This window comes from Phoxinus phoxinus, assembly GCF_949152265.1.
Source record: "Phoxinus phoxinus genome assembly, chromosome: 10".
Classification (NCBI taxonomy): domain Eukaryota; kingdom Metazoa; phylum Chordata; class Actinopteri; order Cypriniformes; family Leuciscidae; genus Phoxinus; species Phoxinus phoxinus.
In genome coordinates this window covers 6,315,424-6,582,537 of record NC_136885.1, presented here as the reverse complement: position 1 = coordinate 6,582,537, position 267,114 = coordinate 6,315,424, and the positions used below count along the sequence as shown (strand labels likewise).

At 39.4% G+C, this 267,114-nt stretch overlaps 6 protein-coding genes across 9 annotated transcripts in view; 1 reads left to right on the top strand and 5 right to left on the bottom strand.

The window, feature by feature from the left end:
• Positions 1 to 21,359, top strand: part of LOC307005110 (neuronal pentraxin-2) — a 23,943-nt gene extending 2,584 nt beyond the window's left edge. The window contains exons 1-6 of one of the 2 annotated variants that reach the window (XM_079624926.1): positions 4,347 to 4,597; positions 10,426 to 11,395; positions 14,784 to 15,240; positions 16,723 to 16,973; positions 18,941 to 19,120; positions 20,273 to 21,359. In XM_079624926.1, coding sequence (XP_079481052.1) covers positions 10,703 to 11,395; positions 14,784 to 15,240; positions 16,723 to 16,973; positions 18,941 to 19,120; positions 20,273 to 20,482 — 1,791 coding nt within the window. In that variant the 5' untranslated portion in view covers positions 4,347 to 4,597; positions 10,426 to 10,702 and the 3' untranslated portion in view covers positions 20,483 to 21,359. Of the gene's footprint in view, positions 1 to 4,346; positions 4,598 to 10,425; positions 11,396 to 14,783; positions 15,241 to 16,722; positions 16,974 to 18,940; positions 19,121 to 20,272 lie in introns of those variants that run through there. The other variant, XM_079624927.1, reaches the window with a different exon arrangement.
• A 2,168-nt stretch (positions 21,360 to 23,527) lies between these two features.
• Positions 23,528 to 43,181, bottom strand: cyth2 (cytohesin 2). Of its 2 annotated transcripts, none has more exons than XM_079626155.1 (12): positions 42,992 to 43,181; positions 40,364 to 40,514; positions 39,818 to 39,884; positions 38,739 to 38,857; positions 38,184 to 38,264; positions 37,654 to 37,766; positions 37,124 to 37,272; positions 35,863 to 35,974; positions 30,256 to 30,332; positions 29,454 to 29,525; positions 29,145 to 29,299; positions 23,528 to 27,123 (listed from the first exon to the last, which is right to left on the bottom strand). In XM_079626155.1, the coding sequence occupies exons 1-12, from the start codon at positions 43,056 to 43,058 to the stop codon at positions 27,036 to 27,038; spliced, it is 1,251 nt and encodes a 416-aa protein (XP_079482281.1). In that variant the 5' UTR covers positions 43,059 to 43,181; the 3' UTR covers positions 23,528 to 27,035. The 2 variants fall into 2 exon arrangements, with proteins under 2 accessions (XP_079482281.1, XP_079482282.1); XM_079626156.1 differs by having other exon boundaries at positions 26,023 to 27,123; positions 30,256 to 30,334; positions 35,862 to 35,974; ... (1 more) ...; positions 37,724 to 37,766; positions 42,992 to 43,156.
• Positions 43,182 to 44,128: 947 nt separating this feature from the next.
• Positions 44,129 to 50,830, bottom strand: slc52a3-2b (solute carrier family 52 member 3-2b). 2 transcript variants are annotated; one of them, XM_079627049.1, is made up of 4 exons: positions 50,545 to 50,827; positions 47,803 to 48,879; positions 45,226 to 45,349; positions 44,129 to 44,933 (listed from the first exon to the last, which is right to left on the bottom strand). In XM_079627049.1, the coding sequence occupies exons 2-4, from the start codon at positions 48,831 to 48,833 to the stop codon at positions 44,721 to 44,723; spliced, it is 1,368 nt and encodes a 455-aa protein (XP_079483175.1). In that variant the 5' UTR covers positions 48,834 to 48,879; positions 50,545 to 50,827; the 3' UTR covers positions 44,129 to 44,720. The 2 variants fall into 2 exon arrangements, with proteins under 2 accessions (XP_079483175.1, XP_079483176.1); XM_079627050.1 differs by having other exon boundaries at positions 44,258 to 44,933; positions 50,538 to 50,830.
• Positions 50,831 to 57,503: 6,673 nt separating this feature from the next.
• Positions 57,504 to 107,127, bottom strand: macf1b (microtubule actin crosslinking factor 1b). The gene is made up of 40 exons (XM_079624916.1): positions 107,048 to 107,127; positions 90,252 to 90,878; positions 90,020 to 90,076; positions 89,763 to 89,933; positions 88,679 to 88,845; positions 88,025 to 88,184; positions 87,849 to 87,933; positions 87,496 to 87,737; positions 87,100 to 87,219; positions 86,902 to 87,009; positions 86,572 to 86,790; positions 86,085 to 86,288; positions 85,560 to 85,791; positions 85,211 to 85,437; positions 84,829 to 84,951; positions 84,627 to 84,728; positions 84,074 to 84,175; positions 83,808 to 83,972; positions 83,580 to 83,735; positions 82,089 to 82,286; positions 81,707 to 81,835; positions 81,427 to 81,597; positions 79,400 to 79,555; positions 79,115 to 79,321; positions 78,713 to 78,832; positions 76,532 to 76,701; positions 76,296 to 76,455; positions 74,533 to 74,727; positions 73,283 to 73,408; positions 72,561 to 72,704; positions 71,841 to 72,029; positions 67,100 to 67,214; positions 66,845 to 67,011; positions 66,589 to 66,751; positions 66,338 to 66,492; positions 65,124 to 65,198; positions 63,988 to 64,105; positions 62,299 to 62,465; positions 62,066 to 62,177; positions 57,504 to 60,452 (listed from the first exon to the last, which is right to left on the bottom strand). Exons 2-40 carry the CDS (start codon positions 90,813 to 90,815, stop codon positions 60,427 to 60,429), a joined length of 6,267 nt encoding a protein of 2,088 aa, XP_079481042.1. The 5' UTR covers positions 90,816 to 90,878; positions 107,048 to 107,127; the 3' UTR covers positions 57,504 to 60,426.
• A 10,238-nt stretch (positions 107,128 to 117,365) lies between these two features.
• LOC307005103 (plectin-like) lies at positions 117,366 to 224,956 on the bottom strand. Its single transcript, XM_079624915.1, is given in 36 exon segments — positions 117,366 to 118,119; positions 118,278 to 118,379; positions 118,644 to 119,614; positions 119,616 to 125,726; positions 125,958 to 129,311; positions 131,376 to 131,474; positions 131,662 to 131,766; positions 132,656 to 132,739; positions 134,386 to 134,742; positions 136,190 to 136,328; positions 137,207 to 137,382; positions 137,663 to 137,820; positions 139,566 to 139,586; positions 139,713 to 139,896; positions 141,221 to 141,347; positions 142,619 to 142,773; positions 142,857 to 143,009; positions 161,341 to 161,466; positions 161,585 to 161,680; positions 163,403 to 163,507; positions 163,700 to 163,861; positions 163,947 to 164,024; positions 167,099 to 167,414; positions 168,423 to 168,577; positions 168,685 to 168,778; positions 170,369 to 170,496; positions 172,066 to 172,161; positions 173,660 to 173,779; positions 175,388 to 175,494; positions 177,116 to 177,231; positions 181,421 to 181,587; positions 184,277 to 184,369; positions 184,847 to 184,924; positions 187,535 to 187,624; positions 192,599 to 192,660; positions 220,621 to 224,956. Coding segments are annotated over 34 exon segments (17,478 nt in total). The 5' UTR covers positions 224,639 to 224,956; the 3' UTR covers positions 117,366 to 118,119; positions 118,278 to 118,379; positions 118,644 to 119,566.
• Positions 224,957 to 250,211: 25,255 nt separating this feature from the next.
• Positions 250,212 to 267,114, bottom strand: part of LOC307005117 (uncharacterized protein) — a 69,279-nt gene continuing 52,376 nt past the window's right edge. Inside the window, exon 3 of the mRNA XM_079624935.1 lies at positions 250,212 to 252,623. Within this exon, the coding sequence (XP_079481061.1) occupies positions 252,514 to 252,623 (110 nt within the window). The 3' untranslated portion in view covers positions 250,212 to 252,513. The remainder of the gene's footprint in view (positions 252,624 to 267,114) is intronic.

Here is a 267,114-nt window from a genome sequence, read left to right as displayed (position 1 = left end):
GTTGTTTGAGGGATCTGAACCATTATTTTTACAATTTTTATACAATTTATGAAGTAGAAATCCTATTCAGAAGTAGTGTTGGAAGTTTGGCAGATTTTTAAATGAATTCAACCTCTAAGAAACACAAAAAGAACACGTATGTGCATTATAGCTCGCTGCCACGAATGGTGAATCACAAATGGTAAATCTATAATTTTTTTATTTATATTTAAAACATTTTCAGACCTTTTTTTCTAAAACAATTGAATGGATGCTATCTTTTGAACTCTTGGCATGAAAACAAACTGAGGTTTCTACCATTCTTTCATGATTTTTCATGTTCATCACTATTTCAAAATAAAGGTCTGAACACGCCTTAGGAGTATGAAAATATTCTTGTTGCAAATTGATAAATTGCGGCTCCTCTGTAATGTATTTTAAAAATCAGTCACCACAAATGAAAACTAGAGATTTTAAGCTTTCAAATGATATATAGTTTGTCAAGATTGGTTTAGGTTTAGTATAGGATATTACTGTTTAAAATATATAATGGCCGCGGGCCCGCCGGCGGGCCGGCGCCAATAGTAACTTTGCAACTACACGTCAACTTATTCTACTAACTCTAACCCTAACACCTAACAGTCTACTGATACTCTAATGAGAGTTAGTTGACATGTAGTTGCAAAGTTACTTATAGTAAGTAGAGTGTCTAAAGTGGACCATCTAAATAAAGTGTTACCAAAGAAATGCATACAAGGTTGCATTAAAGTGATCCAAAGTGATAATAACGACTTTTACATTTTTACAAAAAAAAATATATATATTTCAAACTTTCTATTCATCAAAGAATCCTCAGAAAAAAGAATCACTTTCCACAAAAATATGAAGCAGCACAACTGTTTTCAACATTGATACTAATCAGAAATGTGCAAATCATCATATCAGAATGATTTCAGAAGGATCATGTGACTGAAGACTGGAGTAGCGATGCTGAAAATTCAGCTTTGAATCCAAGAAATAAATTAAAATTTTAAAATATGTATAACAGAAAACAGTTATTTTAATTGTAAAAATATTTCACTATTTTACTGTACTTTTTATGAAATAAAATGCAGACTTGGTGAGCATAAGAGACTTAAAAAAAAAGTCATATCGACTGCAAACTTCTGAACAGTTTTTACTATCATTTTATACAGGCTGCGCATTGTAGAGCAAACAGAGATATTTTATACACTGCGCAAATATTACACTTTTGGTAAAAAGCTGTGTTTGTTATCGTCAAAAGATCATTAAATGATTAAATTAAATGTTAACTTACCAAATTACTTGAACAACATAAATCCGTTTAGTACTTTCCTTCAATGTTTTATTTTTATATTTACTAAAAGAATAAGACAAATATACATTATACATCAAAGCATTTAAGAACCAAGAATATAACAGAATAACAGATAAGGACCCCCCCCCCCCCCCCAACCCCATGTAACAGTCAGACCAGTTAAATAATAATAATATAATAAAATAAAAACACAATAATAATATACAAACATGTACATTCAGAATAATTCTTTAGCAGAAGTGTTCTCCACAAAGGTCAGAAAAAATCTCTTATTTGACCCTTTTACACATCACATCTTTAATCCAATGTCCTGTTGGAGGCGAAGAGTCTTTCCGTTTGTACAAAATTAGCTTTCTGGCAAGAAGTGAACAGAAAGCAGAAACATCAGACCGGGATCTGCTCAGATTATAATCTTGACTAACAACTCCAAATATTGCTGTCGACGTGGCTGGAGCATTTACCCAACATTTTAGAAAAGGTCTCAAAAATTGAGCCCCAGTTTTCTAGCAATTTCGGACATGATCAAAACATATGATATAAAGTAGCAGGAGCTTGTTTACATCGGTCACATGTAGGGTCTGCACTTTTTAAACTTACTTAGCCAATCTGTGCTTAGACCAATGAAGACGATGAACAATTTTAAACTGAGCAATCGTGTCAAATCCGTTCAGTACCTTAAAATACAACGACAACCACCAGAATAATACAATTACTCAATTAAAATGTCACAATGTTCTGTCCCAAGAAAGTACTGGTTAATATAAGGTGTAGGTTTAGTTTTTTTTTACCCAGTTAATGCAATTACTAAGTACGTAGTATGTGGGGAACAGGACTGTAAAATAAAGTCCAGCCAAGTTGTTTTCTACAAGTAACTCTTGGACAGGCGAGCTGACCTTTGACCTCTGGCTGTGTGCCGAGCAGATTTCTTTATTCCTGGAAACTGTGGAGCTGACACACATACAGCAACAGACAAGTGAACTGACCTGAATGATCATGATACGTATCTTATGTCATTCGAATTTACCTTTTGTCTTCTCTGTTTCTGAGAGGTTTCAGTTGCTAATTTTAGGTTACACTTTATTGTGATAGACATTCTACTAACTATAAGTAACTTTTGCGTATAAGGTCGACATGAAACAGAAGTAGTGATAGTCTTTTCTTCCCTATTGTGCCGTATATATCCAAGTGAAACTGCTTCTCAAACAAGAACAAATGTAGGGCGGGACTTGATTTTTGTCCGCGGGGAAGTGATTGGATGGTTGTGGTTTGCTATTGGTCGATCTCATGTGAGTGACAGGTTGCCCCGCCCTCATCATCAGAGAAGAGACGTCACTGCAGAAGGGAGGGGAAGTTATTTTAATTAAAAATTACAAGGGCAGATGAATTAAAAAATATATATTATGTGCACATATAAATAATTTATAATAAATACTGCAATATTCCACTTAAAACTTCCATTTTGTTTTCATGGTGGCTTTATATAGTTGATAAAGCGATTCCCCGCATTGCTGTGCTAGTTTCATGTCTCTCATATCATCCTTTCTTCACATATAATTAGACAACACATTCTTTTCTTTCTTTCTTTTTTCTTTCTACCAAAGTCCGAGCCGATCACCCTTCCCTCAGTCGTTCTGCTTTGTGCATGGCCTATTCCCCCTGACCTCAATACGTGTCCATCTGTCTCTGTGGCTGCTGTGCTGGATCTCTGCTCAGACTTTAATCAGGCTGGTTATCTTGTTAAGACCTATGACAGCTTGTGGCTCAACATGGCCTTCTAATGTCACCGTCTGAGGAGTTTCCAGCACGTGCACATGCAAATGAACAAAGAGAACGACCAACACTTTGCACACAATCGACCACTACCTCCCCTCTGTCATCTGATTGATATTTATAGCCGACTTGTTTAGCAAGTTAAAAGCCTTTTAGTGTAAAAACGTCCTCCTTCAGCTCATGGTTCACGTGTCTATTTGCTGTGAAATCTGATTTTTATCTGTAAATGTAAGAATAACTCAAAGCAAAAACTTCAAAAGCAAAACTTACTGGACTGAATCAACTTTATTTGATTACAACATACAACATTTAAAAAAGAAAAGAAAATCATGTTAAAATGTGAGTGTCAAATATGATCCATCAGGAACGTTTATTTGTTCATCTCTCAATCATTGTATTGCATTTTATGTTTTATAACTACAGAGATTTGATCATAACACTATGCATTTAAATATCATCTTACTAAGACTTTGTGTGTGTACTGTGTATAATTATTTTGTATATACAAATACACACACGTTCATGTATATATTTATGAAAAATGTGTTATTTATATATAAAATATTTATAATTTAAATATAATATAAATTATATATAAATCTATATACAGTATATACATGCAAATATTTCTTAAATATATACAAGCATGTGTGTGTATTTAAATATATAAAATAATTATACACAGTACACACATTTATTATGTAAACATAAACTTTTATTTTGGATGCGATTAATTTAACAGCCCTAATTGGAAGATATAGTCACTGACAACTGATATTTATACGATTGTATGTAGGTAGTCTGCTATACTGCTCTAAAGATCTCAGTACATTACTTTCATTTTTCTTTTTGATCTGTCTCAAATTGCATATTTTTTTCTTTGAATAAAATAGTTTTTCCTCCTCGAGTATGTGCTCTATATTCTCACTATATCAAATGAGCCATATAAACCTGATGTATCAAATCAAGATGTTTTTTTTAACTCATGTCAATTTTGCAATTAAACTCTTCACTGAAATTGTCATGATAATAATGTAATTTGTTATGAAAAAAAAGAAAAAGATTTTCACTAGTGCTTTTCAATCCTGCTGTATATATATATATATCATGTAAAAAACTTCCAAGACAACAACACGTGTCAAATCTAAAGGTCTTGGTAGCACATCCCAAACACTTCTTCACTGAAACTGTCATGAATTGCTAACTGCAGGCCAGGGTCTTGAGGCCTTTAGGTTGTCCATGAGCACAGGACAAAACTGATTTGAATTGCTGTTGAGCAACAGGAGTGACAGAAGAAAGGAGACTGTTAAGTGGAGGTGGAAGTAAAGAGGAGGAGGAGGAGAGAAACGGAGGGGAGGCGGTGTTAAAGAGACTGGATTAAGTCCTGCTCAAGCTGTTTGGTGACTGAGTTTGACTAGTACAGGACATATAGTGACAGGACGGGCGGACAGAGACCTGCAGGAGTCCACGCATCCAGACAAATGAGCTGACAGCAACTGTACCGTTACTGTAAGTCTCCGTTACTAGATCGTTTCTGGATATCATAAATCTAGATAGCTCAGGTAATGAGGAGATTACCGAGTTTTACTGAGAGCTTAATGTGTGTTACTGGAGTGTGAGTGACATTGATGGACGTCCTCCAGTTCTCCGTGTGTCTGTTTATATTATACTTACATTTCATGAGCAGTGTCTGTAGGAGTGCTATACGGCTGCCATTATATATGGCATTATTTATCACATGCAGTTCTTTGAGAACTTTAATCTGCCTTTTTCTTCTTTGCAGATTTGATTGTTTAGCGGCTTATTTTCAGAGAGTTTATGATTCATTCATTTGATAAACTGATTTTTTGTTTGTGTTAAAACTCTTCAGCTGTTTTCTATATGAATTATGCTCTTGTGCAGCTGTTTAGTTGAGGTTATGATTGAGGAGTTAATGATTACAAACATTTGGGTTACTGACACATATGTACATTTTTGCCCATATAAGCATTTGCCAAGATAGTCATAACTGTATTCCTGGCTTTTGTTGGTAATGTTAATACGGGATCTCCTTCAAACAGCTTCCCGGATCTTTGTCTTTTTGTTAAGTTACCACACTCTAAAAAATGCTGGGTTGTTTTAACCCAATATTGGGTCAAATATGGACAAACCCAGCCATTGGGTAAAACATTTTTATTGCATTTTTGATCCAACGTTTGAGTTTTTGTCCATATTTGACCCAAAATTGGGTTAAAATAACCCAGCATTTTTTAGAGTGCACAGTTTTGTTGGTGGACATTGAGATGAACACTGTGTTTAAGGACTGGAATTAATGGAATAAGAAGTGCGCTTAATTTTACTGAATGTGCACTTGTAGTGTAGGCCTACTTTAAATCTTAAAAGTAGCCTATGTTTAAAAAAAAAAAAAAAAAAAAAAACTGCAGATAAAATAATATGAATGAAATAAAAGGCCACTTAAGTGCACCACTCCGTACTTAAAACTGTAACAAAGACACATTAAAATAAGGTGTATTTTCATCTTATTGTAATTAACATGTAATAAAGAGCAAACAATGTAATGTTTCCGGATTCTTAATATTGTTTTAAAGTATATTATTTCTGTAATAAGTGCTCTTTTTAAGACAGGGATGATTTTATTTGTGCTATAATAAATGTATCGTAGAATTGTATATGCTTTAAAATATCTGAGCAATACTTCAGTGATATTTGAATGAAAGATGACATATTTCACAGTAAATATGGCATTTTATAATGTTGGGTTACTAAATGACTAAACCGGCCACTGTTTTGCTCAGCCAGTTGTTCGGATGAAGATCCAGATGGTTCTTTACTAGACTAGAGGTTGTTTAATACTATTTCATGGATTCAGCAGACGGCGCATTACATTTGAATGGTGTCTCTCTGACTTAAAGTTCTGCCTTCATTCGAACCTGACAATCAGGCTAATCAAGTGGATTTAGACTGGAAGATAAACCGAGATGAAGTGAGGATTGGGAGAGACTGGGGGAAACGGCTTCACGCTGTTCTCAACTGCTGCCATCTGTCTTGCTTTCTAAGCTTATGACACGCATGATCTTATCGCACACAAACGTTCACGGCACGCAAGCACACGACCTGTGTGAGAGGGGTCTCAATCTCAATGTCATTTAATTAGTAAGATATCCTTGCTGTATATGAGTGGGGAAACTGTTATTATTGATATTGTTTAGTTTTGAGGCACAAAGGCACTTTGGTTTCTTTATGGTTTCATCAAGGTTGTGTTTCTGATAGCAGAATCCAACACAAACCCATAACATGAAGCAATACTGAGCCGACAGACTACACCCTCAGGAAAAACCACGGCTGCTCTAGTCAAACCACAGGCAAAATCCACAAAAGCTTTAAGCGAGTTGTCTGGTAACTGGAAAGATGTGCATCGGTTAGCAGGGAAAATGTTATGATGGTCTCTGCTGATTGGACAAAATGCCCTGTAGACAGTGGGATGGACAGTCCAGGATCAGTCAGTCCAGTACAGAATATATGTCATTCAGGGTTCAAAATTCAGAACCCTTTTAAATTTGGTTCCCTTTTAATTTTTTAAGAAGGAATTGATTTGATTTGAATTGCCCACACTCAACATGATGTTGAATTGGATTAGGAATTGCAATGACAGTAAGAGGAATTTACTTGAGTGCAATTCAAAGACTTTAAAAAGACTAATTATAATATAAATGAAATACAACCGTTTAAAACATTGATTATTAATAAAATGTAATGTTTCTAGAATTTCCCATATGTTTTGTTTACATATATTACTAACAGCTTGCTCTAGCGGAAAAACCCTCTTTTGGCGTTAAAAAAACTACTGTCAGGATTTACTAAAGACACGCTGTGTAAAATGAGCGCTGAAAAGGCTGGAAAGGGTTATGTTTATTGCTGAACTTATTGCACATACACTTGTAGGAGTTTCCATTTCAGACGCAAACTGAAACAGTTTGAAGGAGAGTATTTTTGAAACATGCAAGGTGATTTACTAAGGTTTGCGCCAGTCAATTTACTGGTATTTGCGACATTATTTACCACCCAAGAAAAGCATGTCTTAAACCAGATGCTAATTTGTGCTGCTCTTGGTAGATTCCGTTGGTCATTATGGAAATTATCCAGCTGGATAAAAAAAAAAAAAGGTTTGATTTTAAATTGCAAATTTTAAATTTCTCAGTTTGATTTTAAATTGCATATACTGTATGCACTGAACATTGCGATAAATTCATTAGTTAAGCTCAAGCTCCCTTCAAGCCGTGTTCTTCTTTAAGTTCTGGACACTATGATACTCAGTCCAGCCTCCTCCCTGCCAGCTATCAGCCCAAGCACTTAATTAATCCAATTAATGGTTCAGCAGAAGAGACAGTATACAGAGACTCTCTCAAACAGACACGATCACATGCTAATCCTCTGTAGACCCTTGATGACGACTCTTTTCTTGAGTTATCTTCATTAGGAGGGATTCTGACGTACACACATCCACTTGTGCGGGCGGAAATGTTTGTCCTGTATTAATTCCAAACAACTTAAACTGATCATCCCAAACGAAACGTTCTTCGGTGGTTATTTGCAGCACTCAAATAGAGCAACCTTGAAATCTTGTTTGGTGATTATAAAAGCTCTTGATTTTACATTACAGGTTCTTCTAATCAGTCTATACGTTTCTGGGGTTCTTTGAAGCTTCAGTATGGGGATTTTTAGAAGAACTAGAGAATAAAACGTTCTTTGAGGATCTTATAATGGATTTCTTGTGGCATCAGGCTGTCAAACCACATCAGTTATAGCTGTTGCCTTTATTTTTATGAAGAAAACAGTAGTCGGGCTGGACGGTATGATGCATATACTGAGCCATGGTAGAAAAATGTTGCTGTGGCATTTATAACGTTGATCCTTGTGGTTAACAAAACAGTAAATTGTGTAAATTTCAATTGCAGTTATGTCATAGGTCATAAGGGTCATAACCCTTAATTGTATTAAATTGTATTAAATGTGTTGACTAACATACTGTACTAAAGCGCATGTAAAGTACTGTAGTGTATTTGATAATGTACTAAATGCAGCTTAATCATTGCAAATCTGTAATTACAAATATATTTAAACACTTACAAGTGAAATACAAGACATACAAGTTTCAATAAAAATGACATTAAAGTGTTTTTTTAGTTTCCCATAAATTATTGTCAGTAGATTCGACAGAACACTTTAATGATGTGATAATACATTTTCATTGAATTGCAGTTAACATGAAATGAGTGTCCAAAAACACATTAAGTTTACACTTAACAGGGCTCCAAACAAAAAAATCAAGTAAGGAGCCATTGGCTCCTATAGGGGGAAAAAACAGGCGCCAAATAATTTTTTTAAGAGCCACATAATAATGCATTTACTTTTAGTCACCCTGTTGTGTGCATGTCTCTCCTCTTCTTACAGTTTCAGCATTTTCATCTTGTGAATGTTCTGGGAACTGAAGCTTATTTGGGAACTGAATGTCACTTCCGACTTATGAACTATATACAGTCCAAATTTTTTTTTTATATAATAAATAATAAATTCCCGCAGCTCGCATGCACGAGAAACTGCACGTGCTAACGGTGCAGTCTGTGGAGCATTCTTCGCGATTAGCCTATGTGATTGCGTGCATTTTTATGCTTGTTACTGTCCCTGTGTTTTCTCACAGTCTCTTTTTTGAAATGGTTAGTTCCTGTAATGAACTCCGTTTTCCCTGCTATTTCTTTGCCCGCTCTTGAACAAAAGTCACAAAAAAAATGTTGTGTCTCGTGATCATACCTCAGTAGGGCTGCACGATTTTGGCCAAAATTATTTGTTGATTTGTCACATAGGCTAATTATAACTGCTTTTTACATTCATATTGTGCTACATCTCCTGCTAATGTGTATCAAAATAAAATGGGTCCTCTTATTCACCAAAATTCAGTGCTTCTCCAGAATAAATAAAAATAAATAATTTATTAATATTTTAAATTGTATTTATATTTTATATACATTGTATTTATAATAATTATTAGGATAGACTAGAGATATTATCTTCTGTTATTATTATTATTACCTATTATTACATGGCTTGGTTAAATTCTAATGTAGAATGCAGTATGTTATTTCTTGATAAGACACAGTTGCCATGAAAAACAGAGCGTTGTCATGGACACGGAAGCAATACAATCGTTTTTAAATCAATATTTTGTGTCAAATTATTGATTTATTTGGAAGGTAGCCATGTAAGCGGGATCCCGATGTCAGTTAATAAAATTCTGTAGTTGTTATTTGAAAGGTCTCTTGTTATTTGAAGTCTCTCGCGCGCAGACACCCTTATCGGTCTCTCTCGCGCACTATTGCTCGCGCACAGCCACACTCTGTCTCATCTCGTCCAGTTCGCTTCGCTTTTGTCCAGTCCGGCAAAACATTTTAGTTTCTACATCTAGAAACTAAGCTGTGCGGTGCAGGGAACAACTCTGATTATTGGCTCGTCATGGAGTCAGCGCTAGATTGGCATTGCAAAAAAAAAAAAAAAAAACTTTCATATGGAGCGTTCTATGAACAGAATGACGCATTTAAAATATCGCATATTTTTTGTTAGCAGAGGTGTGTCATGCGTGCTGGTGATTGACAGAGATGAGGATTGCTTGAAGAAGTCCAATATTTTTCGCTTTGACATTTTTTTTTTCTGACGCGAAAGGTGACATTCGTTTTACCCGCTCATATTTTGGCGCTTTCACTCAGTTCACACAAAGCGTCTCATTTCATGACGTTAACAAAACAAATGAAGCGATAGGCTACTGGTTATAAAACATGCATGTATGATGCAGATTTTACAATCAAAGGGAGTAAATTTGTATTGTCGCCAATGGCGACCTTGGCAGAAATTTCACTCGCAAATAAATATATTTGGTCGCAAATGCGACCATTTTAGTCGCAGTTTGGAGCCCTGCTTAAGTATATACTTTTAAAGTATATTATTTCAGTAATAAGTAGCCCTTTTAATAGTATGCTAAAGTGTACTTCTTTTTCACAAAGGAATGGCTGTAAAATGTCCGGGACTATATATATATATACCACACTCCTTCATACTGTACAGAATGAATTACATCAACAGTTGAGAAATGGGTTATTCTTCAAGTACATACTATTAATGTATTGAACTGCAGACAAAGTCCTACATTTTTATTTTTTAAAGGATGGCTGATTAGTTCCGTTGAACTGAGAGAGTTTGGATTTCAAGGTTTAAAGACAAAAAATTAGTCTTCCAAAAACTTAGACTCATCAGGAATGACAAGAGTTTTCTTTATTTTCTTTTTCCAGGCTTTAGATGAGCTGCTCTGAAGAGCCAAGAGAAGGATCATCGGACGGATTACTGGTAAATTCACATGGTCTCTGAACGGCTGATGACCTTGGAGAGGAGGAGGAGGCTTGAAAAGACACAGTAAGCAGCAAGAGACAGTTTTACAGGATTTAGAAGACGAGGGTAGATACAAGTGGAATCCTGTTCAGGATAAAGACTTTATTTTCATTGTACTGCTGTGCAAAACAACAACATTGTGTTGCTATCCCACATTCTCAAACATTTCATTCAACAAATATGCATCCAACAAGCTCCACAGTAGGACTCAGGATGGGTGAACGTATTTCCCTGTTCTTCTTCTTCTATGCCATCTGTCTTTCCGTATGCGCTGGGACTGGAATGCCAGGTTCGGACTACAACCCTCATCCTCGTTTCATTTGTACCCCCATTTCCGCTGACGCCGATCCTGGGTGTTTCCCCACGACAGGCGGCCCAGGTGGCCCCAGTCCCGGACACCACAGCGGACCTAGCGGGACCAGCAACAGCTGGTGGGGAATGCCCGAGGAGGCAAAAGCGACAATCCTGCACCTGCGGGAGAGTTTGGTGCAGCAGAAAGAAACTATCCTGGACCAGAGGGAGACTATCCGAGAGCTCACCGCCAAACTGAACCTGTGTGAGGGCTTCAACCGCGGCAAGGGCAGCCATGACGACCACCCACACCACAAACCTACACACCTGGCTCACCACGCCCACCACGCCTACCCGACAGCACACGACACTGCACACCTTGGGTGGGCGCCGCCCGATGGTCACCACGGCAGTCATGGAATGGAGCTGGGTCACTATGGGGACGGGGTCGGGGGACATCATCCCGGGAAAGCCTCATTGAGCGAGAAGCATGTCACAGGGGAGATTCCTTCACCCTCGTCTACGCCGGAGCAGATGAGCAGGATGCTTCAGTCCCTAAAGGAGCGGCTAGAGAACCTGCAGGTAGAGTCAAGTCACATTTATTTATACAGCACTTTATCAATACAGATTGTTTCAAAGCAGCCTCAGTAATAAACAGCAAAATAGCTCAATTTGGTTTAATGTTTTATCTTAGTGTAGATGTTGGAAAGGGTATCAGTTATAAAACATTAAATTCAGCTATAAAGCAGCTCTACAGCTGACAATAATTCAGCTCAATTTAGCTTTTATCGTGTAAGAGCTGTCAAATTGATAATATTTTTATAATATATTTATACTGCAGTGCTGTTGAATGCTTGATTATGTTGGTTCATTTTGAGCAATGGAGCAACCTTGAAACCTTTGGAGATTATAAAAGCTATTGACGTTACATTACAGGTTCTTCAGATCAGTCTATGGGTTTCTTTGAAGCTTCAGTATGGTGATTTTTTTTAGAAGAACTAGAGAATAAAATTTGATGATCTTATAAATTGTTTTCTGAGGCATCAGGCAAAATTCATAATTTCGTTTGGAAAACTGATCCCCGACTGAGCCTGGTTTCTACCAAGGTTTTCTTCTCCATTTCTTATTTGATTCTTATTTGTACACAGTTATTGAATGGACCTGAACAAACACTGAACTGATCTCAGCTGAACCATGACACTATGTTCTTTTTAGAGAAAATACTGTCATTACTCATCTGCTTGGGCGTGGGGTTTTCCCACGATGATTTCCTCAGATGATGTCCTAAACTTATGTCTAAATAAGTATCCAAATGTATAACTTTTAAACATAAAATCAATAATTTTTACACTTCAGACTATTAGGTTTATGTTTGCATTTTCTGGTTTTCTTTGTTCTCTATGTTCCCGCATTCCACTTGTTGTCATGGTTACTCATTAGTTGATTGATTAGTCCCCACCTGTTTCTTGTTTTCCACCTCAGTTACCCTCTGTATTTATAGCACTCAGTTTTAGTTGTTCTTTGTCCATTCTCGTTGGTAATATTGTTTGCTTCATCCCCTGCGTTTTCCTGTATTTCCTGCGCGTTTTGATTTTTGATTTATTGTTATTAAAATATACTGCTGTACCTAACGTCTGCGTCAACTTATCCTTGCTGCAACCCTTGCTGACAGAAGAACGGACCAAAAATATGGATCTAGCAGTAGTCCCTTCCCCCATTATCCCCGAAGACCTCCTCTCCCTTGCTCAAGATGGCCATCCCCTAGAAGACTACGTGGAGGAGTTCAGCTCAGCCACCTGGTGGTGGCAAGACAAGTTTCTGGAGTGGGCTAGATGACCATCTTTTTAAACTGTTGCCAGCGGGAGATACCAGCTTAGCTACAGCCTACTCAGCCCACTTCCATCATCCTGTTACCACCTATCCTTGTTCCAGTGAGCCCACCTGTCTCGGAATTCCTCCCTAGTCCTTCCCCACTCCTCCACACACCTGACACAAATCCAGAGCAACTGCCAATGCTTGCCAAGGACCTAAAGCCTGAGCCTACCACAGACCTAGAGAGCAAGCCAAGTCTGGCCAGGTGTGTGAGCCGGCCCCAATGTTCACCCAGGAGCCTTAGTTTCTCTCCCGGAGCCCGAACCTGCACTCTCGACCTTCAGGGACAGCAAACTAGAGCCCAGTGCAGACCTAGAGCCTGAGCCTGGAACCATCTGACCAGGTTGTGTGAGCTAGTATCCATGGTCATCTCTGGTTGAGATGGTTTTCGTGGAGAGTTCCATTAGTCATCCTCCCAGCCCTAAAGTCTGCCCCTTCTCATGTGAAGTCCTGGATTCCCAGCCTACTTTCAAGCCCAGTCTCTGCTGCTGGTCCCATCCAGCTCCAAATCTCCTTCGTCAACCAGCATCAAGTTTCCTTTGTCGCCGCTGGTCCCTCCCAATCTCAAGTCTCCTTTGTTGCCACTGGTCCTGCCCAACCTCAAGTTTTCCTTGTCGCTGCTGGTCCCTCCCAGCCTCAAGTCTCCTTCGTCGCAGCTGGTCCCTCCCAGCCTCAAGTCTCCTTCGTCGCAGCTGGTCCCTCCCAGCCTCAAGTCTCCTTCGTCGCAGCTGGTCCCTCCCAGCCTCAAGTCTCTTTTGTCGCCACTGGTTCCCCCCAGCCTCTCCCTCTCCCTCTTCCTCTGACAACTCCATCCAGTTCCTGCCCCACCTCCACTGGCTCCCTTCAGCCCCTTTGCTGCTCCTTCGGTGGAACCACCCAGCTACTTGGATTTGCTTTTGGCTCCTTGGCCTTCAGCTTTGCCTCAGTGTAAAAATCCCCTAGCTAGAATACCCCCGAGCCCTGGACTCCATCTTGGCTCCATGCTGCCTTGGCTCCACCTTGGCTTCACGCTCCCTCAGCTCCACCGTGGTTCAGCATCTCCAAGGCTCTGCCGGGCTTCCCAGCCCCTCCAGCTCTGCCTTGGTCAGTCATCACCCTGGTTGTGCCACAGACTTCCAGGCCTCTGGCTACACCTCCTTCCTGATGTCCCCCTTCAGCTCCACTGGGCTCTTTTCCTTCCCTCCGGCTCCACTGTTGTCCTCACTCCAATTGAGTCTGCCCCGGTCTGCCGAGCCCCTGTCTCCACCATGGTTCTGCAAGCCTGTGTTCTGCCTAGTCCATCGGTGACACCCTGGGTCTTCCCTCCCGGCTCCACCTCAGTTGGCCAAGCTCTTGGCTCCTCTCTCCATCGTTTCGGCCATGGGCCTTTGTCTTGGCACTGCTCTTGGTCACTCCCTGGCTCCTCCCTCTTTTCCTCCCTGGCTCTACTAATCCTTGCTTTAACCCTTGTTGACACAGACATCTACTGGCCATTATTATCATTACACGATTTTGATCTAAATAGGATCCAAATAACCTACATCTTAAAAGAAGTTTATAACTTTATTGTTACTACTTTATATTAGTGTATTGCTACAGAAAATGCAACACCTTCAATAGTCTCGCGTTGCCCAAACTTCAGACTGACGGCAGAAGGTCTGAACTCAATCGCAGCCTTCATTGGCCAAGGACCGCCCAAGAGGATGTTTGACTGACATGTAACGCAACCAATCACAGTTCGTTTTGTTCCTTGTCATGTTTACGGGCGTGAAAATGTAATAAATTATTCATTCAAGAACGTTGTGCAAGTTGCACTCTTAAATTAAACAGCAAAACACTCTTACTGTTACACTCTTACACTCCAGTCAAAAATGACAGAAAACAACCAATGTGTGACCATTTTTGACCTGCCTGTCAAAGTGAAATGAAACTGATGGGACACTGTTTGTCTCGCTTTTAAACATTGCTGTGGGAGCGTGTTTCATTAGGGTAATGAAAGTCATCCTGTTAATTAAAATATTATATTTGGTGAGGTGTTTTGAGCAGTTACCAACATCAGAAGCATATAGTACAGCAACTGTGCAGACCTTTGCTTAGACTGCTGTGATTGTGTTTACAGACAAGAAACACTTCCACCAGCTACGCGAGTTCACTGAAAGATCTCCTGCAGAGGAAGATCAACGCTCTAGAACAACAGATGCATCACCATTCTTCATCACTAATCGGTGCCAGTCACAGTGACCACGAGGGTGATGATGATGACGGTCACCATGTCGACGATCACGACCACAGCCATCATGAGGACAGCCATGACGACAGAGACCATGACAGCCACGACGATCACGATGATCCTCACGATGAGAGCCACCACAGTGATCACCATGATGATGATCATCATGACACCGATCACCATAATGACAACAGCCATGACAACGGTCACCATGACAATGAGGTTTCTGAACATGGCTTCGAGAGGCCGTCTTATAACCTGCAAGGTCACAGAGAAGCACAGGTTGGAGTGCACAGCAAACTCGACACAGTTCTGAGTCAACTGCAGCACAGGCTTACTGACACTGGTAAGAGCGCGGTAAAAGAACGCTAGTTGCTTCTGTCTTTGAGCATTTAGATGACCCTGCTGGAGAATACAGCTAAATACAACTTAAGCTTGGCCAGTTTTGGTCCTTAGCTGTTCTAGATTGTTCATCAGCTGGATGATGGAGCTGTAAAAACACCTTGATCAAGATGATTAGGATTGGTAGACCACCGCTAATCAGGGTGCGAAAAAAATCAGAGGGGGAATATTTGAATGTCATTATTGAAATTTTTATGTCGATATTTAGACAATGTAGAAGTAGTGTAATTCATTTAAAATGAACGTTACAAATACCAAAAAATATTTGCTCAAAATTAACTGAATTGCATTTTTTACAATTCAATTATTGACTATAAATGTATTATACAGTTTACAGGCCCCGAGGTAATAAGATAAAATGTCAAACATTTTGAACACATTTAAATATTTAAATATATCAGAAATTTGTTTCATTTTCATTCCATCTTAATCCATTGGCCGTCTGCATAAACTAGTTAGACGAGCCTTAAAAGTTGTCACCTAATTTTTTCTTCAAGACTGGTTGTAACTTTTTAAAACGAGCTTCATAAAAATTATCTTAAGATAATTTGAATCTGAAAAGTAAGACTTGACTAACTACTACTTTTTCAAACCGATGATACAAATGGGATTACAAGAGAATCCTCTAAGATTAGATCCTACTGGATAAATTGAATTTCCTAATTTTTAAGTTGTAGTGTCGCGCATTTTTTACTAGGCTGCTTGCAACGTTGAAAATAAAAGCTGTAAAACAAGATTGGCGACTGCATTGCACTGACTATGGCTGAGTCCGAAAGCTTAGGCGAATGAAGGTATCTCACGAAACTGATTTTGGATAGACTCAGGCAGCATAACTGTTTAATGATCCAAAATCTGTTTAAAAACTGTTTAATCCAAAATAGAGAAAGCTTTGGTGATAACTAAGTGAATATTGAATTACTACAACAGTAGTTTCTCACTAGAAATTACATCAAAAGTGCAAAAACACACATTTACACACTAACTGACCACCAACCGCAACTTTCCAACACCTTCTTTATTTATTAGCACATCTGTCACAGAATGAAAAGCACAGGATTGTGGGATATTAAATGGCAGTGAAGGATACATCTATGCTGCATTAAAAAATCGATCAGATGAAAGTATCTCAGGAGATAGCAAGTGAAGCTAACATTGGATTCGGACGTGTCTTGATGCCTTGGATACAGGCCGCATTTTTCAGTTTTCGGTTGCAGCCAATGTCGAGGACAACAATAGCTAGTAAAACTGTTGACCTGCAATGTATAAACATTAGACTTAAAATTATAACAGTATCAATTCAATTACAAGCAGTTTTAGCAGTTTAGCATCTACTGTCGGGAATTGAAAATGCATCCCGTCTGACCAGAAGAAAAATCAAATCAATCACACTCAATGCAAAACTTGACACTGATTATCAATTCCACAGGTTCTAGAAAGAACAGCAAATCCACTGAAGCTTTCCAGGTGGGCTTCCCCATGCGGACCAACTACATGTACGGTCGTGTGAAGCGCACTCTGCTGCACGAGATCTTCTCCTTCACGCTGTGTTTGTGGATGAAGGCTGGAATCGGGCCTGGACTCGGAACGCCCTTCTCCTACTCTGTTCCCGGCCAGGCCAACGAGCTGGTGCTCATCGAGTGGGGCAACAACCCGATGGAGCTGCTCGTCGATGACAAAGTGAGTGAAAGAGAGCGAGACAAGAATGAGATGAAGGAGATCTGAAGGAATGTGCACATAACTCGGTCAGTCCCTTATGCTCACCAATGCTGCATTTATTTGATCAGAAATACAGTAAAAACAGTAATATTGTGAAATATTACTATGAAAAAAGCTGTTTTCTATTTGAATATATTGTAAAATGTAATTTATTTATCTGATCAAAGCTGAGTTTTCAGCATCATTACTCCAGTCTTCAGTGTCACATGATCCTTCAGAAATCATTCTAATATGATGATTTGCTGCTAAAGAAACATTTCTGATTATTATCAATGTTGAAAAGTTTTTTTTTGTTTTTTGTGTGGAAACGGTGACATTTGTTTTTCATGAAAAGAAATTTCAAAAGAACAGCATTTCCCAGACAGCAACATTGTCGGCCAGATCCGGGCCACATCTGGTACATGTGGATTCAACGCGAATCAGATATGGGCCGGATCTGGGCTGATACTATGTTGCTGACTGGGTTTTTAGAAATAGAAATCTTTTGTAACATTATAAATATCACCTTTGATCAATTTAATGCATCATTGCTAAATGTCTTTCAAGAAAAACTCGTACTCATCCCAAACTTCTGGACAAAGTATAACATTAATTTTATTTTATAGAATCCACAGGCCACAATCATAATTTTTGAGAATGACAACCACATAAATATTGTAAGCAAAATAGGAGTCACTTCTGACATAATAACCATAGAAACTATCTGATCATAGCAATCTCCCTGCTTTAAACAAGAAACATGCATACTGAGAGTTCAATATGTTTGTTGAAGCTGTTTATTTCAAATGAAGTATTTGTGACCAAAAAAAGTATCATTATCTGGCAACACTTTGTTCACCCAAAAATTTAAATTCTGTCATCATTTTCTCACCCTCAGGTTTTTCCAAACCTGTATGAATTTCTTTGTTCTGCTGAAAAGAAGATATATTGAAGAATATGGGTATCCAAACAGTAGATGGACACCACTGACTTACATAGTATTTTTTGTAATCCAAACTATGGAAGTCAATGGGGTCCATCAACTGTTTGGTTACCCATATTCTTCAGTATATCTTCTTTTGTGTTCAGCAGAAGAAATAAACTCATACAGGTTTGGAACAACTTGAGGGCGAGTAAATGATTTTCCTTTTTGGGTGAACTATGGATTTAACAACTAGTTTTGTCAGTACTGGAGTTAATTGAGTTGTCAAATGTGGTTGTAACTCTGTGTAGGAGTGACAGCCGTGTTGAATATGACTAGTGTGATGACCAAACAAATTGAAAGAAAATATTTTGGGGTTTTAAAATTCCTGTGATTTCCATTAACTGTCCAGTTAGACGGCTCAGTTAAATATTATTCTATAATATCTAGGTATTAAATAAGAATCAGAAAATCCTGTAGGAATTTCAGTTTATCCAGTAGGATCTTATTTGAATCTTAGAGGATATTCTTGTAATCCCATTTTTATCATTGGGGTTAATTATGAAATAAATTCCAAAAGGGAGGGACCCCATTTCACATTTCTTAAGGATTTTTAAAATAGACAAATGAAGGACATATGGTGAAATCAGTAGTGGCCTTTGCTATGTTTCACTCGCAACAGAAGGGGCCTCGGCTTGCCCCGCCATCATGGAGATTAACGGGGGGGCTAGGGGCAAAAAGGCCACCTACATGAAATAAAATGACCCCAATATTCAAGATATGAGGAAAAAATATACTTGTTTTTAATATTTATGACAGGATATAGAGTGCTGGTTTCCCGATTTCAAACAACTGTTCAATAAACAAGAAGTTAATGTTAGGTTATTTTCATTTTAGACTTAACATTGTCTTTGAAACGGGCTCTTGAGTTGCAAAGGGTGAAATAGAGGAACACAACTGAAAATAAAGTGTTTATCGAGAGAATTGTGTGTTTAATAGAGGACATTATCTTGCCTCGGGTTCACAGGCTGTTGCTTTACCCCTCTCGCTGAGTGATGGTAAATGGCACCATGTGTGTGTGACGTGGTCAACACGAGACGGCCTGTGGGAAGCCTATCAGGATGGAGTGAAGAGGGGGTCAGGAGAAAACCTCTCCCCCTGGCATCCCATCAAACCTGGCGGGGTCTTCATACTGGGGCAGGAACAGGTAACGCGATACAAGCACAACATACAATCAGCTAAACTCATATTTCTTCTTTGACTTGAGCCATTAGACAAACACCAAGAACACATTAGCAACTGCATAGCAACACCCTGGCAACCAGCCACCACACTATAGCATTGTGGCAAAATAATTGATACTTAATTAAACTCCTGTGAGAAAAAAAGTGCACTTGTATTGAAAGAGCACTTGAAGTGTGCTTAAAATCTTAGTATATGTTTACAAACTTGATCTTGCAGATAATATAATATGAATTAAATAAAAGTGCACTTAAAGAGAGTACACTTTTAGGACTATGCTTCTTGGCACACTAAAAAGTGCACGTTGTAATAATGTCAAATGAATAGTTTGGTTACACTTAATTTTACAGTGTCGTTGTTACAGTGTAATTATTTAATAATTACCTACATTTACACTTTATTTTACAGTGTCTTTGTTACATATGTTACATGTACTTACCATAGTAATAACAGTAAAGTATGCATAATTACATGCAACTAACCCTAATCCTAAAGTAAGTACATGTCGTTAATTATTATTACTCAGTAATTAAATGTATAATTACTCCGTGACAATGACACCTTAAAATAAAGTGTATCCGTTGCTATAATGTATGCTTATTTTTCTGTTATTACTATAGTAAGTACATGTATTATAGTAAGTACATATATATACAGACAGTTTCATTAAAATATATTTTAGTTTACCGTAAATGCTTGTTGGTACATTCAGCAGTACAATTTAACCATATATTAGAAGTAATTATGAAATTACATATAAAGATGTCAAAAATGCACTCTAAAGTTAAGCTAATTGCATTTAATATAAATGTACATAGGCTAATACATTTTCTTTAAGTTGCTATTAAAATGCAGTTAAGTGTCCAAAAACATTACACTGAGTTCACACTTAAGTATATTCTGTAAAGTGTATTATTACTCATTTTAAAAGTATGCTAAAGTGAACTTTTAAACAATGAAAGTCATATATGAGACTTCATGCTAATGAATAAGCCAGTGAAGTTGTATTCATGAAGTTGACTTTACAAATAAAGAGCTAAGAAGTCGAAGTAAGATGAAGCATCAGTTTAGTGTTGATAATCTAACATCACCAAATCTCCCATCCGTGTTTTCCCAGGACACGCTGGGTGGTCGGTTTGATGCGACGCAGGCGTTTGTTGGAGAGATCTCGGACGTGCAGATGTGGTCTCATGTTCTCACGCCACATGACGTCTACAGCCTGGCGTCCTGTGGTGGTCACATGACCGGTGACATCATCGCCTGGTCAGAGTCAGTAGTGGAGCTGCATGGTGGGGTCACCAAATACCCCTTTGACCCCTGTCATTAAAGAGTATCACCGGGCAAAAGGACAATCCATTTACAAATGTTTTAAAATACGCTTGTTTTGAAGCATTCTGGTGATTTGTCAAATTCATCCATTACCACTTCAAAAACATTGCCTTCTGTTTACATAAGAAAGTTGCATGATCCCATGACCTCCAGGAGTTTTTGTATTTATAATGTTTTCTTACTGAACTTTTTCCATTTGTATTCTATAAATGGCACTTCCGTGTCATTCAATGTTTGATGCAAGTATATGACATATTGTCATAGCTTGGATAGAAATCCATAGAGGACACTAAAAATGTAGATGTTTGTGCAAAAAATAGAAAACGCGGCTCAACCTGAGCAGTGAGTTGAAGTTGAAAGATTTGTTTTCTTGTAAGAAGAATCTAAAGATACAGCGATACCAAAGAGGAGAGTTACACAGCGCTGCAGAGACAGCATTTGATCAGGCCTCGTGCACTGTTGTTGTGTTTGTAAATGTTGTTCTGGTTTTACTGTACTTGTCCAGATGTTACTGTACTTTACCGTACTGTACTTGTCCAGATGTTACTGTACTTTACCGTACTGTACTTGTCCAGACGTTTGGTGTTTTGAGCTTCACATTAAGTGTTGTAGTTTGTTTTAGTTTATTTATTAATCTACTGTAAATGTGTTATTGATTCAAAATAATATAATTTTCCACTGTAATGTTTGTGCATCTGAATTTATTATGCATTTACTGTTTGTTTAGGCCTTACTTGTTTTCATTTGTTTAGAGATTTGGAAGCTGAAATGCAATAAAAGGGACTGATTTTTGGGGGATTTTTCTTTAATAGCAAATCCATGGCTTCTAAATTTTGCATAATATTTTAAATGAAGTTGATTTTCATTGCATTTCCAAACTGAATTCTTTAGGCTATTCCTCAGTCCTGCAGTATCGATCAGCACAAGCCTCTCAGTGACATAGCAGCCCTGTCTTTTGTTGGTCTTCATTGCTATTATTAGAAACTAAGCTAATTAAGCACATTAAGTGTCCGATAAGGCAATAGAATATAGATTCACAACCATCTACCATCACTTACAGCATCTATACCAAAAATTGAGGACCAGATTGGACCCATAGAACTGCCTTAATTCTTAATGGCACAGATTCAACAATGTGCTGGAATCATTCCTCAGAGACTTTGGTCCATATTTTCATGATATCTTCACACACTTGCTGCAGATTTGTCGGCTGCTCATCCATGATGTGACTCTCCAGTTCCAGCACATCCTAAATCTGCTATACTGGATTGAGATCTGGAGACTGGAGGCCGTTTGAGTTTAGTGAACTCATCGTCATGTTCAAGAAACCAGTTTGAGATGATTTGAGCTTTGTGACCTGCATTATCCTGCTGGAAGAAGCCATCAGAAGATGGTTCACTGTGGTCATAAAGGGATGGACATAGTCAGAAACAATACTCAGGTGTGCTGTGGCATTTAAACGATGCTTAATTGGTAGTAAATTAGTACTAAGGGCCAAAAGTGTGCCAAGAAAATATCCTCTACCATTTACACCACCAGCAGCCTGAACCGTTGATACAAGACAGGATAGCCTTGCAGGCCTAGCAACCACCCAGAATACCCTAGCAACCACCCAGAACACCTTAGCAACCCACTAGAAACACCCTAGCAACCATGGTGAATTTTGCCACTGCAAGCACCACTCACATTTTCTTCAACTTTTGTTCCTGCTCTGACAGCCGTAAGACCAGCCGAACGCTGCGAGTGTGTGTTAGAAATCAGGAATGGTGAGAGAATATTATGCTTGGCCCCTTTTTTCCTCTCAAATCAAACTTGGGTCTTCAGTCGACTGTTTAAATCCCTTCTGGCTCGAGCTCTTCCCATAATGTTCACTCATCAGGTCAGTAGACGGAGAGCTGTGGCTGTTTGAACACATTCGCCCACATGAGCGTTTACACTACCAAAGCAATCCGGTCAAATGAGTTTTCGACTGCCTCTGTGAGTGGTCAAAAGTAGACAAGCTCAAAGCGTTTTACACCAGTATTTAGCGTCGTCCACTTGTGTGATCCGATAGACCAAACGCATCTTAATACCAGGTGTAAACAGGGCCTGTGTGGAGTCATCTTTAACTATATAAAGATTACTGTAGCCTATCATATTTGATACAATCATTTTTAAGGGCTCTAAAATGATCTAATGATCAACATGACAAATAGTAAAAAACTAAAAAAAACAATCTACTACATGCCTTCTGTCGTCTGATGATTTATAGTTTAGACTTCAATATTTAGTATAATTGTAAAACGTCCGCCGTCAGGTCGTGGTTCATCATGTGTCTTTTTTCCTGTGAAATCTTTACTGTTTTTTATAAAGTAAATGGAAGAATAACTTAATGCAACTTAGGTTTACTCGATTATCCATTCATATTTTTAGTAATATCATATAAAATGTGAGTATCAAATATGATCCATCAGGCTTTATTCGTTCGTCTCTCAATCATCATTGGATTGCATTGCATAATATGTTTGAAACTAGAGCCTTGATCATAAAATTAAGCATTTAAACATCATCTTACTAAGACATTATTGGCAGATATGACATGCATATGCATTTTACACAATTAGTCTGCTATAAAGACTTCAAAGCTAACAAAATTTCATCTTACTTTCTGGCCATATCAATATTTTTCTGACTATTATTTAAAATGTCAGGGTTATAAACTGACAACTTAAACAGTTTTACTTTAAAAGGTACTTAATGCTTTTGTCTGTAAATAACATGTTCATGGAAATACTTGTTGACAGCCCTAATATCGCAACAGCCTCATGACAATTCATAATCATTTTGGCAAATTTATATAAATTTGTTCTTGCCTACTTTTTTTTTTTTACATTTATTTTGTCTATGAATCACACTGTATGAATTTGCACAAAAGATGTGAGACGTTGAACATTAATCTCTTTTGCAGGTTTAACGAGACAAATATTTCCAAGTACACCTTGTTGGGAACAATAGGATTCACCAGCTTATTAATAAACACACACACAATGTGAACGTCTTTTTTAAATCGTTTTGTTTATTAGAGTTGATTGGCACCAGTGTACCATAACTGAGTTTTCATTTTGCTACATGAATTTCTCAACAATCTGTACCATTCTGTGGCCAATCAGAAACAGGGAGGAGGGGGGGGGGGGGGGGGGGGACAAAGAAGAGGAGGAAACGCTTTTGGCACCTTCGCACTTCTCATCAAGAATGCCCAGATTTAGAGTCTCCAAAACGTATTCAAGTCATCAGAGTCGTTCTACAGTCTTCATCAGACCACGTCATGCCCAAACTATTCGTTTAAACACATAGCTTATATATCAAGGAATGTACTGTTGCAGTCAGCAGTTTAATGCCATTTAACACTTGGAGTCTCTCGCAGTCATATACGTACGGGCTGTGGGTTAACATACAATACAATGTGAAGCGGGTTCACCTCAAATGATGAGATGCTGTATACTGGCATCCTTTACGTGTGCAGAACTGCAGTATGCTTACATACTCATAGAGGGCACTAGAGAGCAAATCAGGCGTTAGTCGTTTAGTCGAAACTGTGCTGAACTCTATTAAAGTGCCATAAACATGGATTCTAACTCCAAACTATTAAATATGTCTTTAAAGTCAAAGACATCGATTACTATTAGCCAAGCTTTATATTAATCGGGAAAAATCACAAAAGTCAAGCAAAATGCACTGCTAAACAATTCTCAGTTCATAATTAGTATATTTAAATAGCGTGGTTATTATTATTTTAGACTCCAGACGCTATTAGTGTTCCGTATAATCGGCTTTAAAAATATTCATGGTACGTTCCGTATCGCTTTGTTTTGATCAAGTACACGTTTCAATAGTTACTACTAGACGCTTTTTGAACTGCAATGCCCAATTTGCAGACTTGCACGCTTTCACGCGAGGTTTAGAAATACAGAACGCTAATAGTCGCCTTAGACGTGCCCCAAAAACACAGGCATCGGATTCACCCTTTACAAAAGATGCTTCAATTCAGTACAACATGCAACCCCCGATCCTTGTTTCTCAAAAAAAAAAAAGAATTGGAAAAATAATAAATAAAAATGCTAGCAATGTGTGTAGTAAACAAAGATAACAACATGTATTTACAAACAGAAAAAGGCAAAATATAAATGTACATTGGAAAAAGCTGCCATGGACTCCTTCAAACTGACCAGCGCTGAGTAAGAGGGAGTAACTAGTGTTTCACACAAATAACAATACAAGTACATCTGGCACATAGTTTAGGATCAGGAATTATAGTAAACCATCTTTCCCATGTCTTGTTTGTGGGGGATTAAGCAGCAGACACAGCAGTCTTTCTCTGCTTTGGCAAACACACATTCTGAAAGGCCAATCGAGACGGTTTGCTTGTAATGGCACAGAGCGAATCTCACCAAACCTGTCAAGATCGTGTCAAATTTCATCCCAAATTCAAAAGAAATTGGGGTAACACTTTACAATAAGGTCTCATTTGTTATTAGTGAACATGAACTAACAATGAACAATAACTCTACCGCGTTTATTCATCTTAGTTCGTGTTTATTGACATTGTTTAATGCTCTGTGAAACAACACAAACTACTGTATTTATATTTACTAATGTTAACAAAGAGAAATAAATGCTGTAAAAATACATTGTTAGTTCATATTAATGCACTAATGCTAATGTTCACCCAAAAATGTAAAAATACATTTTTAATTACTCACCCTCATGTCATTCCAAACCCGTAAATCTTCACAAATGAAGATATTTTGATGAAATCTGAGAGATTTCTGTCCCTCCAATGACAGCTACGCAACTGGAACTTTGACGCTTCAAAAAGTTCATAAAGAGATCGTAAAACGAATCCATATGATTTGAGCGGTTTAGTCCAAATCTTCTGAAGTGACTCGATCGCTTTATATGATGAACAGATTTAAGGCTTTTATTCACATATAAACATTGATCAGCGAACATAAACAAGCTAAACCGTACATGATTGGCGCACGAGAATGAACCTCATTGGTTCTTGCACGTCAAGCGAACATACTTGAGTTGTGAGATGATCAATGTTTATATGTGAATAAAAGCCTAAATTAAATCCGTTCATCATATAAAGCGATCGAGTCTCTTCAGAATATTTTGACTAGTTTTACAATCTCCTGATGAATTTTTTGAAGCGTCAAAGTGGTAGTTGCGTATCTCTCAATGGAGGGACAGAAATCTCTCAGATTTCATCAAAAAGATCTTCATTTGTGTTCTGAAGATGAGCGAAAGTCTTACGGGTTTGGGACGATGTGAGGGCGAGTAACTAATGACAGAATCTTCATTTTTGGGCGAACTAACCCTTAACAATATAACCCTTTAACAAATGTGACCCACTTGTAAAATGTTACCAAAATTTGATTTAATTCCGCCAAACATCTGGACGCATTCGGAGGGAAATGTGCTTAGTTAAGGGCAAATAATAAATTAAATTAAAAAACAAATTAATTTATTTTTGTAAAATACATTTTTCTTCTTAGTGTACAATAGAATCTGGACATATTTTCATGAGATTCCCCCGAGAACAGTTTTGCAGCACCAGTGGTCGAGTTATCAGTGTAAACCCGGGTGGTTTCGTTGAAACACTAGTAAGAACATTCAGAAACGGGGCTGTGGGGACTTAAGGCTCTTTCTCAAAGGTGGAGGAGATTATTTAAGGACTCGCATACAATGAGATGTGTTTCTACAGATGCTTTGATGGAAGTTCAATATAGTTGACAGGAAATGACATCACCGCCAGGTTTATCACGTGACCTATACCATTATTATTATATATACCAATATTAGTTTTAAAAATAACCGATTGGATATGCTTAACTCAGTCTTGATATGTAGTGTGAACAGCAAATGACCTTCATTTATAACGTGTAAATAAACTCAAATGAGTAAGAGATAAATAGTGTCAGTTTAGATCAGATAACTAGGACGGGTAGCAGATAGACCCAGTGAATCACGAACAAAAGCCTTCAGTGTGAACGAAACTTCCTGCTCGTTTCTGCTAAAGGCTCGGTTGAATCGGTCCCTGATGATGGTGGTGATGAAGAATACATCAGGCTGGTTGGTTGGTCATCTACCCTGTATGTGTACGAACTTCACAGTAAAATGCTGGAAATAGCAGGAACGGTGGTCAGAAGCCACCGAATGTGAGAGCGCAGGAAGAAAATGAGGATGGAGAATGTTATGTTTGTCGGTGATGGGATGTCAGCGTAATATAGTGTGGTTCTACAAACTAGAGTGATAGTGAATAACACTGTGTAGTGTACAAGTGTAGTGGACGTTATAACATAAGAGATGGGTAAATTGTGCAGTCCAGACCACCTAAATCCAAACCAAAGAGGATGACGTTCAGGTTTACCCGACGACATCCATCGCTCCATAAAACCAGCATTATGGATTGTTCTGATGAGAGGACAAGAGCTACCTTAATGAAGTATCATTGGTTTCTCGGAGAATGGATGGAGTGTTTGGAAGGATGGAGGAGAAATGGAGGATTTCTAGGGTTGCTCCTCCTTCTTCTTTAGGGAAATGCGTTTCTTCCTGGCTGCAAGCATCTCGTAGAAGGGGTCGACGCTCACAGCAGATCTGCACCAAAAACAGAAGATCGGGTCATGGTCCATTTCTTATTATCTCCTATTTAACCCTATAATGCCTACTGTCTTAGGGCTTTGACTTGCCCAAAAATCATATTCAAAGTTCGTTTGTTTATTAATATTTGAATATTTATTAATAATATTTTGACCATTAAATGCCTTCAGTAAGACCTATATTGGTATCAAACTTAAGTTGTATATGTTCTGTCCACCAGAGGGCAGTGTATCAGTCAAAATGACAATAGGCAGGCAATGTTTTTATTTATTTATTAAAAATCAGACCCTGGATTAAACACAAACAGTATGCTTTCCACAGGTTTTATCCACTGTTCTTATCAAAAATAAATAAAAATAAGCCAGTCAGGAGTGTAGATTTCGAACTCCTCATGGATGTTGTAGCCGTCGGCGCGGCCATTGTTTTGGTATACAAAATAGGTGCTAACCAGGATGCTAACGTCACCTACAGGAGCCCAGATGACCAATAATAGCCTTGCTAATGAGCTCGTGATTCACAATTTCACCAGGCGTTAAAAAGCCCTGGAATCTGAATTGAAAACAACGTTTACAAGCAAACACATTTACAAAAAAATAATGCCCATAACAGGTTCGAATATTAAAGGCTGCCTAATATTCGTTCAAATATATATATATATATATTTTTAAGCTTTTTTCAAAGTCAAAGCCCTATACTATATATATATATATATATATATATATATATATATATATATATATATATATATATATATATATATATATATATATATATATTTATATTTGAATAACGAAGTTCGGAGTCAAGGTATAATTTTATACACATTTCAAATGCCTCTAAATTATATATATATATAAAAAAAATAAAAAAACTGTCACACATTCTACTGCATGTCTCCTGTCGTCTGATTGATAGTTTATACTTTATAAAAATCAGTAAAGATTTCACAGTAAAAAATAAATGTAAGAATAGCTTTTATATTGTTAGTAATATTTCAAGTAAAATTTTGAACACTTAGTGAAACAACTTAGGTTTACTGGATTATTCATACATCATTTTTTAAAAATCATTTAAATTGTGAGTATCAAATATGATCCATCAGGATTTTGAGGAACGTTTATTTGTTAATCTCTTAATCATTGTACTGCATTGCATTATGTTTTAACATTATATTTATCATAAAACTAAGTATTTAAAAACCATCTTACCACCAATACATTATTGATTTTATGCAAGTATCTCCTATACTGTCATAAAGATCTCATTGATTTACAGTACAAGCTATCAGAATTTCATCTTACCAATACTATTTGATAATATTATTGATCTGCCTTACAAACTTGAAACAAACTTGTTGTCTTATTTTCATGTTTTTACTGTGAAGCTGCTTGTATACAATCTGTATTGTAAAAAGCGCTATATAAATAAAGGTGACTTGACTTACCATATAAATATTTGCATCTGCAACAAATGTCACATTTTTGGGACTCTGAATAAAACTGAGCTGTTTGTCCTCCTCTAGTATGAGCTCCATATTCTCACTAAATCATACTATATGAGCCATAAAAGCCTGACGCATTATGATCCACAGCAAACACATGCAATTTTTTTTTAATCTTGTCTAAAAGGTTCAATAAATTGTTCCATTTAAAACAAATATATATATATATATTTTTCTGACTATTGTTTCATGTAAGAACTAAACATGTTGGGGAGGGACATATTGGAAGGCTTCGGAGCGCAGAATTTACATTTCAAATATTTGTATCTGTTATTTTTGTGCCCTGAGGAGTATACTAACATATACACCGCTATTCCCATCAGGAAATGCAAATATACTTCAGATAAGTACTCAAATATTTGTCAGAGGCTGATAAAAACTTGCCCTGCCATCAGTGTGAATATTTTTACGGCATTAGAGCCGCTCTTGATGTAAATAGTTCTTTGCTCTTTCGCATGCCTCGTCCTCTGAGATCTTCAGAAACCCCTCGAGCATCTTCATTCAGAGCTTTACTCACTTGATGCTGTGTATCCATTCGTCCTTCTCCTCCGGGGTGGGAGCTGAGATCCGGTACACCATGTGGTTTCCCTCCACCACGCGTCCATCAGCCTCGGTCTTACACGCTTTAATCAGCTGCCCGCGGTTATTAGGGATGTACAGCTCAAAACAGTTCTGCACACAAAAACCCACGAACACCATGAACAAACAGCACACAGCCCCGTTCTGATATACTGCCCCGCCCTAATGGTAAATCAAATAATCTGTAAGTTGATATATGAAAATGATCATGGAAATTGTTCTATTTGATTAGGTGCATTTGGCTTACTGGCTTTCTGGGATCTTCGACCTCTCGAATGCTCAGGTTCTCCAATGGTATGATGCCTCTGGGCTCCTTGTCCTAAACACACACAAACACTCTGTTCAAAAGTGTCTCATGCTCACCAAGGCTGCATTTATTTGATCGAAATACAGTAAAAACACTGAACTACTAACTACTATTAAAATAACTGTTTTCTTAGTGAATATATTTTAAAATGTAATTTATTCCTGTGATCAAAGCTGAATTTTCAGCATCATTACTCCAGTCTTCAGTGTCACATGATCCTTCAGAAATCATTATAATATGAATTGCTGCTCAAGAAACATTTATTATTATCATCAATGTTGGAACAGTTGTGCTGCTTCATATTTTTGTGGAAAATGTGATACATTTTTCAAGATTCTTTGATAAATAGAAAGTTCAAAATGTTATTTATTTGAAATATAAATCTTTTCTTAAAAGATTTTGATACATTTTTTATAAATGTAATGCTAATAATATGCAGTACAAACAATTATTACATGGCTCTCAAGAAAATTTGATTCTGATTGGTCAACTGCAGCATTCTCTGGTCAAATTATTTTGTCCAATGAACTAAAAATTGACTGTTGTCCAATTCATTACCTGCTTAATAAATGGCTATCAGTCTGATTACCAAATCATTTTGTATAATGGCTGTACATATAAGATAGTATCAGATGTATACATTTACTTGTTATATACAGACATTATACACAATTATTTTATACAAAAGTATTACAAAGAGCTGTGTAATAAGATGAAATATTGCTTATTTTGATTGGCTTACTGTTGTGTACTCAAAGTAATAGAGGCAGTTATCCGTCAGAATGAACCACCGTCTCTTCCATGTTTTCACACGACCTCCTGAGAGTGATAATTACACTGGATTAGAGATGTAAGACAGGCTTTTTAAACATCATATTTCCTCCGTGTCAGCCTGCAAATGAAACCGCACAGAAGCAGCAAGAAATCTCTACACACATTATATTATTCGTAGGGTAAAAACCTTGAAAAACCCAAATTCCTACTAAACTAACTTGACAAGATTTTTTACATTTTCTGCAGATTGGTCATGATGTTTGCTAGTGCAAAAATCTTTAAAGGATTAGTTCACTTTGGAAAAAAACTTTTGTGCTTATAAAACTTAAACTTTTTTATTTATTTTTTAAATGACCGAACGTTTCGCTAGATAAGACCCTTATTCATCGTCTGGTATTGTTTAAAGCCCTTTGAAGCGGCGCTGACACTGTCATTTGGACCTTGAACCGTTTGGGGCCCATTGAAGTCCATTATATGGAGAAATGTTTTCATCAAAAACCTTAATTTCTTTTCGACTGAAGAAAGAAAGACATGGACATCTTGGATGACATGGGGGTGAGTAAATTATCAGCAAAAGTTTTTTTTAAAGTGAACTAATCCTTTAACAAGATGCCAGTGTATTGGGAGAGGTTGCCTAAGTACAATGACACTTCTTTTGTGTTTTGGTTGGTTAGGTGGTTGTGTAGAGGTAAAAGTCAAAAGAGCTCACAGCCTCAAACCTCTATGAGAATATACACTATATTCTATATGGAGTTTTGGGACACCTGGCCATTACACCAACAGGGATATAATGACACTGCATTCTAAATTCTAAAAGGAGTTGGTCCTCCCTTTGCAGTTAAAACAGTTTCCACTCCTCTGGGAAGGCTTTTCAAAAGATTTTTGAGTGTTTCTGTGGGATTTTTTTTTTGGCCATTCATCCAGTAGAGCATGTGTGAGGTCAGGCACTGGTGTTGGACGAGAAAGGCCTGGCTTACAATCTCCGTTCCAGTTCATCCCAAAGGTGTTCGATTGTGTTGAGGTCAAGGCTCTTTGCGGGTCAGTCAAGTTCCTCCATACCAAACTCATCTAACCATGTCTTTATGAACCTTGCTTTGTGCACTGGGGCACAGTCATGCTGGAATAGAAAAGGGCCTTCCCTGAACTCTTCCCACAAAGTTGGAAGGATAGCATTGTCTTAAATGCCTTGGTAAGCTGAAGCATTATGTTTTCCCTTCACTGGAAGTAAGTTGTGTAGCCCAACCACCGAAAAACAGCCTCATACCATCATCCCTCCTCCACCAAACATTACAGTTGACACATTGCATCCGCCAAACCCAGACTCGCCCATCATACTTCCAAACAGAGAAGTGTGATTCGTCACTCCAGAGAATATGTTTCCACTGCGCCAGAGTCTAGATGTGGTGTGCTTTACACCACTGCACCCGACGCTTGGCATTGTACTTGATAATGTGAGGCTTGCATGCAGATGCTCGGCCATGGAAACTCATTCCATGATGCTCCCGCCGCACAGTTTTTGTGCTGGTATTAATGGATGTTTGGAACTCTTCAGCTATGGAATCAGGAGAGCGTTGATGAATTGTACACACACTCTGTGACATTACATGGTCTTCCACTTCGTGGCTGTTGTTCCTAAACACTTCCACTTTCCAAAAATACTACTTACAGTTGACCGTAGTAATGTGTCGTTTGCGAACGAGCCGGCTGATTCTTTCTAGCGAACAAGAAGAGCCGACTCCTGTTCGGGGAGAGCCAAATCTTTAGCTGCGGCCAATCACATGGGCGGACAGACTAGGATAATACCATTATGTGAAAGGAGGAAGGGGGACACACGCTCAGAAGATAGCGAGTGTAGTGGTCCAGGCCAGGTACATAGAGCGACAGAGAGAGGCGGGGGAACCGGATATAAATGCATGTGCGTTGGGAGAAAGTTAAGAAATGAGCGAAAAAACGAAAAAGCAGCAGCATCTGGCTGCATTTCAATGATATTGGAGACTTCTCAAAAACAGGACAAATAAATCACAGAGAGGAGAAACCGCATCAGCCCATCCAAGCTGAGGCATCTGATAGTGAAGTTTTATTGAAATGTTAAATTCAATGGTTTTGTAACGAAAAAAAATGCATAAAAATAAGGCTTTTATGAAAACACGGAATAAAAAATTGCTTACCAACACAAATCAGTGACCATTGCTTAATTAGGCTAAAATAGAGTGATACTAAATGAATAGGCATTTGGGAGCCGTAAGAGCCGGACTTCCCATCACTAGTTGGCCGTGGAATATCTAGCAGGGATGACATTTCATGAACTGACTAATTGCAAAGGTGGCATCCTATCACAGTACCACGCTTGAACTCACTGAGCTCTTTAGAACGACATTTTTCCACAAATGATTGTAAATGCAGACGGTGTGGCTGGGTGCTTAATTTTATACACCTGTGGCAACGGGTCTGATTGAAGCACCTCAATTCAATAATTAAGAAGTGTGTCCCAATACTTGTCCATATGGTGTATGTGAGAGGTAGGTCACTTTTCAGGTCTATGAGGGTTTTTGCCCCTTATTTTAAGGTCTGGTCATTAGTGATGGTACAAGCTACGCTTTTCGAAACTTTGAATCAGCCAAACCAATTGCTTTGCAAAATAATTCAGTTTTGAATCGCCCACATGCCGATGACTCCTGCTGGTCAGAATTGTGTAAATGCAAGGTTAACACAACCCAAACATGCATGCACTTTTTACAAACCAACTGCAAATGATCTATTGAAAGTTATCCATTAAATGCAATTAACAATTCATCTAATACCAAGAAAAATATAATATGTTATTTTATGAATTTGTAAGGCTTGTTTTATGGAGAGCTTGGTTAATCAATAAGAAACTACAACTCGTCCTTTTTTTTTTTTTTATAAACTATACCATTGAAAATTTCTACAAAATTATAACACTGACTGATCAGAGATGAGGTAAAAACTATATAGACACTGGTTCATGGTTCTCAGAGATCGACCCTAGTGGCGAACCATTGGAATTTCGTACAATTCCTTGTTTACTGAAATCACGTCACTTTGCCAGTTTGATACATGCTCCGAATCACTGGTTTGAAACAAATGATTCGCAGTGTTGCGAAGCTTCATGAAGCAGTGCTTCGAAAGTACCCATCACTACTGGCGCCATTGCATAAACTTAGCCACTATGTTAAGACTTGAGAACTAGAAATTAGTCAAGAGGAAATCAGTCTTACTTTTCTGATTCAAACTAGACCAATCTACCCTTTTATGTAACTGACTTTAAAAAGTTAGCACCAGTCTTGAAGAAAATAATTAGATGACTAACTTTTTAAAGACTAGTCTAAGCAGTTTATGCAACCGGCCCCTGATCACGTAGTAAAGTAACAGCACCCCTCTCTGCAACAACACACATGATTTGAGGAATCAGTCATGTCTGAAGCACAATCACTACAATAATAATAATGCTTAGCAAACATCACTAATAAGTAAAGATGCACCGATTACAATTTTCTAGGCCGATTTCTGATTTTTCATTGAGTTTGACCTGCCGATACTGATTTAAGCCGATTTAATTTTTTCTAACCATTTTACAGCACACACAAATATTTATTTAAATTTTTTTCTTTAACCCCTTTTCACACATAAGTGTAAAATATTCAAACAGACCCCAAGTGAGTTTTTTCAAGGCGACGGTTATTTTAGAACGTTCCCTTTAATGTTTCCATGGCGACGCGTCACGCGATACACCGCAGCAGCCACAATAACACTGTATGACAGATGTGTCGCTTTTATTTCCTTTTTCATTCAAAATATTCACAAACTTGCTTGCCATGTCATCAACTATCTGATATTACGATTCTCAAATACTTGTGAGTGTGTTTGGTCGTTTAAAAACCTTTATAAATGATCTTGATCTATAACGTGAGATGGGCGCCGCCATGTTGTCCTGTCAGTCGGATTTACAGCACGTGAATTCATCAGTTTCTCCCGAAATACATGCAAGAAAGTGTCCGGTGAACTGTGAGAAGAATAGAGTAAACTTTATAGTTACTTCCACCATGTTTGTCTGATATGAATAACACACGTCGGCAAATAATATTTGAATAGATCGTTATTGCTGCCTCCACAGACATCAGTGTGTATTTTACAAACTTCAAATATATTGTTTTACTCGTGCTTGTGTGTAATTAAATGTCTGAAACCTAAAATAAACATTATGCGGTTGAAAACACTGCATAGTTGTGATGTATGATAGCGCTGAGCGCGTCCGACTCTGGCTCAGCGCCAGCCAACGCGCGAAAGCACAGTTTGAATCTGGCAGTTATGCGACGTCACTGAACATGAAATCCTATATGTGGCATAGAGACATTAAAATGCCTAAAAGCTGCTGTGTGACAAGGTGTACAGCAAACAAGCTAAGAAACCCAGAAATAAGTATTTATAAAAACGAGCGTTTAAGGACTTAAAAGTGGATCAGGCTGGAACGAATGGGTAAATTGTGGGATCCTGACACTCACTAAAAACACAGTTGCGTGTGCAGTAAGTTCAACATTTGGTCACTGGTGAGTCAAATATCCAAATGTCAGTTTTATATACTATATTTCTGTAAGATAAGCGATCCTGTGTTGCCGATTACGTTCTCCTCCAGCGGGCGTACGTTAGTTCTCAGAGTAATGAGACACGTTACGCTCTGTCTCAACTGCCTGATCCACTTTTAAGCCCTTAAACACTCGTTTTTTGGGGTCGACAGCTAATAAAAACTTATTTCTGTTTTTTTTTAGCTTGTTTGCTGTACCCCTCGTCACACAGCAGCTTTTAGGCATTTTTTTGTCTTTAGTTAGAAGCAAGAAATGACAAGGAGGCAGCCTCTCGCAATGCAAAGTCAATGGAGACGGTTGGACGGGTGTGGGCGTGGCCTAAATACGCTCTCTCTCTATGGCGCCGTACTCTCAGGGGCACAGACATAAAAATCCCATATATGGGACCGTAGTCACCGTACCGCTCAAAATGTTAATCATGCGGCGCCCGAGTGCATTTGATCGGCATAAAATCGGCATATGTCAGACTGACCGACCGATCACCGGTCATGGCCGATCACGTGAAAATCGGCCAATTCCGGTCACCAGCCGATCAATCGGTGCATCTCTACTAATAAGATCATTGTGTCCTAATCTAAGTCTGGTAAGGCTGTACGTACCTCCTGAAGGGTGAACAGCCCCAGCAGCGGCAGCAGAGAAATCACAGGTCAAGCAGAGCAGGAGCCAGAAGAGATCGGAAAAAGGGAACGGGGGGACGGATCACAGGAAACAGAAAGACAGAGGAGAGGGAGACACAGGGACAGGGAGAAAGATTCAAAAGCTTTTAGTGCTTGAAAGATCACAGAGCTCGCCATGCAGAAAGAAAGTAAATCTTCGAAATTAGAAGTGATGTTTCGCTTGGGTTTCTTTCTTTTTGTTTTAAGGAGAAAAAAGTGCAAAGCGCTGCAATGAAACAGAATATCATGCAATGGCAATGATAGAGACCCTTCCAACGACTTTGGTTAAACAGAAACCCTCCTGGAGGGACTCACCCAGCTTGAGGAGCCAGCCTTCTCTGTCAGGGTTGAAGAAAGTGTGCGTCAGGTCATTCCCATCATCCTCGGGGATCTTAAAAGGCTCGTTCTTAATGCTGTCATACAGATTCTGAAGAGAACACTCACGTTGTTTATAAAAGCATTCAATGCGTATCGTTAATATTAAAAAAGCCTTGAAACACTCAGGGGTCGTTCACACTGACAGCAATTTGGAGCACCATAGAGACAGGAAGTAGAGCCCTACAAAATGTAGTAATTTTTCATAATAAAAAAGCAGGTCTAATTTATTGAGCTCGTGAAACCTACATAATTTAACAATTTATTACAAGATTAAAAAACAAAACATTCTTAGGGCCCTATGAAATCCATTTTATTTCCACCCCAAATTCTGTTTTATTATTTCCAAATTCTGTTTTCCGTTTTAACTTTTTATTGATTACATTTTAATAAATCAAAAAGCATGTCTAAACAATTTAATAAATACAACTTTAACATTTAATTACATTTTTACAATAATGAGCCCCATTTTTCAGAAAAATTAAACACTTCTTTTGTTCTGTGTTGCCTATATAAATGTAGCTGGATTTATGAAAAATTTATCAAAAACAGTGGTAATCAAATGAAAGCATAAAACATTAATGAATCTTTTAAAAAGTAATCAATAGAAAGTAATCAACTATTTTATTTTTTGACAAATAAAATGCTGCACAAAAGAGGCTTACTGTTAAAATTGTGTGATATTCCATACAATATTTTTTTATTTATTAATTTTAATAATACTATTATTATTACTTTGAGAAGTACATTCACACAGTGTCACACAGAGACCCATAGAACATGCAGACTTCAATAGCGGTCTTCTTGCAGTTTAATATTCACACACTGGTCCATATCAAGATTTGAATAACTGTACTGCCTTACTTATGCAATTGGTCAAAAAGCCAACAATATTTGTAATATAAAATGTAGGCTCATTTGACAACTACATTAGAAAGCAAGCCAGAGAAGAGAAATGCAAAGAAGACTTTTGATTTATTAATCTAATTTGTCAAATTCCGTGACATTTCTGTTACTTGTATTAAATAATATTTTTATGACTGGATTCCACAGGGCCCTGCTGAAGATTGATTTTATAGCAAAAAAAACAAAACAAAAACAGTTCGCCTTTTAAAATCAATAATGTTACATCAATGATGTATTTATGTAACAGAATTTACATTACAATATACTAATCAGCCAATGGCATGTTCACACTCACTCTGAGCAGATCCTCTGGTAAATCTCCCCCGTCATTGATGCCTCTGTTCATGCTGATGAATCGCTCCACCGTGGGCTTGTCCCGCACGTTGGGGTTGTGCAGACTAGTGTTCAACATGATGATGGAGAACGAGAGCACGTAACAGGTGTCTGCGGGGACAAGTCAGACTTTAAGCACTGAGAGACGGAGTGGTGTTCTTCATGTGGATGTTTTCACTGCAGGACGAAGAAGTTTGTTTGTTCGGGTTCGGTGTCTCGTGTCGCAAATACAATGACACTGGTAGTGATAATTCACTCTGACCAATCAGTGTTTACACGTCACATGTCAGTATCGGTTCGGCTCGCTTGGAACCTCAACAGAGGTGGTACTATTTAAGTGAGCCGTACCATGCAGCGGAAAAGCGCCATAACCAGACACACTTACTCAGTTATGACTATTCTGAGAATCTTAGAATTAAAATTATGAAATTACATGTTGATGAAAGCCTCAGGAGTTGTGTGTGTGTGTGTGCATGTGTGTGTGAGAGAGACCTGTGCTCTGGAAGACTCCAGGATTGCAGTGACAGTATCTCTGTGCAAAGGCCTCCATCATCCTGTCGATTTTCTGAGCCTCGCCTGGCAAGCGGAAACTCCACAGAAACTGCCTGCATGGAGCAGATATAGACATGAAAACAAGCACATGAATACTTGAAACTGTTCTGCATACAAAAAAACCCCAATACAAAATGAACTTTATTTTTGTTAACTAAAAATATGTTCATCGAAATAAAATAAAATGTAAATATTAGTTAAATTATTATTAGAAATGTTGTCTTGGCAATAAGCTAAAATAAGTTTAAGTGTAGTTAAGTACTAAAATTATTAACTGGAAATAAAAATAAATAAAACAAACTGAAATGAGAATAAATTAAACCTAAAAAGCTAAAACAAATGAAAAAAATGATAAAAGCACATAATAAAACTACTGAAAAAAAATAAAAAGCTAATTCAAAATATTAATAAAACAAACAAAACTAAAATAACACTGAGGAAAGTCACAAAGTTTAAAGTCGCTGATTTACCGAAGTGCTTGTACCAAGTTCAGATCTGTGAACTCGTGGAGATCAACAAAAGCCTGCAATACTTTAATATTGAAGTCATCTCTGAAAGAGAGAGAGAGAGAGAGAGAGAGAGAGAGAAAAATGTACACACAACATTAACAAAATCTCTGTTTAAATCACTGATCCATTATATATTATTACAAATCTATCATAATAATATTATTGTTATATTATCTATTATAATGATATTATAAATCAGTAGTTTAAATATGCTTGTTGCTTTAGCTGCGTTTGCCAAGTTAAACGGTTAGTTCACCCAAAAATGAAAATTAGCCCATGATTTACTCACCCTCAAGGTGTGTATGACTCCATGAGGAAATCATGGGCTAATTTTCATTTTTGGGTGAACTATCCCTTTAAACCCTCTCAGAAAAGTTTCTAAATACTGTTTTGAAATTGATTTGAAACAACAATTTAATTTTGCACATGCTTAGCTTATATGTTATTGTACTTCATATTCTTAGTCACAAATAAGTAAATTAATCACTGATATAATGCAGTTGAAGTGCAAAGTACCTTTCACCCAAATAGTCTCCTATTGCGGTTTTATTGAGTCCTTCTCCTTTGTACAGAAACTGAGAAATGTCCTCTGAAGTGTGTCTGAGAAGCTCATTCTCCACTAGGAACACAATGCCCTGTGAAAGAGCAAAATATGGAGAAAAATTAAGAAAAGATTCAAATGTAACAAAATGTTAAACATTTCCCAAATTGTGCAGCAACGTAATGTCCTTAAAATAATTATGTATCAGAAAAACCTATGCAGTATGTGTTTTCACAAAACTTTAAGTCTTCTTTTAAATATATATTTAAACAAAATTAATACATTTATATAGCAAGGATGTACAGGTGAAACTTAAAAAAATGTAATATCATGCAAAAGTTTTTTCAGTAATTCAACTTAAAAGGTGAAACTAATATATTATATAGACTCACTACATGCAAAGTGAGATATTTCAAGCCTTTATTTGTTGTAATTTTAATGATTATGGCTTACAGCTTATGAAAACTTCAAATTCAAAATAAGAATATTGTGAAAAGGTTTTCATAAACTGTAAGCCATAATCATTAAAATTACAACAAATAAAGGCTTGAAATATCTCACTTTGCATGTAATGAGTCTATATAATATATTAGTTTCAGCTTTTAGGTTGAATTACTGAAATAAATGAACTTTTGCACGATATTCTAATTTATATAAATAATATATATATATATATATATATAATTAATAATAATCATAAATGTTTCTTGAGCAGCAAATCAGCATATTAAAATGATTATGGATCATGTGATGCTGAGTAATGATGCTTTGAAATCACAAGAAAAAATTGCATTTTAAAATACATTTCAATGAAAAACAGTTCTTATAAATTGTAATAATATTTCATGATAACACTGTACCACTGATCAGATAATGAATGCAGTCTTTTGTAAGCATAAGAGACTCCTTTCAAAGAATTTTGATAACCATAAATGTGACAGATAATAATGCTGGAAAACAGTGGCAACATGAAACACGGTGCATTCCTTTCCTTTTCTCTTTCTGTTATCTTGAACTGTATTACTTTTTCAACTTCACTTTTAGGATGGCTTACCTTTTTCGGGTCCATGTTGAATTTTTTCCTGCCCATGGCCACATGTCGACTCTTCTGTAATGTTTTACTATAAAACAAAAGACAGGAGATCAATATTGTTTTCAAATGTAAAATACAACACCTCACTTCATAGTGTTAATGAACCTACTGAACACACAGCATGAAGAGAGTTCAAGTTCGTGTCAATGACTGCACAGTTCACACAGAGATAGCGTATATATGTGTGTGTCTGTGTGTGTGTGTGTGTGTGTGTATTTATTAAGTGTTATCTATCAGAGAAGGCAAATTGGAAAAAAACAAATAGGCCTATATACCAACCATTTTTGCATGAAATCCCAACAACATAGCAGCAGGTATAAACCTTGATCCATTAATACTAACACTTCTATTATTTATATATGTATTTATGTACTGCGTTATATTAAACTGGGAAGGGTCACAGCACTTGCATATTGATGTCCTATTGTTAGTTTAACAGCTTCTATTGTTCTCATTTGTAAGTTGCTTTGGATGAAATGAATGAATAAATGTAAATGTCAGACTAACCTGCCCTCTGTGCTGGTCTCCAGCCCCTCCACCTCGATAATGGCTTCTCTCAGCTCCTCTTTCAGTCTCTGGATCTCCAGAATCAGCGCTCCTTTCCTGCGCCGGATCTCCTCCAGCTCGGAGCGCTCCTCTGGGCTCAGGTCCGCTGGGACTGTGAGGAGAAAGAGAGAAATGAGGTCACAGGGACTTGGAAAGGAAAGGCCTCTTTAACGCGAACCCCCCGTTTCTCTCATCGTCCCGCCGACTGGCCTGTGTCTTATATCACTCGCTTTACGATGCGAGATGGAAACGGGATCGGGATTCGGGACACTGGTGGAGAGAAGTTCACGTTCAGATTCTCTGTGGACTAACAAACGACTCTTGCGACACCGGCGGGTGTTTGGAAACTTTACAGAGCGCAAGCCAGGACAAAACTGAGCCAAACCCGCAGAAGCTCAGAAAGCAACACCTGCAGGCAGAGACACACACACACACACACACACACACGCTGGTGTTCTTCTGAGGAACACACTCTCACAATCTTCAGCTCCAAGCACTCACTTCAAAAACACCTTCAGCTTCTGCTTCACAATAGGCTCTAAACTAGGGCTGTAAACGATTAATCGAATCCAAAATAAAAGTTTGTGTTTACATAATATATGTGTGTGTATTGTGTATAATTATTTTGTATATATAAATACACACACATGCATGTATATATTTAAGAAAATGTGTTATTTATATATAAAATAGTTATATTTATATATAATATAAATCATATAAAAATATATATGCAGTATATAAATGCAAATATTTCTCAAATACATGCATGTGTGTGTATTTATATATATATATATATATATACTGTACAAAATAATTATACACAATACACACACATATAATGTAAACACAAACTTTTATTTTGGATTCGATTAATCGCGATTTATCGTTTACAGCCCTACTCTAAAAGCGAATAGCCTACATATTTCCATTACAAAATGACTTTATCAGCCTGACAATTTGATGTCAGAACATGAATTTATTTTGTAAATCCAAAAATATCAACCTCATGAAACCTTTCACCCAACTCAACCCCATTTCCAAGTATTATTTTTTTACAAAATGGCTTTTTTTTCTAAAACAGCGTTGAGGAAAATTCTAAAAGGCTTACGATTAAAAAGCAACCTGCCAATTCAATATCAGTTTTTCATCTGCTATTTATAACTATATATTTTTTTTCATTAGCAAATCCTAAATTTGTACACAGATACATACAAAAAAAATCATTAAAAAAAGTTGATTAAATAATATAAATCCATCTCAATATTTGGGGTGTGTCTCCTTGAACTAAAGCTGATACTCATGATCTGAAGAGCATCAACAGAAGAGCATCTGACTGTCTGCAAAGAGTCACATGACCGTGACCGTCTCCATAGCGGCGTGATGACTCCGATCTTCAACTGGAAGGAACTGGATTAAATATTTTGCATGTTCAGATTTCAATCTGACCTGTAACGCTGCCTGAATCATAATCATACACTGTTCGTTCATAAGCCAGAGCCAGAGGAGAACTGGCCCTCCGACTGAGCCTGGTTTCTCCCAAGGTTTTTTCTTCTTCTCCATTCTGTCACTGTGGGTTTGGGTTCCTGCCACTGTTGCCTATGGCTTGTTTAGTTGGGGACATTTAATATTCAACAATATTATTGATCTGCCTGCACTGACACCATTATATGAGAACTGAACTCAGCTGGACAATGACATCACTGTTTTATGTCCAGAGCGGCTATAGATAAATGAACTAAATTAAGAATGATTTCTACAATGGAAATTAATCAACACTGAACTTAAACTGGATAATGACTTTCTTCTAAAGATGCTGTACAGCCAAAACAAGCTGCTTTGAAACAATCTGTATTGTAAAAAGCTCTATATAAATTTAGATGACTTGTCTTGACATCCATTTACTAACAAATATCCTCTCTCCGGACATCACTTTTGGCCACTACTGTACAACTGGTTAGCTACAAAGAATTGATGGCTTTATCATAGCGTTTCTTTGTTGTTTAAATCCTAGATTTTCAATGTGGTCTCAGACTTTTATGTGTAACTCTACATAGGCCTGCAACCCATCTTCCAGTGAAGAATTCAATGATGATGACAGATGACAAGCATTTCACTCTGTGTGCCCATATTAAGTTTATAATTGACTAAAAATTAAGTTATGACAAATCTGTTTGTGCTTAAGAATGACTCCTTAAAACCAACAGACAGAAACTGTTAAAAATCCAATAACGCCACCCAAACGATGAATGATGATGGACAGCTGATGATCTATGACATCATGTCTGTACGACACTTATGAAAATTGACATGAATTTATTCAGCCTCTGATAAAAGCAAAGAGACACGATACAGATGTAAACAACTGAAGGAGGCCGAACATGAATGAATCCAGAACAATGACTGGAGATGGACAGATTAATGATGTACTAAAGCTGCAGAGATGCTAGATGTGACAACAGAATAATGACATTTGGTTTAAACCCTTTAAAATAGCAAAACCATCATTCTACGTGAAGCATTTCCCAAGCTCATATAAAACAGTACGTGATGCGGCACTAAACACAACGCTAAAACAGCTTTACTTACTGTAGTCCAGGTCATCCATTTTGGGGGCTTTGCTTTTAGGCATATATGTGTCGGAATCGAATGTCATTCAATAACCGAGAGATAAGGATATATAAAAATATACCCCACAAACGAAAATGAAATAAATAAATAACTAGGCGGAGGACCGATCGGGCTCAGACAAAGGAGGAGTTGAGAGCGGAAGTTGCGCTAGTGTCAGCCAGTGAAATTCACGACCCGGACATGCGGCCATCTTGGTAGGGGCAGGATCTGTTTGGTTCGTGAACAAAAAATGTATTTAAAGTATATATTTATTATTAGATACTAGTAGTCAAGTACGTATAATAGTAGGCGATAACTTTTAGTTTCAAGACGTGATGTTACAACCAACCGAGGTAAAAGTGAGTAGGCTCGTTGTAATATGACAATCGATTTAAACACAAATTTATTTTACAAATCAATAACCACCATCAGCTCTTCTTCCACTCCACCCCATTTCAAGTATTTTAATTCAAAGAGGTAGCTACAAAATTGAAAACACCTCCGCGAAATAGGATAGCCTAATTATTAATTTACGTCTAGCCCTACTTATTTCATACAATAAGGCAAAAACTATGTTCTCTTGTAACAACTAATGTGTGCTAATAGTAGTTCGAAAGAAGAAAACATGTAGGCCCTATTAACTCAATAACAGGTTTTCTATTACAAGCGTGAGACGTTTTGCATCAGTAGTTCAGAAAATAGGATCAAGTGGCTTTATTTTCTTTTTCTTACAAATTATCATACAATAATAAATTATAATAACATAACATATATGAATAATAAAATAACACATACAGCCACCTGTTTTTTGTTTGTGAGTGTCTTTGTCCAAAATTTAACTAATGCATGTTGTCAGAAAAGGAGGGCTAAGATATAATAAACGTTCTTGTTCTTTATAACTTTGGGAGTGTTTATGGGCCATTATCACTATTTAAGTTCATTTGGGTTTTCTAGTCTATATAAAGCTTCTTTTGGAGAAAATATAATATAAGAGCTATATCCAGAGATGATTTATGGAAATGGAAATCCATGTCACATTTGTTGATGGTACATGTATTTAGGCTCACTTTTCCTTGATAATAATAAATATTTTCATACATGCCCATCAAAATTTCACATACTCTGAGGTTTACGTTTGAGAACCTCTGTACTAAAATATACCAGATAAATTGATTATATGATGGGTTTCATGATTTAAGTTTTAATAATGTGACAGACTTAACAGAAATAACCACAACACAATTTACAGAATTCTTAGAGATCAAATATTTATTTTTTTCCTAAACTAAAGTCTTGTTAAAAAAAAAAAAAAAGATTGTCAAGGCCTTATTTTAGCACCATGTCTTAAAATAATAAATATTCTCAAATTATTAAAAACTTCAATGAGATATAAAAAAAATACTACATATCAAGTATAATATTTACATATAACAAAAATGCAGTAATTGAACAGTTACACTGTAACTAAGGGAGTGCCAGATATTACAGCAGATTATAAAGCTTGTTTTGTCATGATGTAACAGTACTATGAACTAAATGACAACTAAAAGGAAAGATAGTTGTTGGAACAATACAGTAACTGGTATTTGTAAATGTAAAAAGAAAAGAAAAAATAGCCTAATGGAAAAATGTGTGTGGACAAACATTTGTGTATTATTCAGCCTTGTGTGGCATTGATTCACTTTACTCTGAATCCATCTTTCAGCTTTTATTGAGGACACTTGGTATTACAGGGATCTCCCGACTGGAAAAGTCCATAAACACTAACCAAAGGGAACATTGACAGGGCACCTAACATAGAGCCCAGCTGGACCACAGCTCCACACCACACGAGGGCGCTGTGGCCTTCATCTCGCAGGATCACTCCAATAATCACCTTCACATAGGACAGAGTGAGGACAAATATGACCCAGGTTATGACCTAAACATCAATGGAGAAAGAGAAAACAGCGATTATGTGATGCTGTTGCCCTCACATTACATTTGTGCTGAAATATGTATGTAGTACTGTGCACTGTAGTGTAGATGATGAATTTCTAACACATGTTGTAAGAGTTCTAACATACAATTAGATGCCCTTTTGAACTCCTTTAAACAAGGTGAATGCCAGTGCCAGTAAATTTACTTTACAGTCACAGTTACAGGTCTAAATGAATGCTTGCAAAACATGGAACAACTACCACCAATGGAAAGCATGTGTGTGAGAACCTTACAATGAGCGCTGCTCCGAGGTCATGATCGATCAGCAGAGGGCAAGGGCTTAATGCTGCCATGGCCATTATATACGCTCCAAATCCTGTGCCCGTCACGGTCAGAACCGCCATCAGCACCAGAGACCTTGGACATAGTTACGTAGTTGGATGAATTTGTATAACAAAAGCATGTCAGCCAGTCAAACATTTCTGGGAAATAGAATAGTTGAATTTTAGAGGGAGGGATGTGAAGCCCGAGGGAGGGGATCTAGCAGATCAATCACAGCGCTTGCGGTCCGCGTAGAATTGGCGCGTTGTTACATTTTTGGAGAAGTGCACGTCAGGGTACACTGTAGGCTACGCGTGCTACACACAGGCCCTGTCCCAAATGTCACCCTAAGCACTCGCGGTCTTCCTCTGAGTCCGCACTTTCGTGACGTAACGCCGCTTTGACTGTCGGGAAGAAGTCTGCTGCAGGCCCGGCAAAAGTGCGCATCGAGGGCGCTCGCGAGTGGGACACCCTACGGTCTCCCGGACTTAACGGACACGCGTACGCGGCAGCCATTGCAAGTCCACAAGACTGAAAGTGCATATGAAGTGTGCCATTTGGGACAGGGCCACAGCCTATGACGTAGCTACGCCGGGAGTCCAACGCAAAAGTATAAATTGGGCTTTAGCGAGTGAAGGGCATACAAATTTGGAGTGGAACGCAGACTTAAGCCCCGTTCACACCGCCAGCGACACGCAGCGAAAAGATCCCATTAATTTCAATGGAGCGCTGGCGACTTCCAGCGACAAGAGCGACAGAATGTGGGCGTCAAGCGACGCGAGACACGCGACAAATGTTCAGAAATTTCAACTTTATGCAAATGAGAAGCGATTTTCGCGAGCGACAACCAATAGGAAAGAAGACTTTCAGTGAAGCTCACGTCACCGTCTCGAGTGCAGGCAAGACAGAAGAGTTTGAGGGCGATTTCACGGTTTTATATGTCAAATTTTATTCAGCCAAATTTTATTTATTATTATTTGTCAAATTCGTATGACGTTTTAGTAATTTCTGACAGTATAAGTGAGCTTAATGTGTTAGTAGTAAATGAACTAGTAAATTATTTAATCCACTAAACACTGCTGTGGTAATATAAAAACACTCTCCCAACAGCATACGGTTTCTTTTAAGCCAAATTCTTTGTCAAATTAAAATGATATAGTTGTATATATCATGTGTGATGGTATTTTGTATAGATATGGGCAGACGTTCAGTATACTAATAACATTAGAGCAACAAAACTAGGAACACCCACAAGCAACTTCACAGTATAGAGACTAGCGACATACAGCGACACCAGTCACTGGCGGTGTGAACGAGGCTTCAAGAGTGTCTGTGCGAGAGCGGCCTTTTTGAAAGTTTTGAAAATGATCGTTTTTGCAAAAAATATACCCTTTTGGAAAGTATATATATATATACCCTACAAAAACGCACATTTGTGAAAACGGTGACGTCATGCGGATGCACATTACTTGTTCAATCCATAGGCAAATAGTTTTTTCTTTACAAAGTGACATCGCCAACTACTGGCCTGGCAGCATAACAGCATTTTTTGTTGTTTTTGCGGACCTGTGTGTTTTTCCATATTTAGTACATCATTGTTGTGTAAACATAGCCTACCCCGAGTGCTTTACCGTAGAGCAATGTTTAGGGCTGGGCAAAATAACGATATATAACAATGATGCAAGTGATCCTCCAGACATTAGATCTATACTGTGTTTATAATGTTGTCTAGCATCAGTGACTCCTCAGCGTTCAAAGGCAAGTAATAGATTTAAATACTGCTTGGTATTATGTTAAGAGATTTAAATATTGGTCGGTTTCATTCAAAGTAAGAATACATACAAGTGTGATTCTCAAAGTATTAATGAAAATAAGATGTCGCAGGTGAAAAGTTTGATGCTCAGGCACATGCCGGGAAGAATAATATAAGATTTTAGAATTTTTAGTAAGCATGAGTCAACAATTCTCAGCATCAGTGAAGATTCAATCAGTTGTCTTAAAGGGATAGTTCACTTTAAAATTAAAATTCTGTCATCATGTACTCCCCTCAAGTTGTTTCAAACCTGTATTAATTTATTTCTTCGGCTGAACACAAAGGAAGATATTTTGAAGGATTTCAGTAACCAAACAGTTAACTGGACACATTGACTTCCATAGTATTTTTTTTCCTACTATGGATGACAGAATTTTAATTTTAAAGTGAACTATCCCTTGAAGTGATAACTTGCCAGTTATCAAAGAGACTGATGTGAGTTTAACATTTTCCAAATTGAATTTAAGTCATTTAAGTGACGATGTTGTGAAACATAGGGTATGGCTTCAATTTTAATTAGTAGCATCTCTAATTTCAGACAGATTTACTATCGTGATGGTTTTTCTTACTGTGATAAATAATTATATTATGGTAAAGATCAGGCTACACTGCATTATTGCGTGTATCCCCTAGGAGTCAAACTCATGATCTTGGTGTTGCTCGCACCACGCTCTACTGTTTGAGCTCCAGGAAGAGTATATTGACTTTGTAATCAAAGTTAAGTATTTTTCCTCACCTGATTGGCACAAACATGGCAATGAAGCATGCCACTGGATTCGCAACTGAGGACAAAGTGGCTGCAAGATGATAGGCTTGATTTCCATACGGCAAACATGAGTATGACTGGACTGAGGGCAGGACTGCATTGGTCAACGCATTGACCCAGGCCAGAACTACAAAAATGAATACCAGCTCTGTTCTGCTGTAGGTCCCTTTCCCAAACGAGCGGTGTCGCTTTATCACTGGGCCTTCCGGTAAATCCAGCATGGGTGTCTGTTCTGGAGTTTCACTGTTCGGGGATTGACTTATATCAATCTTCTCCACCCGCTGAGAATCATCAACATAACCTTTGCTCTTGTGTTCCCGTTCCACAGCCGGGTGGAGATTGAGTAACAGGAAAGCGCCCAGGCACACCATCATCATCGCACTGAGGAAAAGGAAGAAAACCTGAGCGGAGAAGTTGGCCGGCTGGTACTGTGCCTGTAGTTCTCCATCGAAGCCCCAGGATGAGTTCTCCATGCTAAAATTTGCATTAGCACTTGCATTTTTACAGTGGACTACCCCTACACCTTGGATAAGAGCCACCAGCGCTGGGACCAGACCACTTAGACCTTCTCCAATGAAGTAGGTGGTGAGGTACTGAGGCTGTAGACGCATCATGAAGGGTAAAAAGGTGACGGATGAGGTGCAGTCCACAACAGACAGTAGGAAGCTAAGGGACAGTAAGGCAGCACTATGTTCGCCATCTCCAAAAGTAAGTGTGCGTTTCCAGAGGAAAGCCAGGAGTAAAGTGGCCACCACACCGACCGTCACAATCGTGTAGATAACGGGCCGCTCGTCCAGCACGCCCGGTCTGAAGCGGTGCATGAGCGTGATGAAGAGAGGGCCGATGTTGGCCATCTGGATAATTATTGTGAGATAGGAGGGCAGGTACCAACCCTCAGGAATGGCAGGGACAATCAGAGGTAGCTCCACCCACATCCCGTTAATGGCCACCCATGATCCAATGCCAAAAAGGCACGCCAAAATATGTGTGAACAGTGACATGATGAAGGCACTGATGTCCGAAAGGCAACTGGTTATTAAAGGTTATCTGAAAGATAGGAGTACAGGTAAAGTTATTAGTTTTACAATAGCCCCGCCTGTCACTTTAAGACGCATGCTTTTTCTTTCTCAACTGGTAACGTTAAGATATAACCAACTGTGTTTATGAGGATGCTCACCAAGACGAGCATTTTGACATTATTGTGTGTGTGTGTATTTGTCCGTTCAAGTGCAAGAAGATGCGAAAGAGTAGTCATTCATCAGCAATCCTTATTGTCGAGCCCTGCATAGACGTAAAGGGATAGTTGACCCTAAAATTAAAACTTAAGTCATAATTTACTCACCCTGGTGTTGTTTTAATAGCGTACCGCATTTCATATATTCCAAGTGCCCAGGGGATATAAGATAGGGTTTGGTGAAAAACAAATAGAAATGTAATATTGTTACTTTAATGTATTATCTAACACTTTTTTGACCTTGGCTGTTGGGCTTCTCTGTACGACGTGCACTCTTATTTTAGGGTGAACTATCCCTTTAGGTTTAACAAAAAAATGCAATATTTAGTTAAATGTAACCAGATTTAGATATGAAGCTAAACTAATTTTCCTTCCCACATTGTAAGAAGACATACAAAAATCTAATGTACATGTATACATATGAGAAGTAATTTGGATGGCTTTTAAAGGCTAAGTATGTTTAACATACATTTTTATAATATGCAACATTCGGGGTCCCTTCACAGTCTCTTAATTTTTACTAAAAGGTCTTGGGCTGAAAAACAATTGATGATCTCTCTGGTATAGATGGGGGGGGGGGGGGGGGGGATTCTACTACTTGTGTAGGTCAAAAGTACCAGCACTTAGCCAATACTAAAAACAAAACAAACTCTTTCTACAGTAAAGTTCAAAGTACTGATATTTGAACTGCTGTCTGACAGAGGTGACTGCATTGCAACAATCAGCATGCGGTCTATGGAGTGTGTGTGTGTGTGTGTGTGTGTGCGTGCGTGTGTGTGTGTGTGTGTGTGTGGCATATGGTATGCGGCTGTGCGTGTGAACGGTCTTATGCAAATTCTCCTCTTGGTGGGATATTAATTATGGCTGGATCTAAACTGCTGAAAAGTGAGCAAGATTAGACATCCCTGTTGTCATTGTGATGTTTTCCTTAGCATGCACCACTAATTACACTGAAAATATAACATTTAGGCTATTAAAAATGTATGTACTTTGTTTTGTTATTGTTTGAAATCACGTTAACAGTGCATTCATTCATTTAAACAAGATTTTAATAAAGTATTAGTAAATGTTGAAATTAATATTAAACAAAACTAAGATTAATGCTGTATGCAGTTCATTGTTAGTGAACCTTAGGTAAAGGGTTAACGAAATCACAGTTAGCATCAGAGATGTCACATGACCTTTCCCATTCAAACTCCGAACAGCAACACAGATTACTTATAAACTCACTCACTACAGATAATACTACACCAACAGTTCCTGTAATCACTTCTGTATATTCACTGTGAACACCTTTCTTGTTTTATCACAGAACCAGTTCCTTCTACCTGATTGTATAATCAATTAAGTTACCGCATTCACACAATAACCAGTTTGTGTTCATACCAGTGGCTATGAACTCTACAATGCCCTTGAATCTTTTTCTGGTTCATTGGTTTACTTATGTTTAAACACAAATATACACACATACATCCCACCTGATTCTCCTGAGGTCTCAGAACATTCTGACAGCAGTTTGAACAGCCTTCAGCGTGAGTTTGAGTTTTCCTCGCTCCTGCTCCTTGGCTCTCTCTTACTCTGATATTATTCACCTGATGTGGATAAGACCGCGCATGCGCGAGCTGTGTGAACCAGGGGTCCTTTATCCCAGTGGGCAAACATTCAAGACCATGTGCTCAACTGACCGACGGAGAGAACAGGGAATGTATGTAAGCATGATGCAACTGACTCCTCCCCTCTCTCTCTCATAACAACCTTGACGTTGATCGGAAACAGGAAGTGTATCTTATTACACGACAGACGGGCTGAACTCATCTATGGCTGAACTGACATTAAACTAACCCTTGCTGTAAACTCACTCTAGCAACAATTAAAAGTATTTGTATTTACAAGAGCAGCTCACAATCTTTTATTATAAAAAATATTATAGCAACAGTTTTGGAAGGAACACATAATACATATAAATATATATAATTTGAGTCCCTCCTTAAAAAGCCACACAACCCTTGAGAAAAAGAAGTGCACTTCATTGCATTTGTAATGTAAATTGAATTGCAATGTGCACTTGTAGTGTAGGCTACTTCAAATTTGAAAACACTTTCATTGCTGATTCTTAAAACACTGACAAAAACAAAAGAAGTGTAATTTTACACATTTTAAAATCAAAATTCCAACTTCATCATTACAAATGTGTAATTACAAATGTAATTGCATTATATAAAGGCTTATTACATTAAAGTATATTTTAGTTGACCATAAATGCTTGTCAGTAGGCTACATTTAAACCATATTTCAAAGACAACATAATTATGAAATTACATATAAAGCAAAAACGCACTTTTAAGTTCAGCTTATTGCATTTAATAAAAATGTAAACAATACATGTTTATTTAAATTGCAATTTCCCTAATAAATACACTTTTCAAAAGTATGCTGAAGTGTAATTCTTTCTCAAGGGAACACGGTCACTGCATTACTAACTCGTTTTTTATTTGACATTTATTTTTTTCTTAGTTCTCAGTGAAAAACAAATGGCAACTTCTCAAAATTGTTATAAATGTGTGTAAATATGTGATAATTTTTCTCATTCTTGTTGAAATGCAGCTGCATTAAAATAAGATGTTTATGTCATCTGTACAACAAAAGCCATTCCATTAAATGCTGGTGTTTTTTTTCCAGATTTATCATTATGTTGTAAGATTACAGATCTAAATATGTATGGTCAGATACTTTACAGGATATATCACAGGATCATAAAACTTAAAAAAATGTCAGAATACTGATTTGAATACTGACACACATTTGGGAAAAAATCAATGTAGTTTTGCAAAATGATTGCAAAAAAATAAATATTATGCTTTAAAAAATTGATGTATAAAATAAAGAAATAAATAACACATCTCTGGTGGCTAAATTAATTAAATGCATAAAAATTTAATTTCACAGTATCAATTTCAAAATCTTGTCACTTAATCTGACAACTTCTAATCTAAAATCGTCTGTTCATTTCATTACAATAATAAGCACAATAACTGTACACATAAGCGCTCTTTGTATGTCTTAAAACAATATATTTCATTATTTATTATAGTTGATTTCTGTGGGTTGCTTGCGGTTTAAACTGGCTCTTGTCATCCTGTTACTCAAGTCAAGTGCCAAGTGAGGCTTTAAATACAGTTCACTTATTGTATGAAGCTTAATGAGATCCTGAGAGCCTTTATTGTCACACAGTGGGAACCGCTACACACACGGGAACACAATATTATTTAGAAGCTCTGAGAAACTCCTGGCATTTGGAAACGAAAATACCAAAGGGAAAAGAAAAGGCTTGGCTGTCATACTAAAGTTTATGAAACAATAATGTTACAGTTACTGCACTGATCACTGACTGGTGCTCTGTTACTCTTGAGGAGGATAACTCATAAATTATATTATTCATTTGGAGGACAGCGTTTTATGAATTAAGTGCATACATTGCAAAAATGACTGAAAAGAAAACTCATCTCTTTCTATAGATTTCCTTTTGCACATTGCACTAGTCTGATATGGTAGCACTACTTTTAATATAATTTCCTCGCTTTGCTTCTGCCTTATTTTCATATTTGTAACTTTATTCTTGTATTACTATCATTTGTTGGATAAAAGTGATACAGGTAAATAAAGATCACAGCTGTAAAAAGTACAATAGTGGCTAAAAGTGATGTCTGGAGGGACATTTGTTTTTAATGGCCCTACAAGTTCAATTTAACCATTAAAATATGAGGGAAATATTTAATATTTTTCAATATTTTAAATATGAGGGAGGAAAAAAACACTAAACTTGGTTAAGGTATTGATTTGACAACATTATTTGGCAAAAAGGGCAAACTATAGCTACAGGTTTTATTTTACTATGTAAAAATGTTTTATAGAAAAACAAAAATCTCACCGGAAAAAGCATACATTGACTATCAGTTATTAATATTTTGTTGGTTCTCTCTTGTTTTGCATGTTCATAATTTCTTCGTATAACAACCAAGACAAAAATTATGCCGCACAATTCGGCATGCTTCATTGCGTTATCACAAATAAAACAATCGACTCCAAACACAACTATATGCTTACAAAATCTTTAACACATTTTTAACAATATTTAAAGAGAGCATGATGCCAATTTTCCTAGACCGGACATCACTTTTGGCCACTACTGTACATTTCAAGAAATAAATAATACTTGATTTTTCTCAATACTTGAGAAAATGTTCTCTTAAATTATATGTATGTTGAAGACTGCAGTGAACCTGAACATTTAAGTTAACAATTATGCAGATTTGTCTGAATGATTTCCAAGTAACTGAATAAAAAAATGACATAACTTGACATTGTTTCTCTACAAAGCATCTGGTAGTGAATAAGCCACAGAAATCTGCAAAGAGCTTTTCTTCAACAGAAAATAACTAATGCAAACTGTGTCACATCAATGCACACTATGGTGGATGAAATCATTCCTGACATCGTACACTCACCTGCTATTTTAAATGCTGTATTCTTCAATCTATAAGACGTGAGAGTCAACGCTCGGATGAAGGGAAGAGCTGAACTGCTGCTATCAGACAGACGAGAGTAAGACGAGAGTAAAGCAGGAGGAGGGAGTGTGTCAGACGCTTCAATTCAAGAGGCTGAGCGCTTTGTGTTCCCAATGACAAAAGGAAAGTTTGCTTGAAGAAATAGTTAATTCAATATGAAAATCCTGTCATTTACTCTTCATACCTTCATGTCGTTCCAAAACCCATATGACTTTCTTTCAACCCTTCATGCAAACTTGTGCAAGGCTTGTGTGCTCTACTGTATATCATATCACCTGAAGGCATCTACTGTAGCTCTATAATGTCAAACCCATATGATGTTAATCGGCCATTTTTAAATCTGAACACCATCACATTCACAAATGAGATCTGAGAACTTTGGCAGAGGAAAAGGTTTTCAGTGAGCAAACGTTCAGTCTGTTCATTGTATGACATATGAAGACTTGGATCTATAAGTCATATATGATATTTTAATGGTGTATTTTGAGCTTGATGGAAGTGGTCATTGTTTATGAAAGGCTGTTAGATTGAAAGTTATTGAATAACTTTTTTCATCATTTCAAATTTACCATGAAATCAAAATTGACCCCTTTTTATTGAATATTGCAGTATTTATTGTAAGTGATTTTTCCGTGCACATCTTTATTTTTTTCAATCCATAATCTTCATAATCCATAATCAAAATAACTTCCCCTTCCCTCTTGCAGTGACGTCTCTTCTCTTCTCTGATGATGAGGGCGGGGCAACCTGTCACTCACATGAGATCCACCAATAGCAATCCACAACCATCCAATCATTTCCCCAATGGACAAAATCAAGCGTGCCCTACATGTGTTCTTGTTTGAGAAGCCAAGAAAATGTCTCAAAAGGAAAGAAAATACTATCACAACTTCTGTTTAAATCCCAAAATTGTATGCACTATGTTAATTTCTTTGAATTATTCCGTTGAAACATGGAAAGTTCCTTTACACTGATGTGTCATGTGAACTTTATTTCTATATCTTCACCTCTGCCAAGAGTCCAGCTCCATGGTCACTTGCTCAGATTGGCTTCCCCAAGGTCTCACAGCGAGAGTTGTCAGCATTTCTAATACCCTTGAATGGTATCAAGTAGAAATCAATATCCCGCAGTGTTTAGATGATGTTAGCACACAGGGAATGTTGAGGCTAGAGAAGATTAGTTCAGAAGAAACAATTCCCAAAAACCTAAAACAGCCCAGTGTAAGACACAGCAGAATCAGTGCATAACTTTGGTGCGTAAATATTACAATGTCAATAAATGCATTAAAATGGTTCACTTTAAATAATGTGATGATACAAATCTGTCAATCAGACAGCAGCTCTTAATGCATTCAGTAAAGATAAAGGAAACTTGCAACCTTGTCTACCAGCTAACAAAACCATGTCCTGTTTTGCTAATGTTCTCGATATATGTTTTTTTCTGAATGTTCTCAGAATTTTTTTTTAATGTTTTGAAAACATTCTATTTTATCATTTTGCAAACATTATGGGAACGTTGTAGCCTGGGAAAACCCAGACCACTTCCGGCAAATTTATATTTGCTCTGCAAGTGGGTCTGGCAAAGAGCCCATTAAAACCCATTTCCAATCCGTCGAAATCGCGGCACCAATCAGAAACGTTGGGGCGGGCTTTACACGATGACGACAGAGCAGCGACGGTGACGCAGATTTTGTACATTACAAAGATGGATGCCGCCGTGGAACATCACTCGTTCGAATCAGCTATCGCGTCTGTTTCAAGCGATTTAAAATGGTCATTTTCGTTAAAACCCGAGCAAAAAACAGCACTCGAAGCCTTCATATCTAAAAAAAGATGTGTTTGCTGTCTTACCAACTGGATTCGGAAAAAGTCTGATATACCAGCTTGCCCCGTTGGTGGCTAAACGAATGGGCTCTGCATACGTCATGTCCTTCATCGCTCTGATTGGTTAGATCTATCCAATTGCGCCCAGAGCCATTTGAGCGACGTCCGTTGATGACGCCCCTGTGGAAATGAATTGTCTATGGAGCTTTGCCAGACCCTAACTCAGTTACAACTGAGAGTGGTCTGGGTTTTCCCAGGCTAGGAACGTTGAGGAATGTTCAGAGAACATACAAAAGTAATGTAAAAGTGGAAAGTAAACATTTTAAAAGCATTAGATGAACATCCAACTAAGACATTTCAAGAAAAAGAAAAAACTTTCAATGAATAACATTAAATAATGTTTTTGTTCGAACATTTTGAGAACACTATTAAATGCTAGATAACTAAAAAAAAAAAAGCTCTGTTAATGTTACTGGAAGAATGTTTTTTCATAACTTTGAGAGAACCTTGAGAGAACGTTCCCTGTGAGGTGGATAAACATCTGAATAAGTGTATCTTCAAAGTCATTTCTTAATTTCACTTAAAGGATAATTCCGGTATTTAACACCTTGAGTCTATATTGTAGTTTGTTTTGGATGAACAAGAGTGGCGGACAACATTTTTTTGACAATGGTTCCTCTCTCGAGTTTTTGACTATAATAGAATTGGCCATGGACCCATTTAACATTGGAGTCAATGGTCATGTCCGAAAATGTCATTAAAACAGCCAATAATGTTCGTTTACAAAACTGTTAAACTCACCGAGTGGTTAGTGGTGTTCGTTGATGATTATAAACAATATATCGTCGCAATATATGATTCCAATCCGTTTATTTTGCTATAGTGGAACTATTTTTTCAGACACTTCACAACCGTGTAACTTCCGCTCAATATTTGAATCTGAAGCGTTAGCACACTCCCGACCACTTGATGGCGATAACCGATGTTTATGTCTCGCGGGACACTCACGGTCACAGTCGAGTTCAACTTCATATTACACTGGTCAGTGGTCACGTCTTTCAATATTTTCAAGGTTTTGTTTGTTTATTTCGCTTACTCTCCCGGAGCACAGTTGCTCTGCTCGCTAGCCTTATGAGAAACGGAAGCGAGCAAAAAGATTACATCGACCAAATGTAAACAGCCCCCTTTCCGTTTCCGGTAGCGCATTTATATTAACGAGCACTCAGTCCTTCAACAGAATTCAATGGGATTTTACAAAATGACGAATAAAACACGACAGAAACTGTATTTCGCAACACTTTTTGTTTCTGGAACATCAACTAACATCACTAATCACTCGGTGAGTTGCACAGTTTTGAAAACTAATGTTGAAGGTTGTTTTAATTACATTTTCGGACATGACCATTGACTCCAATGTTAAATGGGTCCATGGCCAATTCTTTTATAGTCAAAAACTCGAGAGAGAGGAACCATTGTTAAAAAAATGTTGTCCACCACTCTTGTTCATCCAAAACAAACTACAATATAGACTCAAGGTGTTAAATACAGGAATTATCCTTTAATTTTCTTTCTTTCTTTTTGTATTTAGAGAGATAAATGTATCAATAACCTTCCTTAAAGGGATAATTAACCACAAAATGAAAATTCGGTCATCATGTACTCGCCCTCAAGTTGATCCAAACCTGTATGAGTTTCTTTCTTCTGCTGAACACAAAAGAAGATATTTTGAAGAATGTCGGTAACCAGAGTTAATGGGGAAAAAAATACTATGGAAGTCAATGGGGTCCAACTGTTTGGTTACCGATAATTATTCAAAATATCTTCCTTTGTGTTCAGCAGAAGAAAGAAATTCATACAGGTTTGAAACAACTTGAGGGCGAGTAAATGATGACAGAATATTATTTTTTTAGTGAACTATCCCTTTAAATGTATAATAACACTGTTACAAGGACATGTTAAAATAAAGTGTAACACACTTTTCTTCGAGTGCTGCATTTAGCAAAAATGTACAAAGCAGTTTATAGACATTTTATACACAACATTCTATAAAACATTTTATTTGAACAGATTTGTAATCACAAGAAATGTAGTTATTAGTGTCACTCCACAACTAGGCCCTAAAAGTTATGCAGTGCTGAACACAAATTCTACAGCGTGTAACCCTTATTTTACAAGATCCGAAACGTACAGAAAATAAGCAATAATGCTACCAATATTTACAGGCTCAGAGATTTACAGTACAATAATAGCAGGTGCATAGCAGAAGAGGATCTCTTTCCAGTGTTCAAATAATGGATATTATAAACCAGCATTTATAAGCTGAACATGAATAATCAAGGAAATGAAATGGATTTTGAGTGTCAAATGGATTTTTGCATAGATAATAATCAATCACTGACAGGTTAGACATGGCAATAAAACACTATCGTTTCGCCTGCCAATGCCAAGAAATAACTCAAATGCTGTCGTCCTGAACACTCAAAACCCATTTTAACTCTCAGAAATTAAGAGAACCGAACTGCATATGCACAAAATTAAAAGACACACATATTTGATATGTAATTTGAATCAAATGCTACATCCATAACACTTGGTACAATGGTATAAGAATTCAACCCATGACATTTTACAAATAGGTTTAAGGCAAATAATGAATACAGCAGACTTTGCCCTGAGCAGGACACAATAGAAAAGCAGGTGGTTATAGTTTGGCTCAAATAAAAGTCAAAAATAAGCCGGCACTGATAAAGGAGCATTTGCGGTAGGGTTTTATGTCATGTAATCTCATTGAGACCTACACTTTCATATCCTCAAAGGAAGTTATTACAACATGGTGGCATGATAGTTCAAAATTAAAAAAAGACATTTTTAGGGGAGAACAAAACAAATACTCTATACTGGAAATATACTAATATACATTTTACAGACACTGGGACGTGAAATATGCGGTAAACACAATCAAATGCTTTCCTAAATGCCTAAACAGACTCAAAGCTCACAATAGAAACAGTCAAGTATTTAAAGACCTCATGAAATGACTCGACGAGTGCCGTTTTCTTTCATGTGTTGCATTCAAGTCATGTTGGAAGGATTGTATTTACACCACCAAGTCATAATTATCAGTAAACTCTGGATTTTCTTAATAGTTGATGATGTGTTAAGGCTTGAATACATACCTTACTTTTGAAATCTGAGCAGATTTCAAAACACTAGACATCATATATGTGCCGACTTTGTAAATGGTTACAAATGAAACTAGGGCCGGTTTACACCTGGTATTCATATGCGTTTTGGTCGATCGGATCATAAGTGGACGCCGCTAAATACCGGAGTAAACGGGGTCTAAAACGCTTTGAGCTTGTCCACTTTCGACCACTTCCACTGGTAGACGAAAACGCATTCAACCGGATTGCTTTCGTAGTGTATGCGCTGTTCGAATAACCACAAAAAAGATGCCTATTCTCCGCTTACTGACCTAACGCGTAACCATTATGGGAAGTACGCTAGCCAGACAGGATTTAAACTGTAAGCTGAAGACCAAAGTTTGGTTTGAAGACGAAAAACATACCAAGCACAATAATGCTTCTCCAACGAAAGCGTTTTTTCCGTCGTCTCCGGACACGTTCATATGTAAATTGCATAAGCTTATTTTGTCCATTTGATCAAAAGATCTGAAAAAAACATGTTTACCCATCCATAGACCTTCCCCTGAAGAAATCAGGACAGAAGTGTTTGAAAGTGGACAAAAGAGACAGATTAAATCACCAGGTGTAAACGGGTGTGTGTCTCCCTCGTCTACTTCTGATCCGATCGACCGAAACACATCTTAATACCAGGAGTAAACTGGGTATCACTGAGGATCACTACCAGACTTTTACGCAGAAACGTTCATGCGTTTCATTGCAAGGAGACTCGTGACAAATGAAAACAATGTGTTCAAAACATGTTTGATATGCTCCGAATGTACGAAATCAAAGACTGACGCTAAGAGTAAAATCTGAGTCTGTGCCCATCATACACAACGCGATTTTCAAAAATCTGGATAAGTTACAGCCTTTAATTAAAGAATCAAGGCAGTTTTTTTTCTTTCAAATATAATACGAATATTGACTGTATACAAATTTAGTTTAAACACATTTTGAGTAGCAATTTATGAAGACTGTCCCAGGAGGACTTGCAGCATTTCTATTAAAACATGAGCTTCAGGTGTTGATGGGCTCATCGCTTTTTAAAAATAAAAAAATCCAATAGCCTCATTCACCACCATGAACTATTACTTGCTGTTGCTTATGGTTTCAGGTGATATTAGAGTAAATTTCATGTGGTCTTTAAATTCATGCTCTAGACCCTTAAGTATTCTAGCACTTGAAACCTGAGGATATAATAGCCACAGTTACACAGAACAACAACATCGACCCCCAAAGCAGTGCTTATCATAAAGCCGAAGCCATAAGACAACAGACATCTGTTTGTTTTTGGTTTGTATTTTGCATCACTAACTGTGGTTTTATGTGAAACTAATAAAAAGGCAGTGGTTTTACTCTTGAGGAGGCAGGGTAAGATTAAGCATTTGCCCCGACAGCAAGCAACTACAGAAAATGAAGACCTCAGCGCATGTATGTTGTGTAAAGCACTACATAAGCTATTGCTCTCAGAGACTATGGACATCGTGCTGTTCAAAACCCATGCAAAACATTCTAGCGGTCTCTCATTACACTCAAAGCAGGGAGTCCATTTTGTAAAAACAAAGTCTGTGAAGGTAACAAATCAAGGCATGTTATGATAGGAAACTGGTGGTGTTACACACCTCTGAGCACTAGTGCAGAGGAGCTCATGTGAGGAGCAAACTGTCCTAATGTGTGCACTGATCTGAGGCCTGCTGGGGGGGATCTGTCCATCATGGGGTTCAGGACAGTAAGGAACGCCTGTCTGTCTGTCTGTGGTTGATCTCATGGTACGGGACAAGATGTGGTCATGTTGGCGGTCTTTCTGCCTCTTCTACAGAAAACAAATCACAAAATTATTCATAATGTACTAACAAAAGGAGCAAAATAAATAGGCAGGTCACAGAAGTTTACAAGGTGAAAATAACATTTAGACACTGAAAAGAAATCCAATGGACCCTTTTCACAGACTGTCAACATCGCAAATAATAACGTTTTACATATGTCCATTTTTTTATTTGTAACGCTACACTTTTGTGTTATATTTCCTTGGCAGTAAATACCAAAAACGAATTAACACTGATGTGTGAGTGTTTCTAATATAATAGCTGAGGGAGTGACAGCAAATTTCACATCTTCTGACTGCTGTTATCTATCTCTATAATTTCTTCCCTTTTTTGGATAGTTGTGGAAACACTATCAGGTTTATTTTTCTTTTTGCTTCCACTTCCACTCCTGAGAACCTCGGAAATGTGAAAAGGGTCCATTCTTAATGAGCATTGACTTGTTTTCCACATTAGACTGATTTCTGAAGGATCATGTGACACTGAAGACCGGAGTAATGACGCTGAAAATTCAGCTTTGATCGCAGGAATAAATTTCATTTTAGAATATATTCACAGAAAACTCTTTTAAATTGTAATAATATTTCACAATATTACTGTTTTTACTAAATGATTGAACAAATAAATGCAGCCAGAAGATAATTCTTTCAAAAACATTTAAAAATCTTACTGACCACCAGTGTTGGGTGTAATTAATTACGCAAGTAATCTGATTACTTTTCCCTTGACGAAGTAAAGTAAGGGATTACTCTTAAATTTTCTGTTATTTAATTACAGTTCTGATGTAATTTCATTAAATACTATGTAGAATAAAGACCTATTATATATAAAAAATAGTGGATTTAACATCAAAATGTAATGTTAAAATGTATGTTTTTAATGCAACCTTCTCCATTTACACACTTTAGTGAATTCAAAAATAATTTATGCAACTGCACTGTAAAAAATGTTGGTTTAACTTAAAAAAGCAAGTTACCTTGTTGCCTTAAAATTTTGAGTTTGTTGTAATTGAAATTTTTTGTTAATACAATGAAGAAGAATGGTTTAATAAACAGAAACTCAAAATAGTATGTTATCTTCACACATTAGTTATCGAAGTTGATTTGACAAAAGATAAAAAGTTGTGATAACAAATCATGAAAATATTTTTTTACAGTGTGTATATTATTTATTTGAAAGAATTAAAAGTGCAGTTTCATGTCTGTCATTGTATTGTTCAACTGGTCGAGGTTTATATGGGGATTATAAAGTAATTACTAATTAATAAGTAATCCAATACATTTTAGAGAGAGTAATTAGTACAGTAATCTAATTAAACCGTTGAAGATATTAACTTTTTTAAGAGTAACTTACCAAACACTATTGAATGGTAGTGTATTTTTTCAACTCTTTTGAACTGTATTATGAACTGTATTTTGAACTATTATGAATAACTCGTGTGTGGTGGTTGATATGGGTTCTGTAGAACTGCCAGATTTCTTAAATCTTAGATTATTTCATAATCCAAAACAAGCCTTAATATTTAGCATTTTACTGGAAAATAAATGCATACTGTATGGCAAATACACACTGCGACAGAGCTGAGTTTAAACCCGACTTTAACCTGAATGTGAAGGCGAGTCAATGTCGGCACAGAAATGGTCGCTCCCCAGTGCAGCGATTGAGCTCCTGGGTCGAATACACCTCTCACCAGAGAAACTTCTGCGTAGCAATGCCTGTGTCAGGACAAAAACAGAGTGACTTCAGAAAAATAAATCCTATCAATGACATTGGGAGCTCTACAATGTTTTAGCATTGTTGCCAGGAACGCAGTGAGTTAGCGGGTGTGCGGTGCACCTTGCGTGTCAGTGGGCTGCTGGGAGCTGAAGCGCTGCTGTACAAACTCAGGCTGGAGTTAGATCTGCTGACAGTCAGGCCTTTAGCACTCCCTCTGCGACCCGATGCCTCGAACGCGTCGGGAGAGAGATACTTCTCCTTGATCTTCAGGTTTGTACGTCCCTTCACTGTGTGAGAAGAGCGTGTCAGTGTTTCTTTCAGAAGCTGAGGGTGATGCTGATTTATTTCAGATGATTTATTTTTATTATTATGTGTTTATGAGTTACTCATTTGTGGTGGTTGATATGGGTTCTTCAATGGGCAGTGCCAAGGGCTTTAACTTTAAAATATATAATAAATCCACTACCATTCAAAAGTTTGGTGTCAATAGGATTTAGTTTTTTGAAAGAAATCAATACTTCTGTAGCGAGATGCATTCTGTTTATCAGTAGTGTCAGTAAAGACTTTTACATAATACAAAAATCAAATAAAATTCTTTCTATTCATTAAAGAATCATGAAAATGTGTCGTGGTTTCAATGTTTTCAACATTCATAATAATCAGAAATGTTTCTTGAGCAGCAAATCATCATATTAGAATGATTTCTGAAGGATCATGTGACACTGAAGACTAAAAATTGTGCTTTGATCAAAGTAATAAATTACATTTTAAAATATTCAACTAGAAAACAGTTAAAATAGTAATAATATTTCACAATATTACTGTACTTTTGATCAAATGCAGCCTCGGTGAGCAGAAGAGACTTCTTTTACCAACCCCAAACGTTTGAATGGTACTTTAGTTTGTTTTATAGTAGCAACTTTTCCTTGTTTTTCTTCACTAATATTATTTTAAAAAGTAAACACTGTGAAGAAAGTAGTGACGGAAAAGTCTGTGCCCCTACGAAAGCATGGGAAAAAGTAATTATACAGTACACAATGAATATGATATTAATAGTGAACAATTACTTATTACATCATTTGAAATCTAAGAAAATAGCAACACTTTCCAGGATGCTTGGCTCTCATTGGCTGATCATCACACAACATTCATGAGTTAGAGGTGCACAGGTTTGTAGTTAGCCAAAGCAACCAAACGGGAGATGATATCAGCCAATGCTGTTAAGAACATCGTCTTGGCCATATATTGGTTGTTGTGGAATTACACATTTAAGAATCTGCTAAGGATTTTACATCCTTACGTAACATCACATGAAAAACTAAGGGGAAGTACATTGTATTGGTGAAAAGATGATGACATCAGATGAATGGTTCGGTTAAGCAAGAGGTTCCTGCCAATCCTGTTCTCTTTATTGTACGTCATATGAGTCAGATTTCTGAAACTCTCACCCTTTGTCTTTAATGGCTCTTTAAAGAGCCACTGTCCCATTCTTTGAATAGTTATGCTGATTGGATTAGGAGTGGCAACACTCGAGAGTCTGGGGTGGGTTCCTGATACTTCATTTGCATGCTTTGTTTAAGTTCGTCACCCAGATGCTTTGTCTAAACACTGCCTCCTAAAATATTTCTGAAACTATATGTACACTGGCTTAGTTAGACTTGATGACTGCAGCTGTACCAACAGCTCGTTCTCAATAAAGAATCCTGCTGAAGATATAACCGAATCTCCTGGTCTTCACTTCTGAGTTTCCTACATTGTCCTCTGCTTGATCTATGATATGCAGATTTTGAATTAATGCAAGTTTTTCACCTCTACAGGGGTCATTCTTCACCAGAAACTCATCTAATGCCGTCCATCCACCACCAACTCGAACCATCAGACTGCTTCGGAGAATACGAACCATCCGCAGCTGCTGAGAGTCTCCAAACTAGTGAAAATCACAGATTTGAATTAAAATCACATGTCAAGCATGTAGCTGTGAATATGTAGTTGTGCTGCCCCATTTACACCTGGTATCTGTTTTTGGCACTAAATACAGAGTAAACAGTGACCATAAAACCTGATGTAGTCAGTGATGTATGTAGTCATGAAATCAGAGATCCGTCCCTCAAGTGGCCACAGAAGACACTTTTGAGACACGTTACACCATCAGGTGTAATTGGCGATCTGTGTCACCTGATTACTTGTGGCCAGATCATCCAACACTATGGGCCCTATTTTCGATCTAAGTGCATGGTCTAAAGCACACGATGCAAGTGCACTGAGGGTGTGTCCGAATACACTTTTGCTAGTTTAACGACAAGAAAAATGTTTGATGCGCCCGGCGAATGGTCTAAAAGGGTTGTCCCTATTCTCTTAATGAGTAATGGGTGTGTTTTGGGCGTAACGTGCAATAAACCAATCAGAGTCTCATCTCCCATTCCCTTTAAAAGCCAATTGCGCTCACGCCATGGCGGATTCGCTATTTACATGGTGGAATTTGCAAGTGGAAAACTTTAACACTTCTCTAGCGAGGAAACTGATCAGCTCGTGCACGAGGCTAAAGTGCAAGCAGACCATCTACGGGACAAAGTGTACGCGCGTTGTGGACCCGCCTATAGGAGCATATTACTAATGCGCTCTTTAAATAACAAAACAAATATTGCGCCATTGACTTTAGAGTCTATTTAAGTTGCCTCAATAGCAAACACGCAAACAATGTGCCTGAACATACCTTGTTTTCAGACCAGCAGCCTATGGGCGAACAGATGGGTGCCAATGCTTTTGCTATTTAAACAACTTGACGCTGGGCATGAAAATGATAACTGCATCGGGCTGAAACCAGCAAACAACACTTGTGTCGCGCCTGGCGCTGCATTGTGCCTAGTGTATGGTAGAGCCCTAGGTGTTTTTATTGCCAGTTATAACCAGCCATATTTGTACCTATAGAATAGATTTCCACTCACCCTATAGCGGTTTGCGCTAATTTGCTCGACTTGAAATCTCTTTGGACAGTTGCATTGAGAGACCTGACGACTCACCTGCAAAATTGTGTTTTTGTTAGTCATAATACAGAAAAACTCAATGTAGATGATAAGAATGCACTGGGAAAAACAATATTTTCATACATTAAATCAAGATACATTTACTTGAGATAGTCTTGTTTGATAATTAAAATGTAAACTGAGTTTACGCTTAAAACAAGAAAAAATCATTTTTCACATGTCTGTCTGTCACATAAGAAAAATAAACTTAAAGGGATAGTTCACCCAAAATTTACCCTCATGTCGTTCCAAACCTATAAGACTTTTGTTCATATTCGAAACACCTCCATAGTCAGTCAAAGCAACTACCACTGTGACACTTCATAAAGTTCATTAATAGATTGTAAAACTAATCCATATGAATCGAGCGGTTTAGTCCAATTCTTATGAAAAGACTCGATCGCTTTATCTGATGAACAGACTGAATTTTTTTCCACATATAAACATTCATCAATACACACATCAGATCTGGTAAATGGAAGCTCGAGCATGTTCGCTTGACGTGCGAGAACCAATGAGGTTCATCCTTATTTGTTACGCAGCATCAGGTCCATTCTCGTGTGTTACACAGCACGCTTGAGCTTCCGCTAAAGGTTTGTTCTTGCGCGTCAAGCAGCATCGGTTGAGCTTCTGTTTATGTTCTCTGATCAATCGATTAGTTTTACGATGTCTTTATAAACTTTTTGAAGCGCCAAAGTGGTAGTTGTGTAGATGTCAATGGAGGGACAGAAATCTCTCAGATTTAATTTAAAAGATCTTAATTTGTGTTTCGAAGATGAACGAAAGTCTTATTGGGTTGGAATGAAATAAAGGTGAGTGATATTTTTTTTTACCTTTTTGGGTGAATTAAACCTTTAATTCAATTGGGAAAAAACGAACCCCACAGACAGATATTTTTTTATTTTTTTAAGCATAAACTTAATTTTGACATTTTGTTTTTTAGAAAACAAGACTTATATCTTAAGTAATTTTCCTTCTCAGGTAAATGTATCTTGATTTAAGAAATTTTAGATATCAAAAACAAAAATTCTAAGTATAAGCTAAGCTAAGTTTAATAACTAAGTATACTAAGCTACAAATAAGTATAATAACATTTTGCAGTGTGTATATGAAAGATGAAACAGAACTTCACATACCTCCTCATTGATCTGGTCTACATCTATTGCTTTTCTGTAAGGGTCTCGGCTTGGGTGGAGGGCACTCACAAATTCATAGTAGTCAATGAATCCATCACCATTTACATCAAATATGTTAGCAACAGCCGTCATTTCCAGGGAGTTGGTGGGAAATTCTGTCCATATGCAAAGGCAAATATTGTGAAGTTACATGCATATCAAACACCTCGATGCAAAAAATTAGCAACCAAGAGTGTTAAAACTGCGCTTACTAGAGGCCAGAACATTGTCGATTAACTCCTTGTGAGTAATTCGGCCATCCTGATCTCGATCAATGCTTCGAAAAACATCCAAAATCCGGGATTTGAGGTGACTTATCCACTGCATGTATTTTTTCCGCCAGATGTTGAAGTCAAAGTTAGCAAACTCCTCCAACTGCATGTGCCAAAGAGAAGGTTCTTAGACCAACCGTATAGATTCAAACACAAACATATACTTTTATCAAAGTTACAGCACAGTCATGGTCACCTCTTTTAGCCGCTGTAGATGTTCCTCTAGTCGGCTCTGCCTGCCGTGTGCCAGGAGCCAGAGCTTCTGCCAGTGACTCACCAGCTGACACATCACGGGGGTTTGAGGGTCCAGTTTATCCAGCGGTAGAGGCACCGATAGCGGAGGCTTTGCCATGCCTCTTCTCTCTATTCATGCAATGCAATCCACAGAGATTACAGTTGAGTGCATACACACAATAATCACAGTAATGAATCGCACTGATTCTCTACTCACTTGTTGGTGGCTTTCGACTGGGGGAAACCTGCTGCTTGGGAACCAGCTTGTGTTTACAGGATTTCGTGGCATTTTCAACTTCTGGTACCCTCCCTTTCATCTCATCCATAAAATCCTGCAAAAGCATAATTTTCTGAATTTAAACCTTATTTAAATGATGATTAAATGCTGTGATGTCATCATGGTCTTGTTTTGATTTGAACTTTTTAGATTTTTAGAACTTTTTAAATTGTTGCTCTATGTACGTCAGTTTAATTTTTATATCATTTATATACTATTGTAGTTTTTATTATATTATTATTATGGTTTGAATTCGTTTTTATTTTTCCCCCTTTTATTAAAAATGTTCCTTAAATTTTTAGTATTCTTGTTGTGAGTTTTTTTTTGTCATTTTTATTATTATTATTTTTTAAATGTCTATATAGTTTTTATTAAGTTTTATTTCTGTTTTAGTTATCTTAGTACATCAAGTTAGTATAATAAACAAAATTATTTTTATTATTTTATTATATTATTTTAATTCAGGTAACAACAAATGTGTTTTTTATTGTTTTAGTTTTATTTAACTTTAACACATTTTTAAGACTAAAAGCAAGTAATTGTTTTTGATTTTTCTAAGACAAGACAAAACAGGAATGAGGATTAAAAAAAATAAAAGCTTAGATCAAAAGTTAACATCATATAATACCGGTAATACATAATTCATTGATTTTTTACTATAAAATTGGTAGTCACACCGCATGGATTTGTTTGTGTTTTCCCGCTCCTTGTCAGTTGGCATGGTTATTAATTTGATTTCATCATTATGTTCAGGCGTGTGTCTCGTTATCCCGTTCAGTTTGTGAGTGTTTGTCTGGTCTTATCTATGTGTACATTGTGTTAAGTTGGTTGTTCTGTTCCCGATCTTGTTCTGTGAAGATTGGAGTTTATTTCTAAATAAAGACTGCTGCACTTAGATCCTGTTTGATCTCTTCTGCAACCAATGTTGACTAAACATGGAACTAAACATGGATCTAGCAGCAGTGAAGATTCTCCTCTCCCAGGGGGATCTGTCCCTGGAGGTCCACACACAGAAGTATTTGGATCTGGTTCCTTTCGTCCATTATGATGAGTTTTGTATCTATGTGTTTTTCCGGGCAGAAGACGGGCCTCGCGGGAGCTTCCAGGACTATGTGGAGTTGGTGCTTGTCCACAATGAATCCCCGATTACCATCGTGGAGAGTGAAGAGAAAACCAGCATGCCAGCCACAGCCACCTTTTCAGTGAGGAAAATTCCCAAGTCTATTCCAGTGAGAGCAATTCCTGAGTCTGTTCCGGTGAGAGCAATTCCTGAGTCTGTTCCGGTGAGAGAAATTCCTGAGTCTGTTCTGGTGAGAGCAATTCCTGAGTCTGTTCTGGTGAGAGCAATTCCTGAGTCTGTTCTGGTGAGAGCAATTCCTGAGTCTGTTCTGGTGAGAGAAATTCCTGAGTCTGTTCTGGTGAGAGCAATTCCTGAGTCTGTTCTGGTGAGAGCAATTCCTGAGTCTGTTCTGGTGAGAGCAATTCCTGAGCAATTCCTGAGTCTGTTCTGGTGAGAGCAATTCCAGAGTCTGTTCTGGTGAGAGAAATTCCTGAGTCTGTTCTGGTGAGAGCAATTCCTGAGTCTGTTCCGGTGAGAGCAATTCCAGAGTCTGTTCTGGTGAGAGCAATTCCAGAGTCTGTTCTGGTGAGAGAAATTCCTGAGTCTGTTCCGGTGAGAGCAATTCCTGAGTCTGTTCTGGTGAGAGCAATTCCAGAGTCTGTTCTGGTGAGAGAAATTCCTGAGTCTGTTCTGGTGAGAGCAATTCCTGAGTCTGTTCTGGTGAGAGCAATTCCAGAGTCTGTTCTGGTGAGAGAAATTCCTGAGCAATTCCTGTGTCTGTTCTGGTGAGAGCAATTCCTGAGTCTGTTCTGGTGAGAGCAATTCCTGAGCAATTCCTGAGTCTGTTCTGGTGAGAGAAATTCCTGAGTCTGTTCCGGTGAGAGAAATTCCTGAGTCTGTTCCTGTGAGAGAAATTCCAGAGTCTGTTCCGGTGAGAGCAATTCCAGAGTCTGTTCCGATGAGAGAAATTCCTGAGTCTGTTCCTGTGAGAGAAATTCCAGAGTCTGTTCCGGTGAGAGCAATTCCAGAGTCTGTTCCGGTGAGAGAAATTCCAGAGTCTGTTCCAGTGAGAGAAATTCCAGAGTCTGTTCCAGTGAGAGAAATTCCAGAGTCTGTTCCAGTGAGAGAAATTCCAGAGTCTGTTCCAGTGAGAGAAATTCCAGAGTCTGTTCCGGTGAGAGAAATTCCTGAGTCTGTTCCTGTGAGAGAAATTCCAGAGTCTGTTCCAGCGAGAGAAATTCCAGAGTCTGTTCTGGTGAGAGAAATTCCTGAGTCTGTTCCGGTGAGAGAAATTCCTGAGTCTGTTCCTGTGAGAGAAATTCCAGAGTCTGTTCCTGTGAGAGCAATTCCTGAGTCTGTTCTGGTGAGAGCAATTCCTGAGTCTGTTCCTGTGAGAGCAATTCCAGAGTCTGTTCCTGTGAGAGAAATTCCAGAGTCTGTTCCTGTGAGAGCAATTCCTGAGTCTGTTCCGGTGAGAGAAATTCCTGAGTCTGTTCTGGTGAGAGCAATTCCAGAGTCTGTTCTGGTGAGAGAAATTCCAGAGTCTGTTCCGGTGAGAGCAATTCCAGAGTCTGTTCCGATGAGAGAAATTCCTGAGTCTGTTCCTGTGAGAGAAATTCCAGAGTCTGTTCCGGTGAGAGCAATTCCAGAGTCTGTTCCGGTGAGAGAAATTCCAGAGTCTGTTCCGGTGAGAGAAATTCCAGAGTCTGTTCCAGTGAGAGCAATTCCTGAGTCTGTTCCGGTGAGAGCAATTCCTGAGTCTGTTCCGGTGAGAGCAATTCCTGAGTCTGTTCCTGTGAGAGAAATTCCTGAGCAATTCCTGAGTCTGTTCCGGTGAGAGCAATTCCAGAGTCTGTTCCAGTGAGAGGAATTCCAGAGTCTGTTCCAGTGAGAGAAATTCCAGAGTCTGTTCCAGTGAGAGAAATTCCAGAGTCTGTTCCAGTGAGAGAAATTCCTGAGTCTGTTCCTGTGAGAGAAATTCCAGAGTCTGTTCCAGCGAGAGAAATTCCAGAGTCTGTTCTGGTGAGAGAAATTCCTGAGTCTGTTCCGGTGAGAGAAATTCCTGAGTCTGTTCCGGTGAGAGCAATTCCAGAGTCTGTTCCTGTGAGAGAAATTCCAGAGTCTGTTCCAGCGAGAGAAATTCCAGAGTCTGTTCTGGTGAGAGAAATTCCTGAGTCTGTTCCAGTGAGAGAAATTCCTGAGTCTGTTCCTGTGAGAGAAATTCCAGAGTCTGTTCCAGCGAGAGAAATTCCAGAGTCTGTTCCGGTGAGAGAAATTCCTGAGTCTGTTCCGGTGAGAGAAATTCCTGAGTCTGTTCCTGTGAGAGAAATTCCAGAGTCTGTTCCTGTGAGAGCAATTCCTGAGTCTGTTCTGGTGAGAGCAATTCCTGAGTCTGTTCCTGTGAGAGCAATTCCAGAGTCTGTTCCTGTGAGAGAAATTCCAGAGTCTGTTCCTGTGAGAGCAATTCCTGAGTCTGTTCCGGTGAGAGAAATTCCTGAGTCTGTTCTGGTGAGAGCAATTCCTGAGTCTGTTCCTGTGAGAGAAATTCCAGAGTCTGTTCCGGTGAGAGCAATTCCAGAGTCTGTTCCGATGAGAGAAATTCCAGAGTCTGTTCCGGTGAGAGAAATTCCAGAGTCTGTTCCGGTGAGAGAAATTCCAGAGTCTGTTCCAGTGAGAGAAATTCCAGAGTCTGTTCCGGTGAGAGAAATTCCAGAGTCTGTTCCGGTGGGAGAAATTCCAGAGTCTGTTCCAGTGAGAGAAATTCCAGAGTCTGTTCCAGTGAGAGAAATTCATCAGTCCAGACTCCAGAGCCCGTTCCAGCCCCAGAGTCTGCTCCTGAGAATACAGCGCCATTTTTGTGTGTGTGGGCTGCACACACGTGGGCTCCAGCCCCTGACCGTAGTCCAGTAACATCATCAGCCCCACTCCAAACCCAGTGCCCAGCCAGAACACATCAGTCGAAAGAAAGCAGTTTAAGCCCACCACAGACGCTTGGCGAGCTCAACATCGCTGCGGAGCCTGATATGATGAGTCGGACCTGTTTTCATTCATCCCTTCAAGTGGAGTAATGTAGAGAATAGTGAGAGTATAGGGGGTGATTTTGAAAACAGCCCTCGAGTTTTGTCAATTCATGGTTTGGTGTCGGATTTGGATTACATGGAGTCTTTATTAAAGTCTGTTTGTTTTGCTATTTTGTCTTCAGGTGCTTTAATACTGCCACCAACTTTTACATTTGTAGTCAATGTATGCTTTTTTGTGAGCTTTTTGTTCCTCCATGCAGTTTTTTTGCCAAATAAATTTTTTTTTAAATTAAACCAAGTTCAGTGTTTTGTGCTTCCCTCATATTTAAATTTTTTAAAATTACATTTTTTTTAAACATATTTTTCACACATTTTGATGGTTCCGTCAGACTTGTAGTAACATAATACGGTAATAAAAATATAAATAAAAATTCCCTCTGAGCATCACTTTTGGCCACTACTGCAATCAATAAAAGAAAGTTATTTCTCAACAGAAGAAAGACATCATACATGTTTTTACTGACTTGAGGGTGAGTTAATCTGGACAGCATTGTCATTTTTGGGTGTTTAATCTGAATAATTTATTATTGGGTATTAGTACCGCATGCTGAGTGATGAGCTCTACGGTGATCTCTAAGTCTTCAGGCAATGGCTCCTGTTCCTTTAGACTGAGAGACTCTTCAGTGGAAGAGATCCAGTCCAGTAGCCGCTGTACCTCCTCTCTCTCTGCCTCTAGAGCAGACAGTGTGGTCTGGATCCTCTCGGCCTGCTGCTTCGCCCACATCTGGACCTGATGCATGAAATCACACATGTACATATAACACACTTACACTTCTACACCGAGAACAGTCAAAAATAAACAACACAACAGTGACCGCCAGAAGTTCTTCATGCACATTAAAAATTCTAAGCCTGCACTCTCAGAAAAGTTCACTATATTTCTTATAATCTCGCTGTCTATAGTTTTATAGTAGTACCAACAGTAAGTAGGAAACTGACGTGATTATATAATTTACAACAACATATCATACTCCACTTACAGGGTGACAAAGACTCTGATTGGTGGAGTTCGCTTCAGGGTTATGATGAGTGTAATTCTTTAGCAGGAGTTCAGCAATTATGTGATTTTTCAAAACCTAATTTGAATCACTTTTACAGAACCATATTTCATCACTTAGCAGCAACCTCAGAGATCATGGTAGGTCTGCCTTGAAAGTTTACACTGTGTGTATGTTATTGGTAAAATAATTAGATTTTCTGTGGCACTCTAATTGCAACTGTTAATATCTAGTAGGCCTGCTCATCCTCTAACTTGACTCACCTCCTCATAGCGAGTCTTTGTGATACTGATCCATGACTTGATGGTGATGACAGAGTCAGGGTGACAGGAGGACAGAATCTCTTCACCCAGTTTGTGAATGTTCTCTAGCTCCATCTGCTGATCGTTCAAGGAACTCATTGACTCCTGCAGATCACACACACACATGCAACTCATATGATAACATTGGCAGCAGCTATTGCACTAAGCGTAAATAGTTGTTAGATGCTATTTATACTTAGTGCAAAGAGTGGCAGATACTATTTGCACCTTTGTGTATTGTAGTATATAATAAAAAAAAGTATGCAATAATAAAAACGTATTCAGTGTATATGGTTATATTTATTAAAAACATAAATGGATGCGCTGCCTTGTTAGGTCATCCTTACCAAATAAACACTTTATTCCCACTATTAAATACCTGTTAGGCACTTTAATCCCCTTTTCAAATATTTTCTTAATTTTTATTGAAAATAAACGCCTGTCTAAGCTGATGTGAAATGGAAAGGGTGAAGAATGAGTTGGTCGCATCAAAAGCCAACACCACTCTCCATGCCACTGCTCCTGTTATCAGCGGGATTTCTTTTGTTTCTTGTAATTTTTTGTAATTTCGTCTGGCTTAACCAGACAATGGTGTATGGAGTTAGTTTGAAGAGCCATCAAGGCAGGCTTTAGACACTCTGTATACATTTCTGGAGTAATAAGTGGGTCCATGTGCACCATACCTGATGACATGTACGAAACGCCAGAAGAGCGTCCTCTTCCTCAGGAATCACTCCGTACTTCAGAACCCTCTCCACATCTGAAAGATGATCCAGGAACGAATGAACCATCACATCAAACTCTTCCGCCTGAGAACGACACAGGTACAAAGTGGGCAAAATGTTGAGATTATCAATATGCCTGATTGTACACTACTGTTCAAAAGTGTAAAGAAATCGCTTTTTTCAGCAAGGATGCATTAAACTGATCAAAAGTGACAGAAGAAAATTACAGCCTAATGTTACAAAAGATTTTTATTTCAAATAAATGCTGTTCTTTTGAACTTTCCAGTCATCAAAGAATCCTGAAAAATAAAATGTCACAGTTTCCACAAAAATCTGAAGCAGCACAACGTCTTTCAACATTGATAATAATAATAAATGTTTCTTGAGCAGCAAATCATCATATTAGAATGATTTCTGAAGGATCATGTGACACCGAAGACTGGAGTAATGATGCTGAAAATTCAGCTTTGATCACAGGAATAAATTACATTTTAAAATATATTCACATAGAAAACAGTTATTTTAAATTGTAATAATATTTCACAATATTACAGTTTGTACTGTATTTTTGATCAAATAAATCTTGGTGAGAATAAGAGACATTAAAGACATTAAGAGCTATAAAAAACATACAGACATTTACTGTAAATGATAATGTACCTAACAAATAACAACAGTTTGGAAACATTCATCACATTGAAGGGAAAAAAGACTATACTTTTTTATTAATATTATAAAGTTTTAGTAATTTTTTGCCAATTTATATTTGTTTATTTCGATGGTCCACTTTAGACATTATAATTATAAGTTACTTTGAAACTCCATGTCAACTAACTCTCATTAGAGTATTAGTAGACTGTCTGTTTAATATCTGCTAACACTTTATTTTGATGCTTCCCAACAGACATTCAACTGACTATAAGTAACTTTGTAAAAACGTCAAGTTATACTACTAACCCGAACCCAATTAGTAACAGTCTACTAATGAGAGTTAGTTGACATAGTTAAAACGTTTCTTATTGTTAGTAGAATGTCTAAAGTGGACCATTGAAGTAAAGTGTAACCATTTTTATATTATTTTTAGAAATTCAACTTAACTTATTTTGTTTCAGTTAAAAGACTAAATCAGCCAAATACACATGCAGTAACTATAACTTCTGTGATGGAAGGTTCCACGATTATCATTAACACAGTGGAGTGTGCGGTACCTGCTGAAGGGCCGCCTCTAGTCGAGCCTGTCTGGACACCGAGAGTTGGCACACGGCCTCCCAGCGGCCCTCCAGCTCCTCCATCTGCTCCTGCAGCCAGTGGGCATCAGCCATGCTGCTCCGTGTCAGATCCCGGACCGACCGCTTCAGTGTCCGGATACAGCTGGCACGCTTCCCGAGCTCACGCTGGAACACCTACAGGCACAGAGAAGGTGTAGGGGTCACCTAGCAAGTCTACACTCTTAGAAGCAAAGGTTCTATGGGGTTCTATGTAGAATCACAGGGTTCTTGACTCAATTTGAAAGAATAATTTATGTCAAAAAGCTTCTATATAAAGACAAATGTCTTAAATGATTGCATGACACTTTAAATTATTTAGATTTTTTTTCTAGTGATGAAGTACGAGCTGTTTAATTCATAACATTTATGAATTTAAATAAAATGAATGAACTAAATCCATAAATTATTCCATGATGGGAACCCCTAAAATGTTCTATATGAAGTGCCTCACAGAACCCTTGAAGGTTCTATACAGAAACTTGAGTGTATGCGATTTAAACCCTAACCCTCAAAATAATGAACTGGTTTGAGTAAGGTAAACTTAAATTAACAAATTACTTCAATCAAATTAAGACATTAATAAGCATTTTATAAATACAGCTACAAATGATTTAATCTTGATTTATAAGCATATGTGTTTAATATTTATATATTTTCATACTTTATTATTGATGAATTTATCATTTCTAAATGAAGTACTGCATTATTTACAAACCAGTTATTTAAAAGTTGTCAGTGGTTCATAAGATAATTAAATGATTAATAAACATTCATACATCTTAAATATTTCTATGTTCTGTATCACTGTGTTGTGTTAAATACAAGTGGGAAGCTCTGGGTTTTCTTTAGGCCCCGATCTATAGGAGTTGGGGTGTCAGTGAGAAACATGGCACCAGAATAGCAGGGATATTGTCAGGCTTTTCTATTTACAGGGAAGTAAGCTAATTGCCTGAACAGAATATGATGGCATTATAATATAACAATGTAATATGTAACGCTAAAGTTTGCAGTGGCTTCATAAATTAATTAAAAACATAAAAAAGCAAAGCACACCTGATGCACATTTCGTTTTTAATTTTCTAGAACTAAAGTTGCTGTATTTTTGTGGAATTAATTAAGAGAAAGTATACCTCCATCTTACTGGAGATGTAACTTCGATTACTTTAAAGTGACTTGAACGCACCGGCCGTCGTAAACACGACTTCCCACCTCGTAAATACGAACTTCCCAGGAGGACTTGAACGCACCATGTGTCTTGTTAGTTCCCTTGCCATGACAATTTACCACGCACCCTTGTTCCCTTGTTAGCCTGTGTATAAATTGCCCTTGTGTTTCTGTTGTGGTTTGTCAGTCATTGTTTGCTGTAACATGCTCCTGTCCTTGCATGTGGATTCTCTCTGCTTCGTCCCTGCCTCAGTGTTACACTAATGCTATCAAAGCATTGTTACCAATTAGCAAGTTAGCATTTACTGAATTAGCTAGTTAAAGCTAGCCAAGTTTCCACTACTAAAAATATTTAAGTTGAGATTACATGATAATTTTTATTAAAATGAATGAATTAGCATACCTACTCAAATATTTAAGAGTAATTAAAATGTATAAGTACAAAATAAAAATCAGCCAGTTCTGCTCACTTAAACTTGGAATTTCTTTTGCAAATGTTGATGTAAATGTTTTACAGTGTAATATACGCAGAGATGTACCTTGTGCTTGTCAATCAGATTGTTGACCAGGTCTTTTTCTCCACAGACAGGCACATCTTCAGCCAGCTGTGGCTCTGCCATGTACAGCCAGTCACTAAGAGCCTGGAGAGCGTCAGTGAATCTCCCGGAAAACAGCAGAGCCTCCTCCAGCTTGTGTTGCCTTGGGGGAAAAAGCTAAATTTAGAGAATATCCTCAAATCACCACAGATCAGATGTACAGCTCACATCAGACTCACCTCTCACTGGATTTCCCACTGATGGTGTCCCATGAATCTCTGAGCTCGGACACCATGTTCTCCAGGTGCTGAGTGTCCTCTGGGCCCTGCGCTTTCTCCTGGAGTGAGCGGCCACTCTTCAGACAAGCCTCATACATGGGCCGCTTCAAGCGGAGAAGTTTCTGGAACTCCTGAAGATATACAAATGCACTTCATAAATTACCCATGAAATATGAAATGAAGGGTGAAATATTGTACATATTATACTATGGATTATTTTCTTTCACTGTCCACTGTTCAGGATTTGCTAGAAATATTCATATTTTTAATTAAATGTTAAGATTTCCTTCCAATTTTTTTTGTTAATTAAATATTTATGTTTTATAATAAGAAGATTTGCTGGAAATTATACAAGCGGTGGCTGAAAGAGCTCATCGCGCTGCAACTGAAGAAAACACACGCAAATAGAAAAACACCCAAAAATTTAGAAAACATCTTCATCAGTTTCACAACACATGTGTGCTCCAAATATAGCCTAGAAATCTAGACGCACCCTAGCGGCAGCAAATTTTATTTTGCAGCCAGTGTCGTCTAGCAACTGTCCGTTGGCTTGCGAACTGGAAAAATCAAACTCTAACCAGGTCAATCACATCGTGTATAGAGTCGGTGGGCGGGCGGGCTTAACATAATGACGGCAGAGTTGCGACGGTCCCACGCTTGAATCGGCTTTGGTCGTGACTCTGGAAGACTTGGAGTCAAGCTTTTCTTTGAGAAAAGAACAAAGAACGGCACTGAAGTCATTCTTAAGAAAGGAAGATGTGTTCGGAGTTTTGCCAACCGGATCAGGCAAAAGTTGAATCTATCAACTAGCTCCGCTGGTGGGAAAACGCATGCATAGTGGCTCTGACTACGTCACCTTCTTCGTTGCTCTGGGGTGCGTTTCCCGAAAGCATCGCTAGCCAACTATGGTCGCAAGTTCCGTCGTTATCAGCACAGTTCAACGATTTGGTGTTTCCCGAAACATCGTTCCAACGAACGTTCGCAAACAGCATCGCAAACTTGTGTGGTTGGAACGACAGCTCTCGAGCTGTGGTTAGAAGCATAGTTTCTAGTTTACATGAGATGTAGACTGAATAAATCCTTATCTTTAGCAAAATAAGCAAGCTGACATTCAGTAAAACCCGTGTTATTTATTTAGAATACATACAAATGCAATTTACGTCTTTTAGTTTGTCAAGAGATTTAAAGCACCGTTTTTGAAGACTGCGCATGTGCGAACGTGCTCTACTATGTAAGAACGAGCCAAATATAGAGTCTGGTAATAAAGCAAAATAACTGAGAAAAATTAGAAATGGTCTTCAGATGCCATGTCTGTAACTTATATGACAAAATCTAGCGTTAATTCGATCTCAAACAGATTCATTAAAATAAGTTATTAGTCCACCACGTGCGAGACGTCATAAACCAACGTGGTTGAACGATACTTTGCGACATACGGTTTCGGGAAACAGTCGTGACTAGCTAGTTGATTTCTCCATCGATGCATCGTACTATGGTAGTTAAGCGGCGAGCTATATAGTTGTACGGGAAACGCACCCCTGGTTGGTTGTAGCGCTATCCTATTGCGTGCAGAGACAATCGTTTATCCCGCCCCTCGGATTGAGCCCTGCCAATGGTGTGTTCCCAGACCCAACATCATTTCCGTTGTGGTCTGTGCTATATGCAGTGTGTTTCTGTGTTTGGTTGTGTTGTGAGTATTTGGAGCACACATGTGTTATGAAACTGATGAAGATGTTTTTTTAATTTGCAGGTGTTTTTCAATTTGCATGTGTTTTCTTCAGTTGCAGCGCATTGAGCTCTCTCAGCCACCGTATATACAGTTATAATATAGATCTTTAAATTCATAAACTCTTTTGCAATTGCAATACACTGTAAAGTGTTTTCTTTTTGCACATTATATTTAGTTTCCAACACATTCTTACTGATGCCTCCAAGACTACCAAGACTGAATATTAAATAAAATGAAAGTAAACCAAACTTTGCATGGCAAAAGAAGAAGAAAAGAACAGAAATCAAGTCCAATGAATGTACATTTTTCTGTGGCAGTGCAGCACTGGCCCAAAAGGCCAAACTGTCAACTGACCCGAAACGCTCTGACATTGGCTTCAGACCCTCTTTGTTGAGACCTGAAATGTGAAGTACCTTTTGTTCAGTAAGCTGTTGTTTGATCTCTTCCTGTGACACAGCGATCTCTTTGTGTGTATCCAGTGTCTGTTCAACCTCCGCCATCCAGTCCACCAGTAAGTGCCATGATTCATTGAACTGTGGAAGTGGAAAGCACAAAAGTTTAGAAGTACTTGCCAAATGATTTCCTGGATACTTTGATCTAACTCTTTCTGTCTGTGTCGAAGTCCATATGAGAAGTGACAACCCGATCTCACAAACTCAATTCGTACGAATTTTACGAAGTGGCCAATTCGTACGAATTTATATGACTTCACTCGTGCGAATTCGTAACATTTTTTGTTGTATGAATTAGCAACCTTTTAATCACTCGTACGAATTAGTACAAATTGGTCGTGAGATAGCGTTGCAAGTGAATACCTGTTTAGCATGTCTTTTGACGTCCTCAAGCGTTTTTCCCCTCTCTGTAGTGTGTTGGAGGAGTTTCTTGAATCTGTCCTGAACGGTCATGATCAGGTTCTGCACAACATCACAGTCTTCCTTCCTGCTGAGCTCAGACAGACGTGCAGCAGCGTTCTCCACGCTTGTCTTCCTCTCTTCATAAGAGTGCACCTCACCTATCAGCATCTACACACAAGATGACAAAATCACACAAACACGTACACTACCACGGACATACACAAATCCATGTGCAGATGCACATACCCTGTGCTCCTGAAGCTGTGAGGAGATGGTGTCCAGGATGAAGCTGGGCACAGGAAGAGTGATTATGGTCTCTTCACACTTGGCCATTTTGGTCAGCAGGTCTTGGACATTACTGTTAAACTCCTTTGCAAGACCAAGTCCCTCTGTTAACTTTGCCTAAAAAAAGACATTTTTGTTTTTTAAAATTAAATATAAAAATACAGAATTAAAATGAATAAAAACTATTGACATATTTAATTTAAAAAACACATAAAAATGACATTAAGAGCCGGGTGTGAAAACTTTTAAACAGGATGAAGACGTTCAAATGTATTTTGTTTAAATATATATAAAAAACTTTTTTTAGTTCTGCCCTTCAGAAGTATACACAGAATATACTTACATGTTTCCTGGAAGACAAATTAAGTACAAAGTACTTAATGCATCGTGTTTCCTTCTGGAGCATCAGTGAATGTTTGAACCTTTTTTAATAGTTGTGTTTGTGTCCCTCATTTGTCCTCAGTGTGAAAAGATGGATCCCAAAATTATACAGTTACTGCTGGAAAGGGTTCAAATATGCAAAAGATGCTAGAAAATGTCTTGGTATCATATGTTTTCCTAAAGGAGGGAACGGAGACGTTATGTCAGAACTGAACTGACAAATTGGGATCTTGCCTGAGAGTCCAATCACATTTGAGTGTAAATTAAACGAGCCAATGCACATTGGTGTGCGAGATTTGTATCGTGCGCTCCGCCCCGCAGCGTGGGGATAAATACGGCCACTCAGCGTTGGTACAGCAATTAAGAAATGTAAAGCCTCCATTCCCTCCTTCAGGAAATGAGGGTTACATACGTAACCGAGACCTTCCCTTTCATTTAGTCACGTTCAACATTACGTCAGAACTGAACTGACGAATTGGGATCCCTACAAAAGCGACACTATTGCTGCCCCTTCCAGCGCTCTGTGTCCAGCCACCTGATCCCCCCTCACCTACTGGAGCGGCAGATGGGACAGGGCTTACGCAGAGATGGTCGATTACTGCTGTTCCACTTGACCCATACAGTAAGACTATTGGATAACACTGGGAAAACTTACCCTTTTTCCAAGCAGAAAGGGACGGCAAGGAGGCCACATCCTGCCCGTAGGGAGCTATCATGTGGAGATTACACATACGGATGTAGGGAGGTAGATAACCTAAGTCCTCCGCGTCCCGTTTAGAGACCAGAAGTGGGTGGGGATCCCAGAGGTCTGGACGCAGGTGCCATATGGTGCCTTGTCTCTGAGAAGGTCCTTCTTCAGAGGAATGTGCCAGGAAGGGGATGTTGCAAGGTGCATGATTTCTGGGAACCAGGTCCGGTTGGGCCAATAGGGCGCAACTAGCAAGACCTGCTCCTTGTCCTCCCTGACTTTGCACAGTGTCTGTGCAAGTAGGCGCACTGGGGGAAACGCATACATGCGTAGGCCCGGGGCCAGCTGTGTGCCAAAGCATCTGTGAGGGTCCCCTCGGTCAGGGAGTAAAATAACTGGTAGTGAGACTTGTCCAGAGCGGCAAACAGGTCTACCTGTGTGGTCACGAAACGCCTCCAGATCAGCTGGACCATCTGCGTATGGAGTCTCCACTCTCCAGGAAGCACAGGCTGTCGTGATCCCTCAGCGAGATCCCAATTTGTCAGTTCAGTTCTGATGTAACGTAATTATTTGGACCGGGAGGATTTCTCTGAAGAACATTTTGCAGTTTAACTGCTCAGGACAAGTGAGGGACTGGATTATCCAGGTAACGACACACAATATTAAGAATCAAGGGTATGTAAACTTTTGAATGGGTAATTTTTATAGATGCAGCTTTTTTTTTTGTCTGGTGGACTATATATAAACATCTTTTATGTAAAATATCTTATTTAAGGGCCGTACTAAATAAAAAAATAACATGCATTTTGTATGATCCCTCTCATTTTGTTAAAATATTTACCATTTTGCAGATTCTGCAAGATGTACATAAATTTTTAAGCACAACTGTATATAATTAGGCAGAGTATACTGTCATCACCTTTCTTTCTTGCATTTTAGCGTAGACAGTGCTCCATTTCTGCTCCAGTATGCATAAGCTATGCTCCGTGCTGGAGCCCCGGGCCACCTCACTGCCCTCCAGCATCCTGTGGATGGCGTTGCGAACGTTTGTGTAGGCGTGCATTTTAGAATCCATCTCATTACACGACTCCTGTAAAACAAGAAAGAAAGTCAGGCTTCATTGTAGAATCATGTTTTATAAACACAGTTTGCAGGGTTAAGACTGCAAATTCAGCAAGCAAAATTAAAGTCATTGTTACCAAATGAGTGTTTAGTCTCTCGCTGGCAGAGTCTGGCATACCCCACACTGTCTTACTGGACGACAGCCTCAGATCTGTGTGTTCCAGCCACTGCAGGAGATCTTGGATCTCCATGGTTACATCTTGAACCTGAAATCCAGTTATAATTGTTGAGTTCTGCATGAGCTTGAACTTATACATTGAGTGTACGTATGTATGTATGTATGTATGTATGTATAAATATATATGTGTGACCCATAACTGTATATAGAGTTAAGGGTTATGTATATTGAGAAAAGTAAAATGTAAACTTAAGATCACAATGGGACTGAGACTGATTACATTAAAGACATTGTTTTAAATAATTCTGTAATGAAGTTTATTTGCTGGTGTTTGTGGTCACCTGACTGAGGTTATTTTCCAGCTCTAGCTGTCTGCGCTCTGTCTCGCAGCGCACAAATTCCCAGCGTTCATTCAGCTGTTCCAGACGAGTCTGCAGGACATGTGAACTGTCTCCCGCCCCAGACTCCATCAGGTTTCTGCCGGCCTGGTTCAGAGAGTCTACCGTGCGCACATGGGACATCACATCATTCCGCAGAACCTAGATGCACACAACAACCATCACAGTGAGTCATTCAAAGATTGATACTATGAGTACGTTCAGAACTGCATATTACCTACAAAGAAAAAAGTATGCAGTATTTATATAAATATAAATAAATATATATATATAAATACTGCATACTTTTTTCTATTTTCTATATATACATATGAAGTATATCAGTATTTTTATTTTACTATAGTAGCCACTATAGTAATGACATATTACTGTGGACAATAATTAATATTTCTACTTTGTTACTGTACTTTTTTCCAGAATGAAACTATTTCAAGAAAGTATTTCTTATTAGAATTATTATCAAAACATTTATCAGATATTTTTTTTCCGGGAAACATTTAGTTCACTCCAAAGCATACTATTTTTTACTTAATAAAATGCAATGAAAAAAACAGACATTGTTTTTGTTATTTTAAACTGAAGAAATCAGGACCTGATCCCGGACGCAATATAGTTTTATTAGATAGATTCGTTAGATAGCTAGATTAATTAACAGATCACTCTATTGAGCCGTTGAATGCGATATTCCAATTTTGTGCATAAGTTATATTCACAACTTTCAATGGAAACATAGCTACTATCTGTATGTGGTGGGCCACTTTAGGCAAAATACTGCAAACCTAATGTATTTTCCCTGCTGCCTTGTACTAGAGATTTCAAATGATGGAAAACCACAATAATTGCATAGATAGAGTTCTTCTTAAAATACTATAAAACACATTTTTGTCCCATATTTGGTTAGTTTTTATTTTACTTTGTACATTTTATTTGTTGCACATTGTCACCACACATTTACGCAGGCTTTTTAAAAACACTTTATGGTATATTTTGTTGCTGTTTTCACTTGATTGCACACACACTTGAATTATCAGCAACTTGAGGTTGAATGTTTAATTATTTGATAGTGTACGGAAGTTTGTGTCAATAAAATTAAACTTTATTATTTCATTATTTAATGTGTGCTTCCACTGTTTTTATTGATGAGTGCTGACTAGTTGCCGATAATGATCAATAATGACTATACCTTATTCAAGCTCTGTGACTAAGTGAATACAAATACAATTTTCATTCTTCAATTTTTACTCTATGCTGTACGATATAGTGTTTCACACAGTATTTTTTTAAAGTAGTAGCCTAGCGGTAGATACTATGCAGCATACAGTAAGCAGTACATTCTTATTTCATTCTGAAATTAGCATAAATCCCTACAAAAGAGGGGGCTTAACATCTTCAACAATAAAACATGCCGCAGACACTTCAAGTTTGTGTTTGTACCTTGTGTTTGGCTAGCTCTATCTCACAGGTCTGCAGGTCAATGCTGATTGGCTGAGAGGCCTGCAGGAGGTCAGCCGTGTGGGAGAGCCAGAAGTGCAACTCATCAAGAGTGTTCTGGAACTGACCCAAGCCCAGCAGTGCACACTCCAACTGGTGCTGCTCAAAAACACATTGTTCCGTTGAAGCATCTTTATGATGAAACAATCATTTAATTCACTAAGATCTTACCTGTTTGCTAACAGTCACTGACTCCAGGTTGTCCCACCGCTGACGGAAGTCGCACAGTGGAGAGATGGACCCAGGCCTCTCAGTACCCGGGGAAAGACGACACACAAAGCGATGGTTTAGACTCTCTATCTCAATCTTCTTCTGATAGAGCTCCCGCTTAAATTCCTGACAAGAGAGGTGACGACATCATCACAAAAGCTCTAATGAAATTAATTTCATTCACACAATTTTCAGTTTGTGAAGGTAGGTTGTTTGTTTGGTCTCACCTTTAGGTCACATAGCTGCTCTTTAACTGATCCCAGGTCAGATCCCACTGAGAACTCCTCAGTGGATTTTAACTCCACGGACTTCAGCCACTCAAAGAGTCCCTTCAAAAGAAGCTCTTATTATTAAACCTGTTTTTAAAAACCCTTTGTAAAGTTTTCTTTACCCACCCTAAAATAGATGTGAATGTTTTTAAATGCACAATTTGTCAGGTTATTTTATTGTCAACAAGAAAATTCAAGAAAACCAACAAGACAATTTACTAAAATAAATAGACTTTAATCTAAATTCTCTATTGCTAGTCTCTCTCAGAAGGGCATCCAATTGGCAGGAAATTGGCCAGTCTGTCAGAGACTCATTACCATAACCACATGGAGGCATGAATACTGAAATACTACAACTGTAGACAGAGACCTACCACCAATGGAGGAGACAAGATAGAAATAGGGATGGACAGACAATCCTTTGATTGTTTACATGTTGTCAGCAGCAAGTACAGCATGCATTATGAATGTCTTGAAAATGATTTAGACTTGCTTCTTGTGGCTAACTCACCTGCATGCTGTCCTGATAATGGAGAGCCATTCGTAAACATTCTTCTAACTTACTGTTGCACCCTGTCCAAATCTTACTGAGATTGTTCCATGTGCCGTAAAGCTGCGGAGAAAGACTGCTGGGTAGTGAAATTTGAATAATTAACTGTATGATGTACAACAATTCCATAGGGTTTAGTATCATTTCAGTTTCAAATACAAACCTCATCCAAGCATTTGGTGACCTCTGGTTTGTCTGTGTCACCACAGGCTGACATCAGTTCCATTCCCAGGATTCCTAGTGTGTCCATGTCACCTTGTAGAGAATCAATGTCTTCCCTGAGAGTCTGAGAAGGCAGGATAAGAAAATATGGATGGTATGAGACAAAGAGTTTCTTCAAAACTCAGGAGACAATGAGGGAACATCCTTAAAGACCCTTTTGGAAGCTAGTCCCCAGCATATTATGTACTTGCTAGCAAGATTACACTGGTCAACCAGCTTTTTTTCAGCTTTTCTGCTTCACCAGCTGGACCAGCACCAAACCAGCAAAGTCCAAGCTTTTTAAGCAGGGAAACATTGACTACAGTGTCATTTTTGTACGCTACCTGCATGGTCTCCAGGCTCTGTCGGATGGTTTCTGAATCTGATCGACTGGAATTGAGGTCCAGAACAGCTTGTTGTGCATCGTTCAGTCCAACTGTCATGTCACTCACATCATTCCAGAACCTGACTGCCAGATCAAGGAGGTTGAGAAGCAACTTTTCTTTCTCTTGAGCTTGTCTTTGAGCCTCCTCCCAGTGGCTTGTAAGACTGCAAACCCGCTCTTGAATAGCTGGAATTGGAAGGAGATTTACCAAGATTATCATAGTAAGACCGTGCATTTGAATCAATATGCTTATGAGATGCTTTATAATGTGTATCATTTAATGCTGTATGTACAAGGAGATGAGGTACCTGCGCAAATGGAACTGTCCCGAACAGCCCCTGTGTTGGTCAGGAGCTCCTGAGCCTGTGTCCTCACACTGCTGAGGTCCAGATCCAATTTGGAGAGCTCAGACAGTGTGTGCTTGTTGTCCTGTAGCTGCTCATGAATTCGTGGGGTAAGGCCTTGAAGAGCAATTGAGGCCTGCAGATGACTACACAGACGCTCCAATCTCTCTCCAATCAGAGTCATCCTCTCATTCAGCTGACAAGGGCATACAGAGTGTATGGATAAAATGTGGCAATAATGTCTTTCTATACCTCTATAGCAACATGAAACATATGGCTTCTGGAAAACAGGTTATATTTGTTTAAGGTGGCGCTCCTGTAGCTCAAACAGTTGGGCACAGCTAGCAATGTCATGGGTTTGATTCTCAGGGTAAGCAAGCACTGATAAAATGTATACCTTGAATGCAATCCAAGTCACTCTGGATAAAAGTGTCTGCCAAAATGCATAAATGTAGCTAACATAAAAGTCTACATGTACAGGTATGTCACCTGTGTATAGCGGGGTAGAGACTCCTCCAGAACTCCAGCAGCTTCTCGAACCCTGTCTCTGATGGACAGATGCTGTTCTTCAGTGTCTCTGGCTTTCTGGCAGAACTCCTGTCCCTGAGCTGTATTCAGGTCTGATAGATGCTGGGCTAGCATGATCAGCCGTGCTATCAGCGGCTTATGCTCTGCTATGGACTCTCTGATGCCCTGTTTGGAAGTAATGGAGCACCATGACTAAATGTTGGTCTTTGTATTGCTTTATCTGAAACTACTTAATGAATGACTATTTATGAAGTCGAAATGACATTACAAAGTTAAATAATTGTCAAATGAACTGTGTGAATTATTAAATACAAATTAGCTATTAAAATCTTTTAATACTGCATACTGCACTGAAATAGTCCAATGTGTTGTATTTGCAGCACATGTGAGCTCAAACATGGGCATCTATTGTTAATGCCTTGCTTTGAAGATGCAGGTTGTTTAGTACCTGCAAGAGGTCCTGTTGTTCTCGGAAAGCCTCGTAGCTGATGGTGTTCAGGGTAAATTGGCCAATAAGGGCTTTGGTTTCTTGTAACCATGGTAACACCTCAGCATAGCCTTCTGAGAACTGACACAAGAGCGACTGAGCATGCTCCAGTTGAAGCACAACGTGGGAATTAGTGGCAGTGGTAACCTGACACTGCTCCTGTAAGGTGCCTAGGGATGACTTTGGAGACAAAAAAAGAGAAGATAGATGTTAACACAGAGTAGTATTATGTTGGTCCTTGAGTAGGTCCTTGTGTTGAAATATTTGAAAAGTGAATGGACAGTATCTTACCTGGAGTCTCGGTGTCTCCACGTCCTCTGTGTATGTCTGCAGGAGTTCCAAAATCTTCACCATTTTCTCAATGTTAAACTTATGCTGCAGAATCTCTACAGCAAGTATCTGCAGAACAACATACATTATTTATTTTGAAGAACTTTACAACATTTACAACAGTATATGTATAATCTTTGTAAATGTGCTAAAACTCACCTTCTGCTCATTGAGATGGGATGCAATGATGTCTGGGTCTAGATGAATGACTCTGAGCTCCTCCAGTGCCAGTGAGGTGTCTCGAAACCAACCCAACTCTTTCTCAACAGCCTGTTCCAACTAAGAAAAAAAGGTTCATTTAGCAGCTGCTCTTATCCAAAGTGACTTACAGTAAAGTTCAGCATCCTGAATTTAGATGCCTTGCTCAGGAAGCCACTTCCTAAAACACTACTTTAAACCACTACACACAATGCTGCACTGCACTGGCCACAGCGGTCCAGAACAATATATTGTGCATGTGATTAGATTTCGACATGGCCAAATAAAGGCAATTATCAATATGGCAATTACCAATATGGCAATTACCAATATGGCAATTATCCATATGCCTCTTACCTTCTGCCTCTCAGCAGAACACAAGACTGCGTCCCCAGTCTGACTCTGAGCAGCAGGAACCAGCAGCTCTCTCTCAATACGACCCAGCCACAGGTGGAGGTCTTCCTGACTGGAGGTACATCGACTGGACGCCTCTAGAGCCTGCTCCAGCCTCTGCAGGACATCAGCACTACCCAGACTCATCACTGAGTACCTGATACGCAGACTGTCTACCCGCTCCTGGACCAGCTGGGTTTCCTCCTCTTTAGAATAGCATGTGAAGGACCAACACGTGTTTAAAAAATGTTCTTGTGGGTATTGTACGAAGTTTAGTTTAATCAATTAAATAAAAGTAGAAATGGAGGAAACACCACCTGAAATCGTTTCCATGAGCTCATGAGCACATTGTTGAAGTTTACCCAGGTCGACACTCTTGGATTTGATTTCTTCCATGACTGACTAAATGGTGATAAAGAAATGTTATTTCTTTCCACATTGACATTGTGCAATACGAACATTTATAAATGAAAATTTGCAATGTTTTGCTAACCTTGGCCTGTCCTGTGGCTTCTTGCAGATGGAGCATACCTCTCTCGGCAGAGCGGAGCTCGGCTAAGTCCTGATCCACAGATATGAGCCATTGCTGAAGTCTGTCTGTCCTCTCCTGGAATAGCTGAGCCCTTGGCAGAATGACCTCCAGAATCCTGTGTCTGTCAAAAAACTTGTATTCCTTCACTGCTTTCTCTATGTCGCAGTATTATTTAATGAGTTCGAGAGGAGGGCTCCAAGTTCGTAATTTGACCCGAACCCAGAGTTCTCCCCCCATATCCCTGAATGGGATAGGAACAATCGAGAGTGAGGAGTAGGGGTGGTGGAGGGATGCTCGAAAACTGTCGCTGGACAGAGGTATCTGAACACGTTCTTCCAGAACTTTCTTAATAAAATATAGTTTTGTAAGTGTAAATTTGCATTGAGAATATATATAATGGTAAATCGCTGACTCTGATGTAATCCGAGTCTCAAGCAATATATGAGTATACGTGTGTATTATCTCTGCTGCCAGGGATGTTAAAAGTTTTAGTTTTACCCACACAAAGCATCATATTAAAGATGTTCTGGTTGGTTGTTTTACATGTCAATCAGGCAGACCCATCTAAGTGGGTAGTTCTGGACCAAAGTAAGCTGCAGTGTGGACCAGACTGACCTGCTGTTTGCGCCTTCAAGTAGAGCCTCCCACTTGAGTTTGAGCTGTGAGAGCTGCACTTTGGTCGTTTCACTGTCATTTCCCTGAAGCCCTTCTGCCAGGTGTGGACCCTCCTGCATCATGATCTCTATACTGGGTCTTCTGTCCTCTAGGAGGCGCTGTAAGAGCTGCAGAACAAGAAATGTTTTTGGACAAATTATATGTTTCCTTCAAAGACAAGGGCTTGCAAGCAAGTGGTTCTCAATCCTGGTCCCAGAGTACCTTAGCACTGGACATTGTACACACTTTGGCAAATTTTGACTTTTTAAGTGGCTTCAAAAGTAGTCGATCTCCGAATGCAACGTAATGAACTGACTCCATATGAGGAAATGTCATTTGTATGCCAATTTGTAATTTCAATGAAAAGCATGATAACTTAGACACTTAGAATTGATATGGAAACAAGCTTAAGGAGCTTTCCATCTTTACTCTCCTCATGTTACGTTGCATTCGGAGATCGACAACTTTTGACTGACAAAATTCCAGCTACCGGTAACACTAACTAACACTAAAAGAGCCCAGGTTCAATTTTGGCGACAGTTACCCTTTAATGTGTTGATCTATGTAGAAGGCCAACAGACTATTAAAGAAACTAGCAGAATTATCTCCTAACACAATGTTGTAGAACATTTCCGTCTCAAAATCTTTATTTTGTCTTTGAAGACACTTTGTATGAGGAAGCAAACATCCATTGTGTTTACAGAGGTATTGCTACTTCTGAAAATCTACAAGTTTTACAATGCACATTGTTCTCTCTTTGTGGCACTTAAGCCAAACACTTGTATCATGTATCAGAGGAGCATTGTGGACTTTCGGGAATGTTTGACCTCACTTACTAAGCTAACAAAGATGGCTATTTCAAATTACGAGGTGACTTGTTTTTCCCTCCCTTTCCTATAATATACACACAGTCAGTTAGAGGATGTGGAATTTCATGACAAGACTTTTAAAATAGGTACATTTATTTGTACTATTCATTTGTATATATATTTATGTATTTATTTGCTTGTTTGTTTATATAGCAGTAACTGATTTTTTAACATACCTTCTGTTCTTGCAGTTGGGCTTTCACTACCTTGAACTCTGAGGATGGTGGTTTTTGATTGGCTGTCAACTCCTCAATATCACAGACCCAGGTCATCAGTGTTTCCAGATTTTGCTGGAATGTCAACGGATCCCTGAACTCATCGTTCAGAGCCAAAGCACTTCTGCCATCCTTAACATAAGACCAAACAATATGCTAAAAATGTAACACAAATTCATAAAGAAAGTACAATTTAAGAAAAGATCATTGAACTGTACCTTCCATTGATTTACACTTGATTCCTGATCTGAGCTTGACTGACCATCACTCTGCAGCTGTGAATCACAACAATGTATTTGATTGGAAAATGAAAAACTGGTGAACAGAGTTGATGCATTGACTCCAAAATCAGTTAAATGAAAATGGTAAATGATGGTAAAAAAAGAAAAGAAAAACTTGATGAAGAACCTTAGTTTGATTTTTTTTAATCATTATTATAAATTGAATAACCTCTGCAAGTTCCTCAGCAGCTCCAGTAAGGACTCTAACAGTTCTGGTGACAATAGGGTCACCTCCTTTCCCCCCAGGAGGATACTCTGTCACCTCCACAATCTCTGTCACAATAGTCTCTGTCACCTCTGTGACTTCGGTAACCTCTCGAGTGTTCAAAGGCTTCCAGGACCAGGGACTTCCAGAATCCCTTCTCTGCAGGCTGGCTCTTCTGTCCATGGATCCATATTGACTAAGGGGGGATCTTCTGTACTCGGGAACGTTAGACCTTCTGGGCAAAGACCCATTTCGTGGTGTTTTAACTGGGGATGGGGTGCTTCTCCAAGCATTGTCCAGAGTGCTGGTAGTGGTGACAGTGGGGGCTGGGGAACTCCTCTGCTTGTCCGGTGTTGGAGTTTGTCGCAGAACATCTTCCACATCCTCTTTACTTTTCTCTTCTCTAGGAGGCTCTGGGAGTGGCCATTCTCTCCGTTGCTGGTAGCACTCTTTCAAGACGCTCTCATCTGACTTAACTTGTTTGGACTTTTGTCCCAAACAGCTAGGTCTGCTAATGAGGTTACCCATGATTCTTCAACCCAAAGGTTAATCGGGTCCCTTTGCCATACATACAGCCGTCGCCTAAACTACCTACAACACAAGGAAGGTCAAAGTGAGAAGATACTCTTCTTAAACAGTAAAAACACTTCTACCCCTTCAAGGAAATGATATTAGTTTCCAGTTTCCTACTGCAGGTTCATCCAGCTCTGACAAAGACCACTAAGTTTAAATCTCAATTAGATTCCTTGCCATCCTACAAAGGAGTCTTTTACCACTTTCACGCCAACAAACACCACCATTATTATTTATACGGCAGAAAGGGTAACACTTGACTGAGGCTCTGTCCTGACCAAGAGGGGCCAGATTACTGCTGGAGAACTACAACATGAACACAGAATTGCTAGTACTAGCCATACAAATGCAAGTGAGAAGCCTGTTTATGAGGGCAGTCTCCTCCAGGATACCCACGGTTCCTCCTGGCAGCCACAGCCACTGTCCTCTGCCAAGACTGTCCCCGGGATGGCCCTGGGAAACTATTTAGCTCCTGATCAAATATGACAGGCATGGAAATGCTGCTTCATTTCATTGCCACAAAAGAATGAACAGTGTTTTTTTAGTGCACGTGTTCATGGTTTACTGGGAGACACAGACCACATGCCTGAGTAGCAGGACAGGGATGAACACGTAGACACAACCAGTCTACTCTGCACAGATAATTTTGCAGAGACACTATTGACACTATTTGATTGAGTAGATATTGAAACTATAGGAGAGTATATGATTACTATGGTCTCTTTCTCAGGAAAAATGCGAGCAAACATTAAAACTAAATGATTCAAAACTTGTTCCATATTTTATACATAACAAATTCATACCTTTTTTAAGCTATACTATGTAACTTTTGGCCCTGTAACTACAAGTTACTTGTGGAGGAACAGTGTTTTGATCATTGCTTGAGTTGTGCTTTCGGCTCTGCTATTATGTGCAGATGAATCTAATGGCTTGAGGTGCACCACTGGTTACAAAAATGGCCTTGTCAGAATAAATGGCACTAATAACATCTAAACTCCCCCAATAATGAAAGAAGGATATGTGGAAAATATGTCTTATGAGCAGGTAAGTAACTTAAATGCCATTGTTGTTTTGATTTGTTGAAATCAATTGATTTAAAACGACGTTACAGTTTAGCATCACTGACATTAGACTTGAATGATTGCTATTAATATCAGGCAATGGTGGAAACTTTAACTTGACAAGGCTATTGGCAAATAGACCAAAGTAGATTGGAATTGTTACAAACATAAACATTGTTTTTTTAATCTAGTCAATGCACCACAAATGTGATGGTATGCAAACTGTGTTGATTCATGATTTAGTACGGCACTGTCGCTTTCTTTTTTGCTTATACAAATTCTTTTCAGTTTTAGGTTCAAATGTTGTGGCTTCAAGCTACTTGCACTGCATATAGTGGTAGTTTGAGCCTCTTTCCTTTATTTACGGATATGTTTTTTTTTGTGATGTACTTACTCATTTTTTAAATTTTGTTAATTTAAAACAAATATAGAATGCAATTGACATTTTACATTTGACAAATGACATTTTGACATTTTAGCTGGACATTCCAGGCACAATATGCCGGACAGTTTTGTTTGTGTAGGTAATACAGAGCTCTACTGAGTGCAGATAAGAGTGTATGTTAATTGGCACAGGTGATCTGGGTCAGTCCAGGTCATTGTGGTTCACTGCATGCTAATGACGGGTGCTGAGGGAACTGGCTCCAGACACCAGACAGACTCAGTGTTTCTAGATCACTGGAGCAGAAGACTTAGTATCAGCCCACATTCTAGCAGGGTGGATTAACTTGTATAATGTGTGAATTGACATTGCTAACACGTGACAGGAAATATGATGAGACTGATGATCTGGACATCGAATAAAAATTGATTGAGCTTTTATTTATACTTTACTTCTCCCCCTACCGTGAACGTAGGGTGTGAGTAACTGAGTTTATGTTAATTTGGATGGGGGGGGGGGGGGGGGGGATTCCATTTGAGACAATCTGTATTTTTTCGATTAAATGAATGTACAGTTAAGTTTTGTCTTGTTAAATACCAATACAAATATTGGCAGTAAAAATTGATTGAGTGAAACAATTATGATATTACTGTTAACTAACAAGAAACTCTGAATAATGAATTAGTAATTGATAGCGCTCAGTTGAATGCAGTAGTTCACTGTTAGCTAATCAGTAACCACTATTTTGTCATACCTCCAAGAGGACTACTAATGACAACTATATACAGGTTCATAATTAACACGAATAATGCTTAATGTATAATTAATTCAGTATCCCTTTAGTTTAGGGTCCAATTCTCACTATTAACTAGTTTTTTATTAGCATGCATATTACTATGATTTTGGCTGTTTATTAGTACTTATAAAGCACATACTAATGACTTATTCTGCATGCATGACCATATTCTACATCCCTTAATCCCACCCAATACCTAAATTTAACAACTACCTTATTAACTATTAATAAGCAGTAATTAGGAATTTATGGAGGCAAAAGTCATAGTTAATAGTTAGTTACTGTGAATTGGACCCTTATCTAAAGTGTGACCATTAATTATAATGTGAAGATCATAGTAACCCACTAGTAATGACTCAAGCGTTACATCCTTCTAAAGGAATTGCAAATTATTTGGAACAGTATTCTAAAGTGAGAGCATGATAACTACCAAATAATGACTAAAGTCATTGCAAGCATTAAATGTTTTTGAAAGGTTTTTGGTAGTAACACTTGAGTCATTACTATACTATCCAAAACCTTTTACAAAAACCTCAAAAGCTTGCAATGACTTCAGTCATTCCTAGAAAGTTATCATGTTTTTCACTTTAGAATACTGATCCAAATAATTAGTATTTCCTTCTGGAGGATTTGGTAATACTTGAGGCGTTACTAGTAGGTTATCAAGATCTTCACTTTAAAAAAATTATATGCCTTATTCACATTAATTATGAACCGGCAGTTTTTTGGGAGGTATAAAAAAATATTTACTGATTAGCTAATATTATACCTCATTCAACTGAGCATTATTACTTATTTGTAAATTAGAGTTTCCTATTAGTTAATAGTAGTTATGATAATGTTTATATTGCGTTACTCATTTGTTCCTAGTTATTATTGAATGACGGTATTCCAAAGTGTTACCCATTTTTCTTCATTCATGAGGACATAAAATCTATATGCAGTTGTAACAATATCACCATTGACAAATGCTCTTCTTCAAATGAACTTTAATTTAATTAACTCATTCCATCCATCTCATGCCTATAGCCTTGGTGGTTTACACAAGGAGGATGGGAGGGAAAGTAGAAATTGTCATTGATTTAAGAGCAGTGACACCACAGCCATTAGAATATAAAGATTTACAATTCTACACCTCAGCACTGAACATCTCAAAAGAGGTGATGCCATATTTCACATTTAATGAGTCAATTCCAATTGTTTGCTCAAAAGGCCAGCAAGGTTTTTGTAATGATGCTGTTTGACCATGGAAGTCTTGCTGGTTACACTTTGTTATAGCAGCACACTAACATCAAGTGAATGAAAGTCATTTTCTAAAGCTTGTGATAAATGATACCGATTGATTCTCCTTTGCATGTTTATCAAGGCTTATCTGAACCAACCTTCCACTTAACCTAACTCTGATGTAGTCTGATTTCAGACCACCCCGTGTAGCCTCTTGATATTGATTTATGAGGCCAGTCTGTGGCTGGCCTCCCAGTGCGCTAGATTAACCCCTGTGATGGACAGCTTTGTGTATCAACAATCCATGAAGCAAGATTAATTAAGTCTCAGCTCAAACTGAAAGATTCTTCTGTCATATTCTAACTAATGATATGCTACATAAATAAAGGGGGCAGAAATGCTCCACTTTACCTATTAAACCAGTGGGTGTGAGTGCTGTCAGAGAGCACCCAATACCCTTTCCTAATCTGACCTCAATATGGCAGACAGACGGTGTATACTGGTGTCCTTCTGCTGGTGGATTAACTCGTATCCAAAGCAGTGAGAGTGTTGGCTCTCTTGAAGTGTACTTATGTGTTTCCTCATAAATTAGCGCTCTCTGTCTAGGTGAGTTTGTGCGGTAATCATTATAGTGGTCTCTCTAATTAACAAGGAGAGCAGTGTGGTAACCCACTAGAAAGTTAAAAGTGTTTGATGATAATTCATAAACACAAAGTCTATGCATAAATGCAAAATATGTATTAGCTGTTTTTAGTCCAATTGATTGGTTGCATTTTATTTTACAGTATGTGCACTTACTTATACATACTGTACAGTGTACTTACCTAAGAAAGAAATAATATGTATAAACTACATGGGTTAAGTTTAGGTTAAGGGGTAGGTTTAGGGTTAGTACCTAGTTATTACCCAGTAATTACTATAATAAGTACATAGTATGTACATGGGGAACAGGACTGCAAGATAAAATGCTATTGATTTGATTCTTTAGCCAACATGTTGATATAGAATCTAAAAGTGTATAATACAAAAGGGATGAATACCAAATAATATTTTTTATTTAACTTTAGTAGAGGGTTTTGGTAATTGCCAATGAATATATCACATGAATGTCCTAAAAAAAAAGAAAGACAAAAAAAGATACTTACAGTACAGTAGCAGAAGTCACAAACAGCAGCAAATGAACTAATTACACACAAATCCTTGCAAGCTGTTTCTATCCATACCACATTTGTGCCAAAATCCCCTTCAGTGCATAGCATCACTGTCTCCCTGCCTCCAAAAGCAGCTGGCGGTTTCACTGAGAAAGTTTGAATGAGCCCACCATGAGCTGAAAGCGGTGGCGGTTGTGGCGGTTGGGGTCTCGCTGGTGCATACTTACCCCTGTTCATAGAGTAGGACAAACGGCTAACCGAACAATTCCACAAGTTCCTCCGTCATTATTCAAACAGGAGAACAAAAAACCTGTCTTCTCTCAGCATCCTTTGAGAGGCCTTCCTTTCCAGCGGGAGCGACGTATAAACATGCGAAACCTTCACATTCACTTGCTCAAACAGGACCTCACTTACTCACAAATCCCGGTTTAAACACACACACACTTTATGCAAGATGACCCATGCTTTTCCGTCGCCCACAGCCACAAGCAAACAATGTCCCTCTTTCCCTCCGGCTGCCCCCTCCCGTCAGCGGTATTCTCTCTCTCTCTTGCCTTTGTTGTGCACACTCCGATAGAGGAATTCCTTGGTGAAGCAAATGATGGGACATTCAGCGGTTAAAAAAAGTCCCTTAAATCCTGTGTTTCCAGGTCCAGAACACTACATATTCCCCATCTGGTGATTTTGGTAGAGTTAGGGCAGGTCGGTAAGTCGGCAGCCTGTTGTGTGAACTCTTGTGCCAGACATTTAGAAAGAGGAGCAGTCCCTTCACCTCCCTCTTCCCCTCCCAGCACTAGCCCCTCCCCCAGCTCCTCTTTTGGCTCACAAACTCCGCTTCTAATGAAAACGAGGTGGATAAAAAAGCTTTCTAAAGACCCCCAGGCTGCTCCCGAACATTCACATGTTAAGTGACAGCTGCCTCCAAGCCCCTCGCTCTCGTTCTTCCCTCCCTCTCCGCAGCAAGTGCAGGGCAAACCGAGGCGGGCTACAAAAGGAGCCAACCACCCCGCACACAAAACCCCCATGACTATTCAAAGCCCTCGCCACAGCTACAAAGACGACTAATTACTGTAAGACATCTCTGATTACTTTTCAAGTCACTTTCAGTCCTGAAATTGCCAAACAAACAGAGAACAGCAGAGAAAGCAATAGAGCGGAGGACTCGTCAGAGTTTCATGGGAGTTACGTGACGCTGAACCTACACTTTCTGCTCCATTGCTGCCTGAGAATAGAAGCTCCTATCACCACTATGTCTAGGTGTCAAATCTCAAATAATCCTTCTGATTGGTTCCCATGGGGGAAGAGAGGGAGAGTGAGGACAGGTGTGTATAGCAGGTGCAATGAGGACAGGGGAGGGGGAAGAGACTCAGGTGTATAACAAACACAAAGTTCTCTCATTCTTTTGCCACACAAAAAGACTCTACCCAACACCTGCGCTGTTACTTGGCCTTATTCTTCACCTCACACAAAAAAGACTCAATTGTTCAATAGAACAGGAAGCTAACATATGGGAGAGAAAACTGAAGTCCTTGTGAGACCGCTGTCAATTTACATACTGTGCCCTCGAAACATATTTAGACACTTAAAACACACTTCAAAATGCATGATGTCATTGCAATAGATACAACATGCCAAATCCAGTAGCATTTTTATTAAATACAATATAACAAGCCCAGCTTTCATGCATTTTTTTTTTAGACACACACACGCATGTGCATGTTTTGTAGGGACTTTCCATAGACATACTGATTTTTATACTGTCCAAAACTGTATATTATATCCCCGTACACTAACCTTACCCCTAAACCTACCCATCACAGGAATCTTTCTGCATTTTGACATTTTCAAAAAACATTAGTTAGTGATTTATAAGCTTTTTTCCACGTGGGAACCGAAAATGTCCCCACAAGAAAAGGATTTTGGATATTGCCGTCTTTGAGGGGACATTTTTCTCCATAATGTAGGATTTACCAGGCCAGGACCAGTAAAATGTCCTCACTAGTTGATTGTCCTCACAATGTGTTACAATATGTTACAATGTGTTTCTACAGCATTGATAATAATATGGGTAAGGCTAGACAGTGAAATGACTTGGATTGCTAATCTAGCAGTTATAGCTAGGTATTATAGCACCGAGCAGAGTTACTCCTGTAGGGCCCGTTTACACCTGGTATTACTGTAAGATGCGCTTTGGCCGATTGGATCACGTGGTAGATGACTGAGACACATACCTGTTTACACCTGGTGTTTTAATCCGTCTCTTTTGTCCACTTTCAACCACTTCTGTTCTAATTTCTTCGAGGGGAGGGTCTATGGCCGGGTAAATGTATGGGCTTTTCAGATCTTTCGATCTACAGGACTAAATAAGCTATCGCAATTTACATATGAATACGACCAGAGAAAACAGGAAAACATGCTTTCGTGAGAAATGGTGAGACAACGTTGTGCTTGGTAAATTTTTAATCTTCGAACCAAACTTGGGTCTTCAGTCGACAAAGTTTAATTCCATGGCCAACGCTTGAATGTGTTAGGTCAGTAAGCAGAGAGTAGGTGGATTTTTGCAGCTGTTCGAACACAATCCGGTCAAATGCCTCTGAAAGTGGTCGAAAGTGGACAAGCTCAAAACATTTTAGACCCCATTTACACCTGTATTTGGCGTCCACCACTTGTGATCCGATCGACCAAAACACATCTCAATTCCAGGTGAAAACAGGGCCTAGGTGTAAATGGGTTATTGTCTTGCTCCATTTCCTGACTCCAGGCAGTGTGAATGATCACAGAATACAGTGTAAGAATGTGGGTCTTTGAGAATGTTTGACCTTGAGCATAAAGAGCTGGGGGCGACGGTACGGTGTGGGTCATCAGAGTGGAACCCACCCACGTAGCAGGAGAACCACTCCCACCGGACTGAAGCGGGAGACAGTGTCCACAGAACAGGGAAGTGGAATGGGGAAGAGTGGGAAATAAAGATGAAAGCTCGCAGAAGAGCGGCAGAGTGCACACATCCACTTTATCATGATGAATGAGACCCTCTAATTCAGAGGGGACCTGCAGAAGAGGGGATGACACGGCCACTACACTAACCACAGCACTTAAATTATTAACCCCAGCCCATCCCCCTATAGAGACAGCCAGGAAAATAAATCAGACAAAAGGAGGAGACGAGGAAAAAAGAGGAGCAACAATGCCTGTCACCCTGACTGTCCTGGGAAAGGGAATTCAGTGGTGTGATCCCATGAGGTCAAGATGTTTAACCTGACCAGGCTCTTAACCAGAGACATGGCATCAATGTCTGTCCTGAGTTATGGTTCTTAAACAGACCATTCTGAAATTCTTTTTGTGATGTATGTGAATTCACATGGCAAGCATTTTAATTCTCGATCCGATTTGGGTAGCAAACTGTTGGGAAGCAATGTGCAATCCTGCCCTGAAATCTTTTTCATCAATACAATACTTATCTTATATTCTATGCGTAACATTAGACATGCGTGACATCACGGTATGTATTATTATAATAATGTACAAAAAAATTATATTACAAATAATTGCTGTTCTTTTCCAGAATCCTGAAAAACATGGTTTGTCAACATCTCAACATAGCTAATAATGAGAAATATTTATTGAGCAGCAAATCAGCATAGAATGATTTCTGAAGGATCATGTAACACTGAAGTACTCTAGTAATGATGCTGAAGTAAAGTAAGAATAAAGTAATAAAGTATAAGAAAAAGAAAGCATGAAGGTTCACCCCAACCCCAACCCCCGCCCCTAAACCTACCCATCACTGGGGCATATGCATATTGTACGAAAACATGCAAATGCGATTATACAAATTCATATTATTGATCTATGTGAACAGATAATTCCAATGTAGTAATTCTGAAAAATAACCCAAGAGAGAGAGAGAGTGCCAACACTTGGCACTGCTGCCATTATATACCCAATCTGACAGAGACACCTGATCCAGGCTCCCTGATCACTCAAAGGGAAAATCGATTTGTCCTCTCATTGACCATATCGTTTACCCAGTGTGTGAATCATATGATAACGTTGGTCAGGGAGTTGACTGTATTTAAGTTATTCTCTTCTATGGCAATGTTAGTCTTACAATCTATAAACGAATGTATTCTGCAGTTCACATGCTATGATGTATAGCCTATTGTGCACAATGGATTGTAAAGACTAAATCAGATCTCTGATATGAGTAATAATTCACCTCAGATCTATTGTCTGCCTGGCAGACTGCTGCACATGTGAAATGAATGAGGCTTGTATGTTCAGAGAGTAGCAGATGAATCAGTGTAATGCCAAATGGGTTGCAGATGTGCCCAAATTTGATCACAGGTCCCCTGTGTGTAAATACCCAGAGAGCCCTAAAGTGGATTAATCCAACAGACATGTTCTCCTCCCCCACCGTTCCTGCTTTCAAATCAAATAACACACAATGGCTCCTCCAGTATATAATTAGCACCTCAGCGGACATATCACACCCTGTTTTTGAGGCCGTCCGTGAGCCTGATGATCAATGGAAAACTACAGAAGGATCTCCTCTGGGCAGCAAAATCAAAGTGTCATTCCACAAACACAGAGATGTGTCACCAGAACGTTCACTTCCAAAAACAGACTGATGATGACCGGCTCAATGTGAAGAGCTTCCTTGCCGGGATATTGAAAATGAAACCATCACAGGGGATTAAAAACTAGAGGTGACAAAAGACGGTGACAAAAAGAATGTTTGACAGTAGTGAGTAGTGAGTAAGACTAAAGTAATGCTACCCTTTTGAAAAGGTAGTAAGCCTCAAACTACAAAGTTGCTACTGTCACGATACGGTTGTAGAATAAAATGCATGAAGACAAGAAAATCACAGGAATAGTCTTTAATTCCATGCAACTCACTTACATGAATGCTCAGGGAAACTGAATCACAACCATATTACCATAGACAACAATGGACAAAGGAATAGACAGGAACTCAGGAATTAACAAGACAACAGGTGAATGGAACGACTATTCAAAGAACCTGCAAACTAGGTTAAACAAGCAATTAAGGAAGACAGAACCAAAACACAAAGACAAATAGCCAAAACAGAACATAACTAACATTAGCTCCCCCTCCCGGAAGGTTTGTCCTCACGCCGTAAATAGTCCATCTAAGGAGGGAGGGCGGGGGGTCTGGAGGAGGACGCAGAGCTGGTAGAGGACAGGGAGCCAGGGATGAAGACAGGAGACAAGTCCAGGGTGGTGAAGATGGTGGGAGTAGCCAGGGTGGAGACAGGAGCAGAAGGAGTCCGGTGGAAATCCAGAGTTCAGCAAGGACGATGACCCATGGCGGAGTCGAGGGAGGGAGGAGCCATGGTCGAGGTCATGTCGAGGCCATTGGGACTACGGATGGAGACAGAGCCAATGGACAGAGAGCCGATGGATAGGCACGAGACCGCAGGATTCGGAGGCCACGACAGAACCGTAGTGACAACACCCTGAGGTAGAACCAGGGTCCCAGAGGGCTGAGGTGGAGCCGGAGGGAGGGGGGAGCCAGACGGAGTCATAGGGGTGGAGAGACGGCCCTCAGCGGATGGCTCGAAAGTCTGTGGCATGAGCGAGGCAACGTCCAAACAAGGTGTAGCCATAAGGCCGATGGTCCAGGTGGAGCCGAGGTAGGGAGGAGCCAAGGCGGAGGAGTCTAGACGGTGGGCCGAGGGAACGGAGCTCATTATGACAACATAATCGTCTGTACGCGAAAAACGCACAAAAAGAAAAAAAACATTTCTGTTTTTGGACCACGTTGTCGTGTAAACTTACCCTCAATCCTAACCTGCTATGATGAGAGGACAAAATTGTAAAACTACTGCAAATAACAGCATTCTACATACGTCAACACCAAACAATTGTAGTTTGCATTAAAAGTACACATTTTCCTTAAAGGGATAGTTCACCTGAAAAAAAAATAAAGAATATATTTTTATATACCCTCATGTCTTTCGAAACCTTTTTGATTTTTTCTCTTCTGTGGAACACAAAAGAAGATATTTTGAAATGAGGTCCAGTAAATGATGACTGAATTTTAATTTTTAGATGAACTATCCCTTAAAGGGTTAGTTCACCCAAAAATGAAAATAATGTCATTAATGACTCACCCTCATGTCGTTCTAAGCCCGTAAGACCTCCGTTCATCTTCGGAACACAGTTTAAGATATTTTAGATTTAGTCCGAGAGCTTTCTGTCCCTCCATTGAAACTGTATATACAGTATACTGGCAATGTCCATAAAGGTAATAAAAAGATCATCAAAGTAGTCCATGTGACATCAGTGGGTTAGTTAGAAGTTTTTGAAGCATCGAAAATACTTTTTGGTCCAAAAATAAAACAAAATAAGACTTTATTCCGCATTGTATTCTCTCCCGGGTCTGTTGTGAATCTGCGTTCAGGACTCCGCAGTGACGCTGCTGACGGAAGACGCTGATGACGTGTTATCTGGTGCGCCCGAGCTTCGTTTACAGTCTGAGGGAGACGCACGCTATATTCAAGCTATTCTACATTGTTTGCGTGGATATCATTTTTTTAATGGTGGGTAAATGTGCATGTCGCGGATGAGACACTTTTACAGCGTGCGTTTCCCTCAGACTATAAATGAAGCTCGGGCGCACCAGATAACACGTCATCAGCGTCTTACGCCATCAGCGTAACTGTGAAGGATTGACAACAGACCCGGGAGAGAATATAATGCTGAATAAAGTCTTATTTTGTGTTATTTTTGGACCAAAAAGTATTTTCGATGCTTCAAAAACTTCTAACTAACCCACTGATGTCACATGGACTACTTTGATGATCTTTTTATTACCTTTATGGACATGGCCATATACTGTATATACAGTTTCAATGGAGGGACAGAATGCTCTCGGACTAAATCTAAAATATCTTAAACTGTGTTCCGAAGATGAACGGAGGTCTTACGGGCTTAGAACGACATGAGGGTGAGTCATTAATGACATTATTTTCATTTTTGGGTGAACTAACCCTTTAAGGCATTGATTATTCATAGACATATATTTCACACTGATGATATGCACTAATATGAATAATATAACAATTTCATTATGAACAAATAAATTAAATTTTCTGTCAGACCTTCACAATATGGTTTTATTCGTTAACATTAGTTCACGAGTTTACATGTTAATGAAATCTGATGTAATATTATAATGCGTATTTGGCTTGCTGTCCGGGGGGAGGGCTCCGAGCTCAGAATTCGGCCCGACCCCAGAGTACTCCCCCCATAACTTTAGAGATCATAGGTATCTATGAACGGACCCAGCCGAATGTGGGGTGAAGGGGTGGAGGTGGGATGCTGAGAAATTAGTCATGAGACAGGAGGTAAGGAAAGGCTTTATTTATACTGGCTCCTTCTTGTGCTGATTGGATGATTACCTGAACATGCTCCTCCCGAACTTTGTTACATAAAACTTCATTTCTGTCATGACAACTCTCTGAGTGTTTGGCATGGAAATGGTTATGACAATGTTGATATGTTTGGTCTTGGCAGAATAGATCTGCTATGCTGCTGCTTCTGCAGACCAAGTACGGGACTTGCTCCTGCCAACACAGACATGATACACTGCTGTGAGCAAGTAAAACATGCTGCTTCTCTACAGTATTACATACATGAATTACCTGTAGCAGATCTATACAGGTGGAGCTGGGGAGGGTGGAGGGTTTCTGAAAGCGCACTAAAACTGCTTCAGCAAAAGCTGACCAAGTATTTGAAGGTTGAGCAGCGAGCTCATTGGCTACTGATACAGCAGGAACCAATCAGATGTGCCTTATAGATAATAATGTGATTCCAAGATTGAGTGAAAGGACCGACCAGCCTGCGCCATCTAGAGTTTCATAGCAGAACTTTGTATTTAACTACAGTAGTTAAATTAAACTAGCAGTGAAATATAGTTCAAAATCATTTATCAATCTTAGTGAATGTTAATTACAACATTTATACTGGTAACTTGAATTGTATTTTTATTGAATAACATTAACAAAGATTAATAAATAACACATATATTGTTCATTGTTAGTTAATGTTAATTAATGTAGCCTATTTACTAGCGTCAACTAATGGGACCTTATTATAAAGTGTTACAAATTTTCTTTCAACAGTGAATGAATGTTAACATCATTTGTGCACTTGTCGAAAGTAGTTTATGTATCAGTTTTATGTAGTCAGTTTACAACAATAGTCTATTTACTTAAACATGAATTGCAAATTTCAATCAACCTGCATTTAAAAAAATGTTTATGCGAGTAAAAGAGTGCTCTGCCTTCGGAAGTTCTGGAGTGTGTTTCTCAGAGGAGGAGGGGAACTGATGTTAGCGCGCTGTCATTAAGGGTACACCCGAGAAAAAGGAGACCACGCTGTGCTGTAACCCTTCACCCTGCTCCATCACGGCTCTGTTTGCAGGTTATGTGTGTGAGGCTCATTTGAGATGCAGAGTTAGCCACAGACTCAGGATAAAGAGAGACACAGACACACAAAGACTTTAGCGTTAGCAGGAAGCAATGAATGAGACCCTGGGCAAGAATCAAACCAAAGGGGATGCATTTTTTTGTAGTGATGCGCCGCCTTCTTCTTTTTTACCGAAACACCAAAGTAAAATTTACAATTTAGCTGAAAACTAAAACCGAGAATAAAGTTTTTGTAATTAAATTTGAGTGACTGGGTACCTGAACTAGTTATGCTCTTCAGCCTGTCGTGATAAACTAAAACTTTAATTGTAAAGTTCTTTGGCAAACAAGACGCCTCTCGAATTTTCAACTGAACAAATTTTACATATTGCTATTCTAGCATGTCAAATGTGTCATTGGAGAAGTGTGAATTAAACAAACTGTGTCAATCAATGATTTTGGCCCTTTATAAATATAAATATTTGATTGCTAAAATGTTGGTGCATCAATATTAATTACATTTAATTTAATTTATAAATGTTCAATTCAATTTTTGGATTTAATTTAATTCTATTTTATTTATTTAATAATAATAATAATAATTCGTTACATTTATATAGCGCTTTATCTGAGACCTCAAAGCGCTTTACACAGAAGGGGGGAATCTCCTCAAACCACCACCAATGTGCAGCATCCACTTGGATGATGCGACGGCAGCCATATTGCGCCAGAACGCCCACCACACACCAGCTTACTGGTGGAGAGGAGACAGTGATGAAGCCAATCAGTATATATAGGAGGATGATTAGGAGGCCATGATGGACACGGGCCACTGGGCAAATTTGGCCAGGACACCGGGGTTACACCCCTACTCTTTCGAAAGACATCCTGGGATTTTTAATGACCACAGAGAGTCAGGACCTCGGTTTAACGTCTCATCCGAAGGACGGTGTTTGAAAATTTGTTTGCATTACCCTGGTTAATAATTGTGAAATTGCTGTGTAATTATGTGTTGTTTTATATATAGAAATGTAACAATCGAAGAAAAAAGATTCAGTAACACTTTGACTATAAGTAACTTTGCAATTAGGTAAACTTATTCTACTAACCTGATCCCGAAACTTACAGTCTACTAATACTCGAGTTACTTGACATGCAGTTGAATGTCTAAAGTGGACTATCAAAATAAAGTGTAACCAACGATTCTTCACATTTATAGATCTCAGAATTGTGTTTGCTAAGACAAGTGTCATATTGCTATTATTCATACTTCTACCGACAGCTAAAACTTAAGGTAACTCCTTAGGCAGCATTTGTGATCCAGAATGATTCCTTAAATCATGTGTCTTATTAAGGAGAGATGAGCTGTTACTTTAATAAGAGATCAGACGCACCATTTTCACCTGCAAAGTAAAACAGGTAAAAATCCCAATAACATACTTGCAATAATCCCATAATTTACACTGAAGGAGGAACCTGAGCCATATCTAAAGATCAGAAGCAACTGCATAACATCATGCGAAGACCCAATCAGAACACCTTAGCAATTGCATAGCAACACCCTGGCAACCAGCACCATGGCAGCAAAGTTTGAAGGGGCAAGAAGAGAATAGTAAAAAAAATCTAGATGCTCGAGTTCCTCTGTAGACATTAAGTATAAAAATAGACCACACGAATGGCAGTGGACGGCTCAATTACTGTTGATGTAAGTGAGACAGTGAAGAGACAAAACAGAGAGACGAGCGTTACAACTTTTCTATTGTGGAAAGATAAGAGAACTCCCACTGTAAGATCCAGTGTTTTTCTCCGGTTCGTCACTGTCTCATCTGAGTCTAATGTGCTTTCAGAGTGCTCTCTCATGTGTGTACGGGGCCCCAACACAAACCTGCGCCCCACTCTCCTCAACCAGCCTTAACACAAAAGAGCTCTCCTCTGAGGAGCTGCACCCCTCTCTCTCTCTCTCTCTCTCTCTCTCTCTCTCTCTCTCTCTCTCTCAGGGATCTGGGATTTATGGCTATAGCTCAAGCATATTCTTTGAGCATATTTGATAGGGATTCTTACCCGGGCACCATGGAGACAGTGTGTTACAAGCATCAGATTACCGCCTTTGATCAGCTTTATTCTCATCACAGAGATTTTTTCATCATAAAGGGCCCTTGCCCACTCAATTACCACTAAACAAAGAGGTCTGCCATATTCCGGATGTCCTCAGGAACAACGTTCATGTTTTTTTTGTTTTTTTGCAGGTAGTCATGTTACAGTATACAGTATATGGAAGCTTGTTCCTGGAATAATAATTAAAAAAAAAAAATAATCTTACAGTTGTGAGTTTATATCTTGCAATTTGGATTTTTTTCTTGCAATTGTGAGGTTATAACTCGCAGTTCTGATTATTTTCTTTGAATTGTGAGATATAAACTAGCAATTGCGACAAAAAAGTAGAGAAATGAGGGGAACAATTTTTTATTCAGTGGCAGAAACAAGCTTTCATATGTGATAAGAAAATGTCATACATAAAAAAATTAAATCATTAATATATATCCACATTCTTATATGTTTTTTTTTTAGTTATAAGTTATAAAACATAGGTAGCAGGACATACATGTCTCTCCACTCCACTGAACTTTACTGCCCAACCCCGTACGTACAATATCATGAGAAATGAAATGCTATACTTCACAAGACAAAAGCGTGAAAACCCTGGAGACCATTAAAACTGGCCTCAATAGTAGCACAAAAGAAACTTGAGATTATCCAATATTCAAATAAAAATCTGTAGAATAACGAGGAACAGAAGAGAATGAAATGATGGTCATGAACTGTGGGTAAATGCTGGACATAAACAGACATTTTTAGAATTTCATGAAGAAGAAAAAAAAAGGTCAGAAATGTTATTTTTAGTTGTGCACTTAAATACAAGTGAATTAGTAACAGTGATCATGTGCCTCAAGCACAATATTTCATTTTTGAACATATTCAAATCCCGCTGGAGATTTTGATCATCAGGTTTATTATCAGGAATGCAAATCGTTCACTTGAATGTTTCATGTTTTCTATTAAATTAGAAAATAATTCAAAATAGGAGCAATTTTAGAAGTGTTCTCAGATGTTCTTGACCGCAGTGTATGTTGAGAAACTTACAGCAGGATCTAATGGAGGCAGTCTCATCTCCATGGCCTTGAGCCAGTGTCGCAAGGCCCTGATCTGGCCTCTGAACTCACTCTGCCACTGACTCCACTCCTCTGAATCCATCCTAGGAGAGAAAATACGAGAACACACTTTCACCTCACTTATACAATGTAAAGTTGGTCGATGAATGTTTAGAGTGAGCAGAGTTTAAATATAAGCCTTGCGTTTCACATGTTTTGGTCACTACGTCATTCCCAGACTTCCATTTGTTGATACTTGTGGTATCCATTATTCTTAAATAAATAAAGAAGGATCGGATGAGTCCACGTGTTTGACTGGTAGTGTTTTTTTTATTTAGATATTTTACTGTCTACTGTTGTCTGTTTTGTTGACTGTCTACTAGTGTCTGTACTTAATCAGTTCCTCTTGTTACTCAGCTCAAAATAAAACAACATTTTGACAAGAGGCTTGTTACTGTGTCATAATTAGAATAGAATACAATAGAATATATAACTAAAGGTACATTTTGTAACAGTTTTTTGTTCAAAATTAACCAAATTTAAAGGGGAACTATTATGCCTATTATACAAAGATGTAATATAAGTCTCAGGTGTCCCCAGAAGTTTCAGCTCAAATTAGCCCACAGGTAATTGTATTATACTATGTTGTAAATAATAATAATAATAATAATAATTCATTACATTTATATAGCGCTTTTCTCAGCACTCAAATCACTTTACATAGAAGGGGGAATCTTACTGGGGAAGAGGAGACAGTGATGAAGCCAATTAGTATATGTATGGGGATGATTAGGAGGCCATGATGGAAAGAGGTCACTGGGCAAATTTGGCCAGGATGCCGGGGTTACACCCCTACTCTTTTCGAAAGACATCCTGGGTTCTTTTGTGACCACAAAGAGTCAGGACCTCGGTTTAGCGTCTCATCCGAAGGACAGTTGACAGTATAGTGTCCCTGTCACTATACTTGGGCATTAGGACCCACACAGACCACAGGGTGAGCGCCCCCTGCTGGCCTCACTAACACCTCTTCCAGCAGCAACCTGGTTTTTCCCAGGAGTCTCCTATCCAGGTACTAACCAGGCTCAGCCCTGCTTAGCTTCAGTGGGCAACCAGTCTTGGGCTACAGGGTGATATGGCTGCTGGCTATCCATTCATGTGGAAATGAGTGGAATACCATTTTTGAGTGGAAGGGAAAACATGGCTTGTTGTCAAGAGTCACTCAAAATGTTGGTTTTGCCAAACGGGATGGGCACCGGGAAATGCGTCATTTATTGGATGATATCGGAAACCCTTGTGCAGCTGCAATGGGGCTATCTTTGCAGGAAAGAGTGCAGAGAGCCAGACATTCAACTGGTAGTAGCAAATAAGTGACTCCCAATAGTTTCTTGGTGAATGAACATTCTCACAAACGCAAGAGGAATCATACTCTTGATGATTCCACCAGGCCCCCAAGCCCTGACATGCCTCAGCATATACATGAGAGGGCCACGGTAGTCCAAGAGCCCAAGGACGACATACAGTTACAAATTTTGGCAGCATTACATGACTGAGCCGGTAAGCTTGAAACAAGTAGTTCTCCAGTAAGCACACAACCATCTGCACTCCCTGCTACACCCTCCCATGGAGATGAGTTTACATCATATCAGGGAGAGAGGGATGATTCTATAGATGTCATATCACTGCTTGCAAATAATTCCCTTTATGGCAGTGAGGAGACGATGAGGAAGATGAATCCAGGTTTCAGAAGGTAGCCCGCATTCTGACATCCTTTCTGTACCTGAGGCTGAGGATTATTCCCAGATGCTAAGGAAAGCCTGGAATAATCCAAAAGAGGCACCCCGGTTTAATGCAGGTTGTAAGCAGTTGGTTAAATTAAATTACACCCCTGAGAGCATTATGGGGAACATGCCTTCGGTGGAGCGAGAGATCGCAGCCTTAACCACTTTGGGGTCTGATAGGGTTAAGGACAACCCTCATTGTCCTGGTAAAAAGTGTCAGAAGACAGATCGGTTAATGTGCCAAGGGGCAGCCCAATTAGGAATGCTTTGGCAATAGTTTTGGTTGCTTTGAGGAAAGTTCTCAATACAGAGCAGTGTGATGTTATGAATTTGATTGACACAGCACTCATCACACACTCATAGCTTACCAGGGATATTGGAGCATCAATTTCTTTAGCAATTTTAGCCTGTAGACAAATCTGGTTAGCTCAGACATCTTTGCCTGAGACTATTAGTCAGGAACTGTCTGATGGCAAAGATCGACCTATTTGCAACTACCGAGACAACCCATTGCGGTCGATGTTGTTCCCTGAACATCCAGGGAGGTCCTTTGGGGATAGATGTACTATATCAAGAATGGCCGGAAGTGTTATTGTACACTTTTCCTACCCTACCTTTGATTCCCCTGGTGCTCAGGAGGGTAGCATTGGGCTGTCACAAAGCTTTACTTGTGGCCCTAAAGTGACCAAATAAACATTGGTTTCCAGCCCTTGTACGTTTGGTCCAAGGTCACCCATGGCCATTACTGAAGAAAGTCGATCTCTCTTAAGTGGAGGGCCAAATCTGGCACCAGAGACTGTGGGTATGGCCTTTACTCAGCCCCTCTCTAAAGACTTAGATGAAGCTGCATTGAGGACAATAAATAGCTCTAAGGCACCCTCTACGTGGAGTAACTACTCTAGCAAGTGGTGAATTAATTGAAACACCATTTTTTTTTTTTTTTCAATCATTGTTGGATTTAGGGATATCAGTTAAACAGGGGTTTTTCTCTGGCCAAACTCGTCACTCGTCATGACCTATTAGAGCATTGCACACATACATTGAGCGCACTCAGTCACAGACGCTAACTATTCGTATGCTTTGACAAGAAATGTGCAGGCAAGCCTGTGTCAAAGCAACAATAATATCTCATTGCATATTGGAGACAATGTCACAAGCTTATTCCAACCAGAATCTACCTATGCCTGGTGATCTGGTTGCTCAATCTAACAGGAGCATGGCTACTTCCTGAGCGGCACTCAAGGTGGTAGCACTCCCAGACATCTGTGCTGCAGCCTCTTGGGGTACTCCCAAGATTTTATAGGATTTATGTAACAAATCAGAATTATTTGGGGTCCGCTGTTTTATCTGTAGCTAAATTGCCAGGAGAGGGAAAATATACTAGTCCCTCGTGACCCTGCTGGTATAAGTCATCCAGGATAAGACCGTGGTGATGGTCTAAGTGAGGTCAAAATAGATCGTAAGTTATGCCTATAACTATGGTTTTATGAGACCAAACGATGACCGTCACCATCCCTTGTCCCTCAGGATGAGCAATACAGGCAAAAGGAAGTGGTTGGTTCATCCAGATGTTATATAGCCAACCCCTAAGTCAGTCACCTGACATTGTTGATATTAGGTCTCGAGGATAGGCAGAAGAATGGCGTCATTCAGGATAAGACCGTGGTGACGAACGTGGTCATCGTTTGGTCTCATAGATCCATAGTTGTGGACATAACTTACATTCTCTATCATCATGAAAGTGTTTTATTTGCATGCATTTTAAAGCAATATCAGTTTAAACTTCTGATATATGGTTTTCTGAGCACTCCCGAAGCCCGCACTCAGAAAGCTGGCTGTCTGACAGCGTGTCCCGTGAGTTTTAAACAAATTTATCTTTCACGTCTTATTGTACTTAAACTGTCAAATACACACAAGGTTATGTCAAAAACACACTAAGTACACGGACACAATCTGTTATGTCTGTGAACGTAAACAGCAAGTAAAGAAATCGCATGTGTATATTAGATCTGTGTATTAAAGTGACAGCAGTGTACAGCGGTATCTACTGCTATATGCTGTTAATATGAATCAAACAACAATAGAAAAACAAAATCACTCACTGCTCTTGATTGAATAACTTTAATAAGAATACATTACATGAATGCTGCTGTTAAATGCTCTGGCGAGGAGATAAACATGGCGGACGGTGGACAGCTCACTCAGGGGAGGAGCCAAGCTAATAGGGCAGTTTCCGTGCCAGTCATGGGCGGGGCCTATTCAAATGTGATGTCACATTGGAGCACATTCCTGAATGGCTTATTTTGAGACACTAGGTATGTTGGTGGCTAGCTAGGGTGGTTGTGTACACACACACAGCAGACACATAAATATGTTCAAAAACAATATAAAAGTGAATTATGCATTATATGTCCACTTTAAATAATGAGTCAATCATCAAACCTTCTTTCAAAATTAGTTTTTTCTTATTCTAGACCTGTTGGGATGGTTTTTGCAGGAAATTGTGCACATACATCACTCGCCCGTGTCACGTCATATCCGTAAATAGAGAAAAGTTGCTCATGTGTCATAATAAATCGTGTCTCTATCAACGATCAATTAATATTTGTAAACTTTAAAATATGCACAGCGTACTATATAGTGCTTAAAGCAAATTGAATGTAATTTATTTCTGATAAACTGTTATCAATATTATTATTAGTAATAATAGACTATGAAGTGGATAATTGAACATCATTACATTCTTTTTATAACTGAAATATTTTGACGTTAAACACTTAACACGTAGTTACATTAAAAATGATTTTGAATACATGTCCTGCATGGACAAAAAAATAAAAGAAAGAAAAAAGACTTAAGACTTAATTGTCTTACACAGAAATTGGTCAGGAAATTGGCAGTATTTAAGCAAATGCACTACTTAAATAGCCATTGCGGTCTCAGATTAAAAATATTAAATGCAGAATAAAGTTTTTGTCAGAACATGGGAAGTTGTGTGTGAAAGGATGAAACAGGAGTTGCATGGTGATGCTCCAGAGCGTTGTCTTCGTACATCTGCTGAGAAATATAATGATATGCATCTCTACCACAGTGAAGCATGGAGGAAGAGATTGGGCCTTTTTAGCTGCTGATATTGGTGAGCTACTTCACTGTGAAAAGTCATTTAATGCTTTGGAGTACAGGAGAATATTGCAGATTGGCTTGATTTCCACAAAAGACACGTTATTACCTAAAGAGGAATGATCAGATGTTATTTTTCAACAAGTAAATGCTACTGCCCAAATTGCAAAGACAACCAAAAAGGGTGCTAAAGAACGAGTCCATGAGGCTCATGGTTTGGCCTGGTCAGAGTCATGATTTGAACCCTATAGTGAATATTTGGACAAACTGGGAGACGTTTCTCAACTACTCATGAACTGTTGAAGCCATTAACATTGAGTGAAACAACACTGACACTTCTATCAGGTAAAAGCTGTCTACAAATTTACACACACGTCTTAAACATTTAAAGAAATCAAAGGGGAAGGCTATTCTGTGCTAAGTGACTTTATCTACAGCATTTGTGCAGTTCTTGCTAATTTCCTGACCAGTGATTTGTGAAAAGACCACTAAATATTTTGCCATTTTTGGCCTAACCCATTTTTTATTTTTACCAGGAGTGTAGGGTAAGTGCAAATGTGTGTATAAGGGCGTATTCACACCTGAAAGTCTGCACCAAGGTTCATGTTTTGATACATCTTATACATTCGGTAAGTTTTGGTTTGGTTTCACATTGCAATTATGTGAGCGCACTAAAAAACTTTACATGAAATACTTGCGTCCCGTCGTCATCATCTATGTGGGCTGCATCTTGACATTTATTGGTTTGTAAAACGGTCGTGCGTCTGACGTCAGCATGTTGTCAATTCGGCGGGTAACTTTGACAACAATGAACAACTATATTGTTGTTATTATGGCATTACTACCTGCAGCACCAACTATACACGAGGCTAGTTCAAATTCGCCAAATGCACATCCTCGTCGTGCGAACATTTGATCGTCGCCGGCAGGAAAGGAAAAGACTGCAAGCGTTTTTTCCAGTTGACTTATTATGTGGTCAGACCATATTTCAATTAAAATTTTTGTCTCCTCCTCTCCTCATGAGCTACCACGGCTCATTTTTCCTGCTATCTTTGTCTCTTCGGCTTGCGGGAACCACCAGAACTTCCTGTAAATGCTCTGAAAGTCCGAACAATACAGAAAATACTTTCACACTAGAAACGAACCAAACCTTTGTTCAGTTTGATCCGGACCGAAACTACCTCTTTTCATCGGACCAAATTTCGTCTTTTTGGTCCGGACTGTGGTCCGGGGGAGGTTTCACACCTGTAATTTTGATTCGGATCGAACTGAAAAGTCTGAAAATCCGGAACAAACAAGGTAGGTGTGAAAGAGCCCTAAACTAAGGTATCAGGCTAATCGGGTATATGTATTCTATGCTAATATATAAGCTAACTCATTATAGCATAGCTCAAACAGCATTTATCATAACATGATTTTGTAGAAATTGTAATCAGGCACTAAAGAGAGTGCCAAACGTAATTTGAGCCAATGGGATCGCTTGGGGTCTTAAACGGAGACCCGATTTCAAGGGAGGACCTGATTTGTAGCCACACCGGCTACTTTGACGCATGTAGGAGAGGGAGTGACAGCGGTTAGTTTTTGGTACACCAACCGAGAAAGATTCACATGAAGCAGCTAAATCTCCAACATCTGGGGAATCACCAGTTTAACAAAAAATGGGTGGAGGAAGTTAAAGGAGTGGTTGATTATGATTTCTCTTTTCTAACTTTAGTGTAGAGGGTATATGTCGAACGTCGCATTACGAAACCGTTAAACAGAACGCATCGCTTCCGGTTCAGGTCTTTTGTATGTGCTTCATGCATTTTTTTACTGTTTTACTCAAGATAACTTAAAAGGAGCGAGCAAAGATGATCATAACATGTCCCTCGCATGTGAAGATCGATATTTAAAAGTAAAAAAAAAAAAAATCTTCACACTAACGTTAAGATATTTAAATAGAATAAAACGCCAATAACAAAGTGAGATAGGTAGGTTAGCTGATTACCTTAAAATTCCATAGATATCGGCGTCAGTTCATACGGCTGTTAACACTTTCTATGACAAGCGGATGCGATGAGACCAGGTTTCCGGTTTCGTCATGCGACGTTCGACATATACCCTATTGTTGCTGTTTGAGAATAAACAACATCTGCAAAGTTACAATGCTCAAAGTTCAAAGCAAAGGGAGATATTTGCTTTTAAAGAAATAGCTTTTTAAGGACTACAACAAACGGCTGGTAGGAACTACACAACATTCCTCACGGAAACCCGCCCCCAGAACACGATTTATAGATTTTCAAGAAAGAAAATGCTAATCAATGACTAGAAGATAACTACACATCAGCTACATGAATTCACCAGCCATTGAATGTTATACATGTTGTCACTTATCCATCTTCGTCGGAATGCGGTTTGAACATAAAAGGCTATTTTTTTTTACATTTTCAGTGCATGTCTGCAAGCTGTTGAAGCTCCGCCCCCTGTGCCACGAGCAGCAGCTCATTTGCATTTAAAGGAACAGACACAAAACAGTGCGTTTTTGCTCACCCTCTAAAAGTGCTATAACATAAAATATCTGTGTGGTATTTTGAGCTAAAACTTCACATACACTCTCTGGGGACATCAGAGATTTATTTTACATCTTGTGAAAAGGGCATTATACCACCCCTTTAAGCCAATGGGCCCTATTTTAACGATCTGAAACGCAAGTGTCAAAGCGCAAAGCGCAAGTAACTTTGTGGGCGGAACAGCTGGCGCTGTTGCTATTTTCCCGGCGGGATAAACGACTCTTGCGCCTGGCGCAAATGTAAAAGGGGTTGGTCTGAAGTAGCTTCATTATTCATAGGTGTGGTTTGGGCGTAACTAGAAATAAACCAACCAGAGCGTCCTCTTACATTCCCTTTAAGAGCCGGCGCGCTTGTTCCATGGCGGATCGCTATTATTACGGCAGGTTTGCCAGCGCGTTCTTGTAATAATGTATGATTTGCAAAAATGAAAACTGCTGCGTGTATGGAAGTAAAATAATGCCAAATGTTTTTGAAATAAAAAGCCTGTTGAATTGCACTACTTGAAAAAAATATGCATTGCATTAACCATGCTTGTATTTTAATGAATTGTATTTTTAGGGCTTGCATTTTTATGGGCTGAAATTCAACATGGTTGTATATTTAAGCTGTGAATATTTAAAATCAAAACATTTAAAACACATTTTCATTAATAGAAATTCAACCATCTATATTCACCTTTCATATTTCACTTCCAAAATATTCAAACGGTTTAAAAATACAACCTATAATATTCAACGGGCAATTTTCGGTCCATTTTTATTTCACTTTACAAATTCGCTTTCACAAATTGAGTGGTTCAAATTCGACAGTAAATTCAACATTGTCATCCAGGAACTGCAGGAAAAGCAGTAGATTACCGAGCATAATCTCCATCTGCTGTTAATCAACCTCACCAGCAGGGGGTGCAAGCGCGTGTTGTTGACGAAGACCAGAGCAAGTTAGAGCAAGCCATTCATTCATTCATAAAAACTGATTTATAGAAATGTACGTGTATTTGTGAATATTATGAGGGCTGTTTTTATGTTTAATTCAGTGCCTTCACTGTGTAGCCTACATGCATCTTTCTCTACCGTGAGCAAGATTATAATGTTATTCCCCCGATGCTGATGTACAGAACAAATGTTACATTTGAGGTAGACATATATTTCTCTTGGTTGTTTAGTTGCCTTAACTTTATATCGCAGCGATGTGGTGCGCGGGTTTCCCTCAATAATTCAGGATTGCTGGGCATATAAAACTCTTATCTTAATGGACTAATACAGTGATATAAAAGACCAAACTCGCACTTTATTGAGAAGGCTGTACTATATGGCTACAGGCAAGCAGATGGACTCAGAATATGAATTTAACACGCAAAGTTTCACGCTGAGCGTTTCCCAGTGATGTACTGGTTATAAAGTTGGCTTGACGTTGGACGTTCACGCATTTAGGGACCGTCTCTAAAATTACATACGACATTGGTATACACGTTTCTAACTTCAATAGCATTGGAAGAGAATGACTTAAATGACTTATAATGAGTCATAAAACCAACATTTGCCATTATTTTACTTCCATATGCATCTGTTTATAATTATTAGAGAATCAAAGTAGATGCGCGTTAACATGGTACATTATGGCCAAGCACGCGCCCTTAAAATACCATATCACTAACGCGCAACGCGCCACTGTCTTTAGACTGTTTTTTTCTTGGTCAGTGGCGCAATTGCTTTCTAAAACTGGAAAATAGCACCAGGGAAGTTTTGCGCCGGAACACGCCTCCTCTTTGCGCTGGACCGCCCCCGCGAGCGCAAGTTCATTCCCTAATTTACCGACGTGCGTCTCTGGAGGGAAAAGTCTGCTGTGCGCGGGTGCAAAATAGGAATGATACATGCGTCGGTGTTCAAAGTCAATTGCGCTGGGTGCAAGATAGGGCCCAATAAGTTATTTGCTCAGGCGCTCTGTCAGCTTTAAAGGGATAGTTCCCCCAAAAATGAAAGTTAATAATTTGATACAATGCACTTACTGTGTACATACGTTTTTACATTGTACCTTTTTTTTTGAATCCATAATATAATATAATATAAAATAATATAATATAATATAGCATGGCCTACAGTCATAATGCAGTCATAATTTGTCATAAACAGTCATAATTTGTGGAATTTATTTGAAAAATATATAGGGTTTATTATTAAATTAAAAATAAAAATGATTAATTAATAAATAAATAAATAATTAATGAAATAAATTAAATTTGAAATGAACATTGTGTTTAGTTTACCCATATTGTCTGCCCTTCGGTGCAGCTGATTCCTGAAACAGATGGACACCAAACACACGCTTATTACATGCACATATTAAATATGTGACATGCGTTCATTGATAAATATAATTCAAAGATAATAATTTTATTATCTTTACTTCACGAGTGTTATTCTACCTTCTCTGTTGATCTGAAAACATACCGTGGAGCTGTCATCATGTGGAGAAAGGCACGGCACGGACACAGTTAATGCAGGGAGACCAGAGAGGCTGTCGGTAGCATAATGGCAGAAAGGCAGTCCATCCATAAATGTGTCCCCCTCTGGGTTCTGTCTTTCAGCCTACAGATTTAACATAATGCCATCTGAGCCTGTCATTCAACTCCCTACCACCAGAGGACACCATGCACGAATACTGGCTGTTTCTCTAATCAGTGTCATCATCTGCATTATATGCCCTGCTTGTGTGTTTAAGTAGTCTAGTGATTATTCATCTTTGTTCTTCCATATTTTCATATTTTGATACATGATTACTTATAGGTTTACTTATTTACCAGTTATTTGCTGAGAATTATGAATTATGACAATTAATAAAAACACAAACTCTACAAGACGGGAACTGATCTTTCCAAAATATATTTATTTACACTTAAGTATTGTGTTATTTTTAAAAACTCATTTTATTATTACCAGTATCTCTTAAGGAAATAGTTCATCCACCAGTTAGTATTTCATACATCTTTTACTCATATATAATCTTCCATATATTGGTAATAATTCAAAATTCTATTCTTCATCTTTTCAGAACACTTTATAGCAAGTTAGTGAAACATGCAAACATATTTTACATAAACAACATCAAAAAAAAGGAAGGAAAGAAAGAAATATAAAGAAAAAAAGTAAAGTACTTTCAAGTCACAACAGTATAATAATATAAAAACAAGCAAAGAAATACATGGGAGGCAACAAGTGACAAAAAAAATTTTGTCAGAGGAAATGTAAAAAAAACAAAAACAAATGAGCCTAAATACATTCAGTTAATCATGCAATCTTTATTTATCTGTATTATGTAAATATGTAATCTTCTGGAGAAGTGCAACACAAGGATATGTGTAGTGTATCTAATGCATTAAGTCAAGCGTTTTATTTAAAAACATATTTTGGGGCTAGAAACAATGTAGGCAGTAGAACTTAGAGATTCTATAAAAAGTCCACATTAATGGATCCAATTCTTTTGTTGTTTTGAATTATTTTGTGTAAACTCCAAAGTCCAGCTCCCAGTGATATCCAAGGCAAACTTCAAGGTAGCCCTAGCCTCTAGTGTCTTCATGCAAATGGCAGATGCAATGGAAGAAGGAAACCCTCAGTAAGGATCTAAAAACATTAAAAAATATACTATGAAGCAACAAAATGACAACAAAAAAAACCACGCAACAAAAATAGGTGAATGAAGGGAAACTAAAATATACTTGGTACAATGCAAAAACAAACCCTCATAGAGAGGTAGTGAATGTGAACGTATAATAAACTACCTGAATGTCTAAGGATGTGGGCTGCTGATGAGCATCAATTATCTTGTGATCCAAGACCAAACGTGTGGCATCATCAAGTCCATATCTAGTAACTGATGACCTCTGTGGGGGGAAAAACATGACAAAACACAAACTATAAATGACACAAGCACAACTATTATATGGCTGAATGCTGTCAATAAATCCTTAGGAAAAGCAAACATATGACATTCAGTTCATTAAAGCAGCTGCTCAAGATAGCAGAAACATCATCTATCTGATTAAAACAAGCACAGTGACAGAACAGAGTAAGAAAGGCTTTGAAAAATAAAATCAGTGTGGTCATTACGAGACGGCTGCAATTAATGTAAATTTAGTTCAACTTACAATACATTTCATCCAGATCTGTCCAGATGTTATGAGTGAGGAATGGGTCAGACACCTGAGACATCTGAAATCTTCATTGGATAACACATCAGTGGAGGACTGACAGTGAATCTGGGCCTTGAGGACTTATTAACTGTCAGTCAGGACTCAGGAGTAATGAGTTCTTTGGCAAAGGACTTTGGAGAGGAACTGGATCCAGTAAATGAAAAATGGACTTTCATAACAGAAAGCTCCAGTTTTTGGGGGACATAAATATTGGCTTGTTGCACAAGGTGATTGCTTCTCCTTTAGTGTTTATGCATAGGTATAGTGTTTTGTTTTTACATTCCATGAAACAAGCTGCAATGTTTATTTGCTCTAATATATCTCTTTTAAATCTATACAAATATGTAAAAATAACCACACTCTTTGTTAATCAAATTTCTTTTATGTAAAACTTGGTATATTTTCTGGTACATTATCCATAAACCGAAGTATTAAAAGAATTCTCTAAAGTAATAAGTAGAAATATAGACTCAATATAAGCAATATTAAATACAGTCTAATCTGAGTTGGATTTTTTTTTTTAAATCTCCAAAATGCTGAAAGTAACTTGTAGTATGTTAACATCTCCTAAATTTAGATGCTGTATTTAAGTATAAAATAAGAAAATAAAAATACCACTTCCAAAATACATAACATATCTGTATAAACTGAAATATACCTAAATGAAATAACTTGAACTATGAATAAAGCTAACCAGGTAATTAATAGCTCGTAAGCATCCAAACTACATAAAATGGAAACTTAACCATTGCCAGAAAAAAATGATACTGGTATTTTTTGGAATGCATTTTCCTATAACAAACACATGCAAAGCGGAAAAAAGTCATTCTTTTTTGTCTAATTAATTTGTGTGTATTATGTAACTGTAGTATATGGAGTCAGCATTGATATGAATGCTGCAGGACCAGGTGGGGTCCAGCTTTAAAATCTGCGGTTGTAACTGGAGGAAGTATATGATGATGATGAGAAGTTCAAGCTGAATCCAGAGCCAGTAGCATCAATGCTGCCTCTTCTTGAACCTGACCTAGAGCCTGTTCTGGACCCAGTCCGAGATCCAGAGGCAGATGCAGCACCACTGGCATTGTAGGGACTGTAGAGACCTTTACTGGATGTTGATGAAGCTTCCAGAAGCCTAAGGCCAGATCCCTCTTCAACCATGCTTCTGTCCATGGCATCTTTGTAGGAGATCTTCAGTTTGGTTTTGGGACATGTAAGATATTTTGTGTAACCACTCACATCTCTGAGCTTTTGGGCTGTACGACCATCAATAGAACCTTTCCTGATTGCCTCCTCTAAGGAGATACGTGCCTCAGCCTCTGGCTCAATAAGGCCACCAGTAAGATACTGCACCTCCAGGAAACGCTGTCCTGCCTCATAATAAAGCCAGCCTTTCTTGAGAGCCTGAGCAGCAGACATTTTGACTTTAGTGCGAGGATCGTCAAATCCATGGAAAGCTTTCTGGGCTAAGTTGAGTCTGTCGATCATTATCTTATCTATAAGACCCTTCTCTGTCGCTTCAGCAACTGGGAATTTATCTCCAGTAGATGGGTCTATTATGCCACCAGTACACGCTTGTGCCTCCAACAGTCTCTGGCCAGTTATAGAATCCACTAAGTTCCTACGCATGGCTTCAGTGACTGAAACTTTTTCTAGGCTATCTGTATCAAGTATTCCAGCCACAGGACCTGTCTCCTCAGATGGATCATTCCATATAGTTGCAGGAGTTTTGATGGTGGGTATGGGGCTCATTGGATAAGAGGAGGTGGATCCAAAGGAAGAGGATCGGGACCGAAAACCACTCATGTTTCCAGATAACATGTCAGCAAATTCTGTGATAGACAGGGTGCCAGAGCGGTACTGGTCGATTGCACTCTGGTCAATAAGGCCTCTTGCAATAGCGTCATCAATGTCATACTGTCGACCTGATCTTCTGTCAATGAGAATAGACTTTTCAACCCCTTCTGATGATGTTATTGTGATTTCTTCCCATTCACACTCTTGCTCTGAAAGTTCAAGGTAAGTCTGATGGTCAATTAGCCCTTTGCGGTAGGCTTCATACACAGACATCTCTTTGCCTGAATCGGGATCTACAATGACAACTCTGCGTTTGCGAACGGAGGATTTGGTCGAAGACTGTTTCTCACGTTTCTTTTCTTTAAGAAGCAAGAGCACAAGACCTGTGTCTGGGTCTACAATACATCTTTCCATCAGCTGCAGGTAGGTCAGATTCTCTTCTGTGTTTGGGTCAAAGAAGCCCTTGGTGTCATCCGTTGGGTCACTGAGGATCTCGTTCATTTCCTCATCGAAAAACCCTCGGTTGTAGGCAACTTCGACTGGCAAGCGGTGACTCTGCTCTGGGTCAATAATTCCTCCAGTAGCAATCTGAGCCTCAAGAAGACGAATTCCATGGTCTCTCAAAATCAGGCCCTTTTTCATTGCCTGGAACAGTGAGATCATTTTGCCTGTATAAGGATCTTTATAGCCAGTCACAGCCCTCTCAGCAGACAAGAGCTTGTCTTTGAACTCTGGGCCGACAATTCCCATCTTAACTGATTCATTTACTGTTAACTTGAGGTTCTTGATAGGGTCAACTATATAACCTGTGGCTGCTTGTGCTTCCAGCAACTCAAAAGCAGTACCTGGCCTGATCATGTTCTTTTTCATGGCTTGGTAGATAGATAGGCGGTCTTTAGTAGACTCCACATGCACGCCAGCAATACAGCTTGAGCCCTCAAGATATTTCCGCAATCTATTGCTCACCTCCTCCACAGTTAGTAGCCCCTCATTAAGTTCGCTGACTGTTTGTTCATCAATGATTTTTGAGCGATATAACTCCTCTATTGTTATTTCTTTTCTGATACCTTTGAAGAGCAGCCTTCTGTCTGCTAGAGACAACAGATATAGCCCATCTTTGTCGACCTTGCATCTTTTCAAAAGCTGTGCATATGAAAGCTTTTCATCAGTTAATGGATCAATGTATCCTTTAACCTCATCGGACAGCTTTTCATTTGTCTCTTTGTTAATATATCCACGTTGTGTGGCAATCTCTGATGGCAGGTGGAAGTTATATTCTGGATCAATAATACCACCTGTTGCTGTTTGAGCTTCAAGTAGCCTTAGGGCATAGTCCTCGGACACAAGGTCCTTTTTCATTGCTTGGAAGAGGGAGACAACCTTTCCACTATATGGATCCTTATAGCCAGTCACTGCTCTCTCTGCAGACAAGAGCTTATCATGAATTTCTGGGCCCACTACACCTTTGCGCACTGCTTCATCTACAGTGAGCATTTCATTCCTGACAGGATCAATGATGAATCCCGTGGCAGCTTGAGCCTCCAAGAGACCAATTGCAATGTCTGGCTTCATCATCTCTCTCTTCATTGCTTGATAAATGCTGATTTTGGAATTTGAATCAGTCACCACACCAGAAACACTGCCAGTTCCGTACAAGTACTGCTTAACACTTTGCATATCCATGACATCACGCATAGTCTTTTTCTCTTTCTTCAACAGGTTGTAGGTCTCAAGGTCAATGATACGGGCATTGTAGAGATCTTCAATAGTAATTTGACGTCTTCTTGTGCTGCCCGTCTGGATGTTCCCCCCTATGATAAATTCTCTCTGCTCCAGAATCTCAATTATAATGATTATCATCCGTTCCTTTGTTATGTTTCCAGAACGATATTCTTCCAGAAGCCGAGCCCTTTGCTCCTCAGGTAGTAAATTTGAATTCATGACATCCCAGAGAGACATAGAGCCCTGACCTTCAATGGGTAGATCAACCTGGGTAGTGGTTAGATCACTCTGAGTTTGTTCTTCACTGTAAAGGTATGTCTTCTCCACAACTGTTGGGGCCTGTGGTTTGGAGAGCTTTAGTAGATTTAAACCTGTGTCAGGATCAGCCATACACTTGTCTTTTAACTGTTTGTATGATATGTTCTCATCAGATGCAGGGTCAGAGAAGTATTTGCTTTCAGCAATGCTGCTGGCCAGCTGTTTGGTAACATAGCCACGCTGAATAGCAATTTCAACAGGAATACGATGACTGTTTACTGGATCAATAACTCCACCTGCGGCCAACTGTGCCTCCAAGAATGGCATGGCATGTTCTTTGAGGATAAGGTCTTTCTCCATGGCTTGATACAGGGAGATCTTATTGCCAGTGAATGGGTCTTTATATCCAGTGACAGCTTTTTCAGCAGAGAGAAGTTTCTCATGAAGCTCCGGACCAACAAGGCCTGCTTTAACTGCATCATCCACAGTCAGACATTCATTTCTTGATGGATCCACAATGAATCCTGTGGCAGCTTGAGCTTCAAGCAAAGCGATACCTGTGTTTTGTCTGAGGAATTTCTTTCTCATTGCTTGGTAGATGCTGACCTTCTCTTTTGTAGGCTCAAGGTAAATTCCAGCAATGCCCTCAGAGCCTTGGAGATACTTGTTGACTGAAGTGTTTTTGCTTACCTCTTTTGGAGTCTTTTTACCTTGTTCCAGCAAATCATAGGTAGACTTGTCAATGATTTTGGAGTCAAATAATGACTTGGCAGGAACTGGTGCCCTAAGTCCCTTAAAGGTGTTCTCTTCTTGTTTCTTGGTATCTTTCTCAGTGACAATTACAATTAAAATCTTTGTAATCTTCTCAATTGTCATTTTCCCAGATCTGTATTGCCTTATTAGGTCAAGTCTTTGCTCCTCAGTGAGATAATCCGAGTTAATGAGCTCCCATATGGTAACTTTTCTCCCTTTAAAATGTCCACTCTGAACTTCAACAATTGCCTGAGTCATTGAGTCTTTGGTCTGGTCATCAGTATATTTCAACTCTTCCTTGGCATTGATGGCTTGCTCGGACAAGGGAAGAAGCTGAAGGCCAGTCTTTTTGTCAGTGACACATCTTTTATAAAGCTGCAGATAAGTGACATATTCCTGAGTGTTAGGGTCAAAGTATCCTTTAACTTCATCAGTTGGGCTGGACAAAATCTTGTGAGTTGCATCATCAAAACTGCCCTTCATGCAGGCAATGTCATGCGGAATACGGTGACTTTGAACAGGATCAACGATGCCTCCGGTTGCCAGTTGTGCGTCAAGCAGCCGAAATCCCTGGTCCTTCATGATCAGATCTTTCTTCATAGCCTCAAACAGAGAAATTGTTTTTCCAGTGTAGGGATCTTTGTAGCCTGTGACGGCTCTCTCTGCAGACAGTAGTTTTTCATGAAGCTCCGGACCGACAACACCTGCTTTTACAGCCTCATCTACTGTAAGTTTTTGGTTTTTAATAGGATCTACGACATATCCTGTAGCAGCTTGTGCTTCCAAAAGATTAAGAGCAGGACCAGGTCTCATCATGTCCATTTTCATGGCATCATATAAGGACATTGTTTGTTTGGTTGAGTCAATAATTACTCCTGCAATGCAGTTAGTGCCTTTCAAGGCATTGCGCACATGCTCCATCTCAGACACATCTTTTACAAGCAGCTGTCCTTTCTGCAACTTATTATAGAGGTCTTTGTCAATAACTTTGGATTCAAGAAGTTTTGTAGCAGGTACAGGTGCTCTCAGGCCTTCAAAGGCAAGCTCATTCTTTTTCTCCTTTTCCTCTGCCACAGTTAGAACAATTTTGATTATCTTTTCGACTGTAATTTTTCCAGTTTTGTATTGACGGATAAGATCTTTTTTCTGGTCCTCAGTGAAGTACTCTGAGTTTATAATTTCCCAGATGGTCACAGTCTTTCCTTTAAACCTTCCAAATGGCACAGACACTATTGTCTTGTCAAAGACATCCCTTGTTTCCTCATCTGTGAATATTCTGGCATTTAGAGCAGCCTCCTCAGAGATGGGCAAAAGAAGCAGTCCTGTTTCTGGATCAGTGACACACCTTTCTATTAGCTGGTGGTAGGTCAGATTTTCTTGGGTGTTTGGATCATAGAATCCCTTGACACCATCTGTTGGATTTTGTAGGATTTTATTGGTGGCTGCATCAAACTGACCCTGCTTATAGGCCATTTCAATTGGCACACGATGACTGTTGACTGGATCAATAATGCCACCTGTTGCTATCTGAGCCTCAAGCAATCTGATGGCATGATCCTCCCCAATGAGACCCTTCTTCATAGCTTCAAAGAGGGAGATCTTTGCCTCTGTGTATGGATCCTTGTAACCAGTGACAGCTCTCTCTGCAGACAGCATCTTGTTGTGAAGTTCAGGTCCAATTAGACCCTCTTTAACTGCCTCATTGACAGAGAGTTTCTTGTTTTTAATTGGGTCAATCATGTATCCAGAAGCGGCCTGTGCCTCCAGCAGGACTAGCCCTGTCCCAGGAGCAATCTTCTTCTCCTTGATGGCTTGATAGATGGGCATTGTTTTATTTGGATGAACAAGCAGGCCACCAATGCAGTTCTTGCCCTTAAGAACTGTTTTAAGTTTTTCTGTCTTGCTGAGTTCTTGGCTTGTGGTGTCACCACTCTGGAGCTTATCATAATCCATTTTGCTTAAAAGTCCTATGTCAAAAAGTCTACTTGCAGGTACTTTCTCACGAATGCCATCGAAAGATAATGCAGGGTAACCATTTGGGCCGTCAGCTTCATCAGAAATACTTTGACCATTGAGGACTTTTTTGTATTCGGTCTGGATGTGAATCTCCTGGGTGAGTTTCTGAGCAACCTCAAGCTGCTGAAGTTTCTCGCGCAGTTGCTGGTTTTCCTCAGCAAGCATTCTTTCTTGTTCAAGCTTTTTCCTCTCAAGTTCTTGCATCTCTTTCTGCTTGTTGAGCATCTCTTTTTCAGCTGCTTTCTGTTTCATCAGAGCAGAATCCATAGTAGCCTTAAGTTTCATCTTTTCGTCCTCCATTTGTTTTCTTTGACGTTCCTGTTCATCTTTCAGGGCTTTTGACTTTTTGACCTCTTCTTCAAATTGGCTCTCTAACCTCTTCTTTTCATCCTCAATTTGTTTTTCCTTCTTTAAAAGCATCTCCTTTTCTGACATAAATGTCTGCTGAAGAATAGTTTTCTCCTGTTTAATTTGTTCTTGCTGTGCATTAGCCATCTGTAATAGAAGAAACAATGAACAATGTTAAAATAATGCTGAAATACATTCGGACAAATAATTTTCAATGATGTTAATGTCAATTTTAAGATTAATGAGAAAGCATTATGGATTATAATCAAATAAAGGAACATATTTGTAAAAAAAGAAAGAAAAAAAAGCAATGTTAGTTTTCAGAAAGAGGGTTAACAATGACATAAGCTGCAATTTATGCCATCTTTAACACAATACCTCTTTGGACTTTTTCTGTAACTCGTCAGCCTCTTTTTTCAATTTTGCCTTCTCATTCTCAAGATCGGAAATGGCTTTGCGCAAGTCATCTGCTTCTTTGTTGCTGCTCAGTCTCTGTATTTCCAATTTTTCAACAACAGTCAATTTCTCTTTGGTGGAAAGCTCGGTCTCATGAAGACGGGCACTAATCTCATCTGCCTGCTTCTTGAATTTCTTGGCTTCCTTTTCAGCTCTAGTCTGTGCATCACTGAGCTGTGAAACCTGAAGTCTAAGTTTCTCTGCCTCAGCTGTTATCTCCAACTGTCTCCTGCGTTCAGCCTCCAATGATTTTTGGAAGCCCTCAGTTTCCTCCTCAAGCCGTTGCTGCATCATTTGTTTGTCTTCAAGCAGCTTTTGGGCTTGCTCTTGAGCAAGGTCTTTCTGTCTCTGTAGCATTTCTGCCTCTGCTCTAAGCTTAGACGCCTCCTGAATTGCTTGCATCTTTTCTTTAAGCATCTTTTCAGCAAGTGCTCTTTGCTCTGCAAGGTCAGTCTCTGCAATATGTCTCATGCGAGCAGCCTCCTGGGCCTCAATGCTAAGCCTGGCAGCCTCCTCAGCAAGCTTTTTCATGTTCTCAGCCTCCTCAGCTAAGAATGTTTGAGTATTATCTTTGTCCTTCTGGATGAGACGCTGATTCTCCTCTTCAATTCTGAGCTTAAGTTTGATTAGCTCTTCCATTTGAATCTTGACTTTGAACAGTTCCTCCTCTACCTGGGCTTTCTGTTTAACAGCATCACCAACCTCGTCCTTCAGGCGATAAAGCTCATCATCCAGGAGAGTCTTCTGTTTGTCTGTCTCATCCAGTCGCAGTTTCACTTTAGTGAGCTCTTGCTCAACCTGAGATTTCTGCTTAAGTGTTTGCTCTGCATGTTTCTTGTGCCTAGCCATCTCTTCATCAGCTAGCTGTTTTTGTTTCAGCGCTGCTGTCTCAGCCTGGGCTCGCTTTTCTGCCTCTAACTCTGCCTCTTTTCTGAGCCTCTCAGCTTCTTCTTGGGCTTTGGCCTGATTGTTTGCCTCAACCTCGGCAGCCTGACGCTGACGCTCAGCATCTTCAGCTTGATGGCGGAGGAGGGCAGCCTCTTTCTCTGCCTTTTGCTTGGCCTTTTCTGCTTCTTGGGCAAGCTTTTTGGCTTTCTCAAACTCCTCCTTGAGCCTTTTATGTACCATGCTGTCCTCTTTTTGTTGAACAAGAACACTTTGAACTTGCTGTTCAGCTGTAATTGCTTTCTCAGCAGCCTCGTTGGCAGCATGTATTTGCCTCTCAGCTTCTTTATCAGCATCTTCTCTCTGCTTTCTGGCCTCATCTGCTTTCTTTTTGAGACGCTCCACTTCTTCTTGGGCAACTTGGCGCTGTCGAGCTGCCTCCTGTTCTGCGGCAGTAATCTTTTTCAGCTTTTCTTCAGCCTCCCTTCTTCTGTTTTCTTCTTCAAGGGCAAGCTTACGTAGCTTCTCGGCTTCCTCCTCAGCTCGTAGTTTGCTTTGGTGTGTTTCCTCAGCAATATTCTTCAGCTTATTCAGTTCAAGCTCTAAATCAAGCTTGCCAGATGAAGCCTTCTCAAAATTAAGTTTCAAGATACGAATCTCCTCTTCAACTATTCTTTTCTGTTTAAGAGTGTCATCCACAATTGATTTCTGTCTTTCTAATTCCATTTCAGAGGATTTCTTGAGCTGGTCGATCTTCTGCTCAATGTCTTGCTTGTGCTGGCTTGCCTGATCTTCAAGAGCCTTTCTCTGGTAAGCCTCAACCTCAGCATTCCTTCTCAAGCGTTCATTTTCAGCCTCCTTTTCTTTAAGAGCTATCTCTGCTTCAGTCTTCAAGCGAGTGGCCTCATTAATGGCAGTAAGTTTCTCTTTGAGAATTCTCTCTGCTTCTGATCTCTGCCTTGCAGCTTCCTCCTCAGCCACTTGCCTCTGCCTCTTTGCCTCTTCAGCAATGGCACGGAGCTTGCTTGCTTCATCTGCAAGATCTCTAAGTTTACCAGCTTCAGCTTCCAAGAGTTGTTTACTCTTTTCAGTGGTAGACATGCTATCCTTTTCAGCCTTAGATTTCAGCAGCAAAAGTATGTCCATTTCACTTCTGACTTTGGAAAGCTCATCTTCAAGCTGCTTCCGCTGCTGCTCTGCAGCACTGACCTCATTCTTAAGACGGTACAGTTCATCATCAAGCAGAGATCTCTGTTGCTCGGCATGATCAAAATCAGCTTTCAAGCGGATCAGCTCATGCTCTGCTGAAAGCTTCTGTTGTGCTGTGCTCTCTGCCATCTTCCTCTGCCGCTCAAGTTCTTGCTCAGCCATGTCTTTCTGTTTCAGGGCAGACTCTTCAGCTTTGGCACGTTTTTTGGCCTCGCGCTCAGCATCATCTTTCTGTTTTTCGGCCTCTTCCTGTGCAAGACTCTTTTTGTGAGCTTCTTCCTCTGCCTGGAGCCTTAGACGAAGGGCTTCATTAGCTTTTTGCCTCCATTTTTCAAGCTCGCACTCAGCCTCTTCCCTTGCCTTGTCTGCCTCTCCCTGTTGCTTTTTGAGGCGTTCTGCCTCCTCCTGCAGTTGAATGACAGTTCCGTGCTTTTCTCGGAGTGACTCCTCGAGTTTGGATGTCTTCTCGACAAAGGACATGCGCTTGCTCTGCAGCTCAGCAGTGGCACTTTTCTGAGCTACCTCTTGAGCGACCTTGATTTGTCGGTCTTTCTCAATCTCAGCCTGCTTCATGTGTATCTCTGCCTCCTCAGCCTGTCTCTTGAACTTATCAAGGTCATCTAGGGCTTTCTGCTTCTGCCTGGCAGCCTCTTTCTCTGCTTCAGACTTCAGCTTTAATTCTTCCTCCGCCATCCGCTTCTTCTGGGTCTCCTCATTAACCTGCTTACGAAGTTTCTCAGCCTCCTCCTGAGCAACTTTGCGAAGTCTCTCCGCCTCTGCAGCCTTGTCTCTAAGCTGCCTCACCTCGTCCTCTGCAGTGGACTTCTGCTTTACTGTAGTTTCCAACTGAAGCCTTATGATGTGGATCTCTTGCTCTATTTTGGACCGGCTTTGCAGAGCCTCCTCCACTTGTTGACTCTTTGATTTGATCTGCTGTTCGGAGAGGTTTTTAAGCTCATGCAGCTCCAGCTGGATGTTCTGCTTTTGCCTTTCAGCATCCACAGCAACGATCTCTCGTTTGCTAACCTCCTCTTGCATCATGAGCTTGAGCTCCTTTGCCTCTTTCTCCGCTTTGGCAATGGCCTTGGCATGAGCTTCAGCTAGCTGCTTCTGTTTCTCTAACTCTGCCTGCATTTCAGCCATTTTTTTCCTCTCTTCTGCTTTAAGTTTCTCAGCAGCTTTCTGTATTAGTGGAAGTAAATGGTAAAGAAAATTATGATCAGGATCAAGCATGACAGGGTGTTAAAAGATTTAGTTTACCAAAAAATGAAAATGCTGTCATCATTTATTAGCTCTGTCATTCCAAACCTGTGTGACTTTCTATTATATTATTACTTTTCTTCCGTGGAACACAAAAGGAGTTTTTTTTTAAAGAATATATTGGCCACTCTTTTTAACATAATAAAAACTGGAGAAGTCGAGCTCCAAAATTACGAAAAAGCACCATGAAAGTATCATAAAAGTGGCCCATGTGACTTGCATTATATTCTAAGTCTTCTGAAGCTATTATATACATATATCTTCAGAAAACTTGGAAAAAAGCACAGAAGTTGTATGGACGACTGTCATCGTGCTTCGTCACTTTTGAAGTTTGAAAGCTTTAAATCCCATTCCTTGTAACTGCATGGCCAAAAAAATAAACAAACTATCATTATCGAAAAGTGTCCTTTTTGTTCCATGGAAGCAAGAAAGACGTGGTTTGCAATAACATGATGGTGAGCAAATGATGACAGAATTTTTCATTATTTCAGTAAACTAATTCATTTAGTGTTAAGGTTTTTGTTTAGCTCAAAGGAAGACAGGTTTAGATGCAAACATGACAAATGGGGTTAAAATAAATGAATAGTCGAATATGATATCATTAATGTATGGAGACACACGACATTGCTTTAAAACACTACACTCTCATGACATGCTATGGTAGCACTCTGGAAACTATTGACTGCATTCCAGTTAAACAAAGTTATTCAAGAAAAAAACTGTCTAATAGTACTATGCAATCAATATGCTGTTGTTATAAACTAGATGACTGGATGCAAACTGAGCACACAATAAATACAGCTTTAAAAAGCCTGACTTATATAAAGATGTATCATCATTAAGGTATCTTGATTTGGTGGCCAGACCAAATGGTGAGATGAACAGAACAACTAAATACCAATAGTGCAAGCAAGTACTCCACCGTTAGCAATGGAAAGTAAGTTATACTGTAGATGTCAAAAGCAATGATTCAGGCAGACAAGCAGGTCCAGATCCACAGATAAAGAGCAGAGGTTAGTAAGGAAAAGAAAAACATTTCAAATTACTTTGAAAAATAAAAAAGGGGCAGTAGGAATCTGATTCTCAAATAAATTGACTTACACTGACTCTATGAGAATAGCAATAGCTACGAGAATATACAGTAGTCAATATTTGAAGTGGATCAAAGTTGTCCTAAGACAAGAACGGGTTTTGATCCACTACAAATTTTAACAACTGTAGCTATGAGAATCAGAAAACTACAATGAACAAAAGTACAATAACATTTACAGAGAAAGGCTAAATCATATAAGCTTGATGGGAGGAAATTCAGAATATTCATGAAGAGGGATATTGGAAAATGGGTATGAAATTACTAGAGCGTAGTGAAAAGTTTTACCTCTTTAGAGCCCAAAAAAGTTCAAGCAATCATCAAGACAAAGCACTGGCAAGCAGTTAGGAGAAGCAAAGAAACCAAAGGTTAGGGTTTGAAAGACATACAGTAGTGAGAGAAGAGAAAAGCATACAGGAAAAGTCGGCCTCATACAACTTGCTTTCCCTAGTGTGTATCAGACACTGTCTGACGTTCATATAATAACATATTCTGCTCTGTTCAAATATGTAAAAATATATGAAAAAATACCTAAACTGCCGCTGGTAATTGTTAGAGCTTTACATTTAAAAAAAAAATGTATCTGCAAATTAATCATAAGCTTTTCTAAGTTTTTGTAAAAGAAATGTGTATAGATAATGTCCTTGAAAGGTAATGTGATTCTTAATGCTTGTTTTTTTAGCAAGACATAATTTGGACAGGACAAATTTATTCTACCTGTAACTTACTTCTGTTTGTCACATGCAGCTTTTGTTTCCAAAATGACTAAATAAATGTCGAGTCACCCATACATTAAGTATATCTAGATGATTTTTTTAATGAGTGGTTGGTTGAGTTTGTTAATATTAGTGTGTTAAGTTAGTTTGGTGTGAATAGGGTCCCTTGGTGTCACGCACCTCCTCGTCCTCCAAGCGCCGCTGCGAGTCTGTGATGAACTTGATGTACTGACTGGTCAGCGTCATCAGTTCACTATAGCGAGTTCTCAGAGTTACATACTATGATGAAAAAGATAAAGCATTTTGATCATTCAGATGATATCAGTAGGTAGGCTGTACTATTTTACAAGATAGCACAATTGCACATTTAAAATGCTAAAACACCATAGTAATCTATGCAAACTTGAGTAATCAAATAATGCAAATGTATGAATTAGAATGAACTGATCTATGAGCGTTTTCCAACCTCTTGAATTATGTTATCAGAGGCTGACTCCATCTTGGTTTTCTTCAAAGGAGAAGTCAGAGGTTCTACCTGAGCTTTGTAGGCAACCAATTGTAGTTCATAATCCTGAAAAAAAAAAGATTGTAGCACTCCAACAACAAAAACCTATAATTTTCAGCATCATTACCCCAGTCTTCAGTGCCACATGATCCTCCAGGAATCATTTTAATATGCTGATTTGCATAACATGTGTTGAAAACAGTTGTGGTGCTTCATATTTTGTGGAAACAGTGATACAGTAAAATGGTTTCTGAAGGATGCTGATGAGGAGTAATGATGCTGACGTTTCTGCTTTGATCACATGAATAAAATTACATTTTTAAATATATTCAAATAGAAAACGGTACTGATATTTCACAATAACATTGTTTTTCCTGTATTCAAATAAATGCAGCCTTTGTAAGCACAAGCCACTTCTTCTTGTGCATGCACATGTCTCTATAACTCTCACTAGGGCTGTGCGATATTGAAGAAAAATGCGATATGCGATAACTCCTTAAATAATGCGATATTCGATATGCGATACGATAATGCTTAAAGTGTGTAAAATAAACTTAAATTATCTTTAAAATATATTTAAAATGATATAACCTACATGTGTTTCACATTCTTTTTATGACAAGAAAACATCCTTATAACTTCTGAAAGTGAACATCAGTGTTTTACTGTAGCATAAGAAGTGTTATTTTAACATCAGTGTAAACCACAGGGTTTCAGGTTATCCTACATTAGGTTTATTTAATAAAAGATACTGAATCATAAAATATAAAAATAAAACATTGCTTAGTTTTCACTGTATGAATTAAATATATCCTGATACTTATTAAAGCTAAAAAAACTTTCTTTTGTTCATGACCCCATTTATTGCAAGCTGTTGCGATATGCATATTGCGATATATACATTTGCGATATTTCCATAAATTCGATATATTGCGCAGCCCTAACTCTCACTTACCTTGATTGTATCAATGTAACCTTTGGCATATTTCTGACACTCATCAACTTTCTCTTTGTTTTTCTCAATCTCTTCAAGCAGTTTCTGTGAGGGGAAAAAGTCAGCATATTATACTTTTAAATAGGCTAACAAAAAGCTATTAGAGAAATGTATTTATTGCAATGTGTATCAGAGAACTAATGCACAGAAATGAATATTCCAGCAGCTTCTCTTCTGAGAATTTTTCGCAAATTATTGATCTTGTTCCATATTTCACACTACTCAAATTTTGTTCAAATTTCAAGATGCCGCACTGTACATTTGTAAACACTGCATCATTTTCATATTTATGAGGTTAATATCACTGAGGTAAATGCAAAAGAGCATGCGACTTATTTCAAAACCTGCCTGTCCATCTGAGGAAATGTTGACACTTCGGCTAACTCTGAAACATACTACAAAAATAATAGTCTGTTCGTCACCTTAATAAATGCATTTGATGTCACTGGCCATTGCTATGTTTAGTTTCACTTAGACATTGAAACTAAACATAGCAGATGTTTATGATGTAAATGCAAATGTACAAAGCAAATAAATATCTAATGAGGTGATGATGGTAATGATTGTTTTTTAAAAAGGCCCATTACTGTATGTAAATTTCGCAGATAGAGGTCACTTATTCAAAACAATAGTGAAGCGAATGCTAATGAGAGACACTGGTCTGGAGTCCCATGGAGGATCTTGGGAAGGATATAAGAGAGAATGACTACAGTGAAGGACGAGAGACGACCTGGGATCATTTACGTTGCTGTTTTTATTATGCTTATATGCTGCAGTCGGCCACTGTCACTCCTTTCACTTTATTGTTTATGCATATTTTACGATTAAAGTTACGTTGAACGTCCGCCTCCTTTTTCCCTGAACTTTAAATTTGTTACAGTTACGTTTTACCACTTAAATAATCATATAATACAAAAAATACATTTGAGGGTGTTGAAAGTTATAACGTTACTCTGCGCGTTCGCTCAGTGGATGCTATGAGACACTTGTTTCACACTGCAGTGAACTAGATCGATATTAGCATAGCAATAATTAATAAACGCTGGATGACGTGTTGCTAAATGGCATGCAATTCATTTTAAACCATTGTATGGTGGAGAAAATGCCGTATTACTGAAACTACAAATAAAGCTCTTTCTGATTATGATAAGTTGTCTGATTTACTTTTTGGATACAAACATTTTACTCGCGGTAAACCAATAAAACAAGATTCAAACAATAAAACTAACCGTGTTGAGATACAGTATATAGCAATGATTCGTTTTCTGTCGATAAATGTATCAAAACATTTATTTTGACGAAATTTATTTCTACACGGTTTCTACGAAAGTAAAACCAGAAATCGAGGGTAACGCGGATATGACGTCATTAAAAGGCGGTGCAATGACACGGGCCGTTACACTGATTAAAATAGCTGATTTCTCTAGATTTAAACATTGTTGGAAACATTTGGTATAATGCAAGTGCACAAGTCAGCAAAATATATACCGCAGTTCTAGTGGTTTTTGGATATTTTAATTAAAAAATCTTACATATTGTGCCTTTTTTTAATACTGTGACCACAAACTGTGATAACCCACTATAAAACTCTAAACAAGTGTGAAGCATTGCTTAACCCAGGGTTAAATCTGGCTGTTGCCCGATGTTTAAAGAGAGCAGTTTGTTTACAGAAAGCTTGTGTGGTTCAGTACCTTCTCCTGTGCCAGTTGTTCTTTCAGGGTCTTGCTGTCAGTAATAGGCACTGCCTGGATCTTCTCCTGCCGCTGTTTGGCGTCTGCGATCCAGCGGATGAGCCAGTCGTAGCTCTCCCTGTAGTAGCCCTGCTGCCGGCCAAGCTGCTCCAGCTCGCGATGACGCAGGTCGATCTGGGCGAAGACGGCGCGCCAGCGGTCCTGGAGGCTGCCCAGGAGCTGTCTGTAGTGGTCCAGCTCAACGTCCCGTTCAGTGTGAATCCGAGACATGTGCTGGCTGACCGATGTGGCCATGGCCAGCTCACGCTCCATATCGTCAAACACGGGCCGCTTGCTTTCTGCCTCCACACGCATTTTCTGAACATACAAGAACGAGTTGACTTAATCCCAAAATAACATTTACGTAACTACATTGTACATACAGTATATAAGCTTTTTCATGAAAATAACCAATTAAATCCCAACATTTGGCAAAAAGTCTTGACTCAAACAATAATCCACCCAAAAATGAAAATGCTGTCATATTTACTCACCATCTTATCTTTCCAAACCCGTATTTTGAAGAATGTTGGTAACCAAACATTTTCGGTTCCCATTGACTTCCACTGTATTTTTTGGTCTAAATAATGGAAGTCACTAAGAAATATTTGGGTACCAACAATTTTTAAAATTCGTTAAAAATTCTTTCCTTTTCCAAGATCATACAGGTTTGTAACAACACTAGGGTGGGTCAATTTTCATTTTTGGGTGTATAACTAAAATATGTTCTTGTTTCCAGTTTAATTTGCAGAGTCATTTCTAAGTAAGTCATTTGAAAGTTGATTTTCCCCAAAAAGTGCAAAACTATGGCTCTTCAAATCATAATCTGTTGGTTTGAGAATCAGTCCAACACTTGACTATCTGTTTGCCAGAACAATGGCAGATTGGGAAACCTGTTTGAACACAGACATTATTTTTGCTGTTCAGTTAGATGGCAAATAAACGCCACATTTCACCATTATGGTCCACTAAACTAAATCCTTATCCTATTTTACACAATTCAACTTTTTTCTATTCATATCTAGATCAGCAGTTCTAAACCAGGGGTCCAGGGCCCGCCAGGGAGCCTCAGCAAACCTCCAAAGTGACTTAATGACTTACTTGATTTAAAATAAGACAAAAAAAGCATTAAAATATCTTAAACAAAATCTATATACTTCTATCATATTTTTTACACACCCCCTCAACAACTGTAAAATCGGGATATATAAAGAATTCATTTTTCACACTAATTTTAAAGTGTGATTTCTGAAGCTAAGAAATGTAAATAAATACAATATTTAAATTCCATGATGAATAAACATTTCGTAGTTATTCCAAGCTCTAAAATATTTGGATAGAAAATAGTAATAACTTTTTCTCATTCTTACATATCCAGTAAATCACAAACAACTGGAAACAACAAACAACTTTAAAAAAGAGGGATCCTTGAAAAACTTTCAGCTCTTAAAACCTTTGGAATCATGAAATTGAATTTTTATTTATTTAATCAACAGAAACTAGGATTGTCAGTCCTCTGAATTTTTAGCCGAATAAATAAGCTTCCCATTGATGTATGGTTTGATATATTGACAGGGTGACATTTACAAAATATCATATTTTTTTGTATAAAAGAAAAAAGAAAAATCAATAATTTTACCCATACGATGTATTGTTGCCAATTGCCACAAATATACCCGTGCGACTCATGACTGGTTTTGTGATCGAGGGTCACATATAAAACAGAGGGTCAATCATTGAACACTAAATATTTCACACATGTTACCTTGAGCTCGGAACAGTAGTTCTCCACCTCCTGGACGTTTGTAGGAACCGTGTGAACCTCACGCAGGCGACTCTCATATCTCTTCACGACATCTTCTGCCCCTTGTGTGTTCCGGATCACAACTTCTATTGTCTTGAGTCTACAAAGGAAAGAGATGCCTTGATCTGATCTCATGCCTTATTAAATCAGTCCATAATAATACACTACCGGTCAAAAGTTGAAAATAATAATGACTCTCTTCTGCTCACCAAGGCTGCATTTTATTTGATTGATTTGAATATACTTTAATACAGGTGAATGTAATGATGTAATGATGTAATGATGCTAGTAATGATGCTGAAAATTCATGGGAATAAATTACATTTTAAAATATATACAGGTGAAACTCGAAAAATTCGAATATAGTGCAAAAGTTCATTTATTTCAGTAATTCAACTTAAAAGCTGAAACTAATATATTATATAGACTCATTACATGCAAAGTGAGATATTTCAAGCCTTTATGTGTTATAATTTTGATGATTATGGCTTCCAGCTTATGAAAACCTTTTCACAATATTCTAATTTTGAATTTGGGGTTTTCATAAGCCATAATCATCATAATTATAACAAAGAAAGGCTTGAAATATCTCATGTAATGAGTCTATATAATATATTAGTTTCACCTTTTAAGTTGAATTACTGAAATAAATGAACTTTAGCACGATATTCAAATTTTTCGAGTTTCACCCGTATATATTTTAAAATATAATTTATTCCCATGAATTTTCAGCATCATTACTACAGTCTTCAGTGTCACATGATCCTTCAGAAATCATTCTAATATGATGGTTTGCTACTCAAGATGTTGAAAACTGTTTTTGCATAAGAGACTTTTTTTGAAAATTCTTTCAAATATTTGACAGGTAGTGTACACACTAGTTAATAAGAGACAACACATGACTGGAAAGCAGCATCCTCGAGACCAGTATTCTGAACAACGGATGTGTTGTGCTGCTTATGTGAGAGTGCTCCTTACTTCTGCAGGTACACCGAGGACAGGTTGTAGGTTTGGTCCATCTTCTGCAGGGTGAAGTCCAGCTCTGAGCGCAGGACGGGGGTGCTGGACTGCTCCGGGGACGCCAGGACCTCCTCAGCTTTCTGGGACACTTTATCCAGGTTCGTCTTAATACCGTCCAACTCCACGTGCACTTTCTGTTTGAGCCAGAAACAGATCGGATCCATTTAGTTAAATATGACAGAGTCAAGCAAATCATTTGCAAGTGTATTTACAATTTCTTTACATTTTAAGATGATTTTAAGGAGAAGAAATCTTATTCACATTACTCTCATATACCTCATATTGTTTTAATATTTGTTGTTCTGTCTTTAATTTATTCTGCAGTGTGGTAATAAGACTTGTCGTTTCAAATAATAATAAATGAGCTACAAAACATGTGGATGCATTACAATAAGAATAAAGTAAGACTCGTACCCTCTGCTCCACAGTCTTCTGAACGCAGTCTTTGAGCGGATCTTTACCCGCTGGTTGTCGGATGCGAGCCACTGTGCGGGACTCACAATCTTCGATCTGCAGGCGCAGGTTTTTGATTTGCGTGATGAACGACTTGCTTGTGGATTCATCCTGCTCACCTGTGAAGATGACACATTTGTTATTACCGTTTTCTGAATAAACAACAGTTTATTTCTCCCTTTATTTGTGCACTGCAGCCAACATTCACGTCACACACATTCCTTCTGTGTTAGTGGTACAAATGCCATTCCAAAATCAAAAGAAAAGAAACTATATATAATACTGTGCGTGAAGAAAATTAAACCTATTTCAGGCACTATTACAGCTTATGACAGTACAATATATTATTAAATAAATATTATTGTATTTAAATTATCACAAATTTAAAAGTACAACAAACTTGTGTAAATCGTGTAAATGTGTCATAAAAAAAAACAAAAAACGAATATATATATATATATGGTTAACTAGCATGAAAACTTTAAGCAAAATATAATTATATATTTCAGTAACTTTAGTTTAGGATGCAATCCTCACTATTAACTAGTTGCTTATTAGCATGCATATTACTAATTTATTGGCTGTTTATTATATGCCTTATTCTGCATGACCATATCCTACATCCCTTAATCCCACCCAATACCTACATTTAACAACTACCTTATTAATAAGCAGTAATTATGAGTTTATTGAGGCAAAAGTTACAATTAATAGTTAGCCAATAGTGAGAATCGGATCTAAAGTGTGACCCTTATTTATTTATGTTAAATGCTATTTACACTAAGTGCACTGCAAATATATATAGATGCTATTTACACTAAGAGAAAATAGCAGTATGTTCTTTGCACTACGTGTAAATAGTTGTTAGATGCTATTTATACATAGTGCAAGTAGTGGAAGATGCTATTTGCACCACTATGTATTGTATTATAAAACAGTATCCAGTAATTACATCATATTCAGTGTATATGGTTATATTTATTAAAAGCATAAATGGATGCTGCCTTATTAGAACAATACCCCTACCTATAACCCTACAGATAAACACTTTATTCCCGCTATTAAATATCCGTTAGGCACTTTATTTCCACTTTTCCAATATTTTCTTTATTCTTTATTTAAAATAAACGCCTCTCTGAGCTGATATGTAAAAAAAATAGATGCATATATAGAGAAAAGGTGGATTCTTTTGCAATTTTCTCTGGCTCAATCATACAATGTGGGCAGAGTAAGTGTAAATAGCCTCTGCCAACAAGCGCGAAACCTCTTTTGCCGTTAAAAAACTACTGTCAGGTTTTACTAAAGACACACAGTGAAAAAATAGCACTGTGTAGGAGTTTCCCTTTCAAAGGGAGGAGAGTATTTAAATGAATCTTGCAAGGTGATTTACTAATGTTTGCGCTCGTCAATGTACTGGTATTTGCGCCATAATTTACCGCCCAAGAAAAGCCAGTCTTAAACCAGATGCTAATTTGCGCTTCTCTTGGTAGATTGAGTTGGTCATTATGGAAATCTTTCCACTCCCGTCGGCGCTTTTTTAGGATTGCACTCTCATGCTAATTTGCCCAGTTTTAGCAAATCTGTCCCTCTGTTTCTTTATTTAGATTTTAGGATTCCTTGGATTCCCCTTATTTTGATTAAATGTCATCTAAATGACAAACATATGAATAATACAGAGTCGGAAAGACCAGGATATGTTTTTCCTCTGTATTATGCCACTATATTGAGTTTTTAAGACATGCACACTCTGTAGAGATGCGCAGTTAGCTAAAGCACAGGAGCGAAACAATGCCAAAAGCTGACACCACATGTTCTTCAGTAATAGCAGCTCATCCATGACTGCGAGCAGGAGCACAAGACTCACCCTGTGCTCTGACAGCGGCTCCTGTAACGTGAATTAAACAGTTACCCAGCATCCGTGAACATATCACCCTGATTTGTTACAAGTGTTTGGTGGCACGCATTGGGCTTTGTCAGGGGCTTCATGTTTATTGCGAGGTGAAGTCTGTACCTTTCTCCAGGGTGCGGAGAAGTCTGTCGAAATGCAGTGTGGTCTCCTTATAGTCCCTTTCGATCTGCATGCTGTCGTTTGAATCGAACATCTTTGAGTCCTGGCTGTCTTTGAGAAAGTCCTGATAGTGCAGCTGAAGGTTCCTCAAAATCAGCTGGTACTCGTCCGACTTCATCGTCTTGAACTGAAACATAAGTGGACAGACACATTAACCCTTAGCTTCTTTCAAATTCAAAATGGTTATATTGGCATCTTTCCCGTGAGTATTGCTACGACGGGATAACAATAATCTTCATTTTGTCTTTTGTCTAAAATTGACAATCTATAGCAACGTATTCTGAGATGTTAAACAGTCAAATGACGACTTCGCTTCTCTTTCATTTGTTTAGGAGGGCTCTTGAAGGCGTTATTCAATAAAGCAATTATCCTTGTTTAGTTTCCTAAAAATAACTCAGTGAATCTCCAACTGAAAAAACAAACAAAAACAAGTTACTGAGTTAGGTAAAAATCTCATCTTGTTTACTGTAGAACTATGGCTGGCAGTGTCACGGTGGGGGTTTTGTGTCTTGTTCTTGTCTGTCATGTATGTTGGTTGAAGCACAGATGAAACAAGATCCAGTTGCAGCACACTTTATTAATTAGATACTAAACTTGAACGAACAAACTAGGACAGGGACACTGGAACAGAACAACCGAACAACAACATAACTCTAGACATGTAAACAGTCAAACAAGAACTCACAAAGGTTCAGGACTGAAACACAAGGCTTAAATACAAGGGATAAACGAGCTAGACAAGATAACAAGGGGGCGTGATAAATCAGAAACACCTGTGAACAATGATCAGACAATTAACAAGACACATGGCAAACAGTGAATCACATGACAGACAAGAACAAGACACAAAACCCCCACCGTGACAGGGAGATATACATGTAGACTAGACATGATAAACCGGTAGAGATTTTAGACTCGCGTTGAAAAAAGCTAATCATTTAAATGTGTTTTTCAGCCTTAGTGATTAGTGATTTTGTTCATGTGCAATAAAGTTGACATCATAACCTGCAAGACTAATTTGCCACTGGTTTCCTGGTAGTTTGAATAATGCTTCAATTTATGAGTAAAATAAGGTCTGTGTTAAACAACTTGATGATACTTGAACATTTTGTTCAATAACGTAAATTGCAAACACACACACACACACACACACACACCCCCCCAAACGTTCTAGTTACTTAATAGAAACATGCATAAAATAAAAAAAAATTATAATAATAAACGCGTTTAAAATTTTTGTGCAATTTACGTCATTTAGTAATTGAATTGTAAAAACTACTTAAAGCTAAAATGACAACATTGTGATAAAATGACTAATATTGTGATATAAGAGGGAAATATCCAGCCAGTAGATTAACTAAGCTTCACATCCCTTATTTGTTGAGTTAGCGGCTCAAACATCAAGACGTGAGTCACGTGACTAAATGACACGAATAGAGCAGAGAACAGACCATAGTGATGTTCCATGAGCGGATGAGATGGATGTCTTTCATCAGGTATTGCCAGGACAGAAGACTCCTGAGGTCAACGTGTAGTTTCTGCCAGAGAACCAGTGTCTGCTGGTGACCAGACTCCAGACTGAGAGAAACATCAACATCACACTCACAAGCATTAGTCCATATGTTTTAGGTCACACTGTCTACTAAGAAAAGAGAAATATGCTGCAGGTTCTTCACACATGTACAGTGAGCTGCCAAACTAGACGGCATTTTTAGGCATCAGAGGAACACTCACAATATGATGAACAGTAGGAATCAAAAGTATGCATTCTTATAAGATACCTATTTTTCAAAGGCAAGGGTTACCAAACTTTATTTAACAGCCGAACCTCTTAGGCGCAAAAAATTTACTCGAAGTACACTACCAGTCAAAAGGTTTTGATCGGTAAGATTTTTTTATGTTTTTAAAAGAAGTCTCTTCTGCTCACCAGGGCTGCATTTATTTGATTAAAAAATAAAAATAAATAAAAATAATATGGTTACATATGACAATTTAAAATGTTTTCTATTTTAATATATTTTAAAATGTCATTATTCCTGTGATCAAAGCTGAATTTTCAGCATCATTACTCCAGTCTTCAGTGTCACATGATCCTTCAGAAATCATTATAACATGATGATTTGATGCTCAAGAAACATTTATCGTTATTATCAGTGTTAAAAAGGGTTATTTAAATTTTTATTTCAGGATTCTTGGTGAATAGAAAGTTCAAAAGAACAGCATTAATCTGATATAGAAAGCTTTTGTAACATTAAACACTACCGTTCGAAAGTTTGGGGTCAGTAAGAATTTTTATTTTATTTATTGGGGGAAATAAATAAAATAAATCAATACTTTTATTCATCAAGGATGACTTAAATTGATCAAAAGTTACAGTAAAGACATTTATAATGTTACAAAAGATTATATTTCAAATAAATGCTGTTCTTTTGAACTTTCAATTCATCAGAGAATCCAACATTGATTTTCAACATTGATAATAATAATGAATGTTTTTTGAGCATCAAATCCGCATATTATAATGATTTCTAAAGGATCATGTGACACTGAAGACTGGAGTAATGATGCTGAAAATTCATGGGAATAAATTACATTTTGAAAAAATAGAAAACATTTATTTTAAATTGTCATAATATATAACAATATTACTTTTTTTTTTTTTTTATGAAATAAATGCAGCCCTGGTGAGCAGAAGAGACTTACTAAAATCTTACCGATTCAAAACTTTTGACTGGTAGTGTATCTCTCTGAGATTTTAAGTTAATATTTTGAATAATTGAATGACACATTCGCATGTTCATGGTTCTCTGATGACAGTTAATGGTCACATGACATGCAAGTAAACACACCTGGAGACGCTCTCGACGGCGTCCTTGTTGACGGGCGGCACGAGGAAGCAGACGGACGGCACGACGGCCTCATTTCCCGAGCGGTGCAGAATCTTCCACTGGAAGGGCTGGGAGTTATTGATGAGCGCGCACTCGTCGCCCTTGTGCATCGTGATCTGTCACAGGACACAGGGATGTAAGCATGCAGCACAAAACACAGGCTGGGGGGGGGTGTTAGGGCGAACGCGACTGTGTCTACCTCCATCTGTTTGAAGTCACACACGGCCTGGACGGGCAGTTTTCCTCTGACGGAGGTGGTGGGGTCCCGTGGCTTCAGCTGGATCACGGATCTGGCTCTCTTGTTCAGGCCGGCGATGTCAGTCTTAAACTCGTTCAGCTGCTCTCTCTCCTCCTGTGGTGAAACTCGGTTACTTCAAAGCTTCTCAATTCGATTCCTTTCTTTCATTGTATACCGTTATAAGAAATGTTGGCAACACTTTACAATAAGGCTTCATTTGTTATCATTAGTTAACTACAGGTGAAAATTTGAATATCGTGCATTTATTTCAGTAATTCAACTTAAAAGGTGAAACTATTATAGACTCATTACATTCAAAGTGAGATATTTCAAGCCTTTATTTGTTATAATTTTGATGATTATGGATTACAGCTTTTGAATTTGGGGTTTTCATAAGCCATAATCATCGCAATTATAACAAATAAAGGCTTGAAATATCTCACTTTGCATGTAATGAGTCTATATAATATATTAGTTTCCCCTTTTAAGTTGAATTACTGAAATAAATGAACTTTTGCACTATATTCAAATTTTTTTCGAGTTACACCTGTACATTAGTGAACAATACATCTACAGGATTTAGTAATCTTAGTGTTAATCTCAACATTTACTAATACACTGTTAAGATCAAATGCTGAATCTGTTAACATTAGTTAATGCACTGTGAACTAACAGAAACAAGAACAAGTTCATTAACTAACATTAACAAAGGTAACTAGATTAAAAAGTTCGTTGAAACAAACTTTAAGTTGGCTTGTGAAAGTTTGGACCAGATAGTTTGAAAAAGTTTAAAGTTTAAAGTAGTTTGAAGTTTAAATTAGTTTAAAGTTTAAAGCAGTTTAAAGTAGATTTAAGTTTAAAGTAGTTTACAGTTTAAATTAGTTTGAAGTTTAAATTAGTTTGAAGTTTAAAGTAGTTTGAAGTTTAAATTAGTTTGAAGTTTAAAGTAGTTTGAAGTTTAAATTAGTGTAAAGTTTAAAATAGTTTAAAGTTTAAAGTAGATTTAAGTTTAAAGTAGTTTAAACTTTAAATTAGTTTAAAGTTTAAAGCAGTTTAAAAAAGTTTGAAGTTTAAATTAGTTTGAAGTTTAAAGTAGTTTGAAGTTAAAAATAGTTTAAACTTTAAAGTAGTTTGAAGTTTAAATTAGTTTAAAGTAGTTTAAAGTTTAAAGTAGTTTACAGTTAAAAATAGTTTAAAGTAGATTAAAGTTTAAATTAGTTTGAAGTTTAAATTAGTTTAAAGTGATTTGAAGTTTGAAGTAGTTTAAAGTTTAAAATAGTTTAAAGTATAGTTTGAAGTAGTTTAAAGTTACTAGGGTGTTTCTAGAGGGTTGCTAAGGTGTTCTGAGTGGTTGCTAGGCAGTTGCTAGGGTATTTTGGGTGGTTGCTAGGGTGTTATGGATGGTTACTATGGTGTTGCTAGGGAGTTCTGATGTATTTTGGGTGGTTGCTAGGGAGTTCTAAGGTGTTTTGGGTGGTTGCTAGGGTGTTGCTAGGGAGTTCTAAGGTGTTTTGGGTGGTTGCTAGGGTGTTGCTAGGGAGTTCTAAGGTATTTTGGGTGGTTGCTAGGGTGTTGCTAGGGAGTTCTGAGGTATTTTGGGTGGTTGCTAGGGTGTTGCTAGGGTGTTCTGAGGTATTTTGGGTGGTTGCTAGGGTGTTGCTAGGGAGTTCTAAGGTGTTTTGGGTGGTTGCTATGGTGTTGCTAGGGAGTTCTGAGGTATTTTTGGTGGTTGCTAGGGTGTTGCTAGGGAGTTCTGAGGTATTTTGGGTGGTTGCTAGGGTGTTGCTAGGGAGTTCTAAGGTGTTTTGGGTGGTTGCTAGGGTGTTGCTAGGGAGTTCTGAGGTATTTTGGGTGGTTGCTAGGGTGTTGCTAGGGAGTTCTAAGGTATTTTGGGTGGTTGCTAGGGTGTTGCTAGGGAGTTCTGAGGTATTTTGGGTGGTTGCTAGGGTGTTGCTAGGGAGTTCTAAGGTGTTTTGGGTGGTTGCTATGGTGTTGCTAGGGAGTTCTGAGGTATTTTGGGTGGTTGCTAGGGTGTTGCTAGGGAGTTCTAAGGTGTTTTGGGTGGTTGCTATGGTGTTGCTAGGGAGTTCTAAGGTATTTTGGGTGGTTGCTAGGGTGTTATGGGTGGTTGCTATGGTGTTGCTAGGGAGTTCTAAGGTATTTTGGGTGGTTTCTAGGGTGTTCTGAGTGGTTGCTAAGGTATTTTGGGTGGTTGCTATGGTGTTGCTAGGGTGTTCTAAGGTATTTTGGGTGGTTGCTAGGGTGTTATGGGTGGTTACTATGGTGTTGCTAGGGAGTTCTAAGGTATTTTAGGCAGTTTCTAGGGTGTTATGGGTGGTTGCTATGGTGTTGCTAAGGTGTTCTAACACACACACACACACACATTAAAGAGTTTTTGAGTTTAGAGTTTAGTGAATGCATGAGTTTAAAGTAGTTTATAAGTTTACATGAGTCTAAGAGTTCAGAGTTTAATGTATATTAGCATCGCTTAGGGCTGAGGATAGGCACTCGGCCTGCGGCCTCGTGCCTACGAGTGAGTTGTAGTTTGAAGTTTAAATTAGTTAAAAGTTTAAAATAGTTTGAAGTGGATAGATAGATGAGTTTATGAGTTTACATGAGTCTAAGAGTTCAGAGTTCAGTGTATATTAGCATCCTTGGGTTAGGGCTAAGGTGAGGCACAAGGCCTGCGGCCTTGTGCCTACGAGCGAGTTTTTATAGTTTTTATTCATAAAAAGTTTAAATAAGTTTGAAGTTTAAATTAGTTTGAAGTTTAAAATAGTTTGAGGTGGATAGATAGATGAGTTTATGAGTTTACATGAGTCTAAGAGTTCAGAGTTTAGGGTATATTAGCATCCGGTTAGGGCTAAGGAAAGGCACAAGGCCTGCGGCCTTGTGCCTACGAGCGAGTTTTTATAGTTTTTATTCATAAAAAGTTTAAATTAGTTTGAAGTTTAAATTAATTTGAAGTTTAAAATAGTTTGAGGTGGATAGATAGATGAGTTTAATTAGTTTAAATGAGTCTCAATGGCTCATATAGTGTATAGAATGGCAGTTTGATTTAGTCTAGGCTTTCAAGGGATTTTGATTTGAATTTTTGGCAGTTGGGGAGTTTGAAAATCTGAACATTCCGCAATGTTAAGTCAATGGGAGTTTTTTCCGAGTTTGATCGTCATTTATAGGAAAACCGTAAGTCCGATCAGTCTGAAAAGATATAGCAACTAACTTCAGAACAGTTTGAGTGTCTGAGCCGAGTTTGGAGTATGTAGAGTTAAAGCTCTAGGACGAGATAGAGTCAACAGTTTGGTAAGAAGAATAATAATAACTAGAACGTACATTTCCAGAAGAAAATGTGAATGGTGCTTGCAGTGGCAAAACTCACCACTCGGTTGCTAGAGTGTGGTACATGATTGCATACGAGCCAACAACCATGTCTGTACGATGTTCTGCTGCTGAGATATGGCTTATTCATGTTGTTCGGTTGGTTGCTAGGGTCTTCTGGGTGGTTACTAGGGTGTTCTGGGTGGTTGCTAGGCAGTTGCTAGGGTGTTCTGGGTGGTTGCTAGGCAGTTGCTAGGGTGTTCTGGGTGGTTGCTAGGCGGTTGCTAGGGTGTTCTGGGTGGTTGCTATGGTGTTCTGGGTGGTTGCTAGGGTATTTTGGGTGGTTGCTATGGTGTTGCTAGGGAGTTCTTAGGTATTTTGGGTGGTTGCTAGGGAGTTCTAAGGTATTTTGAGTGGTTGCTATGGTGTTGCTAGGGAATTCTGAGGTATTTTGGGTGGTTGTTAGGGATTTCTAGGGTATTTTGGGTGGTTGCTAGGGTGTTATGGGTGGTTGCTATGGTGTTGCTAGGGTGTTATAAGGTATTTTGTGTGGTTGCTAGGGTGTCATGGGTGGTTGCTATGGTGTTGCTAGGGAGTTCTAAGGTATTTTAGGCAGTTTCTAGGGTGTTATGGGTGGTTGCTATGGTGTTGCTAGGGTGTTCTAACACACACAAACTTGCTCACACACACACACACACACAATATGAAGTTATTAAAACCTTTAGTATGGGGTTAGGGTTAAGGTTAGGCATGAGGCCGGTATTTAAAATCTCTATTAAACGAGTGCCTTATAATGAGTGCACGAGGCCTGCGGCCTCGTGCCTATGAGTGAGTTTTTATAGAGTATTTAAAATCTCTATTAAACGAGTGCATTATAATGAGTGCACGAGGCCTGCGGCCTCGTGCCTATAGCTTATGGTTGCTAGGGTGCTGTAACTGGTTGCTATGGTGTGGCTATGAGGATTTTAGGCCATTATTTATTGGCTGCATGATAATATAAATCCTCTGAGGGAGAGAGAGGGGGAGACATGCAGGGGTGTCAGGCCCTTTGTGTCTGTGTGTGTGAAAAATGACAGTTGGGATTTGAATTTCTGAAAATTCCGCAATGTTAAGTCAATGGGACTTTTTTGGCCGCTTTTTCGTCCGCTGTGCGAACATCGTACACCCGATCGCTTAGAAAAGATATAGCACACCTCTCCTCAATGAGCCGGTCGATTTGACACCTCACTCAGGGGTCTGTGACAAACGGTGCGGGGCGAGTTTCGCGCCAAACTTTTGTGTGGAATAATAATAAGAAGAAAAATAAGTATGCAAGAGAACACTAATGTTGCTTTGCCTATAGGCAAGCACCATTAATAAGTATGAGCAATAACAATACTGTTGCCTTGCTAAAGCAAGCACCAGTAACTAGAACGTACATTTCCAGAAGAAAATGTGAATGGTGCTTGCAGTGGCAAAACTCACCACTCGGTTGCTAGAGTGTGGTACATGATTGCATACGAGCCAACAACCATGTCTGTACGATGTTCTGCTGCTGAGATATGACTTATTCATGTTTTGGGTTGATTGCTAGGGTGTTCTGGGTGGTTACTAGGGTGTTTTGGGTGGTTGCTAGGCAGTTGCTAGGGTGTTCTAGGTGGTTACTAGGCAGTTGCTAGGGTGTTCTGGGTGGTTGCTAGGCGGTTGCTAGGGTGTTCTGGGTGGTTGCTAGGCAGTTGCTAGGGTGTTCTGGGTGGTTGCTAGGGAGTTCTGAGTTATTTTGGGGTGTTGCTAGGGTGTTGCTAGGGAGTTCTAAGGTATTTTGGGTGGTTGCTATGGTGTTACTAGGGAGTTCTGAGGTATTTTGGGTGGTTGCTAGGGAGTTATGAGGTATTTTGGGTGGTTGCTATGGTGTTGCTAGGGAGTTCTAAGGTATTTTGGGTGGTTGCTAGGGTGTTATGGGTGGTTCCTAGGGTGTTTTAAGGTGTTTTGGGTGGTTGCTATGGTGTTGCTAGGGAGTTCTAAGGTATTTTGGGTGGTTCCTAGGGTGTTGCTAGGGAGTTCTAAGGTATTTTGAGTGGTTGTGTTATTAAACGAGTGCATTATAATGAGTGCACGAGGCCTGCGGCCTCGTGCCTATAGCCTATGGTTGCTAGGGTGCTGTAACTGGTTGCTATGGTGTTACTAGGTGGTTGGTAGTTTTCACAGATGGTTACTATGGGGTTAGGGCTAAGGTTAGGCACGAGGCCTGCGGCCTCGTGCCTACGAGTGAGTTTTTATAGAGGATTTAAAATCTCTATTAAACGAGTGCATTGTAATGAGTGCACGAGGCCTGCGGCCTCGTGCCTATAGCCTATGGTTGCTAGGGTGCTGTAACTGGTTGCTATGGTGTGGCTATGAAGATTTTAGGCCATTACTTATTGGCTGCTTGATAATATAAATCCTCTGAGGGAGAGAGAGGGGGAGACATGCAGGGGTGTCAGGCCCTTTGTGTCTGTGTGTGTGAAAAATGACAGTTGGGATTTGAATTTCTGAAAATTCCGCAATGTTAAGTCAATGGGACTTTTTTGGCCGCTTTTTCGTCCGCTGTGCGAACATCGTACACCCGATCGCTTAGAAAAGATATAGCACACCTCTCCTCAATGAGCCGGTCGATTTGACACCTCACTCAGGGGTCTGTGACAAACGGTGCGGGGCGAGTTTCGCGCCAAACTTTGTCCAGAATAAAAAGAAGAAAAATAAGTATGAGCAATAACACTAATGTTGCTTTGCCTATAGGCAAGCACCATTAACTAGAACGTACATTTCCAGAAGAAAATGTGAATGGTGCTTGCAGTGGCAAAACTCACCACTCGGTTGCTAGAGTGTGGTACATGATTGCATACGAGCCAAAATCCATGTTTGTACGATATTCTGGTGGTGAGATATGGCTTATTCATGTTGTTTGGGTGGTTGCTAGGGTGTTCTGGGTGGTTGCTAGGCAGTTGCTAGGGTGTTATGGGTGGTTGCTAGGCGGTTGCTAGGCAGTTGCTAGGGTGTTCTGGGTGGTTGCTAGGGCGTTGCTAGGTGGTTGCTAGGGCGTTGCTAGGTGGTTGCTAGGGTATTCTGGGTTGTTGCTAGGCGGTTGCTAGGGTGTTCTGGGCGGTTGCTAGGGTGTTCTGGGTGGTTGCTAAGCGGTTGCTAGGGTGTTCTGGGTGGTTGCTAGGGTGTTCTAAGGTGTTTTGGGTGGTTGCTATGGTGTTGCTAGGGAGTTCTAAGGTATTTTGGGTGGTTGCTAGGGAGTTCTAAGGTATTTTGGGTGGTTGCTATGGTGTTGCTAGGGTGTTCTGGGTGGTTTCTAGGCAATTGCTAAGGTATTCTGGGTGGTTGTTAGGGTATTTGGGTGATTGCTAGGGCATTTCTAGGCGGTTGCTAGGTTGTTCAGGGCGGTTGCTAAGGTATTTTTGGTGGTTGCTATGGTGTTACTAGGTGGTTGGTAGTTTTCACAGATGGTTACTATGGGGTTAGGGCTAAGGTTAGGCACGAGGCCGCGAGTGAGTTTTTATAGAGTATTTAAAATCTCTATTAAACGAGTGCATTATAATGAGTGCACGAGGCCTGCGGCCTCGTGCCTATAGCCTATGGTTGCTAGGGTGCTGTAACTGGTTGCTATGGTGTGGCTATGAAGATTTTAGGCCATTACTTATTGGCTGCTGGATAATATAAATCCTCTGAGGGAGAGAGAGGGGGAGACATGCAGGGGTGTCAGGCCCTTTGTGTCTGTGTGTGTGAAAAATGACAGTTGGGATTTGAATTTCTGAAAATTCCGCAATGTTAAGTCAATGGGACTTTTTTGGCCGCTTTTTCGTCTGCTGCGCGAACATCGTACACCCGATCGCTTAGAAAAGATATAGCACACCTCTCCTCAATGGGCCGGTCGATTTGACACCTCACTCAGGGGTCTGTGACAAACGGTGCGGGGCGAGTTTCGCGCCAAACTTTGTCCAGAATAAAAAGAAGAAGAAACAGAAGAATAATAAGTATGAGCAATAACAATACTGTTGCCTTGCTAAAGCAAGCACCAGTAACTAGAACGTACATTTCCAGAAGAAAATGTGAATGGTGCTTGCAGTGGCAAAACTCACCACTCGGTTGCTAGAGTGTGGTACATGATTGCATACGAGCCAACAACCATGTCTGTACGATGTTCTGCTGCTGAGATATGGCTTATTCATGTTGTTCGGTTGGTTGCTAGGGTCTTCTGGGTGGTTACTAGGGTGTTCTGGGTGGTTGCTAGGCAGTTGCTAGGGTGTTCTGGGTGGTTGCTAGGCAGTTGCTAGGGTGTTCTGGGTGGTTGCTAGGCGGTTGCTAGGGTGTTCTGGGTGGTTGCTAGGCGGTTGCTAGGGTGTTCTGGGTGGTTGCTATGGTGTTCTGGGTGGTTGCTAGGGTATTTTGGGTGGTTGCTATGGTGTTGCTAGGGAGTTCTTAGGTATTTTGGGTGGTTGCTAGGGAGTTCTAAGGTATTTTGAGTGGTTGCTATGGTGTTGCTAGGGAATTCTGAGGTATTTTGGGTGGTTGTTAGGGATTTCTAGGGTATTTTGGGTGGTTGCTAGGGTGTTATGGGTGGTTGCTATGGTGTTGCTAGGGTGTTATAAGGTATTTTGTGTGGTTGCTAGGGTGTCATGGGTGGTTGCTATGGTGTTGCTAGGGAGTTCTAAGGTATTTTAGGCAGTTTCTAGGGTGTTATGGGTGGTTGCTATGGTGTTGCTAGGGTGTTCTAACACACACAAACTTGCTCACACACACACACACACACAATATGAAGTTATTAAAACCTTTAGTATGGGGTTAGGGTTAAGGTTAGGCATGAGGCCGGTATTTAAAATCTCTATTAAACGAGTGCCTTATAATGAGTGCACGAGGCCTGCGGCCTCGTGCCTATGAGTGAGTTTTTATAGAGTATTTAAAATCTCTATTAAACGAGTGCATTATAATGAGTGCACGAGGCCTGCGGCCTCGTGCCTATAGCTTATGGTTGCTAGGGTGCTGTAACTGGTTGCTATGGTGTGGCTATGAGGATTTTAGGCCATTATTTATTGGCTGCATGATAATATAAATCCTCTGAGGGAGAGAGAGGGGGAGACATGCAGGGGTGTCAGGCCCTTTGTGTCTGTGTGTGTGAAAAATGACAGTTGGGATTTGAATTTCTGAAAATTCCGCAATGTTAAGTCAATGGGACTTTTTTGGCCGCTTTTTCGTCCGCTGTGCGAACATCGTACACCCGATCGCTTAGAAAAGATATAGCACACCTCTCCTCAATGAGCCGGTCGATTTGACACCTCACTCAGGGGTCTGTGACAAACGGTGCGGGGCGAGTTTCGCGCCAAACTTTTGTGTGGAATAATAATAAGAAGAAAAATAAGTATGCAAGAGAACACTAATGTTGCTTTGCCTATAGGCAAGCACCATTAACTAGAACGTACATTTCCAGAAGAAAATGTGAATGGTGCTTGCAGTGGCAAAAAACACGACCCGGTTGCTAGAGTGTGGTACATGATTGCATACGAGCCAACAACCATATCTGTACGATGTTCTGCTGCTGAGATATGGCTTATTCATGTTGTTCGGGTGGTTGCTAGGGTGTTCTGGGTGGTTGCTAGGCGGTTGCTAAGGTGTTCTGGGTGGTTGCTAGGCGGTTGCTAGGGTGTATTGGGTGGTTGCTAGGCGGTTGCTAGGGTGTTCTGGGTGGTTGCTAGGCGGTTGCTAGGGTGTATTGGGTGGTTGCTAGGCGGTTGCTAGGGTGTTCTGGGTGGTTGCTTGGCGGTTGCTAGGGTGTTCTGGGTGGTTGCTAGGGTGTTCTGGGTGGTTGCTAGGTGGTTGCTAAGGTGTTCTGGGTGGTTGCTAGGCGGTTGCTAGGCAGTTGCTAGGGTGTTCTGGGTGGTTGATAGGCGGTTGCTAGGGTGTTCTGGGTGGTTTCTAGGCGGTTGCTAGGTGGTTGCTAGGGTGTTCTGGGTGGTTGCTAGGCGGTTGCTAGGCAGTTGCTAGGGTGTTCTGGTTGGTTGCTAGGGCACCACAGATGGTTACTATGGGGTTAGGGCTAAGGTCAGGCACGAGGCCTGTGGCCTCGTGCCTACGAGTGAGTTTAATCTCTATTAAACGAGTGCATTATAATGAGTGCACGAGGCCTGCGGCCTCGTGCCTATGAGTGAGTTTTTATAGAGTATTTAAAATCTATATTAAACGAGTGCATTATAATGAGTGCACGAGGCCTGCGGCCTCGTGCCTATAGCCTATGGTTGCTAGGGTGCTGTAACTGGTTGCTATGGTGTGGCTATGAAGATTTTAGGCCATTACTTATTGGCTGCTGGATAATATAAATCCTCTGAGGGAGAGAGAGGGGGAGACATGCAGGGGTGTCAGGCCCTTTGTGTCTGTGTGTGTGAAAAATGACAGTTGGGATTTGAATTTCTGAAAATTCCGCAATGTTAAGTCAATGGGACTTTTTTGGCCGCTTTTTCGTCCGCTGTGCGAACATCGTACACCCGATCGCTTAGAAAAGATATAGCACACCTCTCCTCAATGAGCCGGTCGTTTTGACACCTCACTCAGGGGTCTGTGACAAACGGTGCGGGGCGAGTTTCGCGCCAAACTTTGTCCAGAATAAAAAGAAGAAGAAGAATAACTAGAACGTACATTTCCAGAAGAAAATGTGAATGGTGCTTGCAGTGGCAAAACTCACCACTCGGTTGCTAGAGTGTGGTACATGATTGCATACGAGCCAACAACCATGTCTGTACGATGTTCTGCTGCTGAGGTATGGCTTATTCATGTTTTGGGTTGGTTGCTAGGGTGTTCTGGGTGGTTACTAGGGTGTTTTGGGTGGTTGCTAGGCAGTTGCTAGGGTGTTCTAGGTGGTTACTAGGCAGTTGCTTGGGTGTTCTGGGTGGTTGCTAGGGTGTTCTGGGTGGTTGCTAGGCGGTTGCTAGGGAGTTCTGAGGTATTTTGGGTGGTTGCTAGGGTGTTGCTAGGGAGTTCTAAGGTATTTTGGGTGGTTGCTATGGTGTTACTAGGGAGTTCTGAGGTATTTTGGGTGGTTGCTAGGGAGTTATGAGGTATTTTGGGTGGTTGCTATGGTGTTGCTAGGGAGTTCTAAGGTATTTTGGGTGGTTGTTAGGGTGTTATGGGTGGTTGCTAGGGTGTTCTAAGGTGTTTTGGGTGGTTGCTATGGTGTTGCTAGGGAGTTCTAAGGTATTTTGGGTGGTTGCTAGGGTGTTGCTAGGGAGTTCTAAGGTATTTTGAGTGGTTGTGTTATTAAACGAGTGCATTATAATGAGTGCACGAGGCCTGCGGCCTCGTGCCTATAGCCTATGGTTGCTAGGGTGCTGTAACTGGTTGCTATGGTGTGGCTATGAAGATTTTAGGCCATTACTTATTGGCTGCTGGATAATATAAATCCTCTGAGGGAGAGAGAGGGGGAGACATGCAGGGGTGTCAGGCCCTTTGTGTCTGTGTGTGTGAAAAATGACAGTTGGGATTTGAATTTCTGAAAATTCCGCAATGTTAAGTCAATGGGACTTTTTTGGCCGCTTTTTCGTCCGCTGTGCGAACATCGTACACCCGATCGCTTAGAAAAGATATAGCACACCTCTCCTCAATGGGCCGGTCGATTTGACACCTCACTCAGGGGTCTGTGACAAACGGTGCGGGGCGAGTTTCGCGCCAAAAAAGCGGCAGAATAATAAGAATAAGAATAAAAATAAGTATGAGCAATAACACTAATGTTGCTTTGCCTATAGGCAAGCACCATTAACTAGAACGTACATTTCCAGAAGAAAATGTGAATGGTGCTTGCAGTGGCAAAACTCACCACTCGGTTGCTAGAGTGTGGTACATGATTGCATACGAGCCAACAACCATGTCTGTACGATGTTCTGCTGCTGAGATATGGCTTATTCATGTTGTTCGGTTGGTTGCTAGGGTCTTCTGGGTGGTTACTAGGGTGTTCTGGGTGGTTGCTAGGCAGTTGCTAGGGTGTTCTGGGTGGTTGCTAGGCAGTTGCTAGGGTGTTCTGGGTGGTTGCTAGGCGGTTGCTAGGGTGTTCTGGGTGGTTGCTATGGTGTTCTGGGTGGTTGCTAGGGTATTTTGGGTGGTTGCTATGGTGTTGCTAGGGAGTTCTTAGGTATTTTGGGTGGTTGCTAGGGAGTTCTAAGGTATTTTGAGTGGTTGCTATGGTGTTGCTAGGGAATTCTGAGGTATTTTGGGTGGTTGTTAGGGATTTCTAGGGTATTTTGGGTGGTTGCTAGGGTGTTATGGGTGGTTGCTATGGTGTTGCTAGGGTGTTATAAGGTATTTTGTGTGGTTGCTAGGGTGTCATGGGTGGTTGCTATGGTGTTGCTAGGGAGTTCTAAGGTATTTTAGGCAGTTTCTAGGGTGTTATGGGTGGTTGCTATGGTGTTGCTAGGGTGTTCTAACACACACAAACTTGCTCACACACACACACACACACAATATGAAGTTATTAAAACCTTTAGTATGGGGTTAGGGTTAAGGTTAGGCATGAGGCCGGTATTTAAAATCTCTATTAAACGAGTGCCTTATAATGAGTGCACGAGGCCTGCGGCCTCGTGCCTATGAGTGAGTTTTTATAGAGTATTTAAAATCTCTATTAAACGAGTGCATTATAATGAGTGCACGAGGCCTGCGGCCTCGTGCCTATAGCTTATGGTTGCTAGGGTGCTGTAACTGGTTGCTATGGTGTGGCTATGAGGATTTTAGGCCATTATTTATTGGCTGCATGATAATATAAATCCTCTGAGGGAGAGAGAGGGGGAGACATGCAGGGGTGTCAGGCCCTTTGTGTCTGTGTGTGTGAAAAATGACAGTTGGGATTTGAATTTCTGAAAATTCCGCAATGTTAAGTCAATGGGACTTTTTTGGCCGCTTTTTCGTCCGCTGTGCGAACATCGTACACCCGATCGCTTAGAAAAGATATAGCACACCTCTCCTCAATGAGCCGGTCGATTTGACACCTCACTCAGGGGTCTGTGACAAACGGTGCGGGGCGAGTTTCGCGCCAAACTTTTGTGTGGAATAATAATAAGAAGAAAAATAAGTATGCAAGAGAACACTAATGTTGCTTTGCCTATAGGCAAGCACCATTAATAAGTATGAGCAATAACAATACTGTTGCCTTGCTAAAGCAAGCACCAGTAACTAGAACGTACATTTCCAGAAGAAAATGTGAATGGTGCTTGCAGTGGCAAAACTCACCACTCGGTTGCTAGAGTGTGGTACATGATTGCATACGAGCCAACAACCATGTCTGTACGATGTTCTGCTGCTGAGATATGACTTATTCATGTTTTGGGTTGATTGCTAGGGTGTTCTGGGTGGTTACTAGGGTGTTTTGGGTGGTTGCTAGGCAGTTGCTAGGGTGTTCTAGGTGGTTACTAGGCAGTTGCTAGGGTGTTCTGGGTGGTTGCTAGGCGGTTGCTAGGGTGTTCTGGGTGGTTGCTAGGCAGTTGCTAGGGTGTTCTGGGTGGTTGCTAGGGAGTTCTGAGTTATTTTGGGGTGTTGCTAGGGTGTTGCTAGGGAGTTCTAAGGTATTTTGGGTGGTTGCTATGGTGTTACTAGGGAGTTCTGAGGTATTTTGGGTGGTTGCTAGGGAGTTATGAGGTATTTTGGGTGGTTGCTATGGTGTTGCTAGGGAGTTCTAAGGTATTTTGGGTGGTTGCTAGGGTGTTATGGGTGGTTCCTAGGGTGTTTTAAGGTGTTTTGGGTGGTTGCTATGGTGTTGCTAGGGAGTTCTAAGGTATTTTGGGTGGTTCCTAGGGTGTTGCTAGGGAGTTCTAAGGTATTTTGAGTGGTTGTGTTATTAAACGAGTGCATTATAATGAGTGCACGAGGCCTGCGGCCTCGTGCCTATAGCCTATGGTTGCTAGGGTGCTGTAACTGGTTGCTATGGTGTTACTAGGTGGTTGGTAGTTTTCACAGATGGTTACTATGGGGTTAGGGCTAAGGTTAGGCACGAGGCCTGCGGCCTCGTGCCTACGAGTGAGTTTTTATAGAGGATTTAAAATCTCTATTAAACGAGTGCATTGTAATGAGTGCACGAGGCCTGCGGCCTCGTGCCTATAGCCTATGGTTGCTAGGGTGCTGTAACTGGTTGCTATGGTGTGGCTATGAAGATTTTAGGCCATTACTTATTGGCTGCTTGATAATATAAATCCTCTGAGGGAGAGAGAGGGGGAGACATGCAGGGGTGTCAGGCCCTTTGTGTCTGTGTGTGTGAAAAATGACAGTTGGGATTTGAATTTCTGAAAATTCCGCAATGTTAAGTCAATGGGACTTTTTTGGCCGCTTTTTCGTCCGCTGTGCGAACATCGTACACCCGATCGCTTAGAAAAGATATAGCACACCTCTCCTCAATGAGCCGGTCGATTTGACACCTCACTCAGGGGTCTGTGACAAACGGTGCGGGGCGAGTTTCGCGCCAAACTTTGTCCAGAATAAAAAGAAGAAAAATAAGTATGAGCAATAACACTAATGTTGCTTTGCCTATAGGCAAGCACCATTAACTAGAACGTACATTTCCAGAAGAAAATGTGAATGGTGCTTGCAGTGGCAAAACTCACCACTCGGTTGCTAGAGTGTGGTACATGATTGCATACGAGCCAAAATCCATGTTTGTACGATATTCTGGTGGTGAGATATGGCTTATTCATGTTGTTTGGGTGGTTGCTAGGGTGTTCTGGGTGGTTGCTAGGCAGTTGCTAGGGTGTTATGGGTGGTTGCTAGGCGGTTGCTAGGCAGTTGCTAGGGTGTTCTGGGTGGTTGCTAGGGCGTTGCTAGGTGGTTGCTAGGGCGTTGCTAGGTGGTTGCTAGGGTATTCTGGGTTGTTGCTAGGCGGTTGCTAGGGTGTTCTGGGCGGTTGCTAGGGTGTTCTGGGTGGTTGCTAAGCGGTTGCTAGGGTGTTCTGGGTGGTTGCTAGGGTGTTCTAAGGTGTTTTGGGTGGTTGCTATGGTGTTGCTAGGGAGTTCTAAGGTATTTTGGGTGGTTGCTAGGGAGTTCTAAGGTATTTTGGGTGGTTGCTATGGTGTTGCTAGGGTGTTCTGGGTGGTTTCTAGGCAATTGCTAAGGTATTCTGGGTGGTTGTTAGGGTATTTGGGTGATTGCTAGGGCATTTCTAGGCGGTTGCTAGGTTGTTCAGGGCGGTTGCTAAGGTATTTTTGGTGGTTGCTATGGTGTTACTAGGTGGTTGGTAGTTTTCACAGATGGTTACTATGGGGTTAGGGCTAAGGTTAGGCACGAGGCCGCGAGTGAGTTTTTATAGAGTATTTAAAATCTCTATTAAACGAGTGCATTATAATGAGTGCACGAGGCCTGCGGCCTCGTGCCTATAGCCTATGGTTGCTAGGGTGCTGTAACTGGTTGCTATGGTGTGGCTATGAAGATTTTAGGCCATTACTTATTGGCTGCTGGATAATATAAATCCTCTGAGGGAGAGAGAGGGGGAGACATGCAGGGGTGTCAGGCCCTTTGTGTCTGTGTGTGTGAAAAATGACAGTTGGGATTTGAATTTCTGAAAATTCCGCAATGTTAAGTCAATGGGACTTTTTTGGCCGCTTTTTCGTCTGCTGCGCGAACATCGTACACCCGATCGCTTAGAAAAGATATAGCACACCTCTCCTCAATGGGCCGGTCGATTTGACACCTCACTCAGGGGTCTGTGACAAACGGTGCGGGGCGAGTTTCGCGCCAAACTTTGTCCAGAATAAAAAGAAGAAGAAACAGAAGAATAATAAGTATGAGCAATAACAATACTGTTGCCTTGCTAAAGCAAGCACCAGTAACTAGAACGTACATTTCCAGAAGAAAATGTGAATGGTGCTTGCAGTGGCAAAACTCACCACTCGCGACTTGCTAGAGTGTGGTACATAATTGCATATGAGCCAAAAACCATGTCTGTACGATGTTCTGGTGGTGAAATATGGCTTATTCATGTTGTTCAGGTGGTTGCTAGGTCATTCTGGGTGGTTGCTAGGGTGTTTTGGGTGGTTGCTAGGGCGTTGCTAGGGTGTTATGGGTGGTTGCTAGGGAGTTCTAAGGTATTTTGGGTGGTTGCTAGGGTGTTGCTAGGGAGTTCTGAGGTATTTTGGGTTGTTGCTATGGTGTTGCTAAGGAGTTCTGAGGTATTTTGGGTGGTTGCTAGGGAGTTCTAGGGTATTTTGGTTGGTTGCTAGAGTGTTATGTGTGGTTGCTATGGTGTTGCTAAGGAGTTCTGAGGTATTTTGGGTGGTTGCTAGGGTGTTCTAAGGTGTTTTGGGTGGTTGCTATGGTGTTGCTAGGGAGTTATGAGGTATTTTGGGTGGTTGCTAGGGTGTTATTGGTGGTTGCTATGGTGTTGCTAGGGTGTTATAAGGTATTTTGGGTGGTTGCTAGGGTGTCATGGGTGGTTGCTAGGGTGTTGCTAGGGAGTTCTAAGGTATTTTAGGCAGTTTCTAGGGTGTTATGGGTGGTTGCTATGGTGTTGCTAGGGTGTTCTAACACACAAAAACTTGCTCACACACATACACACACACACACACACAATATGAAGTTATTAAAACCTTTAGTATGGGGTTAGGGTTAAGGTCGTGCCTATGAGTGAGTTTTTATAGAGTATTTAAAATCTCTATTAAACGAGTGCATTATAATGAGTGCACGAGGCCTGCGGCCTCGTGCCTATGGCCTATGGTTGCTAGGGTGCTGTAACTGGTTGCTATGGTGTGGCTATGAAGATTTTAGGCCATTACTTATTGGCTGCTTGATAATATAAATCCTCTGAGGGAGAGAGAGGGGGAGACATGCAGGGGTGTCAGGCCCTTTGTGTCTGTGTGTGTGAAAAATGACAGTTGGGATTTGAATTTCTGAAAATTCCGCAATGTTAAGTCAATGGGACTTTTTTGGCCGCTTTTTCGTTCGCTGTGCGAACATCGTACAACCGATCGCTTAGAAAAGATATAGCACACCTCTCCTCAATGAGCCGGTCGATATGACACCTCACTCAGGGGTCTGTGACAAATGGTGCGGGGCGAGTTTCGCGCCAAACTTTGTCCAGAATAAAAAGAATAATCAGAAGAATAACTAGAACGTACATTTCCAGAAGAAAATGTGAATGGTGCTTGCAGTGGCAAAACTCACCACTCGGTTGCTAGAGTGTGGTACATGATTGCATACGAGCCAACAACCATGTCTGTACGATGTTCTGCTGCTGAGATATGGCTTATTCATGTTGTTCGGTTGGTTGCTAGGGTCTTCTGGGTGGTTACTAGGGTGTTCTGGGTGGTTGCTAGGCAGTTGCTAGGGTGTTCTGGGTGGTTGCTAGGCAGTTGCTAGGGTGTTCTGGGTGGTTGCTAGGCGGTTGCTAGGGTGTTCTGGGTGGTTGCTAGGCGGTTGCTAGGGTGTTCTGGGTGGTTGCTATGGTGTTCTGGGTGGTTGCTAGGGTATTTTGGGTGGTTGCTATGGTGTTGCTAGGGAGTTCTTAGGTATTTTGGGTGGTTGCTAGGGAGTTCTAAGGTATTTTGAGTGGTTGCTATGGTGTTGCTAGGGAATTCTGAGGTATTTTGGGTGGTTGTTAGGGATTTCTAGGGTATTTTGGGTGGTTGCTAGGGTGTTATGGGTGGTTGCTATGGTGTTGCTAGGGTGTTATAAGGTATTTTGTGTGGTTGCTAGGGTGTCATGGGTGGTTGCTATGGTGTTGCTAGGGAGTTCTAAGGTATTTTAGGCAGTTTCTAGGGTGTTATGGGTGGTTGCTATGGTGTTGCTAGGGTGTTCTAACACACACAAACTTGCTCACACACACACACACACACAATATGAAGTTATTAAAACCTTTAGTATGGGGTTAGGGTTAAGGTTAGGCATGAGGCCGGTATTTAAAATCTCTATTAAACGAGTGCCTTATAATGAGTGCACGAGGCCTGCGGCCTCGTGCCTATGAGTGAGTTTTTATAGAGTATTTAAAATCTCTATTAAACGAGTGCATTATAATGAGTGCACGAGGCCTGCGGCCTCGTGCCTATAGCTTATGGTTGCTAGGGTGCTGTAACTGGTTGCTATGGTGTGGCTATGAGGATTTTAGGCCATTATTTATTGGCTGCATGATAATATAAATCCTCTGAGGGAGAGAGAGGGGGAGACATGCAGGGGTGTCAGGCCCTTTGTGTCTGTGTGTGTGAAAAATGACAGTTGGGATTTGAATTTCTGAAAATTCCGCAATGTTAAGTCAATGGGACTTTTTTGGCCGCTTTTTCGTCCGCTGTGCGAACATCGTACACCCGATCGCTTAGAAAAGATATAGCACACCTCTCCTCAATGAGCCGGTCGATTTGACACCTCACTCAGGGGTCTGTGACAAACGGTGCGGGGCGAGTTTCGCGCCAAACTTTTGTGTGGAATAATAATAAGAAGAAAAATAAGTATGCAAGAGAACACTAATGTTGCTTTGCCTATAGGCAAGCACCATTAATAATAAGTATGAGCAATAACACTAATGTTGCTTTGCCTATAGGCAAGCACCATTAATAAGAAGTTTAAGTACAATATCAGTAAGTTGGCTCTCACAAGCCAACTTAATAAATGCAGTAGAATACATTACGCATTGTTAGTTCATGTGAGTTAATACAATGTTAACAAATGAGAACTTATTGTAAAGTATTACCAATTTGAAATAAAACACTACTTGGTGTTGTCAATGAGGTTGTCAAGTGTCTGCGTAGATGACTTTTAAGCAAATAAATCATTGTCAGTGTTGCAATATTACAGTGCATCATAAGATCTCTTTAGTAAATGTTTGCAGTAGAAAATCACTGCCAATAACTGTACACCTACTAAACAAATACAGCATTAGATTAGGGAACACTATTCACTATTAACTAGATGCTTATTAGCATGCATATTATTAGCATATTGGCTGTTTATTAGTACTTATAAAGCACATATTAATGCCTTGCTATTTTGCATATTCTACATCCCTAAACCCTACCCAATACCTAAACTTAACAACTACCTTACTATCAATTAGCAGTGATTAGGAGTTTATTGAGGGGAACACTCGTAGTTAATAGTGAATACTGTATGTGTTCCCCAATCTAAAGTGTTACCCCATAAGCCATCTACTAAAACTCACAACAGCATCTTGGAGTAAATCCTCCAAACGAGTGGAAGTGACGGTGCGGTCACACATGTACTTCTTCTTCATGGTCTCCTGCATCTTCTTCATCCTCTCCTCAGCATCTCTCACATCAGCAAAGAACTGTTGGTAAACCAGGCAAGGGAGGTAGAGAAAGAGAGGGATACTGCTTATACATGCTTGACCAACAGAGATTTGCTGTGGTTACGTTATGTTGGACGGGCATCTGACGACGCCGTACCTGGAAGTATGCAGTGTTCTCTCTGAGATGAGTTTCAATGCAACAGCACACTTGAAGGATCCAGCTCCACTGGGTCTGCAGACCTGCGGTGAAGGCCTGAAGATCACCAACACAACACACATGTAACAAATACAACGTACTGTACACTAGCGTCCAGATGTTTGGGGTCAGTACGTTTTTTTTTTTTTTTTTTTTTTTTTAATAAATTAAATTCCCCTGCAGTCAATAATTGTATCCCTTAAAGGGTAACTGTCGCCAAAATTAAACCTAGGCTCTTTTTGTTATTCAACGTAACATGAGGAGAGTAAAGATGGAAAGCTCCTTAAGTTTGTTTCCATATAAATTCTAAGTGTCTAAGTTATCATGCTTTTCATTGGAATTACAAGTTCATGACATTTCCTAATATGGAGTTCATTACGTTGGATTCGGAGATCGACTACTTTTGACTGACAAAATTCCAGCCACCGGAAACACTAACTGATAAAGTGAGTCGTACAAAACCTTTCTTTTTAGTAAACTGTGTACACAAACAATGTTGTCAATGCTGGAGTTCACGTGTAGAGCCCCTGGTGATACTTCCAGCAGTTTTATGTTGTCGAGCCGCATTAGTGTTTTAAAAATAGCGATTTTGATGCTATCATAGAAGTGCCCCTAGCACTCCCATTCAAAAGGCATTTTGAGTGAAAACGAAAATACGGTCAAACTTAAAAGTGGCGTTTCCATTCCATTATGCTTTTACACAAGAAGTTTGACTCGGGTAGATTAACAAAAATAGTCTAGGTTCAGTTTTGGCGAGAGTTATCCTTTAAAACTCATCTTTGATAATCAAAATGATATATTTCTTCATGCCTTAATATAGCTTAAATGTAACTCTACACCCATGGTTAATTTAGTATACGCGAATTATATTAAAATTAGTCTCCGCCTCCACTTACTCCCACCAGTTCAGAGATCCACTCGCTCAACTTTACGCTGCACAATGGTGTGGTGGCGATTTTATGATATTCATTAATCTTTAGTAAAATATAGATGATTCAAAGAATGTCACATGTGTGTCTCTCACTTGTAGTGAGAGAAGATTCTGCGTATGTACCTGAGGAGGCAGAAGGGAGAGACACTCCAGAGAACAGACGAACAAGGACCTCTGACCTAGAATGTCAGAAGGCCGTTTGGTAAAGGAGGGCTTATGGGCCAACTAGTGACGAATCTAAACTAGTGTTATGGCTTCTTTGTCTATGGAAAACTACTGGATGGAAAACTACTGGGAGGAAGGCTCTGGGGGGAAGAAGACCTTGGAGATTAGGATAAAAAGGTTGTTCAGTCTGTCTGGGGGTGTGTCACTCTTCTGCACAGGGTAACAGCTGTGTATTAGACTGCTCCTATTCTTGCAAGAATAAATACTTCTATTTTATAATTTGACTCTGAGTGTCTCCCTTACGCAGTGATGTTTGTTTGATGAATTTTTGCCATAACAATGGCATACTGGTTTAAGAGTGAAAGAGTGAAAAGTGAATTTTACAAGTCGATGTATCAGAATGGTAATGCGTTTCTCTTTACAACGTGGGACACATAATGGTAATTGATATGATTGGCCTTTGGCTTGACAATGTTACAATGTAAACAGCTAATGTGTTGCTAATACACCATGTTCCTGTTTGCAATCTCAGAGTCAGACAGTTTCCTTCTAAAAATCAGCTTCTTTAGAAACGCTTTGAACCGTCTTTTGTGAGACCGTCTTTGGTACACTGCAGTTTTAAGTGTTGAAGCACATTAGAAATATGAATAAGATAAAGATAAGAAGTGTAGTTCATGCCATACCTCAACAGTCTTCTTGCCTGGATGGCCTTCTTTAATGAGTCTGTCTCCAGTGGTCTTGATGTCATTGACTTTCTTCTCCCTGAGCTCCAGTTCACGCATGAGTCCCTGGGGAATTAAGTAGGCCGTGAATCAGCACTTCCAACTGTAAAATATTCTCCATTTACACGCCAAACTACAATAAGCAACAAGTCCTGGAACAACCCATTTCTTAACCAATCAAAGTCAAAAATCTCCCCTTAATCATAACCCTAAACAAATAAACGGGTTTATAACATGCTTTTATTGGGGTACACTTACCGAGTAGTTCTCTTTCTTGGCAGCCATGTTGGTGTTGTGTTCACTCCAGTCGTAATTGATCTCCTCTTCCTCTTTGTCATTAAGCCACATCAGTTCCTTGGTGGCGGCGCTGACAAAGTTATATAGATGGTCAAGATTTCTCATACGGGACTTGGAGGAGTTCTAGAGAGAAGAAAAATACAGTATATGCTTACGCGGAAGCGCACCGGCTTAATGAGGTTTAATAGCTACTGGTTTGAACACTCACCAGCAGTTTGTTGTACTGCAGATCCAGTTTGCCCAGATATTCTCTGTATGTGCCTTTACTAGCAGCCGAGAGTTGGTTCTGAAATATCCAAAGAGGTAGAGATGTCAGCGCTTTAAACTAAATGTAAAATTGTTAATTTGTTTAGTCAAGTCCAGTTGCAAGTTACAACACATATTTTCAAAGCAGCTTTACAGTCAATCATGATATTAATGTTCTTGCCTTATAGCCGCATTTAGCAGATTAGAGCTGGACGAAAAATAATTGCACGGCCATTATTCGCTATAAAGTATATATCGCTTTATGTGAATACACTGTAGGTACAGGTGAAACTCGAAAAATTAGTCTATCGTGCAAAAGTTCATTTATTTCAGTAATTCAACTTAAAAGGTGAAACTAATATATTATATAGACTCATTACATGCAAAGTGAGATATTTCAAGCCTTTATTTGTTATAAGTTTGATGATTATGGCTTACAGCTTATGAAAACCCCAAATTCAAAGTTAGAATATTGTGAAAATAAATATATATAGGTGTAAGATCACAATTATAATAAATAAAGGCTTATTACACGATATTACATTTTCACCTGTATACTTATATAGGCTACTTAACTTTTAATATATTTTTGTGTGATAATATAGTTTACATTTTGAGACGATATAAACAATTACGTGGCTCGGATTTATATTGCTTTACAATACAATACAATAAAATACTAATTTTATTTCTATAGCACATTTAAAACAACTGCCGTTGACCAAAGTGACCAAATACAACAAAAGCAATTATATAGTCACACAAACTAAATTAAATCCTGTTCACTCAATCCGTTCTAAAAGCCATTCTAAAAACATACGATCTGTGTATGCAGATGAAGTTGGACAAACGTATAAATTCAACTTTATATAAAGAGCTGTGCGATTAATATAGTTTACATTTTGTAATGATATAAACAATCAAGCAGCTGAGAAGATTTGCTATATATAGTATATATCTCCATATGCGAGTATACTGTATGTATGCGTATAAAGTTAGACTCATGTATCCAACTTTATATAGAGAGCTGTGCGACAATATAAACAATCAAGCAGTTGAGATTAGCTATATAGTATATATACTATCAATAGTTGCATAATTTGTTATTAACTCTGTCCCCACAGGGTATCTGCACATTTTTAAAAGTCAAATTTAAGGCTTTTTAAGACCTTTTTAAGACCGGAAGAAATCAAAATTAATACCGTACATTAGGGGTTTGCAATATTAACAAAAATATATCTCGATATTTTCAAAGTTTTGTTGATAATAATTAGATGATATTTTACTGATTTTGTACTGGTACCATGGCTGGTTTAGGCCTGTTGTTGACAGCAGACTCACAAATATATTCATATTTAACATATTCTATCTATGCAGTGGTCAGTTTACAGTAGTGACAGAAATAAAAAAAAAATATTAAGGGGCAATATTTGCCACCTTTAAATTGATTTCCAGGGGCATTTTCACCTAAATATGGAAATTATTTCTAAACGTATTTAGAGGTATGCATCACCTTTTATGTCAAATTCTAACATTCAAATTAAATTCTATTAGAATAAGACCGTACCACTGTCAAATTAAATAATTAAATTAAAAACCATCCTTGCAGTGCAGAGGTGACACAGAAGCGGCATCCGAACTGGCATTACTATATTTACACTTAATTTGCAATTGCATAAATAAAGCTATTCAATATTTAAATATGAAATTATTTATAATTTTTACATTTTAATTAAAGGGTACTTTAAATATGAAACTAAACCCGCCAGTAGGTGGCAGTAAGTCACTGTCTTAATAAGCGAGTTGTTGGAGTTTTATTCAACCGATTTGTTCAAACGGCCGATTCATTCATTGAATCAAATGATTCGTTCAAAAAGCGGATTTCAGTTTTTAAAAAAGAATCGCTGTCGGTTGGACTAGTTTCATTATGAAATTCTCGTCGGCGAAATAAAGGGGGAAACAAACAATATTGCCAATATAAAAAGTAACACACAATGTTAACTTTATTGTTCATTTAACGTTAACTGTTGTATAAAATAAATAGCACATTTGCAATTGTGCACAGGAAAACGACACTCTTGCTCGTGATATTGTAATATAACAACATAATATGATATAAATATAATAAGACAAAAAACTCATTTGAGGACATACCTATAACTATAACTGCACTGACACATCACGCAGTGAAAGCAAGCATGAGAGACAAACGCGATGTCAGCTCGCACACTCGCAGTGCCTCGTACAGTTAAAACAATGATTACAATATCATCATAGTTCATAGACAATCCTAAGCACAAAGAATGAACTTACTATTGAACTGACATTTACTCGTTTTCTTATCCTCTCCTCTCGCGTGCAGGAGACAGACGCAGGCTAATACGCTGCCGTAAATGACGCGAATTGTCACGTGAACAAGCAAATCCACAAAGATAGAATAATAAAAATAATACGTACGCTAATTAGATAGTTTTCATTTGGAAAGCATTTAGATACGTCGTCAAAGTGTCATCTAAAATGTAAGACCTTTCATTGGTAAAAATAAGACTTTTCATAAGTAAAAATAAGACTTTAAGACTTTTTAAGGCCTTAAATTTAAAATATCAAATTTAAGACCTTTTAATACTTTTTAAGGATCTGCGGGGACCCTGTCCCCACCATTGAGAGAAATGGCTTTCCGTGTTTTCACTGTTATATGGTAGGGGGCGCTATGACACAAAACCTCAGGATCAAAACTCAGGCGAAAAAGAAGCAGACACAAGAGATAGCATATGCAAGCAGATGCATATGTAAAATAACGCACTAATTTACATTAAACAGCATATAAATCATAACGGCCTAACGTTACTGAATGAAATGTCGACCCAGGACGAGCTGCAGGACTGTGAAGCTATAGGGGTGTTGATGGACTCGATCTACTCCTTCTGTGTTTCGATCATCTTTCTAAATCCGATCAGGATGTAGTCTTTGACAAAAACGCATTTTTCTCAGCTTTTTGCTCAAACTGTTTTTTTTTTTTATGCTGGCGGTGGATGACAATTTAAGAAAAATGCTTAGCGGGGAAAGAGTTAATGAACAATTTGTGGAAAAAAGAAAACCTGAAAAAACAAGTACCTCATCTGCTCGTGCTCGCTCAATCTTAGCCTTGAAGTCCTCAATGGTTTGGTGAAGACCTCTGTGGCTGCCCAGCTGAGACTCCACCGACGGAAGATCGCTGCCCCACTCGGAGGAATCGATCCTGCGCTGGTTCTCCTCCACCCAGGCTAACAGGTCCTGTGCGTAGCGGAGAGTGACCTCATCCAGCTCGGGTCGCACGCGTTGCGTAGACCTCGGGGGCGTGGAGACTTGAGAAACAATTTTGACGCTGGACTTGAGCCTTAGATTGTGGTCACTGCGCAAGTTCACCAAGCGCTCGTGTAAGCGGTAGACCCTGAGAAAAGAAAATCACAAGTCATTCTTTTCCTCGACTTAAAGCGGTTTAGCAGTGAGTCTGATTATACAAGACCCAGGTTTCATAGACAAGGTTTAAAGAGCTGGTTGATTATGATTTAACTTTTTTTAACTTTAGTTAGTGTGTAATGTTGCTGTTTGAGTATAAACAACATCTGCAAAGTTACAACGCTCAAAGTTCAAAGCAAAGGGAGATATTTGCTTTTAAAGAAATTGCTTTTTAAGGACTACAACAAACGGCTGGTAGGGACTACACTACATTTCTCCCGGGTTAGTGACATCACCAACCCCAATATTTACATAAACCCGCCCCCAGAACACGATTTATAGATTATCAGACAGAAAATGCTAATCAATGACTAGCAGATAACTACACAAAAGCTACATAAATTCACCAACTAACCATTCAGAAATGTTGCTTCTACATGTTGTCACATCTTCTTGAGTCTCTCCATCATTGTCTGACTCCGGTTTGAACATAAAAGGCTAAAAGTTTTTACAAGAAGCTCTTGAAGCTCCGCCCCCAATGCCGGGAGCAGCAGCTCATTTGCATTTAAAGGGACAGACGCAAAACGAGGCGTTTTTGCTCACCCTCAAAAAGTGACAATTTTACCATGCTATATCAAAATATCTGTGGGGTATTTTGAGCTAAAACTTCACACACACACTCTGGGGACATCATAGATTTATTTTACATCTTGTGAAAAGGGCATTATAACACCCCTTTAAGCCTATTCTAAAGCAACTTGAACAGGCATATCTTAAAATATGTCAGTGCCTCTGTGTCTCAAGATGCACACCAGTAATGTTTTTTAAGGCATGTTTATAAAAGACACTTAAATGTCCTAATTGAACTTAGGCCTTAGGCCTTAATATAAACCCTGTCTATGAAACCAGGCCATAATATGTCATATTTACATATGTTTATTGATATTCAAATCATGGTTAATCCACTGTAGTAGTGCTAAGAAACATGTGATGAAGTCACCTGCGATACATCTGCTCCGCCTGCAGGTGGCGCCCATCTTTGAGATGCTGAACGTCATTAAAGAGGAGACGGATCATGCCGTCGGCTTTGTCCAGATCTCTCTCCACCTCCACTGTGTGCTGCGCTGGTTTCCCCGCATTCAGGAGACGGATATCCTGCGACAACAGAGACACTATCACGCACAGTCACAGCCTTTACAGCAACTTCAAATTTAACCGAATAATAACAGCGTTTGGAAGATTCAACAGATCTGTGCTCTCACCGTCTGCAGTAGAGACTCAGTCTGGTTGATTTGTTCCTCACACATGCCCGATTCCATCTGCACTTTACTGACAATCTGTTGGAGACGCTCTAACCTGGAAATGATCAGAATTTGCATACAAATTATTACATTGATAGTTCTTGACCAAATCGGGACCAGGCACTATGGCGAATAGTCAAAGGTCTAGTGTACGCAGGACTATCACACATTCGACTGGAAGTGAGTTTGTTTTTTCAACAGAATTAAAGGATAGGATTTTCAATGCATAAAAATGTCAGAACATGTTCTGCCTGTAAAACAATATTCGGTTTGAAACTAAAATAATACAAATGAGAATAATATGATAGGAAATTACTGCATCCAACCACTAAAAATAACCTGGATGCGAGTTGGTTAAAAGTAATTAAGAAACTCACAGTTTTCCACGACGAAGCAAATACTCTAACCGATACGTGTCAGTCATAAAGGCCATTTTTTACAATCCAACAAGAACAGCAAGACTTTCTCCGAAATGCATAAAAACATGTTTTTCTTGTTATAATCCCGTCATGGGACTCGGACAGACCAAACCACAGCCAGGAAAAAGTTGTTGGTCCGCCATTCCACAGTCCAGTCCATAAAGGATCTGTGTGCTGCACATTACTCTTGTCCAGCAAGGAGCAACATTGTCTTGTGACAGGGGACGTGTCCTGTTGTGGATGATACTCCCTCTCCTTCTAGATGACTGATATTAATTACAGTTTCATTTAATCTACATTTACTCCAGATCAAAAGCGCAATATTACTTTTCATTCTCACTTACATAAAAAAAATCTGTAATCTTGCTATACTGCTTCACTTCACTGGGAAGTTTAAATGATTCAATTGCCAGAATGTCATACAATTATAACAACGTCTATAAGCCAAACTAAAATGTAAAGTGGTTTTGTTTAAAGTGTTACAACTAAAAATAAATGATGTTCTCCATTCCCCATTGATTTGACAAATAGTTTAAGGTTTATTTCATCAAAATGGCTGTAATTTAGTTCTTTGACTGCCGTACCTTTAAGATGTCAGTATGTAAATGATCTCTGTTGCGATTGGCTAAGCACTTTGCATGTGGAAACACCCTTAAGCCCACACTGTCATTCATTATTCAGTATCAATATATAAATATACACAGTCATATGGTTAGGATAGTTTTAAATTAATAAAAAATAACCATAGTGATAAAAATAGACAATAAGTGTTTGTAACATAATAGTGGAACATGTTCATAGTTAATGTAATGAACAAAAAACAAAAAAACACCAAGCTGATTAAAAGTCACTTAACCAAAAAAGATGAAGAAGAGTGAAGACAGAAGTCTGTAAATGCCACTTTTTTATATTTTATATTTTGTATCAAGCACAACAAAATTCAAAGTGCTGCTCAAGTATCTAAACATGTTGTGGGGCCACATTGAGATCCGGTAGAAATGCATCATTCTCACGCAGCTCTTATTAGTCTAGAATGTCCTTCATTGTGTGTAATAATGGCTGATGTATGTCAGTTTTTGGACTGGTAGGCTGTTATATTCTAGTCAGCAACAGTCACATCATTACGGACCCCTTATATTCCCATATTCACAATGACCACGAGACAAAGCTACAACAAAACTAAGACAGCAGAGAGAGAGGACTGTGTTTTCAGACATGTTCCTCACCTCTCAAACTCGATCCTGAGCAGTCTCTCTCTCTCCAGAATGGCCACATGAAGACGCCCCCATTCCTTCTCAACATCAATGGGGTGATAACCAGGAGGGACCTTAACCTGACCAGCTTGAACCGCACTCTGTGGGACATTTGCAGAACATCATATATACAGAAATTAAACACTTTCACATGATTCATCGGTCAACTAAATTTCACTTTATTTCGAGACATTCTACTAACTGTAAGCAACTCTGCGACTACATGTCAACTAACTCTCAGAGCATTAGTTTACTGTTAGTATAGAGTTCGGGTTTGTAGAATAAGTTGAAATTTGTAAAGTAACTTATAGTCAGTTGAATGTCTGTTGGGAACATTAATATAAAGTGTTAGCAGATATTAATAGACAGTCTACTAATACTCTAATGAGAGTTAGTTGACATGGAGTTGCAAAGTTACTTTAGACTTAGAGGACTTAACGATCTGAAACGCAAGTATCAAACGCGAAACGCAAGTAACTTTGTGGGTGGATCTCAAATCTAAATTGTGTTGGTCTGAAGTATCTACATTATTCATAGGTGTGGTTTGGGCGTAACGTGAAATAAACCAATCAGAGCGTCATCTCACATTCCCTTTAAAGGGATAGTTCACTTTAAAATTTAAATTCTGTCATCATATACTCACCCTCAAGTTGTTTCAAACCTGTATTAATTTCTTTCTTCTGCTGAACACAAAGGAAGATATTTTGAAAATTGTCAGTAACCAAACAGTTAACTGGTCCCATTGACTTCCATAGTAGGAAAAAAAAAATACTATGGAAGTCAATGGTACTAGTTAACTGTTTGGTTACTGACAAATTGAAAAATATCTTCTTTTGTGTTCAGCAGAAGAAAGAAATTCATACAGGTGAACTATCCCTTTAAGAGCAGGCGTGCTTGTTCCATGGCGGATTGCTATTATAACGGCGGATTTGCAGGCGAACGCAACTTACATGATGCTAAAGGTGATTTCGCAGTCTTCAGAATTTTTTTCCTGGTTCTTGACGGACAACCCACTTTGTCAGATGTCCTTATATACCGATGTGTCTTGCCACTATTGATCAAACAGGTTTGATCCGTCATTACTACAATTAGCCTGAATAATTTGGTTAAATGTGTAAGCTAGATTTATGCCTATGTTTAACATCTTCATGGACACCACAATGATCTCCGTCGTGTGGTAATATTTTCCCTTGTAATTATGTATGGTTTGCAAAAATACGAACTGCTGCGTCTGTGTAGATGAGAGAAGCAAAAGTGTGTGTGTCTTTTGCACACGCTACATGCCAAGCATGCACCCTTTAAAAAAGCATCTGAATAACGCGCCACTGACTTTAGACTGGGTTTTCCTGGTCTGTGGTGGAACTGTTTTCTGAAACTGCAAAATAGCACCAGGGAACGTTTGCGCCGGAACACGCCTCCTCTTTTCGCTGAAGCGCAAGTTTATTCCCTAATTTACCAACGTGCGTCTGTGGAGGGAAAAGTCCGCTGTGTGTCGGGTGCAAAATAGGAATGATACATGCGTCGTGTACAAAGTCATTTGCGCTGGGTGCAAGTTAGGGCCCAGAATGTGTAAAGTGGACCATTGAAACAGAGTGTTAACAATTATTTTGACATATGTTACATGTTGAAATCTCCAAGACTGTAGCATTATGAATTGTAGCATCACAAACCTCAAAGGACTGGTAAAGGTGTTTGGAGCGGCCCTTGTCCGACTCTCTGGCGGGCAGCTCGGTTTCTTTATATTTCAGAAACTGACGCCATAGAATCTACAATATAATTACACAAGCAAATCAATAAACAAACAAACACATAAAGAGCTTGCCACAGATGCTGGAATATTCATACAGTATAAATTGTGGAAGACACAGTTTGACCTTGATCATCCTAAGCAGGTCCATTTAAATGGTTCAGTAAGAATTTGTTAAAAGTGCCTTTGTTAAAAAAGTCTTTGTTATTCATCTGGCATGGACTGACATGACTGAGGATTGTTTCACAAAGCTGGTAATATAAGTACGTTCCCTCAGACTAAGATGATATACCCATTACACAGCCGCCCCACCCTGAAGAGACAGCCATACACACTCAAACAAAGACGTTCAAAGACTGAACGCCTGCTCTTCATGATGTGGTGTCATATGACATGACTCATGCACTTCAGAGAAGGATTGCTTCAACAGGATAGAGTTCAGCCCAGGTTATTGACAGTGTTTGCACTCTTAGAAAAAAAGGTTCAAAGTGGTTTAATATAGAAGTTCTTGAGTTCATTTTTAAAGAAGACTTTATGCCAAAAAGGTTCTGTACAAGGACAAATGTCTTAAATGATTGCATACTACTTTCATGCTTAATGGTTATTTAATTATTCTTCTAGTGATAAAATGTTTACAAGCTGTTAAATTCATAAAACTGAATTAAAATGAGAAATGAAGTAAAACAAAATTAATTTATTAAAACTAAATGCGAAAAATTATGAATAATGAAAAAAAGATATCTATATGAAGCACCTTACAGAACCCTTTCTTTTAAGATAGATAGATAGATAGATAGATAGATAGATAGATAGATAGATAGATAGATAGATAGATAGATAGATAGATAGATAGATAGATAGATAAATAGATAGATAGATAGATAGATAGATAGATAGATACACACCCTAATTGTTATAACTGAGGCACAAACAAATTGAAATATCATGAAAGAAAATGTTTTGCATAAACAAATGACTCAAATGTTTGTTTGAAACTATGAAATGTCACATAAAATAAATTACTTCCCCATAAAGCTACTTTCACGCTAATTAAAAAATGTAGTAAAGTTAGTGGAATCCCTAATTGAATCATTCATTACTAAAGTTAGTTACTTCCCAACACTGGTTTTGTATCCCTGTGTGTATTCTCTTGACATGACCCCTTCCCTGCTAAAGAGACTAACTTAGACCAGTGCACATTTATATGCTGGTCAAGACTCGTTTATCATATTTAGTGCTGCGTATATTACCAGCAAAGCTTCAATCACTTTCGGGTGGACCAAGGAACGTACAGTAATTCTTGCTGGTTAAACCAGTTAAGACCAGTTAAGAATGGTGTCCAGAATGCAGATCACAGCACATGCTGGTGACCGAGCTGATCTTTTAACCCAGGTAATTCTGCAGAAAACCCCAGACAATGTGAATCTCACAACAGATAATGAAGATAACTAGATAAGAACAGTAACTAGTAGCAACCCAGACCACACGACCGCAGACTTTACATTAGCGTCCCTCACCTCAATCTCCTCATAGCTGCTGGGAAACTTCCTCTCCTCAAAGATGGTAATGTGATGTCTGATCCACTGGTACAGAACGGTGATCAGCTCATAGTATTCCTGCCAGCGCAGCTCCAGCTCCTGCAAGCGGGAACAAAAACACACGGAAACTATTCAGCGGAGAACAGGAAGGCTCCTTTGCCCCTGTGCTAAGTCACTTATCACGTTCACTCAATTAGGTGTCAACAAGCGCAGCCTTGTCTGATAACAGCCCCAAAATAGCTGATCCTGATAGGTTGATTGATAGTCTGTGACACAGCTCACACAGATCTTTCTCATGATAGATTCTGATGGTGTGCAGGAGGAATCAAATCAATCGCATTTGAGATCCAAATCCAGATAACACAAAGTCTATTACCTCTTGAAGTTTACAGTATAGTTTTACCTAAACCTTCGATCTATATTAATGGCCAGTACACATTGTACAATTCTGGGCTGTCCCAGACGACAGATGGAAGAATCGTGGTGATTTCTGTAGTCGTGGCTCGTAGCGCTGGTCCTACGTCGAACAGTGAGAGAGGTACTGTATATTCTCCTCTTTTTTTCAGCGCACATAAAAACCACAATTTCCAAAGGTCGATTCATCTTGCTCTATTTGTTCACCACTAGCGCATGCTGACGACGTTTTATTCTTCTATACTAACTTGCGTCGATTCAGAGTCATCATCATACAGTCTTCATACATGTCGTACACAAGCTTATTAGATCTTATAGGATTGCCGAATACACAGTCTGTATTTGGCATTAGGGTGTAAAAGTATAACATGGAGGTGAAATAAGTGCCTTCTGAAAATTTGACTATATGTGTGTAAAGAACAAATATAAAAAAATATATATTTTTGTCCTTTCTAATGTACACTCTTAAAACTAAAGGTTGACATCTGGTTCCACCAAGAACCTTTAACATCCATGGGACCTTTCCATTGCACCAAAGGGTTCTTTATAGTGGTAAAGGGATCTTTAGATTTAAAAAAAAAGTGGTGTAGAATTTTTTTTTTTTTCATCTGATCACTGAAAGATTCATGTAATATAATATGAATGTTATAAAATATAATAACCATACAGTTACGGTTATTCTATGGCATTGCTGTGAAAACCAAGACACAAGACTTGGAATATAGTCATGTGGACAGTTTTTGGAGCTCAACAGTCTTAAGGTGCAGTCACATTAATGAAATTTCGGCAAGATTTTGCAGGCAAAAAAGGTCCATTGTCTATTGTCAATAGCAGAACGATGTATGAAGCACAGACGCCACTTTCAAACCAAGCAGCTTTCTGTTTGTGAAGGAGACGCATTTGTGTGCCTCACTCTCACACAAACCTTCAGAAGGCCTGGATGACCGGATTTTGCCTGTAAAATTTTGACGAGCAAAAGAACAGAATGAAAATTTTACTGAACTTCTCCTTTTGTGTTTTGCACGAAAGAAAGAAAATCATGAGATCTGTAACGAAGCCATCAATGAGTGAGAGTATGATGAACGTCTCGTCATACTGATGCTATTTAGCAGAAACGTGGGAATGGGCCAGTGCAGGAAGCCTTAAGAAACCTCATTCATAAAAATGCTTCATTAGTTTTATTAGATTTGGTTCGACTGCATATTAACTGGACTATGTGCTGACAGTTTATGTCTGGAACTGGTTTGTTAAGCAGCAATTACATCATTTTAAAATGACGAGGGGAAAACTCACTTTGGCTTTGCCGCCGTCCTGGACGTCTGGAACTCGTGGCATAGCGTCGTACAGGGAGGACACATAGGTGATTATGGACTTCTCATCAGGATGAGGCACATCCACATCTGCAATGGAAAGTATTGTAGATCAGTTAGAATTCATTGTTTCATTCGGTGTGTGACATGAAAATGTGTGATTGTTCGTGTGTCGTTTGTTTAAGCAGACTGTAGCATTTCTCTATTGTGACCGGGACTTGATTTTGTCCATCAGGAAATGATTAGGATGTTTGATTGTTTTCATTTCAATCTTATGTTGGTGCACTGCACACATCATCAGAAAATATCAATTATTTATAATGAACAATCCAATATTCCATTAAAAATATGAATTGTTTAGACATTTTGATTTTATGGTGACCAATTTATACAAGAATCCATGTAAAGTCAAAGGGTTCACAAACTTTTGACACTTCTCAAGCTTTTTAAATGTCAAAGGTCATGGGATCCTAAACTCAATGAAAGATCAACCTAGGTGTTGTGGGACTGAACAAAGGTTATTTTCGTAAACGAAAACTGAAACCATTGGTAAAAAAAAAAAACGTTTTCATAAACTGACACTTTCAAAATATATGAAAAACTAAAACTAAACGAAACTAACAACAGTTACTGAAAAACTAACTGAAATAAAATAATTAGCAAATAATTAATAAGCTCTTATCCTGTGGCTGTTTAGGGAAATGCCAGTAGATGGCGCTTCATGTGTGTGAGCTGAAGCAGTAAGGCTGGGCGATTAAGTCCTAAGCGGCTACTATTCACACAGAACGCATTTTTGCATGTAAAAAAACAAGACTCGGACAATGAAATGAGCTTTAAACTTGAGCGCTGCGTTTTTAGAATGTTGTTTCATGCGCAAGACGCGAGACGCAACAGCCAAACACGTCCGTCAAAAGCATGTTTACAGAGAAAACTATTGAAAAGCAGTGCAATGCAAAACCCTGTAAAGAACTACTACTGTATGTGTGAGATTGCATGATGGTGACAGGCTGAAAAGTGCTGTTATTGTCTTTGTATTGTCTTTGTTTTTACAAAACACCATTAATATTACTATCCATGTGGACACATTTCTCCACAACTACACACACACACACGCAGTATTTACACTTGATTATTTAATCACACTGGCTTGAACTGACTTGAAATGACTTGAACAGTTTCTAGATTTACCAGTAGTTTCACTGATACATTGTAGATCTGAAAAAAAAAGTAAACTAGGCATGTTTAACAAGAAGTATGAATTAATAATTTTATTTACTTTTTTAATACTTTAAAGTTGCATTTGTTTGGTTATTTTTTTCATTTCAAACAATGATTGTATTTGTATTATTAAGAGGTTAGCAAGCACAAGCGTTAACTGTAAACTGTGCATTAAACATTAAAAGCTTTGGTCTACAGGGGGGGGGGGTTCTGTTAAATCTGCTAAACTATAATTACTAACTATAAACTAAATATATAAAAACATAGAAATAGAAAATAGAAATGTGTTCACGAAATAAAAAATAAACTAAAACTTAACAAAACCATTCATGAAAATAGCTAAAACTAAATTGAAATGTATAGGAAATTTGAAAAGAATATTACAATGCAAACCTATATTGAATACACTTAATCAGGATTTAGCTTCAAGACTGGGTGTTAATATCTAATAACTTTCTTCAATGCCAGGTTATACCACTTGATGTAACATTACCTTCTGGGTCAAGCAGTCGTGTGACCCCAAGTTTTTGCTCTGCCACTGAAAAGGCCTGTTCCAGGTTCTCCAGGTTGGATAGGTGGTATACTTTCGACATGTCGATAAACCTGGGTCTGGTGAAATGAAGAGGAACAAACCCATGAGAATCAGTAAGTAAGTGTGAAATAAATGCAGCAGAAAAAGTCCTTTTATGCTCTTTTACAACGTCTTGATTTAGTTTTTGGGGTCTCCTAGAGCAGATTCTCATGTTTGAATGTTCAATAACACATTGTTTTTCACATATTTGATATTATTGCAGCACCTCTCTTCACAGTCTGTCAGTAACGCTCTGTTTAGTTCCTGTTTCTACGAAGCCCCTCCTTCTGAAAAGCACAATGTGCTCTGATTGGTCGGCTGGACCAGTGTGTTGGGATTGTTCAACCGCTTTGAGCGTGTTTTGGAAATTTCCATAATCGCGACTTTCACACACTACGTACTAACTAACTAACTCAAACCTTTTTTGCGTATGCCTTGGATGGGAATTATTTAAATGAGGAACATTGTGTTCCTTCCCGGAAGAAAACTCAAGACTTGCAATTCAATACAGAAAAAATGTTAACACTTTACACTAAGGTCCCATTATTTACAGTAAGTTACTAACATTAAATGAGTAATACATGCGTTACAATGTTTGTTTTTGTTTACATTTATTAACTGTTCATTGTTATTTCATGCTAGCTCATGTCCATAAATAATAGTCCCAGATACAAGATTTGATTTAAATACTGTATTATTAAAAGTTGTAATTAACATTAAGATTAATAATGATTTAAAAATTAAAAAAAATTATAAAAAATATTTTTTATATTAAAGTTAACAAATGGAACTTGTAAAGTGTTACCAAATATTATACCAGAATGATAACATGATAATATTTTGGAGCTAGTGGATTTGAAGTCATAAATACTAGGCTCACAGCACAGGTAATGCGACCACCTGCTCCATAAATCCCAAATAACATCTGTCTCCTGAGGGATGGAGCCATAACTGACATGCCATGAATACCCAGAGATGGGAGTGGCTCGAAACACCAGAGAGAGAGCAAATCTATACACTTTCTAAAAACATTAAAACCTTTAGTTTCTACACCATAGATCTACAGTATAGAGAGCTAGAAATGAGCAAGCACCCGGTCATCTGTGTGGCATGCATGGTGTACGGCACGGCATAGGATTCTCCAGCGTGGTAATGAGAGTTCGGCACCACAGTCCGGTCGTCCATCCCGAAGCCTCCGTCGATCTGCCTCAGGTCCCTCTCTGAGCTCCAGTCTGGCTCATATCCCGTCTGAGAGTCCCCGCTGGAGCGAGCGCCTGGACTCTGGGAGCCCCGGCCCGAGTCCAGGGAGCTTTCGGACGGGATGTCCTCGCACAGCATGATCACACGGTCCTCCGAGTCGCTCGCAGAAGCCACGGTGCTGCTGGAGCCTGTCCGCCGCTTCTTAAAGGACAGGCGTCTCTTCATGTTCAGCATCATCGTGTCCTCAACACAATGCAATTCCAACTAAATATTTCTCGAATGATCAAATATCAATAATGAACCCTGCTGGTATTAGTTACTCTTCTTTTTCTCCAATCCATTTGTTCCCAAAGAGCTCCAAAAAAGAAACCAAGTTGAAGTTTGATCGTTGTTGTTTGTCTGCAGGTGGTGTCTGTAAAAGTCTCTTCCCTGTTTCTGAAAGGAGGCAGATCCTACAACTCCAGTGGGTGTTCCTGGCTGACAAAGGCATCAAATCCTCCCTGTTCAGGTGAGGGTCAGCGGGGCGTACCCAAGCTTTGCAGGTACACGTCCATGTTTCGGGAAAGGTGCCCTGCGGGGAGGCCCGTCTCCGCTCCGACAGGCACACCTCACGGCATTTATCGTTTCACCGTTCCCTGTAAACTTACTGCCTTCATTGTACACTTCTATTAACACTACTTTCCCATTCAGTCTCGCCCTGCTCTCTTTTGTCCTCGCGTCTGTATACGGGACACACCCTCATTAGAGAAAAACTGTTTTCACTTGGCCAGGATCTGCGTGGCTTTGTTTCCTTTTTGCAAAACACTCGATCATGTGCTTCATTGTATAATTGATGTTCATATCGTTCCAAACCATGTAGAACACAAAAGGAAACATTTTCAAGAATGTACATGCTGGTCTTTTCCATACGACGAAACCAGACCATTGGCTGCCAAACTCCACAAAGTCCTCCATACAATTAATGCACTACATTTCAAACGCTATTTTTGTGTGAGGAACTGACTTAAATTATGTAATTTCTTCCATAGTTTTCAAATCTCATTTACTTTCCCATAAATCGTATCATTATACTGTAGCTTCGAGCATCTCTTGTTTAATGGAAAAGAGCAGATCAGAAATTCTGCATACTATTTTCTTTTGTGTTCATTAGAAGAAAAGTATGTTTAGAAGAATTTAAGACTGATAAAGTGAGGTGACAGTATATAAACAGTCAGTCGTGTGCACAGCGCTGATTTGACACGTCTACGCTCAGGGCGTTTATCTTGACGGAAATATGTGCTTCAGGTCAGAACATTTCACTGGCATCAAGTACAAGTTTAGTCAAGAGTGAAGCTCAATGTTGAGTCAGGAAATAACCTGATTAACACATGTCTATATTCCAGCATCCAATAGAAGGCTGTCATTTTGAGTATCTATCCAACTTATTCTTAAAGGGGTGGTAAAATTCCACTTTCATAAGATGTAAAATAAATCTCTGATGTCCCCAGAGTGTGTGTGTGTGTGTGTGTGTGTGAGAGAGAGAGAGAGTGAGAGAGAGAGAGAAGTTTTAGCACAAAATACCCCACAGATATTTTTATATAGCATGTTAGGGTTGTCATTTTTTGAGGGTTTGCAAAAACACTGTTTTGTGCCTGGCCCTTTAAATGCAAATGAGCTGCTGCAGAGGGCGGGGCTTCAAGAGTTTGTGTGTGTTAGCAGCTGCGATTACCTCACGCAGACACACTAAAATGTCAGAAACTGTTCTGTCTTTAAAGGAACACTCCGACTTTTTGGGACTTTAGCCTATTCAACTTATCCCCCAGAGTTAGATAAGTCCATACATACCTTTTTCATCTCCGTGCGTGCTATAAGTCTGTTTGACGCACCCACCACTAGCCTAGCTTAGCACAAAGACTGGATGTAAATGGTTGCACGGAGATGAAAAAGGTATGTATGGACTTATCTAACTCTGGGGGATAAGTTGAATAGGCTAAAGTCCCAAAAAGTCGGAGTGTTCCTTTAATGTTAAAACGGAGTCAGACAAAGATGGAGAGACTCAAGAAGAAGTGACACATGTAGAAGCAACAGGACGTGTCTGAATGGTTAGTTGATGAATTTATGTTGCTGATGTGGAGTTAACTATCTTCAATTAGCATATTCTGTCATGACTCACAAATGTGCTCGACTACAACAACTCTTCCTCTTCTCAACATGGACTGTGTGTTCCGGGGGTGGGGCTTATGTACATTTTAGGGTTGCTGATGTCACTAACCCTGGAGGAATGTCGTGTAGTCCCTACCAGCCGTTTGTTGTAGTCCTTTTCTTTAAAAGCAAATATCTTCCTTTGCTTTGAACTTTGAGCGTTGCAATTTTGCAGATGTTGTTTATGCTCACACAGCAACATTACACACTAACTAAAGTTAGAAAAGTGAAATCATACTTTACCACCCCTTTAACGTAAAAGCGGGTCATCCGCTTCCACTTATTTTACCCATACAAAAATAGTCTGTTATGCTAATTTATATTGCAAACTGGTATTTGTTATGTCATTTTAATTCATTATCATAATGATAAACACACTGGTTTGTAGTGCAAATAGTTTTATCATTTAATTGTTAAACTCCACTTTATTGTTCTTCTTTTTTACTTATAGCAGCGAATGAATCAGAAAAAACTTACTTACTAAAAAGACTGAGGATAAATCTTTCAAGAAAATATCAGGAAGTCAAGCTAACACTTTATTTTCTTGGTCCACTTTAGACATTCTTCTAACTGTACGTAACTTTGCAACAACGTCAACTTATACTACAAACTCGAACCCTAACACCTAACAGTCTAGTATAGTCTAATAATATTCAAATGAGACTTAGTTGACATGTAGTTGCACAGTTACTTATAGTTAGTAGCATGTCTAAAGGGAACTATTGAAATAAAGTGTAACCTAAACGAGAATGAATCACGTGACTATTATTGAACGACTTTAGACTTGGAGCAACTAACTATACAAGCACACATCTTAATCTTGAGCTTTGGTAAAGAGGCACTTACTCATGTTTGTGTATAACCGCGTTGAAGAGTTTTCCGTCCCTCCAGCTAGTGGTGAAGTTATCGCAGCGGATACCGTGATAACCCTCCACCATACGCTGAGACCAGAGGAGCAGCTTTTCCTTCGCTGACATATCATCTGACTGACCGTTCACCTGGATATCTGAAATCTACCAGCCCAGAAAAAAGTGAGTTTCATGGATTTAGCGACATGCAGCAGAGGTAGCAATATGTTTATTGTATAATTATCAATAAATCATTAAAGTGGTTGATTTCTCACACAGGTATGAAACAAATCTTAGTCATGCAAATTAATTCCCACTAAATACCATTGACCTCCTAAGATCCTTCTGAGACCCCGTCGTCATACTCAATGCATGAACGTGTAGCAAAAACCACGCAGCTCATTAAAGGAAAATCCAATTACCTTGTGAATTCACCGTTTGAAGTAGCTAAACAACAGTATCTGCCACAAAACAATGAGGATCTCAAACAGATCAACTTGGAAGCATACATTTATAAACTAAATATATATAGTTAACTAATATAATGTGTATTTGCCTGCAAAAAGTTCTGTTTCACTATACAATGCTTGTTAAGAGATGTAGCTTATGACAGAAAAAGCTATACTATTTTGACAACAGCTGTCACACTAATGACCGACGAAGTGAAGAAGCTTTTAGGCCACATTTACACTGCAGGTCTTGATGCCCAATTCCCATTTGTTGACTATATCCACTTTAGACGAATGGCTTACATCTTCTTTTAAAAGTGATCCATATTCAATATCTGCATTTACAGTACACTATGCACTTGGCGAAACAACCCAAGGTAGATGTTTCCTCAATATATGCAAACATATTATGGTATTTTTATGCTTTATTAGAGTGAAAAAGTTACATGCAGCCCCTTTAAAGGTCAGCAAAACATTGGTCTCTTAAGACAGAGAAAAAAGAGGAGAGTCCTTTATTGCTGCAGCCTGGCCATTGAAAAGAGTCATGTGATCGCGTTTTGGTGTCCGTCTGAGACGAGTTGACGTAATTCGCCACCGTCGCTTTTTCAATTATTTTTGAATTTGGAGCCTTCTAGACTGAGAAAAGCCAGAAAATGTATTTGTGGCTCATGTGGATGAAAGACCACAACTCCCAGAATGCACTTTCTTCGCTGCCCTACGAGGCCACTCCCAAGCCACGCCTACCGGTAAGAGCGCAGTTAAACAACAAGGCTAGGCTACTAGTTGACTCGAAACTTAAAAGACGCTGTTTTATTGTGAGTCTCTGTGACGAGTCTGCCCGGGATTTCGAGATCGCCAAAAATGTCCGGGATTCGGCTTTTGCGTTCTACAGTCGCCATTCATCATGTTTACTGTGGTGAGCAGGACGAGACTGACGGCCGCGGGAGAACGACGCGAGGACGGTGACGTGATTACTGATGAGCGACACCTGTGAGACGTACCGGTCTCGTATCTCTCACAGAGGAGCGGGAATTTTCTTAGCAATGTAAAACACACATCAACCGATCACTTGTTTAACGTTCATGTAAACACTACATTCAGATTCACCAATCGGAATAAATTCAGTTAGATTGAAACAAAAGGTGTGCATGTAAACTATGAATGCGACTGCAGAAAGCAAAAGCCAAATCCTGGACATTTTGGACGATCTCGACGGCCGGACATGTCTGGGAAAAAGAGGATGGTAACCGCTACTACTCAGCTTTCTCCACAGAACAAGAAACTGTTAGCTTAGCTTCCAAATAAAAGATGGCTGACACTATTTGTACATTCTGTGAGTGAGATCTCCTCTATGGGTGGGTTGAAAACATGCGGATCTAGCGCCTCCTACTGGCTGTAGTCTCTAGCCTCTGGCCAAAAAAGCCTCAGATGACGCAAAATGACCATTTTTTTTTCCAGACAAAAAATACATAAATCTCTCGTCTCAGGGGTACATGAGGGAGGGAAGCACGGTAATTTGAAAATACTACAGGTTTTTTACTGATACAAAGCTTAATGCTAAATCCTGAAGTATCCCTTTAAATAATTTGGCCCCCCTAATAAAAATGACGTAGTATAGACTGCATTAAACAATCAATAAATAGTGTTTAATGTCAATCAGGATTGAATATAAGCACATGGGAGGTCGGCACCATCTAAAACCCTGGTCATGAAACTCTCTTCTTGCTCAGGTGACGTCCACAAAGAGAAAGCTCTTTTAGTTCATGGGGAAGTGTGCAGAAGTCCATACTCCTCTCGTACACATAAACCTCTCTGCCTCTTCTGGACAAAACAGAAGCGCTGACAACTTATATCCTCTATCCAAGGAAACCAGACTCTCTCTCAAAAGCTGGACGTACCCAAGCAACATAATCGTCTGAATTTGCGCCAGACTCCTGCAGCTGTAACATGACTGTTTTTTTTTGTTTTTTTTTATTGATTGAGGTGGAATAAATCAGGGTGTGATTGTAATTAAACACGTTGAACAACAGATTCACATAATTAGGTCTAAAAAATTGCCTGGATATTAGATTATGAAATTAGATTAGATCAGAGACTTTCAATTCCTCATGTTGCCCAAGACACTGAACAGATTAACTTACAAAATCTTCATTTTCGCATACTAAAACTATATCATATTGGATATATTATAAAACAAGAGAAACTTATTTTATTGCTTGAGGCAGATACTGGTTTGAAGCTAAAATGATTGACCCCGTTGATGTTTGATTGGAAGGTGTAAAATAATTATGACCCAAGTGAACTGGTGATTGACCCAGTTTTAAGTGATTGTTCAGAATGATTTGGAGCCCAGGAGGACGAGGAGGTAAATGGTATGGGAACTTAACACTGACAGAATAGGAGACCTGGAAGTGAAGGATGATGGTCCATATGAGACCCAATGTCAGCTTTGGGTTTCCGTCGGCAATATCATCATTCCTGATATTCACCAGCTTGACCTGTGATTTCCAGAGAAGAACATAAATTCACATTTGAGTTCAAGTTTAATGTGAGAGATTGTCTGACAAAACACCATTGTAAGCATGTTTAAATACTGTCCACCTAAAAATAAACCTTGTATGACTTACTTTTTCCCCTGTGAAACACTCAATGAGTCATTTATAGCAGAATGTCCAAGCTACTCTTTTCCACACTATGAAAGTTAATCCTTACAACAACAACTGATGATGCCACAATTTGGCTTTTTGTAAATCTTTGATGGTCAGATCTGCCGTGACCAGAATCTGGTCCCAATTAACGTTCACTTTATGTAAGGGAGCAGCTTGGACATTCTGCTAAACATCACCTTTGGCAAGCCACGAAACAAAGAAAATACAGGTTTGGAAACAAAAGAGGTTGAGTAAATGAGGACAAAAGTTTCATTTTGGAATAAACTATCGTTTTAATTTCATTTGAAAGATGAGCTGGTCTCGTACCTGCCGGCGTCTGAGGAAATCCAGTGCTATCTGCACATTCTGCAGTTTATGGAATCGCATGCGTCCTCTCTCACGAGGCTGTGGAGACAGACAGAAGCCGGTTAATAAGACTCATAACACAGGGGATGAGACTGAGGCCTGTCCTTGAGCATCCAAGCTTCTTTTGAAGGGCGAAATGAAGGAAGAGTGAAACACATGGAGAACCTTTTTATGAAGCTAATATATATGGTTACAATTTACTTTGATGGTCCACTTTAGACTAACTTTGCAACTACATGTCAACTAACTCTCATTATAGTATATTCGTAGACTGTTAGGTTAGGGTTCAGGTAAGTATAATAATCTGACATGTACAGTACTTGCAAAGTTACTTATAGTCAGTAGTATGTCTGTTGGGGGAGCATCAAAATAAAGTGCTAGTATTAGCTACTAATACTCTAATGACTGGTAGTTGACATGATGTGGCAAAGTTACTTATAGTTAGTAGTATGTCTAAAGTGGACCATCAAAATAAAGTGTAACCTCATATGTGAACACTAAGAAAATACAAAAGACAAGACCCCATGAAATAAAATCTTTAAGTCCACGTCTGCTAGCATTGATGCCATTTAAATGTAAGTGAACTTAAAACTAAATCTGTATTGATGATATACCATCTTTATCTTCCAGTTCAACTTGCGCTCAGGTGCGTATAAGCATGAGCACGTCCTCTACATTAACAATACCAACTTTGATATCCCAACTTTCTATTTCAGTAGGAAATATATCAACACAGATAACTGGAAAACTGCAAGTCAAGATCAATTATAGGCATTTTGCTAATAGTCAGGGTTGTTACTTAGATACCATTTGCTATTTCAGTCACACACCCAAACTATGACGAGGTTCAGAGAGATGGTGTCATAAAGAGAAAAAGCCTCAGTCATGCGCAAGTGGAATTGAAAAAGGGGCAACTATAATGTTATTCCTACCAGTGAAACTTCAAAATAAAAGTCCCTCAGATTAAAAGAAAAAACGTTCTTTATTAAGACGCAATGTTTTTCCCCCCAAACAGATTTTAAATATTTTGATTTACAATTCTTAATGAAGTCTTTTAACATTTAGCTTTTTATTTTAATCAGTTGAGAAAGCATTGACAAACATCAAAGTAACTCTAGGAAGTGAATGAAAACATGACTACAACGAGACTGGCGGAAGTGACATCATGCGCAAGCCAGCCACAGTGAGTGACCCATGCCAATGAAGCATCTACATCACTCACCAACCGTACGCTCCGCACAACGTCCCTCTCCCTCGTCTTGACCCAGCAAGAGAAGTGCAAAGAGAGCAGACAGAGGTCAAAGGGGAAAGGTCAGCAAAGAGATGGTGGGTCAGTGTCATAGGAAGATAGAATGATAGGCAGAGAAAGAGTCAAAGAGGCGCCACACAGAAAAAAAAAAAAAAAAAAAAAAGCCAGAGAGTGAAGTTAATGTCTATAGCCAAGAAATTAAGCAGTATGATGGGATGATGTCAAGATTTTGAATCTGAACCCAGTGTTTTGGATGTGATTCAACATAACATCTTTCGAATTCGAAGACCTATTCCAAGGCATCGCCCATAAATATGGTGGGGTGTTCAGGTCTTCTTTGACCTGGAGGTCTGGATCAGGACTTGGGATTTGTTTGAAGGCTGAGGGCAAGGTTGGATGTTTGAGGGTGGGAAGGTTGGAAACTGAATGGGAGAAGCGATGGGTTTTCTCTTGTTTGGCTGTGCTGCATTAGCAGAAGCATGGGCCCTACATAGGTCCTGTCCCAAATGGCACACTTCATGTGCTCTTGCGGTCTTGTGGGTTTATGGTCTACAAGACAGGCAGGGTTTCACAAATCCAGGCCACTGTCCTGCAGAGTTTAGATCAAATTACCTATCTGCAATTTTCTAGTAACTTGACTAGCTTGTTGAAGTGTGTTTAATTAAGGTTAAAAGTAAACTCTGCAGGGCAGTGGCCCTCCAGGGTGTCCCATTTGTCATTTTCAGTTCCCCTTTGCAGCAGATATGCTCCCTCGAAGCGCACTTTCACCCGACAGTCTTCTACCCGACAGTCAAAGCGGTGTAAAGACTGCGAGGGATTAGGGTTCCAATTGACCATTCGCAAAGACCCGCCCCTTTAGTTACTGTTGCTATGTCTGACAAGCTAGGCCGCGCTCACACCACATCATGTTCTCACACAGTGAAAAACACATCGCGGAGCAGAGAGGACACTGACAACGTGCTGACAGACCAGGTTACTTTTCGGTTACTTTTGATATTAAACAAAGTCTCACCTTTAAAATTTTGGTAATTTACATTAAAAAATAAATAAATAAATACCATTTTGTGGCTCTTTAATGTGTCTGACAGATCGCTGTGTCGCCTCAGTTAAAGCTGCTCGTGAACCGATCATCTCTTCCTTCTTGTTCATTTATATCATCAAATAAACATGAATGAACATCAGAAGGAATGTTGTTTTAACCGCGGAAAGACGTCAGTACACTCCGTTTCTCAAGTTCAAATCCTCCCATGGTAATCTACTAACTCTCCTGACTGCTTTGTCGGACAAAATGGCGGATGGCGAGGTATGATTGGTCAGATCACATGTCAATCAAACTCCATGCGAAGGGTCAATTGGGACAGGGCCATAGAAATGAGTGCAAGACAATCTATAACACTCACCAGCGTCTCCCCGGAGAGGACCTCCAGAAGGGAGATCAGGTTGTGTCCATCTCGGAGATCTTCGTACAGGTCATTCACATGACGCTGAGTCTGAGGATGGAGAAAAAGCAAAGATCGTTTTATGAGTATCGCATTAAAAATCACATCATCCCTGCAGTAAGAAAACAGCTTAGAAAGCATCATTAGTTCAGCGCAAACTAACTTTTTTGAAGAAAAGATTCTAAAGATTTTATTGCTCATGCAATCACAGTTCTGACTGCCTACATAAAGCTGGAACAAACACCACACACCAAAACGAGTTGAGCAATGAGATTAGCTCCAGGTTCGCGCTTAATTGGTTTAGGGGACAAAAATTCTCCTTTTTTGGTCCTATTATTTGGTCAAAATATTCATTATTTATCCTTCCTCATGAGCTGCTGCCTTTATTTTTCATTCAAGGAAAGTATATGGTGATGCCAATCTTCAAAAATACAACTCAGTCACATATTCCAATTCACTTAAAAAATTGTTGTGGTACTTTTTTGTCCTTTTTGGAGCTTGACAGTTTAAATCCCTATCCACTTTTCTAATACAGAACTGCTGAACACAAAAAAAGATACAGTATTTTGAAAAATATGAGTAACCAAAGAGTTGATGGGACCCATTGACTTCCATATTAGTATGGGGGGGGGAAAATACAATGGAAGTCAATGTCAACTGTTTGGTTACTGACATTCTTCAAAATATCTTCTTTTGTGTTCAGCAGAAGAAAGAAACTCATACTTGTTTGGAACAACCTGAGGGCGAGTAAATGATGACAGAATTTTCCTTTTTGGGTGAACTATCACTTTAAGATAGGCAACTTCTAAATACAAGCATGTATGTCTCTTGTTAAAAGGATAAAGACAACACCGGATTCAAAATGCATGCTTTGCTCAGCAAGTACAGGACGGGGCAATGCATCGCTCCAGGCAGAAGGGTGGCACACCTGCCTCACGTCAAAAAATATCCGACAAATGAATTACTGAGTGACAGTGTAAATTAAATTCTGAAGCTTTTTCTTTTCTTTGTTTTTAAATCAAGCAAGTCATACATACAGATGCTGTATGAAACCTCACTGGGTCAGATCTTCGCTTGAATGATAAAAAAAACATACAGAACTTTTTTCTTTGGCTGAAATGACAGACGTTGCAATCCCGCTCCAAACTAATTAAAAAAATTATTATTTTATACAATGACAATTAAATATGTCAAGCTCCAGTAAGGACGAAAGAACAAAACAATTGCTTTCAAAAAACAAAATCCAAAGTACAATGACGAAGTGGCGTAATGAGGCAGGCGTTGGATTTATTTTGCTGTACTACATAAAACTAAAATCTTTTCAAGCTCTATAACTGTAAGCGGTAATCTACATTCTTCATGAGACAGCAGAAGAAACCCCCAGGTCAAGAGCCTTAAGGAGGACAGAAATACTGTGCATGCAAGGCCTGCTGGGACACGCTGACAGATGGACCTACCTCAGCTCTCGAGTGCTGGATGAGGGAATGGAGAGGAACAGATGAAGAACACGATGATGATGAGGAGGACGAGAGTGGAGGGCAGAGAGAGTGAGAGTTGATTAAAAATGGAAGAAAGAAGTGAAGGTTGAAAATGAAGGACAACATTCAGATTAATATGATTTAAAGGCTAATGCTGAAACTACATCAGTTCTTAGGCTTAGAAACAAATGGAGTCTTTTAGCCAAAACTGAACATTTACTGTACTCTACTTTCTCCTTTCAAAACCTATGATGATAGATAGATAGATAGATAGATAGATAGATAGATAGATAGATAGATAGATAGATAGATAGATAGATAGATAGATAGATAGATGTCATTCTGAGCCACTAGAGGTCAGTCTATATTACCCAACATGTCCACTAGCAGAAGCTCACACAGATAATAAGCTATAATGTATTATATCGCAGTCTATGTTAACCCTTGTGCATTGTTCAAATTCACTACCCTTTCGTTATGTTCGTGGCTGAAAACAGCAACTACTTTAAACTGCTGTAAAAATTGATCAGATAAATATTTTTGCAATTTTTTTTTGCATAAATCTATTAATCAACCTCAGTCCTGATCAAAACTACTAAATGTTTTTTTTTTTTTTAAATCAGGATTTTAACTCTTTAATTGCCAAATTCATAAATTATGTCACTGTTTTGGGGGAAAAACCCACAAAATGACTTATTTTCAATATAAAATGTGATTGTGGACTGGATTTTTTTTAACCTTTTATCACAGTCTTGGACATGTCAAAGATTAGAAACAACATTGGTTTTGATGCATTGTTAGTTTTTGTGCAGCATCAGATTTTAACCTTTTCTCCCTCATTTACTGTTCGTGGCTGTTTTTGCCCCATTGACTTCCATTATAACCACATTTTTTGATTGCAAAGACGTGACACCATATAATCATGCATTTTTGATTGTTGGTGGTTTTCCCTGTTGGGAAGAGGTAAAATTTGTATTTTTTACTAACCAGGTGGCACCATTAACCCTTTAGATAGGCCTGTGCAAAAAAGAAAAAGAAAAAAAAAAAGAGTAGTTTCTGGCTTTTACATGGGGTAGTGAATTTGCCCACAGTGTACTGTTGAGTTTTTGGCCAAAATATGTGTCAAAATAAGATTTGTCACCAAAAATCATTCCATTTGCTTAAACACAGAGAAAGTTATGGCCAAATTAAGACTCAAAAATACTCCGTAGTGGATGAAAACATCCCCAACAGCACATAAGGGTTAAATGAGTACATTGGAAAATCACCAACAACTGTGTGTATCATCATACAGTAATAAGTCTCGTTTGTACTGTCTATACCCATATATTCGGCATCGGCCATCTTTCCCTCACACATCCTCAGCTCAGTCAGCACAAAGCAATAAGTGCTACAGAACAGCTGACGACAGAAACTAACTGAGCTATCAGTGATGGTCAAGGTCAAACTCAAACAGTCAAATATTGATGTGTCAGTGTAGAACACAGTTTGACTTATATTTGATGGTAAAAAAAAAGTGAAAACAAGACAAACATGACAATGACAGATATTAACACCCAGATTGGAGCAGATTTGTCAGGACACAAAATTAGCCTAAAAGTGTTGAGGGATTTCATTCAAATGGGATTCAAATACAAAAATGAATGTCTATGAAACACAAATGTACCTCCCCATCTGAACACGGCTTTTGTTTATCACAGATGAAGGGTTTTAACACAGCCAAACATCTGCGCAGCACATGCGCTACCGTTGGCAAGTGTTTATACCCTGAATATGATATTGCAGTTGCTAAATGAATCCAGATGCTCTTAACATGCGGGTTTGTCTTATATCTCTAACTCTTTTGTTCTGAAGTGCTCTCTTTTTTTTCATCATCTACAGCGAATTAACAGGCTTGACTGATTTGTAAGAGTGCAAAAAACCTTCATTCTTATCCAGTGTTGCATATATTAATTATCTTTTGTTTAGTTTTTAGTGCACCCCTTTTCGGCCTAAATACAAGACAATTTAGACTAGACTTAAAGAGATTTATAACCCGTGTAGACCGGATATGACCTGCTTCTCTGCAAATATCTGTCCTCACCTAAAATAATCCCAGAGCTGACACAGAAATCATGTTCAGCCCAACCACTGTTACGTCTCCCAAACTTAAACTGGGTGGTGTGGCATAGTGGTTAAAAATGATGCTGGTAACCAGACATGATAAACTGGGAGAAATTTGGCAAGTGGTATACATGTTAGATTAACATTTGAAGTGGATCAAAACCTTTCATCAAAGTTATACATGAATTTTGAACAATACCTGTTCTTGTCTTCGGTGAACTTTGATGAACTTTTTTGATCCTTCAAATGTTGACTACTGTAGTATCGGTTTCAAAAAACGTGCACTTTGAAACCCGTTTTCAAACATCCGTGTTATTAGGCTCCCAAAACGAACGGCCAAAACACATACAAAGTTTTTAAACATTTAAGGCGCTGAGGATATTTAAGGAGGATATTTGTCTTCAATAACATGTCTTCTTTCAGACTTGTGTTGAAAAAAAGTCCAAAATACACATTTAGGTCTTTATTTTACTGCACTTTGTCTGTTTGCGTCTGTAGATTTCTCACAAATTCAACTTCACGATCTCTGTCTGCTCCCCATCATCACACACACCGTTAGTAAGCTCTCTCTCTCCTGTACAATGCTGTCGGATCCAAATATGGTCATTTCCTTTTTATCAGCAACCAATTGTGAAAGTAAAAGGGCTGAATGTGCAATCTCATTGGCTGATGATAAATCTTTAAAGCCTGTTTTCTCAAAATGACTTTTTTCTCATTCTCCAAGTCCGAAATCTCCACTCCATTAGCACCGATATACACTAAACTTTCCAGTCTTGTCCCTAGTTATATTATGACAACATTTACTGAGGGATTTGTAAATATATTATTCCTAGCCTGATTTATATAACATTTTATTCCAAAAAACATGGCGAAATTTTTTTTTTAAGGCTATTGACAGTATATTCTGATTTACATGATAACTAAAGTAGTAATGTTTTACCATCTAATATGTGAACACAATGAAAAAAATATTATTATTTTTAAATATATGCAAATTAGCGCATATTTAATTAGATATTGCCTAATTTGCATATTTAAACATTAAATTACAGAAAACTTTTTTTCTCATCTTAATATAGGTGTAATCAACTGGGAAAGTTTCATGGTGATATCTGCTAGTTAAATTTGAACAGAATTGTGAATAAAGTGCGATTGTTCTTATTTTATTACTGACTGTTTTGTCTTCAATAAGTTTTTCAGCACTCATTATTTTTCACTGCGCTTCTTTATTAAATCCTGACAGTGGTTTTTAACGCCAAAAGAGTGTTTGTGCTGGAGCAAGCTGTTATTAAATCTAGTAAACCGCAGGTTACTTCAGGAGGACTGAATCTTTGAATGACATTTCTATTTGATTGTAAATTGCATTGGATTTGCCAGTTCAAATTATTAGTTATTCTAAACAAACTTTACCAAATTTGAACAGTAAAAATGAACAAAAATGTACCTTTATCAAGTGTTTGTTCACCCATTTTGTGAAAGTCTTCTTCTGCACTCTGTCCCGTTCATCTGCAAAAGATAAAGAAAAAAGAACATTTAACACACTTCAGCAGTGTTTGGAGTAAACGTCTGGATCGGAGAATTTGGAGAATCACGACCACACCAAATCAACAACACTGATGCACTGAATGCTACAAACACAAAAGTCTGCATGAAATGGAAGTTGCAATAGTATTTTCTTCCTTATTGTGAAATGTATTTGAGTGAAAAAGTTTCTCAAACCAGAACAAATGTAGGGCGGGACTTGATTTTGTCCATTGGGAAGTGATTGGATGGTTTGCTATTGGTGGATCTCATGTGAGTGACAGGTTGCCCCGCCCTCACGCCAGTAAACATCATCAGAGAACAGAAGAGATGTCGCTGCAAGAGGAGGGGGGGACTTATTCTGATTAAAGATTATGACCCCATGAGTTTAATAAAGTAATAATGTGCACGGATACATAAATACTGCAATATTCACTAAAAAAATAAGAACTGTCGATTTTGATTTCATGGTGACTTTAAAAAAGAAACAGTTGAACTGCATGTGATCAGATCAAAATCTCAATATCAGAATGATTTCAAATCAGTTCTTTGAGTAGTAATGCCTTACATCTCCTACACACAATATATAAACAGCACAGGCACAGCCTTATATGTGAGAAAGATGATCTCTGGGTAAAGCTGGAGAGTAATGATTGGGTCTAGGCAGCTCCATTGTTACGCAAAGACGGAGCACAGGTTTGGAGAGAAGAAAATGTGTTGCATGTATTTTAAGGCCTCAGGCTGGGAAATTTTACCATGAAGGCAGGACAGCTTTAATGTTCAGTGTGTGTCACCACAGACACACCTACAGCCTGCAGAATCATGTTGCTTCACAAGAGAACATGATCCACACTGCTGTCTCATGCATCTGTCATCATTACTGTGTTTTAAAATGACATGCTCACATTTGCAGTTAAAGTTAGTGTACTAGTTAGTAAAGTTAGTCACACATTAGGTGGCCAGCTAAAACATATAATAGTTGCACTTTATTGTACAGTACATGTACTTACATTGTACTTACCTAAGAAAGTACTGGTAATATAAGGTAACTACATGGGCTAAGGTTAGGTTTAAGGTTAGTATGCTATCTACATGTAGTTATAACACAGTTATTATAATTACTATAATAAGTACATGTAATAAATAGTGCAACCTATATAAGTATTATATACTTTACATGTTGGTGCATCTTCATTACATTTAAAGTACTTGCATTTGATTTGGATTTGTAGTAACACTGACTTTAGTAGACCTTACCTCTTATAACCATAGCCCAACCCTAACCCTAAACCTCTAACCCATATAATCCTAACCCTACATTTACAACTAAACCTAACCGTACCTCAAACTCATTAGCAGTTTTTTTCATAGTTTGACTGGTCCTGCGACTTATAGTCAGGTGCGACTTATATATCAAAATTCATACTGACTGAGATGAACCAAGAGAAAACATTACCGTCTACAGCCGCGAGAGGGCGCTCTAGTTATCGGAGTTGTTCAGAAGCGACACCGAGGAAGAACTCAATGGATTCAGTGTTGAGGAATGAGATCGGGAGCTTGGTGAACTTGCTTACCGGTAACTTGCTGGACTCGCTGGCTTATGTTATTTAGCCTATTCAGCCTCCCAGGTATATGTTCTTTATGCTATTGTGTAGCTGAATAACTGTTAATGTGTTACGTTAACATACCGGACACCTATTCAGCCTGTTGTTCTGTGTGCTATTGTGTAGTTGAATAACTTGCCTTTCCAGATTAAATGTCTGTTCTTGGTCTTGGATTTTGTGAAATACATTTCTAAATAAATGCGACTTATACTCCGGCGCGACTTATAGTCTGGAAAATATGGTAGTTGCACAGTAAATCCATATTACATGCTAATAGATAGTAGTTAAGGCCACCAAATATGAGTGAGACTGCAATGTTACTGTAAAAATACACAAAATGCCATGTATAAGAATAAAAAAACACTGATTTTCTGGTAGTCTTTGATGTAGTCTTCCGAATACACCTCTATCTGGGAGCAAGTGCAAGAAGAAAACTGCTGTAAACTCAAATCATCTCAGCTACAGTTTCTCTAATGAGGATTGAGAAGAACGCTTCATGGCCTGAAGAGCCCAAACCTGGACCGGTGGACATCACTTCTCATGAGGCGCACAGGACCATCCATGTGTTGAATGTTGGGGATGACGGATCTTGCAAGGACTGAAAGACTGTTAGCTGTCATTTACCGCGATAGTGCCAATTAAGACAACATTCCTGTTCAAAAATTTAGTCCTACCCCTAAACCCAACCCTATCCATGAGTTATCCCTAAAATCAGAGGGAAAGGAGGGCGAATAACACTGATGTAGAAGCACCTCACCCTTGTTGTAAGCCTAAACTCGACATAAACCGTAACCTTGTCCCTCAAATCTGATTGAAGACACCAATGGTATCGTGCAATGTCCAATTTCAAAACAGGATCACAGGATTGTGAGTGTTTAAACTTTCGAATAATACCTAAAGTATTATTATTACTAAAAACATGTGCTAAAGGCAATACAACGTGTGGGAAGTGTCCAGCTACCGGGACACTGACAGTCAACAGGATACAGACACTGTATGAATCACGTATCAAACAATCCTGGAGAAAAGCGTGACCCAAAACATAAAGCAAACACCAAACACAGTACATCCCTGAATACATGAAGTTCAGTCGAAGCCCAACACTTCAGTCTTATTACGCTCCAGGGTTCAGTTTTGTGCAACGGGACCGTTGAATGCATAATACGATATAGGAGTGGAAGATGTTTGTTGGGCCACGAGTCACGACACGACTCTCCCATCTATTGTCGTGCATTGAGGGAACAGCTGATTCAGACGCATAACTTCTGTTTCTCCTGGGCGGAGTATGATGAGCATATTATGAAATAATATAACCATAGTGACTATCATGGGTGGAGGCAATAAACTTTGACCTCTAATGCAAGACTTCCCTTTGAGTGTTTGAAGAGTCTTACTGTAGGCGATGGTGTGTATTATGACCACCAGTACGGGGTCTTCAACAGACCTTTTCCCTTTGAGCACCATTCTTTACCTTGACGTGTATAACGTTACAGTGTAATGTTTAAACCAACGCCTTTGTGATCAAGCCTGTCCTCTGGAATGTGTGAGGGAGACAAGATAATTCACTATATTTTACCTATAAAATTTGAATGTACTCACTTATATTTTATGCAGTGATATGTATACCTCTAATGACTAATGCATTGTCTCCGTTTGCTGATGGCATATTGTACGAGTCAGGTGATCAGGTGACAGGACAACAGGGAACGCTGTCTCAGACCCAATTAACACATCTATATACTGCTAAATATATGCCATCTATATCAATATTGACACAATGGCCTTGGTCAGGAGAGACAGCTTTAACTCTGAAACGCCTGCTGTGTGAGACTTTTTATTGCACAAATTACTGACACTGAAAATAACGACTGTAAGCAAGGCACTTGAGCAGAGGGCAAGCATTATAAGGCAAGTGATAAACCGTTTACTGCTTTAATAAAAACCTTCAGAATTACATAATGAGATCTTCTAAAATAATATCTGATATCATGCAGGTGACACTTTACACTAAGTTTTCATTTGTTAACATTAGTTAGTAAGTACAGTAAAGAATGTATCGCTCATTGTTAGTTAATAGTAGTTAATGCGTTAACTAATGGAATGCTTATTGTAGTGTTTTATCAGGAATATCTTCTAATATAATCCTGTTTGCTCACAATATTGTGTTAAAAACTGGGGATTTTTTTATTTTTATGGTTGGTCTATTTTAATTCAAGAACCATTAAGTAATAAAACATCAAGATTACACTGCCAAAATAAATAAATACATAAAATCAATATCAGTATTTTGTCTTGTTTTCCAGTAAAATAAGATATATTTTTTTTATAAGACTTGAGTAAAATTGAAATGTTTTTTTTTTTTTACTGAAATTATAGTCAGTCATAATATCTTGCAGTTTCACTTCTAAAAAAACATCTATTTTTTAAATCCAAGATGAAAATACTGAATAAGAAGATGATCTTTTCTTCAATGACCATGACGTGCATCTCTAAATAAGCGTGTCTGAGATCATACCCTAATATACAACACAGAAAGGTCTCTTCCCACATGAGCCGGTGTATCAGAACGCTGTCCCTGTACCTTTCCTGCCGTCCAAGGATTTCAGCATTCCCTGATAATACAAGTCATCCGAGGGGATCCTCTCCCTCCTGTCCCCGTCCAGGCTGTCGGTCGAGTATTCCCTCCGTCTCTGTTGAGTACTCATCTCCTCTACGTCACAGTCCTGTCAGCCACAAATCTCTGCTCTCTACAAGCTTCCTCACTTTTACAAATGCAACGTTGCAGCAATGTTCCCGCTAAGACTTAAGGTTCCCGTTTAATTTCTGCTGTCCATTTTCCTATCTCCAGTAAATGATGTCAGTGGGCTACGGGTTCTGGGCCTGCTCTCGTGCCGTTCTGACTCCTGTGAGACATGGGTGGTTGCAGGGCACTTCGGGTTATGTTTGGCTCCGCCTAATCCCTGAATGGAGCCGAGGCAGGAAGAAGGGGTGGAATCAGGGAAAGTGAGTGGGAAGGTGTGTCTGTCCGCATGCCTCATAGAATCCCACACCCTTCTCCAAACACTCACACTAAAGCATCACAATCTATAAAGAGCAATGCAACAGGAAATGGAGAGTGTGACGAGTTGTGCAACTACCTTACACTGAGCACTATGAGTGTGTGGAGTCATTATAGGAACAGAAGTCACACACACACACACACACACACACACACACACACACACACACACACACACACACACACACGCACACACGCCTCTTTAATGATTAACCACTGTAACATACCTGTGCGGTTGGGCAAGTATGACTAACTAAGAGTGTGTGCTGCCAATAAGACAGGGTGAGGCTCTGGGATGGGCCGCTCACGTCTCCGCACGCTGGAGATTAACATTACTGAATCTAAACCAACCCCAGTGAAATACATAACCAGAGGCTGCAAAATCAACGGCTAGAAAGGAGAGGAAAATTCTTTAAAAGAATAATTTCTTGTTTGCACGTGTGTGTGTGTGTGTGTGTTTATGTGAACATGCTGACCTTGCAATGTGCATCACCAAAGAATGGGTTGATAAGTGTAGAGAGATAAAGATTTATGCAATAGGTGATGAGTGACAGTTTTGTCCATGTGGGAGAAGGTCTCAAAGATATAAACCAATAGATGAAGATGAGGACGGGGCGTTGATCACACGCTCATCATCTGAACAGACCCACACCATAAACTTTGAGAAGCTCTGAGATTTGATAACCTGTTGAGGCTCGCCGGTAAGTAGAACAGCCTGAACTTGACAGAGTTTGCAGGAGTGATTATTTTACGATATATATCTGGCATATTCTTTAGCTGATGAGGAAGCTGACGCCTTCATTACATAGACGTCTAAATGTCTGTTGATACAGAAAAAGGTATGAAGGTGTGGCATAAAAATCTATGACAGCATTCATAAAAATGTTTATGTCAATATGTAATATTTATTATATACCCATTAAATTGAACAAAAGTGTCTGTAAAGACATTTAAAATGTTACCAAATTAAAATTATTTTATGTTTTACTTTCTGAAAATCAATGAATCCTGGAAAAAAATGTTTTTCAACATTGATAATATTCAGAAATGTTTCTTGAGCAGCAAATAATGATTTCTGAAGTATCTTATGACGCTGAAGACTGGAGTAATGATGCTGAAAATTCATCATCACAGGATTAAATTACATTTTAAAATATATTACAATAGAAAACAATTATTTTGAATTGTAATAATATTTCACAATATTACTGTATTTTGATCAAATAAATGCAAAGTTGGTGAGCAGAAGACACTTCAAAATCAAAACTTCATTTAAATTTAATTTGACTTTTGGCATTTTTGTCATTAAAAAATTATCAATTTATTATAGATCCATAATCCACACAAAAAAATAATGTCAAGAGCTGGATAAAAACTGAGATCTGATTGGCTGGCTTAACAGTCAGCACTTCTGAAGAAGCATAGCCACAAGATACGAGTTAAAATACATGATGTTATACAAATACAACTTTTGAAGATTTTCAAGAGCTTTGTTTGAGACATGTGATTTTCAAAACTTGATATCCTTGAGCACACGTATATTCAGTGTTTCAGATTAACTATGCTTGGTTCTTGGCCAAAGCTACATCAGTAGACTTTCTTTTTCCAATAGTCAAGTCTACACAAGACCGAACCTTCACACAAGCAGGGAGAAGCAGAAAACATGACTTTTTTGAATCAATATCAAGTATTCATCTTTTAACCTCACATAAACCTCAGATCTTTCTATGAACCACATGCACACATGCAAAACTTCTCTGGATCTGGGGTTAGATGAGAAGATGCGGGCAAGAGTCAATGTGACCCAGTCAGAAGACATTTTGTTAGTCAATGGTACAGTAGAACTGACAAGCATTTTCTGGTGCCGTGACCCGGATCTTAGATCTCAGAATATTCCCAGAATAGCATTGCCCAGGTGATAAGGGTTAAAGATCAGATATTTAAAGAGGTCTGCAGTGCATATCATACTATCACACTGTATACACAGTAGTGTGCAACAATATCTATACTGTAAAAAAATATATTTTTGCAAGTTGCAATTAAGACAAAAAAATATTGGAGTACATTTTTACAAGAAAACACAATTTTAGTCTTGCTACTTCAAAATGTCACATTTAATTTCAATGTTGCTTGCCATTTCTTCGTAATGGTTTGTGAAATTTCCCAGCAATTTCTGAGTGAAAAGTTTTTTAAAGTAAATACTACACCATTTTTTTTTTCAGAACATATATTTTGTATATATAAATGTAAATAATAAAAAGTGTCAATCAAGTAGAAAATTACGGTGCACTCTGAAAACTTACAGACAGGTGCTTTCAGTGTATATTAAACGAATGTAAATATTTAGATGAACAATTTTAAAATGCACTGTGTGATATTTAAAGGGTTTATATATATTTTATATATATCTTATCAATTAAAATCGTTTTTCATTGCCAATGTGTAAACAACTTGTAACAAAAATACAAAACCTTCCCTGACTTCCTATAAGCTGAAAGCCTATAAAAACATTTTTATGTAAAGTTTTTGCCAGGAAAATCAAAAGGGCGTAACGGTATCACTGCAAAGGGATTTCCAACTTCTTTTTACTTGTAAGCAAAATTTTAATAAGAACTTCGCTGTGAGTATATCGGGCCTTGAATTACATTCAGTCTCTTGTACGTTACGTGTGAACGAGTGAAAGCACAATATGTTGCTGCAGCAGTTCACATAACGGCCACCGGTGTCGCTAATAACAAAGGTTTCTGTATTCTACATATAGCACATTTAAGAAATCAAAATCCATTTCAGTAGAGGCATAGTTGAGTGTGTATAAAAGCAAAAAGTCAGACTTAAAGCTGTCTTTAAAGGTAATGAGATTGATGCTATAATAACGGTAACTCCTCACATTCCTGTGTTAGGTGTAACCAAACCACATTAGCTGTGAAAGTGCGTCCTAATCGCATCCACAAGTCTTTCCCTCCCGATCCGTCTCTCGTCCTCCTGCGTGTGAGAGCGTGTACAGGGACGTCCGTCACGCCCAGAGAGAGAGGAATGTGGGATCCGCACATCTGCTTTGATTTCACCTGAATCCCGAACACACCCTGTCCTTCCCAACGAGAACAAAATGGACACCTGGATCTTTTTTTTGCCTCTCCATTAGATGCTTTTACTTTTCCTTCACAAGAGTTGTCGTCGGTTTACTAAAAGTCGTCATTATGTGGCTTTCCATTTGCTCATAATTCCCAGAGCTAAGGAGCATTAATGTCTGTGCTTATATAAATCCTGGAATCAAGTTCTGATGTGATGGTCAAAACTGGATTTGGGGAAATCTCTGCTTAGCTGGAGATTCAAAACAGAACATCAACAGCAGCTGAGGCCTAAAATAACCTATTAGACCTTCTGCACTAGCTTCAGTCTAGAGAGTGGAAAACAGACGGACATGCCAAGCTCACTCACAGGCCTCTCTTCAAAACGAGGACAGGAAAAGCGTAATATAAGACGCATATCAAAGTCCTCATGAAATCAAAATTCAATTTACTTTCTAAATGCAGATTCCTGGTCTTACTGGTGAGCAATTTAAGTTATTTCAACTTTGAAATAATTTCAAATTCTGTTATTTCAAATAATAATACAACTTTTTTTTTCATAATCTTTAATCATTGTGTAAAAACTTTCCTCTGAATGAATTTCCTCTGAGTCAATCTGATGGGTTACATTTTTGCACTGTGAAGAGTTTGAGTTTGAGAAATTGCACAAAATGAAGTGATTTTTGCTCGTGTTTTTCATGAAGTATAAAAATCAGTGTCTGGGAAAATTTCTGTAAAAAAGAAGAAGAAATGAATTACTTTAACCTCGACGGGTTGAACAATACAAGGATGTCGTGATCCCGGTGTTGTGCCTGTTTTGTATGGACTTTTATTTTGAAATGTTTTTATATCACTTTTTGTTTCTGTGGTTACTCATGTGTCCTGTGGCCATGTTTGTAGTTTTCCCTGATGACTAGTCTCCCCCAGGTGTGTCTTATTACTTGCTAAGCTTGTTTGCCCTTGTTTTCCATGTTCTTTGTTTAGTGTTTAGTGTTGCCAATTCATGGTTGTATTGTGTGTATCTTTAACCCTCTCATGACTGGATCTTCCTCTTTTCCTATCTTTTACAGATAGACATGAAACTGTTCTTTAAAATAAACAATACAGTTGCAGTTAAATTATTATTGAACTGACAAAAGTGTGTAAAAGGAGAAGGTTACGTTAAAATCATACATTTTAACATTACATTTTGATGTTAAATACAATATTGTTTAATATAGAATTGTGCTATAGTCTATCCAGTATTTAAAATATAAAAAAATAGGAGTAATCCTTTATTTTACTTTACAAGGGAAAATGAATTAGATTACTTAGTAGTTAATTACACCCAAGACTGAGATATATATATATATATATATATATATATATATATGTGTGTATGTGTGTGTGTGTGTGTGTGTGTGTGTTTGTATACAGTACTGTATATATGCACGCGGAACACACTATAGAAGTAAAAATGGGTTGTGATCATGTTTTCAAATTGACTTAATTAAATAAATGTCTCCCTCTTCTGGCCAATAATTAGGACATAATCATAAAACTGTGAACAGCTGAGAGAAGTGTCATCTTTAAAAGGTAAACATGACGCACACGCCTTGTCAATGACCTGAATGAGATCAGCTGAAAACTATAGACTTCTGCTTTTGACAGCATTGCCTTAGTGACATAATAACAACTTGCTTTCATCCGTGATGCTGATGGTGCAGAAATGCAGACATCTGAGAAGAGTTGAGCAAACACACAGTAGCCATGGCAGCGGATCAGAACAACACACTCTTACTCATGTCTCTATTTATAGTCGGATCGCAGAGGAAGGGCTGACTGCATAGGATTACTTCACAAAACCAGAATAAACACGAAAAGACGAGAGGAATACATTCTGCTATTACTCTTTCTAAATCCCCCTGCGATCACACACCAGCAGCTTACAACTAAATCTAAACTTGTTACTGAGCAACAGATGAAAATGGAGGGAATTCTCTCTGTAAAATCCCGGTTTTTATGACCTTTTCCATTTTACTAAATGCCAGTTGATTATTGTTGCTAATAAAATGTGCATTTGAGGGAGAGAATAAATGCCAGAAGGACATTTCAGTATCAGCTTCAGGAAAAGTGAAGGAAACGAAACTCATCAGCGATGTGAAGATAAGTGTATCAGAGAATATGTCTCATGATAGGCCACACATCCACAGACTTCTCGGCTAAACCCCAGATTTTCACTAAACTCAAAACAAATCCGTCCTCTGTTTGTCCTGACAAGTCTTAAAGTCAATTTTGATGAGGCTTTTGTCCTGTTTAGGTATCACACATTCAGTGACAAAGTTATAACAATGAAGTATTCCACTGATACTGAACACTAGATGGCGACAAAACACGGTATTCACAAGAGGAAAACACACTCATTGTGCATGTAAAGGGGGTGTAGTATTTCAGCAATACCTTTTTGTGCAATACCACGCATAGCGTATACTTCCTGACAGACATCACTGAAAAAGGCTTGACTGTGACCGCAAAACTCAACCAAATGAGCCGCCATTTGTTTCTATCCGCCATCAGAAACACTCTCCGCTTGATAAATCAATCATTTTGCATGTTCAGTTTGGCTGACATCCGATTGGCTGCCGTGTCTTTTAAGGGCGGGGTTATGGATCACTTTGATTGAATGGATGGGAGTGGCTAAGCCGGAGTTTATCAAAATGGCAAAAATAGTTGTATAAAACTATGTATACTAAAACTAAAAATAGTTTATAACAGCAAATAGATGATCTTTACACTCTTTATTGGTTTCTATGGTTCCATGAAGAATCTTCAACATCCATGGGACCTTTCGATTACACAAAAGGTTCTTAGCGGAAAACGTTTAAAAATGTTATTTATACTATACGGAAAAATATATATTTATTTTAAGAACTATTTAGCTACTGAAAGCTTCTTTGGGGAACCACATATAGTTTTTCTATGAAATCACTGCAAAACAATAATAAATAATAAAAAAACTCATGCATTTAAAATTCACAAGTGTATTTGCAATACAATATAAGCTTTCTGCTTACTCAATGCATTGTAGTACACTATACAAAAAAGTGGTTCTTCAGCGGTTCTTCAGGGGTTCTTTGCAGTTCTTATGGTGCTATATAGCACCACTGCCATTTTAAAAACCTGTTAAGCCCATTTTGGTTCTTCAGCGGTTCTTCGGCAGTTCTTTGGGGTGGTTTAGGTGCTCTTATGGTTCTACATAGCACCATTTGACAAAGGTGAGGTGCTATATGGCACTTAAAGTGGTTACCCTATGATTACAAGCCAATAAACCACTTTTAGTGCTATTTAGCACCATTTTTGTTTAGAGTGTATAAGTTGTATTTTTGGACATTTTCAAACTCGACAAGTGGCAATTAGTTATTTTAGAAATAAGTTATTATGCATTTTTATTTGAATTATGTACCAAATATATTATAAATAGTGCAGTAAGATATGCTATGTGCATATACTGTACATATACCAATATGTTATTCTGAACATAACTCACCTTTATTTAAGTGAAAATAATACTTATTAATCAGGTCATAAAAGCTCTTTATAGAATAATTTCACGAGAATTAGATGACATGTATCATCTTGTACAGGTAAAATAAAGTGTTTTTCCACATGTACTGAGAGAACAAACTATCATATTGCATAACAAACTGGCACCAGACTGCCAAAGTGAAGGGATTTAAGTGATTTATAATCTCATCAGCAGGATTGAGATAATTAAACCAGCCAGACATTACATAACAGTCGATGGTGTGAATCCTGAGAGAGTCACTTACCAACACAACACATCCTGCTGTACAAGGAGTGAACTTGTTCTCCGTAACTTCTCTTGTAAATCAGTCCATCACTGCAACAGCTAAAGTGTAAAACATCCCGAGACGTCGCCGGGTCTCCCGCGGTCATTCTTAATGATTTCCCACGCTTCCCACGACCTCAGTCACGGGCAATAATGAAGCCTAAAGGCCTCCGTTACCCAATGGCATCGCTGCCTGGCTCATCTATCTTCAAATAAAGCCTAGCAGACTAACAGAAATGCCATGAAACTTAAAAAGTGTAAAGTGTGACAAGTGTAAGAGTAAAAGTGAGCTGAATGATAGCGTTGTCTTCTGTAGAGCTGCTTTATAGCTCAATTGAAGTTGTTTCATAATCGAACTTTGTAACAATGACACTGAACTACATTGATCTGAATAATGGCAACTGTCACTGTAAACCTGAATAAGTTAGCAGAACTCAAAACATTTAAAACAATCAATTGCCTCAAATTTTTTTACATTCTGAAATTCAAAGTTTAAGTAAGCAGAACTAACACATTTTTATTTTGTACTTAAACATTTCAAGTTAAGAACAATTAAAATGTTTGAGTACACTCATTTATACAATTAACTTAAAACTTTCATGTAATCTCAATGTGAACAATTTTATTAGTATAAACTTAGTTAACTTTAACAAGCTAATCTGCTAACATATTAGCAATAGTAAGAAGCACTTTCTGTATTAGCGCATCAATATAAAGGTATTATTTGCTCTTAAATCAATCTCATGCACCACTTGTCACCATGATGGTAACTCTCCTAAAACCAACATTAACAGAAATTCTTCTAAATTAGCATAACAAAACATTAAACTACTAAATCTCCCACTTAACATTATCTGGCACAAAAAACACACACATTATATTACACTTAATTTTAGCATTTAATCTCCCTTTCGAGTGCCATCGGCAAAGCATGCTGGGAAATAGACATCCCAGCCGTTTCAGTTAAACTTAAGTTCGTCGAAATTAAAAGAAATAACTTCATAAAACTCAATGAAACAGTTCAGTTTACTTAAAATATATCAGTTCTGTGAACTTGAAAGAAAAAGAAAGTGATAAATACTCATAAAAGTTAATTTGACTGAACTAATTAGTTTATTTTAACTAAGTTTCTCCTACTCCAACCAATTAAGTATTTTGAGTGTTAGGGTTTGTAGAGCTACTTTGTACTTTTTTTTTTCTTTTTTTTTGGTACTTAACTTCTATATTGTTTACAGTGAAATATTTGTGTGTCCTTATAATGTTCATGTGATTTTTGTAAACTGCACTTCAAAGTGAAACGTCATTACGCTGGAATGACAATAACCGCTAATCTAATCTTTATCTTTATCGCATCTGAAATTACAGCTAAAGCCATTTTTGACTTGTGTATAACCATGAAGCTGTATTGTAAAAAGCGCTATATAAATAAATATGACTTGACTCTATTATATTTACATAATGATTATTTGATTCACAATCACTAATGAATTAGTAACGGGCTTGCTAGACGATCACCTGATTAACATCATAGCTTTTATGACAGATGGAATACATTATTAAAATGAACGAATGCATCAAAGAGAGCAGGAGAGTTTGGAAGAGAGGAATTGTTATTAAGGTTGAGACCCAGTTAAGATGTACCACAGTGTGTTATGAAATCTGAGTTACGAGTGAAGGGCTAAAAGTAACGGCCAAACGAAAGCAAAAGCATCCCTCTGGTCCATAAAAGATCATAAATCAGGAGTACAGCACAGCGGGTCCTTCACGGGTCCTGAGCCCAGCACAATACATGTCATGCAAACATATGTGCTGTTTACATCCCGGGTCTGGAACTTTCCATTATGCCAGTTATCCGTTCTGACGGGACCATTTTTCACAAGACATCTGGGAGCTCTCCTATAGTATTATGCATTTGACTTGGAAATATATACAGAAATGTTTCTGATGTACTTTTTATTATTCACTGCACATGGAAAATCTGAGCCTCTGGACTTCCATTTGTTATTCAAAGTTTTGATGTAATTTGCCATTCAAAGTTGTGAATTACAGAGATACTACAGCCTTGCAGAAGTGTGTTCCCCGATTCTTTCACTGAATATGAGCAGATTTATTCCATCAATGCAGGATTTATCGAGTCAATATCTCCTTGCTGTTACTTTCACAGTCTCGGTTTACAGTGCTTACATATTTTCATGTTCTTTAATGTATATTTACTGTTTTTTTATTACCAGTCAATTAAACAACAGATAAAATAATTAATACTACAGAATACTTAAGAACTTTGCCTTTGATTTACCATTTTTTTTATTTTCTGACATAATTTATTTTTGTTGTTGAAATATTAATTCATCTTATTATAAATGAGTAAATAAATAAATGTAGATAGATGGATAGATAGATAGATAGATGGATGGATGGATGGATGGATGGATGGATGGATGGATGGATGGATGGATGGATGGATGGATGGATGGATGGATGGATGGATGGATGGATGGATGGATGGATGGATGAATAGTTGAACTGCATTTTTTTTATGAAATTCTTTATTTATTTTGTATTGGCACCTACATTATTACTGCACATTATTATTATATAAAGAATAACAACATATAGAAGATATATATAGAAAAAAAAACCTAAATTTTAATTTTATCCAATTCTATATTTATTTTGTACTGGCATCTAAAATATTAATGCAAATACATATATAAATAAATAAAATAAAGTGTTATTTTATGCAATCCTTTATTTATTTTGTACTGGCCCCTGCATCATTACTGCATCTGTTTGTTTGTTTGTTTGTTTGTTTGCATATTTCTCCTCTGACAGGTCTGGTTAATAGCAATAATAGAAGTATAAATGCATAAAGGGTTAAGCTCACAGAGAACAGGTTGGGATGAGGTCAGACCCTCTCATACACACAAACACACCCTTCCCCAGAATGCACCAGAATCACATAACACGTCACTTTATTCTCTCCTTACAGAATGCACAATGGACACCGGATGAACAAAGAAATAAAGTAATAATCTGTAATAAGATCTGTGCTATTCTGCTCAGATGAGGTTTTGATGATCAAACAAACAAGATCCTGAAGGAGGAGGGGAGGAACAGTGTCAGTGACTGAACACCAGCCAACCGAGAGCAGAGGTCATCTCCGTCACAACAACACATGGATCACTCGGGAAAACAGATCCTTGTTTACAGACACTGGGACTCAAATAGCTGAGTCTCCTCCATGCCCTGATAACAAACAAGTGTCCAACTCTTTGCCTATACTTTAATAAGTGTGCTATTTCAGTATTTTCCAACATAGATCTTAAACGCAACAACTTTGGACCGGTTTCTTTATAAACTTGTCTAACATGTGTCTAAATGTCTGTCAACTGGGACCGATCAGTGCAATCTTCAACTGTACACTCCTCTCGCTTTTACAGTCTGTAAGATAATATACATGGCCCTGATCAGACATGTTTGAGAGGCGAGTTATGAAGGTGTGAAAGAAAGCATGACCTTTCTAAATACTTCCCAAGTCATCTTTCTCCAAGAGACATCAACATTTGAGAGGTCATGAGATTTAAGACCTGTGTGAAGGTCAGCCCAACATCTACGTTAGATTGAAACTACAGAGGACACATGCGTATTTTTTATTTTTATAGATTTTAATAATATTTGTAGAGGACTTTTCTTATATTTATTCCTATTTTCTTGCAGAAATAAACTTTTTAGACCAGCAATCACTTCTTCATGTAGTAATGTATTATTGTGGGGAAATTAGGTCAATATGATGAGGCCAGTTGTTGGTACAAAGAATAGATAAAAATAGAAAGTATATTTATTATGATTGCCAAAATCCTCAACCTCATTTCCTTTACCTATATATCATTACCACATCATATATTTAATACATGGGATTTTTTTTAGTTTGCTTTAAAATGCATGTGCACCATCTAGACATTATGCTCTTTCAGGTTTGGCACATTATTTTGAAAATACATCAGGTTAAAAATAAATAAATAAATAAATAAATATGTATGTATATAGGGTTACGGTAATGAGTGAAAATTATTGAAAATAAAATAAAAATTAACTAAGTAACTGTGCATGACTGTTAATAATCAGTTTTTAAAAACCTGAAAAAGGTTTGGCACATTATTTTGAAAATATATCAGGTCAAAAAAATCTAAACAAATAAATAAATAAATATTTATATAGGGTTACGGTAATGAGTGAAAATTATTGAAAATAAAATAAAAATTAACTAAGTAACTGTGCATGACAGTTAATAATCAGTTTTTAAAAACCTGAAAATGTATGAAAAGTTTTGAAAAATGTTTTAAAAAAAGGTAAATACATAAAATGAATGTTTTGAAGTTATTGCTCATATGCTCTACAGACCTTATTTTTAATGCATAAAAAGGAAATCTTTGAAACCAACATTTTGTGAGATTCTCCTTTAAACAAAAAATGCATGACTATCCATACGATGCGCTGCAAGCTTTTGACAAAGCAAAATTAATCCAATAACCACTCCCCTTTCTCATGATCTGACGCCCTCTATTACTGGGATTAAAGGGTTAATCTTACAGTCCACAATGCCCTGGCAGAGCAAGAGAAGAAGAGACCGGATAAAACACGCTTAAGACTCGAGAACAACCCTTCTCATTTAAATCTCTTACCTTCGCCTCTGTTTTGCCTCAAACGCCAGACTGCAAAGACAGAGACGATGTGCAGGAAAAGCACCAGTGTGGGGAGAGCGGACTCTGAGGGGCTCAGTGGCATTAGAGCTGGGATAAACCTGGACGAGGCCGGCAGCGGGAACAGGTGGAGGAAACGGGGCGACGTGGGGTGTGTTCCCGAGTTAGGGCTGAGGCCAGACATTTAAAAAAAGACACCAGTCTCTCAGCCAAACGTGGAGTCAAAGGGGATCGAGTTAGTCATTTCTCCTTCCTTCCTTCCTTCTGAAGGGAGTTTCCTCTACTATATTATCTTGTCTATCCTTTCTCACAGCCCTTCCCATGTCATCTCTAATGCTGGAAACACACAGATGAAACTTCACTGCGCACACATTCACAATGTGCTTCATTCACTAGGGATGTCTTTCAACTCCAAAAGTGTGAACCGGTTTGAAAATCAAACCAAACTAGAGTTTATGTTAGACTGAAAAGTTGGTAAACCAGTTTTGTTTGAACATTTAATGCGACACCAGGCTTTGCAGAACCTGTTGAGTTTGAAATCAGAAGACACATCCAGACTCTCAGGACAAACTAGTTAAAGAATGTCATCAACCCAAAGGCAATGAGGAAAGTATGCAGTCGTTTCGCATTTTAAAACAACTAACCAACTGGCAAATTTAAAAGCACAAATATTCAGAACTAATCAGGTTCAGTCTAAATTAAAAGTCAAAATCCAAACGGACTCTATTTACTTTCTTAAAGGGATAGTTCAGCCAAAAATGAATGTCATTAATGTCGTTCCAAACCCGTAAGACTTTCGTTCATCTTCAGAACACAAATGAATATATTTTTTATGAAATCTGAGAGATTTCCGTCCCTCAATTGACAGCTAAACAACTACCACTTCACGCTTCAAAAAGTTAATAAAGAGATAGTAAAACTAATCCATATGAATTGACCCTTCGCAGGGAGTTTGACTGACAGGTGATCTGACCAATCATATGTCACCATCCGCCATTTTGTCCGACAAAGCAGTCAGGAGAGTTAGTAGATTAACATGGGAGGATTTGAACTTGAGAAACGGAGTGTACTGACGTCTTTCCGCGGTTAAAACAACATTCCTTCTGATGTTCATTCATGTTTATTTGATGCTAATGAACTAGAAGGAAGAGATGATCGGTTCACGAGCAGCTTTAACTGAGGCGACACATTTAAAAGTGAAGTTGCAGCCCTCAACTGATGTTGATGTTGTCATGTTGATCTGTCAGACACATTAAAGAGCCACAAAAACGGTATTTATTGTTTAAATTTATTTAAAAAAATGACCAAATTTGAAAGGTGAGACTTTGTTTAATACGTTTATTATCAAAAGTAACCGAAAAGTAATCTGGTCTGTCCTGTCTGTCGGCGTGTTGTCAGTGTCCTCTCTGCTCAGAACATGATGGGGCGTAGCTTGTCGGACATAGCAACAGTAACTAAGGGGGACGGGTCTTTGTGAACGGTCAATTGAGCGGTTTACTGGTAGTCCAAATATTTTGAAGAGATTCGATCGCTTTATATGATGAACAGATTTAATTGAATCTTTTAGTCACATATAAAGATGAATGAAAGTCGTACGGGTTTGGAACGACATAAGGGTGAGTAATTAATGACAGAATTAAAGGAACCCTAATGTAAGAAATGCATTTCAATGAATCATAAAATGGCGCTGATATGTCAGTAGACATTAAGAAATCATGTTCATTTCAAACACTTACATCACTGACAACAGTAGTCCGGCCAGGATATTGTCATTTAAAAGTGAAGTTGCAGCCCTCAACTGATGTTGTCATGTTGTGTTTTGGCCTGATGCGCCACCCTCCACCTATCTACCAATCACGAAGTCAGTAGTGTTTTGGCATCCGGGTTGCCAGCTCTGCTCTAGTCTTGCCATTGGAAGCTCCTTGTAGCAGCCGACGTTCCTGCTGGATCCTGCAGCCTATCTGGCAACCTCGAGTTAGGGGAGGGGATACACCGCTCTACAGTCATTTGAAAGTGATTGCAGTACCAGTTTTAGCCACAATCTTACATACGGTTCCTTTGAATTAATCAAATAAAATGAAATACATTTTTGGCTGAACTATTCCTTTAACGCATGTTTCTGGTCTTATTTTGAACAATTCATCAGTGAATGCGATTCAAAAGTCACTTCTGTAATCCAGCGTACTCCACCTCTTAAACAGCTGAGCCTTTTTGTTGACATCAACAATTATTTATTTTTCACCCCCCTCTAGCCATTTGGATCCATTCTGGTATGTAACGCCCACTTGGGTTGTAAATGATGTTGATTTTAAGGTCTACTGACAGCAGCTGTTATACAGATGAAAAAAGTTTCTTAATTGCTAAATAAAGCTGATATTAAATAAATGATAAATATTACATGGAAAACTTTAACTTCAAAAACACTTTAACAAATGTTGTTAACTTGATGTTCAAGGTGAAGTACTAAAATAAATGACAGCTACACTTTAAAAAAATGCTGAGTTGTTTAAATCCATGTTTGGGTCAAATATGGACAAACCCAACCATTGGATTACATTTTTTTATGAAATTGTCCAAATTTGACTAAAAAATGGATTAAAACAACAGAATTTTTTTAAGTGTAAACAGAAATAAAAACACAAAAATGACTTAAGCAAATAATATAACTACATTTAAAATGAAAACTGAAGTATATAAAAATATGGTTACACTATTTTGATGGTCCACTTTAAACATTCAACTGACTTTAAGCAACTTTGCAACTCCATGTCAACTAACTCTCATTAGAGTATTAATAGACTGTTACATTAGGGTTCGGGTTAGGAGAATAAGTTGACATGTACTTGCAAAGTTACTTATAGTCAGTTGAATGTCTGTTGGGGAGCATCAAAATAAAGTGTTAGAAGATATTGAGCAGACAGTCTACTAATACTCTAATGGTTGGTAGTTGTACATGTAGTTAAGTTATAGTAATTAGTCTAAAGCGGACCATCGAAATAAAGTGTTGCCAAAAATAATAGTACATAATAGCAATACTAAAACTAGAACGTACATTTCCAGAAGAAAATGTGAATGGTGCTTGCAGTGGCAAAACTCGACACTCGGTTGCTAGAGTGTGGTACATGATTGCATACGAGCCAACAACCATGTCTGTACGATGTTCTGCTGCTGAGATATGGCTTATTCATGTTGTTCGGGTCGTTGCTAGGGTGTTCTGAGTGGTTGCTAGGGTGTATTGGGTGGTTGCTAGGCGGTTGCTAGGGTGTTATGGGTGGTTGCTAGGGTGTATTGGGTGGTTGCTAGGCGGTTGCTAGGGTGTTCTGGGTGGTTTCTAGGCGGTTGCTAGGCAGTTGCTAGGGACTTCAGGGTGGTTGCTAGGGCTCCACAGATGGTTACTATGGGGTTAGGGCTAAGGTTAGGCACGAGAAAATCTCTATTAAACGAGTGCATTATAATGAGTGCACGAGGCCTGCGGCCTCGTGCCTATAGCTTATGGTTGCTAGGGTGCTGTAACTGGTTGCTATGGTGTGGCTATGAGGATTTTAGGCCATTACTTATTGGCTGCTGGATAATATAAATCCTCTGAGGGAGAGAGATGGGTGCTAGGGTGTTCTGGGTGGTTGCTAGGAGGTTGCTAGGCAGTTGCTAGGGTGTTCTGGGTGGTTGCTAGGCGGTTGCTAGGGTGTTCTGGGTGGTTGCTAGGCAGTTGCTAGGGTGTTCTGGGTGGTTGCTAGGCGGTTGATAGGGTGTTCTGGGTGGTTGCTAGGCGGTTGCTAGGGTGTTCTGGGTGGTTGCTAGGCAGTTGCTAGGGTGTTCTGGGTGGTTGCTAGGCGGTTGATAGGGTGTTCTGGGTGGTTGCTAGGCGGTTGCTAGGGTGTTCTGGGTGGTTGCTAGGCGGTTGCTAGGCAGTTGCTAGGGTGTTCGGGGTGGTTGCTAGGGCACCACAGATGGTTACTATGGGGTTAGGGCTAAGGTTAGGCACTCGGCCGCAGAGTATTTAAAATCTCTATTAAACGAGTGCATTATAATGAGTGCACGAGGCCTGCGGCCTCGTGCCTATGAGTGAGTTTTTATAGATTATTTAAAATCTCTATTAAATGAGTGCATTATAATGAGTGCACGAGGCCTGCGGCCTCGTGCCTATAGCCTATGGTTGCTAGGGTGCTGTAACTGGTTGCTATGGTGTGGCTATGAAGATTTTAGGCCATTACTTATTGGCTGCTGGATAATATAAATCCTCTGAGGGAGAGAGAGGGGGAGACATGCAGGGGTGTCAGGCCCTTTGTGTCTGTGTGTGTGAAAAATGACAGTTGGGATTTGAATTTCTGAAAATTCCGCAATGTTAAGTCAATGGGACTTTTTTGGCCGCTTTTTCGTCCGCTGTGCGAACATCGTACACCCGATCGCTTAGAAAAGATATAGCACACCTCTCCTCAATGAGCCGGTCGATTTGACACCTCACTCAGGGGTCTGTGACAAACGGTACGGGGCGAGTTTCGCGCCGAACTTTGTCCAGAATAATAAGAATAAAAAAAACTAGAACGTACATTTCCAGAAGAAAATGTGAATGGTGCTTGCAGTGGCAAAACTCGACACTCGGTTGCTAGAGTGTGGTACATGATTGCATACGAGCCAACAACCATGTCTGTACGATGTTCTGCTGCTGAGATATGGCTTATTCATGTTGTTCGGGTGGTTGCTAGGGTGTTCTGGGTGGTTGCTAGGGTGTTGCTAGGCGGTTGCTAGGGTGTTCTGGGTGGTTACTATGGTGTTCTGGGTGGTTGCTAGGGTGTTATGGATGGTTGCTATGGTGTTGCTAGGGAGTTCTAAGGTATTTTGGGTGGTTGCTAGGGAGTTCTAAGGTATTTTGGGTGGTTGCTAGGGTGTTCTAAGGTATTTTGAGTGGTTGCTAGGGTGTTGCTAGGGAGTTCTGAGGTATTTTGGGTGGTTGTTAGGGTGTTATGGGTGGTTGCTAGGGTGTTGCTAGGGAGTTCTAAGGTATTTTGGGTGGTTGCTAGGGTGTTCCGGGTGGTTTCTAGGCAATTGCTAAGGTTTTCTGGGTGGTTGTTAGGGTATTTGGGTGATTGCTAGGACATTTCTAGGCGGTTGCTAGGGTGTTCAGGGCGGTTGCTAAGGTATTTTTGGTGGTTGCTATGGTGTTACTAGGTGGTTGGTAGTTTTCACAGATGGTTACTATGGGGTTAGGGCTAAGGTTAGGCACTTGGCCGCAGAGTATTTAAAATCTCTATTAAACGAGTGCATTATAATGAGTGCACGAGGCCTGCGGCCTCGTGCCTATGAGTGAGTTTTTATAGAGTATTTAAAATCTCTATTAAACGAGTGCATTATAATGAGTGCACGAGGCCTGCGGCCTCGTGCCTATAGCCTATGGTTGCTAGGGTGCTGTAACTGGTTGCTATGGTGTGGCTATGAAGATTTTAGGCCATTACTTATTGGCTGCTGGATAATATAAATCCTCTGAGGGAGAGAGAGGGGGAGACATGCAGGGGTGTCAGGCCCTTTGTGTCTGTGTGTGTGAAAAATGACAGTTGGGATTTGAATTTCTGAAAATTCCGCAATGTTAAGTCAATGGGACTTTTTTGGCCGCTTTTTCGTCCGCTGTGCGAACATCGTACACCCGATCGCTTAGAAAAGATATAGCACACCTCTCCTCAATGAGCCGGTCGTTTTGACACCTCACTCAGGGGTCTGTGACAAACGGTGCGGGGCGAGTTTCGCGCCAAACTTTGTCCAGAATAAAAAGAAGAAGAAACAGAAGAATAATAATAAGTATGAGCAATAACACTAATGTTGCTTTGCCTATAGGCAAGCACCATTAATAATAAGTATGCAAGATAACACTAATGTTGCTTTGCCTATAGGCAAGCACCATTAATAACACTTGTATGCTGTTGATTGATGACATTTACACTGGAAAGCGGTTCGATAGTAAGTCCATTAACGTACGTACACACTTTTGGTTGTGTTTTTACAAACATATCTTGACATACAGTAGATGCTGGCCACAAAGCTAAACAATTCTTTACTATTATGTTTTGAAACCAAAGCAACGTTGGATTTCCGCTACATTTCCGCTGTATCCGACGCTCTCTATTATTACCGTGTGGGAGAAGCCCGCTTCAAGACTGCCAAACAGGTGGAAGCTTTATTACAGCTCTCAAAAATAGCGCATGTATGGGACACCTCGCATTCCCATGTAGACACAGAGAATTTCCTTCTGAAATACAACTCTCGACCTGTTTTTCTACCCGCCCGCCCTCTTTACCGCGATACATCCGTCCGTCTGACCTGGCCAGCGCTAACTCCTCCAGGTAAGCTGGAGGAAGATGAGAGCGCTCACACCGCATCCAATGTGGGACGAGAAAAACTAATCATCCAAAACTAAAACACATCACAGATAACTGAAGAAGTGAGAGTTTTTAAATCTGGATTTAGAGGAAGCATCTGCGTATGTCAACACAGAACGTTTCCTCTCACACATCGACCGCACGTGCAGTCAAACACACAGAAAAAGACACACAATCTTGATCATCTGACCTACCAGGTATGATCTTCATGAAGTTTGTGGAGCAGCAACGGCAGACAACCAGAGCAAGAGCGTGCCAATAAAGTCAAAGAAAAGAGTCTCCGTTTGTTTGGTCGGCACTGTGCCTTTCTTATTTTTGACGGGCCATGCCTGCTGTTGGGACATGTCAGCCCTGCTCCCGGTGGCTTTGCCATTAGGTGGGCGGAGGCTGAGGGGTCGGGGTGGGGGGCGAGCGGGGACTGTGAGTGGAGAGCTCACTGTGGATATAAATATCATGCCGGACAAGTTGCTCACACTGGCACAGTTAGAAACTGATGAAACCCGCGGAGGCCAGCTTGTCCCTGGATGATGATAGAGTTATTCTATGATATTGCATCACAGTCTCAGCTTTACCCTACACCAAGACACCCGTTTCTTTAAGTTTGTGAGGAATAATTGGCACAAAAAGATCCGATACAATGAGCCCTTGTGAAAAAGAAGTGCGCTTAATTGTATTAAATGTTCTTAAACTGTACTTGAAGGAATAGTTCACTTTAAAATGAAAATTCTGTCATCATAGACTTTCATAGTATATTCTTGTCCTACTATGGAAGTCAATGGGACCCAGAAACTGTCTGGTTACTGACATTCTTCTAAATATCTTCATACAGAAATTCATAAAATAAATTCATACAGGTTTGAAACAACTTGAGGGTGAGTATATGATGACAGAATTTTTATTTTAAAGTGAACTATCCCTTTAAAGAGATTACACTTTCACAACTGTTTCTTAACACCCTTATTTTTATATTGAATAAACTGTAGTGTTATACAATATTACATTTAACGTTAATATATTTTAAATATACTTATTTAATATACTGCTTTACAAATATGTATAGCCTTTATTTAACCAGGCAAGTCACTTAAGATTTTTCTAAATAGAAATTACATTAAATAATATTTTAATTCACCATAAATGCTTGTCAGTACATTCAAAGCACAAATGTATACCGGTACTTAAGTCCTACTTACTGTAAATGTGCCAAATTCAACTAATTGCATTTAATATAACTTTACACTATAATGCATTTTCATTTGATTGTAACTAACATGCAATTAAGTTTCAGACAAAAATACATTCAGTTTACACTTAAGTATATACTTTTATATGCTTGAATGCAATGTAAGTCGCTTCAGACAAAAGCATCTACCAAATCTACCAAATAAAAATTTTTCATCTACCAAAAAAAAAGTAAATAAATTAAAATAAAATAAAATAAATCCCATTTCTATAGACCAAAAACTCCATTTCTTCTGGAATATATTGCACAATGCTGGACATTTTTCAAACCCAGACCTTCAAGCACACGAGTGCCATGGGTTAGTATTTTTCCATTGAAATATGGAATGTGGTAATGGGAAGCCTGGCATGACTGGAAATCTCAGCCTCTCTCTTGTGCCATATCATGACTCTTTAGAGACCACCCATGAAGCCAGACGTATGCTAAATATAGCAGAGTTTTACAATACACTGAAATTAGCATATGGCATTGTGAATTATGGCGTCGTTGACAGAGTGTTGATTTCATTTTCATGTTTAAAGCCCTTATGACCGTGATTAAATACAGTATTTGAAGGCATCTAATTAGCAGGAATTGGCATGGGAACTATTTGTAAAATGAGATCATCATTGACTGAGCAAATCTAGTCATCAGTCCCAGTCTGACTCCACTGAGGCTGTTTAATACATTACAAATGGGTCTAAATATGAGTGTCACCTTTTTTGACAAGTATATTTAAACGGATGTACACTCACATGAAAATGACTCACATCAGAAGCCTTGAAGTTTTATTCCTCATAGGGTGGGTCAGAAATCTAAGTACCAATTAAATACTTTATTTCGATAGGACCTTATTATCAGACACTTATAATCTCAAAATAATCATGAATTAAATGCGCCTGAAAATATCCTGCACTTGCACCAACACACAAACAAAGTTGCTTTCCACTGATGCTGCATCCACACCTGTAGGTGTCAGTAGCATAAAGTCAGTGATCCCGGTTGTAAACTGAAAAAAAAAAAAATTGGTGTTGGATTTGCTTTGTAATTATATGTGACATTTACTGGCGGCGAGTGCAAGTAACACATTGAATTAAACGTGAAATTTTGAAGCTAAAAGACTGAAACAGTATGCTTTACAAGAAAATACTTTTTCAGTCTTTCAATAATTCGTTTTGTTTAACTTTGAAGACAGTGTATCAGCCATTGAAACAAGAAAATTACTGTACGGACAAAACATCGAGGAAAATCCGTTCCTGGCAGAGAACTCAAATATGAGTTATTGTGTGTCATTATAGATTCACCTTGGGACATTTTAACCTTGCAGACAGAAAAGACTCATGTGATATCAAAACAACTGCTATTTCAGAGGAATGTGTCATAAATCTTTCATATATTACTGTCAGTAGAAGCACAGGTGGTTTATTAAGGCATGATGAGATCTGAGACAGATACTTTTTTTTTTTTTTTTGGAAAAACTGGTCAAGGCAAAAGACAAGGCTTTTTATCAGAGCACTCGCTTAGTTTTCCTAATTTAGAAAGTTGATATCGTTTGATGGGTTTATTATTGTTAACATAGCTAACTACAGGGACATAATGTTACCAGGTGTAACACAATATTAAACAAACAAGAGGTAGAGGAGTGTGCAGCTAGTTTTCACATGAGGAAACTATCAGTAAATATAATATTTTGTGTTCATATCCAATTGCAATACATTCATAATGAGTAATACATTTAACATTAATAATATTTCTACTAATATACTTTTTTTTTACATGAAGAGTAACTTACTTTAACTTTCTAATACATTATGAGTTAACAATAAATAATATTGTATTTATAAAGACAACCTAGATTAATAAGATTGTGTGGAATCTTTAGCATTGGATGTTAACCAGATACGTTATACGTCAGTTTAAATACGTTATAAACATTATGCCTTATACATACAAAATTCCAATATTATATTTTTTAAAAAGCTGTTACTGTAGAACTTTTAAGATGTTAATCTGACTGGTTAATTAGGATGGTATGCTCGCTATTTGGGCCTAAACAGAAATTGAATAAAAAAAATAACAACCCTAAACTGAGAAAAAAAATCAATGGAGTAAAAAGTATGGCAACTAGCCCGAATTCCCTCTATACCCAGAACATGGACCCATCCATACAAAATGTCTAATTTCACAAGAGCGAATGGCCAGTTATGGATATCACAACACCAGACAGCCACAGAATGTGTCTGATAAGACTTCTTAAAGGTCAGATTCATTTGGCTCTCTGAATTCACTGGATGACTCATGGACTGCACCACAATCACATGGCATTGAGAACATCACGATCAGAGCGCCTGTCACAACATCAAAAACATGCAGGAATTCATGGTGGAGGCGGACAGAAATACAAACTTGCACAACACATTTCTGCTTGAACAGAGAACTCAGTCTCAAACTTCTGTTCATACATGTCCAGCGGATAACTGGAGGATTGCTAATGAATAAAGCATTGCTTCTAGACCATTACAGAAGAACAAAAAGGTGCTTGGCACAATAAATACATTATGTCCTAGCTGTAGGCTAAAATTTCACTAAACAACTAAGTCACTGAGCTCCTATTAAAAAGTTTCATCTGAAAGTGTTACAGAGGGAGAGGTTATTTTCTATAGCCAGGTCTTTAGTGATGCAGTAGGGGGCAGCATAAAATTACAGAGATCTCTCATGTAACCTCAAGCACATCTGACTTGAGTTAGTTAGTCTGAGCATAATATTGTATAAATGCTTTTTCCTTTTTCAAATCCAATTGTGTTTGGTTGGAAATCAGGAGCTGCGGATTCCTAAAAGGCCTGTCATGATGAAGTGACTAACAAAAACCTTCAAACAAAAGGCTAATTGTTTTTGGATCTTTCCTGTGATTCACCTACTAAACGCACCCATTAGATTGTGCAAAACTTAACTGTGAGAAATCTACAATAGTAGATTGTTCCAGTAAAAAAAGGAAACAAATCAATGGTTACATTTAATGTCTTTGCATTTAAAGTGTACAAGCATCAACTGAAATGCACAACTATATAAACAACAACAAAGGCAACAGCAGCGCACATTCCAGAGCAATAGGGGAGAAAGACAAACTTTGGAATTTGGGATGGACGACTCCATCTACTCTGTGGTATGCCCCATTACATAATACACAAAGCGGCAAAGCAGAAGTCTCCAGCTAATAGTTGACCACTGGAAACCAGAGACAATCTAGAGGAAACAACCAAACACACGTGCTTCCTGCAAGAGTGGCACACAGGATCCTCTAAACACAGCATTGATTTTGTTGTTTCATGACTATATGAGTCGTGTTTGGCTACAGGGAGGGGAGAACTGACTCCAAACATTGTATTGTCAGAAACACAGTGCTACTTAACTACTCATTACCAGCAGTCTGGTATTCCCCTTGAAGAAGGAAACCTTGTAACAAAATCACTAGCTAGTCCCAAAATGTAGCATAGCAAAAGGGTGGTTGCAAAACATTGCACGCATAATTTGATGCTTTGGGTGTGGGTGTGGGTGTGGTGTGAATCACTGTGAGAGGATAATTTTTTCGAAATAACTGGAAGCAAGTATGCCCAGATTTGTGCATGTGGAAAGAAACAGTGATAAACTAGGAAGGTTGAATAAATACAGCTACAAAAAGATGTGCATTGTTGCATAGACAAAACATTTTGAAAGAGGTTCCACAGTTGTTGATACTGCCCATATCTTTATACAAGCTAATTTGATTTTAAACGGCCTGCATTGCAGAATATATATTTTTTTAATTGTGAAGTAGTATAAGCTTCTCTGCACAAATCTTGAAAGCCTATAAATGCACTTGTGTTTCATTCAATAAATATTAAGCTCAGGCATTATTCACTCAAATATCATGCATATAAAGTTACACACCACTCAAGAAAAGCATGCCCAACAGAGTCTAATAACAGCACAACTATTCCGGCACTACAACAGTCACCTTGAACCTCCCACACAGCAAATAAGGATGAAAACCGGAGCAGTGCTACAGACATCAAAGCACATTTGAAACAGAGTGATAGAACTGAAAAAGGACTCATACCTTCAAGGAAGTTGGGGAAGGATTTGCCTTCTGGCTCTTGTAGTGAATGATCCCAAGTCTCTTCATCCGACAGGAGGCCACGCTCTATGGCCAGTTCTTCTAAGACATCATAGTCCAAATCATCTCCTGCAACCTCTGTCAGTGAGGGTGTAGCAGGTTGTCCCGCAACAGGACTGGCAATCTGTTGCACTTCAATCACTTCCTCGACCACAACGATCTTCTTCCGCATGGCGTCGTCCGTGGGCTGCTTCTGCACGTCGCAGGTGATCACGTTGGCAGGAAGGGGTCCAGTGATGACAGGCTGTGTAGGGGCCTTGCTAGCCAATAACCTGTTCTGCTTCTCTGAGCTCTGCTGTGTGTCAGGAGCAGCCGTGTGTTGTGCAACGCTGGGAGGTTCCCCTTGTTTAGGGAGGGGGGTGAGCTGGGCTGAGGCTGCTGTTGCTGCTGACGCTGAGGCTGCCGGTGCTTCCCACTGTCTCTGCGAGGAGGATGTTTTTCCTCTCAGAACCTCCCGTTTTTCAGCCAAGGGCTGAGCAGGCTCCACCTCCCCTTTGTGAACCGGGGCCTCATTCTGTACAGCTGTTGGCTGCATGCTCTCCACAGCATGCATTCCTTCAGGGGATGTCTTTGCAGAGTCATTTGTTGCAACTTGCTCAGGGCCCTCAACCTGATCTGCATCCTGGGCTGTTGTCTTTACCTCTGTCATTTTTGTCTCAGGTATCGGTGGAGGGACCTGTTTTACAGCAGGAGTTTTGTTTGAAGATTTCTGCTTCTTCTTCTTTCCTTTTGAAGGCTTTGATACGTCCTCTGTATCCCTGTCTTTTGAAACTTTGGCCTCTTCTGTGACTGCAGGTTCCTCAGTCTGTTTAGCTTGTAATGACTTTTGTTGCACATAATCAATTTGTTTTGGTGTCTCTGTGTTTGATTTCAAAGTTTGCACAACTACTTCTGAAGTCTTGCTGGAGACAGCTGTGGTAATCTTCACTTCAGCACCTTTAGCTGGGGACTGAGATTTAGGGCTGAGATCAGGTTTGTGACCTTTAACCTCTGCCTTAACCTCAGCAGTAGAAATAGCATTAGGAATCTCAACCTTTTCATGAACTTTTAAAGGACTAGTGTTATCATCTTTAGATGCTTCTTGGGATTCCTTTGTTTTTTGGGAACCAAGTACTCTATGTTGCTTATCAGTCATTTGAACAGTACTAGATGCTGTGATGGCTGACTTCTCCTCTACAGAAAGCTCAAAAGTTTGCCGTGGTAGATTAATCTCTGATTTCTTTTCAGCAATTTGTTTTGCCGAATTTTCTTCTTTCTTCGGCAGGAGTGGCATTGCTGATTCTAGAGATTTGACAGGCACCTGAGAGCTAACAGAGGTATTTGACTTCACCTCATCCACATTAGCAGCAGGCACATGATGTGGTGCAATGGAGGTCTCATCTGCTTTTTCGTTCTTGATTGGTTGTTCTTGCACATTTTTTAACTTTGGGGTTTTCTGCGTTTTCTCCACTTTTGGCTTTGATGGAGTAGGACAAGGGGCATCCTTGTCCATTTTGCTCCCAATTGTGGATGTGGTTTTATCAGAAATATTAAAGCACACTTCTTTTTTAGGCTCTTTGTTGACTGCTTCAGTACAGACAGAAAATGTGGAGGATTCCACTGCTGTTGCCTCCACGGTTGTTATATCCTGCACATTTTTGGTCTTTTTGGATTTCTTTGTTTTCTCCACTTTTGATTTTGATGGAGTATGAACATCCTTAGCAATTTTGATATCGTCAGATACTGTAAACGTGGTTTCTTGAGGGACCTTTACAAATGCCTCTTTTTTGGGCTCTTCGTTAACTGCTTCATCAGCGACAGAAAATACTGGGGAGTCCACTGCTGTTGCCTCCACTGTTGATATATTTTTGGTCTTTGTGGCTTTCTGCTTTTTCTCTAGTTTTGATGGAGTATGATGTGGAGCATACTTTTCCTCTTTACTATCACCTTTGGATGTGGTGTCTTGAGAGACGCTGACAAATAATTCTTCCTTGGGCTTTTCTTTGACTGTTTCATTAGAAACTAAAGACACAGAGGATTTCACTGTAATTGTCTCCACTGCTGTTGAAACAATCGTGCCACCTTGCACATTTTTGGTCACAAAGGTTTTCTCCGCTTTTGGTTTTGAGAGAGTAGGACCAGGAGCATCCTCACCTATTTTGTTATCACCTTTGAATGTGGTTTTCTGTGAGACAATGACACAGACTTCGTCCTTTGGTATTTCTTTGACTGTTTCAGTAGAAACAGAAAGCACAGAGGACTTCACTACAGTTGTCTCCACTACTGATGAAACAGTTGACACATCCTGTAATTTGTTTGTCACCAGTGTTTTCTGTGTTTTCTCCACATTTGGTTCTGATGTAATTGGATGAAGAGCATCTTTAGCCATTTTGCTATGATCTGCTACTGTGGATGTGGTTTTCTTAGAGACCTTAATAAACCCCTCTTCCATGGGCTTTTCTTTTGCTGCATCAGCACATTCTGCTATCGCGCCCACTGCTGATGAAACATTTGAAACATCCAGCACATTTTTGGCAACAATAGTTTTCTGTATTTTCTCCACCTTGGGTTTTGAGGGAGTATGTTGGGGAACATCCTTAGTTGTTTTGCCATCACCTATTACAGTGGGTGTGGTTTGCTGGGATACCTTCATAAACACCTCTTCCTTGGGCTTTTCTTTGACTGCTTCAGCAGAAACAGAAAAAACAGAGGATCCCACTGCTGTTGCCACCACTGTCCCCACTGACGAAACAATTGGTATATCCTGCACATGTTTGGTTAATGTGGTTTTCTGCATTTTCTCCTCTTTTGGTTTTGATAGAGCAGAATGAGGAGCATCCTTAGCTGTTTTGCTATCAACTATTACAGTGGATGTGGTTTGCTGGGAGACCTTCATAAACACCTCTTCCTTGGGCTTTTCTTTGACTGCTTCAGTGTGGACAGAAAACACAGAGGATTCCACTGCAATTGTTCCCTCCGCTGATGAAACCGTTGACACCTCCTGCATATTTTTCACCACAAGGGGTTTCTGTGTTTTCTCCACCTTCGGTTTTGAAGGAGTAGGACGACGAGCATCCCTGGCGGTTTTGCTATTGTCAGTTGCTGTGGATGTTGTTTCATGAGAGACCTTGATAGGCACTTCTTTTGGCTTTTCTTTGGCTACTTCAGTATGAACAGAATTCAAAGTGGATTCCACTGCTGTTGCCCTCAGCGTTGACAAATCTGGGCTCAAATTAGCCTTTAGAGGTTTCTGAACGAATCCTGTCTTGGTGCATTCCACCATCTTTTCCTGTTCAACTGGCTTAGCATGACGAGTTTCAATAGAAGGCATATGAGAGACTGAATGCATTGCAACCTTCCTCCTAGCACTTGGTTCCATCTCTTTGGTGTAATCACGAGAATCAGAAAGCATTGGCTGCTCTTTGGATTCCCATGATCCTCTGGGTTTGATCTGACTGCTAGCCATTGGGCGACCTCTAAATCTTGGTGTTCTGTCATTGGATTCAGTCATTTCAGGTTCATCCATGCTTGTTGTTTTGCGACGGTACCCCTGTCGATCCATTAAAGCCTCTTGTTTTTCTGCACCCATTTTGCCGGGTTTGGGAACATAAGAAGTTGGCCCCTCAACAGATTGAACCCCGTCCGCCTTGCGGGCGATGGCCAGAGTGGCAGCTGGCCGTCGTACTCTCTGTAGAGGAGTGGGCACAATCTCTGGAGGCAGATGTAGGTAATCACGCAAGTATACAATCCCTGTATTAGTAAGGTACCAGTAGAAATGCTTCCACGTAAAGGTCTCCCTTACATATCCCCTGGATTTCAGCGAGCCCATGGCTCTTAACACCTGCAGGTTTCCCACACCAGAAATCTCAGGGTGCATGGTCTGAGGGCGCTTGTCTTTCTTGGCCACCATGACGCCATCCCGAAACAGCCGCTCATAGATGGCCTTCAGGTTGTCAAGGGGCATTACCATTCCAGCAACCATTGTGCTTCCTTAGTCTTGCAGCGTCTGAGTAAACAGGAACAGCTTTGCCAAAGAAGAACAAATCACTGAATGACCTCACTCTCCAGGGTCCTGTGGCAGAGCCTGCTGCCACGTGCTGCCAATTCAATCAAAAAAGACGCTAAAAATAAATACAACCTGTTTGTCCGTTGTTGTTTAGCTAACTTCCTTCCTCATCAAAAGGGTTTCTTCTTTCTTCTCAAACTTTCTCAGAGGCAAAGGAAAAACTTAGAAAAGGAAAACTGTTCTCTCCTTCACTCAGCCTTCCTTGGAAGTGAGCATAGTCTGAACTGGCAGAGCTGCAATGAGAGGGGGTGTGTGTAAAAGAGAAAGAGAGAGAGAGAGTACTATGATCCAGTCGGCCCCTCCTACCTCGCTCGAGCAAGGAAGAAACTGCTAAAATCAAACTGCCTGGTCGACAGACTCTTAACAGTTGTGAATGGCTTGATGTAAACACTTGCAAAGGTAATTGCCAAAAGTGTAGGAAGCAAAAATAGAACTCTAAAAATGGAAGAAGAAAAGAAGAAGTGCTCGTTCAGCACACCTATGTCTCATTGAGGCATGTGCTGCACTGTCTAGGAACCACCCACAGTGGTGCACAGCACAAGTTACACACCCCCGGGGTATGTTGGACCATCTCCGAGAGTAGATTGGTCAATGAGAAGCTAGGTTTGAGAAAAGGAGACACCCTTCACGTTAGTCATCCAATAGGTGAAAGATACAGTTAATAATACCTTAGGCAACCAGGGTTTACACACTTCAGATCGTGTGACGGGACACTCCTTTTTCCCTAGAAACACTTGAATTCTTTTGAAAATTCCTTACAGCAAGACCTTTGGTTTTGTGATTAATAGGTTGACAAAGAACATTTGAACATGAATGGCTGGCATAACTGATGAATCAGAGCAGATACTGCACAGGAAGAAAGTATGAGACAGCAGGGACTCAAATGGAAAAGTACACTAAAAGCACGTTATTATAAGCGCAATCACATGCAGAAAAAATAAGCAGGCAGAAGAACACATGTTACTGTTTAGCTTGTTTTAAACAAGCTAATTTCAAATGAGTAGCTGATAATGTTTTGCATACGGACACATTTGTATATTTCTATACAGCAAAATCCATTTTACATCATGTGATGCAACAGTTTGAAAGAACGGATGAAGAATTCATTTAGGGCTCTATATATCTCAATCTCAATATAGCGGTTGAATTTGAGTTTCCTATGAGAGAGTCTACTAAATAAAGAATCATGCTTTGCTGCTAACCTTTCAAAAGAACCATGAACATGGTGTCTGATTTTGAGGGAGTAGGACAGGGATAGACACAGACAGATGCAGATACAGAGAGCAGAAGCAGTGAGAGTGTAGAGTTGCACCGATTGTCTCTAATGCCTTCTGGAAAAACTGAATATGCTTCTTAATGACCACTGCAATTACCAGTTTTCTGAGTGTATCTGGTTGGAATAAATGGTAGGGATATGCCATGCTCATACCTCAAACGGAAAATGTTTTTGTTTTAATCACCATGGAAACAGTCAGACAGTGTGTCAGTTCCGGGAAACTCAAATATCCTCTTTCACGTCGCTCCAACGCCATGAAAATAACTTGTGGGCAGCTGTGCGGGACATCACAGCACTCTTAAACAACCTCTCTGTCATGATCAGCACAGATGAACGCTGTCTGGGAATATCTGTGCATATGATGTGATTCATATTATGCACTCATTAAAGTCATCTACTTTTTAAAAGAAATTCATAATTATATTAAGATGCAATAAATTGATCAAGTGAAAGTCATTTATAATATATAAACGATTTCGATAAAACATTTTTTTGCTCTAAACATTTAAATGAATATTTATTTTACATTGTAATTATATTTTACAATATTACTGTTTTTTCTGTATATTTTTTTTATTAAATAAATGCAGTCTTGGTGAGCAGAAGAGACTTCTTTAAAAAATAAATGTTTTTAAACATAACCGACACCAAACAATTTACCAGTAGTATGTTATTTAAAATGTGATTAACTAATAGCTGATAATAATTGATAATTTTTAACACAGACCTAGAAAGAGCAATAAAGGATTTTTTACTTTTTTATCTTTTTTCTTGCTTGGTTGTTTGTCAAAAATCAGTCCAATGTAATGGTTTTATAAACGATTGAAGCTAAGACATTAAAAAGATTTACCGGTACTCCATTTTACAACACAAAATTGTATACATTCAGAACTTCTTTCCAGTTGGACAAAAAAGTTTGTTTGAAAGGCTTCATTAGTTGAAGACTGTTATTAATCAATCTATGGGTAATCAGTGAATTATTAAATACACATAAACATATTAACCATAGCCTCTACTCTGACAAAAAAATAAGATCCTCCAGAAGTCAAATTTCTTCATACTGAATAAGTAGTGGTGATTCACTGATCATTTGTTTCCTCAATTATTCCCATGTGAGTCATCAGAGGTGCTTAGAGCTCAGATTCACACGTGACTGATTTCAAAATGTGTAACAGTTTTGAAAAACCGTGTACAGTACATGAAATGAAGATAAGCGATAAAGAGGCGGGAGAATGAATTCGAGGTCACCTAGTAATATAATTTATTGAAGAATCCAGCTCTCCATTTGGATCACTTCAGCTCTTTGTGAGTGATCCCAGTTTGCCCAGAATAGACATTATCTGGCACTCTTCCCACTGTAAAGTGTTCACTGGGGCTCAGAAACACGTGCCTTCCTCCCTCAGCCTGCTGACAAAGGTCGACATGCCCCAGAAGTCAGTTTTGCATGTGTCCGAGGCAACATAGACCTGTCAGCTGGGATATAATTAAAGACATTCTCACTTTTTTTTTTGTATATTCATATTAAATTTCATTTTCAACTTTCGAATGACTTCTTCAGTCACTTACAGTCCTAAAAGAGATGCAAATTCTGATGAGACGTGAATGAAACCAGATATGACTGGAAGATGCATTAAACAGATGAGTGCCACACGAGAATTTGTCACTTCAGGGCTTCGGAAGCCTCATCTTTGTTTTGCATGGATGTTTATGATTTATATTCAGCTCATCTTCTGAAGAATCTAAACTGAATACTCTTCAGATCTGCTGAATGAACAGTTGAATATGATTTGCAATAATGATGCAGAATGCAAATCAACCTGAGAACAAAGAACAAACACCTACAAACAGCCTCTCTTAGGTACACACACTGCACTATCCAACCACATATCTGCTAACATTAAAGTCAACAAGTAGTTTTTCTTTTTAATTTAGTCTCTAAAACTAGTTAAAACAGAGAATCAAAAAAGATAATAGTAAATAAAATAAGATATATACATAGATTATCCTTCAATCAAATGTATTGAAGGGTTAAATCACCTAAAAATAAAAATAGTTTAGTTCAGTTGTTCTAAACCAATATTAGTTTCTTCTGTTGAACACAAACAAATATATTTTGAAGGATGTATGTAACTAAACAGTTTCTGGTCCCCATGGACCATAGTATTTTTATTTTATTTTATGGAAGGCCCATCAACTGATTGGCTACACACATTCTTCAAAATATTGTTGTTGGTGTTCAACAGAAGAAACTAATACAGGTTTAGAGCAACTTGAGGATGAGTAAATGATGTTAATTTTATTTCTGGGTGAACTATCCCTTTAAGTTAGACACATTATAATTAGGAAGCAGATAATACATTCAGACTAAAATAAAAGTTCATGCTCTTAGTCCATGGCTAGTATTGTAAGTGGAGTTGGGGACAGGGATTCAGCTGTCCCGAGTGAAAAAGTGCCGACACCAGTGCGGCCTATCCCGTCAGAAGACATGGTGTCACCTCTAACCTTCAGCACCTGTTCACAACCCAGAGGAAACTCAATCTCCTGCTGTTCTCAGCTGATCAGGAACCTTATATGGAGGGAATCAAGGATTCTGATACACCTGGAGAGGACAAATATGATCCTAACACCATGTCCTGGCCAGACGTGATGTGACTTCGTGGCACTCGATAAAGAGAATATTTTCTATGATTATCAGAGTTTTTGTCTAAACCTTTTAATGCGAGTTTCAATATATTTTTGAGTGACCTTTATAGCCGTACTGAAAGCGTCAATGGATAATTCACCTCAGATCTTTAAAATAAATGAATGTACAAACAAGTGTGACAGATCGTTATGTATTTTTAATCATATGACAATGGTGTACTATTTATTTGTTGGGTTATGTACTTATCCATTTTGTTGCGAGTGCAGTGCGCTTGCAGAGAGAGCTCCGCCCATACGCTAATCTGATTGGCTATGATTTTGGATTGATTTTGTCATATCTCAGTCGCATTGCATCTGGTGTGGACAGACAAATTGTTGGCTGGAATCTTATTTTGTCCGGTTAGGACAAAGACTGTCAACAACTGCAATGTGGTTCTGAAGTTTATCATATGATCTTGAGGAAGTAAACATCATTACAGAGTTTGGAAAAATTGCCCCAAATGTGTCTATCTTGAACAATCTCCAACCCATTAACACAGCTGAGGTCAAGCATTTCTTATCATACGATCTATTACTTTCCTGTTGTACTTATACTCCCATTTGCAACACTCAATACAACCAATCTCACTTGTGACCAAGAGTCATTTGGCACTCAATGAGGCATTCAATAATAAGAATAATGCGCAGTAAACATCACTGAATAGACCATACTTCATATTCCCACCTGCTTGAAGCATCTCAAGGTTTACACTTTGAAATGTAAAATGGCTTGAGCAAATAAGATTAACCTGAAGCGATCATAGAATGGCACAGCAAAGTTGAACCATGACTGGACAAAAAGTGTACAAAAGCTAAAACATAGACAAACTAATTTCACCAGCATGAGCATGTAAAAGAGAGACAAGAGCTCTGAACATTCCTGACATTTCTTCTAAAACCAAAAGATTCAGGTTGACATGAAAAAACAAGCCAAAATGCTTTGAGAGGCGTAAGCAAGAGTAAGAACCAGTACATGTTGATGATGAGTTTGTCCCTGCAAAACCCTTTTCAAGCCAAAGAGCTGTTTCCAATATATGCAGCTCATAAATATTTGTGAGATGCTGGCAAATTTTTCAGTTGCAAACTAGCTTTTCTCCCAAAGACATTTTGTTCCATCCACCAATTCTCCAAACTGCTTGAACTCTGTTGAGTCGCAAAAAGAAAATTGTATGTTAATGACAAATACATTCAGTAACTTGTGAAAACAAACTCACAAAACCAGCTAAAAACTGTCAAGAACTGCCCGGAATACATTTCACCCCACAATGAGCTATGAGCAAAAGTAACACGGCGTTAAAGGATTCACCGTATCCCCCAGAGTTAGATAAGTCCATCCATACATAGCCTTTTCATCTCCGTGCGTGCCGTAACTCTGTCTGACGCACCCACTGCTAGCCTAGCTTAGCACAAAAACTGTGGATTGTTATTTGTACACGCTGTGACTAAACAAATCACAACATGTAAATAAGAAAATGTTGGCGTTATTTTGTCAATTATTGGGAGCAGTATGCTAGCTGGAGCCGTTTACCTCCAGTCTTTGTGCTAAGCTAGGCTAGCGGTGGGTGCGTCAGACAGAGTTACGGTACACACCAAGATGAAAAGGGTATGTATGGACTTATCTAACTCTGGGGGATACGGTGGATAAGCTAAAGTCCTAAAAAGTCGCCATGTTCCTTTAAGTATTAGTTTGATACACATAGCCTACAGTAGTTTAATACTCTCCTCCTCCTTATTACATTGCGGTCAAAGCTGTTTATATTTATCTTTTTAGCAAGGTTTTGTACAGCACAGTGGTCAACTACTGTTGTTTTTTATTGTGCTTTATAAATAAATGATATCAATCAATAAAATTGATTTGATAGTGCTCAACATGTAAACCAGCCACTATGTCCGTCTTTGAAACGACTGCTCAGGCCAATGGCTAAACTGAAAGCCACAAACACTCCTGGATTTGATTCTGGCAGCTACAAGCAACTAGTGTTGGGAGCCAAAATTCGTAAAACCAGCAGTTTTTACCTGAATGAATGAGAAGCAGACAGGTTAAATTACTGCTTAACAGTGACCTTTCTTTCTCAAACAGAGCCAGATTGTTTTAGGAATGACTAATGAAAAGTTACAACAATGCTCAGATCTATCTTTTTGTGGGTACGGTCTTTAAAATGTCTTCACATTTAAGTGAGGTGCACATTCAGAACAGTTCTGACATCTGAAGCAGTGCAAGTCTTTCTCTCTCTGGCTATACACGCGTCTATGGAAAAGTAGTAAAATTATGTAACACGGCAAAAATGACAAGTCTCCCTTGTGTTCTCCACAGCATGAGTCATGGATCACTCCGTCTTGTCCATTTCCTAAGTGGAAAGAAACACAACGTCTCAGATTAGCCCTCGCTGAGCACAGTCAACCTTCTGGCCAATACCCAGAGCTTCAGCGCACGTCCTGAACGCTGTTCAAAGTACAGTGGAAGGTGGCGGAATAAAAAAAACACAGATATTTTGACTCAAACAAGGATAATGTCAGAAACGATATATTCGCTGTTAGTATAGTCCACATTTTCAACAATCTAATCTAATCCTCTGTTACATATCTACTAATGAAACACAGGTTTGGAGTTGGAACATGATAGCGTGGAAGTAAAACGAAGGAATGCTTTGTGAGCAGTAAACAGCTCCAGAGGAAAAACTCCCAATTGAGGTTGTTGGGAATCTGAAACAGCCCTGGTTTCCCAGCTGCCCCTTTGGGAGCACAGTAGGAGAGGAATCGGCGTTCAAGACTCAGATTAGTGTGGGAGAGGCAAAGATCCAGCTTTATTAAAAAAAACTTGGGATAGACAATTTAAGACCAACTTGAACATTAATGCTCATTAATGTTAGTACACCACAGAGAAGCAAACAGCACCAGCACAAATTTTGACTCTAAACGGCTTGAGCAAGACTTCCTTGGTCAACCAGCTGACCAAGATTTTGTTGCATATAAAAATGCATAATGCAAAAAAATAGTGGGTCAAATTCCCTATTTTCAAGTGAGATGAATTTGCACCAAAATAATGTAGCAAGCATTTTCTCCTCCCTATTAAAAGTCGATGAGCCTATGAATTGTACTATTTCAAGTCCGCAGACCGTCACTGAGCCATTCTTTGGTTGACTATCTATAACTCTGATTTTGCACATCTGGGCTTAGTTTTCTAAAAGCACTAATTGCAAACCATTTTATGTCATTACCAACCTAGTTAAAAGATTAGGTACTTTCCAAAGCCGTAGTTCCAACAAACATTCGCAAACTTGTGTTGCTGGAACTACAGCTCTCGACCTGTGGTTACAAGAGTAGTTACTTCTTGAGCACAACAAGCAAGCTAAGATGAGTGTCAGCAATCAGCACCGTTTTGTGAAGAGTGTGCGTGTGCATGAATGCAAAAGTGCAAAAAAGGTCTGCACTCTAAAAATACTTTATTACAAACAGGAGATAAAGATTATACAAACGTGTCACTGACGAAGGCAAAGAGCCGAAACTTTTACAATCTTTATCTCCTGTTTGTAATAAACTATTTTTAGAGCGCAGACTTTTTTTTAGCATTTTTGCACTGATATATACAGTAGGTCTCAGCACCTACTTAGCTGGAGAGCGAGGTGAGTGTTTTGATTGGCATAAATGCAAAAGGAAACCCCAGAGTATGACATAATTGAGAACCCATGATGAATCAAAACAAAGGGAACAAAAATAGTGAAGTAGAAATAGTGAGAAGGGAGTGAATGAACTGCAAGTATACGAGATTACGCCATTTACATACTGCATGTTAACGTGAAAACCCCCCGGCTTTTCTGATATTCACCTAAATTAACTACAATAATCTACATTAATTGCGATCTAATTAGAATGACTGCATATATGATTATATCACTTTATCATTAAAGACGTACAGAGCGCTCAATTTTTATTTTCCTTCAGAACTACGTCTGGGATTGTGGTATATTCTTGGGTTTTCTCCAGTCAACTTTTTACCGGTCCAATCAGCGAACAGAGGGAGTGGCTGAGAACGATGGCGTTGAGGTCGTGCGCTAGTTTGAGTCGTCATACGTCACGACCAAACGTTAGCGATTGGTTATGGCAGATCCAGAGTGACTCTGGGCAGATCCAATAGTTTTAAACTTCAACAGAGAACCCGCCTTCAAGGAAGTTAACGCTTGTCAATGGAGAGAGACCAGACTCTCTGTACAAATGAAATGTACGAGAGTCTGGTAGAACCAGGCTATCATACTATGGTGGTTAAGCTACGAGTTACGCAACTGCACAGAAAACGTTCTACCTCTGGTTGGTCACCAGCACACTTTCTGACTCCAAAAGATTAGCAGGACTTGCTTGGTCAACCAGCATCACAAGAAAGATGGTTGAGCAGCTCCATCGGCTACATTTTTAGCCCATTACACAGCATAAACCAGCACTGGAATTCACAGTAGTCTAATCTGGTCTTTTCAACAAAGATAAGAATGTATGCCAGTGCAAAAAGTCACAGATACAATAGTAGTGTGTTTTGGGTGGTTGCCACAGTGTTGCTATACACATTTCTGCGTGGTTGCTAGGCGGTTCTGTGCTGGCCCGAGTAAAAAAAGCCAAACGCCAATGCTATTCTGGTCTCTGGAAATGAGTCATCTTCCTTCATTCTTTTGAGAACAATAATAACATACGGCTGCAATCCCATGTTGACCTAAAGTGCAGTATAGCCAATTGAATTTGTAATTTCTACTTTTAAAAACCCGATATGTAAAATGTGAATTTTCCAGGACAGAAAGAGCTCATAATTGCCTTAATTGTAATGATGTCACTGTCTACATATGCACTACTACACTAAGGCCATTACCTACCTTTCTTGCTGCTGCGCCAGAACCGATCTCCCAGAATATCCCCCATGTCCCGACTCATCTGATAATGCATGTTTGAACAGGCCCGAGTGAGCCGTCTAACCGCACCACCACGTCTTCCCCGTGTGGACAGAACCAACCCATCTCAAACCTATTCTCCCCGTGGTGTACGGGACGGGGCAAGAGGGGGGCACGTCAGGGAGAATGACAGGGGAATGCACTGAAGAAACAAGAGCTTCTTTTCATGTTCTGCCCACAAACACACAAAGTCTATAAATCTGGCCTGTCCTGCCCCGTCCTATTCTCCCAGATTCCCATACATCTGTCCCATCCAGCAACACTTACTTCCGCACAAAACACTGGCTTGTTCTGCCACACCGACTAATTGATGTGTTGTGAAAGAGAGCAGGCACTTTGGGGTTTCAGAGGTTATAGCCTAGTTTGGCAGCACAACCAAATAAAACTTTTTTTTTAAGAGGTGGGATTGATCACCATTAACTAAAACCAAATTCCAAGCCATTTTGGAGTCTCAAACTAATAAACGGTTACTGGCTAGATCAACTCCACAATGTTTGGGATAACAGGGTGTGCAGGATGGTTTTGGACTGTCGATATGCATCATTAGAGAGAAGGTCTTACAGGTACGAGTGTCTTCCCCATAGCAACACACTCCCAGAGGGCTGATTTACTACTGCCCGAACCTTTTGTGTCAATTTAAGTGTTTTGCTTGGTCTTCACTGAGAGCATTATTTCGTAAATGTTCCTGTTCAACAGAATCTTGAGAAGTAAATCATTGTCTTTAGGGTTATTTATGCACATTTGGTGTTTATAATGCTAACTATGAACATATTTACAAAGATTTTACATTTTAAAGGTTGTTCATGATGGCAGTGGTTCTCAACTGGTTTTTACTACACGACCCAGATTTTATAATCAAGTAGCGAACCAACACAGTCCAAAAATTTTCTTTAATATCTTTGAAATCCATCAATATTACTATTGCATCCACCCAACAATATTCAAACTCATCACGGGACAAATAGTGGGTCAAATACTAATATTGTCCACACATTTGGTTCTATGCAAGTGTTTTCTCTTCCATTTTAAAAGTTGAAAAACCTATGACTTGTAATTCATGAAATTAAGGCTGCTTGATTATGGCATGAATCATAATCATGATTACTTTGGCCAACATTGAGATTATGTAAAACAGCATATACATAGTTTTCAGTTAAAACTACTAAACATTTATTCAATGTATTACATTTTTGGCATATAAAAAGTATACTGGATTTATAATACAAAACACAATACAGAGACCATAAAAGAAAGAATGTGGCGCATAATCATTGTAAATTATTTGCAGAGCCCTATCAATTTTTTGTAACCCATTAAAGCATGTCTTTATAAAGGGTTATCACTGGAGATAATCTTTACAGGATAAAAACAAATATCCTGTCGGTAGACTATATAAAACCTTAGATAGGCTAAAGAGTTTAGCTAATGGTAACTCAATGGAAATACCACAATTAATACAAAGTTCTGCTATGAAACGTACTCGGTTACTAACGTAACCTCGGTTCTCTCTAGAGAGAGGAACGAGTACTGCGTTGTCGTAGCAACGCATTGGGGAAAATCCTTTTCCACGAGAATACTGAAGCAAAAAATTATCCTTCATTTTGTATCAATGTAAAGCGCATTGCCACAGCATACATACCTAGGCGAGACAGCTCGCGCGCCTATTGGCTGCTGTGCGGCAAATGCTTAAGCCAATGGAGCGAGCCCTTGAGTGACGTAACACCCAATGAGGACGTCCCGCCGAAACGGGCGTGGCTTAGGGCTATATACTTCGCTCACAGGCTTATGAACTCTGATTTTTAAAGCGAAACAACCAGAGCGCATACACGGCAAGAAACGCAGTACTCGTTCCTCTCTCTAGAGAGAACCGAGGTTACGTTAGTAACCGAGTACGTTCTCTTACGAAAGATACTCTCGTACTGCGTTGTCGTACCAACGCATTGGGGAACACCCTGTAAGACGCCGTGTATGCAGTGATCCGACACCATAGACCCAGAGCACTGAGCTGGGGTTCATATAGTACATAATCACCTGTAGGACTCACAGAGAATCCTGAAAGAGGTGGGTTCTAACCACCATCTCTCACAAAATTGACTGCACATAGCAGATCAGCACAAATTGACTGCACTCAGCAGTTCAGCATAACAATGCCATAAAACGGCGACTGAAAATCTCAGTCTAATATAAACACGGTTAATTAAACCGATAAAATCCTGGCCTGTAAGGCGGGCACCTTGAGGTTGTAAAACCTGATAAATGTAGACGGTGAGGCCCAGCCTGCCGCCATACAAATATCCTGTAAGGCAATCCCACTCGACCAAGCCCACGAAGAAGCCATACTTCTCGTGGAGTGCGCTCTAACACCCAAAGGGCACTGAATGCCTTTGGATGCGTACGCTAAAGCTATCGCGTCTACTATCCATCTGGATAGGCTCTGCTTCGAAGTGGCCAGTCCCTTGAGACGCCCACTAAACGAAACAAAAAGCTCCTCCGTCTGTCTGAAAACAGACGAGCGCGACACGTAAGCTCTCAATGCCCTCACTGGGCAGAGAAAATTATCGTTCGTATTGTCCCCGGCGACTGGAAGGGCAGACAAGGAAATAACCTGCGCCCTAAACGGTGTGTTTAGGGATTTCGGAACGTAACCATGCTTAGGTTTGAGCACGACTCTGGAGTCATTAGGCCCAAACTCCATGCACGAAACGCGCTTCACTGAAGCAAGAGCCAGGAGAAACACCGTCTTGAGTGACAAGTGTTTCATATCAATCTCCTGAAGAGGCTCAAAAGGAGGACCCTTCATGGCGTCCAGCACCGTAGAAAGGTCCCAAATGGGAACAGTGGGAGGTCTGGGTGGATTAAGTCTCCTAGCTCCTTTAACCCCCTGAGGTCGGCAAACGCGCGGGCGCGTTTTGCTCGTTTTTTTTTACATAGCAGCAAAATAGACCTAAAATACTCCGTCGGTTTTGGTCATACAGACTTAAGAAATATGAAAAAATAAGCTGTTAAATGTCTACTTTTTTATGTGTCCACTTACAATCGAAATAAAACATTGTGCTTTTGTAAAATAAAGAAAGTAAACAGGGAGTGCTTTCTGCCTCTCCGTCTCCTTGAACTTTTTTTCTGAAGCAAGTCTCTAAATTTATACAAATCTCAGCGAATACTATTCACTCAGACATGAGCTATATATCTCTATAATCATTTAAGTGTGTAGTTTTAAAATATCTAATTCAAAACTAAAACAAATATTCTCTGTTAATGTAATCTATATAAAAAGAGCGAGAGATCAGTCGTGCTCATTATCGTTCTCTCACCTCATTACTCCGCTAATGTGACACGCCCATCGAGAGCGCGCGCTATTCAAACGCAGATTATCTGGAGCAACACATGCAAACCAGTCAACGCCCACAACAGCTGGACAACACACTCGCTGTGAGGAATAGCTCTGCTAATAATATCGTGATTATCCTGGAAATTTTACCTCAAACGTGCTGGAGTAGCCGAACCATGGACCCAGCTGCAGATCATCAGTAAGTGCTTTGTTCTAATCGCGATATGAAATGGTGTCTGTAATCCGCAAAAGACTGTTTAAATGTGAATCGCGTTTCTGTGTTTGAATGAATGAACGGCACATGTGCATGCGTTTGTTTACTAACGTTACAGCTCGCGCGTCTGTGTGTGTGAATGAAATATATCTATTGCCTACTGAGATGAGTAAAAATCGACTGAATACGTTGAAATAAAATGTCTTTAAGCAACATTTTAAACTGCAAATTAACATTTATGCCCTAATATAAGCTATATTATAAAAGACGACGTTACAGACGAAATATGAAAGACAACATTCCGTTTAGGATAGATTATAAAGTTTGTACTGCCACATCAAAACCTAATTTCCAAGGTGCAAACAAAATCTTAAAAGGTCAATATAAGCCTTCTCTTTAAATTATTTTTGTGTTTTATTAGTGACAAATTTGGGGAGAGGATAGCCTTCATAATCCAAAACTTTCTGAAAATACAAATGAGAATTAACTGCACAATTACTAGAAATGTTTACCTTGGATATTATACAATTTGCAAGCATAGGCCTACACAGTTTGTGGAAAAATACACTTTTTTTTCAAGATGTTTCCAACTCTGAACCAATTCTGTAGTAATATATATATGTGTGTGTATGTATGTATGTATATATATATATATATATATATATATATATATATATATATATATATATATGTGTGTGTGTGTATGTATGTATGTATATATGTGTGTGTGTGTTGTCTTTGCATTCTTTGCATTCTGTGTGGCTCAGTGACACCTAGGCTCATTAGTATGCAGCATTAGCAGCTCTTCTTTGTCTCCTCCAGGTGTGAATGAGGACATTATTCATGACCTTGTTGGATCATTCACGCCCCCCTGCATATTGCCTTTCCAAACAAAAAGTGTCTTACAAAATTTAAATCAATCTATTGTTTAATGTGAACGATTAGCCCGGATGATTTTCAGATAATTTTGAAGTAAATACTCTAGCCGACAAGATCCATTAGTCAAAAGTATTGTGGGAATATGTGAAGTTGGTCGTTTGTGGTCTTATATCAGAACATTTAAGTTTGAGTTTTTGGAATAACCACGCATAAATAATATTCTCTCAAAAATGCAAACATGTACATACATGTTGCTCACATATTATGATAGTCATGTTCGTGCTAAATAGAGTGTAATTACACCTTTGCCATTAATATGTTTATAAGCTACTGAAAAAAATACAAATATCAGGGCATATCAAACCATCTCAAGGACCCCAAAAACACCTTAGACTCCAGAGGGTTAAGGAACCGAATGACTAAATCGTTCCTTCCTATGGACTGGCCGTGTGCGGTTTCAGAAAAAGCCGCTATAGCCGCCACATATACTTTGAGCGTGGAAGGGGATCTCCCGTTATCCAACAGCTCTTGTAAGAAGGACAAAACTGCTGGCTAACTGCATCACAGCTGGGAACCAGGGTTGATTCAACCACAGCTGTGCTATCAGCAGCACTGAGCATCCTTCCTCCCTGATCCTCTCCACCACTTGGGTCAGGAGGGAGACAGGGGGAAAAACAGGGGGGGGGGACGGCGCGGCCACTGATGAGCCAGTGCGTCCCTGCTTTTTTAGTAAAATTCTGGACAGTGAGCGTTTTCTGGAGACGCAAAGAGGTCTACTTCCGCTCTGCCGAATTTCTTCCACAACAGTTGTACTATGTGTGGGTGTAACGACCATTCTCCTGCTGGAACGCGGTTCCTGGACAGTACATCTGGTCCAACATTCAGGTGCCCCGGCACGTGCGCCACCCTTAGTGAAAGGAGGTTGCAGCGCGCCCATACCAGAAGGCGTTTGGTCAGCCTGTATAATGACAGGGACCTGAGGCCGCCCTGGCGATTTATGTATGACACCACTGACATGCTGTCTGAACGTATCAGTACATGGCAGCCCATAATCAGGGGACGAAAGTGAGTGAGTGCTTTGCACACTGCTAACATCTCGAGGCAGTTTATGTGGAAGAGCTTCTCTCGCTCTGACCAAAGGCCAAACAGCGGTCTGCCCTCGAGCAGCGCTCCCCATCCTGCGTTGGATGCGTCCGTAGACACCACCCTCAGACTCGAGGAAGTCCCTAGGCTTACACCTGCCAGATACCAGTCTTTTGACTTCCAAGGTTTCAAAGCTGCAACGCAAGCTTGATTGACCTTGAGGCGAAGCCGACCGGTGGCCCATGCTTTGCAGGGCACCCTCCCTTTGAGCCATATCTGCAGCAGGCGCATGCGTAGCAGGACTAGATGCAGTACTGCTGATGCTGAGGCCATCAGACCTAGCATTTTTGAAAGCTCTTTAGAGGGAGAACAGCGCCGCAGCGGAATGAGCTGACTGTGCGCTGAATGCGCAGCGCGCGCTGTTGTGACAGCTGCGCTGTCATTGACAGCGAGTTCAGTTCCAGTCCCAGAAAAGAAATATTCTGTCTGGGGATAGCGAACTCTTTTCCCAGTTTACTGTGAGACCGAGATTCTCGAGGTGACTCAGCAGCAGGGCTCTGTGCGCCACTATCTCTAAATGAGATTGGGCTAGAATGAGCCAATCGTCCAAATAGTTCAGCACTCGAACACCCTGCAGTTTTGAGGGGAGCGAGTGCTGCGTCCATGCACTTCGTAAATGTACGGGGTGCTAGAGACAAGCCGAACGGCAGGACTTTGTACTGGTATGCCTGGCCCTCGAAGGCGAATCTCAAAAATCGCCAGTGACGTGACGCAATCTGTATTTGTAAAATACGCGTCCTTTAGATCTACTGACACGAACCAGTCTCCTTGGCGAACATGCGCGAGGATTTTTCTGGTCGTTAGCATTCTGAACTGGCGTTTCACAAGCGCACTGTTCAGCTGCCTCAGATCTAGTATGGGTCTTTTTGGGGTACCAGGAAGTATCTGCTGTATAGCCCCCCTTCGCTCTGAGCCTGAGATAAAGGTTCGATAGCCCTTTTTCTCAGAAGTTTCTGAATTTCGGCTCGAAGTAGGTGTGCTACATTCGAATCTACCGAAGTCTCGACGCGCGCCGCGTGGCGGCGAGGGCGTCTGCGAAACTGCAGCGAATAGCCTTCTTTTATGATGTTTATCACCCATTTTGAAACCCCGGGAAGCTTTTCCCATGCATCTGCACGTGTAGCTAGGGGCTGAGTGAAAAGCGCGCTCTGATCGACTCGCGATACAGCGGCTTTCGCGAGCTGCGACAGAAATGTCTCGCTTGCAACATCTGAGGCCGGGGCCACGCTGATGACAGCGGGCAGAATGTCCGCGCTCGACCACTCGACAGCATTTAGGCGGGAGAGGGAGGGCTGGACGGGCTCCGTAGGAACCGTGATGCTTGTGTGGGAACGCGGGCACTGGGGACCGGGCACGTTTACCACCTTTATAGCATAGCTCGCCGGAGCGGAGCGCCTGCACACAGGTTTCGTTCAAGCGCCATGCTCGTAACATCTGAGGCGGGGACCGCGCCGATGACAGCAGGCAGAATGTCCGCGCTCGACCCCTCTACGGTGGTTATCTGGGAGGGGGAGGGCTGGACGAGTTCCAATGGAACTGTAATGCTTGTGCACGGGTTGAAAAACCGGGCCCTGTCGCGAAATGGCGGCGACATGAGAGCCGTGTGCTGTAACATGGACGCCATTGCCGCGTTTGGGGGCGCGCTTCACCGAGCGGGGCGAGTCCCGTAGGGCTCGGCATGTCTGTGAATAAATGTAGGTGCGTGAACGCGGGTACATTTATAGCACTGGTAGTACTGTCTATTAGAACTGACTGATCGTGCATCGGTTTTGTTTTACAGAAACCGTGTGACATGTAGCCTGTAGTGATTGTGGGCACTGAAAGCGGGCACGCTCACTACATATGATGCACAATCGACATGAGTCGATATTAAGTGCGCAAGCCCTGTATTGTGTAGGGCTGTGCTTGTGTGTACGAATGGGCACTGAGTAGTGGGCATTACAGTCACACTTGTTACACCATCGGCCGTGGCACCACGTAGCACAGAGAGTACCGTCTATCAGAACTGACTGACCGTGCGTTCGTTTCGTTTTTACAGAAACCGTGGGACATGCAGTGTGTAGTGATTGTGGGCACTGAAAAGCGGGCACGTTCACTAACTTACATGTGATGCACAATCGACATGAGTCGATTTATGTGTGCAAGCCCTGTATTGTGTAGGGCTGTGCTTGTGTGTACGAATGAGCACTGAGTCGTGGGCATTACAGTTACACACAAAACACCATCGGCCGTGGCCGGGACACCAGAAAATACATTTTTAGATTTACCTGGGACGTCGTGAAAACGGCGTTTTGTGTGCAGGCAAACGGGCCTTGATGCCGGTTTGGTGACTGCAGAATACACTGGCACGGTCGCGTGTGTTGGGACCGTGCGAGCGAAAAGTTTTGGTGAAAATCCGGCCGCAGCGGGATTTGAACACCGTCGCTTTGCGGCGACTGCTCAAAACTGAAGCAGCAGTACGCAACCTGGTCGAAATGGGACTTTCCCGGACTCTGCAACTTCTTCGTGAAACTCAAGAAAAAAAGCGCGAGTCGTGAGGACGGTAACGTACATCCTCCTGCAGAAAGCAGCCATCCAGCCAGTAAGCGCAGGCTCCACGGGCGCTGATCACTCGAGGCCGAGGCTTCGCGACGGCCTGCGTGAGCGATGCTGGCCTTTCTTCTTCGACGCTCGCGAGCGACGGGGGTGGGGAGATCCTCGGAGCTCGCCCATCCCTCGCTACCCGAAGCGAGGAGAGAACAGCAGTCGTCCTCCACAGACGCGGCTTCACTTTCCTCGTCTATGACTGACGCGGCGGCATATAGCGGCCTTTGTCCGTCAGTCAGAGAGTCCAGCGAAGCGGGCGGAGAAGCTGGCGGCCGCAGCGGCGAGCTCCTCGTGGTGGAGGGAGGTTCCGGGATCCGCTGAGCATGGCGCTTCTTACGGCGCGGCACTGCAGCGGGCAGTATGCAGGCAGGCATCTTGAAAAAGACGCTGCTCTTTTAGATACAAAGTGTGAGTCGCGCCGGCGAACTCACACACACACAAATACAGTTTAGTTTGCAAGTGAAAGGATATAAGCGGCGGAACGCGCAGCTGGAAGGCGAAGAAGGCGGCGGTGCCAGCAGCTTCACGTCTCTCCCGCTGATGTGCTCTCTCGACGGCGCAGCTTCCAACTCGGATCAGCGATGAGGTGTCTTCGCTGAAGGATTAAAAATCAGAGTTCATAAGCCTGTGAGCGAAGTATATAGCCCTAAGCCACGCCCGTTTCGGCGGGACGTGACGCAGGAGAGCGCGAAGCGCCCTCATTGGGTGTGACGTCACTCAAGGGCTAGCTCCATTGGCTTAAGCATTTGCCGCACAGCAGCCAATAGACGCGCGAGCTGTCTCGCCTAGGTCTGTATGCTGTGACAATGCGCTTTACATTGATACAAAATTAAGGATAATTTTTTGCTTCAATATTCTCGTGGAAAAGGATTTTCCCCAATGCGTTGCTACGACAACGCAGTACGAGAGTATCTCTCGTAAGAGAACTCTAGATGGCGCAGGCTGATCGGTCCTTTAACTCAATCTGCTTATAGATAATAATGTGATTCTAAGGCACATCTGATTGGTTCCTGCTGTATCAGTAGCCAATGAGCTCGCTGCTCAGCCTTCAAATACCGTATGTACCGAATATAAGACGAGGTTCCCTTTCGAGGGAACTCGCGATGCGTCGATGACGCTTTGGGAACGCCTACAGCGTGAACGTATCTGAAGCAGCTGTTTCAACTTAGTCCAAAGGAATGAATGAATGAGCGCCACGTGCGGGTGACGTCATGATTAGGAAGATACAAAAGCGAATCCGGTGAAACCGGCACTTCAGCTTTTTTGCCTCAGCAAACAAATCTGTGTACTGACTGTCTGTCTATTTACTGTTGTCTGTGATTTATATATATATATATATCTTAGGAATATGGCGAAACAATTATACAGGCTGTGTGCTTCTCCCTGCCCGCGTTATTTAACGGGTGGGGACACACACGAGCTGTGTGTAATGTGTTTGGGAGTGGAGCATGCGGTGTCAGCCTTCGAGGGGGCTGACTGCCAGCATTGTGAGATGCTTCCGCTTCGCATGCTCCGCTCCCGTCTGTCACTCTTCGAGGAGAGTGGTCAGGCTCGCGATCCTCAGGGTGCAGGACCCGCTGTTGCCGAGGCAGCACGGAGAATGCATTCCTGGGGATCGCAAAAGGATCTCTCACAAGGGTTGGAGACGGGTCCGAGGACCTTATCTCCTTCCTGTCCTGGGAGATCCAGCGCTCTCTCTCCGGCGGCTTCTTCCGCCCGGGTAGAGAGCCCAATGCTTCAGTGCTCTAGCTCCGAGGAGGTAGATGTATTAAGCATTGGCAGTGACACAATCACTGGAGAAGGGGACTCGCCATCCTCTTCTCCAGCATATGAGGAGCTGGTGGAAGTGATAACTCGTGCTGTGGATAAATTACATATTGAATGGCCAGCCGAGAAAAGGGGCGCTCGTCCGAAAAGCAAATTAGACGAGCGTTTCTTATCTTCTAATATTTCGCTTCCACCGGTCTTCCATTTTTTTCCTGATCTTCACAGTGAGCTGTCTAGATCGTGGGATAAACCGTATTCTTCTCGGCTCTTTAGTCCTCAAGTTCATATTTATTCGGGCATTAGAGGGCTGAGAGAGCATGGTTACGAGTCGATGCCTCGAGCTGAACAGACGCTCGCGAGTTATCTGTCACCCGGTTCAGCATCGTCTCTGGAGACCTCGGCTTTGCCCACTAAGCCATTAAAAACGACATCTACATTAGTGGGCAAAGCATATACGGCAGCAGGTCAGACTGGAGCGTGTCTGCACACTATGGCACTGCTCCAGGCATATCAGGCTGATCTGCTGGGGGATTTGGATAAAAGTGAGGGAGTTGGTCCCGAGGAGTTTCGAGAACTTCGTCGGGCCACAGATTTATCTCTCAGGGCTACTAAGGAGACCGCCAGAGCAATTGGGCGGTCTATGGCAGCCCTTGTAGCCACTGAGAGGCACCTCTGGCTGAATCTGGCAGATTTAAAAGACAAAGACCGTGCTTTTCTGCTGGATGCTCCTGTCGAGCCTTCTGGTCTCTTCGGCGACTCCGTCAATTCGGTTGTCGATAGATTCCAGGAGGCTAAGAAGCAGTCAGAGGCGTTTAAAAAATTTCTCCCTCGCCGAGTCCAACCCCCTGGGGCTGCTGTGCGTGAGCAGTCCCAGCCGTCAGGCTCCTCATATAGAGGTCAGCAAAAGGAGAGTGTTGCGTCTCCTGCACCTCCGCAAAAATACTGGAAGCAGACGCAACACTCTCAGTCGAAGTCTTCAAAGCCGAAACCGGATCTGAGGACCGTTCTTCAGGCTAAGAAGGCTCAAAAGAAAGGGTCCTGATGCCAATGGCGTCAGACCAGTGAGGGCAGCCCCACCCGGGGTGCAGCGGGTCACACCTCAGTATACGGTGTCCGTTCCACCTCGGTGTCCTCAGGGGACCAGTCTGCCAACCCCGCCACCCTTGGTGCTTCGGGGCGCAGTGGTTCCCAGCGAATGTCTGGCGCAATGTCGACCCGACATTGCGTCGGACATGAACCTTCTGAGGGGGGTTCAAAAAAAAAAAGTAAGTTCGGGTAGTTCCTGCCGGTATGTTTCAGGTCCCCGAGTTGAGTGTCTCAGTTACACCAGAGACCAGCCCCGAGGGGCTGGTTCCCTTAGTAGAATTTCTGTCAGAGTGAAAGATCCTGCCAAATATTTCTCAATGGGTCCTGCATATAGTAGAGAAAGGATATAGAATTCAGTTCGGTTCTCGTCCTTCTCGCTACAACGGGGTGTTGCTCACGTTAGTGCGTCCCGAGCAGGCTCTGGTGATGGAGCAAGAGGTGAAAGCTCTGTTAGCCAGGGAGGTTATAGAGCAGGTGTATCCACCCGACAGGGAATCGGGTTTTTACAGCCGCTATTTCATTGTTCCGAAAAGGATGGGGGGTTGCATCCCATTTTAGATTTGTGACTCAAATCAGATCCGAGGACTGGTTTGTTACAATAGATCTGAAAGACGCTTACTTCCATATCTCCATCCTCCCTCAGCACAGGAAGTTCCTGAGGTTTTCTTTCGGGGCCAAGAATACCAGTATCGGGTACTTCCGTTCGGTCTAGCACTATCATCACGCAAGTTCACGAAATGCGTAGATGCAGCTCTGGCCCCGCCAGGCTGCAGGGTACGTATTCTGAACTACATAGACGACTGGCTGATTCTAGTGGAATCAGAGCAGTTAGCGGTTCGGCACCGAGGTGTTGTTCTCGCTTATATGCGGTGGGGTTGGGGCTCAAACGCCAAGAAGAGTGTGCTGTCTCCATTTCAGAGGACCACTTTTCTTGGTGTGGTATGGCATTCAGTCACGATGCGGGCCGTTCTATCGCCCGCTTGTGTAGCTGCTATCCTTACAGCCACGAAAGAGCTAAAGCTAGGCCAGTCACGCACTGTAAAACAGTTCGAGAGACTGTTGGGCCTCATGGCAGCGGCGTCCAATGTGATACCCTTTGGCCTGCTGTACATGAGACCTTTTGCAGTGGTGGCCCAGGACCAGAGGGTTCTCCCCGAGGGGAAACCCACTTCGGGTAATCAAGATCACGCGGCGGTGCTCCGCGCCTTGGTTATGTGGAGGAAACATTGGTTCCTGTCCCGGGGCCGGTGTTGGGAGCTCTTTGTCATCGAGTTGCTATCTCGACAGATGCTTCCCTCACTGGCTGGGGAGCGGTAATGGAAGGCCGCTCAGCTCAGGGTCTGTGGAGGAGTCATCATCTCTCTTGGCACATAAATTGCCTGGAGATGATGGCCGTTTTCAATGCATTGAGGCACTTCCTCCCAGACCTGAGGACCTTGTGCTTGCCGGAATTACGCTCTCTGAGGGCAGTGTATATTCCGGGGGTACATAATATCGGAGCAGATGTCTTGTCGAGGCAGGAGCTGAGGCCAGGGGATTGAAGTCTCCACCCTGAGGCGGTGGAGAAGATATGGGAGTTTTATGGCCAGGCTCAAGTGGACCTGTTTGCGTCTCATCACACGACGCACTGTCCACTTTGGTTCTCCCTTACTCACCCAGCCCCCCTGGGGCTGGATGCTATGGTACAGACGTGGCCGAGGCTACGGCTGTACGCCTTTCCCCCTGTTGCTCTGCTCCCAGGAGTTCTGGAGGAATCTGGTTTGCGGACCTGATTCATCTCCTAGACGGTTTTACCTTGGAGATTCCGATCAGGAGAGACCTTCTGTCTCAGGCCGGGGGCACAATATTTCACCCCCGACCAGAGATTTGGAAACTATGGGTTTGGCCTCTGAGGGGGCCCAATTCGTAGAGAGTGGTCTCTCAACCGAGGTTGTTGAGACCATTCTAAGCTCCAGAGCTCCCGCTACAAGGAAGTTGTACACTTTAAAGTGGAGATTTTTCACTTCTTGGTGTCACCAGCGTCAGTGGGATCCGGTTTCCTGTTCAGTAAACACAGTACTGGAGTTCCTGCAGGAGCGCTTTGCGTCAGGTTTATGTCCATCCACCTTGAAGGTTTTGTGGCGGCTATTGCGGCTTTCCACACCCCGGTGGGTGGTACATCTTTGGGTCGAGACCCCCTGATAACTCATTTCCTTTGTGGCACCCTGAGGCTAAGGCCTGCAACTTGCACTAGGATGCCGGCTTGGGATTTGGCTTTGGTTTTAGAAGGCCTATCTGGGGCTCCGCTGAGCCCCTAGATTCGGTCTCAGAAAAATGTCTTACTTTAAGACTATTTTCCTCCTAGCCATATCGTCCCTTAAGAGAGTCGGAGATCTTCAGTGCCCCTTGTTGGTCAGGGCTCATTCTACTAGAAGTATGGCGGCCTCTAAAGCCTTAATTTCTGGAGTTTCTCTCCAAGACGTTTGTGATGGGAACGGCGGGCTTTCCTCTCCGCTTACATTCGTCAGATTTTATGGCCTGGACCTGGATGCTGCACCAGGGTCCCATGTTCTTAGTGCTTAGTGTTTTCTGAATGACAGTATTACACTCAGGCATTTGGAACTATGGCGGTTTGGGTATTCTCGTTCCCAAAGCGTCATCGACGCATCGCGAGTTCCCTCGAAAGGGAACGTCTCAGGTTACGAATGTAACCATAGTTCCCTGAGAAAGGGAACGAGACAATGCGTCGCCCTGCCATACTTCCTGCATTCCTGTGATTGTCTTGCTTCGGCAATTTTATGCTGAAGTGCCGGTTTCACCGGATTCGCTTTTGTATCTTCCTGGTCATGACGTCACCCGCACGTGGCGCTCATTCATTCATTCCTTTGGACTAAGTTGACACAGCTGCTTCAGATACGTTCACGCTGTAGGTGTTCCCAAAGCGTCATCGACACATCGTCTCGTTCCCTTTCTCAGGGAACTATGGTTACATACGTAACCTGAGACGTTTTTGTCCTAAAAATAGGCTGAAAAATGGGGGGTCGTCTTATATTCGCGATATAGACAAAATCACGGGGGGAAAGGGAGACAGAACAATGGAATTAATATGAAACAGTGACTGAAACGTGACCCATTACGACAAAACCAGCTTTCCCCTGATAATCGAGCCATGGTCTGGTGAAATCAAATACACATAAGATAAAAACAATATCTGTGCTGTGATTTCGGCTATACTTGCATGTAAAATTAGAGAAGCAACATAATATCTGTTTAACTGAATTAAAACGCTGCTCCTCTCTGCCGCGCGAGACACGGAGCGAGCGAGAGAGAGAGAGAGGTGCGCGCGAGACGCAGAGCGAGTGAGCAAGAGAGAGCGAGAGAGAGAGAGAGAGAGAGAGAGAGAGAGAGAGAGCTAGACGCAGAGCGAGCGATCGAGAGAGAGAGAGAGGTGCGCGCGAGACGCAGAGCGAGCGCGCGAGCGAGAGAGAGAGAGAGAGAGCAAGACGCAGAGCGAGCGAGCGGAGAGAGAGAGAGAGAGAGAGAGAGAGAGAGAGAGAGAGAGGTGCGCGCGAGACGCAGAGCGAGCGAGCGAGAGAGCGAGAGAGAGCGAGAGAGCGAGAGAGAGAGAGAGAGAGAGAAAGAGAGAGAGAGAGAGAGAGAGAGAGAGAGAGAGAGGTACGCGCGCGTGCTGGAAGAGAGAGAATTAATTATCTGTGCAATTTTCAAATAAAATTATTTTCTGTTCAAAACCAGATTTTTTCCACAAAAATCTCTTTTTGTCCCAAAAATAAGTCTGGAAAATGGGGGTGTCGTCTTATATTCAGGGTCGTCTTATATTCGGGTATATACGGTACTTGGTCAGCTTTTGCTGTAGCAGTTTCAGTGCGCTTTCAGAAACCCTCCACCCTCCCCAGCTCCACCTGTATAGATCTGCTACAGGTAATTCATGTATGTTATATACTGTATTGTACAGAAGAAGCATTTCGTGTATGCATTGTCCCGTACACCAGCAGCAATAACAGCAGCAGTGTAGCAGATCTAGTGCGCCAAGACCCAACATATCAACATTGTCATATCCATTACCATGCCAAACACTCAGAGTTGTCATGGCAGAAAAACTGTTATTTAAATGATGTCTGTGTTGAATTACAATGAGGTTCATCTTTACCAGTAACAACACATCTGTAAGTGTTTTACCACAACACTACCTGAAATGCTTTAGATTCCTGTCGGCACATGTTAGTTGCTTTTAAATAACAATCATTGTGAAATAGAATTCCTGCTATTACAAGTCTTCTGAAAAATATGGTTAGGACATTCTGAATAATCCTTTAGGAACATGTTTGTATAATAAATATGTACTTCATGAGTCCTCCATGTTTTTACCTACGATTACCATAGTTTTACAAATAATACCACAGTTAAACAATGGTTACTATACCCTGGCCTGACGGTTGTTGGTAAATGTCTAATCAAGCTATAAAAGGAACACTTGAGTAAACAATTCCAAATAAACAAAAACCTGAAAGTGCTTAGTGAAAAAAATTGCACTCAACACATCCCAACAGAAAACACAAAGCAAACCACATGTTTGTCCAGTGAGTCAGCAAGAACGGTTATACAGCACACGAGGGTGTGGTCAGCCGGGCCTGTGGTTGCTATGGGAACATGAGTCACAGTCGTGGGTAAATACACCATCTGTCCTGGACTTAGGTCAGCGTCACCCCAGCAACAGCAAAGCAAAACTCACACAGGACGCCATGCTTGAATGGACAGGGACGTCTGTGGATTTGCATCCGGACAAGTCCACACATTCCTCACCAACTTGCTAAAAATGTCGAAAACAGGCACATGCATAAACGCCTAATTAAACTAAGCACAGGCATATCTGTCCTGCCAGCAGGTCTTAAAGTGATTTATCAACTATCCTCATAGTTTCACCAGTGCAGTTCTCTTCCAAAGAACATAATGTTTTATTAACCTGAGAAAGCATCATGTGGGAATATAACGAACATATAATTTTACAGTCAGACATTTTCCGCATCTTCACTCCCTGCTGTCCTCTATACGCTCGAGTCTGTCTGAAGCGCAGCACGGCCCTGTTCGGTTAACTTAGCAGAGTGCCAGTCTGCACTATTAAAGTAAATTCATCAAATTGTTTTTGTTCTGCTTGCGTGTGCCCAGGGGAACTGAAAACAGCACATCCCTTTATGACTTTTGGTCAAACAAAATATCTCAAAAAGCTCTGGAACAACAGCCTCTATCAGCCAGGACAAACTGTCTCAAACTGAGAAAAGAAGACGTGTATTTTTTCGTACAGCTATTTAGATCGCAAATTTGACATTTAGTATAAGTGCGTAGTATACTACAAGAATACTATCAAATAAATGCTGTTCTTTTGAATTTTCTATTCATCTAAGAATCCTAAATAAAATGTGTCACAAAAATAAGCACCACAACTGTTTTCAACATTGATAATTATCAGAAATATTTCTTGAGGAATAAATCATCATATTAGAATGATTTCTGAAGGATCATGTGACACCGAAGACTCGAGTTATGATACTTAAAATTCAGCTTTGATCACAGGAAAAAAAAATGTTTTTCTTTTTGAATGTTTTTGAACAAATTTTTAAATGTATGTTCCAATAATATTTCATAATACTGTTTTACAGTATTTTGAGCATAAGAGACTGCTTTCAAAAACATTAAAAACTTACCAACCCCAAACTTTTGAACAGTATTGTATATGTTTAAATAATTGCAATAGCACAAAAATTTTTGAAAAACGACCCAGATAAAACGGGTTGTTCAATATTACTCAATACTTTTTATTGAAAGTTATTTGATTAGAGATTATTAGAGATTACACTACAAATGTACACAATTACTACTTAGGGTGTTGCTTTTTATGTATGTGTATACATACATATATTTGTATAAATTATTTTGAATAATTGTATTGATATTTCACCTAATAAACCTGTTGGTTTAGTTTACATGTTCACGTATCATGTGCTCAACAGCTGTTTTCAGTTTTCAGGGCAGATGAGCACGTCAATCATCTCAATGAGGCACTCCAGCACATATCATATTAACAGACAGGAAAACTATTGATAGTTGCAGCACGTTTCGTCTCAGTAACTGTGAGATTACCATCGATCTCCCTTTCAGATTAAATGTGCTCATAGCCAAGGCAAATCTCCTCTAGAAACAAAACCTTGCCTAAGTCGAAGAATCTGGAGTATTTTATGGTCTCTCGGTAACCTAGCCTAGGAATTCATAAATTCATTGCATTACTTTCATTAAAAGTGTTTTGATTCGGTCTCATCCTGGGAAATGTCGTCCCCCGCCCTGAGCAGTGATAATGTGTGTGTGTGCGGTGCGCTCTGCTGAAGCCTTTGATTCCCACAGAACACACATAATCTAATCATAAACAAATAAAAGCATAACGGCTGATACCTCGTGTCAGGACGTCTGTGATCATTTCTCCCTCCATTGTTATGTGACATCAAGCGTTTGTCTGCACAGCGAGACACTTCTGAAAGCTGCACAGATGTGCGTTCGTGCACGTCGTCATATACGGCCGGACATACTTTCCACAGGACATTCATTTATATTGATATTTTGGCTTTTAAAAGCACAGTTTTCATCTGATATAAAATAGCGACACGTTCTGTACAAACACAAAAGCTGAGATTAAAATAGCACTCTGCAATATAACGATATTGTAGATATAGGAGGAGTATTTGCTATATCGCAATTTTTTTGTGTTTTTTCAGTAGTTTTGGTCTTTATAGAGATCCCTATCTTTGTGGATGTCATACATCTCTCTCACACACACACTCACACACGCTATTTTCTGTAGAAACACTGTATTTGCAGGTGTATTTGTCACCCAGGATTACCTTAAAGTCACCATGAAATAAATATGTGCAATTCTTATTTCTTGCGGTATTTATTATTTAACTTTTTTAAATCCATGTCCCCTGGTAATCTTTTAATCAAAATAACTTCTCCCTCTTGCAGCGACGTCTCTTCTCTTCTCTGATGACGAGGGCGGGGCAACCTGTCACTCACACGAGATCCACCAATAGCAATCCACAACCATCCAATCACTTCCCATTGGACAAAATCAAGCCCTACATTTGTTCTTGTTTGAGAAGCAGTTTCACTCGGATATATACGGCACGATAGGGAAGAAAAGTCTATTGCAACTTCCATTTCATGCCGACGTTTTTTAGCAGTGCTAAAGAATCACAAGTGTCCATTTGCTCTGTAAACTCTACGGTTGCTTACAAAGAAATTATACAATATGCTCATTATGATTGTAGGTAATGTCATTCTAATCATCGCAGTATTTCGTCATCAACAAGAATGCAAGAACATTTTAAAACAAAACAAATAGCCAACGAACAAACATGATGAAATGTCTAACACACGACAAGTTTTTTTTCAAGTATGAAAACATGATAGCTTCTGCTATGTGATGGTCACAGCATAATCCGAACATGACGTTACACAGTTTCTAGAGTGTGTGTAAGGGTGTGGGTGTGGGAGTATGTGTGTGTGCAGCCTTCTCAGGTTACATTACAGGCGGTGTTAAAAAGGTATGATTTCTAGAGAACAATGAAAATAAACTCCACCCTAAGAAATGAAAGATGGCACAATGCAGCCTTAGACTGCAGGACGAGACGATAATGGCCCGGTTTGAAAGGCCTTAAACCTGTATATACTAGAGATCAACGTCCATCACAAAAAAACAGCGCTACCACACCCTCACTCGTCTACATCAACACTCGCTTACACCCCGAAGCGCTGCCTAACACAGCGGATCACATTCATCTACACTGCCAACTGGGATTTCTAGAGAGATTATTGAAGCATATTTAACAACAAAACACTATTTTATCATTTTTTCTAGTGCTTATATGAGTCTGTGTGTAATATGGCTGTGAAATACTTGAGGTAGAGACATCTACAGCTCTGCTGCATGTTCGGGACAGTAAGATGGGGAAACTGCAACTCACCTGTAACACACAAAGACAAAAAGCATCAGTTCACAGCCTGTGGAGTTCTGCATCTAGTTACAATAGAGTAAACACTGAGATCAACTTTGAACACCTTGAACAAATGTCCTTAAATGTCCTTAAAGCACATCAGAGAACATTCATACGGATGTCAGCGTGTGACATGTGAAGGCATTACAACAGTATGAAAGCACACATGTCCTTCACTGCGTGTTGAAGCGCTGCCCCCTGCTGAGTGTTGACTGTTACTGAGCAGACAGAAGAGACAGACTCATATCTAGTACAGTTTATCAACTATGTCTGATTAAACATGTCAGAAACAATCACCTAATGCATTTACTCTACCGTTATTTTACAGTAGATGCACTTACCTGAGAAATTACTGCAATATAAAGGTAACTACAGATAAGGTTAGGTTTAGGTGTAGGTTTAGTACCTAGTTATTACCCAGTTATTGTAATTCCTATAATAAGTACATAGTGTGCACATGATGAACAGGACTGTAAAATAAAGCGCTGCCAAAAGTTTTTGGTCAGTAAGATTTTGAAAAATGTTTTTGAAAGAAGTCTCAGTTTTCGGTCTCAAGGCTGCATTTATTTGATCAAGGATACTGTGAAAACACTAATATTGTGAAATAACTGTTTTCTATGTTATTTTAATTGTAATTTATTCCTGTGATCAAAGCTGAATTTTCAGCATCATTACTCCAGTCTTCAGTGTCACATGATCCTTCAGAAATCGTTATAATATTCTGATTTGCTGCTCAAGAAACATTTCTGATTATTATCAATGTTGAAAACAGTTGTGCTGCTTCATATTTCTGTAGAAACCGTGATACATTTTATTTTTTAGGGTTCTTTGATTAATAGAAAGTTAAAAGAACACTTTTGATTTGCATCCTTACTAAATAAAAGTAGGCTATTAATAAAAAACACAGTATATGTTCATAAAAACAATACAATATATTTTACAATGATATCCTAAACAATATATGATCTTATTTAATATACGTCATAAGAAAAATGTTAGATAAAAGCCTAAAGCTTATAATTTACAGTAAGCATTCAATCTCTTCTAATAGTATTTCGTATAATGAAGCTAAACTGTATAATTTACTGTTGTTCTTGTACAGATCGTCTACACTTAATATTTCATGTCTATTTATTTAATTTTGTTAGCCATGCAATAAGCAGGATAAAGTGCGCTCAGCGGGACATTATCCAGAAATAGAAGTGATAAAAGACTAGAGCTCAATCCCGCTGTCAGTGACGGTGTATTATCCTCGACATACTGTAATCTTCCTTCATGTACATTATATGAACACAAACACTTCTGTCCCCAATAACACCTTGGACAGAAGACGATCTTTATGTGTGTGTCTTGGTCACAGGATCATTGACTGGAAACTAACAGACATGGAAGGTCACAGATGGACACACACACACACACACACACTATCAATGTGAGCAAGGTCTCTGAACGGTGAGCTGGCACTGGCATTGAGCCGAGAGAACTTTCATCTGCAGTATTTCCATAAGCTCATCGAGCTTTACATGACATCCAGTAAATGCCAGAGCGGTCTGGGCTCAGAGTGAGATGTCATGTCCAGAACAGAGAGCGTCCGTCAGTCACAGAGACTCAGCGACAGAGACTGATCAGAGGCATGAAGTGTGTTTGCATGGATGATTCATTTCAGAAATGCCACGCAACCACAAAACAGACAGTCATTTAATCCTAATGACTCTGGTCATTTTGTTATAAACGGTGTGTGTGTGTGTGTTCTTCATTAATATCTGCACGAGTCTGTCCACCTGTTTTAAAGGATCACTGGAGATCACAAAGAATGAACACGCAGTGATAAAGTCATCAAAACTAAAAAAATATATTAAGTATGAGCATAATGTAGTGAGCAAAAAAACATTCAACAAATCCAAACCTGCTTTTACTTCATGATTCGCTCAAAATCATCCACACTTCAATAGGTCCCTTTAGTTAATGAGATAATGCATTACAGTAACTAATAATGAGTCATGCATTTATCACAGTATTTATTAAATTTCGGCAACATCTACACTGATCTGGATACATTTATTTCATGTATACAGTCTGGATTATGAAAAAAATAGGTATTTGAAAACAATGACACATGTATAGTCATGTGATGCGTATTGTATCAGATATCAAAGTTTATTTCATTTGTACAATCCTCATATTACATAAAGAAGACAGAAAATGTACTCGCAATTGACCCTTCTCAGGGAGTTTGATTGACAGGTGATCTGACCAATCATACTTCGCCATCCGCCATTTTGTCCGACAAAGCAGTCAGGAGAGTTAGTAGATTAACATGGGAGGATTTGAGCTTGAGAAGCGGAGTGTACTGACGCCTTTCCGCGGTTAAAACAACATTCCTTCTGATGTTCATTCATGTTTATTTGATGCTATAAATGAACTAGAAGGAAGAGATGATCGGTTCACGAGCAGCTTTAACTGAGGCGACACAGCGATCTGTCAGGCACATTAAAGAGCCACAATTTTTATATTGCTTATATTTGCTCGTGAACCAATCATCTCTTCCTTCTAGTTCATTAGCATCAAATAAACATGAATGAACATCAGAAGGAATGTTGTTTTAACCGTGGAAAGGCGTCAGTACACTCCGTTTCTCAAGTTCAAATCCTCCCATGGTAATCTACTAACTCTCCTGACTGCTTTGTCCGACAAAATGGCGGATGGCGAAGTATGATTGGTCAGATCACCTGTCAATCAAGCTTCCTGCGAAGGGTCAATTGCTGTCCTCCATCAGTTTCTACCAGGTAATGAACGGCGCTTGACGCACTAATAAGATGGGGAGATATTTCGCTAATAAAATGATAATGCGGAAGAATAGCGTGCCTTATATTGTCTGGTCTCTTGGTTTCATCCCAGCGAGCTTTTATTACATTTTACGCATGAGCAGTAAGATGAGTTTTATAATTTTTCCACATTTCAGGGTGGACAAGAAACTTCTGGAAAATGTTAGTGTGGATAGAGAAGGTTTTTAACAAAAAAACGGATTCATGTAAAATGCAGCCTTTTTTAACATTGTTAGTTCATGTTAGCTCACATCTATTAAACAATATTAACAAATACATCTTTTGATTCTATAAATGTAATAGTAAATGTTGGATTTAGCAATACTCTGTTCAGGTCATTTTGACCCAAAGCAACTTTATTATTATTGTTTTTAATTGAGTGTGCATCTGAGTGGTAAGACCTTGCTTAATTTCTGAATGTTAACTAAGATTAATACGTGCTTTAGAACCGTATTGTAAAGTGTTACCAAAAATAAAGCAAATTAGGCTAATTAATTTATTAAAATGCAATTTTTTAAAGAATTTTTAACACTTTTTTTTAATAAGGTTTTAAAAATCATATAATTTCTTAACTTCTGCAAATACTTAAATGGCACTGTACTGTTTTCAGATAATAGTATATATTATGTACACAAAAAGTCTTTAAAAAATCCATTACAAGAAGTTATCTGAAGTTACAGGTACTACATGCTACATACTTGCCATAGTAATAACAATAAATTATGCATAATTACATGCAACTAACCCTCAACCAAACCCTAATCCTAACCCTAACCCTATAGTAACTACATGTTGTTAATTAATTTTACTTAGAACCTAAATAAAAAATTACACTGTAACAATGACACCTTAAAATAAAGTGTAACCCTATATTTTAGTTACAGGTTACTACATGTATTTACTATAGTAATAACTGTAAAGTATTCATAGTTACAAGTCACTAACCCTAAACCAAACACTAACCATAACTCTATAGGAAGTGCAAGTAGTGAATTAAAATAGTGAAGACACTAGTGTTGAGTTGAAGCTTATTAAATCTAAAATCAATAACCTCACTATCTATCCAACTGGAGCCCTACAAATCCCATCATGCCTGTGTGTTCATATCTAATCAGCTCTACATCTGCTATCTCATTTAAAATCAACCATGATAGCTTTTAACCCTTTAAACAGAACTAAGATATCAATTTTAACACTTATATTTTTGTAGTATACTGTGTTGATCAATTACAGTAAGTTACTGTACTACAGCTAGTCAATGAAAGTATGTTTCTGACAATGGATTTGTTAGAAACTAAAGCCAATCCAGTTCCCCGCGACTCTCATATGACGCACACACGAGCAGCTTCTGTAGTCTTACACCTGCTCTCTCCGTACGGATCCACCCTCTCCATCTGCTATTCCTCCGAACACACTCATCTCCTACCTTTACTGGAGGAGTACAGGTCCATCATGCAGTGCGGTGAACAGTATTCCAGTGTTTTAATGCCTTTTCCTCGGCTCTAGTCGAACGCTCGCGTCTCGGTCCCGTGTGTGAAAGCGCTCCCCCTCCCACCCAGGTGAGTGCAGATATTCCCACACACCAGCGGCTGAGAGTTTCTTTGTAGAAAAGAGGGTGTATCAGCAAAACAGCAATAAACTCCCAGTCCAGCGCTGCGTCTTTTGTTGAAATCTAATCGGTTTAAAGGAGAGTGCACATCCCGTCTCACACACAGCCAGAAACGATCCATTACACGCAGTGAACGACCAGGCCTGTCATTTCTGCATCAGTGCTTAATCACACAATAATGACCGTTTAACAAGGTTTCCTAACAGCGCTGATTTCAGACACAGAGCAGGTGATGTGACGGAGAAAGAGACTATAAAATAGATCATTAACCCTGCGGTTGAGTGACATTATCAGAGGTTTACTGCCGATGCCATAATCATTTGATAACACAATAAACACTGGTTTACTACCGCCACAACCAGCAGTGCTCAGCCGACAGCTTCTGGCACATGCATGAAGGCAGATTGGATGCCACCACAACACACTGGGAAAGCAATTCGAGATTTTAACATTTACCAGGGTGAAAATCTCACAGACTCCCATAGTTAGTGAATTTCATGGTTTTGATTTGTCTTTACAGACCCAGCAATAAGCCTAAATTACTTCCAGTTGGTAATCGACAACATTCCTGTCACCTTTGTCGCCTTTGTCGTCTTTGGCTTTGCTTATAGGGACACTTAATATTCATCAATATTATTGATCTGCCTGCATTGACACCATTATATGAGAACTGAGCTGGACGATGACGTCACGGTTTTCTCCAGAGCGGCTATATATAAATGAACTAAATTAATAACTTTTTTACTACAAAAATTAACCATTTCTGAACTTCAGCTGGACTATGACGCTATTTTCTTATAGATCTGCTGTACAGCCGAAACAAACTCTGTTGCATTATTTTCCTGTAATCACTGTAAAGCTGATGTTCTGAAACTATCTGTATTGTAAAAAGCGCTATATAAATAAAGCTGACTTGACTTGACATCACAGATGCTGCTTCAGTTATATTAAACTTTATATTTGAAAGAAATTAATACTGTAAAGACAAAATGTTACAAAAGGTTTCTATTTCAAATAAATGCTGTTCTTTCTATTCATCAAATAATCCGCATAAATATGAAGCAGCACAACTGTTTTTAACATTGATAATAATACGAAATGTTTCTTGAGCAGCAAATCATCATATTAGAAATGTAGTATTAGTAATGATTAGTAATGTATTAGTAATGATGCTGAAAATTCAGCTTTGATCACAGGAATAAATTACATTTTAAAATATATTCACAGAAAACAGCTATTTTAAATTGTAATAAAATTTCCCAATATTACAGTTTTTACAATATTTTTGATCAAAAAACTGCAGCCTTGGTGAGCAGACTTCTTTAAAAAAAACTTGTATATTACAATATTTTAAAAAAAAATGATCAGTTAATAAAAACATATACTCTAATATTTTTTTATTAACTGACCGTTTTTTAATTATATTTTAAACATCAATCTTCTTATTAACTGTTTATTTGAATGATCAAGTTGTCAAAGGATTCCTGAGTGGCTCCCATAAATAACATCCAAACATGAAATGGTATTAAAACTGTTCTTTCTTTTCCTTTAAACAAAGCAATGCCATGATTAAGACAAAAATACTTATTAAAATAGTTTGTCACCTTCACATCATCAGTAATGTAATGCATACAGTGGAAGGGGAAGTAGTTGAAAAATAGATATGCTGTTGATGAATCGTGTCTGTTGCTGAGCATCCAGACAGATCTGTGTCATCAACAGTGACTAATGCAGTAACACTGAACAACCACAAACACAACACTGATCTGAGCTTCAGGAACTCTCCTTCACAGCATGTGTGGCCTCGGAAATCAGCACACACTCACAAAAAACAACTATTATTATGGCTGAAAACTTTTCAGCATATTCCTTTAAAGGAGAACTCCAGCGCAAAATGAACCTTTGGTCTAATTACACATTGTTACCTAGTCAATCGTTATCTGAGATTTGTTTTCATGATTATCGAATGTAAATAGTTTTATCTCTAAAAACAGTTTAGCCTAAAACGCTAGTATAACGCTAGTATATTGGGCATAGAGTAATGACAAATAAAAATCGCTTGTTAATACCACTAACAAGGCTCAAAATAGCCCCACACTAACACGGTAGCATAATGAGGGTCCCTACCTTCAAACCGAAGCATTGAGAACTTTGACAGTGTCCAGACAGTTTAATAAGAAGATATTTTATACATAGTCAACTTCGCGTATACAGGCAGAAGCCATCTTTGAAAAACAGTCTCTATCAGTCGATCTACGAACGCATATAGAATCTCATATGGTCTCGTTCACATCTCACCAGTTGGATCGGCGTTCGTAGATCGACTGATAGAGACTGTTTTTCAAAGATGGCTTCTGCCTGTATACGCGAAGTTGACTATGTATAAAATATCTTCTTATTAAACTGTCTGGACACTGACAAAGTTCTCAATGCTTCGGTTTGAAGGTAGGGACCCTCATTATGCTACCGTGTTAGTGTGGGGCTATTTTGAGCCTTGTTAGTGGTATTAACAAGCGATTTTTATTTGTCATTACTCTATGCCCAATATACTAGCATTATACTAGCATTATAGGCTAAACTGTTTTTAGAGATAAAACTATTTACATTCGATAATCATGAAAACAAATCTCAGATAACGGTTGACTAGGTAACAATGTGTAATTAGACCAAAGGTTCATTTTGCGCTGGAGTTCTCCTTTAACCATCAATAGTTGAGACCTATTTTAAAGCCACGCGGTATAATTTTTTTAGTTGATTCTTAGCAAAAAACACTTTGTTCTTTCAATATTACATGTGCTCATTCATGTGTAATTACTTCCACCAACTAATCAAGTATTCTCGTAAGCGTAGAATCTGCCATTTATAATACAACGAGCGAGTTGCTCAAACGGCGTGTTGCGCCTCCATCTTGAAAATACATTAGCCAAAGAGGGACATACCTGGAAATTCAAGCTTCGCCTTTCACGCTTTCACACTCGGTAGCACCGAATGCGAGGGGGAGATTTGAAGATTGAGGATCACGCCTATTCTCGAGTATTTGTGACAGAGTCGCCAAGCAAGCGGAAGAAAGAATTAAAACAACAACGCGACCGGCAAATCAACAAGACCAAAGTCAATATTGGAGTGTCTTTTCCAAGATGGAAAGAGCTCATGAGGAGCAAGGATTTAAAAGGGACGCTGAAGTTGCCTGCTTTCTTCTCGACAGGTAATTCAGCATATTTGTGTAAATTCAAAGTTTTATAGTTGCTTGGCTAACTATAGCATGGTTGTGCATAACGCTAGAGCGACGTCTAGGTAACCTCATCTCTTGGAGGAACACTCATGGACGAAGTCGAACTGGAAGCCATGTTAGTCTGGGAATAATACGCCACCGTAGGAGTTAAAACGCCCTCGAATGGGAGGGGCTAGAAAGTAATATTCAGTTGTCATATACAATTTCACTGCTAGATGAGAGAAAATATTACACAGTGTAGCTTTAAGGGAATACAGTGTTTTAGAACAGCAAGTCTGCATAATTAAAGGGCAGTTTTCAATCTATAAAACATACTTTTTGCCATGCTTGACACTTTTTAGTCATACAAATAATTACCATACCTAACTTTTCAGTACGTTTTTATTAAATTTTTTTAATCTTATTAAAGCAAACAAGGTTTAAAGTTAATGTCTTAACACTTATCAGCTTATCAACACTTTTCAAATGCCTTTGACTGGCCACTGCATTCATCCGCTCAACAGAAACATGTGTGATTGGTTGTAAGTCTCAATACCACAAAACATCTCTGATGCAACGTGAGCAGATCTAAATGTCAATTTCACATTTCACTTTAATCGCGATAGTCATCAATTCAGTTGAATTGATAATGGGTAAATTTTTTGTCCCTCTTGAATTTAGGGGGCATTTTGGTGGCATTTTTGCTCCAAGCCGTTCATTTCTGACCCTGATCTGCACTGATCTCATACATGCCTCTCTGCCACCCAGTTGATGGAAATACATTGTAGCGACGCAGAACTTGAATCCCTGCGGTCACATGGGTGAGTGAACGAGAACCTCGGATAACTACCTGTTGGCAGATTAATAAATCAAAAATGAGGAAAAACAAATAAGGGCTTAATAAAACCTCATATTTTAAGATGTCTCTCTGCTTCATTAATTCCCAGCCTGCACCACTGGAGCAGCGCCAGACACTTTAATGGTCCCATCCAATGAACATCCGGAAACAATGAGAAAAGGAGTGAAAACAGACTAAAGCTGTTCAAACTCACAAGTTAAAACACTGACTGCACTGTTTCCCTTCACACTCAAAAACACTGGCTCTTTTCACAAAGTACTTGTCATGCAGCTTTAATTATTATTTTGCCTGAATGTAGAGCTATAATCTAAGAAATACATAAGCAGTTTACTACAGATTACCAACTCAGTAAAAAATGAATGACTCTATAGAGCATTGCTGATCACATGTCTAAGAAACATTTTGTTGTGTCTGTATAATATTGGTGTGATTGATGGTCACAATAACAATAGAATATTAAAACTGACATATTCAACTGTATCCTTAACAAATATTTAGAAGGTTTGGAGCCTCATAATAAGGTTAAAAGTAAGTGAACTTTGACACCATAGCCTAAATTTAAAGGTTGCAAGAAAACACTGATATAGCACTTTAAAGGAATAGCTAAATAAATAAATAAAATTGCCTTCTAAATCTTTTGTTCTTCCAAAATGTTTTTACAAGAGAAGTTCTGCCTAATTTCTTTATGAATGATGACAGAATTTTTATTTTGACTGAAAATTTCAGTGGCAATAAAACCTTTTTTTTGTAATTTAGGATTACAAGCAACTAAGCCTTAGGATTTTGTGTACAATTTCAACAATTGGTTGAACACTGTTAGGAAGAAAGAGCTTCCTAGTGACTAAAAATTACAGACAGCTGTAAATTATTCACATCCGCTTATAAACTACCGCTCAAAAGTTTGGGATCAGTAAGATTTTCAATTATTTCAAAGAAGTCTCTTACATTCACCAGGGCTGCATTTATTTGATGGAAAAATACAGTAAAAACAATGACATTGTGATAATACCGTTTTCTATGTGAATATATTTTAAAATGTGATTGATTCCTGTGATGCAAAGCTGAATTTTCAGCATCATTACTCCAGTCTTCAGTGTCACATGATCCTTCAGAAATCATTCTAATATTCTGATTTGCTGCTTAAGAAACTCTCTTAAATAGTACTGTTTATTTTTGAAGAAAGCTAAAAAAGGTAAGAGTCACAACGCTGCGAACACAACAGTCGGTCTTTCATCTCAATAGGAACAGATTACACACAAGTAAACACATCTGTAAATCTTCACATGGACTCCATGCTGTCTTCCTGCCTTTGTTATGAACCTCTTTGAGCTCCGAGTCAACAGACTAAACACACACACACACACACACGCATGAGGGAATACTCACAAACGCACACACATGCACGTGTACAAAATGAGCTTTAAATGAGCTTTAAACTGTCCTCTAACACTGCTGCTGCTGGAAATGTGCAGTGTTTGAGCAGAAGATGGCGGTGTTTTAACTGGAAACCACTAAAACTAATGGTTTCTGGCTTTTTTAGAACTTACTGACTCAAAATAAAAATAAGTACTTACTCAAAATAAAAATTAAAATGGTTGTCCAGTGATGCAACAAAAAATCTATAATAAAACATCCTGTTGTTCATGGTTTGTTGTGTTTGTGGCTGGTTAAATAATTTTTAGTTATCACTTGTTTTATTGCATCACACCTGGTTAGAACAGCATTTGTTCTCCGGGTATAATATTCAATCCGTTATGAAAGGTCTAAAATTCATCTCGATCTGATACTACAAGGATCTGCACCAGAGTAACAACAAGCGAGGAAACTCAGATTCAACTATAGGCCACTGGACAAGAGAACAAATAAAGACATATTGATGTCAATTTGTGTGCCATTTGAAGCTGGCATGACTACTTGCACGACCTTTGTTGCCAAGTACAGCCTGCCAACTCATACCCACTGAATACTAACCACAGGTACAGTGTCTGTCCAAGAGAGCCTGCACTACCTCAATACTGGTTTACCAAGAACAGAGATTTTGTGCTTCAGTTCCAAGACCACCAGAATGACTAATAAACAAATGAGTCAGGGCTCGGTGAGAACGGCCGCGTTAGACCCTGATGATACAGGCATCATTCAGGACTTAAGGGGGTGATGAACTGAGAAACCAACTTTTCCTTGAGCTTTTGACATATAAGAATACTATGAGAATATCCTGTAAGTTTCAGAACTGAAAACTTCCTTGTTAGTCCAATAAAGGCTTGTATTGACACCAGGCCCAGCGAACGACAGGTTTTTTAAAGTGGGGATCTATGACGTCAAAGGGTATCAAACACTGCCTCTGCAGAAGAAGATCAACGCCTACTTCAACACCGCCTGTATAGCCCCGCCCACCGATGCGCGCATTACATGAAACTCATTATAATATGCAAAACTGTTATCCAATCATAGCAGTGGGCGTTCACTTCCAAGTCTTGTGGCACGCCCATAAAAACCGCCCATAGAAAATAGCCTATTACTTGTTCATTTTTATGTTTTTGAATGTAAAAACCAAGCGAACGAAATAAGTTGACCTCAGACAACAATATACCTTTTTTTAAAGCCAGTTCATAACCCCTTTAAAGAGCTCCTATTATGTTTTTTTACATGTTCATCTTTCTTTACTGTGTAATGTTTCTGTTTGAGCGTGAAAAAGATCTGCAAAATTACAAAGTCAAAAGCACAGAGTCCCTCCAAATGATTTACTCTACATCAGTGTCAGTGTTTCTGAACTCCCTGAAACAACACTGTAGTCTTGAGTTTTCTTCCAGGAACGAACACGTCACAATATTTGTGTATATCACAATATTCTCATTTAAATAGTTCCCGCTCAAGGCAGCAAAAAAAAAATGTGTGGTCTGGTTGAGTTACATTAGTAGTGTGTTGAAACTCACGGTTATGGTAAAGAGTGGGAGATTTCCGTAACACGCTAGAAGCAGTTGACCAATCACAACACACTGGTCCAGCCCACCAATCAAAGAACATTGTGTTTTTCAGAAGGAGGGGCTTCACAGAGACTGAAATAAACCAGTGCGTTTCCCAAAAGCACAGTTGGACATGTCGCAAGTTCCGTCGTTATCGGCATCGTTCAATGAGTCGGTGTTTCCCAAAACAATAGTTCAATGAACATTCAGCATTGCAAAGTTGTGTGTTTGGAACGACAGCACTCGACCTGTGGTTAGAAGCAGAGTTTCTTGTTTGCATGACATGTGGACTTAATGAATCCCTATCTTGGGGAAGATAAGCAAGCTGACATTCAGTACGATCTATACAATTAATTTTTAATACAAATTTCATTTGACGTTTGTCAAGAGTTCCAGCCACCGGAAACACTAACTGATAAAGTGAGTCGTACAAAACCTTTATTTTTTTAGCAAACTTTGTGTACACAATGTTGTCAATGCTGGAGTTCATGTGTAGAGCCCCTGGTGATACTTCAAGCACAGTTTCATGTTGTGTCGAGCCACCTTAGTGTTTTAAAAATGGCTTTTTGACCGAAAACGAAAATACGGTCAAACATAAAAGTGGCGTTTCCATTCTAATTATGCTTTTACACCAAAGTTTGACTCGGGTAGATTAACAAAAAGAGCCTAGGTTCAATTTTAGCGAGAGTAATCCTTTAAAGCGTAATTTTTTGAAGAGTGCGTATGTGCGTACATGCTCTAGTATGTAAGAACGAGCCTATGATTGAATCTGGAAATAAAGCAAAATAACTAAAAATAAAAATTGTCCTCAGATGCCATGTTCGTAATTTAAAGCAAAAATTCTGCCATTAATTTGATTTTAAACTAATTATTACTCTATCTGTGTGGCATTAACCAATGTGTATGAAAGACAAATTTGCAACAATATGGTATCGGGAAACAGTTGTGACTAGCTAGTTGATTTGTTCAACCACAGGTTACTATGTTTTTCTTCCAGATGTACAGTATTGGTGGTCATTTGTTTTGTGGGCATATGTACATTTATTATTCATTGAAAAATAAATAAAAACACAACAGTCATCCTCAGATGGAAAAACAATGCCTTGCTAAGCAATTAGGCTGAGCACAATACATCTTTTGGCACAACACATGAATGCAATCATCCTTGTGGGCTTCATCCGTATGGAAAACAAGGCTGAGCACAGCCAATGAAGGGAAAGCTGAACGGGAAGTGGAAGAATGTGGACTTCCCAGAGGATACTTACAGGAAAGCCCTGGGATTCCCTCCCGGTCTAAGAGCCCCTGCTATATCTGGCAGTGTGCGTCAGTGCCAATGACGAGAGACGTGACTGACCAGTGTGTGTGAGGTGCGAGAAATAGCAACACCCTATGAAACTTTATAGACATCACTGTAGATAGGTTAAAAAATAAAAGAGTTGATCTATAAATATCTTCAGCTCAATATCCATAGAGATCCATACGTTTTACTTCTGTAATCACTGCAACTTCCTCTACGCTAGTATGCCATCTAAATGTTTTTGCAAAAAGTCTCTTATGCTCAACATGCATTTATTTGGTAATATTGTGAAATATTACGATTCAAATAACTGTTTTCTATGTGAATATATATTTTAACTTAATTTATTCCTCCAGAAATCATTCTAATGCTCAATTTACTGCACAAGAAAGATTTCTTATTATCAATGTTGAAAACAGTTGTGCTGCTTCATATTTTGGTGGAAACCATGATACAATTTTTTTCAGAGTTATTTGATAAATAGTTAGTTCAAAAGCATTTATTTAAAATAAAAACCTTTTTTAACCTTATAAATGTCACATTTGCACACTTATCTGTTTCTTTGCTGAATAAAAGTATTAAGTTCTTTAAAAAACTATTGAACAGTAGCATAAATATTGAGTGAAATAGGTTTTCTGTCTACATTTTGTGAGATGCCTTCACGCAGGAGTGGGCCGGTCTAAACTTTCCCTCTTTTGCAGATTTAATTTTGTCTTCACCACATAGCCCACTGACCTGGGAAAAGGCACATAGTTGACTTCTGAGCATGTGGAATGTGCTGTCACGGTTAAACTTAGCAACATGACGTGATTTAATATGCAAGAAGACCTTCACAGAGAGGGTCGAGTATTCACAGACGGTCTATAATGAATGTCTGCTGAGAGAAAACTGAAAGTTTCACTGTGACACGATGGTTTCACGCAGTCTGATTCTGGCTGTTCTCTGAGACGAGAATAAACCAAGCGGGTGATAAATCTTTTTCACGTTAGCTTGCGGGATGAGGCAAATATCGTGAAAATCCTCACACACTCCAAAGGGAGGTGAATGCCTGCATTTGTGACGATATCAATCCAGCCTGCTAACCCTGAGCATGTATAAGCTCAGACAGGACATTTACAATGTGAAACTAACCATTACAGTACCTAAAGTTTGGAAACTTTTTTCTTTTTTTTACAAGTCTCTTATGCTCACTGTTTTCTATTTGAATATATTTGAATATATGTGCTGTGATCAAAGCTGAATTTTCAGCATCATTACTCCAGTCTTCAGTGTCACATGACCCTTCAGAAATCATCCTAATATGATTTGGGTCTCAGGTAACATTTCTCATTATTATTATTAATGTTGAAAACAGGTAATAATTTAGCTAGCTCTCCTTCTGAGGAACTGGGAGTGAAGCAGAACTGTAATAGAGAAGTCACACACACAGATCTGGGCCACTGCTTAATCTCTCGCCCCCTTTTTCTTTATTTTTCGTCTTCTTTACTTCCTCTGAGAAGTGCGTTTGGGTACAAGAGGTTGTTTTTAGAGAGGAATAAAAATGACTGGCATCAGGTTAAGCTTGGCATTTGTGGCTATTATTTAGGCTCATTATCTAAACTGAGCTTGGGCCAACTCCTTACCCTGAAAAGTAAAGTGAGCTTGCTTTACTATAGACTGAGAAGCCTGATGTTCAGCTCCCTGATCAAATATTTTAG

Bases quoted from the DNA above. Each gene is read 5' to 3' on its own strand.
- slc52a3-2b (XM_079627050.1), bottom strand. From the start codon at position 48,833: ATGTCACTGTTCACACATATTTTGGCGTGCCTTTTTGGCATTGGATCA. The intron at 45,350-47,802 runs GTGAGGAAAAAT...ACTATGTCCAAG, and splicing joins GCCATGTTTGTGCCAATCAG to GTCTCTGGTGCTGATGGCGG. The intron at 44,934-45,225 runs GTAAGGTTCTCA...ATTGATGTTTAG, and splicing joins ACCTCGGAGCAGCGCTCATT to GTCATAACCTGGGTCATATT.
- macf1b (XM_079624916.1), bottom strand. From the start codon at position 90,815: ATGGGTAACCTCATTAGCAGACCTAGCTGTTTGGGACAAAAGTCCAAA. The intron at 83,736-83,807 runs GTAAGATCTTAG...GTTTTTGAGCAG, and splicing joins CAGTGACTGTTAGCAAACAG to CACCAGTTGGAGTGTGCACT. The intron at 73,409-74,532 runs GTACCGCACACT...TGTCGTTCTCAG, and splicing joins TAGAGGCGGCCCTTCAGCAG to GCGGAAGAGTTTGATGTGAT.
- cyth2 (XM_079626155.1), bottom strand. From the start codon at position 43,058: ATGACATTCGATTCCGACACATATATGCCTAAAAGCAAAGCCCCCAAA. The intron at 40,515-42,991 runs GTAAGTAAAGCT...TTCTCCTCACAG, and splicing joins AATGGATGACCTGGACTACA to TCCCAGCGGACCTGAGCCCA. The intron at 37,273-37,653 runs GTCTCTCTCACA...TTGTCCCCGCAG, and splicing joins TGGAGTCTTCCAGAGCACAG to ACACCTGTTACGTGCTCTCG.